This window comes from Rhinichthys klamathensis, unplaced genomic scaffold, assembly GCF_029890125.1.
Source record: "Rhinichthys klamathensis goyatoka isolate OS25496 unplaced genomic scaffold, OSU_Roscu_1.1 h1tg000069l_1, whole genome shotgun sequence".
Lineage (NCBI taxonomy): Eukaryota > Metazoa > Chordata > Actinopteri > Cypriniformes > Leuciscidae > Rhinichthys > Rhinichthys klamathensis.
Genome location: NW_026606612.1, coordinates 2,751 through 291,108, shown reverse-complemented (window position 1 = coordinate 291,108; position 288,358 = coordinate 2,751). Strand labels below are relative to the sequence as shown.

The 288,358-nt window shown below is 37.9% G+C and overlaps 3 protein-coding genes across 10 annotated transcripts; 2 read left to right on the top strand and 1 right to left on the bottom strand.

The window, feature by feature from the left end:
• The first annotated feature begins 84,116 nt into the window (after positions 1-84,116).
• On the top strand, positions 84,117-86,074 carry sox1b (SRY-box transcription factor 1b). The gene has a single exon (XM_056250453.1). The coding sequence runs from the start codon at positions 84,445-84,447 to the stop codon at positions 85,465-85,467; it is 1,023 nt and encodes a 340-aa protein (XP_056106428.1). The 5' UTR covers positions 84,117-84,444; the 3' UTR covers positions 85,468-86,074.
• Positions 86,075-126,077: 40,003 nt separating this feature from the next.
• Positions 126,078-219,985, bottom strand: atp11a (ATPase phospholipid transporting 11A). Of its 8 annotated transcripts, XM_056250448.1 has the most exons (32): positions 219,520-219,985; positions 174,428-174,550; positions 173,191-173,280; positions 173,006-173,086; positions 172,804-172,911; positions 170,640-170,768; positions 170,004-170,107; positions 169,693-169,743; positions 168,911-168,975; positions 168,223-168,304; positions 167,598-167,748; positions 166,569-166,766; positions 166,313-166,486; positions 162,579-162,745; positions 161,341-161,412; positions 159,170-159,243; positions 154,737-154,840; positions 152,873-153,054; positions 147,601-147,852; positions 147,344-147,524; positions 145,154-145,256; positions 144,885-145,030; positions 144,511-144,570; positions 143,357-143,484; positions 139,847-139,982; positions 139,248-139,271; positions 136,391-136,456; positions 136,200-136,303; positions 135,938-136,103; positions 129,617-129,738; positions 128,815-128,894; positions 126,078-126,193 (listed from the first exon to the last, which is right to left on the bottom strand). In XM_056250448.1, the coding sequence occupies exons 1-31, from the start codon at positions 219,556-219,558 to the stop codon at positions 128,843-128,845; spliced, it is 3,534 nt and encodes a 1,177-aa protein (XP_056106423.1). In that variant the 5' UTR covers positions 219,559-219,985; the 3' UTR covers positions 126,078-126,193; positions 128,815-128,842. The 8 variants fall into 8 exon arrangements, with proteins under 8 accessions (XP_056106423.1, XP_056106422.1, XP_056106420.1 ...); XM_056250447.1 differs by lacking the exon at positions 126,078-126,193 and having other exon boundaries at positions 128,147-128,894; XM_056250451.1 differs by lacking the exons at positions 126,078-126,193; positions 128,815-128,894 and adding an exon at positions 131,470-131,584.
• A 1,740-nt stretch (positions 219,986-221,725) lies between these two features.
• On the top strand, positions 221,726-249,716 carry tubgcp3 (tubulin, gamma complex associated protein 3). Its single transcript, XM_056250444.1, has 22 exons — positions 221,726-221,962; positions 222,585-222,692; positions 223,727-223,794; positions 223,916-223,999; positions 224,107-224,318; positions 228,745-228,917; positions 229,306-229,418; positions 233,032-233,157; positions 233,334-233,402; positions 235,438-235,570; positions 235,701-235,867; positions 237,394-237,504; positions 238,113-238,221; positions 241,648-241,837; positions 241,969-242,104; positions 242,207-242,275; positions 245,251-245,386; positions 245,493-245,581; positions 245,659-245,790; positions 245,892-246,032; positions 247,141-247,257; positions 248,453-249,716. Exons 1-22 carry the CDS (start codon positions 221,887-221,889, stop codon positions 248,612-248,614), a joined length of 2,721 nt encoding a protein of 906 aa, XP_056106419.1. The 5' UTR covers positions 221,726-221,886; the 3' UTR covers positions 248,615-249,716.
• Positions 249,717-288,358: the final 38,642 nt, after the last annotated feature.

Here is a 288,358-nt window from a genome sequence, read left to right as displayed (position 1 = left end):
CAATGCAAAGTCACCCTTGTCATCCACAGCTGTTGCCGGGCCAATGAGGCCTCTGTCATGTCAAAAATGGACCGTCTTTGTGAGACAACACGGTTAATTTATTAGAGATTGATTCTCGTTCTCTGGCCCTGTCAAAAACCCTGAGGAGGTAATTGAGGTTGAAAGCCTGCTATATTTTGCAGCTCCAGTGTATGATGCGATTCTTTTGTGTATGTTTACAATGATGAAGGACGGGCCTTGAAGTATGGATTCCATAAGAATCATGTCAAAGGAGGGCTGTACTGCCAGTCTGTCTCTTTGTCTGAGCTGGACAAGGACGCTAGTTACACGTTAGCAAAAGATAACGTACCACGCAGAGCCGACTTTGCTGGATTTGAAGGACAGATTTCGCTAAGGTGACATTGTTCTCGGCGGCGAACACTTTGAATCGTTTTCTCAATGTTTAAATTACAGTTTTCGCTGTACTTGTAATTAAATCAAATCGTAATCCGCGTTGGCTGGACTATCTTGAAACCTCACTTGGTTTACCAAATTTAAGTGACAAGATAATCTCGGTTTGTATATGAATCTTTCACATCAGCATCTCTGAATCGTCTGTTTGAACGAAGCTCAAGGTTCTCCAACTTTACATGGCATAAATGAACAATTAAACCTAATCCTTAATCCAGCCTGCATCACCCAAGCCAAGTTTATTTTTACACGGCACAAGGGCCCTTGCCAACGAATTCTGGAATGCCATTCAGCATTCCAAGCTAAAACCCAGAAAATCCACTGAATGTTCCAGTCAACCCAATTACAAATCCCTACACCACTATGGTCATCCAAACACTGTGGCTCGGGAATTTCAAGTGGGGAATTATTATGCTATATTTTTCCTGATATATGTATTATGCACCTATTTTGATAAAACAAAGAAAATAAATCAATTATTTTGATTGGTCATTTGGTTAGAGTAAGCAAGAAAACTGAAGGACACCTGCTTGCCAAATGGCTGAATATTATAAATGTTTATGATTTATCATTCACTACAGAAATCCATAAGTGCAAGATAAGATTTAGTGTTTTAGAGTTAAACATTTGAAAAGAAAATTGTCCATACACTTTATAAAAAATGATATGATCAGTAAGTTATGACAAGACAACATAATGTTTTTACATTGCTTTAACTCCTCAAAATAGGTTAAGCAATTTCCAACTCATTTTTTTAAGTCAGAGTTTAATGTAATTTAAGTTGAAATTACTTAAATTTGTTTAAGTACAATGTTAATGTTTAAGGCACCTTTTTTGTAATAGAGTACAATAAATCAATGGGGTCCAATGTTGTTTTGTACCTCATTGACTTCCATTATGAACAAAAACAGTTGTTCTGTGGAAAAGAATAAAGCCATAAAGGTTTTAAATGACATGAGAGTGAGTAAGTAATGACAGAATTTTCTTTTTTGAGTGAAGTATCCCCTTGAACTCAGATTTAGACCTACTTAAACTTTATGGAGCTCTTGAGTGAACCTGCAACTTCTTCAGAAAGTGTCACCGTGCAAAATCATTAAATTTTCATCAGGCCCATTAATCAATCAGTTGATATTCTTTCAAGCTGTAAGGAGATATGAAACATTTGCGGCATTGAGTCATTTGACACCCGTTTCCACGTCAACCCCTCTCCATCCTTCTGCATACCGTTCTGGCTGAGTGTCTCGCTAACTGTTTTTTAATCAACTGGTTTGCATATGGAGTCCCCACGGGTCACTTCCCCAGAGAATAAGGGGGCATCGGTTCCTACACAGCTGACTGGGTGGCCAAAATGGGAGGAGGGAACCTAGGGTGGTTTACTTCACCTTCTAGCTTGATTCTACACAAAGGCATTAGCATTTAACGCATTCAGACACTTTACAAGAAGTTGGGAGCGACAATGATTTCCAGAAAACTATTTATGGTGCAGTTAAGCAGTATGGATGGTGGCAAGCGTTTTTGTGTGCAGGTTAATGCCCATAAACACTGGTAAATTATCCATGTGTGGCTGTGGGGACAAAAGGAAAGGGTGATGCGCTGAATGTGGGAACGTGAATGGGGATGAACGATAGGGGCGTATTTGGAAAATTACCCATCATATTCTCTGGGTATCACACACAACACAATCCCACCGGGATGGCTTGCCAGACCTGGTGGATAGACACGCGCATTAACACCCGCGACTTCCTCTTTCCCTGGCTTGGAAAAATGAAGATGTTCATTAACTTGCGGGGATTAGTGAGCCTTTAAATCATTTTTATGATAATATGTGGCTGGGGGTGAGCTGATAAATGAAGACTCACCTTATCTTCACAAACACCTTTAAGTGCAGATCTCTCGCTGGAATTTCCACTTGACATGCTTTTTTTCTTCTCCTATAACTTCTTCCCATCTTAGATTTCCTAAAATTTGTATTGTTAGCACAAGCAGATTTAAGGCTCACATTCCCCTCTTTTTTCTTTTATTCAGCAAGCTTGTTTCAATAACGTTTTTTATTTTAATATATTTTAAAATATCATTTATTCCTGTGATGCAAAGCTGAATTTACTCCAGTCTTCAGTGTCACATGATCCTTCAGAAATCATCCTAATATGATGATTTGATGCTCAAGAAACATTTCTTATTATTATCAATGTTGAAGAGTTTTTCTGCGTAATGTTTTTGTGGAAACCATGATACTTTTTGTTTAGGATTCTTTGATGAATAGAAAGGATTTATTTAAAATAGAAATCTTTTGTAACATTATAATTGTCTTTACTGTCACTTTTGATCGATTTAAGGTTTCATTCATTACTGAATAAGACTATTGATCTCTTTAAAAAAAAAAAAAAATCTTACTGACCCCAAATCTTTGAACGGTAGTGTATATTAGACAGTGTCTATATTAGACACAATATAATATCATAATATAAATGATGTTTCAGTAGTTTAATGATTATTATAATTATTGATTCATTTTAATTGCTTAATGCTTTACGGGATTCATTCAACATTATTTTTGTACCTTTTTGAAAAACTTCTGGCTTTGAATCTAATGTTGTAATGCGGTATATCTTAGAGCTCTTTGGTTTTTTTGAAGGTCTTCATTCAACTCTTTGATTGAAATCTTTTCTAAAACACATTGAACAACTATGACGCCTATCACAAGGCCACCGAAAAAAGTTGCCACTCTTGCAGCTGTAAGTGCTTTAGCTGTGTTAAGAATCTATTTGATAGTGTAATTTTTTATGGAAGGTTAAAATCCATAAGGTTTGTGCCCTTTGCTGAAGCTGCTTCCTATTCATACATTCATAATGTATATTCCAGCCCAAGGATGAGAATGCATTGGTATATTCATACATTCCCCTGGGTGCTCAGCTTGGTACCTATACTACCCAACTCTCTTTCTACGATTTATAACAATAGACGGACACTTTTGCGATTGCACACGCGTGCCACTTCTGCTGGCATGAGAAAAGATAACTTTCCAACTTTGTTTTGACACTTTTGATTAAGGAGCGGTAGAGGAACACCTGTACGTCTGCCTGCACAATACCACCCTCCTCTGAGAGATTGATTTTTTTTTACATTAAACCGCCTGCTTTTGTCTAAAGCAACAAGGCCTATTGTTATGCTAACAACCCTGTGGAAGATTTCCAATTCAATTCCACCTGAGCGCTGGTCAGCTCCACGCTCCTTTTGTGCCGTCCCTAGGGCCCCGTCTTGTCTTCTAAACGACAATTTAGCGATCACAGCGGACAGAGGAAAATTGACAGACGGCGGGCGGGGGGGGGGGGGGGGGGGGGGGGGATGTTCTTCATGATATTAGAGCGATCAAGTCTAATTCCGTTTCCCAGTATTAGGAGCGCTATTAGTTTAGGGCCTTTAACGTATACTCATCAAAGTTATATTATAGAACATGTGATGGGAATTAAAAGGGGGGAAGGAGAGAGGGGAAAACAACACATTTTATGTTAATGCTGAGAGGGGAATATTTCTGGGACGTAGGCGATGGTGCACACAGATAAACATATATGCATTGCATACCATTCAAAAGTTTATGAAAGAAGTTCATTTATTTGATCAGTAAAAAACTGAATATAATGACATATTACTATTTAAAATCAGTCTTCAGTGTCACATGATCCTTCAGAAATCATTCTAATATGCAGATTCTGTGCTCAATAAACATTTCTTATTAATATCAATGTTGAAAACAGTCGTTCTGCTTAATATTCTTGCGATACATTCTTTGGTAAATAGAAAGTTCAGAGGAACAGCATTTATTTTGATTTGTAGTAGAAGTCTTTACATGTTTGATTAGTTTTCAATGTGTCCTCGTTGAATAAAAGTATGAAAAAAAACATACTGAATGCTATATTATTCATGCCCAGATCTAATACATATTGAAGCCCAACAACTGTGTGTTTAATGGCAGTATCTCAAGCAGTATTTGCTCATGCTTCTCTGAACAATGCCAGACGTCTGGAAGCATTAATGAGGTTTGGAGAATGAGGCTTTATATTCCAAATCAAAATATGCTCTTTGTCTTTATTACGGTATACGTCTTTTTCTTACAAGTTTAACTTTGTTGCATGTAAACCAGATTATCAGATGTATTTTGATGGTCTTGACCATGACTTGTTCTCACTAGTTTTGTTGATAAATTATAGATGTTTTTTTACACTTTTGCAATCTTGTGATTCGCTGATTCAACTATGGTTTAAAAAGTCAATTAAAGTGCTGGAGAGCAACACATTTCAGCATTTGTTATGGAAATTGGATTCCGAAATAATGTATTTAATGCGTTAATTATGATTTTAGTGGCAAAGATAGTCTGCAACGGTGTCCTGCCGAATGAATGTGATTATTTCTTGTCTTTTTCTTTAAATAGAATCTGAAGATTTAATTAAAGTAAAGATCAAATTAGTCCTATTGTTTAACCAGTGTATGATTTAAAAATTCATATGGGTTTGAAATGAGAAACTAAATTATTATTCTGCACTGCTCAAAACTGATAAAAGTACTGAACAAATCCTCACTCACATTTAAATTTGGCTCACAGTATCTGAAGGAAATCTATAGCATGAATGTTGTTTTTCATGAATTTAGAGTTTAAGTAAAACGTCTTGTTTAAGTCAGGAAATAAAAGCATTTTAGTTAATTCAGGTCAGAGGTCAGAGGTCAGAATATCGTGCACATTTTGAATGATTGTCTATCCAGAAAGAGTCGTTTAAGCCCTGTTTACACCTGGTATTAAGATGCGGTTTTGTCGATCGGATCACAAGTGGACGACGCTAAATACAGGTGTAAACGGGGTCTTAAACGTCTGGAGCTTGTCCACTTTGACCACTTCCAGAGGTAGTCGAAAATGCATTTGACTGGATTGCTTTTGTAGTGTAAACACTCATGTCTTTAAATGCTTTTGAACAGCCACAAAATACCACCTACTCTCCGCCTACTGACCTAAGGCATAAACACTATGGGAAGCGCGCTAGACAGACGGGATTTAAACTTTGTCGGCTGAATACCCAAGTTTGGTTTGATGACAAAAAGCGCACCAAGCACAATGTTCTCTCACCATTCCTGATTTCTAACACACACTCACAGCGTTCGGCTGGTCTTTCGGCTGTTAGAGCAAAAAACGAAAGCTGATTCCGTATGTTTTTACCGTCGTTTCCTGTCGCGTTCATATGTAAATTGTGTGAGCTTATTTTGTCCATTAGATCGAAAGATCTGAAAAAAAAAAAACCTATTACCCTCCCATAGACTGAAGAAATCAGGACAGAGGTGGTTGAAAGTGGACAAAAGAGACGGATTAAAAAAAACAGCAGGTGTAAACGGGAACGCATCTTAATATGAGGTGTAAACAGGGCCTTTTGGTGCGTTCTATTATTTATCCGTGTCGGAGTTCCGACTAGGAAGACAGACGTTGCCTAGCAACACGCACCAACACGCCCCCTTTCCTCGGATTTTCCCGCTCGGATTTCGGACAACCATGAGGACACCGAGCAAGAATTCTGATACGGAATCCAAGATGGCTGCGCCCTGTGTGACTTTAGTATGAATTGTTTTCATTGTTTTTGGACCGCTTTGGTTGTTTAAATGAAGATTTTAATCACTCGTATTACTGCAATACCTTACTGCGTCCGTATCACTGCCTGTGGGTATGGGAATCGGTCTTGTTGTGAGTGCAATATTGAATGAAGCCTTGTTTTAAAAGGGTGTTACTAACGTGGCTACTGTTGCTAACAGAAGATAAACTAAAACATGAAATAAAGTGAAAATTTTAGAAGTTCAAATGGCTGAGTTTTGATAAGCGCCTGGTACTCGGCCAGTGCTACCATAGCAACAGCTTTCCGGGTGGCGTCCATGTTTTTCTCCGACTCGGACGCGCAAAACATACCAGAACGCTTCAAGTGTGGAAACGGCGTCATATCCGAGGGCCGAGTCGGTTCGTTGACAATAATAGAACGCACCATTAGAACCAGATCTTGTAGTTACAACATCTTCCAGCAGGGGCAAACAAAGCATTATTATACCTTGACCCTGTATAGCAGGGCTTCAAAACTCAGTTACTGGAGGCCCCTGCAGATTTCGGTTCCAACTGTGCTGTAGTCTTCAAATAAGCCTGAAGGAATAAGCCTGCCTTTTATTACGGTTGAAGCTGAACTCCGCAGGGCTTTGGCCCTCCAGGAACTGAGTTTTTACACCTGTTGTTGAACTCAAGATCAAAGTTCTCCAACCTGAAGAGACGGTGAGGTTGAGGTACTGGAGGGATACACAATAAACGTCTTGAAACAATGAGCTGAAACAACAAGATTGGTTAAAACGACAGCTTTCTGGCAATCTGCTTTTTTTTTTTAAATCATTGGAAAACCCCGTTAACGGCATTGGGATGATTCTAGACTTTTTTGGAGCTCTGGGGATTTGTTTCCATCACATTTCTTTCTTGCCCTCTGCTTTCCAGCTACATATGAAGATCATCTTTTACAATCTTCCACACTCCTCTCAAGCACCGTATACTTGCTCCATTTGAGCTGAGTTTCCAGAGCAGCAGGGACAGCGTATACGCTAAGAGATGTGAAATTACATGTGGCGGTGAGAGAGGTGAAGTATTCCACATGAAGAGAATGCACATGAAAGTGTACCACACTCAGATCCGTCGCTGAACTCCCTCTTTAATGTGATACCAGTAATGGAAGCATTTGGAGATGAGCTGCGTCTTCGACATCAAAGCTAATCGAGAAATGGAAGCCAATTGGCGTTCGGCCTTAGTGGTGTGTGCGCGAGCGGGCGGGCTGGCGAGTGAGACGCGCACAAAAGCGGATGAGCTCTCTTTACCTAAGAGGATAGATGCAAGAGATGAGACTTGACAAGATCCAGAGTAAAGAGGCTCCTTCCTTTTAAAAACAGATACATGCTGCAACACTCCGCCAAGACACAACCCGTCTAATGTAATTACGTTTGTCAGCGTCAAAAGCGGCCCAGAATATCCCCGTTCGCTCCTCCCTTCCCCCCCAAACCTACCCCTCTCATTCTTTCACAACATCACAAACTGACATGTAAATGGACTGTCATTAAATCCTATTAGTTTGGCCTGTCATATTGGAGCAAGCCAACTCCTTTATTAAGTACTTTGCATGACTCTTGTTTATATCCAGATTAGGGAAGAGAGCGAGATAAACAGACAGTATCTGAGGTAAACACAGTGTGGATCACTGTCTCTTGGATTCAGGGTTGTTGCGATGTAACGTTGCCTGGGGATCTTTCATTTGCAGATTTCCCGTACAGCAAGACCACTTACTTTCTTGTCGTTTTGTTCTTTACTGTGGTTCTAGATTTAAACATTCAATTAAAAGAAGGTCAGATCATTTAATTAAACGTAGTGCTGTGCGGCTACCTGTTTCTACAGACAATTTTTTAAAGACATGTTAAACAATTGTATTTGTCATTTATTTCGTGCAGTTGCGACTTTTATACTGCGTAATCATGACTAAATCTCACAGTTGCAACTTTGTGTCTCACAATGTGACTTCATATATGACTTGTAATTGCATCTTTATTTCTCAAATTGTGACTTTATTTCTCACTATGCGACTTTAAATCTCACAATGTGACATTATTTCTCATAATTGAGACTAATTGCAACTCACAGATGCAACTTTGTATCTCACAATGTGACATCTCACAATATGACTTTATTACTTGTAATTGCAACTTTATTTCTCACTATGCGACAATCTCAATGTGACATTATTTCTCATAATTGAGACTTGCATATTCCGTAATTGCGACTTACGGTGCAACTTTGTATCTCACAATGTGACATCTCACAATATGACTTTATATCTCACAATTGTGACTTTATCTCACAGTTGCAACTTTGTATCTTACAATGTGACTTCATTGCTTGTAATTGCGACTTTATTTCTTTATTTCTCACAATGTGACTTCATTTTTTGTCTTTATCTCACAGTTGCAACTTTGTATCTTACAATGTGACTGGATTTTATTTAAATTTATAGCGTGTACCTGCAAATTAATTTCTTATAATTTTGACTATCTCACTGTGACTTTATATCTCACAATATGACATTATTTCTCATAACTGCAATTTTTTTTATACCTTATAATTGTGACTTTATATCTCACAGATGCAACTTTATCTCACAATGTGACTTAATATCTCTCACAATGACTTTATTGATTATAATTGCATCTTTATTTCTCATCATTTTGACTTTATACTGTATCTCACTATGCAATTTTGTTTCTCACAATGTGACTAATTCTTGTGTTAAACTATTTCTTCTAATAAAACTAAATATCATTTCTGTGATTTTGTGGCAAGTGGCGACTCGCGTCACTTTTAAGTAAGAAAAATTTCTGAAGAGATAACGTATATCTAAAGAAATTTCTCTGTATAAATGGGTCTCGCTGTGTAAAGCAACAAGCACTGGAATAGTTGACAGACAAAAGACAAGAGAAAAACATCGCAATTCAAACACTCTTGCAGCACACCTCGTCTTCATCTTTCTCATACTCTTTCTTTTTGTCGCCCTTCTTCATCCTCATCTTCATCAAACTGTCAGCTGCAATTCCAGTCACAGTCAGACACATTCTCATTAAATTAATTACGACCACTCAATTGAATAATGATCAAAGACTCTACAGAAACCCAATTAGCATTGTTTTGATCCTCAGCAATCAATTGAGAGATGTCTCTCCTCCCCGCCTCATCAGCACAATTAGGGCCAAATTCACAAAGCTATTGAATAATGCTATTAAATAAGTTTTACACTCAGAAATGTGAGTGATAGAGAAGAAATTGTGATTCTGAGGCACTGGGAACAGTTTTGTCACTCGCTCAACTTTCACAGTTCTCTTCCTCTTATGGGTTTAAGTCTAAATTCTTCCATGATGCACAAAAGAAGAGGTTTAGCAGAATGCCAGAGTTACTCTTTTCCATACAATGAAAATGAATGGGGACAATCATCTGTCAAGCTCCAAAATGAACAACAAAGCACCATAAAATCACCTTAAAGTAGTCTCATACATTACATTCCAAGGTTTCTGAATCCATCAAAAACTGTGTGTGAGGAACAGACTAAAATTTAAGTTATTCAATAGAAATTGCTGTACAATTGTGGCCATCATTTTTATTGTATGGAGAAGAGCAACTCTGATATTCTATACTGTGCTACACAAAAGACAACAAGTCAAATGGGTAAATTAACTTTAAAATGACTGTAAAATAATGTAAATAAATACATCTTCAGTGCATCTCCCTTAAGGAATGTTGCATGCTTGACGAATGGGTTTGTTCAGCATGCATTGCTTAACTGTGTTGTTGTAATCTTGGTGAGATTTCATATTGTGTTTCTGCACATAACCAATAATACAATTTGAATTTGACTATAAGCAAATATGTACCATTTCCAAAGCTGAATCCTCTCCATCAGAACAAGCCAGCTGACCAGTCAATAGACTTTACAACGGTCTTCCAAACGAAGCCATTGTGTGTAATCAAATAAACTAATTGCTTAATTATAGAAAGTTCAGCTTTGTATTCTGCTGTTCGGTATTCATCAGTTGGGAAAGCAGAAAGAAAATCTAGATGCTCCAATGTTGTTAAACTCTTGATGACTTGTATTGCAATATTCAACAGTTTTAGAATGTAATCTCTGGTTTTGTTGGCAACAGTTTTGTCTCCACTGACACGTGATTTAATGCAACCTAGAATCAAACTCAAAAAATGTCTGTAACAAGGATCATCAATGGCCTAGCTCAAGTAAACCCATTACTGTGAAGACAACCTCATTGAAGGGTGTTAAAATCCGGGCCAAATCCAAACTTTTCCAAAGTTTAAACTCGCCATTGCTGCTTGGCAAATTAAACTGATTAACTGATGAGTGAGTTAGAGTAAATTGCTGTTTCTAACAATAATCTTGAGTACTTTACTGAGCGTGAGGTTCATACAAAATTCTCTCTATGGATTTGATTGTGTCTGAATCAAAGGTAATTGTTTGTGATGTGCATGTGTGTATCTGGCAATTTGAGTGTAAATATTTAGCTTGTTGCTGATGCAATGTGTGTGATTGTCTTTTATTTGGTATATGTGTGTGTGTGTGATGAAGTATGGCTCTGATCCTCTGAGGAGTGGAAGGGTTTAATCTTTTGCCCTGAGGAGGGTCTGTGTATTATTCGTGCTGGCACTAATGCAGCCGGCTGAGGGTGGTGAAGAGGGAGGAATCGATGCTTTTGGAGCACCAGTGAATGAAATCCAGAGAGCTAAATTTATTCGCCACACAAAGCCAAGCATGCATCCGTTTAACAGCCAGAGTGCCCAGAGATTATGGACGAAAATCCTTAATCCAGCTGCATCCTGGAGTTAGAATTCAGTGTTTTGAAGTGATGGTGATGATGTTTGTCTTTTGTATTTACACTGTTAAGGAAAAAAGGTGTTTTACATTAACCCAAAATGCAGTTAGTCAGAAGGTTGTTTTCCAAAAGAATATATTTCAGTCATAACTTTTGACTAATCACAGTAAAATATAACCTTACCAGGGCAAATTGAAGCAAAAGTGTTTTGCAATACAACACGAGCGCAATACATTGTACCTAACAATTAATTCTTATGTAAGTACATAGTAGTTTAAGACACCTAGGGCCAGATTGACTAAACAGGGTAAATTAGAGTGCAGGCGCAATTCCAAAACAGTGCCGATGGGAGTAGAAAATTCTGCTCGTGACTGACAACGCGCAGATTAAAGAACACAGACCCAGCCGGATCATTTCCATAATGACCAACACAATCTACCAAGAGCAGCGCAAATTAGCGTCTGGTTTAAGACATGCTTTTTTGGGCGGTAAATAATGGTGCAAAGACCAATAAATTGACCAGTGCAAATCACCTTGCATTATTCATTTAAATACTCTCCTCCCATAAATTTTGCATCCGAAAGGGAAACTCCTACAAATCCTGACAGTAGTTTTTTAACGCTAAAAGAGGATTTGCGCTGGCGCAAGCTGTTACACTGTAAAACTGTAAAAACTGATCAGTTTACTTTACTTCAAAAAGTGAGAACCTGTTGCCTTAAAATTAAGTAAATTTTGCGCGTAATTGAAAAATGTAAGTTATGTGAACTTGACAATTCAACATAACTTAATTTTTTCAATTACGCATGAAGTTTGTTTACTTAATTATTATAGCACCGGGTTTCCTCACTTTTAGTAAATAGTAAATAAGTAAATATAAAGTGTGACCCATAATTTTACTAAGGACCTGTTGTAGTATGACTTCAGTAGTTTACCAGAGGTTTGGTTTGCCAAATTCAACCTTACTGTAGTCATATTGTATATTAGATATCACTTTATTTCGATGGTCCACTGTAGACATTGATTCTATAAGTAACTTTGCAACTACATGCCAACTACCAGTCATTATTAGTAGACCGTCAGCTTAATATCTGCTAATACTTTATTTTGATGCTCCCCAACAGACATTCTACTGACTATAAGCAACTTTGCAACTAACTTATTATACTAGCCTGAACCCTAACACCTAACTCTAACCTTACAGTCTACATTAATACTCTAATGACTGGTAGTTGACATGTAGTTGCAAAGTTACTTATAGTTAGTAGAATGTCTAAAGTGGACCATCAAAATAAATAAATGATTTTATATATTTTGAATTGTGCTTAGAATCATATGGACCTGGAGACGAGCAAAAGAACTGTCCATATTTCCAAAAGGAATTCAAGATACTCAATTTGAACAACTTCTCAAACTATAACGCAAAATATCCTTTGTGAGTGTGCACAACTAACAATTAATCACAACGGTGTTAATGATTAAACCTGATAATAATAATTAAATTAATAACAGAATTTATTTGAGACATTAGCTTTTTGTCACTTTTATATTTTTTCTTGAGAATATTCACTTTGTTTGATGTTGATGTGTTCCATATATTTCCTGTCTGCCCTCCACATGATGTCTGCGGCGTGGAATGATGGAATACCGCTTCTTCAGTGTGATCCTTCAAAGGCGTGTCATTGTTTTTGGCATCTGCTTGATTAGTTTACCACTATGAGGCTGAAAATTAATTAAAGTGATTAAACGGGATACTAATGGTGAGGTGACGGAGTACCAATGTTGGCTCAGCTTTTCACCTTTTTGAGAACACAAAGGGGTGATGGAGCAAAGGAAAAAAAGAGGTATAGAAAGAGAGTGAGAAAAGTGGGTTTGTTTATAGCACACAAAATGACATTATCGGCATCAATCAGTCAAGCCCTGCCTGTATGCTAATAATGAGATTTATATATATTCCTAATAGTGGAGTCTTGACCAATAATTCTAAGGCTTGACACCATTCAACTGAGGTTGACCTGAAACGTTGTTCAGTATTGTGCCTTTTCATTCGTTTATGTGGGACATTTAAGGTCAACGTAAATTTGCTGATCTCAAACCATTTTACTGAGTGAAACTGAAAGTGCATTCAGTTGGAAAAGATGTTGGATGGGGCTTACAGGGATAGTTGTTCACCCCAAAATTTCAATTGTCCTAATTTACTTATCCTCAAGTTGTTCCAAACCTGTACCTGAGTACCTATCTGCTGAACACAAAAGAAGATATTTTGAAGAACATTGGCAATCAAACATTTGACGGAAGCCATTGGCTTCCATAGTAGGAAAAAAATACCATGGAAGTCAATGGGGTCCATCAACTCTGTTTACCAACGTTTTTTTTAAATAACTTATTTTGTGTTCAACAGATAAAAGAAACTCCTACAGGTTTGGGACAACTTGAGGATAAGTAAATTAGGACAATTACAATTTTTGGGTGAACTATCCTTTTAAATTTATCCTGTGAGAAATGATTGAAAGTGGGTGTTACATAACAGCATGGTGACATATTGAATGCGAGTTTGATAAAACAGTGACTAAATAGGCATTTGGCTATTGGTTAACATTAACCAATATGAATCATGGATTAAGACTAGATACAGGCATTAAGAAAGTAAATGGGGCCATTTTTTAAATTCATATTGACTTTTTTCCAAAATCAGGTAACAGTAAATTCTAAAGTTAATGATGTAGTAATTGATTGAAGGTCAGATGTCTTTTCTCACCTTTGACACTTGTAAGATGACCTTAGACCTTGTAAATGTTTCCATGGTTGAGTTTTAATACAAATGCAGCTGACTGAATATATCCTATCTGATATCCCTTATGTTTATGAGCTTGGCAACACTGAGGCTTCTGATTTTACCACTCTACCCTCCTCTTGAATAATTACACAAAGAGTGTATGTGAGATGTGTTTGGGCGGTGTGTGTGTGTGTATGTGTGTGTGTTTGTGAGATAGTGGGGGTGGTTTCCATAGCAATGCGACCCAAAGTGCTCACAGTAACCTAATTGGTATGCTTCTCCTGACCGCCCTTATTGTAGCCACGCTAATCATAGCCCTTTTGTAGTAATAAAGGACGCTACTAAAGAAATCTCCAGCCTTGCTAGGGTTTTCCTCTATGCCCCCCTCCCATTTTTCTTCAAGCCCCTTCAGCAGCCACTGTGCACCCAAAAAAATCTCCTCCCGTGATTGGCAGCTGGGCTTTGAATACAGTGGAAAAGGTTTAAGAGTCTGAGGAATATGAGCGGTAAGTTAGAAACCGTTTGGGATCATGCCACCTGCTTCACATCCTGCTCTGAAAGAAGAAATCTTACCTCATTCAGAGAACAGCTAGAGTGGCCGGGCCAAAAAACATGCAAAACAAAGACCGTGTCTTGTGCTGCTTTCACACTCGAGCTTTTGCTGCCGTCCATTTTTGTTTTGATTCATTGGGTTTGATTGGAAGCGGTTGCCTAAACCTAGGTAAAGTTTGCTGGTGTGCGAGTTCGTTCGTGTAAACTACAGGACAGTAAGCACAAGTTGCGTCTTTGATACACTCATTATAGTATAATGCATTTCTCAAAGCTCCTTGTCTCCAAATAAATTGCCTTTGCAGATCAGCTCATATTCCTCAGATCTCTTTCTATACAGTGGGGAGGTGGTGGAATCAAACTTGGGTTCAGACTAAGTAATTGAACCAAGTGTGAAAAAAGGCTGGAATACACTTCACAAATTTTGCCCAGATTTTTTTCTCTGATTTGATTTGATTCTGGAGGAGGAGAAGGTTGAGAGTCCGTCTTCAGATTTTGGCCTGTCAGAGTGGACAGGTTTCACAGAAAATTGGTTGGTGTATGCTGAGCGCAGACGCAGATTAACTTCAGACTATGAATCCGTTCAGCCAGAGGATACTGTATCAAATACGATATTTTGAGTTGATTTTAGAAGATTTTCATTTGTCATGTTTCTCCGTGAGTTTGTAGTGTTCGGAATGACTTGAAGGTCTAGGGCTGCGTCCGAAATCTCCCCCTATATAGGACACTATTTGAGGGGACAGAAATTTATAGTGGTGTCCGAAACCATAGTGTATGTTATCGAGTGCTCTCTTTCAATCCCATAATGCACCGCAATAACGAGTGTTCAACTGCACTGTACTTTGATTTTCACGGAGCACAGGACGAGGAAGTGTACAGGACAGCGTCATGCAGGGAAGGGCAGGGAATATGGTCACGTTGACTCACGTAAGATGATTGACAGCTGTACGGTGAATGAGAGACCGCTTGGATCATAACTGACGCAAACCAGGAACTGGAGACACAGCTCTTTCAACTCTTCAGATCGCATAATTCAGTGGGAAATGAATAGAAGTGTTATTCTGTTTGACTAAATATTTTGCAAACGTGATAATAAATCTATATTTCTCCAAATACGCACTTTTGAACTAAGAGCCCTAACGGACGCTGTCTAGTGCATGTGTGTGTATCTATGCAAAATAACAAACATTACAGATTGATTATTTTGCACTCCTGAGTCCTGACATAAATTAAGAAATTGATGTCACTGCAACCTATAGTTTTAAACAGTGGTCAAATATTGAAAATAGGAGTCTTTAATCTTTCTAATGATACTCAGTTTGTCCAGATCAAGTAAGAGTGTGATGTTTTAACGGGCAGTGAATGTTGAACAACAATAATCTTGGGTCGTCGGTGATCCTTGCCTTCAAAGGGGTTTAAGAAAGAAATTCATACATGAAAGTAAATGAAAAAAGGTGAGTAAATGAAAACCGAACCTTCATTTTTTTGGTGAACTATCTTTTAACTAGACTTTTCAGTGTGTAGTTCAGCTGAATCTTTTCACTTTGAAGGTTGAAGCCAACCCCCCCAGAACTTTTTAATAATCTAAAGGACCTTTTTCCACTAAAAGAACCTTTTGTGTAATGGAAATGTTCCATTGATGTTGAAGATTCTTCGTGGAACAATCAATGCCAATAAAGAACCATTATTTTTAAGACTGTAGTAACAGTATCTTTACTCACTGTACTGCTTTTGCAAAGACAAAACACTAGTTTTAGTCAAGTTTTAGTTAGTCAAGTTTAACATTAAGTTTAACATTAGTTTTAGTCATTGTCAAGTTGAGGAACTGAAATCGAATCCTATACACAGAAAACCAGTGAGAAATTAAATTAATAAAATGAAAAAATAATTCATTCAGAAAATCTTGAAGCCCTTTTTCTCATAATAGAAATTACTGCACTATGAAAGTTTACTTCTTTAAATGATATGTAACTTGTTCACAAACTTCCAAACCCTCCTCAGGTAGTACTGTATATATTCGTTATAATAACATTTGTCACATTTTTATTACATTTTCTATTTACTCCCAGCAGTGGTTAACCGGTAGCTCTCCTCTTGGGCTCCTGTTTTACGCTAGTCTTTTTAATGAGTTTCTCCTATCCGTCAGAGGTTGTAAGGACTAATTTACAAATGCTTCAAATAATTTCTAATTACCACAAGTGCAATAATAATTGTCTTGCTAATCTGGTGGAATAATTAGTGGTATAGCTTGTAGCGAATCCTCCGTGCTTGAATCTCCGCGGGGCGTCCAATGTTGACTGTCCACTCGAGGGGGTTCATGCCGAGAGGACGGGGCAGACAGAGATGTCTTTGTTAGATGGTGGTTTGTGGGTGGCCCCATCTTTAGCCTGGGAATTTGGTCTAGCGCTAGTAATTGAGCTGCTAACTAGGCAGTGAATGGTGTAGTGTGCAGAGAATTGAAGCTTTGAGCTAGCCAGTGGAAACCTGGAGTTAACGCAGCTGTAGCCAAACGTAAAGTGTAGCTGTGAAATTTTAGGATACTAGCCTGGTTTGATTATAAGGAGTTTGGATTTACTGCATCTTTTGCTCTGAGGAAGTATAGGAACAGTAAGCTGCTGACTGTTGAGTCCACTTTAGTAGGGTCATACCTGCACTGACCCTACTCCATCTCTTGGAGACCTTTGAGTGCTGACCTATTGCTCCCATAACTCAGTACAGAAATTTCCTCCTGATGAGTTAGAACAACTCCAGTGCCCTCTAATTACACTCTAATGTGCTAAATTGGTGGAAAATTAGCTGCTAATAATCCCTTAATTCGTGTCCTACTAATGGCCTGTTATCCTAAATTGTTATGTTAATTGAGGTTCCATCATAGGAACGGATGATCACTCTGTCATGGGTTAATGCAGGTCTCTCTCACTCTTTTTTTTCCCCCTACTGTTAATTCTGTTAATAAAGTATACCATTTCAATTGTCTTCAGCTGCTACACCTACTCTCTCTGATAAAGTACTTACCAGTGTACACTTTTACGTAACCTGTTAATGGTTGGAAATCACATAAAACCTTTTAAAATAAATTTTCAATTGGTTAAACCACTTAAAGTATCAATGCAGATTAATTTGAAATTCATTTTCTGTGTAATGTGTTCTAATTGTTCGGCATTCAATTTGTTCTTCCCTCTTGATCACTGATTTCTGTATGCAAGTGTTATACTGTGCAATAGTGTGGCAGTGGTTGATTGATTGTGACCTAAAAATGGGTTACAGGTCTGCTAATGCAAACGATGCTAAATGCAAATAATAAAAACCCATATAATTGTGCGTTATTAAAAAGACCTATCAAATTTTCGAAGGAAGGAGATATTTTTTGGAGTTGATATCAAATGCCTGGAATCCAATTCAAATCTATGTTATTTTGATGCAAATTCAGCTACTTGTTAGTAGTTAGCTAAAATAGACAGGTGCCAGCATGGACAGGTTTCTTGAAATGTTTTATAATTTAAAGCTGTGAGCAAAACTATGGAGTCAAAACCATGCCACATAGATTTGCAAAAGAATAAGTTTTCGCGATACTATTTTTGAGCGTGCGTTTTCTGTGCGTTTCACTTCATGGCACTGTTTTGACTTTGTCAACGAACTCTCATAAGAGTATCAGTAGACTGTTAGGGTTAGGTGTTGGGTTCAGGTTAGCAGAATAAGTTAACAAAGTTGCAAAATTACTTGTAATCAGAAGAATGATATCACATAAAGAGTTAGCAGATATTAAGCAGACAGTCTACTAATACTCTAATGAGAGTTAGTTGACATGTAGTTGCAAAGTTACTCATAGAGAGTCTAAAGTGGACCATTTGAATAAAGTGTTTCCATTTTTTTTTTTGTTAAGTGAAGTAGCCTAAGTGAAGTAATTATTCTCTGACAATAGCATGAAACCATAAAAATTTCCATTTTCCAGACATTTAAAAACTAAAATGGTAAATTTTCCTTTTCAGCTTGTCATGTTAATAATTGTGCATATTAGCAAAGTCTGATTCATGAACCAATTGTTCTGTTAAACCAGTTCGAATCGGGTCAACACATTTGGTTTTAATAAATACGATTTTATTAAATTAATGTCATTATTGTCCAGTGTAAACACAAGGTATTTTTAGTTGAATTGAATTATAAATGCAATAAACTGAATTGGGACTCAAAAAACGAATATACAATGCGTGTCTGTTCCAGACACTGAACGTTTTTGAACCGGTTATTTGAAATGAATGAATGTTAGAAAGATTTGATTCACTGAAATGAATTGGATTTCCCATCACTAATGCATATTTGTGGGCCTCTGCTGTTCATTGTAATATTAATAATTCTAATGTTTGATTCTAAGTACAGCTTTAATTACTTTTGCATGATAGGTCTGCCACTAAAATCTGAGTTTGAAGTGAAACCAGCTGAGAACCACTGCTGAATGGAGATCCGCATGTCATCCGTGTAGCGGTAGGGCTTCCTGTGAGGTGGCCGTCCTGCCACTGGCCGTCTGTAAAATATGCTAACGTATATAAAGAAGCGATGGGTCCCCTGGCCTTTTGCTGACATTTACAGCTACTGGGCAAGGACATGGCCTTTTCTTTCTCTTCCCCTTTTTCTCAGCTAATCAGGTGTCTTGAATAGGAGCCAGATAAGGCTATTGTTTGCCCTGACAATGTCCTGATGGTTTGGCCCTGTGGAGATCGTAGGCAAGGCTTCTCCTTTTAAAGAAGGTATGCCACCAGAGAGAACTCATTAATGTGGCGCATCTGGGTTAATTAGGTGGCAAAAATGCTTCTTGAGTGCAAAGATGGAAAGAAAATAATGTAAAAGTCCCTAATGGAAATATAGAAAAGAAAGTAATAGGGCAGACCGGGGCTAGTTGTCACACTTTGTATTCTTGTGAATTTATCATGTTATTTAGTCAATGTTTTTATAGAAAAACAGAATTCGTGGTTACAAAAGCTATTGAATATATAGTTTATTGATCACTTGTGTTTTGTGATACCCTGTGTAATTTCTCACATGCAAGAGAACCTGTCATTAAACAGCGTGTTATGACTTTTCAGCTAAATTTAAACAGTAAAACAATTCATGAAAAATAAAACGAGCTACTGAGCCCCTAAAGGGACACGGTGAAGGAAAAAATATGAGATGGGAGGAAAAATTACGTCCTCTCGCAAATGTTTGCGCCCCCCTGAGAAACTTTGCATTCGCTCGCAAAATGTTTCAAGTTCTCCCGAGACATTTTGTATTCGCTCACAAAATGTTTCGCGTTCCCCCGAGAAACTTTGCATTCGATTCAAAATGTTTCGCGTTCCCCCGAGATACTTAGCATTCGATTCAAAATGTTTCGCGTTCCCCCGAGATACTTAGCATTCGATTCAAAATGTTTTGCGTTCCCTGAGATACTTAGCATTCGATTCAAAATGTTTTGTGTTCCTCCGACAAACTTTCTATTCGCTCGCAAAATGTTTCGCATTCCCCAAGAAACTTTGTATTCGCTCACAAAATGTTTCGCGTTCCCCCCAGAAACTTTGTATTCGCTCGCAAAATGTTTTGTGTTCCCCCGACAAACTTTGTATTCGCTCGCAAAATGTTTTGTGTTCCCCCGACAAACTTTGTATTCGCTCGCAAAATGTTTTGTGTTCCCCCGACAAACTTTGTATTCGCTCGCAAAATGTTTTGCGTTCCCCCGAGATACTTAGCATTGGATTCAAAATGTTTCGCGTTCCCCCGAGATACTTAGCATTCGATTCAAAATGTTTTGCGTTCCCTGAGATACTTTGTATTCGCTCGCAAAATGTTTTGCGTTCCCCCGAGATACTTAGCATTGGATTCAAAATGTTTCGCGTTCCCCCGAGATACTTAGCATTGGATTCAAAATGTTTCGCGTTCCCCCGAGATACTTAGCATTCGATTCAAAATGTTTTGCGTTCCCTGAGATACTTTGTATTCGCTCGCAAAATGTTTCGCGTTCCCCCGAGATAGCATTGGATTCAAAATGTTTAGTGTTCCCCCGACAAACTTTGTATTCGCTCTCAAAATGTTTCGCGTTCCCCCGAGATACTTAGCATTCGATTCAAAATGTTTCGCGTTCCCCCGAGATACTTAGCATTCGATTCAAAATGTTTTGCGTTCCCTGAGATACTTTGTATTCGCTCGCAAAATGTTTCGCGTTCCCCCGAGATAGCATTGGATTCAAAATGTTTAGTGTTCCCCCGACAAACTTTGTATTCGCTCTCAAAATGTTTCGCGTTCCCCCGAGATACTTAGCATTCGATTCAAAATGTTTTGTGTTCCCCCGACAAACTTTGCATTCGCTCGCAAAATGTTTCACGCTCTCCTGACAAAATTTGCATTCGCTCGCAAAATGTTTCTCGTTCCCCCAAGATATTTTGTGTTCCCTCGCAAAGAACATGAAACCTTTGTGAAGGAACGCAAAATTTCTCGGGGGAACGTAAAACTTTTGCGAACAAACGCGAAAACATTTAAATATATTTTTCTTCCCATGCGTCTCATATTTTTTCCATCACCATGTACCTTTAGGGACTCCATGAAGAGCAAATTGTTAAGCTATTGTAAAATCGTAAATGATAGATAAAATCAAAGCTTTCCAGAACATGATATTTATGAAAAATATGCTTGTCTGTTAGGTTAAAATCTACCTTTAAAACTCACCGACTCTTGTCTGAATTTTTGCCAGGATGGTTTACTAAATGCTTGAACATAAAACCCACTGTTAGAGAACAAGTAATCTGAGTTTTTAGGCAAAATCATTCAGTGACTGAAATATACTGTAGCACTTTCCCGTGTGACAACTAGCCCCGGTCTCCTCTTTTTTTTGACTCTGAAGAAGACGCATGTGCGTCGAAACGTTGGTCTTTTTGCACTAATAAATTTATTAAAACGTTCTGTGCTCCGGTCCTGCTCCTTGGTCCCATTGACCTTGGGTCCTTTTCTCAATACTGTAGCCCTTGTTGACAACTTTCCCGTGTGACAACTAGCCCCGGTCTCCTCTTTAAAAAGCTAAATTAAAATGAATTTCTGCTTCATATGTACAGTAGCTCAACAGACTAAAAAGTGACCAGTGAATGAAAGTGCTCTGAGACGAGGCAAAATTAAGAAGAGAGGTTTGACCCATAATCTGACAAGTGGATAATTACTTAAATTTCAGCTGTCGTGAAGCTACCCTTTATATTTATTGTGAGATGGGGGCAGGGCTACGTGACAGAAAAAGACTACAAGATAGCAGTGTCGTTATGTGCTCTCGCTTCCTCCGATCAGAATCTCACAGCGTCTGCTTTTCTAAGAAGGGACGTCTTTAAATGTTTCATTTGTCTTGAGACGGAGGAGTGTAAAGGGAAGATTCGCTTAAGCCTTTGAAAACATGAGCAGTGGAATTCAGGTTCCAACATCCCAAATAAAACAGTGCAGTATAACAGCATGTCTATAGCAATTTGGACTGAGATTTGCATTTTTGTCGTTAAAGCAATTAGCTGTGGTTTGTTTTCTATACCTGAAGCATAAAAAACAGTTTATAAATGACAAGAAAATAGTTATGTGATTATCTTACTTGCATATTTCAACACATTTAAGGCTGATCAGAAGACTCTCTACCTTGAAATGAATGTATGAAATGAAGCATCCATAGAACTGATCATCCTCATCAGAAACGCACAATCCTCTCTTTTATGCGTATGAAAAAACACCCAGTGTTTTCAGAAGAGAATCATGTCTTCTGTATTTTTGTTTGTTTCACCCACAGGGACTGAAAAGATTAGTATCACATGTCAAGTGTGGCGTGCTGATGTGTTGTTTAGGGGCTGACAGGTTAATTTGTTTTCTCATGCTCCTCTATTGTCTATGCTTGTCATTTAAAACTTCCCTCCCTCTTGCCGTAGGAGGATGCAAGAGCATATCTGCGGTATAGCCGCAAGCGCTGAACAGAAATCCTCGCGGTTTCAAGCTGTTATTGTTTACACAGCGGTGTTTCCTCAAAAGAAAGCAGGCGTCGCTGCTCTAGGAGATACTCCGTCTCATAAAAGAGCTGTGCTCTTATCTCTGTTGTCTGTTGAGCTTGATTTGTGTGTACGGAGGTAGTTTGCAGGTGTAGGGATTCTGTTCCATATTAAAATGTTCCTAAACCAATGTAATGAAAATGCATTTATGCATGTATTTAGTAAGCGTCTATTACATTTTGGAAAATGGATTTTTTAAAATGATGCCTACAAGGTAATTTAAGGGAGTAAATATATTTCTTATAAGGTCCATTATGGTTAATCAGTGCATTTATACATACCAAATGTATTAGTATCACATGTCTACTACTTTCTGCTTGGTCATGCTTACTTTATTTAAATCATAAACACTCTGAAATTACTTCAATATGGAATGCATGTAAAATTGCTTTAAACCACTTAAAAGCCAGTGACCAGATCTGGATTGAACACCATGTGAGACAATGACAGAGATATGAAATGATGAAATGCAGGGGATAGAAGAGTAATATATTTGTGACATAACTGTAATTATGCATGTAAATGTACCGTAACGAGATTTTGTCAGCTGCCGTCACCTGTTCCATTTTTATTTTTACTTTTTTTTTGTATAATGCTAAATATAGCTTTCTTTTATTAGAATAGAATAGAAATGTACACATCACCATAATTTCTCTGATTTAAAGGAGAAATTAAAGTATAATTTTTTTTAAATAAAATATATATATATTTAAATTAATTTATCTATTTAATCACTTTCTATTTGACATTATTATGACAATTAAGTTTAATTTAAACATATTTTAATTAAGCATACAAGCAAAAATTGTAAATAAAAAAAAGGAAGAAAGAAAAAAAGAGGCTTGTAAATAATAAGGCAAAGGTGCAGTGATCGGTAGTAACTGATTACATGTAATCTGCATTACGTAATCAGATTGAAAAAATGTAGTATTTGCAGTTGGATTGCATGATTTTTACACGTGATTCATAATTTAGTGATTCTCTGTAATACTCCTTTTTTACTCCACCCCCCCCCCCCTTAGCTTTGACTATATTCACAATACAGAATGGCCATGTAAATATCATGTAAATAAATATGAGTTGCTTCTAAATTTGGGGACAAAAGCACCTTTCAATTACAATAATACATAATTATGCAAGTTTCTAAACACTGCTGATGTGAAACACTATGTCTTCATCATACCCAGTGAACTTCACAAATGATTGATCTGGACAACAATATTTCAAATCTGGAAAACTTTAAACGTGTAATGTCACTGCTGTTTTAATTTTTTTAATATATTAATATGGTACACACACTAATCCCGTGCAAATCTAAGTGATAAACAAGTTAGGTCAAAAGTAATCAAAAAGTAGTTAGCCTACCTAAAATGAGTAATGTAGATTACGTTACTAACTACAATTTGTAATCACCGACTACAATTTGCAAGTAATCTGCCCAACACTGCCAAGGTCTAATATAACTTCAAACCCATCTCGACTGACTTCTAATAATATAAATGACTTCTTAATGTCATCATAAATTAGCTGCATCATTTGGCCTCTGTTATTAAGATATGGATGCAGAAGGATGTAAAAGAGAGATGAAAGTGATGGCACCAGCTCAGCACAGAGAGAGTGAGCGAGGAAGGAGAGAGAGAGAGAGAGAGAGAGGGAATATCCAGGGCAGTTGGACGTTTGTGCGGTCAGCGGTGTCAGTAACATCAAAGGATTATGCCACTTCACACTGTTCATGTGCTGGTAATTTGGGTAATTCTATTGCAGGGTTTGTCGATCCTGAAATTATGGGCGCTACTGTCCTCGTGTGCCATATAATTTAGTTGTTTCCTACTTGTGTGACTGAAACGAAAGGGAAGCGGCATCCAGGCTCGATATACTCCGAGGAGAATTGCTGCTATTGTTCCCCTATATTTTGGTCTTATGTAAAAGTGACATAGAGAAGAGCCTTCCCCTTTATTTCAGCTGCAATTTATGCGCTGCTCTTTCCAGAAGCCACGACAAGCCACAACTTTGCTTTTCGTTCATTCTTGCATTTTAATTGATAAATTCCAGCTGTTTTTAAGGAGAGGTTTTTATAAATGCAAAAAAAAAAAAAAAAAAAAACATTTAAGCAGTGAGGCTTTTTAAGTGTTTGGTGTCATTGTTGCTATGGGTCAATAACTGAATAAATGATCCATGATTTCAGAGTGGATTTCACATTTATAAAAACCGCTGAAAACAGAAGCATTTATTGATTTGCTGTAGGGATAATAATAGAACATAAACCTGTTTACTGAAACTGTTAAAGTCTGTAACGGTCTAGCAAATATCTTCCCTATCCGCCATGGTGAATAAAGCTCGTTTTTTTTTTTGGGGGGGGGGGGGGTTTCTCTATAGTAACCAAAACAAGACGTCTTCTATATCGTATAAGCTATTGAGATTCCTTCACTGAAAAAATAATTGTTTAAATCCGTTAATAACATGAATATTTTAAACTTTGCCATATCAAAACAGGCAAAGTTTTAGTTACTCATGAAAATGTCCTCAGTCATTTCCCCCCCCTTTTTAAACAAGCATTTCCATTGGTAGGCTGAACTCCTCAGTTTAGATGTGTCTGTTTGAGCCACTGGGGGGCAGAGCTCTTCCTGGAAGGAGACGGGATTTCACTACACATTTTTAGTCTTATTTAAGATCATTTAATGTATTGACATTTTCAAACAGTCTGCCTGTAACTCATTCACACAGACATAGATCCACGTTCACAGAAACTCTATGACTTAATAATTACACAGGTCATCGTGACATTTTACAGAGATATTTGGACTTTTAGCAAGTGTTTTGGGGTCAAAAGAAATACTGCAGAAAGTAATTCTACAGTTTATTCATTTACATATGGATTATACATTATTACATATATACATATAGGTTAATATAAAACTAGGCCTACTTGTTTTCCCAATGAAAAGTACAATAATTTGAACATGGGATGACAGTATCCGTAATGTTATACCAGAGTACCATGACATTTTGTTGTTAAAATATTATGATTTATTATGACATTTTTAAGTAACCAATGTCACTATAATATCATTTTGACCCTGTGATGCAATGTAAGTATCGTATCATTTACTGTAAATTGCTTCAGATGGAAAAATCTGTACTATTACAAGTTGCTCACTTGCTGATTATAAATTTAACATATTTCTTATAGATAACTGGTGGGAAATACCAATGTAATATATGAAAATGTGAATACTAGGGGTTTTAACTCTTTAAATATGTGAATACAATTAGTTCACATGATCAGAGACGTGCACCTTCATTTAAGTATTTCAGGAATGTCAGATGAAAAGACCATTTCATGTGTGAAAATTATGTATGCATTTTAGGATTTTCATTATGCTGAAATCCTATGGCTTTCAATCATAAAATTGAATGCGATAGAATAAAAATGTCTTCTCACTTTCCAAATGTGTGTTGTGTCATGTGAGAGGTCTCCTTGGACTCGAGACATTGGGTATAAACTCACTTTCATGTTTCCTCCACACACACACACACACACACACACACGGGCAACCACTCTCCTTACCTCTATAAGCACATGTAGATTGTCCCCTCCCATTTAGGTGCATTTACGTCTAGCAAATCAGGGGTTTTTTTCCAGAGCAAATTGAGACACACTGCAACAGCCATTCAAGTGAGTGATGTGGAATAAATGAAAGAAGCAGGACACACACAAACACACATATTTTATAAATCAGCCCTGACAGCAGCAATAGAGCAGAAGTGACAGTGGCCAGTTATCCCAACACCGTTATTGATCCATAATCCGCCTTCACATAAAACACCCAATTTCATATAATGCCTATAATAGCAGTGCATTCAGACTCAAGTAGCCGTCAGAAACGAGGGCCGTTGTGTCTGATGCCGAAGGAGAGAGAAAGAGTACCTCACATCACAGAAAAAGGAAAAATTGCAAATGCATTTATTTTTTAAATTTGTTTTATTTTCTGGAGCACCAGGGAGTTGAGAGGACCATCATAGTTATTTGCTTAAAGGGATATTTCACTTTGAAATTAATTTTTGGTATGTTTTAGCTTACCTCAAGGGCATCCAAGATGTAGGTGTCTTTGTTTCCGCAGTAGTTTCAATTTTGATATTTTTAGGTCAAACCGTTCTTGGGAAACGATATAAATACTGTTCGTTTTCTCACACAAACCGCTCGTTTCGTGTCTTAGGCCATCAATGTGTACTTACATTTACGAGTCATTAAATCATGTTTAATTTGGACTTCTCTGTGCATGCTCTTTGAGGTGGTGACCATAGACCTGCATTATATGACTGACAGACAAGAACGGTTTGACCTAAAAATATCAAAATTGAAAATACTGTGGAAACAAAGACACCTACATCTTGGATGCCCTTGAGGTAAGCTAAAACATACCAAAAATTAATTTCAAAGTGAACTATCCCTTTAAGACGAATGCATATGCTCTCAGTAAATTCCACAATAACCACCTGAACCTGTAGCTTATTATTACCATACAGAAAAATTAAGTTATCAATCATTTTATTATTCATTTATTATTATTCATTATTTATTTATGGTTATATATATTGGTTGACTTTGGTCTGTAATTTTGTTTTGTCTCTTTTGCTCACCTAAAACAACCATCCATCCATCCATAAATTTGAATATTTTGTAACAAAGTATCAACCATTAGCCTACACATCCATAATTAATGAATTAATCATTTTATTTATTTACATGACTCTCTCTATTACATGACTCACACACACACACACACATTCACACCTACGGACAATTTGGTCTCACCAATTCAGCTATACAGTTGAAACTCGAAAAATTAGAATTTTGTGCAAAAGTTAATTTATTTCAGTAATTCAACTTAAAAGGTGAAACTAATATATTAGTATTAGTGCAAAGTGAGATATTTCAAGCCTTTATTTGTTATAATTTTGATGATTATGGCTTACAGCTTATGAAAACCCCATATTCAAAATTAGAATATTATAGGAAATCAATTCAAAAAACGATTTTAAATACAGAAATGTCGGCCCTCTGAAAAGTATAATCATGCATATGTACTCAGTACTTGGTTTGGGCCCCTTTTGCATGAATTACTGCCTCAATGTGGCGTGGCATGGATGCTATCAGCAAAATATTCAATAATTTCGAGTTTCACCTGCAGCTGTACTGCATGTTTTTGGATTGTTGGTGAAACCGGAGGAAAGCCACGCAGACACAGGGAGAACATGCAAACTCCACACAGAAAGATCTCCTGGCTCAGGAACCGAGGACCTTCTTTCTGTGAGGCGACAGTGCTACCCCTAACCTTAACCCACACACACACAAACATACACACATGCACCACTGTTCCCACTAGATCACTGGCTGGCCCTTATCACAGGCAAACAAGCATGCTCATTATAGAGAGTCCTGACTGCTAGCGTCTATAGTACATTGTGTTGGATGGGAGAGAGGCTGATCACTGGAGCACTGTGAAGGACAAAGCAGGATTCAGAGTTACGAGATAACAGATGTTCTTAAATGCTGTTGACAGTTGCCATAACGATGACTCTGCTATAAATCTAGATGAAGATGTATTGTGTGATGGAGAAATCCGTTGGTAAAATGTTTCTTGCACATTGTTTAGGTGCAATCTATATTTACCCAGAACTCCTGAAGACCTGGAATTAGGGTTGTAAAAAAATATCTGGAGTCAGCACTAATTTATTCGCAATTTTTTTTTCACTATTTAAAGTGTCCCTATTATGCTATTTAAAGGTTCCTAATGTTGTTTTGGAGTCTCCTAGAACAGGTTTACATGCATCAAAGGTAAAAAAAAAAACTTTAATTTGATTATAATAGCCTATACATTTGCACATCACCACATTTTTCAATGATTCTCAAACGACTCGTCGGATGAATCAGTCTCTCTAAATTCCTCCTTTCTGCGAGCTACTCTGCTCTGCTTGGTCAGACGGCCCAGTCTCTTGTGGTCTACCACTTACAGCGTGTGTCGGAAGCTAAACGCCCATTACCATAACTGAATTTCAGCTCTGGAGGATTCCTATAGCAATTGTACACGCTGTAAAGACAGTATAACGATGACGTCAATTTACCATATCAATCCGAGCGCGAATCCGATTAAGAAACATTGGAAAAACTAATTTCGGGGGCAGCAGTGGCTCAGTGGTTCATGTAGGTTGTCTACAAACCAGAAGGTTGGTGGTTCAATCCCCGGTTCCACCTGGCCAAGTGTCGAGGTGTCCATGAGCAAGACACCTAACCCCAGCTGCTCCCGATGAGCTGGATGGCGCCTTGTATGGCTGACACTGCCGTCAGTGTATGAATGTGAGGCAAAATGTAAAGCGCTTTGGTGGCCATTGGGTATGTGAAAGCGCTATATAAATGCAGTCCATTTAATTATTCAACCCGAACCTACATTGCAAGGACGACTATGTTTCTCAAAAATACGCTACTTAGTTTGAGGTACATTATGAGATGTTGCAACTGTAATTCCTCACCATCAGCATTAGTGTCCATCAAAAAAAGGTTATATAGGCTAATGCTGTTGAATCGCTGTGGTCATTTTAACCACTGACTCTTCACATCCTCATCCTTTGGAAGAGTTTGCAAAGAGAATTAGCTTTTGTAGAGCAGAAAACAGCATCTTCTTGACATGTACACAACACGAACCAGCAGCTAGCTACAGAGTTTGAGGGCGAGTCAAGTTATTCGCGGGCGGACAATGTAGTAGAACATAGGCGGGCATTAATGTGTTACATAGTGATGTGTAGCCGTAACAAAGTGGGATTCGAATTCCTGACGACTTGTTTAGGCGGCTCAGAGTCCATTCTTTCTTTTGAGAGACAATAACTTAATTTATCGTGCAACTTGGCTTACTATTTATATTCACAGACAGTTATATTACACACTGCATTAAAAGGTAATATTCAAAAAAGCATAATAGGGGCACTTTAAAAGTTTGTGCTTGGTAAGCTTTTTGATTATTATTATTGTTTTTGAAAAAGTCTCTTATGCTCAACAAGGCTGCATTAATATGAGGAAATTTTTTTTTTTTTTTTACTAATTAAAATAACTCTTTTCTATTTTAATACATTTTCAAATGTATTTTTTACATGATGCAAAGCTGAATTTTCAGCATCATTACTCCAGTCTTCAGTGTCATATGATCCTTCAGAAATAAGCTGATTTGCTGCTCAAGAAACATTTATGATTACTATTATATTATTGTTGAAAACAGTTTTGCTGCTTAATATTTTTGAGGGAACCATGATACATTATTTAGGTTTATTTAATGAATAGAAAGTTCAAACGAACAGCATTTATTTGAAATCGGAATCTTTTGTAACATTATAAATGTATTTAATGTCTCTTTTGATCAATTGAATGCATCCTTGCTGAATAAAAGTATCCATTTCTTCTTTTGGTAGTGTAGATAGTAGTACGTGTAACCTGTTGTGAATTTAGAAAAGTTCTTTAAAAAGTGAAATTCTCAAGTCTGAATATTCTTTAGTCAAAAGTTTGGGTAATGTCAGTGACGCTACTGTGCTTCAGCTAAACAATGGCTAGTTTCACAAGAGACGGGCAAAGGAACAGAGAGTTTGTGCGTGTTCTTGGCATTGACGTGTGAGGTGTCAGCGTGTTGTCTCTGCCTCGATCCCTTTTTTAAAAACACTGAATGCCAGAGAGGCTTTCTTCCGCACTGCTGCTTGCTCAGCTAACTCTGCCTGACGCCACCAGCCTCCGGTGTAACACAGCACTGTCAGGCTCTTATTCTTTAAAAGTGGGGATTTCGTGCAAAAAAAGTGTAGAAAGATTTAAACAAGGAATTTGCACTTATGTATTAAATGTTGAATCGTAAAAGGCTGTTTTTAGAGACTAGAAAAACAAATTCCATGTTTATTGCAGTATGTTTTTAGATTAATGGATTCCATACAATATTAAAAGTAAAAGTTTAGTCATCATTTACAAACCAGATTCACATAAAACTACCAAGTCGTTTGAGAAGACTTGGAATATAGTGTACAAATCACATTGATGTTCCTGGTAACACTTTACCATAAGGTTTCATTTGTTAACATTAGTTATTAAAAGGGACCTTTTATGCCGCTTTTTACAAGATGAAATATAAGTCTCAGGTGTCCCCAGAATGTGTCTGTAAAGTTTCAGCTCAAAATACCCCAGAGATAATTTATTATACAATATTGTAAATGCCACATTTTTCAGTGGAAGGAAAAACATGCTGTTTTCTTACATGTATCTTTAAATGCAAATGAGCTGCTGCTCTCCGCCCCGCTTTCCAGAAGAGGGCGCAGTCTTTACAGCTCGTGCCTCCGATACTCTGCCAAAAAATAAGTTTGGTTTTGATTATTTCTACTGCGGCCACCCTCACGTGACATTGCAGTTCTTCATCATCATGAAAGCTTTTATCTGCATGCGTTTTAAAGCCTGATATATGATTTTCTGAGCTCACACATCCGAAGCACACGTAAAAAAAGCTGGATGTTAGACGGCACGTCCAATGAGTATTAAACTAAGTTATTGCACTTAAACTGTCAAATACACACAAGGCTATGTCAAAAACACACAAAGTTCACATAAACACAGTTGGTTATGTCTGTGAATGTAAACAGCAGGGAAAGAAATCACATGTGTATATTAGAACTGTATTAAAGTGAGTGGGTGGATTTTTACCATTATAGGGTGGTTGTGTACACACATTTATGTTTAAACACCATGTAAAAGGGAATTTTGCATATGTCCCCTTTAAGCCCTGTTCACACCAAGAACGATAACTATAGCGATAACTATATTAGTATCCACCCCAGCGTATGATAATGCTCTGCAGTTCTCTTTCATAGGTTCACTCAACGCTGCGTAGCTTTAAGACGCAGTGGGAACGCCCTCTGGGTGTGCCGATTGTCTGAAGCCCTTATAGAATCACGCCAATTCATTGGCTGATGGCGCTCTTACGTCGTAACATTATATACGCGCGTGCGCGCCATCTGCTCCTCAGATTTCTCTGCCTTCACAAAGTGGCCATTTCATGCCCTTCGCTTTCGGTTTTTCTGAGCACGAAAAATTTGTATTACAACTGCTTCATCGTCTTCTGCACTTCAGCGACTGGAATAAGTGGAACAGTGAAGTGTAATGGAATAGCGTCGTTGCTCTCCGCCATGCGGAGCGACGACCCTCACAGTAAGTGCGTTAAGTGTTTGGGTTTTTCGAATGCGCGTGAGGCTGTTTTAGGATCGTTTTAATGTACATTCTGTGACAATCTGCTTCTCAAAACCCTCCGCTCTAGGCTCACGGTTTTTGAGGAGTCATTCGTTCCCCACCGTCGCGCTCCCAAGACCACCGAGGCCTCTCGAGGATCCGCGACCTGGGGTTCGGATGTAGAGCTCGAGGATTTGGAGTATGAGCAGACGGGCCTCGCCCTTTCTCTCCCTCCCTCTCCCAAGATTTATACTGCAGCTTCCGACTCCGAGGATTTCGGGCCTGCTTTAACTTAAACTTATAGACGTGCTTTCGCGCGTTACGGAAAAGCTCGCTATCAACTGGCCTGACGAGCCCCGTGAGTCACAGTCGTCTAAACTCGACGAGAGATTTCTTAGTGGCCCTAATTCTAGGCCAGAGCGAAGAAAGCTGCCCTTTTTCAGTGATCTGCCCATTCAGTTTTTCAGCCATATCACCCTGTAGCCCAAGAATGGTTGCCCACTGAAGCTAAGCAGGGCTGAGCCTTGTTAGTACCTGGATGGGAGACCTTCTAAGAAAACCAGGTTGCTGCTGGAAGAGGTGTTAGTGAGGCCAGCAGGGGGTGCTCACCCTGTGGTCTGTGTGGGTCCTAACGCCCCAGTATGGTAATGGGGACACTATCCTGTAAATTGAGCACCGTCCTTCGGATGAGACATTAAACCGAGGTCCTGACTCTCTGTGGTCACAAAAAATCCCAATTTTTGCCCAGTGGCCTCTGTCCATCATGGCCTCCTAATAATCCCCATATATATATACCAATTGGCTTCATCACTCTGTCTCCTCTCCACCAGTAAGCTGGTGTGTGATGGGTGTTCTGGCGCAATATGGCTGCCGTCGCATCATCCAGGTGGATACTGCACATTGGTGGTGGTTGAGGAGATTCCCCCTTCTATGTGAAGCACTTTGAGTGTCCAGAAAAGCGCTATATAAATGTGATGAATTATTATTATTGTTATTATTATCTGCATCACGAGATTTCCAGATCCTGGAAACAGCCTTTCTCCGCTCGTCTGACTAATGCGGCAGCCACTGACTTCACCAACCTTGTGGGTTTTGTGGAGCAGGGTTATTCCGCCATTCCATCGAGGACACGTTAGCTAATCACCTAGCTCCATCGTCTGCGCCGTCTTGGAAGTCGCCCCTCCTTCCTTCTAAAGCGTGTAGGACTTCTTGCTCTCTTATTGGGAAATCCTACATGGCAGCTGGTCAGGCAGGCATGGCCCTACACACTATGGCCATTCTTCAGGCCTACCAGGCGGACGTCCTGAAGGAAATGGACGAGGGAAATGGAGTGACTCCTGAAGCTGTCAAAGAGCTCCGTAAAGCCACCGATCTGGCCCTAAGAGCCACCAAGCACACCGTACGCGCTGTAGGCCGTTCTATGGCGGGTGCGGTTGCCGCGGAGTGCCATGGCTCAATCTCACGGAGATCCGCAACAAGGAGAACGTTTTTCTCCTAGACGACCCTATTTCACAGTCTGGTCTGTTTGGGGAGGCAGTCAACACGGTGGTTGAGAAATTTCGAGCTGCTAAGTCTCAGTCAGCTGCGTTTAAGCAGTTTGTGCCTAGGAGGGTTAGGGAATCGAGCAGAGTTCCCTACTAGGAGGAGTAACCCGGCTCATCCCCCACCAACCATGGTTTGGGGAGCCCGTGGTCGCCCATTTCCCCGCCAGCGACCTCACAGGCGTCTTCAGTTGAAGCGGTCCAACAAACTGGCAGCTCCAGCTTCTTCGAGCTGTTCCTGACCCTCTGGTCAGAAAAAGGAGAGCTCCACTCCATCTACAAGGTTGGGACAGACCTCGTAAGCGTTTCCTTTTCCTACCCCGTCACCTTCGCCACCCAGCATGTTTCGAAGTGCAGTCCCTATTTCCCCTTTTCACTCAGTCCGGCGCTGGAGGAAGGAGACGCATTCTATACCTGCCGATCGCAGAAGCTTCTGTACTACAGCAGGAGATTTCATCCCTTCTACTCAAAGGGGCGATAAAGGAGGTTCCTTTGGGGGAAATCGAACAGGGCTTCTACAGCCGTTATTTCCTAGTCCCGAAGAAGGGCGACGGCCTGCGACCCATACTAGACCTCCGCCGACTGAATTTCTCCCTTTACAAGGGGAAATTCAAGATGTTGACGCTGAAGACTATCATATCTCAAATTCGGTCGGGAGATTGGTTCGTGACAGTAGACCTCAAGGATGCATATTTTCACATCCAGGTCGTACAACGACAAATGAGGTTCCTCAGGTTCGCCTTTGGAGAAAGAGCGTACCAATACAGGGCACTCCCCTTTGGCCTCGCTCTAGCACCGAGGACGTTCACGAAGTGTATGGATGCTGCTCTGGCCCCGTTGCGGCTCCAGGGCATCCGAAATCTCAATTACCTGGACGATTGGCTCCTTTTAGCCAACTCCAGGGAGTTAGTGACTCGCTACAGGGACATCGTCCTTCGTCATATTCAGTCTCTCGGTTTGAGATTAAATACGGAGAAGAGCGTTCTTACCCCAGCTCAACACACAGTTTTCTTGGGGGTGCACATGGATTTCGTGCTTATGCAGGCCCTCTTGGCTCCTGCGCAGATTTCCAGTTTTGTGACATGTTTGGCCCGCTTCACACTAGGCCATCATGTTTCTGTGGGCACTTGCCGCAGGCTTCTTGGCCTCATGGCCGCAGCCTCCCCTGTGCTGCCCCCAGGTCTGCTCCACATGTGACCTTTTCTGTGGTGGATGAAACGCTCAGGGGCTCGGCCCACGGGTCCAGCCCTTCGCCTATTGAAGGTGTCATGCAGTTGCTTCCACACCCTGTCAATTTGGCGGGACCCCCTCTTCCTTCGGAAAGGGGTGGTCAGCATGGGGGCGGTATTCCGTCACCAGATGATTACGATGGATGCCTCTCTGACCGGCTGGGGAGCGGTTTTTGAAGGCAGACCAGCATGTGGGATCTGGACTGGCGAGACCCTCTCTTGGCACATAAACAGCTTGGAGCTGAGAGCCGTCTTCCTGGCTCTGCATCACTTTCTCCCTTTTCTCAAAGGACACCATGTCATTGTCAGAACAGACAATATCGTGGTAGTGTCCCATGTAAACCGGCAGGGGGGTTCACGGTCGCGCACCCTAGACAGGCATGCGCGTGCGTCACCTCTTCCTGGGAGATCCGGGTCAGGGAGGATCTACTTTCCCAACTTCAGGGCAGGATATGGCATCCTCGCCCCGACATTTGGAAGCTGTACGTTTGGCCCATCAGAGGTCGCTAGCTTTAAGCTTTGGTCTCCCAGCTGATGTTCAGGAAACCATCGCAAGTGCGAGAGCCCCTTCTACGAGGAAGCTGTATTCCTCCAAGTGGAGGGTGTTTGAGTCATGGTGCTCAGCACATGCTAAGAACCCAGTTAGCTGCCCAGTTGGCTCAGTGCTGGAATTTCTGCAAGAGAAGTTTGCTTCTGGAGCGGCCGCTACCACTCTCAGAGTATACGTCGCGGCTATTACCGCTCATAGAGATTCCCCTGGGTAAACTTAGGTTAGTTTCGGCCTTTATGCGTGGGGTGAGGTGCCTAAAACCGGCACGCTCCCCTGGAGTTTCCTCGTGGGACCTGTCAGTCGTCCTGGAGGGCTTGACAGAGGCTCCCTTTGAGCCCTTGGAGTCAGCCCCTGAGCAGATTCTGACTCTTAAGGTTGCTCTTTTGTTAGCTTTAACTTCGTTGAAGCGGATAGGGGATTTGCAGGACTTCGCTCCTGGTCTGGTCAAGGTAACTTTAGGCCGAGACCAGGGTATGTACCCAAGGTTCTGTCCACAATGTTCCGCTCTCAGGTTATTAACCTTTATGCTTTCCATCCTCCTCCTTTTGCCTCTGAGGAGGATAGGAAACTTAACTTGCTCTGCCCGGTTCGAGCTTTGAAGTTCTATGTGGACCGCTCGGGCGGTTGGAGGAAATCAAACCAGCTCTTGGTATGTTTTGGTGCTGGCCGCCGCGGGCTTGCCGCATCGAAGCAGAGAATTTCCCACTGGGTTACGGAAGCTATTTCCCTGGCTTATGAGGTGCGTGGCCTGTCTTCAGCTCTTGGCATCAGAGCACATTCCACTAGAGGTGTGGCTTCCTCTCAAGCTCTTTTTAGAGGGGCCCTCTTGGAAGATATTTGTGTGGCGACAGGCTGGTCCTCTCCGCACACTTTTGTCAGATTTTATAGTTTGGATCTTGACATTACTCCAGGTTCCCAAGTTTTATCTGCTTGAACCGGTCGTGTAAAAATTTCTGGTCTTGTACTAGCTATTTAGCTTGGCAGCGTTTTAGCTTGGCGAGTTGGGTATTTCGTTCCCACTGCGTCTTAAAGCTATGCAGCGTTGAGTGAACCTATGAAAGAGAACGTCTCTGGTTACTCACGTAACCGATGTTCTCTGAATAGGGAACGAGACGCTGCGTTTGCTGCCAAGCTCCTTGCGCTGCCGACAAGTTTTATTTTTCGGCAGAAAAAAATCTGAGGAGCAGATGGCGTGCGCGCGTATATAATGTTACGGCGTAAGAGCATCGGGGCGGCGCCCGCGCCATCAGCCAATGTATTGGCGTGATTCTATAAGGCACACCCAGAGGGCGTTCCCACTGCGTCTTAAAGCTACGCAGCGCCTCGTTCCCTATTCAGAGAACATAGGTTACGTGAGTAACCAGAGACGTTTGTCTCTGCCGCTTTAAATGCTTGAGCTCTTTAAAGCAGGATGGATTCTGATTGGCTGTCAACGTTTTAGTTGTTCATCAGCTAGAAAAAATCGTTCTGATTCCAATGATATCGTTTCTCTCAGTCGTTATCGGCATGGTGTGAATTCTGCTATTCCTTTTATATTTAGAATTTTAGAATTATCATTATAGTCATTGGTGTGAACGGGCCTTAAATCAAAAGCTGTAGAAATATATTGCTCATTGTTAGTTTATGAAAGTTAATGCATTAATAGGCTACCGTTAACTAATAAGACCTTGTTGTACAAGTGGTGTTACAATGATACATTTATGGTAGGTTTGATTCTTCTTTCTTTATAAATGCATGCAAAAGAGTCTTCAAAATGTTTCCTTTTGTCTTCTACAGAAGAAAGAAAGTCATACAGGTTTGATCAACATTGAGGATGAGTAAATAAATGATAATAGAATTTTCATTTATGTGATGTTGGGTTTTAATAGACCTAATTTGTTCATCATCATTTCATCGTTTGCACTTTATTTCACAGTATGTGCACTTTCAATGTACTCACAGTGTATTTGCCAAGAAAGTACTGAATGATATAAGGTAACATGGGTTAAGGTTAGGTATAGGTTCAGGGCTAGTTTTGCAATTAGTATGTACATGTCAAACATGACTGTAAAATAAAGTGCTTCTTTTTTTCTTTTCTTTTTTACTGTAAAATAAAGTGCTACCATATTTACTTTCCTCTATGCTTTTTATTTTTCTTCCCACCATCTTTTCTCCATTTGTGAGTTTTGTGACTCAAGTATGAGCTGGCATAATATAATCATGCCCCCCGCGGATAGTTTTTTCAGAAGAGCCCATAACATGGGACATCCCTTCCTCAGGTAATCACCCTCTCAGAAAGAGAAAAACCAGCACTCAGAAAGAGAAATACACTACTGGCTGCCATACAATTACTGGATTAATCATGTTATTCTATTGCTGAACCCCCTGAGAGAGGAGGAGAGATGAGGGGGGGAGATATTTTGTTAAAGATCTGCTTTTTCAGAGCATTTTCCAAATGGCTTGTTAAAACCGGGAGGTCACGGGGTCAGGACTCTTAATTACACTCCAACAGGGTAGAAATGGCCAGAAGAGAAGCGGTGGAAAAAGACTAGAAAAGAGGACGAATGCGAAATGATATTGCAGGAAATTACAGCTTTGGTAATATTGCAGAATCCCCCCCATTTCTCTATACAATGCAGATGAGCCCCACAATCAGGTCTGGCGAAGGTGTCAGTGCAGGTCCTTATTAATAACAATACAAGAGAAATGGCCTCTCATACAAAATCACAGTGCTTCCAATGTGAGAGTGCAGAAGAGAAAAACAAGGGAAGTGTCTCGTGAATGTATTTTTTTTTTCTAAAAGCACACTTTTTTTTTCCATTTCAGATTTGCACATCAATAGGCTATATGATGATTCATTTGCTATGCTGAATTATTTTCTGGTTTGTTCCTGCTTGTCTTTCCCTGATGGAAACTGTTCACTCATCAAACTCTTCTCATATTGTTTTAATGGCACCTGTAGCTGTGATGCTTGTGTCAAATTTGACCCACATGGAAAACCAAAGAAATTAGGGTACAATTTTCCCTAAAGAACTTTTCTGAGTAGGTTTGTAAATGTTGTATTACAACAGAAGATGATAATATGTTATATTTTCACATTTTATGTTACTTTAATATTACTTAAATTGAATACTGGTGCACAATTTGTGTTGTGTAACAGAAATGTTAACGAAGGTTTGCCGCTTTGTTAATTCCGGTCACTTTTGGCATTTCATAATATCTCACATATTTTACAACAACTTTTGTATTATTCTAATAATGAATGCTGTACATGTAAGAGCTACAGTTTTAGTTAATGTGCATTTCCCCATTGTGGCTGCAGCAGTCAGTATGGACCCACTTTGCACATCACAATAAATCTTTGGGAACACTTTATTTTAAGGTGACGTAGTTACACGTTAGCACATGTACTTACTATAGTAGTAACAGTAAATGATACATAATTACAAGTAACTAACCCTAAGCCAAACTCTAACCCAAACCGTAACATTGTAAGTACATGTTAATTAATATTACTCAGTACTTATTCAAGTAAGTACAATGTAATGACCTAATCACCCTAAAATAAAGTATAACCAAATATTTTCCTCCATACTTATGCAAAACTATTTGTTGTGGCACTAAGTGCTGTTGTGTTTGGGAAAGTGCTTTAACATGCTGACAGGTCAAAGGTGAAAGATAATTACTGGTTCATCAAACATGGGTCAAATTTGAGAACAAAACTGGAACAAAAACTATAACAAACAAATTGGTAACAGTTTACAATGAGGTTCCATTTGTTAACATTACATTAGTTAACATAAACTAACAATGATAAATACTTTTAAAGCATTTATTAATCTTAGTTAATTTTCACATTTACTAATACATTATTAAAGCCATAAGTTGTAGCTATTAATATTATTTAATGCACCGTAGCAAACATGAACTAACAATAAACAGTTGTGTTTTTGGTAACACTTTAGTTTTGGGTCCAATTCTCCCTATTAACTAGTTGCTTATTAGCATGCATTACTAGGATATTGGCTGTTTATTAAAACTTATGAAGCACATATTAATGCCTTATTGTGCATGACGATATTCTACATCCCTTAATCCTACCCAATTCCTAAACTTAACAACTATACTTTACTAACCATCAATAAGCAGTAATTACGAGTTTGAGGCAAAAGTTGTAGTTAATAGTCAGAATTGGACACTAAACTAAAGTGTGACCGTGTTTTAATGTTAATAAAGATTACAAATGTATTTTGCATTGTCAGTTAGTAAATGCATTTACTTACATCAACTAATCTGACCTTATTGTAATGTTACCAACTTTATTGTGTTTGTTTAGATTTTTACAAAGTCACAAAGCCTGGTTCCAAACAGCAAAATAAGTGATATTTAGAGGACAGATCAACTGACCTGAAGACAATAAAAAAATCTCACCATGACCAGAAATACAAGCAAACAAGGCTCTTTTAATCACCCCCCGTGTGCCCGTGTAAGGGGATCTTTTAGCTTCTCCATCCAAATCAGCATGTGAGTGCGGCCACAGTGGTGACATTTTAATGTGGGTGTCGTCGTCTTGCCACGCTCCCCCCCCCCCCCCCCCCAACAACATGAGACATGCTGTCTGATTTCGTATTCATACCACGCATATTAATCAAGTCGCCCTGGCACTGGCCAGTTTCTTCCCTCCATTCTGTCTGCCAATCTGCATATCCGCATATTACAGACGGAGGGCCCCGTATTTAATTTCCTACAGGAGCAGATAATGATCGGCTTGTTCATGCAGAGGGGGGCCTTTGTCAGGAGAGGTCTGATATTTCACATGGAGCAGGAAAGCTCTGATTAATGCCGTGCTGAGCGGATTCCGCCGGCCCGTCGTTTCATTACAGGCGAGGTGATGAAACGACTCTTGGTGTCGGCAGGATCGAGGGTGGCCATTCGGCAGATTTACTGATGCTGTTTTAATATGTCTGAAAACATCTGTGGAGCTGGAGAGTGAGCAACAGGGGGAAAGCGAGCAGAGCCGTATTAGAGGGCCCGCTGACCCTGTCAGACACTAATACGAGTCATTTGTAATTAGGTTTTTACATCAAACATGAGGCGACTGTCTCATTGATTAACCCTCGGTGTGTTAGAGCTGGCAGCAAAAGAGTTGTGACTGCATGGCCTGTGTCTTCTGAAACAAAGAAACGGGCAATAAAGATTTCAGTTTATTTGCATTGGAAGGTTAGCATGACCTACACTCTTAAAAACAAAGATTCTTTATTGACATCTATGATTTCACGAAGAACCTTTAACGTTCATGGAACTTTCCGTTGCTCAAAAGGTTATTGTGGAAGAAGGTTCTTGATTAAAATGAAAAATTTCTTTTTTTATAAACGATTTACTCTTGTTTATAAGTAAATTTCACGTGAATGGAATTAAGTAAAATCTACTTAACTAAATTATGTAAAATTAACAAAGAGAATAAGTCCATTTAACTTGGCCTGCTGTTGAGTAATTTCTACATAGTCATTTGAAGTTTACTTTGCAATACTCTGTTTCAAGTACATTTTACTCATTCTTTGTTTGTAAATTTTACTCAACTGAATTAAGCCAGGCTTTTAAAGTGTATGGTTTACTTAGAAACATTTAAGTAAACAAAACACACTGTCAATTATTTTCATGATTTATCACAACATTTTTATCTTTCGTCAAATCAACTTAAATATTTTATGTAGTTCAGATAACATAATATTTTGAGTTTCTGTTGATTAAACCAATCTCCTTCGTTGTATTAATCAATGAACTTAAAATTTTAAGTAAACAGGTTACTACTTTTTAAGTTAAACCAGAAATAATTTTTTTACAGTGTGTAGATTTCTTGTTAGGCTACACTTTGTATTAATGTAGCAAATGAGGTACTCAGCTGCACTCAGAGACTTGGATATTTTTTGAGAATGGTTCATTTTGAGTAGAAATTGAGTAGAAAACGTCTCAGGTTACGTATGTAACCCTGGTTCCCTGAGAGGGAACGAGACGCTGCGTTTGAGACGCGGTGGGAACGCTCTGCGTGATTGCGTCATGAAGCACGTGTAAAATCAGTCCAATGGAAGCCCGATACGTCATAGGTGACGTCATAGACCAGGAAACTATAAAGCACCCTTGAAAACAGACCGCGACAGCTTCTGAAAAGTCTGAAGTAAGTCGATCAGGGTATGCAGGAAGTATGGCAGGCAAACGCAGCGTCTCGTTCCCTCTCAGGGAACCAGGGTTACATACGTAACCTGAGACGTTCCCTTTCAAGGGAACTTCGAGCTGCGTTTGAGACGCGGTGGGAACCCCATACCCACTACGCCATAGTGACAAATGCCCGTTCTGTGTGAAGTCCTTGGCGCACACTAAGAAGCAAGCAACCTCGCCCCAGGAGTGGAGAGGTCAAGGTCATAAAACCTGACAAATGCATGCGGAGAGGACCATCCTGCCGCATTACAAATGTCAAGAAGGGAAACACCCGAAATTAAGGCCGTAGAGGCCGCCATACTCCTTGTAGAATGGGCCCGTACAGCCATAGGTGAAGACTGACCGGCCGCTTCATAAGCCAATGATATAGCCTCGACTATCCATTTGCTCATACCCTGTTTCGATGCAGGGCACCCTCTTCTGAGTGACCCAAAACATACAAATAATTGCTCTGACTTACGCCACAGGGCAGCTCTGTGAACGTAGGCATCCAATGCCCGAACTGGACATAACAGGTTCAGTTCTTCCTGATCTGGGGTATTAAAAGGTGGAGGATAAAAGGCCTGCAACACTATTGGGCCCCCAACATTAACTGGGACCTTAGGCATATAACCCGGTCTAGGGTATAGAAATGCTTTCACCATACCAGGTGCAAATTCCAGGCATGAAGGAGCAACCGACAGGGCATGCAAATCTCCAATTCTCTTGATAGATGAAATAGCAAGGAGAAACAAAGCTTTCAAAGTGAGGATTTTTTCTGAAACCTCTTCAATAGGCTCGAAGGGAGCCAGAGCCAGACCCTCAAGTACAATGGCTAAATCCCAAGCCGGTGCTCTAGAGTGCAGTGCAGGTCTCAACCTCAATGTACCACGGAGAAAACGAATAATCAGAGGATCTCTCCCAATAGAAGTACCCCCCAGAGGGGTATGATAGGCCGATATAGCCGCCACATAAACTTTTAAGGTGGAAGGAGATAATCCAGCAGAGAAACGGTCTTGCAGAAAATCGAGAACTGAACCAACAGGGCAGTTAACAGGATCTAACTGGCGCTCACCACACCAGGTGGAGAATAATTTCCATTTCAGCGCATACAGTCTTCTCGTGGAACGGGCTCTGGAATGGAGAATGGTCTCAACGACCTCAGTCGAGAGACCGGATTCTATGAGCCTGGCCCCCTCAGAGGCCAGGCCCACAGTTTCCACAACTCCGGCCGAGGGTGAAAAATCGTGCCCTCTACCTGGGACAGCAGGTCCCTCCTGATTGGAATCTCCATGGGAGAGCTGTTCAGAAGAGACACCAAGTCCGAGAACCAAACTCGAGTCGGCCAGTAAGGGGCTATTAGTAGCAGACGGGCCCCTTCCCGGCGAACCCTCTCCAGAACCCCCGGGAGCAATGATATCGGGGGAAATGCATACAGGTGCAGCCTCGGCCACACCTGCACCATCGCATCCAGTCCGAGAGGAGCTGGGTGCGTGAGAGAGAACCACATGAGACAATGGGTTGTATCTGAGGATGCAAAAAGGTCTATCTGAGCACGACCAAATTTCTCCCACAGGAGCTCCACCACCTCGGGGTGAAGTCTCCACTCCCCGGGCCTCAGCCCCTGCCTTGACAGTATATCTGCTCCCACATTCTGACGCCCCGGAATGTAAACTGCTCTGAGAGATAGCAACTTCCCCTGGGCCCATAGGAGGATCTGATGGGCCTGCTTGCAAAGGTGACGTGACCTCAGACCCCCCTGATGGTTGATATATGAAACCACTGATGTGTTGTCCGTACGAACCAACACATGATGGCCTCTCAGGTCTGGCAGGAAATATTTGAGAGCTCGAAATACCGCCATCATCTCCAAACGATTTATGTGCCATGACAGTTGATGGTCCTGCCAAAGACCTTGCGCCGAGCGGCCACTCATGACCGCCCCCCATCCTGTGAGGGAAGCATCCGTCGAAAGCGTGACGCGTCGACAAGAAGCTCCCAGCACTGGGCCCTGGGCGAGGTACCAAGGTTTCTTCCACATGACCAAAGCACGAAGGCATAGCCGCGTGACCTTGATCTTGCGGAACGGATTTCCCCTCGGAGAAAACCCCTTGGTTCTGAGCCACCACTGCAGGGGTCTCATGTACAGCAGGCCAAAAGTAATCACGTTGGACGCTGCTGCCATGAGCCCCAACAGTCTCTGAAACTGTTTCACAGTGAGTGACTGGCCTAGTTTTACAATTTTTACGGCTGTGAGAATCGCAGAGATCCGAGCAGGAGATAGACGTGCCTGCATTGTGGTCGAATCCCAAATTACACCTAAAAAAGTGGTCCTCTGAGTAGGGAGGAGAACACTCTTCTTGGTGTTGAGCCGCAACCCCAACTCCTTTATGTGAGACAGAACGACATCTCGATGCCGAACCGCCAACTGCTCTGACTGAGCTAAAATCAACCAATCGTCGATATAATTTAATACGCGAATGCCCTGGAGTCTCAAGGGAGCCAGAGCTGCATCCACGCATTTTGTAAAGGTGCGGGGTGATAAACCTAGGCCAAACGGCAGAACCCGATACTGGTAAGCTTCGCCCCCGAAAGCGAACCTCAGGAACTTCCTGTGATGAGGATGGATAGATACATGGAAGTAAGCGTCTTTCAGGTCTATTGTGACAAACCAGTCCTCGGACTGAATCTGTGAAACAATTTGCTTGAGTGTGAGCATCCTGAACTTGAGTTTCTGAACTCTGCTGTTTAACTGGCGCAGATCTAGAATAGGACGCAACCCTCCATCCTTTTTCGGAACAATGAAGTAACGGCTGTAAAACCCTGACTCTCTGTTGGGAGGAGGCACCCTCTCTATCGCTCCTTTTTGAAGAAGTGTCAGAACTTCCTGCTCCATAACCAGAGCCTGCTGTGAGTCCACCACTGTGGGAAGGACCCCTTGAAATCTGGGCGGACGAGAACCGAACTGAATTCTGTAACCCTTTTCTATTATGTGCAGGACCCATAAAGAAATATTTGGCAGAAGTTTCCACGCTGCCAGAAATTCTGATAAGGGAACCAGTCTCTCGAGACTGGCCTCTGGATTTGATTGAACAATCATTTCGGCGCCCTGAAGCGGCGAACCGGCAGGGAACAACCGAACTGACCATTCTACAACCCTCCTCAGAGGATTGCACGGGGACGCTGACACCTCGGTGCCCTGAAACGGCGAACCGGCAGGGAACAACCGATGTGGCAACGCTGCGACTCTCCTCGGAGAATCGCCCCCCGGAGGGCACCAAAGAGAAACGGTTCCTCGGAATCGTTCCTCCTTGGAGGGGACCACCCTCAGAAGCCTGGCACACTCGGCGTCAGGACTTCTTCTTAGTCCAGGCTCTCTTGGAGATGACAGTCCTCAGATCCTGTCTACCCCCAACAGGCCTGGACTGCGAACGCCACTCGGGAACCCCGGATTGTGGAGGAGCCCGAGCAGCGACGCTCTGTTTCTGCTGGAATCTGTGTGCGGAGCTCGTAGACGGACGAGGCTGCTCAATCTTTATATTACGTGCAGCCTCGGGGACACTGGACCGGCGAGGAAGAAACCTCTGAAACGCAGCCGCTTGTTTTTTATTTTCTTGAAACCTATCGACAACACAATTTATAGCATCGCCGAACAGACTTGTAGGAGAAAGCGGTGCGTCCAGAAGAACAGATCTATCTTTATCTTTGATTTCAGAAAGATTCAACCATAAATGACGTTTCGTGGCCACCAGGGCTGCCATAGAACGGCCCACAGATTTAGCCGTCTCCTTGGTGGCCCGGAGAGATAGATCTGTTGTGCGACGTAATTCTCGAATAGTATCAGCACTAATTTCCTCACATTCATCCATGTCCCTCAGCAGGTCAGCCTGATAAGCTTGTAATATCGACATTGTATGTAAGCATGCTGCAGCCTGACCTGCTGCCGAATACGCTTTACCCACCAGCACTGATGTATTTTTTAATGGTCTGGTGGGTAACGTCGGGGCTTTCAGTGATGACGCTGACTCGGGGGAGAGATAGCTCGCAAGCGTCTCTTCCGCATGAGGCATCGTCAAATAACCATAATTATCAATACCTCTAACTTTACTGTAATTACTAGTTTGAGGATTATGAACTCTGAAAGACGCCGATTTATTCCACGATCTGGACACCTCAGTGTGAAGATCAGGAAAAAACGGGAGTTCCCGACGAGGAGGTCGTGATCTAGATGGTAAATAACGTTCATCTAGAAGACTCTTTCTTGATTCAACATCAATATCATCAGCTGGCCACTCAATATTTAATTTAGTAACAGCACGAGATAAAACCTCCATAAGCTCCTCATCAGCAGGGGTATGAGCTGGCGAAAACTCAAATTCCCCCATATCAACGACATCCAGTTCCTCAGAACTGGATAGCCGCAACAGTGGTGTCTCAGCCTGGGGAGGAGAAACCGCAGAGCGGGCTCCTTCCTGGGCTGGGACACCGGATCCAGCAGGTAAGGGCTGAGAAAGGGCGGGGCCCGTCTCAAACCCCGCTACTAAATCCATATGTGAACCCCAAGATGAACGCCGCCGCAGTGCCTCGGCAGCCGCGGGACCCGCACCTCGGGGAACACGAACCGAACCATCCTCCTCAAAGAATGCCCGGCGAGAGCGGAGAGTTTTCATGGACAAACTCATGCATTGCTCGCAGTCAGCCCCCTCGAGGACCGACTGGGCATGCTCCACTCCCAAACAAGCAACACACATCTGATGTGTGTCCCCACCCGTAATGAAACGAGGGCAAGGGACAACACAACGTTTGTAATCTTGCTTGCTCGCCATAATGATATATATATATATGTAATGATCGGACAGACAACAATAAATAGACAAGGACAGAGTCACAGAGAGCGCTTACTGAAGACAACAGAAGCTGTCGCGGTCTGTTTTCAAGGGTGCTTTATAGTTTCCTGGTCTATGACGTCACCTATGACGTATCGGGCTTCCATTGGACTGATTTTACACGTGCTTCATGACGCAATCACGCAGAGCGTTCCCACCGCGTCTCAAACGCAGCTCGAAGTTCCCTTGAAAGGGAACTCCAGATGTCACAAAAGCAAGTTACTAAACCTAACAACAAAAGCTATGACAAAACAGTGTAAATACAATTAGAAAACAGTGAAAAATGCAACCTTATTAATTACTCATACCCTAGTGCATGATAGGAACATCGTACCAGAAAGTTGAGTAGGTTTCACTTAATTTTATAACTTTGATACTTACTCAAAGAATCATTGTAAACATTACAAACAATTCCAAGTAAGATATACTTATAAGGTCAATATTATAAAGTTACACTCATATTTAATACACACTGTGAGGAGAGCCATTAATTTTTTCAATTCAAGGTCAGGATTGCATGTGGATTGCATGTGATTGCATTTTTCCCTGGCTGTTTTTTTAATCCTGTACCATGGTAGATCACGCAAGACCTCAGAGGAACGGCTGCTGTGCCACTGTTTGACTAAATTAAATTGATTTAACAGCATTGTAGTCTTATTTGATTTACATAACTTTCTCTTTAAATCCAGAGAGCCCTTGTCTAATTAAAATGTTCTGCAAAATATGAGAGTTGGGGACAGTTGTTTGTCAGCAGATTGCACTATGGGGAGGCAAAGTTGAGATGTTTCTCGGAAAGCCAAAATATTTGTTTCCCTGTGTTTTTTCCCGCCAGCATCGATGTACCTGCATTTTATAAAGGTCACATCAGGGGGGGAGCTTGTCTTTTAGGACTGAGGGTGAAAGTGAGAAACCTTGATTAGGTGCAAACTTATCTACAGCATAAAAGCCCATATCAAATTGGAAAGTTATATGGTCCTACTAGGTAGGTAGCCTATGTTGTAGCTAAAGTTCAAAATTAACAAAATTTAATGAGTAACTAAACCATCAATCCTTCTTCCAAAACGTTTTTTTATATTACCCCGATTCACGATGAATCGTGATTCAGCCTATTATAAGTGTTTATATTTTAGACCTGACAGGGTGGTTTTCACTGGAAATTGCGTACAGTAGGCCTACATACGTCACTCGCCCGTGCGTGTCTTTTTATATCAGTAGGCCTAGCCTATATAGAGCCCTAATTTTTCATTTTTTTAAGGAACTTACAAATACCTGGATACTCTCCTTACTCCAAAGCCCTTAAAACTCTCTCACTGTTTCGTTAGTATATGGTTAACCCCCCCCCCCCCCCCCCAACGCGGCAGAGCTCCTAACAAAACCAGAATCAACATTGCCCTGGATTTTCAGAGATGGCGAGAACTGAGGGATTTTAAAAAGCGACGCGGAGATTCAGTTTTGATTACTCAACGGTTGAGGTATTTATAGATACATTGCCAAATTTAACTCTCTAACAGAGTTCATTGTAAATCATTATATTTGTGAAGGGTCGACTCATAGGCCTACTTTATGGTTGTTGAAGCGCTGTGATGGAATGGAATTTATTTTCAAGGAAGTACCGTGTCTATTCAAGTGTATGGCAACAGTAACGTCTTCAGCTAGTCAGCTTGACATCCTTTCCTTTCCACCTAAACTAAACTGGTTAAATCTCTTGAACCTCGTAGTATTTTTTTATGAGCAATTGGATAAACATATTTATCAGCACAGTCACGCAGAGCCGAAGCACAGACAAAACTTCCGCAAAATGCATGCAGTTTTGTTTTTTATATCATCATTTAATATGATATCATTTTTAAAAGAAAAAAGAAAAGAAGAAGTTTTAGCTGCATAACTACATATGCACAATAGTGGTCAAACATTTAGGTGGTCAAACGATTTTTTAATTATTTTATTTTATGTTTTTGAAAGAAGTCTCATGCTTAACAAGGCTGGATTTATTTGATCAAAAATACAGTAAAACGGTGATATTGTGAAATATTTAAAATAACCGTTTGAATATATTGTAAAATGTAATTTGATTTTTTTAGCATCATTACCCCAGTCGTGTCACATGATTTTTATATTTTTTATATAGCACAAGTCTATTTGATGTTATATTTACATCTGGAAGACGTATTTTTAAGAGTGTTTGCTCATCTGCAAGACGTCTATAGGACGTTTCCTGTCAGATGTCAATTAGACGTTTAGGAGATGTCTTTAAGATGTAATGATTTAGAATGCATGTTAAACTGACATCTTCTAAACGTCTATTTGACATCTGACAGGAAACGTCCTATAGACGTCTTGCAGATGAGCAAACATTCTTAAAAATACGTCTTCCAGATGTAAATATAACATCAAATAGACTTGTGCTACCTGTGTCACATGATTTTTATATTTTTTATATATTTTATATCATATTTATTTTCCAAAACTTGCACCAAGGAACCTATTTCAAAGTTTGCGTTCTCGAGCCACCAAACACTGTTGTCGTGCAAATGAACGACCAGAACACATTAAAAGTTTTCTGTTTTCAGTTAAAACTGTGCCGTGTATGCGGCCCCTAAGTTAATAACTAATGATCTTTGCAACGGAAGGGAATCAATCAAATACTAACTTTAGCTGGACAACTTTATTCTAGAGCTGCTGTAAAGCCAAAACAATCTCTGTTACTTTAATTTCCTATTATCACACTGTAAAGCTGCTTTGAAACAATCTATATTGGTAAAAGCGCTATATAAATGAAGGTGACTTGACTTGACTTTTTCAGGATTCTTTGATAGAACTGAACTAGAATAGAAATAGAATTAGTATGCAAAACATAATAGCATGATTAAAGTAATGTTAAAAGTGAAGTATAATGTATTACAAAAATATTAAAATTAGAATACAAAACAAATGTTAGTTCAGTGTTGCCTCTTGTCTGTCATGACTTGAACATGTCAGTGAACTGAACAATTGTCCAGCTGAGTTTTGAGGAGCAGCTGTTATTGGAGCAGCTCAGTAGAATGTGTGTGAATGTTAATTGGTTTACGTTATTGATCGTGCTGAGAGCTCTTGGTACAAAAAGGCTTTGTTGCCACAGCAGCTGAAGAAAATATTGTTAACAGCCTTCAAAAAAAAAAATCACGATGTTCTGAATTCTGAGAAGAAAAGCATTGCTTGAACCATAACTCTAATGAAGAGCCCTTAAATTCTAATAAATAATAATTTACCATGCAGATGCCCCAAAATAAATCATTTGAAAGTGCCTTAATCCAACCAGACAGTAATAAATTACCACAGATATGAAGCACCCAACTCATTTCATGTCAAGATAAGTGTGATGTATGGGAGAAACACAAGTCTGTTGCCTGATGTGTTGATTTTGTGCTAATGTCCAGCTGACGGAGGGTTAACTGAATCAGTTTCAGACACAGAGGGGCCAAGACATAACTTGGTTTGCCCATCAATCCTCCATCTGTCATAGTTTAGGTCACAACTGTCATCCAGTTTGTAATGCCATTGTCAAAGCCGGTCCCATTTAGGAGTGTGATGCGCCGTGCGGTATCTCTCCTCACAAAAGGAAGTCCAATTTTTCCTTCTGTGTTGCTTATCTGATGGTCCCAGGGATTTCATTTGATTGTAATTTTGATATGTGGAGTGCTTTTTCATGGCTTTTTCAGAATTTGGAGACTGGCTGGTGGGCCTCCAGTAATGGAGGTCTACGCTGGCATACTTGGCAAGCCTGCTTGACCAGGTTATCAAATCCCTTTTACATCCAATCTCACACAAACCAAAGCTTATTAGCTTCAAACGGCTTGAATGGATAATATGGGCTAATACACTGGCTCACAGGCAGTTTGCCGCAAGGCCGCGACTTTATTAAAGGTGAATGACATTCATGCTGCGACTAGCATTAGCGTGCTAATTGTGAAGACTGTAATTAGCCTTTCATAGCAAGGTTAGTGGCCTAGAGAAGCGGCGCTCATTCTCTCACACAATGTCAAACGCACATCGTGGAGAAAAATGCTAATCTGTTGTTTGGCTATTGTGCTTGCAGACCTTGGGAGAGATGAGAGTGAACCGAGGCAGAGGAGCTAAGAGAGAAAGAATAATGGAGAGACAAAGCGTGAACTGAGCAAGACACAGCGGAGGAGAAGGTGAGCGCGGTCGATTAAACGGGGGATGAGAGAAGAGATGCTGAAGTTTAGGATGATAAAAGAATACGGAGAATTAAATGTCGAGGAAATTTTTTCCAGGAAAGCTCGATTGAGCTCACTGGAAGGGAAATTCCAAGGAAAATGAAAATTGTGTCAGTGTTTACTCACCTGCATGCTGCTTTTATTATTATTATGGAATACAAAAAGGATTTTTTTTCTTTCTTTTTTTCTGAAATAATTTTTGTTGTTGACCACACCTGTCAAGCAAAAAAAAGTATCATATAAGAAGAACATACAAATTGTGCTCCATATTTCAAGTCTTCCGAAGCTGTATGATAGCTTTGTTTGTGTTACTGAACAGATTTTTTATTAACTACACATAATCTTACGTGTGGCCTATATTCACATCCAGAATTCAAAAACAGTTACACTGACACAACATTTTTTGAATTTGGATGATTATTATTGAATAATGACTAGGGATGCACGATATATCTATTGTTATCGTTATTATCCCGATAAAAAAAAATTGTCCGATCTATTAAAACCAATAAATAAAGTATTATTTGCTTAAGCTGAGGCACTTCAGTGAGCGCACTGTTCACCATGATGGTTCTGAATTGCTTGAAATATGATTGGAATCACTTCAAAAAGGAAAATACAGTAAACATGTGCAGAGCAAATCTGTAATATAAAATAATGAGAACATCATTATAATTGTGTGCTTGAGACATGGATTTTAATGGTGAGACTTTTGTTTTTGTAATCAAGCTCTAAAAAATTCTATAGAAATTTGGGTTTAGATTTATCGGCCAATGTATCGGTTATTGGCTTTCAAATATAAAAATGTATCGGTTATCGGTATCGGCGCATCCCTAATAATGACTTATATTTTGGTTTGTACTGTTCCATGTAGCTGTTCCAAGAAGATTGTTCGAAACGACCATGTCTTTCAAACTCCAAAATGAACACACACAAAAAATATATATATAAAAATGTAATATAATTAATTTAGCTATTAACACGTTTTTGGTGGTGTTGTTGTTTCCTGCATTTTGAGTTTGCTTGACAGCCCCTGGTCAGTATGAACTTTAAATAAAAAGATAAGAGTTGCATAGCAATTCTTCAAAAAGTTATACTTTTATGTTCCATGGAAAATGTAACAAACTAATATGAAACAAGTGAGTAAATGACAGAATTTTTATTGTTGTGTGAACTATTCCTTTTAGAAAAGAACATTATAAATCAGATTTTTTCTGAATAAAAAAAAACGTAATAAAGCACACAAAATCTGACAGAACGCTCAAAGCCTGTCCTGCCTTTCTTTGTGCAGAACTTCTGAGTTCAGAACAGTGTACGTGATTAAGTGCTGGACAATACAATACATCTCCTTCCAATGTCATGGCCTGTGAAAGAATGCTTTGATTCCAGTGTTCTCTCTTTCCTTCAAAATATGATAACGGAGTTTGTATAATATTATATTGTGAGGGAAACCATGCCTTTTCCTGACAGTACTGTAGATTAAATCAAATCTGAAACTGGACCTAAGTGGTTAAAAGAACAGCATATGATACTATAACAACTAAATGGTTGTGCTATTATAATTAAGGTGAAAAATGTCAATTGCAAGTTAAATACATATGGATTTGCTTACTTACTTAATTTACTTGGTTTGAATTCATGGAACACCTTCAGCAGAGCTCATGCGAACCAGTTATTCATATATTGCACAGAACCGCATCTCCATGAAAGCATGTCTACTCAGTCCAATTCAAACATCATCTGTCGTTCGCCCATCAAACTGCGCTTTCCCTTCAGGTGCGATGAAATCTTCCAGAAATACCAACAGACTGAAGATCGATGCAACCGTCTACTCAAGTCACCGCTGTCAGTGTGTTTTTAGATTGTAACAATAATTCATCTGTTTCTGCTTCATCTGAGGGAATAAAAACCTTAATGTTTATATTCAACATAATTTATATAGTTATGCTTTTATTATGTTCCATGGAAAATGTAACTAACTAATCTGAAACAACACAAAACACAATATATTATTATTATTTATATTTAAATTATAGATCGTTTCCATTCCAATTCCATTCTTTGCCCTATCATTCCCATCACACATCCGCTTGGAGAGGCTGTTTATATATATAAATGAAGAATATACTTGAAAAGTGGAAATAAAGTTCCAGATATTTATTGAAATTGATGATTGAGAGATGTTCAAACAAACATTCCTCAAAAGCCTGATGTGTCATATTTGATACTCACATTTTTATACTAAAAGTTCAGTTTTGGCCATGTTGCTATTTTGGGGGCCTTATAAATTTCCATTTCAAATATGATACAGTAGGTTTTATAGAGTTGGCACTTAGCTGTCAGAGGGATGGTATGATGTGGCAACTCTACTTTTTTTGGTCTTTGGTTCTTATATCAGTTCCCCCATTATCAATTTCTGCAGGTCTTTTTAAGCAAGGCAACCTCTATTTTGCTAAACGTCAGTCTCACAAGATTTGAACTCATGAAACGGGCACATTTTAGTTTAAAATGGTGTGTAAAGAGTGTTTCAGAATGACGACAGACAGAGAGAGAGTGAGTGAGTGACTGTATTAAAGTGAGAGCTGGTCTAGGTGAGAGCGGTTGGTAATTGTAGTGATTATAGCCTTTGGTTCCTCTTCACCCTCTGATGCTGTAACAGCATATCGTTACCTTCAAAGACTGAGAATAGAGACCCCATTACGACCCTATTCTCTCAACATTATCTCTCTGACACACAAACAGTCTCGGTCTCACACATACTCTATAGCCCTGCTCGGCATGTTGTATAAGAACATGCATATCATCTAACAAAACTAGCTGCAATTTATTAGACAGAGAAATGGTGGTTCAAAAAGGTTTGGAGAAGGTTTTCCAATCCAGCTCACTGTCCTGCAGATTTTTGCTTTAACCCCAGGTTAAACACACCTGAACACGCTAACCAAGGATAACTAGACTGCATCCGAAATTGCATACTCTCTTCTCTTAAAGTCCCCCGTGGTCAATAATTGTATCCCTTAAAACCAACGCTATCTCACGACCAATTCGTACGAGTGAGTACGAGGTGGCCAATTCGCACGATTTGTCTAAGTTTAGGGGCGGGGTCAGGGGTAGGTCATTCATACCAATTCATACGGCAACTCGTACGAATTCGTACAAGTGAAGTCGTATGAATTCGTACGAATTAGCCACCTCATAAAATATGTACAAATTGCCGTGAGATCGGGTTACTTAATACTCATGTTTAATCACCAAAATTACATATTTAAACGTTTTTTCCTTGGAAAAAAATTCTCCATGCCTTAAAATAGCTTGTATGTAACTCTACAGCCTTGCCTCATTTAGTATAAGCAATTTAGCCCCGCCTCCAGTCACTCACACCAGCTCAGAGATCCTCTCGTTGACGTGATTGGTTACAAGAGTGTTTGTGACGTCAGAAACACCAGAGATTTTAAACCGTGTTTTTGAGTCTGTCTTTGGTTCACTGCAGTTTTAAGGAGAAAATATTTAGCAATGGTGTTGACTTGTGAATTTGCACATGATTTGTCTTAAAGCAGATTAAAAACACCAAATAGACATATAAACAACATTAAAAGCTGGATTTTCACCACAGGGGGACTTTAAGTAATTTAAGTCTACTTTAAGTAAGTAAATTACTTTATGAATGTGTGTAGTATGAATGTAAACCATACGTACTGCATTTGTCATGCTGTCATTTACAACATCTCTTTCATGGCATTATGGGATATTAAAGTGTCCATCGGATGTGCACTTCAGGACATCCGGGCACTTTTTGCCCACTGTTGAATACTGTGAATTCAGACATGCTTCACATACTGCTTTTTCGTAGGAGAAGTGTGCCTATTCGGATGCAGGCCTAGAGACTTCCAGACCAACATGATCTCATGAGAAAACGTAACTATTTTACGAAGTGGTGATTTCGTGCAATGTGATTCGTATGTAATCGTATGTTTGGTGAAAGCATGAAGGTCCATGTATAATTTTGAGGTCTTAGAAATGTGTGTGTCAAATATGATACAGTAGGCTTTATAGTTATGGGGCATAGCAGGTTCTATTAAAAAGTACAAATGAGAAAATGTACAAGCTCATACGAATTAACCACCAGTTCGGCAAAACATAAAATAGTTAAGAATTGTAATATTGCCACGGGAGTGTGTTGTCTAGACTGGTGTGTAGGGGCAAGTTGGAAACATATGATTTTTAGCATAAAGGTCGATCCCTAAACATAACCGTAAGCAGATTGTATGAAAACAACCTTTGCAGGTTGAATGAGATTGCACAAATTCATACATACACTCTAAAAAATGCTGGGTTGTTTCAACCCAAATTTGGGTCAAATATGGACAAACCCAAATGTTGGGTTAAAAATTTAATTAAAAATTTTAACCCAACTTTCACTTTCAACTGTACATTTTTTAATTACATTTTTAACCCAACATTTGGGTTTGTCCATATTTGACCCAAATTTGGGTTGAAACAACCCAGCATTTTTTAGAGTGTAGTAAAATCTAAATAGAATCTTTACTTTGAAGTAAAATCTAGTTCCTTGAATCGAGAAGCAAAGGTGCAAAATATTAAGTTTCAGGGTGTTTGTTTGTTTTCTTGTGTGTTATGATGATCTTCAAAAGTTGAAACCTAGCCTTATCTATTTTTAGAAAGCAAGCAGTGAACTAAAGGCACACCTTCTGTCTTAGTAATGAACCACAAACACACCCTCTCCATTAAACTGTTAAATCCTGACAGGAACCGGAGCGGTGACAGATGAGAAATAACATCTCACACTAAACCCAGAAAGAGCTGTAGAAACGAACACACAAGCTAAACGCCTTACTGTACGCTAATGGGGTCCAAAATCACCAAAACATTCCTCATGTCCGGAAGGAACACCAAACACAGCCGAAGTCTGGCATCCAATGACTGCATATGATTCATAATGTTTGGATGAATTGAGTGAAACATTAAACAGTTGTGAGGAATCCTTGTAAATATTATAGGGGAAGATCTGATGTGAGCCGCTCGACCGAGAGATAAAAACGCACTTCTGTCGATTATACTGGATATTATATAGAGTTTACAGCTGTTGTTAGAAACACTCCAGTTTACAATGATTTCATGCCAAGTTTATGTTATAAATACAATACATTAATACATTATAGTACATTTAATACAATAAAATATATTTTTAAAACATTTGCTAAATGTACACTTTAAACAATGCTGGGTTGTTTCAACCCAAATTTGGGTCAAATATGGACAAACCCAAATGTTGGGTTAAAAATGTAATTTAAAATTTTAACCCAACTTCAACTTTCACTTTCAACTGTAAATTTTTTTAATTACATTTTTAACCCAACATTTGGGTTTGTCCATATTTGACCCAAATTTGGGTCGAAACAACCCAGCATTTTTTAGAGTGTATAATTTGTCAAAATGTAAAATAGTTATGAATTGCCATGAGTGTGTTGTCCAGACAAGTTGGAGATGAAACTCTGCAGGACATTGACTATGCAACATTATTGTCAGTGAATAGTTGCAAATTTTGTGTTTTTCCTCTATTAGATGGGTGTGATTCTATGGGTCTGTCACATGCGAGACTCTCACGAGGTGTTTAAAGGAGGGACAGCGCGTGAATCACTCAGCGTCTCCAGCTAATTACTCGCGCCTTCAAGTTAATTAACTGCGAGCAAGGAGCAGGGAGGGAGGACTAATTAAGCAGTGCTTAAAAAATCACAGGATGAAACAGCATTATTCTGACCCGACTTAAAAAAAAAAAAAAAAAGCTGAAATTGTTTTGACGTAGACGAGGCGCGAGACATTGGGAATCGTAGAAATTCAATGGCGACTCAGACAATATTTGTGCTAGTCACCAGATATGGGATTCTGTTGGACGAAACAAAACATTTTTGACAGTTTAATGTGTTTTGTGAAAATTTTAATTGAACTTTTCACAGCAGTTTAATAATTTGGCACCACAAAAATAAAAAAGAATTAATAAGACATCCTTGGCAATGTTAGCATAATGCCCATGACATGTTTTGTTGGCTTAGAAGAATCTGTAAAAACCAAACAAAACGTCGTTGGCGTGACAGTTGTCCAGTATAATCCGGTGTGTGTTTGTATGTATGTATGTATGAGAGAGAGAGAGAGAGAGAGAGAGAGAGAGAGAGAGAGCATGTCAGCTTGACACATGGAAAGGTTTTATTATTTGTATTATTTTCGCAGGTAAATACCAGTATCCCACTTTTTTTTTTCCCCGATGCTGACTCTCTACTCTGATGAATGACAAAGAACTTTCTCTCTGTCTCTGTCTGTTTGTCTGCTGTGACAGCACTCTGACACACGCTGTTTTGTTCTCTTTATTGGAGAGCAGGCTCTGGTTCTAATGCCTGCTGGAAACCTGTATAGAACTGCCTGCCTAATCCATTCTGTAGGCGGAAAACATCCTGGCTATTCTCTGGCTCTGTTTAGTCCTTTTTCAGCAGAACGATCAACCTATTGTGTTAAGGCAATGCATAGAAACAAGATATTCATTAACAAGGTCTCTGTTCAAATATGTTCTTATTATTTGGGTGTTTTTTTTAATAAATACATTACATACAATCTTTAAGATTCTGTTTTGGTGATTTGCTGCTCAAGAAACATTTATTATCATTGTCAATGTAGACATCTGGGTTTGCTGCTTAATATTTTTGTGGATATATTTTTTATCAATTGAATGTGTTCTTGCTGATTAAAAGCAAAACAGTTTTAATTGTAATAATATTGGACAATATTACTGTTTTACTGTATTTTTGATCAAATGAACATGGTAGTATATATCAACATAAGATCATTTGATCATTTATAAAAGGCAAGGTTGTAAAATATCACATATAGGGCAAAAATTATACTATAATAATAATTTAATAATGAATTATATTTGGTGGGAAAAAACTTGAAAAATATATTTAGAAACTTTTATGGAAATAATGAGATGTACTGTTTTAAATATAACTTTTTACTTGACGCCAATTTCAAGTACCATAAGAGCTTTTCCAAACCACTGAAAGTAATTTCCCTCCTTTTAAAAGATTTTCATATTTCATATGTCATATTTTATATTTCATTGTGATTCATCACTTCACACACATCTTCCTATATTCTGCCAAAAACTTCATTCTGTCTTTGATGTTTTTCTGAGACACCAATGGCTGTTTAAGTAATGCATTTGCATCAATTTCGTTCATTTCCTCATCAATAATTTGTGGTTAAGACAATTAAAAGCTTATTGTTTATTATTTTTGGGCTTGGCCCTTTTTTCTTTTTTTGCCAAGGAGTGTGTGTGTGTGCCAAGCTCAAAACAGCTAAACACTAAGCTTTTAATTGTCTTATCCACAAATTATTGTTATGTATTAGTATATACTGGTATATATCTCATGTCATTGAGTCTTTGGTCTGGTACTCATAGTTTGATTATGATTACTATTGTCAGAGGTTGTGTCCTGATTTGGTCATTAAGGTTTTTAAATGTTTTTGTAATGTTAGCCTAACAAATTACTTCTAAAAATATAATATGAACAGTTCATACATATAAACATTTCATAGATAAACATAAAAAAAACAGCCCCTGTCTAAATGCCACAGACCAAGATTCACTTGCTTTTGAAATAATTCATGTTTTGCACCCAATGCGGCTAAAATGCATCAGATATCCCTTGTCAGATGTTTATTCCACATAAAATCAACATTTGAATCTTTTTTATTTATTTAATAAAACGATATCCGATCTCTCCATTTTAGCTGAATGCTAAAGAGTGTATGTAAACATTCGGCTCTTGTGTAAGGAGTTTTGATTGACATCCCAGACAGACAGACTTCTGATATTCAAGGCCCGGCTCTATTATGTGGCATAATGATATGTCTGCTTCTCTATGTGCATAGGGGCTGTTTGTTTAGTGCTCGCATTGGCTGCCGTGCGCGTGTGTTTGTATATGTGTTGAGCATGGGGAATATAATCTTGTGTAAACACCGAGCGCGTCTCTCAGGTGGAGTTGTATGAATGAGACACAGTCTCAGTGAGGTCTCAGAGAGCCGTGTGTGTCGGTCCATGTGAATGGGAGAGGAGTCTATCTGTGGAAACAGGCAGCAATCGGAAGCTCCAGCCTTTCAGGCTTCACAAAAAAGCAACAGTCTGACTGTTGCAATTATGTATCTTCCTTTGACTTCCTTTGAACTTTAGTCATTCCTCTGCATTTGATGTAGGTTTTTTGGTAACGCTTTTCAATTAGGCCTTATTAATGGTAATTCATGTGCTAACTTACATTGAAGTTGGCATGAAACTGAAGTTGCGATAGTTTTTGTTCCCTATCCGAGTGAAACGGCTTCTCAAATGAGGGGGAAAAAGTAGGGTGGGACTTAATTTTGTCCATTGTGAATTGATTGGGTTGTTGGATGGTTGGGGTTTGCTATTGCTGTGATGTCATGTGAGTGACAGGTTGTCCCGCCCTCACGCCAGTGAACACATCATCAGAGAAGAGATGTTGTTAACTAATTGATATCACTATATACTATAGTTGATTAGTCACAGTACATTAAGACAACTGTTTTTGTATTAGTTTTCTGAAAACTTGTTATGTTTAAATATGCAATTGAGCTATTATGTATGCACTAATTTGCGTACATTTCCAGCACAAAAGTGTAATAAAATAAATGTGCATTTTGGATGTTTTCATCTGAAAGAAGACGTGTTATGGAAAAATGGAAGCAAAATAGCCAAAATCACAAAATGGTTTTGCCTGTATATTGTAAAAATACAATTCATAGTTCATGTTTACTCAGGTCCATTAGGCTAAACGATAACTTTTGATTTGATGAGTTTCTTCTGCTGAACACAAAAGAAGATATTTTAAAGAATGTCAGTAATCAAACGGTTGACGGTAGCCATTGACTTATACTATGAAAGTCAATGGGGTCCATCAACTGTTTGATTACCAGCATTTGTTCAAAATATCTTATTTTGTGTTCAACAGAAGAAAGAAAATCGTACACAGGTTTGGAACAACTTGAGGGTGAGTAAATGATGACAAATATTTCATTTTTGGGTGAACTATCCCTTTAACTAAGATGAACTAATGGAACCTAACTGCACAGTGTTCCCACACTGTAAAAAAAAAGTATATGATCAATAAGTTATGACAGCAAATGTTTTTACATTGCTTTAACTCATTAAAATAAGCAAAGCAATTTTCAACTTTTTTATACTAACTAGGTAGTAATAGTTTTATACCTTTCATACTATTTATATTGTAAGTTATGGTGCGTTCAAGTCCTCCTGGGAAGTTTGTACGTACGAGGTGGGAAGTCGTGTTTACGACGGCAGGCGCGTTCAAGTCACTTTCGTCGGAGTAAGATGGCGGAGTACTTTCTCTTAATTAATTACACAAAAATACAGTAAGGTTCTTAAACTCTTGTTCTAGAAAATGAAGATCAAAGAAATGTGCATCAGATGTACTTTGTTTTTTAATGTTTTTAATTAATTTATAAAGCCACTGCCAACTTTATCGTTACATGTTGCATTGTTATATTATAATGCCATCATTCTGTGCAAGCAAGTAGCTTAACTGCGCTGTAAATAAAAAACCTTGACAATATCACTGCATAGTATTTAAGTATTGTGGTATTCCGCCACACTCTAAAAAACGATTCGTTGGCTGAACAACCATTACTTATAAAAGTAATTAGATTAAACACAAAAAATTAAGTATTCATAACTTTTCAACCTCTACTTAACATATTTAGTGTGTGTAACACAAAAATATAAGTAACTAAGTGAACTTAAATGTATGCATAAATAAAATGAAAAAACATAAGTCATGTCAACTACTATAATAATTACTTCAAAATTAAGTAAATCGAGCATAACATTTTAAGTAACTATACGAGCCACGTGATATGCAATTTCCCGTGATGCCTTTCCAGCCACAAATTGGAGCCATTTTGTGAAGCACATATGTGAAGACGCTGAAAAGAGGTAAGCTTAACTTTTTTTAACTTAAGGTACACTCAATCGTTTATTGCATTTTTGGTCAAGAAACTAACTTTTAAACTGAATTTCAGAATTGCTACGAATTTTGCATCAACAATTAGAAACGTGTTACGAACACCTATGTAGTCTACAAGTTAATGTATGAAATGAGTGACTTTGCACGAGAGTATATTTGAATTATTAAGCGAGTGTGCTTCCATTGAATAGGCTATCAAGTGCCAACTGTTTATAGTAGTCAGAGTATTTATTGTGTTTTTCGAAATATATGACCATGACGTTGGCACGTATGCATTAATGGTGTGTTCACACCGAACGCTAATTTAATCATTTGCGCGAGTAGATTACAAAGTCAATGCAAAGACACGAATAGACGCATCGGCGCGAATGACGCGAATTGGGTGACGCGTTTGCCGCGAACGTCTTCCACGCAAGTTGAAAAATTTGAACTCAAGCAGATTCAAGCGTCTAACTAACTAGACGCGTATTGACGCTCTATTCGCGTTCGGTTTGAACACACCATAAGAGGACAATTCGGACGGCGCTTTCCCCCACGGATAAATTCGTAGGCCTACTTTATTAAAGACATGTAGTTGTCATTTATTATGCAGGCTATGAGTTTTCGGATTAAAAAAAAAATTACTTTGCATATTTACAAATTCCCATCAAGGCCTATTCTATTCTGTAATATCTATATGGATCGCGGGAAAGGGGGGCGGCCAGGCCTTGGGCGCGGGTTAGCCTACTGGTAACGTTCGTTAACATACAAATATTAAATTCGAAAACACATTGGCTACAGCTCCGTGTGCACGATTTATCATTAAATAATGGCGATCTTGATTCAAACACAATATTATTCCTAAATGACAGCTACAACACTGTCTATTAAACCTTCAAAATTATTATCAAAATAAGTAAATAGCTTTTAAGCAAAAGTTTGGCTTCAAACAAAGATTGTAGATCTTTATTTACTGTTTGGCTATTCCAGTAGTGACTGACTGTTAAAATGTTTTGAAGAGATTTGTTCAAAACCTCTGGACAAAAGTCTTCATTAATTAACTTGTTTTGTTTAAATTAATAGATATTATTCAATAGACTCATTTTTGTATTTATAGGCATTTAATAATGGACTAATTTGTAACATTTAATTATTGTTTTTTTCTTTTTAGATATATTTTTGATAACCAGAAAAAAATGTGTGTGTATATATATATATATATATATATATATATATATATATATATATATATATATATATATATATATATATATATATATACACACACACACAACCAGTAAGATTGTTTAATGTTTTTAAAAGAAGTCTCTTCTGCCCACCAAGCCTTCATTTATTTGATCCAAAATACAGCAAAAACTGTAATATTGTGATTATTATTATTATTATTTTTACAATTTAAAACAACTGTTTTCTATTTGAATATATTTTAAGATGCAATTTAAAAGTTTTGGGTCAATTAGAACTTTTTTTTTTAAAGAAATAAAATAAATTAATACTTTTATCCAGCAAGTATGCATTAAATTGATAAAAACGTGACAGTATAGACATTTATAATGTTGCAAATGTAAGAGGCTGTAAGAGATTCATAAGGTACATTTCTTTCTCATTCTGTGTTTCAATGCAATTGATTTTTTGCAACAGTCTGAACAATAACAAGTGATGTTGCAAGTAAATGCAGATTTCCTGTTTTTTTTTAATGTTTTTTTTATACTCATAGGAACGAAGAGGAACTGGAACATCTCACATTGAGGATCATCACGAAAGGTGGCTCAGCAGATGATCCTTTACAGACTGGGGTAACGCTGGAAGGCATAGAGGTGATGAGTCACGAACGCTGTGCTGAGTGAGCTGGTCGATAGGAATTACGTTTGTGAAACTAATTACATGGAAATGCATGAATTATATCTGTTTATTAAAATAGTTTCTTCCGTAAACAACGGACCATATTATGAGATTCCAAGTCACAGTTCATCTCACTTAGCACAGCGTTCGTGGCTCGACTGGTCGAGACTGTTTTCCAAGATGGCTCCTGCCTGTATAAGTGTAATGTAGTATACTGTCTTTATAAAGTATCTTCTTATTAAACTGTCTGTACACTTACAAAGTTCTCAATGCTTCGGTTTGCATGTAGGGACCCTCATTATGTTACTGTGTTAGTGTGGGGCTATTTTGAGCCTTGTTAGTGGTATTAACTAGCGATTTACTTTTGCTTATTCTATGCCCTATATACTAGCGTTATAAGCTAAACAGTTTTTAGAGATAAAACTCTACGTACATTCGATTATCATGAAAACGCATCCCAGAGAACGATCAACTCGGTAACCATGTGTTAATTACCACTAGGTTCATTTTTCACCGGAATTGTCCTTTAAGAGTTTTTTTGTATGTTCCAAAAGTAAATATTGGAAAAATGTAAATCTTTTGAGAAGTGTTGCAAAGGTGAAAAAGTGACCTGTTAAAAGTGATTTTCCATTTGTCGATTTGCCACATTTTGTTACATTTCATGTGTGGTTTCAGGCTTTCAAGCCTTTGGCAAAAAATAAAAAATAATAAAGTTAAATGCTTTATTGTGTGTGATTTGCATGTTTAATTTATTTTAAGACATTGAATGTACTGGAGCAGTGCAGTTAGCAGACCAATAGCTGAAGATCTAAAATAAGTTAAAATGGTTGGTTTAACTCATTTAATTGTCTTATTTTTATATACAAATGGGCTTAAATGTTAAGTTAACAGAACTAAGATTTGTTTTGATCTCACATGGCCTGCACTGTGTTGGATTTACTTAAAATGTATATGCACCATTTTTGCATCATACTTTTTAAGTAATCCCAACTTGGAATTATTTTACATAAAATAAACAAGAAAACCTTTGTTATATGTACTTAAATATTTGAGTTCACATAACATTCTTTACTTAAAAATATATGTAACGTGATGCATATATTTTTAAGTAAAGAATGTTGCGTGAACTCAAATATTTAAGTACATATAACAACGGTTTTCTTGTTAATTTTAAGTAAAATTATTCCAAGTTGGGATTACTTAAAAAGTATGATGCAAAAATGGTGCATATATATTTTAAGTAAATCCAACACATCGTTTTTTAGAGTGCATGTTTCTTAGTGACACGCCCACAACTCGGAAAGATCGGGGCTTAGAGAAAATCCCGAGCTCCCCACTGGTATTTACGACATTGTGGTGGCGTTCAAGTGCGTTCAACTCGTTCAAGTGCGTTCAACTCGTAAATACGAACTATACGAGATGACTTGAACGCACCATTATTCAACTCGTTTAAAAAAAAAATCAGTTTAATGTAATTTAAGTTAAAATTACTTAAACATCCAAGTTGATTGTACTTAAAAATTTAAGGCAGGAATTTTTTATACAGTCCAGGTTTTTTCCCAGTTTTACTATACAAGTTTTGCATAAACCCACATATCCGTTCACACTTTGCCTTAGAACTGATAGGATGTGGAGTTTGTAGCCCAAACCAACCACAAACCTGAAAGCTGAAAGTTTCCCTTCTGTACCTCGCCTCTGTTTAAATACTCTTGTATGCTACTAAATACTCAGTCTGATGCAGCCGGCGTGACTGCAAGGGGTCGGACCTACACCAGACAAAACCAACACGCTCTAACCCCATAATAATGCCGGACCTCTGGGGAATAAAGCTGCTCTCTTTTTCCCACATCCCACCGTGCTCTGGGGCGCCTTTTTGTTTACACTGCCCTCACAATGAGCGCTATAGTGGCTGCCGAACGAGCTTGTATGGGAGTGTTCTGGGCCTGAATGTACATCCAGCCACCGGCCCTGCTCTGAATAAGCCCCTTTGAATATTGCCAAGACCCCCGCTTGCATTGTTCTGCATTATTCCCCGTACAATAGATATCACACTTTGGAAGTAATTTAAAAAAAAAGGGACGGGTGAATCAAAATAGTGGTAGCTTTTAGCTTTTGTTTTCTCTCTCTCTCTCTCTCTTTTCTTTCACTCCTCTAGCTCTCTTTCTTTCTTTTTTTTCATTTGCTTCGCGCCCGCCCCGCATTCTCTCTTCTTTTTTCCCCAGCGCCTCATTCAGAGTTCTCCATTATAGCGGCAAATTAAATAAACCACTCCATTGCCTAAAGAGGCTGCGGCCCGGACTGAACCAGCCTAGTTTGCGAGGATCAGGGGAGCGGGGCAGGCGAGCACCCTGGGAGAGAGCGCATCTCGCTGGGCTTACTCCACCTCGCTGGTGGTTCTTCAGGCTGAACGAACCAAACGCTTTGAGACGAAGCGGAGGATGAGGAGTGGATGGGGGGGGGGGGGGGGGGGGGGGGGGGGAGTGAAGAGAGGGTCCCCACCCACCCCTCTTTCTCCAGTGGACAAAGGAGCTTTCTCCTTCCTCCAGCCCCCCTCCTCAAAAGGGCAGCAGGTACGGGGCATGGATTTTTTTTTTACCCCGAGGTGGGTCGTGGGATGCTGAGCAGTAAGGGGGGACAAAAGGGGTTTATCTGAAGGAAAAAGAAATGTCAGGAGAAAAGTGCACGGCAGCCATGACAGAGGAAGAGTTACTTAGAGTTAGACTCGGTTTTATGCAAATGCTACAAAATACAGGAAGTGTTTATGCTATGAGGGCGTCTTGGAAATTTCTTTGCTTTTTGTTGAGATCTCAGACTCTAGTGTGTATGTGATCTTGTTTATAGGAACTGTAATCATACAGTCTCTTTTGGAAGTCACTTAATAGGTAACTTGTAGGCTCACGTTTTCAAATTTTCATGTCTAATTCAATGGTTTACTTGCCTTTTCTTTATACTTATTTGTAAAGTCTACTAGCCATTTCTGAGTGAAAATCGTTAAGTAAACCTTACACTATTTTTTTTCAGTGTATGTTAATGTTTTCAGTTTTTTTTAATACAGATGTAGAAGCAACAGGTGTAAAAGTGACCCTTTACACCTGACCTTCATTTTTAGGAATATGAATAATGGTGTCATTGACTGAGGTTTTTATGTGTTTTTAGTTGTGGCTGTATTTAGAAGGTGCAGTGCCCATATTCGCTTTTATACCGATTATTTTATGTGATTAAATTGGATTTTGATTAGCAGTTTAAATAATATATTTTTCTCTTTTTAATGTTTGCATGTCAGTTTTTATAAATACAATCTTAAATGCAAGTGGGCTAGACAGGATCATTTTTTACCTCTGATTTTCTTTATTTCGAGATGCATCGCAGAACCTAGTTGTGGTAGCATAAGAAATCATTTATGAAGAGAGAGAGAGGTAGAGAGATAAAGAGAGAGGGAGATAAAGGGACTAATGGACAACCTCTGAGAGAGACAAAACAAAGGGAAGGAAAGGCCAGGTAGTGAGAGGTTGGCTTTGAGCACCGTTGGGCATCAGCCTGGATGGAGCAGAAGAGATGACCTCATTTACAATGACTAAAAGAGGAAGAGGAAGAGGAGGGGAGTTTGAAGAGGGGCCGTCCCGCTGAGAAGCTCACACTTAGCCCCGCTCGGATCTGATCAGGGCCCAAACTAGCCTCAGATGGGGGTCTGGTCGCATCATCCCTGCCCTTTCTGCCAAAAGAGAAAAGAAAGAGGTCCACTGAAAGTTCCACTCAAATGGTGGGAAAGAAAAGAGAGGGAGGGAGGCCAAATAATGTGGCCCATGGGAGGACTGTGGGTGAAGTGTTGGAGATGGTGGCAGGAAGGGGCGAGATTTCCAGCAAGGGAGACTGTGGCAAATGTACAAAATGCTTGAAAGATTCAGAGAAAGAGCTGGAGGGAAAAGAGTAAGAGTAATAGAGAGAGAGAGAGAGAGAGAGAGAGAGAGAGAGAGAGAGAGAGAGAGAGAGAGAGAGAGAGAGAGAGAGAGAGAGAGAGAGAGAGAGAGAGAGAGAGAGAGAGAGAGAGAGAAAGAGAGACGAGAGGTCAGGGGCTCCTCTGAGGTCTGACATTTGAGGCTAAGGACTGTTTTATGAGTGTTGTTAGCGTGTCAGGTCCAATTTGCAGGGCTTACAAGGCAGGGTTAAAAAAGATTAGCAGCTTTACACACGTTCACCAGATTCCGCTGCCGCCGCCGTTTCCCCATCGTTTAATAGTCAGCTGTTTTTTTCCTTCTCAGCAGGAGGTCTCTTTAAAAAAAAAAAGAGGGTAGCTTTAATTTTCGCTTTGATTGTTTTCTAATGACTTTTATATGTCTTATGTTTATCTTTAAATAGCTTTGAATTTATAAGGCAGTTCTGTTTTATTTGTTTTGGATGATGCAAATCTCACAAAACCTGTCAAGAACATTTCCAGCTCATATTTCAACCCAAAATCGAAATAAATGAGGATATATAAATGTAGAGACGATTTCTTTGCATTTTGATACTTAAGCACATGACAAAAAATCAACCTGCTAAATTTCATAATAATAAATATAGACTATCATTCAAATGTTTGGGGTCAGTAATGTTTTTTGAAGAATCCTCTAATGCTCACCAAGGCTGGATTTATTTTATTTACATATATATATATATATATATATATATATATATATATATATAAATGTAATTTAAAAAATCTTACCTCAAACTTTTGAATAGCATTTTTTTATTAAATTGTAAAGTGACAACATATCATGTAGGGGTGTAACGATACCCTATGTCACGATTCGATACATATCACGATACTGAACTCACGATAAGATATCATTGCGATACTCAGAGACATATGATAAAAGGTTAACAAAAAATGTACTGTTGATTAAAATGCTAACTTTGATATTACATTGTGGGTTTAAATGAATTGGCTTGGACTCTGTGCTTTTAACCCAAGGACAATGGTGACACCAGAATAAAAAATTTCATGATTCTGAAGCTGAAAATACAGAATTATTTTAGACGAATGTTCTTGCACTTTTTCACTGACTAGATATATTTCAAATAATGTTGGACACTTTTTACTGGTCAGGTAACATAAGACATTTGGTATTATCCGGACCCACAAATATTCCCCCATTGCATTATTATACATTATATTCAACATTATATATTGTAGTTTAATGTAGTACTGACACTAAAACTCTGAAAACTTGAATTTTTTTCTCACACAGTAATTTTTTTTGGGGGTATCCACGATACTATCCACGATATTGCATTTTTGTATTGCGATATATTGTGGCACGATATATTGTTACACCCCTAATATGGCAGTATTTGTTAAACTGCCATTAATGTCTGCAGTCATTTGAATATCAATGAGAATCTAAATGAATTACAACTAAACTCACAAGTAAACTGTCTGAGACTTTATCCCTTCTGAGAATATGGTGGTATGATGTGCTTTATTTGTGTAAACACCGACCTATCTATGCTTCAGCACTTAAGTACTGTAAGTATCAGATGTGGAAATCACTGCAAGTGTCCAGTCTTCAGTGCAATATCTCCCTCCTCCCTGCTCGGCTACAGTACTCATTATTGCTCCGGCTCATTTCTCTCTCACTGAGCAGCGCAGTGGCAGGGCAGCATCACATTTAATTTAATTAGTCCAGCTGCACTGGCACTTGCGCCATTGGCTGGTATTGTCAGCACGTTTCGTACCGTGGCACACACAATCACTGATTGCTTTCAGATAGGGAGAAATATAATTAGGGTTTTGGAACGGCAGAGAGAGAAGGAGGGGGTGTGAGGGGTATATTAGAGCCTTATTAGTTTCATTTGAAATCTGTAGATAAATAGGAAAGTTTTATTTGAGGCGTAATGAGATTGTAGCTATTTGGACAAGGATGGGTGACCCTTGTACATGTATTACAGAGGGATTATGGGTAATAACACGCTATGGCTATACGAGAAGTGGGGTATTGATCTGAGGCGTCTTTGATGGTTGCTACTAAAGAAACACTGCTATACTTCTCACCTCCAGATACATTTCAATTCAAATGTGAGTATATTCCATAAGGACTCTCATAAAAATCCGTCGAAAAACGGAAAAGGTACCAGTAATGTTCAGTCAGGTCAGCATTTGTTTATCCTAAAAATCTTCAAAATGCTTGTGAAATATCAATACACTTTTAAAAAAGTGATTTTTACAGCGATGCCATAGAAGAACCCTTTTGGGTTCCTCAAAGAACCTTTTTTTTTCTTAATGTGAAGTACATTTTTAATAATCTGAAGATCCTTTTTCACTATAAAGAACCTTTTGTGCGATGGAAACGTTCCATGGATGTTTTTTTTCCCCCTTCATAATACATTGGGCCCTATTTTTACAGACTTGTCTTAGAGAGTAGCTGTTTTTAATTTCTGGTGACATGCGACCAGCCTTACTCACTTTCAAGTCCTTTTTTCATTTGTAATCCACCTTTGGAGCCCCATCCAGTGGCAAAAACATACAAAAGTACATCAGCTAACAAGGCCCAGCTGCAAAATGGTTAGCCAGAGATACCTTTCTTTCTCTTTACTGGTGCATAGCAACCACTGTGTAGAGCAAAAAAAAAAAAAGCCATTTCCATTCTTTATTTCACTACGTGAGCCAGGAAACTCCTGTATGAAGACACTTGTGCTTTGTCAAACCCCCATCAGAATGACACCACACTGTAAAAATTTTTTCCGTAAAATAACGGTAAAAAGTCTGGCAGCAAAGTTGCCAACCACTTACCGTCAAATTACAGTAAAAAAACGTAAATTATTTTACAGAAAATTTTGGTTTTTTGAAAACGGATATTTACCGTAAATATTTTCTGTATTTTTACAGTCAAACTGCTGTAGAAAAAAAATAAAATCTCATAAAAAAATTGTCTGTTGAATGTTAAACGAATGTATAAATCTGTATAAAAACTTACAAATATTGCAGAAATACCTTAAAATTACATAATTAAAACAAAGACTTCTGTTTTAATACAGAATTATTTGGTATATTTTTAGGATAATCCAATCCATCTACAAGAACTCCTTGTCAAAGTAAAGACTTTTCTATGTAAAACACACAGAAAATGTTGTATAATTACCTTCAGATACCCTAATTTAAAGCCTAATACCAGTATATTGATCGATTTAAACTTTTATTTTATGTCATTATTCAAACTATTTACAGTAAATTCCTGTTAAATATTGGTTTTATCCTGTACAAAAAAACAAGATCTTGTGATATTAAGTTTCAGAAACATATTTTTAACAGTTATTGCTTTATTAAAACATTATTTGACAGTAATTACAGACACATCTCCAATAAATTTACAAGCTTTTACCATTAATGTATGCAGGTTTACTTTATATAAACATTATTTGACAGTAATAACAAGCAACTCTCCAATATTTCTACATATTTACCATTTAAATAAGGGGGTTTACTTTATATAAACATTATTTGACAATAATTACAGGCAACTCTCCAATATTTCTACATATTTGTACCTTTAATGTATGGGGCTTTACCTTCTATATACTTTTAACATCAATATATGAGGTATACTTTATATAAACATTGCTTTATACTAATTAAAATCAACTTTCCAATATATCAACATGACATTTACTCAATGTATGGGTTAACTTTATATACACATTAATAGACAGTAATTACAAGCATTTCTCCAATATATGTAAAAATACACATGTTTATTTTATGTAAACAATAGTTGATAGCAATTACAAGCAACTGTCCAATATATGTACATACTTTTTCCATTACGGCATGGGGTTTACTTTAAAATGCACATAGGCTAAAATGCACATAAAATACGGTCAAGTCCTTCAGTCAAAAAGTTCTTTGTTCTTAGTTCAGAAGCTAAGTTCTTTCCAGTAACAAACAAAGTTAATATATAATCAGCATTAATATACAGATGTGAATGTGCTAAAAAAAGTTCATTTGGCAGATTGATATTCACCCACGTCCTTTAAAAATTCCAACGATGGCTATGATCCTCTGTAGTGGCTCTCACCAGGCATTGTCCTGAAAAATAGATAAGATGTATCATGCTTGTAAAAATCGCCAGAGCAGAGCCATTAGGTTGCCCCTTAAAGGCACACTGTGGAACTTTTCAACCTTTATAATATATTACCAAAACCCATTGAGATGGTACCTCGACTTACAATAGGTTGAATGACACGTCTGCCGAAGCCTGAAGGTGTCTGTATCGCTTTTACTAGCACTATGTAACTTCGGGTTTCGGGTAGGAACCCGAGCACAAAAAGAACTACAAAATTCGACCGCTTTACGGCATACGTCACTTCCCCCACCACCCCAACTTCCTCAAATTCTAACGTGAGAGCTCAACTCGCGTTTGATTGCCGGCGTCTGTATGTTGTCGTCATGGCTGAATCAACAGCTACTCGGAAGAAAGCGAAGAAAGCTAAGATTTTGTCAGAGGAGACCAAAAAAAGAAAAAGGGAGAGTTTAAAATAAACATCGGCATAAAAGTGTATGTAATATTTACTGCGAATTTGTGTAACAAAACTGATATAAGTCACAACATACTGCCGCATACAAAGTAAATGTTTTTTTTTTCCTTTCAGCTCATATATGTTTGTATTTGTGTAAAAGGAAAAACATACTGAAGACTACAAATAACGGAAATATGTAGTGAGTTATATCAGTTTTGTTACACGATTTCCCGACTACTCGATTTCATCTCCAACCCATTGCAAAGAGATCCTGAAGACGTTGATTGTTTGCTTCAGGTGTGTTTGATTAGGGTTGGAGATGAACTGTGCAGGACAGACGATCGGCAGGAGCAGGAGCAGGATTGGGCAACCCTTGTCAATGCGACTTACCTGATCAGACATTGTTTTCTGCGTATGCTACTTTTATTCAATTTGTTTTCTTTATAGGATTTATATTATTAATCCTATATTTATATTATTATTTTGGTCAGTATAGTGAATCGATTAACTTTCTCCAACATACAAATCAAATGCCGTCTGCACACACATGAAGACACGGGAGGTTGACCGGTTGACTGTTGACTTTTGCGACAATGCTGCGGCGCTTGTGGCCACTAGGGGCACTAGACGTGAAAATTACAGGGCGAGCGCACCCTAGTGGCCAAAAATTCCACAGTGTGCCTTTAACAATAATTGCAGTTTGGAGCTTGAATGAAAATTGAACTGTATGCGTTGCGACGTTCGTCTGTTATAGGACAACTTAGTTTGAATAAACGAGCAGACACTGATTAGCTACTTGCTCTACGTTTATTTAAAATTAACAGCAAGACGACTAGAAGCGAATGTGCTTTCCATTAAATGAATCACACACAGTAAACAAATCCTTAAGAAAAAAAAAAACTTTGCAATGAATGCGTTTTGTTTTAAATAAATCACACACAGTAAACAAACCCTTAAAGGAGAACTCCGGCACAAAATGAACCTTTGGTCTAATAACACATTGGTACCTAGTCAACCGTTCTCTGAGATTTGTTTTCATGATAATCGATGTAAAGAGTTTTATCTCTAAAAACTGTTTAGCGTATAACGCTAGTAATGGGGGCATTTAATAAGTAAAAAGAAATTGCCAGTTAATACCACTAACAAGGCTCAAAATAGCCCCACACTAACACAGTAACATAATGAGGGTCCCTACATGCAAAACGAAGCATTGAGAACTTTGTAAGTGTACAGACCGTTTAATAAGAAGATAAAGATAAAGACAGTCCACTTCGTGTATACAGACAGGAGCCATCTTTGGAAAACAGTCTCAACTAGTCAAACCACGAACGCCATTCATACAGTTCAGCTCACTTAGCACGTCGTTCGTGGTTTGACTAGTCGAGACTGTTTTCCAAAGATGGCTCCTGTCTGTATACACGAAGTGGACTGTCTTCATAAAATATCTTCTTATTAAACGGTCTGTACACTTACAAAGTTCTCAATGCTTCGTTTTGCATGTAGGGACCCTCATTATGTTACTGTGTTAGTGTGGGGCTATTTTGAGCCTTGTTAGAGGTATTAACTAGCGATTTCTTTTTACTCATTAAATGCCCCCATTACTAGCGTTATACGCTAAACAGTTTTTAGAGATAAAACTCTTTACATTCGATTACCATGAAAACAAATCTCAGAGAACGGTTGACTAGGTACCAATGTTTTATTAGACCAAAGGTTCATTTTGCGTCAGAGTTCTCCTTTAACAAAAAAAAACTTTGCAATGAAGTCGTTCATCCTCGGATGCGGCGCCGTGCGCACTGTTACAAAAAACCCTGTGCACACAGCCAAGCGAAATGGGGTCTTGCGCACCCAACGCGTCATTTTTGCAAGGTGCGCGCGGACCATAGACAGTAAAAGAAACGGACGCGTTGAGTATAAACTAGGCTTTACTCCGTGTCAGCGCGCGCTCTGATCGGTAAAGGTGCACAGACCTCTCCCGAATCATCTCCAGCACTCAGCCTCCGAAGCACCACTAACTCTACACCTCTGATTCCCTCGTAAGCTGATAATAGTATTTAAACATTCTCTATGATAAAAAATGTTTGTAAAAAATATTTGAATAACGGTTTTGGCGGTTATAGAGTTCTAATGACGGTGTTCAACTATAACCGTCGGTCTCACGGTTATATAATAACCTTCACACCCCTACTGTTACGTGTTTGCAAGAGGCAACAGTAACTTGTAAGATGTAACGTTAAGTTAACAGCTAACGTTATTAAATTAATGTTAGTCAACCAAAGGTATTTAACGTTAATGTTATGATGGCTGATGCATGTTTCACATTCAGGGCTAACGTTAATAACGGTTTAACTTTATTAGGACCAGCATAATGTTACATTTGCTAAAGCTAGACAGACTTTTATAAGGTTAATACATAATGTAACAAACGGCGAGTTTTAACGTTAGCCCTGCTGACTCGACATAATGTTAACTTGCATATTAAAATTGTAAAATGTATAAAAGCTGCCGCACTTAACAAGCACATTTGTGAGGAAACATAAATATATATATATATATTATGTATATGAAATTTATTTCATTTGTAAAAATGTTATCTTTGAGTAATGTCATCTTTGAGACTGTTAGTTGTTACATGATTAAAAATGTAAACATACACATAAAGCATGGCAATCCCGTCAGAAATGTGTATCATAGAAAGGGAAGCACACACACAAAAAATGCCAGTTGGTACACCAAAATCAAATAACCCTAACCCCATCAAATAATTTTACCTGCATCTGAGGGTCTTTCCCTTAATGTTTCCAGTGATTAAAGAAAGGACTGATGAAGGTGACACGAATCTCCCCTTTCAGTGCGCCACTTCAGCAGAAGAAAGACAAAAGGACAGAAAGTTACTCAGACTTTCCATCAGTAACAGTATGAAAATCACACTTAATACTATCCCAGTGTAGGTTTTCGAACAGTACGTGGGTAAAATTGACTTACTGTAACGTTAGTTGGTGAATGGGTCTTTCTGTTGGGTGTTCTCCCCCGATAAACATCTTATTCCAATGCTTGATCTAAAAAATAAAGTAAACAAATATCTTTTCAATATGTTATCAGTGTTTGAAGAGGTTATGTAAACATACTTCTAACGAATAAATGACGGTTTTATCACTTTACTCATTCACACGCTTTTTTACCTCTCATGTTAACTTACCAACAAAACACAGCAATGTTAGATGGTACTAACACATTGAAATACGTGCTAATATCGCTACGTAAATAGTGAAGCAGTACAAAAACACACACAGAGATAACTTATTCATCTTATGAGGTTGCAGTAAGCCTATGACAGTTAAATTACCCGTGTCCCTAAACGTTAGACTGTTAAGGACTGAAAAATGTTTTCTTACCTGATATCGCCAACAGACCACGTAGGCTACGACCCCTTCCTCTGTTCATATTCCAGCTTTTGTTCTTCATTGACATAGCAACAACAGGCAGATATAAAATAATCCAGGTCTGACCGAGTAACCAACAACGCAAACAGCAGCTGCTCACACCAACCGAGAGTAACGGACGTATTTTCAAAATTAAAATAGGCGCGCAGAGCCGCGCACATTCTCATTGGACAGTTTCCTGGAAGACAGACAGATTAACCAATCATGCTCAAAGTAAAACGGAGAAACAACCAAATTAACAATAGAAAGCATTACATTGTTTCAACGTACAGATCTTGTAAAAAATAACGTTGATTTAGAAAGTGTTTTTGTTAACCTTTTTCAACCATTTAGCATTAAACGTTGTTTCAACGACTGGCATTATTTCAATCATATTTCAACGTTGAAGGTCGGTCATGTGCCGGCTGGGTATATTAATCTACCTTTAGTGAAAGCTGAATGCCGATATCGTGGAAATGTTCCATACTTTATCCAGGCTCTCTACTGCTTCGCGCGAAGTTATGACGTCCCCCCCAAAGTCAAACAATATCATTGGTCGAGATTGCCTCTGGCGTATGATTCGTCCAATGATTGTACAACATTCAATTATTTGAATCTGCGCGCACTTTCTTGATATCTAAAGCACAGAGACTAGAAAAACAATTAGGATGTTTGTTTACACGTTGTGTAATGTTTCAACCATTTTAATGTCTTCAATTCCTTCACCCCCAGTTTACCAAAGCTCAAGTTTATGCTACAAGAGCCTTGGTTGAACTCGAGCCCCAGAATAAATTCCTTGTCTTTCACACATTGCTCACCTATTGTAAATTAAAAATATATAGCACCCCATTGTAAAGCTTTATTCATAGTGTGGCGGTTTGTTCCCATCAACCGAGAAAATTGTGGAGTGGCCTAATGATTTCACTGCAGTGAGGGCCTTGAATTTTGTTGAATATAGATTGACTTTGTGTCTTAATGCTTCAACGTTTTTAAAGTGGATTTACAGCCTTTACTTTTAAATTGAATCACATATTTTCTTCTCAAATAAGCATATGAGATACGTGTCAATATAGTATATGGTCAGAAAATCACTGTCAGGGCAGCATTTCAAACAGACAAAAAGGACAATGTCACCCTTAAAAGCCAAGCCAAAAGAGGACATATCAGCACACAAGATTCAAGAGTCCTTTCACACCAACAGGCATTAGGAGGTTAGTGTCCAGCATTTTTGAGCCTGGTTGTCTTGCGGAAAAACTGTCCCAAAGCATGATGATCCGAGACTTGAGGCTGCAGCACCAGACAGCAGCAGCTACAGTGGGTCTGAAAATGTTGCCACTCAATTTTTTCTCTGCCACTTATGAAATTGTTACAGAACACTTCAGAATTGTAAACACTGAGTCAGTGGTACCTGACAGTAGAAACACTGGATATAGGATGCATAAACAATCACTGACTATTCTTGATTTAATTTTATATTAAACTTAAGCTGTGCAATTATTTCATGTACAATAACTGTATATTTAGTTACACTGTGCAACAATATCTCCTACTGTATTCATCCATTTTTCAAGGCAATATTTTTAGATCTGTTTCTGTAGTATAACACACAGTAATTATTATGTTCAATTTTTATTTACAGCATATCTGCATGAAAGGTATAGCCTACATAGCTGTTTTTTTATTTTAATTGTATGTATATATTTTTTATTTATCACTCTTGTATCTGCACTTGTTGAATCTTAAGCTGATGTGGCCAGCAAAGTTTATCTTTGCTTCTGAAAAATATCTGCATTGGTGGCAGGGGACTTGGAAGTTTTACATTTACCCTGTATTTGATAGGTGTGAGGTGCTAACCTAACCCTAACCCTATACATTAATGGTAAAGTAATGTAGATATATCGGATAGTTGCTTTTATTTACTATAAAACAATGTTTATATAAAGTGAACTCCTTGAATTAAAAGTATGTAGATATATTGGATAGTAATTACTATAAAAGTAAGTTTATTCAAAGTAAACCTATACATTAATGTGAAAAGTACGTGTTTTACATCTAAAAATCTGTACTTTGATGGGAGTTCTTGTGGATGTAATTGATAATGTTATGAATTTACCAAAGAATACTGTGTAAAAACAGAAGACTTCTTTAATTGTATAATTGTAAGGTATTCCTGCAATAATTTCCAGTTTATATGCAGATTTATTCATTTGTTTAATGTTCTATAGACATTTTTTTAATGAGATTTTCTTTTCATTCTACAGCAGTGGAACTGTAAAAATACAGAAAATGTTTACAGTAAATATCTGTATTTTAAAAAACAGAATTATTCCGTAGAATAACTTAAGGTTTTTTTACTGTAATTTGACGGTAAGTGTTTGGCAACTTTGCTGCCAGACTTTTTACCGTTTTTTTACGATTGTTTTTTTTACATGTATTTACCTTAAATTTACGGTTTCACAGTAAAAAAACACATAGTTGTCTTAATTTTAAATAAGCGATTTTTTTTGTCTTTTTACATATAATTTAATGTAATTTAACATTCAAGCCAATTAAACAAAAGAATAATCCTGTAAAAAAACTATAATTTCTCCTTATATGAATTTACAGATTATTACTTTTATTTTATGGTTAATGTTTTTAATAAAAGTTTTTTTCTGTTTTTTAATGACATTTACACGTAATGTTAAAAAAACAGAAAATATCTGTAAAATAATACAGTATATTTCTGTGAAAAAACTTTTTTTTTTTACAGTGCATCATAACCCTCTAATGAACCACATGATGCCTGAGCATAATTATGTGCAAGCTGACATTGTTGAATACAGTAAGCACAGACATTAACACAGTAACCTGAGTGAGATCTGCTGACTGCTCATTATGCTTATTGGGTATCTATAGAAGTGGTGAATAAAGAAGAATGGAAATCTGTCCAAATGGATTTAAAGATTTGAAGGGATTTCTTGGTGAATTGTAAATGGCTTGCTGTGCTGGATTATTGTGGATATTTTGTCACAGAATAGTATTTCACTCTTTTTTGGTATTATTTTTTGGATTATCCTAGAGAACCTTAAAGTCAGCATGAAACGGAAGTTGCAATAGTCTTTTCTAATCTATTGTGTCGTATGAAAAACAAGAAAACATGTAGGGCGGGACTTGTGGTTTGCTATTGCTGTGATGTCATGTGAGTGACAGGTAGTCCCGCCCTCACGCCAGTGAACACGTCATCAGAGAAGAGAACATTTTGAATAAAGACTTCCAGGGCACGGATTCATTATTGATAGTAAAAACGGCAATATTCCATAAAAAACAAGAGCTATTAATTTTATGACGTAACAAAATGTAAACCTAAAGCTTTCTATTTCAGACAGTTGATTTAAGAAATATTCCACTTCTTGTGGTACACATTACAAACATAATGTTGAGCAAACACGTTGATTTTTTTTAAGGTTATTGTAAGTTTTGTAGCTAGTAGGAGAAGTTATTTTAAATCGTGCCGATATCTGTGTAGTGTTCTTGTATTAATTTAGCTATAAGCATTTTTTTTTCTTCTTACACATTTTGCATATCTTATATTTGACTGGGTTAAAATTTTGCAGTCAATCACAAATTGTATTACCTTTCACCATCCACACACCAAGTGTGTATTTACAAAGTTGGCTAACTTTATTTCACCCAGAAATAGATCATTTTTTCCCATACTTAAACTGCATGCATATTTAAATTTAATAAATGTTTGATTTAATTAGTTATTCATGCCAGGGTTGGACGCGTCCTTACAATAGGTACAGGCCATTTAGATATTTAGGTATTTGTATGTGGTTTAAATGACATGCTGTGTTGGTTTTATTCTATGATTAGTAGTTTTTCTATTTTTAAGAAAAACCTTTGAGATGCAAATTAGTTTATGCTATACTCTCGATGTGCAATACATATTTTCCAGTTTTCGACTGGAATCATGTTTTTTTTGTGCTGTCCCATATATAAATAAAAACGTATATCTTTCAAACCTATCAAATTCTATCTTTTATAAAGCACAAAATTAGTTATTTAGCAGAAAGTTCAAAGCTGCTCGTTTCCGTACAGTGGAAGTAAATGGTCAACTTGACTGTTAGGCAAGATTTTCAGATTTGTTTTAACATATCTTAACTTATATATAAATGGCTTCAGAAGACTGCAATACAACTTTTTGTCTGATGCTTTTATGGTGTTTTTGGTCTTTTTTGTCAAAAAGTATCCATTTGTCCATCATATGGGTTAGGAATAACATGAGGGTGAGTAAATGATGACAGAATTTAGATTCTCATTATTTGGCCATATTAATACTGTATAATTATACATATCAATATTCCTAATATAATATTAAAGGATAAGTTTGCTGATTTGTATTGTTACGATGTCCGTATGCAAATCAACAGTGTGTGCTCAATCTCCATGTTAGCAAAAAGTCAACAATTTATCATTCAGCAGCAAACTCAATATGAATCCCTGGTCAAACCCTAAAACATTGATTTTACTCAACATATACATCTATATTACAAGGATTTCAGAGACGTGCTGCTACTGAATATTAACTCATTCTTTCCTCACAGAATGCCACTGAACATCATCTTATGTTTTTCCTTTGTGGTTTTCAAAGATCCTTAAAGCCTTCATGCAGATATACCATAGTGTGTATCTATTACTATTACTATTAACTGTAGTTGAAGCATTGGGATTTTTACCTTCCGCCCATACAGTAGCTCTGACAGAAAGTGTGACGGGTAGCTTAAGCAAGCCATCTGCTGTAAAAGGAATGCCTTTGATACCATTAGCCCCCGTGGCGCGCTAACATGTTGTTTCTAGAAGCTTCAGCTGATCCTGTGAAGCCGGCTGTGGTGGGAGACAACTGTGGGCTTAGAGATTCCTGTGGTAACAGCAGGGAGATGTGCGCATACAGGCGGAAAACCATACAGTGATCATAGCCCGTGTGTGTGTGTGTGTGTGTGTGTTCATCTGCTCAACCTTTGATCTTCTGATGAGCTGCTAATTTGGTCTCAAGGCCAGTCAGTTAGCAACACGGTGTGTGAACATGTTTCCATCATTTCCCTTGATTTGTTTATCCTGTTGGACCCCCTCGAGAGTCATGTTCTGAAACACATTTCGCTCATGTGTCGCTTATGGCAACTAATTAATTCAACTCTTAAAGGGACATCATTTACTCACCCTCAAGTCAGTCCAATCATGCATGCATTTCTTTATTCTGCTGAAGACCAAAGAAGATATTTAGAAAAATAGGTTCTCTTTTTTTTTTTTCTCTATACAGTGAAAGTTAATGCATGGGTCCAGTGTTTGGGACCCCACTGATTTTCATTGTACCAACAAAAATGGTTAAAACATTCTTCAAAATGTCATCTTTTTTTCTTTTTCTTTTTCCCCCACAGAATAAAGTAAGTCATAAAGGTCTGAGTCAGAAAGAATTTAGTGAATTAACCCTTTAAAGCCTGAAATATGAATAGTTAGAAAAATCTAAAATGGAACCGTTTATTAAACATTTAGACAAAATCTTTTTAAAATATCAAAGTGTTTTGTTGAGTATCAGTTTTCTTCAGAGGCCCAAAGATCTTTTAGCAGTATAGTATGAAATGCATATAAATATCAGTTGCACTCCCAATAACATGACTTATAAGGTGATATTTAAACGATTAGTTTTATGATTAAAGTCTGTAGTTTGTATTGTGGGGGGCAAAACATAGAATGCAATGCATTACAATGATGATTAAGAGATAAATAATCCTCAAAAGCCATATCATATTTCATACTCACATTCATGATTTTAAAAAATGAAGTATGGATGATCAACCGAACCTAAGTTCTAGCTTGTGCAACCTCCTGACCCTGATCCTTATACCTGGCATTTAAAAACATTTATATAAATGAAAACTGTCACCGTTGTGTTCTTGCTACCCAAAATATATCAGACCAGAGTTTTGTGATCAGGCCAGGCCTTATTTCTATTCTTTCCTACACCTTTCCCTTCTTTTACTTGTATAATTGAAAGCATTCCAGCCTAGAGGAGCATCTGACAGCATATAAAAGTACAAAACTCATCTGTCAAGACATTGATTAGATGCCTCCGAGTTTATGCACTATTGCTGAAAACATGTAATTAGCCCTTATTAGGTGACTTTGTGAAAGAATTTGATAAATATGGTTTAACTCCTTCTTTGAGAGATACAAGAGACTAATATACAATTCCTCTATGCTTTATAATGGACTCGCTTTGTACTAGGATAGAACCCCATGCATTTAGGAGATCCTGGACAACTATAATATAGAGATTATATTGAGATATTGTGTAAAATGGATGTCGCACACTTTGTATGATTGTTGATTCGACGAGGGTCATGGGGGCGCAAACTCCCTTCTTCTCCTGAGCACAACCCTATCATCCCCCATGCCTTTATAGTCCTCTCAGAGTGTCAGTGTCAACGTGTAAATCATACGGAAATAAGTCTGGAAATTGAAAATGAAGCTGAAAATATGTGTGTGAGACAGCCCCTTCTCCCCCCCACGCATGCAGCCCTTGCTCGAGTTTCCCCTCCCTTCCTGTCCAATTATGTTTAAAACACGGTGGAGAGCGAGAACAGGCGCACCTGACAGATGTTGACCGTTTTTAAACCCTGCTCGCTCTCACAAGTTCAAGAGACTCTCTAATTCACTTTGCAGTCGGGACATAACGGAGCGACGCCACTTACTGAGCTTTTGGAACACAGACCAACACACAAGGATTTTAGTGCTGAAGCTCAGATCAGGGTAGAGGCACTTGCAGTTCACCAAGCTTATAGTGTGATTTCCATTTTATTCTTTATTCTTTATTGGGTTTCTGTTTTCTTGCACTTTATTGTGTTCTTCCTATATCAGTGGTTCTCCTTCATGGTCCTATGATGTGCATTATCATTAAATCAAAGTAAAATATTGTAAAATAAATAATATTAATCATATTCTATCGTTACACTTTTCTTTTTCAAATGGTCACATTAGAACATTTATTCTTTTTTATTACAAATATGTAAGCCTACATTTAATAATTCAGCAGACACTCAAATGTATATAGCCCTATTTATTTTTGGTATATAAAATAGCACACACTTCAATACAAATTTATTTATTTATTTTTTATTTTTTATTTTTTTTTTTGGGGGGGGGGGGGGGGTCTTTTCTAAAACTCATTGTATGTATTCATTTTTAGTCATTTTATCTGGACTGGAGATTGATTCGATGGACACTTACAATTGTTTCTTTCATTTATTAATTTCAATATCTGTATCTTGGCACAACTGTTAAACCAGTTGTGTAATCCAACAAATAAGGCATAATTGACTGATGGCAACACCTTTTCCACTTGTTGGAACACTTGTTGTTCCACACTGATGGGTGTGATGATTAACACATTAACCGATGCGATATTTATTTTTCGCATCGGTTCACAATTAATGGAGATATTCTGAGCAAGTCTTGTGTGAAATCTGAGCGACTCCCTCAACGCCTCCCCCTCAATATCATGCACCTCACATTTTCACGTTTAAAAAAGGTAATTTGAGAAACTCAAAACATATTCCAAGGTTTTTTTTCCATTTTTCCATAACTATTTAATAGATTGTGTCGTGAAACTCGGACGTACAAATTTGTGATCAAACAGTGAAAATATATGTGGGGGGAAAGGAACTTGTTGTGGTGGTTCGAGTAATACATGTCGCCTATAAGCAGAGTTTCTTCAGTAGGACAGTGCGCTGCTGGTCCTCGTATGTGCACGTCCAGCAGACGGCGATCACACTCTAAATTAATGTAGAGCACGAGGTGACAAATTTAGCTTTTCATGTGCACATTTTGTGGATCAAAATCATTAGAATTCCGATTAAAAAAGCCAAGGGAACGTGTGAGTAAAATGGGCTTCGTAAATGTGTTTGATCTTGTTTTCCACTGATGACGTCAAAATCGAACCGGGGATAATTTTACGTGTTTTTGAACTGGCGAATTGCGGAGTTATTATTTTTTTATTAATTGGAAAGAATTTATAGCTACTTGTGATATTGTAACCTATTGTTTAAGTCAACATTTCCGATACCAATAAAAAAGTGCTAGGAAATTGAGATAGGCTACTGCAGCGTTGGGGGGAACAAATAACATGGCAGGTTACACCAATTACATTTTTTTTTTTTTTTTTGCACACTAACCATTTTTGAGCTGTTCCCCACTCTGCACTTGATGACAAAAAGCCTCACATGGCACATGCACCGGGCGTGAGTCACCTGTTTCTTAGCAACCGTCACAACATGAAAACACCTGTGGCATCAATTTGTTCAAATAAGGGACTTTTAAGGATTGTGATAAAAACTGTGATAAATAATGGAAAAGATACTGGAAACGTGTGTGAGTGCAAATCTATATATAAACAACTTTAACACAAACGGTCTGTTTGCGGAGAAGTTTATTTCATTCTTATTTGGGACATTTGTATTGTTGTGGTTAAGTAGTTGAAATAGTGTTTCAATATAATTATTGCGGTTCACATAACAGGAATTGTTCTGCTAGAAAACCATATCAGCTACATGAAAATAAAAACCATTGCTCACATGTTTGAAGTTCAGTCTCCGGCGTTTCAAAAAGGTGATGTATTCAGTAAACATTAGAGCCAAAAAATAAATATAAATAAATACTGATTTATTCCAGTGAAAAATTTACCCCAATTAACGTGTCAACAGTGGTTTGTAGCCAAATGTTTACCTTCCGCGTGCCGCAGAAAAACCCTTCAGCTGCGCCTGTGGCGCGCGCGATCTCTCCCTTGCTCGTCACCTGACCGCGAGCTAGTGATGTGTCGTTCATGAACGATTCGTTCATTTTGAACGAATCTTTAATATGACTCGGGACTACCGAGTTGTCTCAGAGAGTGATTCGTTCATTTTGTGTTGATCGCGCATGCGCATTGAGCAACATATGGTTTCTGAATCTGTACTGGAAATGATTAGTTCATCTCTCTCGAGTTCGGGTTCGGGACGGGTCCGAGTCTTTCGTTCTTCCTGTCAGTCCCATAGAGGCTATGCTGTCAGTACCGGAAAGAGTAATGATTAGTTCATCTTTCGAGTCTCGAGTTCGGGTTCGGCCGGGTCCGAGTCTTTCGTTCTTCCTGTCAGTCCCATAGAGGCTATGCTGTCAGTACCGGAAAGAGTAATGATTAGTTCATCTTCTGAGTCTTCGGGTTTGAGTCCTTCGTTCTTTTGTCACGTGACGTGTCACCGTATTGAATAGCCTACTAATTCACAACCTTTTTACAAACAAGCACGTAGTTAATGTATAATATAATAGTAGTTAATTAATGTATAATGCTATAATAAAACACACCACAGATGCACAAGAAACATTTAAAGAAACGGACAGGGACAATAATAAGATGGAACTTTTATTTTTCAGATAATGTTTATTTCACATATTTTGTATTTTAATTCCTAAATATAAAACAATATACATTCAGACGCAGTCAATAATACGAATCTAATATTGTATTTGATGCGAGATACCAGCGGTCACGTGACAAAAGAACGAAGGACTCAAACCCGAAGACTCGAAGAAAATGAACTAATCATTACTCTTTCCGGTACTGACAGCATAGCCTCTATGGGACTGACAGGAAGAACGAAAGACTCGGACCCGGCCGAACCCGAACTCGAGACTCGAAAGATGAACTAATCATTACTCTTTCCGGCCCTGCTGTATCACACACGGCACGGCCCAGCAGACAGATCAGAGTCAGACACTGACGAGTCGACAACTAACGTCTCGAGACACAAGAGGAGGAGAACAAACCTGATAAATATGAAGTTGCAAAGGAAAGAACGTCTCGGATGAGGAGGTGAGGTGAACTAACAGAATCAGACTGCAATAGCCTGAACTTAAAACCCAACAACTAATCAATTCATAAAAATTTCGGTTTCTTATAATTTGGCTTTGGCTGCATTACCCTATAATTTATTTTTATTCTTTTTACAAATGTAATCAACATTTTCGTAAGTTCTAGATGTGTTGGGATATTTAACATGCCATTTTAATTATATTATGCTGAAATGAACGAAATGACTCGAAAAAAGATTCGTTCATTTTGCTGAACGAGACTCAAAGATCCGAGTCAGTAAAATGATCCGAACTTCCCACTACTACCGCGAGCCATATGCAAATCAGCCCCGTCCTCAAACGCCATTGGCTCTCTCTCACTCATTTATTCCCTGTCAAAGCGCATCATATGGCCGCTCTTCCACTAACTTTTCTAGCCTGCCGCTGAAAGTAGCTCAAAGACAATTCTGCAGTGCACTGGATGTGAAAATCACCCCGAGAGGAAGTTAGAATAAAACAAAAGGGAGACGAGCTGCCGCAAAGTTCCCATCCATCATCCTCTGTTTGGATTGCACCCGTCTCCTGTTCGAGTGGCCTCTTTTGTTATTAGGAGGTTCTACGCGTGTGCGCCTGCCAGCGAACGGGGACGTGTGAATGTTTCTGTGTGTGAGCTGAGTAAGTTAAAGCCGGGTGAATGTATAGCATGATGATGGAGACGGACTTGCATTCTCCAGGAGCCCAGACTAACACTAACACGGGCCACACGGGACCCAACAGCAAAGTTAACCAAGACCGCGTCAAGAGACCTATGAACGCGTTCATGGTGTGGTCTCGGGGTCAGCGCAGAAAAATGGCTCAGGAGAATCCAAAGATGCACAACTCGGAGATCAGCAAGCGCCTCGGAGCGGAGTGGAAAGTCATGACTGAGGCGGAAAAGCGACCCTTCATTGACGAGGCGAAAAGACTGCGCGCCATGCACATGAAGGAGCATCCGGATTACAAGTACCGACCCCGGAGGAAGACCAAGACGCTGCTCAAGAAGGACAAGTACTCTTTGGCGGGTGGCCTGCTCGCTGGATCAGGGGGCGGAGGCGGCATGGGGCTGGGGATGGGGATGGGTGCAGCGGGGGTCGGCCAGAGGTTAGACAGTCCGGTGGGTCACGGTGGCAGCACCGCGGCGAGCTACGCGCACATGAACGGCTGGACCAACGGCGCGTACTCAGGCCAGGTGGCGGCTGCCGCGGCTGCTGCCGCAATGATGCAGGAGGCTCAGCTCGCCTACAGTCAGCACCCAGGCAGCGGAGCGCATCACCACCACGGGCACCACCACCATCCCCACAACCCCCAGCCTATGCACCGCTACGAAATGACGGCTCTCCAGTACAGCCCCATCTCAAACTCTCAGAGCTACATGAGCGCCTCGCCGTCAGGCTATGGGGGAATATCCTACGCGCAACATCAAAACTCCAGCGTGGCTTCATCTGGGGCCATCGGCGCGCTGGGCTCGCTGGTCAAATCGGAGCCGAGCGTAAGCCCTCCCGTTACCGCTCACGCTCGAGCCCCTTGTCCCGGAGACTTGCGCGAGATGATAAGCATGTATTTACCGACGCCGGAGGGAGGGGACCCGTCCGTTCAGAGCAGACTTCACGCTGTACCGCAGCACTATCAAAGCTCCACGACGAGCGTAAACGGAACCGTTCCACTGACACACATATGAAACGATTCGCATACGCATTCAGACTCAAATAACCAAATATGTACCTCTTTTAGAGCATAACTACCTTTTTTTTGTACAGAATGTCTGTTCTTGTAAATTTGAAGGTGATTTTATTTAAATATAGGCTAATACTTAAACTGAAGGGTGTCCTCGGGATGTTGTCTGAATAATTTGTCCGGAATGACACCATATGCGTGAGCTTTACACATTTGCGAGGGATTAATTATTCTTTTGTGAGTGAGTGTGTGTGTGTGTGTGTGTGAGAGAGTGAGAGAGAGAGAGAGAGAGAGAGAGAGAGAGAGAGATGGTGGGCTACTATGTTTTTAAAAAAGAGTGGTTGCAACAGTGAATAGTCTAAATACAATGTTTTTAAAGTTTTCTAAGATTTTTCTCTATCACACTTTGATTTGTCAACACGTGAGTTACTGTATTTGCTCTATTCCTTATTTGTTTGTTGTATTTTTTCCCTTGTACATTGTGAATATATTACAGAGAAGATTGATACACATCTGTAAATATGATTCGGATTTGCCAGGAAAAAAAGAGGAAACTTTTTGCGTTGATGTGAGAAGAATAAATTTGCTTTTGCTCTGATTCTGAAAAGTTAGTTTGCTGTGTTGTTTTGCTTTTTATCCCACGAACCTCGCGATTAAGCAGCTGGAAATAGAATATTCTAAATGTGATAACGTTTGTACAAACCACTAAATTTAGTCACTCTCTGCTTGATCTATTCTGAACCTTTTTTTATTTATATATTGGAACAAAACAATGTGTAAGAACGAATTATTCAATTGGAAATTGAAATTGAAAACTGTTCCAACAGCACAGTATTAGGCTATTTTAATTATATATTCAGGCTATCAGATGTAAAATTGAAACATAATTATTTGTATCTTATAAAAAAAAACCGACTGAAAATTGTATGGGACTCTCGCGTAGGACCACGTGCAATTGTGTTTTTTATTATTATTATTATAAATCACGTTTTCATTTCCAAATAATTTTCCATTGCTATTACATTTTCTCGGGTAAGTTATTTTTAAAAAGACATTGGGAAATTTCAGTGTGCGTGATGAAGGGGAAGCTTAAAGCCTAAATAGGCTATATTACTAAATGAATATCACCTTATTGAATGTAAACGTTTTAAACGAGTTTTATACACTTATAAACGCTCCACTTAGATCGTGTTGTGTCTGTCTAATAAATGAAACCTCTTCAGATCGTTGGATAATTACTATTTATATGATGCCACTATTTTTGTTGAGGGTGATCAGCTGCTTTAATTGCGACAAAGCTATTTTACAGTGTTTTGTTTCTTTCAGTAAGCCTTCCGTGGCGTTGTTGCTGTGTCTTGATGCATATGATGGAGGTCAAAGTTCAAGACCTCTCAAAATAAAGAGTGTCCAATGAAAAACGAAGAACAGCAAATAGAGAGCGAACCACATTATTCATTGTTCAAAGGACCAACCCCTGTTTTTTTCCCTGTGAGCCCCGGATTGTGCAGACATATGCTTTAAATCCGCTCCACTTCAATTAAATCCGCCTGGGTTCCCGCGAGCCACTCATGACTATATTTACCGGATATGGAATAATTGCGTTCTAAATCTCCTAATGGAATTAAAAATGTTACTGTTTATTTCCACTTTCGATATGCATTTTAAGAGGAGTTCCATTTTTTTTTTCGCCTTGTGGCTTAATTTCTTTTACTAAAATTGACAACCTAATTTTCTTATAATTGAATCAGTGGTGGGCCGTCAAGCAAATGTTGCTCGTATCCTCCGTGGGGTGTCAGTGGGATTAAGATGAATGCAGAGAGTGTTTTGTGTCAGGGAAAGAGGAGGATTAGACAGCCCTAAAAGCTGAACCCCCGGGTCAGCGACAAGTTACATTCTTATTACAATGACACCCACCGGAAGAGTGACGTGACGCGGGAGCTATCCCGCAACAAGTAGCAGGATTCAGGGAGCTCTTTCAACTTCAGTTCTTTTCTTTTTTTGAACTCCACACAGACGACCGTGAGAATGTTGACGAAGAAGTTTCACTATAATCTTTGTAACAAAAATGGATTGGACTAACGCAAATTAGTTTGGGGAAAAATAACGTAGGCTAACTCTTTTATTTGAAAATTACATGAATTTTTTTTTTTTTGTTTGACGTTTAAGTGGACAGGACACTAAAAATAGGCTACTAATTTAATAGACATTTTCCTTATTTCAAGAAAATATATTTTTAAATAAACTCTGTCCTCACATGCAGAAGGATAGGGCAATACACAACATTGTTGTTCTTGGCAACGCGGATTTGCATCCAGAAACAAAAAGAGTGAGCCCAGCTTGGGCACCAGTCCAGCAGACTGGCAAATCTCACCCTATTCACCCTCACCGTTTCCTGGCAGAAGTAAAGAATACAACCGCAAATACCCCCGATACATCTATAATAGCTAGACAGACCTTTATCAGCTTTACACCGCCATGTTCTAAAGTGAAATGGTCAAAAATGGGCTTGTATATTTTGTCATTTGTAAAACCGGCGATCCTTTGCACTCGCTGTCATAAATGTTCCTAATTAGCATCGGGTTTATCATACCCCTGCATATTTTCTTGCCTCTTCAGAAAAAAAAAGCCGGTTGCCGTTCTGCTACGGAAGATTACGGAGACAGATTGCAGAGGACGAATGTGCGGCGCCAGATTAGCGGGGAATAGAAACAGCAACTGGGCCAGTAAATTCCTTGCGCGGGCCTTATCGTGCAATTACACGTTGACATGTTTAACAATCTCGCAGTCTTTTTTCCTAATCCACAAACCTCCGAGAGGCACGAGAGGCAGTCGCTTTAGACTTGGTTAAATGTTTACCGAATAGGCTAAAACCTAAATGTTCCACAAAATATTAGGGGGCAACTTTCTTTCTCTTTTGTTTAAATTGCCAGAAAAAAAAAATGTAGACTATAGTTTTTCCTCTCACCCTTGTGTTTGTCTACTCTTTATTGAACGTGAATCACGTTAACCTTGCAAATACGGCTTTTTAAGATCATCTTTCCTTACGCCGTACTAAATGTGTCCAAACGTTTGTCTTCCACATGCATTTCAATAATGTTGAAATCATCCGGCTTGAGATCTATAAGCACTGCACTTGTAACTATCCTCAAAAACATAGGTTACTAGACTGACATGGAGCAGGTCTAAACCTGCCATTGGGGAGAAATATGCTGTTAACACACTCATTTGTTATTTATAGGCTTAATTTCATATAGACCCATTATATAATATAAAATCGTTCTACGCAAAGTTATGCCTTCGTTTGTCATAAAAACAGGTGTGCAAATGGGTTTTTTTTTAACCAACACTTAAAATAGCCTGTAAAAAAATATTTTCATGATTTGTTATCACAACTTTTTTTCTTTTGTCAAATCAACTTATAATTAATGTGTTTCAGATAACATCATATTTTGAGTTTATGTTGATTAAACCAGTCTCCTTCATTGTTTTAAGTCAAATTTTTAATTTCAATGAACTCCAAATTTGAAGGCAACCAACTTACTTTTTTATGTTAAACCAACAATATATTTTTTACAGTACTCCTGCACATCAAAACTGCTGGGTTGTTTCAAACCACCTTTGGGTCAAATATGGACAAAACCATCCATTGGTTTAAATTAATCAATTTAAACCTATAGGTTCATTTAAACCAACGTTTGGGTTTGTCCATATTTGACCCAACCCAGCATTTTTAGAGTGTATAGTGTAAATTGGCTTTGTAGTTTGCAATGACATAAAATGTGCATCATTTATTAAGTGTCCCTTTGTTTATGACAAACTGAAGGCAAGGAGAAGGATCCCTTTAAGCATGTAATGGGTTTACAAGTGGTCAGAGGCTCTGGTTAATTTACGAACGTTTTTACGTGCTACTTAGGCAAAGACGCTCGTAGGAAACGTGCCGTAGAGATTACTACATGCGACTAAAGTTCTGCTCAGCGCTTCGGGAAGCACGGCATTGGTAGTTAGCGAGTTATCTCTTTCTCTTAGTCTCTTTTTCCCGCATACACACACACACACACACACACACACACACACACACACACAACTCTTACTCTCCCCTGTTACTGTCCGCCTGTGCGAGGGCCTGCGGCGAAGTGATTGTGAGAGACTCTGTTGGAATTTGGCAGCGCGCGGCTTTGGAACGACGCCCCACGCTGACTGTCATTCACCGGGCCTGCGCGACTCACTGTGCAGTTGGGAAGTGTCGCACATCCGTGCACTCATTGGCCTTACAAAGCTGATTACAAGCATCAGCGAATTCCTGAAGGCAATGAGAGGCGATGCAGGTGCACGAGAGGGTAAGTTCCCGGTTGGAACATGCGCGGATGTAGCTGAAAGTTGTGAATATCCGAACAGCCTCAACCAATCAGAGATATTGCCTGTCTGAAGCGAATCAAGTGCACTAACTTTAAAAAGACTGGGAAATGGAAACCATCTTTGCAAAATATATACCATTATGAAAAATAAATGAAATAAATATACTGGCGAAAGATCATTTAACAGTACTTCGAGGAGCTTTAGGTTAATATTATGTGGATGTTTCATTCATTTAGGAATGTTTTGTTCAACCTCGATTTTGAAATCATTTAAATACACATGCGAATTAAAAAATTTTAAGTTAGTTTTGATTTTCTAGATTTTAAAATATTTGTTTTTATTACCTCAGATATACTACCTCAGAGTCCAAATTGCTTACACTGCAATCCAAGGTCTAAGCAGTCTGTAGTTTTTATAGGCTAATAATTGTTGCATTTAACCCACTTTTCGAAGGGCTGACAGCAGTCGTGTGCTGCTGTCCGAATGCGACTTATGTCCAGAATGATGTGCGTGTGTGGGTTTAAATAACAGATTGATTTCGAAACGTTTTCAGAACAGAATTATATAGCCATTCAAATCAAGAGGAGCGCAAGATTGGAATCTTTCGATGTCTCTTCTCTTCCTCACGTTCCTCGAGGGGAGATCCGTCACCTGAGAGTTGTCACCCCGCTGTCACTTGCTGATTAACGGACAAAAGAGGTCTCTCGGACGGTCTGTGGCAGCCAGTCAACCAGAACGGACTATGCAAATAGCCCGGAGAAGGCGAGAAGATGGCGAACACTGCTCTCAATTGTTCTGTGGATTCCACAGCTTTGCGTGCGCAGCTGCAGTTACCCAGGACACTATTTTGCATTCGCGAGCAGAAACCTAAAATGTCTCGGCTAAACAGACATCTGAAACAGTTGTCCTTAAACAAGTGGAAGGATTTAACATGACTTTTATAGCCTACATAGATTAAATATGAAAATGTGAAGAATGAAACGAGATAAAAGGAAACTTTAGAGTGTCACACGGACCAATCGTCAGTTTAGTGCGCACGGAGCTGTCCAGGTGCTGAAATCCAACATGCTGAAGGTGTGGCTTACAAAGGTGTAAAACATCAGACGAGCAGTTCCTTACACCAGGTATATGTTTTACTTTACAGGTGGTAGCCTATCTACAGCATTGACCTTCTATTAATATGTTTTCAGTAGCAGAATTAAGGGTGATTGGGACAGAATTTCCGCCTTGTGTAAGATTTCTTGCCATAAATGAAAAACATTAGTCCAACACGATACATTTCTGTAATACTGAAAATGTTACCTATCCACTTGAACAGGAAACAAGTTCATATTATAATATAAGGATGCGTGACATACACTTTTATGTAAACTGAGCCAAAACCTATTTTTTTGGTAACGTTTGGGTGATTGGGACACGACCATTGGGTGATTAGGACAGCACATCTTATCATTGATTTAGGCTAGTAGTGAAAGCATATTCATCAGCCTACACAAGTTAGTTCATACTTTAATATAATTTCAGATGCAAGATTTCCCTTTTCTGTTTATCTTTATTAAGAGTCCGTGTTTATTTCTCACTTTTATTTTTCAAAGTTTAGGCTATTAATTCATCCAAAATTCACAGTAGGCTACAACACATGGAATTGAGGTAAAAGAAGGCTTGAACTCCAAAAGTCATTGAAAAGTGCATTTCAGGGTCAACTTCCTGTTTTCATACCTGCCCCGCCCACCTAGCCTACATGATGTCACACCAGTGAAGGCATCCTCTTTTGATTATGTGGTCTCACAGCTATAGGACTGTGGAAAAGTTATCTTATAGGAAAAGTTTTTATTTCACTCATTAGGTGAGAAAATAAACTCTGTATAGTTACTGTCTTATTTGACCTTATGTCCCAGTCACCCTTAAGTCACCCTATTTAAATGTCAGCTTTCTGGATAAGTAGCCCTGGCTTGTCTCAACTCATTTCCACCTATCAGTACAGCAGGGTGCTACAGAAATTACTTATTTTTGTTGGCCCAAACCCAGAAACGTTCTATCGTCCTTAAGTCAATGGGTGTTTTTGGTTGAATGCCTGAAAAAAAGTTCTGTGGTTAACATTAGCTCAACATATTTTCCACATTTTATCCTACATAAAATACATCAGTTGTGTTTTTGTTTGTTTGTACTTGTCTTGAAAAAGGTGTTTTTTAAATATTGGACTATGCAGAGGTTGTCAGGGACATTAAACATCATCAAGCCGAACAAATAAAATCATCTACTCACTAGTCCGCTTTTACAGCCTCGTTGTGTTTATATAACCATGCTTTTGCAAACTATAGTAACTCAAACTGTCAGGAAAAATGCTTTGAAATAATGACTGAAAAAGTTGTTGGAAACGTAATGATGGTGATGTTGAAGTCATGTAACCGTATGTAGTTTGTTTATAGTTTATCTTTTTTATTTCTGGCAATTGTATTTAGGCTTCATCATGATCATGATGAACAAAACATGTAAAAATTATAAACCTCTGTTGAGTCACAGAGGTTATTTTCAATCCAAAAGCAATTGGGAAAAATCGTTTTTTTTTTTGTCGAGTGGACCAGGGTGATGTGAACTTAAATACAAAAATATGTCATCATCACTGCAGCAATCTATAGCTGTGAGCATAGCATTTTTTATGGCTGCAGGAGGATAGTCTAAAAAGGTCTAAATAGTCACAAGATCAAGTGATTATGTTCTACCTTACATTATATGCAGTTATATTTTTAATTGTATGCAGTTATATTTCTAGATTTGCCGTTAACCGATGACGTTTTTTGTGAAGTGCTCTCTCTCTCTCTCTCTCTCTCTCTCTCTCTCTCTCTCTCTCTCTCTCTCTCTCTCTCTCTCTCTCTCTCTCTCTCTCTCTCTCTCTCTCTCTCTCTCTCTCTCTCTCTCTCTCTCTCTCTCTCTCTCTCTCTCACCCTTACACCACTTGCAATTGACTGCAATTTGCAGCTGGCTGGTGGGTAAAACCTCACCTCTCCTCTGGCTTTTGGCTTTGGTTGGTCAGAGCTGCCAAAAAATAAAAGGCTGTAAATTAGCCCAATTTATGATGCCTACTGTGCAATTCACTGATGCTTCCCATGAAGTGCCAGTGGGTGAGGGTACAAAAAAACAGACTGAACATTTTGTTGCCCCGTGGGGCAGTTCATTAGCACATAATAACCACTTAATCATGAGATGAAGTCAAAGTCTTCCTCTCGTGTAGCGCCATTTGGTGCTTTCTTGGTTGGGATGGAGTTTGGGGTGGCACATACCCAACTGTGGCCAACGGGCATGATGCCCGTGTATATTTGTGTAGGTGTAGTTGTGTGCATGTTTCTTGAATCTCTCATGGGGTTCTGCCGTATGTAAATCCTCAGCTTGGATTTACTTAACCACATGTTATTGAGATTCTCCCTAACGAGATACACAACGTACATCAGTGAAATGAATCTAAACTGGCATGATGTGGCCTAATGGTTAAAGTTCTGAGCTGCCAACTAAATAGGACTTTTACCATTGGGCAGTAATTAAAGCCCCCATGAAATAAAAATGGACAGGTCTTGTTTTTAATGGAAAAATGCAGTATTTATTAAAAAATGATTTATCCATGCAATTTTTTTAAAATTCATATGGCCTCGTAATCTTTAATCACAATAACTTCCGCTCCCTCTTGCAGTGACATCTCTTCTCTGATGACGTGTTTACTGGCGCGAGGGGCGGGGCAACCTGGCTGTCACTCACATGACATCACAGCAATATCAAACCAATCAACTCCCGATGGACAAAATCAAGTCCCGCCCTACTTTTTTTCTTATTCGAGAAGCCGTTACACTTAGATACAGTATATGTCACAATAGGGAAAAAATCGATCACAACTTTTCTTTCATGCTGACTGTAAGTGTTCTCTTAAATAAAAAAAATAGCTGTGTGTCAAATTAGCAATATTTAGTGAATTAGTTAACTGGTTCAATCTACAAATTCATGGTCTTATAAGGATAATTTAAGGGGAAAATTTTACTTAAAATCAGGACATGTGCTTACAGTAGATCTAGATCTAGTAAAATAAAACAACATTATCACTTCAAAACATTCTAAAATACTTTTAAACAAATGTAATGATTAGGGTTTAAAAGCATTTCTTCCTTTAATGGGTGAAGTATGTTGTTGTTTGTGCATGAGTGCAATTTTGTGAGCATTGATAAAATGGTTTGTGAGGGGATTAAGCAGAACTGGAGCAGAAGAGGGAAGCTTGACGATTTTCATACGAGTTAAAAACGAGGGGAAAAGCAGACGGCAAAGGCAAAGGGAGAAACTAAAATGGAAGAGTGTTAGAGGAGTGTGCATGACCTAGGTAGATAGCAGTTGTCCCTGAGGTCCATCTTTGACAAGTCCAAACGTTAAAGAGGCATCTACTCTTTTGTTTTCATGATGATAACAGTGTGAATGTGAAATATGTATACATGGTTGGCAGTACTGTATATCCTTTCATTTATGCTCTTTTTAAAATAAGTTTGATGAATTACAAACTGAAACAATCGATTGTCATAAAAAAATAATGCCAATGTCAACAATACTACAGACCTTATGTAGCCCCGCCCCTTTTCAGCACTGCTCTCGTTGTCTTTTGACTTCCGGTCTGTGTTTTCACAGCGATCTTGCATAGGTATGATGAATGAACTGTTTGTAAAAAAAATCTGCTTTACAATGCTTATGATAAACATTACAATGCTCATGATAACTTTTGTTAACTCTACAATAAGTAAATCCACTTCACCAGCTAATTACTCCTGGACAGCGATGCCATAGAAATATACGAGCGACCGCAAAAACGGAAGTTCAAAGACAATATTCTAAAGATGACGGCGCCCGCGTTTCTCTGGTGCATAAGGTCTATATATCAAAATAAATATCATATGCACAAAATACATTTACAATGTGAATTATGTAGGCTACTGACTGTCTGACCCTCGTACTCAAACACAGGGATTTGCAATCATGACGCTTTAAAATGATGTTCAGGTCACACAGACACACACAGTTTATCCCTGATCATGGGGTCAAGTCTCAATCTGGAAGCTCTTTGATTCTTTAAACCCCAAACCCAGGGTCTTGTTTCAGAGTAGTGGAACCATATCTGAGCTGCTTGACACAATGAACTTGACAGACAACCAGATTTTCCTGCTGAGAGTCTGGTTTGGGTTACTCTGCTCTTATTATGCGGTCTGAAAGAGAACAGGTAATGGAGTCTGAGGCGAGGTGGAGGAACGCAGACTGCGCCCTTTATTCAGCTCTACCTTGATTACCTGAAACTCAGGTAATTGCCGCGGCTCTATTTCAGACACTGTTTACCCCTTCAGAAATAATCATCTGATCAGTCTGCCCTCACCTGGGGCAAAAAAGAAAAAAAAAGCACTGAGCTGGCACAACCTAACTCCCTTATCATTGTCACCACTTCACTGACTTACTGTTTTCTCAAAACAAAAGTTGCCACACCAAAAACTACTGCAATACTAACATACTTCAGTATCAACAGTAGGTTAATCGTGTCTGTCTTGTTGCTAGAACGATTGTTTTGAATACTAATGGATTAGATTAGAAGATGATAAATAGATAATATTTGGTTTAATTGTGAATTGTGAAAGAAAATGGCTTAAATTGTTCATTGTTATCATATGCTCTGACCTCAGATAAGCAGTAGGCTTTTATAGAAAGAAAAAATGGAAATATAACAAAGTAGAATCAATGATTTATGAATATTTTCCTGCCATTTTGAGAATAACATGCACTCTCAGGAAAAAAAGGTACAAAAGCTGTCACTGGGATGGTCCCCTTTAAAAAGGTACTAATGTGTAGGTACTAATATGTACTTTGGTACCTTTGAGGGACTAATATGGACTCTTTAGGTACAAAGGTGTACCTTTTGAAAGAGTACCATCCCAGTGACAGCTTTTGTACCCTTTTTTCTCTCTGAGAGAGTAGGAACTGTTTTTCTCAACAGAATCTTTGTGTTTAATGAGCTAATAAAATAATTCAACTCAATATTTTGTCTATTTATGTGACAAGTAATCATCATCATGATCATCTGTTTTGCCATGGGGGGCTGATCAGCCTTTTTGGGGTTTATTTCGCGAGAACAACCGGCTGGATGTACATTATCCCTTACCCAGCCTCGATACGATGACCGACGTCTCTTAAAATTTGTGACAATCGTCAATTTGCCCAACACTAAGTGCTGTTACAGTATGTTTTATCTGATCAGGGGGCCAGGAGCGAGAGGGAGGGATGGGGAAAGCAAAAGAAAACCATCTTCTAGCCCATGTGGATAGCAGACCTCTTGTGTTCTTGATCAGTATATGCCTCTATTTGACTGTAACTATTTCCAGACCTCCTGCCTGCTTGGTTTGCCTATAGTTCAGGCCAAGGCACAATAGTGTCCCGCCGTGCTGCTCTGGCTGCCGAGCCTCGCTGCCGTGGTGATTCATTATTTCGTTGCCCCCGGTGACCGGGACCAGGCCAAGCCCCCTCCTGTCAAACAGACCACTAAGTGGTGAGAGACGAAATGAGTGACATTTCCTAAAAGTTCTGACCTTTGTTTTCCCATTGAGTCGGCTGCCATGTTGGTGGAAAAGTAGTGCACATGGAAAGTGTGCGTAAACACGTTTTAAATGCATTTCGGTAGTATTTGTCAGCGTTTATAATGAAGGGGTGGATCTCACAAAACCTGTAAATATATATAATCTAGGGCTGTCAAATGATTAATCACGATTAATCACATCCAAAATAAAAGTTTTTTTTACATAATATATGTGGGTGCACTGTGTATAATTATTTTGTATATATATATAAATACAAACACATGCATGCATATTTAAGAAAAAAATATTATTTGTATATAAAATATTTATATTTATATATAATATAAATTATATATAAATCTATATACAGTATATGCATGAAAATATTTCCTAAATATATACAAGCATGTGTGTGTATTTATATATATAAAATAATTATACACAGTGCACCCACATATATTATGTAAAAAAAACTTTTATTTTGGATGTGATTAATCACGATTAATCATTTGACAGCCCTAATATAATCACAAAAGAAAAAATAGAAAAAAGAAATTAACAGAGTTTTTTTTTTTTTTTTTTTTTTTTGCTGTAGCCATAGTGTGACTGAGAAGTACTGTCATGAAAATAACGTCACAATCTTAATAGCACAAATAGTTTATTTGTTTTCAGTATTTACTATTGAATATTTATTATACACTTAAAAATAAAGGTTATTTATTGGCATTTGTGGTTCCGTGAAGAACCTTTAGCATCCAGGGAATTTAAATTCCATTACACAAAAGGTTCTTTACAGCTCAGATTATTCAAATGTTCTTCACACTAGAAAAAATGGTTCTTTTCAGAGCTAATCACTTACACGTTCACTGAAAAAACCCACTTTTGGAAACTTTATTTTTAAGAGTCTTCATTTGAGTTACTGTACTTAAGTACACTTTTTGAGTATCAGAACTTTACTTGAGTATTATTCTTTCTGGAAACGTTTTACTTTAATTTCACTACATAAAAGACAAATATCATACGTTTTACTTTCAAACCAACCAGACTGTTGGTTTCTGGCGTCAACACGATTTCCAGTTTCAACCACAATATAACGCCTGTCCAACGTTGGAGATTAATGTCATGGCGTTGGATTCTGACATCAACCTGATTTTAATTTTCAACGTTGGGTTTGGTCTTCTAAATGTGAATTTTGTCATTGTTTTGGAGCACACTAGCTTATAGATAACAGTAAGGCTAACATATGTACTAAAAGCCAAAAAACTTTAAATAGGGCACAGCCATTTCCGAAACCATTGTGGATGTTATTGAGTGCACTTATTCAATCTCACATTCAACCTCACTACTGGAACTGTGTTCTAAAAAAAAAATTGATATTGATATGAGGGTAGGTAGGCAGGCATAGATTCAGAGGCATAAGGTACTGTAAGTATTACATACAACAATGCAACAATAATAAAACAATGCACTGACATTTACTTTTTACTTTTGATACTTAAGTACTTTTAAAAACGAGTACTTCTGTACTTTTACTTAAGTAAAAATAGGCACTTTTACTTGTAACGGAGTAATATTTGACCAGTAGTATCTGTCCTTTCACTCAAGTAAGGAAGTTGTGTACTTTGTCCACCTCTGGTGAAATGTGACCTGTTTCTGTAATGTCCACCCTAGAGATTTTATTCGTATACAGAAATAACATAACTCGATGAATTTATAAGAGATCACGGTTAATCCTCTTTAATAGGGTTTGGACGATGTCAATCGATTTTAAATGCACCCTTTGATGCGTGTTGTAACATGCAACAGTATGAAAAAGGACAGTATGAATGTAGCCTACTGCGCATTTGTAGTCTATTCTCCCGATTTAATTTACGATATATCCCATTAACCCTAAAACGCATAGCTCGGGTCTTTAGTGACCCGGGACGTCATTCACTACCCTCCTCCTTATTCATTTTTTAAAGTTAACCATCAACTTTATAGTTAAACAATATAACAGACAATTTTTTTTTTTATAAAAGAATGCCTCCCAGACAGCAACATACCCAGACAGCAACATAGTGTCGGCCCAGATCCGGCCCACATCTGGTAGGCATGGAATCCATATTTACCAGATGTGGCCCAGATCTGGGCCGACATGTTGCTGTCTGGGCTATTTTCCTATTATTTTTTTGTAAAAATTGTATAGGGTCACAAACAGCCGAGGTGTTTAACAGTGTAAGTATATTTTTTCTGCACAACAATAATTTAATCATTGATGACTGAATAAGTGCAATTCACCTTTATTCCAAAAGATGGCAATGCAAAGCATATAATTTTTTTATGTTAATGAGGTTAGGTGCTCACGGAAGAGTGACGTTTCACTCATAGCTACTGCAGGCAGAAAACAAAAGAATAGGAAGTATCATCAGCAAAACTTGAAATGGGCTCAGCGATTTACTGCCGAGCAAGTACTGAATGCAATCAAATATCACTGTCACTTGATGGTGGATCTGGTGAAGAAGCTGTCAGCGAGCAGCGGAATCATTTTGAATTGTATCACTCAATGTCAGTTAATTTTTAAATAAGGGAAGGTGTTATTTTAGCAGGTTAGGTCCTTGGTAGTAATTTAGCCTATTAAAGTTTACACTTTTAAATGTCCTTTTAATGTTCTATGGTTGAAGGTGAGTAGAATAATAATGTAATCTCATTGTACCCAGGTTTTGAAAATGCTTTTTGCTAACTTTTCGCTGATTGTTTGCGGTTTAACGGTCGCAAAGCGTCATGGGGTGTAGGAAAAAGGTGATAAATGGCGTTGAACTCGCGCGCACCGCTGCACCGCGTGCGTCTCCAATCTAAACCATGGCCGCCACTTTAAGCCGCTGACTCCAGACCTCGATAATAACATCTGACTGCCCACCGAAGCCCCAGAAATCAAGCTGGCTAAGGACGCTATAGGGCTGTAATGGTGAGACCTGTCGGTCACACAGAGGCGCGCACCCACCGCGCTCGGACCAGCGCTAATTGATTGACTAATTGAACTCTGCGTGCGGCCGTCCTCCGTTCTCAGTAATCAACATGTGTTTCAGCCGGTGGAAGATTTCTGAAACATTTGCTATTATTTTTATATGGCTGTTTCATATTCTACACCTTCCTCTTCATGTTTAATGTTCAGACTCTAATAAGCTAGGCTATAACTGGCGCGCTATAAAAATGTCAATAACATGGAAAGACTTTGACAGCTTGTTGTGTGTTCTTCCCTTGCTTAGTTATTTACTGGTCAGCTCTAATAGCAGCCTACATCAAAACAAACTTACGTCTCAACGTAACAACATATCAACTGCAAATCTATTACCATCAGTTTTTAACCTGCATGTATGGCCCCTGCAGGACCCCCCAGTCTCTCCGCTAACACAGGTATAAAAAAAAGATTTATAGCAACTTTCATTATAAAGAAAGTGTTACAAGAGTTGATTGTTTTAAGAAAATTCAGCATGTTTTATTGATAATCTTCTTCACAGACCCCCTGGAGATAAGGGAGCATACAAAAACATTATGATTTTCTTTGAAAGCGCTGATATGTCTGTTCTTTTATTGTCAGTTTCTCTCTCTCTCTCTCTCTCTCTCTCTCTCTCTCTCTCTCTCTCTCTCTCTCTCTCTCTCTCTCTCTCTCTCTCTCTCTCTCTCTCTCTCTCTCTCTCTCTCTCTCTCTCTCTCTCTCACACACACACACACACACACACACACACACACACACACACACACACACACACACACACACACACACATGCAGGTTCTGTTTTGATACAGTTGATACATTTCCCCTATACAGCAATTAGCCCTATAAATATGTATCATATTGATTTCTAAGGCCACTGGTCTAGTCTAAATCATCAACATGATCAAAACTTTTTTGAAAAACCTGTTGTACACAAACTACTATTGATGCCTAATTGATAGCTTTGATCATAAAACTAATCATTTAAAAAATGTGATGATGACTGATATTTACATGAGTTTTATGCAAGTAGTCTGTTATACCAAAGTCCCAGTTTAAGGCAAGTCATTTAACTCGGCGGCCATCTTTGAAATGCCAATCGTGCAGCTATTTCAGTCATGCAAACACAGCTCCTATCTCTTTGAATGGGGAAACATCACATTCTCCAAAGCTGTTCACCAAGCATTACATTTCATCTTAGAAATCATCAATGAAATGGACTGATAACTGATCAATTTTGTTTCTAAATACTCAAATCATGACAAAAAAAACTGCATTTTTCGATCTGGACCCGCCAATGCACATGTGCACAATGGCTGCGTCCAAAAACTCAGGCTTGTAGCCTCAGCGTTTGCCTTTGAAAGTATCTTACGAAACTGATTTCAGTTCTACAACTACAATAGTAATTTCTCGCTAGGAATGGCGTTGGTCAAAAATGTACATTTACACACAAACTGGCCACCAACCGCAACTTTCAGACGCCATATTTTTTTTCTAGCTCAACTGTCACCGAATGTAACACATTGATATTGTGGGATATCAATGGCAGCGAAGGATACATCAGATGAAGGTATCTCTAGAGACACGAAGTGAAGCTTACGTTGGATTCGGACGTGCCTTGATGCCTTCCTACCTTGGACTGCATCCTCCGATTTTGGATTCAGCCTAGCCAAACTATATGAGCCATAAAAGCCTGATTTGAACACATATGCAAACTTAAAAAAAGTACAAATGTTCAAAAAACTGTTCAAAAAACTGCATTTAAAAGAACAGAATTTTCTGATTTATAAGTCAGGCTTTACAGGGTTAGATTATACAGAGCCAATGGAGACTGACACCATCTGTCTTTCAGCAATCCCACTCGTCTCGTCTAAATTTTCAGAAGAGCTCTCAAACATTTTTAAAATTTAGACAAAATTAATATCTAAAAAGGGTAACTGAGAACTCCATTATGCTTCTTGAGCTTTGAAAGTGAATACTACAGTAATACAATTTAGAGACCACACACACACACACACACACACACGCACACACACACACACACACACACACACACACACACACACACACACACACACACACACACACACACACACACACACACACACACACACACACACACACACACACACACACACACACACACACACACACACTCTCTCTTCACTCCTCACCTGTCTCTATCTCTCTCTTTCAGCTCTCTCTGTCTCTCTCTTCTTCTTGGCTTGCCTTATTTCTCTCTTCTGTGGTTTGGCGTCTCTCCACAGAAGAGGATTCAGGGAGTTTGGCTGGCTGTGAAACCATTTCACATGGCTGTTTTACAGGGAAAGCAGTAGTTGTCTTTGTGTGAGATCCACCACACACATTCCTCTATCTCCATCCGCCCCTGACCTCTCCATCACCCGTGTGATCCACCGGGTGCTGTACTGCATGAGCTGGAGGAATCGAATGTTGTAGTTAGGCTATCATCAACACTTCTATTGCTCAGCTATGTTTAGAAAGTTCAACAACTTCACAATGTAACTCGTCCTGTACCGACGGTGGTGTGAAAATGAATGACATCTCACATTGTGTGGCTTGCTGAGGAGAGGTGTGCTATTACTGTTCTAAGTGAAGAGAAAAACAGTCTGTAGATTTGCTATGAAGGAAGGATCCATGCCATTTCTATAGGGACCAGAGAATCAAAGAGGGCTCCACTCTCAAACAGCCAGACACCATAGCAACTCCTTAGAAACAGGACCACTTTCTTCACAGTTCATGCAGCTCGAATAGTACATCATTAGCAATGGCAAGGCATGCACCAACTGATTAAATGTATACGCAATGCAAGTCACTTGGGTTTAAAGTGTGTACAAAATTGCATAGATGTAAAAACCTACAATCTTCTCCAATAAAGATGGAAACAAAAAAATAAGGCTCTAATCTGTGTTTCAGTGATGATTGCCATTATAACCAAATGTTTACAAACTTGAGTTCAATTTTACTTTTAAAATCATGCTTGACATAGGCCTACCAATCAAAAGTTTAAGGTCATTTAAAAAAAAGAAATTAATACTCTTATTAAGCAAGGAAAAATTCAGTGGATCAAAAGTAAAGATATTTATAATGATACAAAAGATTTCAATTTTGAATATATGCAGTTCTTTTGAAAATGTCATCAAAAAATCCAGAAAAATAGTTTCTAACATTGATGATAATAATAAATGTTTCTTGAGCAATAAATCTACAATAAATCAGCATATTAGAATGATTTCTGAAGGATCATGTGACACTGAAGACTGGAGTAATGATGCTGAAAATTCAGATTTAATCACAGGAATAAATGACAATGATGTCGTGTTTTGCCTACAAACGACAACGTCGTCAAAGCGATCCTCGTTCACATGGATCCATGGAAACTTAGTAGTTTGCATGGAGACGATAACAGTATTGTTTTAAAAAAAACTTGCACTTTTGTTTTCAAAAGTTTGCATTTTCAGGCCCTCAAAACGCTGTTGTCGTGTCATTTTTTTTTTTTTTTTTTTTACGAACAGCCAAAATTGTTTTCAATTTTTAGTTTTCCGAGTCATGTAAATGCCATTTGCCTTGAAGAATATATGCTCACCTAAAAACATTTTTGGTCTTAGGTGTGAATGTCCATTAGTCTAATAAAGAAAGCAGGACCTAACATTTCCCTACATTTCTTTCTTTCTTTCTCTCTCTCTCTCTCTCTCTCTCTCTCTCTCTCTCTCTCTCTCTCTCTCTCTCTCTCTCTCTCTCTCTCTCTCTCTCTCTCTCTCTCTCTCTCTCTCTCTCTCTCTCTCTCTTACACACACACACACACACACACACACACACACACACACACACACACACACACACACACACACACACACATACACCAGGGTTTTCATGTTTTATGGGGACTTTCCAAAAATGTTATATGGTACAAACTGTATATTCTATTCCCTAACCCTACCCATCATGGGGACCAAAAACCTTCCCTACAAGGATTTTGGATATTGCCTTCTTAGTGGGGACATTTTGTCCCCATAGCGTAGGGTATACCTGAACCACACACACAAACCCAGGTTTTAGACATTGATGGGCTTCTTTTTCCCCCTTTCCTTGTAAGCAGTCAGGTACACTGTAGGACGTAATTACCTCCATAACAATAGGAAAGATCTAAATGGACTCATAATGACTTAAATTCAAAGTAAAGACAATGACCTGAACCTCATCATCCAGTCCAACCATATACTGTACAGTGAGATGAGAGATACCTCAATTCAAGCACCCGCCCAATCAGATCAGAGCAATCAGCTTCCTAAATCACCTGCTCTTTTCGGCTGAGGCTCATTTCGTACCTTTTAACCTCTTCTTGCTCCCCAGGCTTGGCTTTTAGTATGACAGACAAAGTGTGTAGGGAGTATCTAATGGAGTGAACCCAGCAGGGTGCAGGCAGCTTTTGGGACTGAGCCGGGGCCTAATGTCAGGTGAACAGGAATATGCAGGAGAGCGCTGATATGCAGGGTGCAGCGACCCAGGATACACTGCAAGAAACATCAGGAGGAGACAAACAATTGTGCAATAAAGCTGGTTTCTTGGCAGCTTTTTTCTCTTTCTTACCCCTTTCTTTCCTGTTTTTATACATCTTTGTCTTCTGTTCTCTCTCTCTCTCTCTCTCTCTCTCTCTCTCTCTCTCTCTCTCTCTCTCGCTAGCTATTCTTATATATTTGGGGTCTGTAAGATTTTTTCGTGTTTTTGAAAGAAATCTATAATGCTCACAGAGGCTGCATTTACTTGATTAAACATACTGTAAAAACAGTAATATTGTGAAATACACAATAACTTACAATTACTGTGTCCTATTGTAATATATTTTATTTTAGATTACTCCAGTCTTCACTGTCACATGATCCTTCAGAAATCATTCTAATATGATGATTTGCAATTTTTTCAATGTTGAAAACATTTGTGCTGCTTAATATTTTTGTTTTGACTGGTTAATGAATAGAAAGTTACCAAAACAGAAGTTTTACTGTCACTTTCTGTCAATTCAATTGAATATAAGCAATCATTTATTTCCAAATAATGCCTATTATGCTACAGGAATTAAAAATTGTTTAATAAATCAAAACTATCTGGTCCAACTTACCAATTAAAAGAAAAAGAAAATACCAGTTCTGCTAAGGAAAACATGTGATTTTAAAGATTTTCAATATATAAGCAGCACTATATATTTTAAGGCCAACTTTCATTATGTACTTTTCATTTGTTTTCAGGACTCTGAAAATGGAGCTGATCATTTACAGTAGTCACTTTTTTTTGTTACACTATCATAGTGTACAGCCTTTACCTGAGAAGTGCTAAATGAAATATTACTCTCTTCACTTTGTACTTTTCGGCATGGCTAAAATAATAACAGTCTAAAACTAGGAGGATGGGACGAGTAGTCCTAATGGCTATACCGTGGAATCATATTTCAATGGCTAGAGTGATTGGCCTGGTATTAAAAAACATTTGTATTACATGAAAGTGTATAGTAGTGCTGTTCATTTGTGATCTGTAATGCAGTAACAGTGCCCCCTTTTGAGTGGAGAGGCCCTTGATCTGGAACCTAAAAATACACCATGAGTCCGTTTGTGCTCCTATATTTTCTAGAAGGCTTTTTAATATCAACCAGCTCAGAAATACTTATTTTCTTGTTTATTTCTAGTAACATAATTCGTTTTTTATACACTACCAGTCAAAAGTTTTGGACCGGTAAGATTATTTGTTTTTTAAGAGAAAGGCTTCATTTATTTGTTTAAAAAACCCATATTATGAAATATTATGACAATTTAAAACAGCTGTTTTCTATGTGAATATATAGTCAAGTGTAATTTATTCCTGTGATCAAAGCTGAATTTTCAGCATCATTACTCCAGTTCTCAGTGTCACATGATCTTTCAGAAATCATTCTGATATGCTGATTTGGCGCTCAAGAAACATTGTTGAAACATGTTGAAAACAGTTGTTTACATTTTTATTCCAGGATTCGTTGATGAATAGAAAGTTTAAAAGAACAGCATTTATCTTAAATAGAAAGCTTTTGTAACATTAAACACTAAATAAATACAATATATCAATACTTTTATTCATCAAGGATTGATTAAATTGATCAAAAGTTACAGTAAAGACATTTATAATGTTACAAAAGATTCTATTTCAAATAAATTCTGTTCTTTTGAACTTTCTATTTATCAAAGAATCCGAAAAAAAAAATTGTGCACAACTGTTTTCAACATTAATAATAATAATGAATGTTTTTTGAGCATCAAATCCACATACCAGAATGCTTTCTGAAGGATCATGTGACACTGAAGACTGGAGTAATGATGCTGAAAATTCAGCTTTGATCACAGGAATTAAATTATTAAACTATTTTAAATTGTCATAATATTTAACAACATTACTGTTTTTTGTCGTTGGTATTTTAAATCAAATAAATGCAGCCTTGGTGAGCAGAAGACACTTCTTTTAAAAACATTAAAAATCTTACCGATCCAAAACTTTTGACTGATATATGTAAGTTAATTGCAATTAAAAGTCTTGATCTACAGATTCAAATCCTACAACGCATCTGTACTGTAGTACAAGCGCACATTAAAAGCAAAACCTGCCAGTCAACTTCCTCGTAATCTATTGTGTTCAGCGAAGCAGCTGAGCGGACAGCAGCTCCATGGTGACAGGTGATACTAACTGTTGGTACAAACAAATACAAACATCACATATACCTGGGATGTGCGACAAGTCCCTAGCCAAAGCATCCCAGAATCTTGGGAGCCTGCCAAAAGATGTCAATCATCTGTAAACCAATCCAACATGAGAACAGGAGGGTTCCAGGGATCATGTTCTGGTTGGTTTGGGATCTATGGATCTGCACGGCACCAAGCGTCCCTCAGCATTTACTGAAGTCAAACATCAACCGTCTCACGTTAACCTGCCTTCTGATGAAACCGATAAAACCAATAATGAGAAAATGCAACCAAGAGAGCCACTGTTTTACAATTCTACTGTGTTGACGGGTTGACAATAATTTCAAATGCTGGATGATTCTCTAAATGTGTATTTCTTTGTATAAATCCTCAAAATCATAAAAAATGGAATGATTTCAAACATGTCTTACAATGTCACCGACATCCTGTAATACTCCATAAATCACAATCGCCAGTTTCAATTACGACAGCAATGGGAATGTTCTGTCTGCGGGTCACCTGATTGAAGTCTCTTGAGTCGATGTGTATCTGAAGCGATATGATGTACCTCAGGGAGGGTACTTGACGAGAGAGAGTGTCTCACAGATCAGAGATATCACTGATCCCATAATAATCCCATGATAATCCTACTGTGAGACAGCACTTAATCATCCTGTTTGTAATGTGATATGGATTAGACCATTAACAATCAGCATGGGCCCTGGTCATAGGCACTGACACAACCCAAACAGCCATTTAGACACAGTCAAACCATCTTAGGCCACTGTTAACATGTCTCTCTAAAAAACAATTCTCCAAATGTTGAAGTAAACAAAACTACTTCAACTAGTGATCAACATCAGAGGAGGCTGATGGCCAATATACTGCTGATCACTGTACCGTACACTATTCAAAAGTTTGGTCGTCTGTTATTGCCACCAAAGTTGCATTTATTTGATCACAAATATAGTAAAATAGTAATATTGTGAAATATTTGTACTACTGTAACTGTTTTCTATTTTATTATATTTTACTAAATGATTCCTGTGATGGCAAAGATGAATTTTCAGCATCATCGCTCCAGTCTTCAGTGTCACGTGATCCTTCAGAAATCAATCTAATATGTTGATTTGCTGCTCAAGACACATTTCGGTAATGCTTTAGTTTGGGGACCAATTCTCACTATTAACTAGTTGCTTATTATTAGCATATTGGCTGTTTATTAGTACGTATAAAGCACATATTAATGCCTTATACTGTATGACCATATTCCACATCCCTAAATCTTAACCAATACCTAAACTTAACAACTACCTTATTTACTATTAATAGTTAGTAAATGATGAGTTAGTTGAGGCAAGACTCATAGTTAATAGTGAATATGTGTTCCCCAAACTAAAGTGTGAGCAATATTTCTTATCACACTGTAAAAAATATTTTAGCAATTTAGTTTTCAACTAATTTTTTTTTTGTGTAGAGATAACTAGATTGTCCAGACAACAAGACATTTTAAGTTTTCTTGTCCTCAACTTATCGAAATAAGTTAGTTAAACTAAAAAAAACCCATGCAAAAAGATAACACAAAATAATGAGTTTTTTTTTTTACAGTATCAATGCTGAAAATTTTACACAGAAACTGATTTCTGCTAAAGTATTAAGATTTCTGTAATTTTTCAAGGATTCTCTGATGAATAGAATGTTCAAACACACACAGTTGAAATAGAAACCTTTTGTAACATTATAAATGTCTTTAAAGTAATTTCGGATATATTTAATGCATTCTTGCTGAGTAAATGTATTATATTCTTTTAAAAAAATATTACTGAAGATTTAAAAAAAACGTACTTAAAAAAAAAACCTTTTATATGGTAGTGTACATAATGCAATTTAATCCCAGCAAATGGGTCTCAAAAAATCTTTTTCAATTTAAATTACTCCTTATTTTAAACAATATCAACTCAAAATTCCCTACAAAAGGCAATTATGCATTCACAAGACTGTCAATAAATTACAATACTTTAAATTTAATTGAATGATTTCAACCAAATCTGTTAATCAAGTGGATGATAATCTCAAAAAATAATGTTTTATTAATCGGTCTTTCCAATATATCAGTCCATCATTAGTACTCTACTGTAAATGCTGTAGACGGAATGCATGAATGCTTTCCCTGTATGTGAACTGATGCAGGTTTGTGTTTGTGTGTATCAGTGACTCCGTGCACTAAAAGCCTTTAATTTGACCTGTATTGTTCAGTTAATTCACTATACCATTAGACTAGCGTGAGTGTCCCTTTCTTCTTGTCTGTCACACAGCCAAAGGGCAACTTTCATCCCGGATCAGGTGACTGAGTAAAGCTTCATCACGTATGATCGCTGCAGCAGAGGGACTCACAAGAGGATCCTGCACACACAAACACACAGTTATACTCAATAACAAATGAGCTTTTTTTTCCCCCTATAGAGAAAAACACTATTTAAGAAAAAAACACATACAACAATCACAATATAATGCAAGGACACTTGACAATCCTCCAATGTCCCTCTTACATTCTTCTCTTCATCTTTAAACACCTGTATTCACTGGACTGCGATACAAAAGACTCTCGGGTCCTTCAGAACAGTTGTCATTTTGTGAAAAGAACATATACAAAGAACAACTGTCACCCATTTTCTCTATTAGAAACTTGCTATGAAAACAAGTCTTTTACTGAGAAGAACTTGGTTTCCAGGTTAACAGACCTGGAAAGGAATAGAGCCGCTTTAAAGCGAAATCCCAATTTCCTTGGATTGCTTTCAATCTTGCTTTCAGTGCAATGACACTAACAATATGCTCTAGGACGGTAAACAAAAATGAAATGAACCAAAGGGGTCACGGCCTGAAATGTAACTTTACAGTCCCTATAAATGGGAATTTGTCTCAAGTCAACACACACACACACACACGCACACACACAGAGCAATGGACGACCGTCATGTGGGATGTTCAAGGAGCTGTGAGTGCTATCCTGTTTACACTCTCTCAGACGGGACCCCGAGCACCTGGTAATTAAAATTGCTAATCATGCACAATTACCCATCCAAGCTCCCCACTCTGAAAGTGGCCTCTCACACTCTCTGGAAGTGTGGGGTAAAGGGGGAAGAATGTTAGTCATCTTTTGATTAGCGTTCTGTGGCAGGAGCACCTCTCACCGCAGTTTTGTCTTGTGGAGCAGCCACCGCGAAGTCAGCGACAAAAGAGAGACGAACATCTGCTAGAGGTTGACCGATGTTGCCAAGACCACCAGGCCAGGTGCGGATTTTACCGAGAGGGCTGGTTCCAGGGAAAAGCAGCACGCGGCGGCACCCTCGCAGGGCAAACATCTCTACCCCGTCACCTGTTTCTTTGTGCAGCACCAGCTGAGCGTGCAGGATCCACAGCTGCCTCCAGCACAAATCCCCCTCTTGTGTTTGTTTTCCTCGCAAAAAACGAGTCACCTGTTTTAAGTTGGTCACCTCAGGGCCTGTTTGTAATGGAAACCTTTATTTGATCAGAAAACATAAGTAAACATCGCTTCTGCTCATCATATTTTAGTTGATCAAATCAGTCAATACATTTTAATTGAGGAAAAACAGCTAATAAAATGAACTAATCATTTAATAAGAGACATATAATGACAGTGCTTGTGTTTTATCATTGTACATCCCAGCATCCATTTCACAGATCTGAAATTTATGGTTATGTTTTTGCGAATTTACAGATGTGAAATAAAGACACATTGAAAAATAAAGAAAAATACACGCACACTTTATTTTTTACACAGTTTTTATAAATTAGTACATCCCCAAAAGGAGGATTTGAGAGATTCTGTCAGGTTTAGCTCACTTCTGGGAACAAATTTGTCCACAAAATATGGTGGTACACACACACACACACACACACACTTGGGTTTCCATGTTTTATTTGGGACTTTCCATAGACATGATGATTTTTATACTATACAAACTGTATATACTCCCCTCACTAACCCTACTCCTAACCCTACCCATCACACAAAACTTTCTACATTTTTACATTTTCAATAAAAAACTATTTGTCTAAAATAGTAAAAAACTACAAAGTCTATTTGATTTATAAGCTGTTTTTCCTCATGATATAATATACACAAAACACCCACAAGGTCAAAAATTATTGGTATCACTACTATTTGTGGGGACATTTGGTCCCCATAATGTAGGGTTTACTAGGACCACACACACACACACAGACAAAAGATAGCTTATGTATAGGCCTAACTGTAATGTAAAAACAATATAGTTTTAAGACCCCACCAACCTTTCGTTTGAACTTCTTTTAGAGAGGTTCAGGTTATAATTAGGTGGTCAGACCCCTCCTGTGTCCTGGTTAGGTGCAGTCCAGGAGTAATTAGCCAGGCTAGCTGGGGAGGGCTGCGGAAAACAATCGCCCCTGCTGTTTGCTCAAGTTCGAGCCCGTTGAACTGGCTTAATTGGCCGTGTAATAATGTCGACCTGAGGAGGGCTTGCGTGAAAGGGCTGTCCCGGTTCCCACAAACCCCGGGGCCAGCGCCAATCTAGCCCCTCGCTGAAAGACTGACGGGAAGAAAAGCGACACCGTACAATGCCTCGCTCGGGCGGGTGAAGGATTTCTCCGTGTAATTAGGCTCGCCCTGTTTCCACAGACACACACGGCCCAGCAGGCCTGCTGCGCGCGGACCATGCGGAGCACCGTGGGTAGTCACATTCAGACCGGTCGCTGATTAGGGTATTGTTCCCGTGTTTATCATCGGGGATGTTAATTACTTCGACGAATAATCGTTATTAATGAATTTCAATTGGACGTTGTTTCACTCATATTAGGCGTAAATGCTAAAATCGAAGGTGCAACATTTCGGAAGCCCTTTCTATCAGTAATTAGAGGACTGGTTTATGCTCACAACAAACTGTTAATTTTGATTAACCGAACTGACTCGCTATGACAATTTTTTGCATTCAATTATTGGTAACACTTTACAAGGTTCATTAACATTAGTTAATCTAGCCTATTTACTAACATGAGCTAACAATGAGCAATACAAAGATTACTATATGCCTATACTGTAACAAATTTGTTACAGTAGGCCTATAGTAATCTTTGTTAATGTTTGTTAATAAAATACAGCTGTTAATTGTTTGTTCATGTTAGTTCACAGTGCATTAACTAATGTTAACAAATACAACCTTTGATTTTAATAACGTATTAGGAAATGTTGAAATTAATATTAACTAAGATTAATAAATGCTGAAGAAGTAGGCTATAGGCTGTTCATTTTTAGGTAGTTAACTAATGTTAACTAACAAACCTTATTGTAAAGTGTTACCCAATTATTTTATTACTTGTATATATCCTCTATGCAAGAGAAATGTGTCCATCATCTTCTGGATAGATCGTCAATTCAAAAACACACTCACTATATTCAGACGTGATGACAGTTAGATAAAAGATTAAAGAGAAAAAAACTATAGGCCTAATATTAGTTTCAACAACAGCCTGTCCCTGTGTGCTTGCATTATAAAAGTGGCAAGCAATACTATGAACAATCAGCATTTATCTTCATTGCAAAACAATCATTTTAGAATCACAACAAACAAAGGTCTCTAATTTTTTGGTTCATATCTAACACATTACATGTCTTACTCTGGTTGTCAGTAGAAGAGCGTCCTCCACTGGCAATGCTTGAAAACAAATGTTTTGACTGAAAGAGAAACCGCCTGTTAGTTCAATCATTTGTAAGATCAATAACAGGTAATTATGTGTTATAATGCACACTGTAGCTCATATGTCTCTCACAGTCGCATATTTAGAGACTGTCAACACAGATTGTTATTGATAAAACCAACTGCTTTAAATAATGCATCTGTCAAAAATAAATCAATTTTATTAGGACTTAGAAAGAATAAAAATTCAATCATATAGTTTGAAAATGTCATACAGCGTCTGTGCCAATTAAAAGAGCCAGAACCTCCTGTTTGAGCACAGAGACTTGTTCTTTTCCTCCGCTGGATGGATTTCATTTTCTATATTGGTCTTTAAAAACACTTACATGTTTTGGCCATTTAATATGATCAATATAATAAAGCATATTCTTCTTTTGATATTCAATCTTCTAAAGTCTGCTTAGGCAAATAGTGGCTTTCAAATCAAGATGGCTTTCAACTCGATCCATCCTTGCTTTTGAAAGTGATGTCTGTAATACTCTGATATAATTTAGTGCAAAACCTGCATGTCTCTCTTCATCAGAGGAGAACCTCTGGTCTCTTTAGACCCGGGCTCTATAGAGGCCAAGACGCACCAAATGATGCTGTATTTAACATAAATAAATATTGCATGTGATTTTTCCCCCCATGTCTTTAGATGACCGAGGTGCAGTTCTAACTGCTGTATTTGATTGCCTTTAGAATGACATAGGCTGGATTTAATCATGAATGATCAACATTAAAGATATACTGGAAAAATATCACAATTTTTTATTTATTAGATCTATAAATCACAATGTTTGTACACTCAAAAATTTAGGGAACAAACAATGGCCATTTTATTAAGCACTAATCCATCACCTCATACATTTGTTTAAAACTAGTGAGCATCAATATTTACATGTATATGAAATTTAGATGTAGGTCAGAGAGCAGGGTTGGGGAAAGTTACTTTTAAAAGTAATGTGTTACGAGATTGCATTATACACCCTTAAAAGCAACTAATTGCGTTACTTAGTTACTTTTTATGGAAAGTATTATTGTGATACATTACTTTTTCTTACCTGGGCTGTTTGCTTAAAGGGATAGTTCACTTTGAAATTAATTTTTGATATGTTTAAGCTTACCTCAAGGGCATCCAAGATGTAGGTGTCTTTGTTTCCACAGTATTTTCAATTTCAAAGAAAACGAACAGTATTTATATAGTTTTTACCTCTTGTAGCGCACAGACCGAAGCGCCCGCGCCCTCAGATCACTTGGACGTGGCTGTGGTTACAAGAGGTAAAAACGATATAAATACTGTTCGTTTTCTCACACAAACCGCTCGTTTCGTGTCTTAGGCCATCAATGTGTACTTACATTTACGAGTCATTAAATCATGTTTAATTTGGACTTCTCTGTGCATGCTCTTTGAGGAAGTGACCATAGACCTGCATTATATGACTGACAGACAAGAACGGTTTGACCTAAAAATATCAAAATTGAAACTACTGCGGAAACAAAGACGCCTACATCTTGGATGCCCTTGAGGTAAGCTAAAACATACCAAAAATTAATTTCAAAGTGAACTATCCCTTTAATTGTTTTTTCATAACAAAAAAGTTCTATTTTAAGCAAATGTAAAGGCCCTTTCACACCAAAAGTGAAAAGAATAGGCCTCAAATTCATGCCTGTACAGTATATTTGTGTTATTTAACATGGATTTCACTGTTTAATGAGTAAATGCCTGCTCGCATTTAGTCTAGAACTACAATAAGCATCATGTAACTTTTCAAAGCACTCACAACGCTTCCGCACTTACTCCCGATTTCTCTCAACATGAGGATAGGAGAGGTTTCAGTCAATAAATGGGAAAACAAAGCAACTTGCGTCAGATATTTTATTGTAAAGGTAAAAGTAAAGCATTACTTTATTAGTTACTTGAAAAAAGTAATCTGTTTACGTAACACGTTATTGTCGTTATCCGTTACTTGTCTCGCATTGACATCAAATAACCGCAAGCATGCAAAATGATAGATATGCAAGTGATACTTTTGATTGGCTAGATTTTGTTTTGGGCTAAAAAAAATTTTTTTCGTGCAATAAAAAAAGTCACCTACTGCACCTTCAACGTTATCAGCCGTTTCTGTAGATTGCAGAGTTGTGGTTCATGCCGTGATTTGTCTCGTCTGCTTTAAGAGTATATCTCAGTGAGCTTGTTCAGCATCTCCATCGGCACACTTCAGAGCGAAGTCTAGGTACACTATCAAATGAAATTCCAGTGCAATTTGTTCTTTTATAATAAGAGGTTAAGAGGGGACAGTTTGACGGCTCACTCGCCCTTTCTCTTATTTTTTTCTCGCTTTCGCTTTGCTCTCTGCCGCATTCATTGCTCAAGGTCAGTGCTGGAGGCAGGCGTGAGGTCCCGGCGGTGACGGCAAGGTCAGAATCTCCACTGTCGTTTGACACGCGTTCTGCCATGGAGATGAAGAGGTGAAGATGGGGTGAGAGGAATGTGCCTGTTGCATGTAACCTGACGTTTTTAATGGGTATGAAGAATACACAGTTCTTGGCTTCCTTTGCATTTAAAGCATTCTTAGTGTGTAAATTTGAATGGCCTTATTCCGTTCCACATATGCTACATATTTGGCATATACACAGTATATATATGAGGGTGATTTTGTCCACAGAATGGGGATTGTAAATCAGCTGAGAAAGAGCTTTGTTTATAATCCATTCACCATAAAATAGATTAAAAAAAGTATGTAAACATACCATCATTCCCTTCCAGGAGCCACAGTGATCCCCACACAAATCAAACAGAAGTGTCTGTCATCACATCTTAGACATCCAACTCAAATCAACTAAGAGGTCTTCAGCAGCACCTCACTGTGTTCTGGACCATTGAAAGACATTTTAAATCAATAATGAACCAAACCACTGCCAGAGAGAGCGCGAAACGTTAAATGACTCATAAATAATATTAGCAAATAACAGCAATTTCACATCTAATAGAGCGATTTCACAAGTCAGTGAGCATGGCCACACACACACACACACACATTTACACATATCTAAGAACACATAAACGTACACTCCATTAAACATTTTAAATGAAGACTTAGTCAGAGGATTACAACTTCAAGACACCTCCAGCAGTGCATGTGGACCACAGTCCTTATTTAGCCTGATTCATTTTAATTGAATGAAATGGTCAATTATAATATTTTAACACTGACCTGTTGAGTGTTGACTGGAAACATCAGCATAATATACAACATTTAAAGGGTTAGTTCACCCAAAAATGATTCATTCATTAGTCATTACTCACCCTCATGTCTTTCCAAACCCATAAGACTTTTGTTCATCTTCGGAACACAACTGAAGAGATTTTAATGAAATCTGGGAGATTTCTGTCCCTCCATTGACAGCTACGCAACTACCACTTTGACGCTTCAAAAAAATTCATAAAGAGATCGTAAAACTAATCCATATGAATCGAGCGGTTTAGTCCAACATTTTCTGAAGAGACACGATCGCTCTATATGATGAACAGATTGAATTAAGTCTATTATTTACATTTAGACATTGATCAGTGAACATACACACAAGCTTAGCCAAATGAACAAACGTGACTCGTGAGAACAAACCTCTTGCTGAAGCTCAAACGTGCTGCGTAACTCGAGAATGAATCTCATTGGTTCTTGCAGAAGCTCAAACGTGCTGCGTAACATGAGAATGAATCTCATTGGTTCTTGCTGAAGCTCAAACGTGCTGCGTAACATGAGAATGAACCTCATTGGTTCTTGCTGAAGCTCAAACGTGCTGCGTAACTCGAGAATGAATCTCATTGGTTCTTGCAGAAGCTCAAACGTGCTGCGTAACATGAGAATGAATCTCATTGGTTCTTGCTGAAGCTCAAACGTGCTGCGTAACATGAGAATGAATCTCATTGGTTCTTGCAGAAGCTCAAACGTGCTGCGTAACATGAGAATGAATCTCATTGGTTCTTGCAGAAGCTCAAACGTGCTGCGTAACATGAGAATGAACCTCATTGGTTCTTGCTGAAGCTCAAACGTGCTGCGTAACTCGAGAATGAATCTCATTGGTTCTTGCAGAAGCTCAAACGTGCTGCGTAACATGAGAATGAATCTCATTGGTTCTTGCTGAAGCTCAAACGTGCTGCGTAACACGAGAATGAATCTCATTGGTTCTTGCTGAAGCTCAAGCGTGCTGCGTAACTCGAGAATGAATCTCATTGGTTCTTGCTGAAGCTCAAACGTGCTGCGTAACATGAGAATGAATCTCATTGGTTCTTGCTGAAGTTTAAACGTGCTGCGTAACTCGAGAATGAATCTCATTGGTTCTTGCTGAAGCTCAAACGTGCTGCGTAACACGAGAATGAATCTCATTGGTTCTTGCAGAAGCTCAAACTGCTGCGTAACTCGAGAATGAATCTCATTGGTTCTTGCAGAAGCTCAAACGTGCTGCGTAACACGAGAATGAACCTCATTGGTTCTTGCTGAAGCTGTGCTGCGTAACACGAGAGTGAACCTCATTGGTTCTTGCTGAATGTACGAAAGCCTGTCCTAGGAATCAAAGTTGTTTGCCACACGGACCGATTATAGAGGAACACACAGGAAGACTGTCTTGGGGAATGTTCACCTCTTCACGCTTATTTATGTTTGTTTAACGCGTTTATGCCTTGATGTAAGTACATCTGCATATGTATGTTTATTGAATGTATGTGTTTGATGTCCCGCGATCGTTCTACGGTTGTTATCGGCGCGTTTGGAGCGCCGTAGCGGCCGTAATTTGCCGCGAGATAAATCCGCTAATCAGTATTAGCATTGGAAGTATTCTCAACTGTGTAACCAATGTGTTTTATATTAGTAACATACCATGGTACAGTGTATTATGTTTATCGTATTTGTTTTATTACCATGCCAGTGTGTAAATTATTTTCAGAATACAATCTTAATTATATTTCTTTATTGTTCCTTTAGACCATTAATACAGACATCATTGCCAATGAATAACTAATCCAGATAACCACCCAAAGACTGTACAATAAACCATATCTGTGAAGAATCTTCTCTCCACTCCCTGATTCTCTGACCGGAATCCAGTCCATATTTGGCCGCCTCAATCAGCTTATTATTATAGTAGTAGCACGCCTCAGCTACACTGAAGCTCAAACGTGCTGCGTAACTTTAGAATGAATCTCATTGGTTCTTGCTGAAGCTCAAACGTGCTGCGTAACTCGAGAATGAATCTCATTGGTTCTCACACATCAAGCGAACATCAATGAGCTTCTGTTTACTACAACTGATGTTTATATGTGAAAAAAAGCCTAAATTCAATCTGTTCATCATTTAAAGTGATTGAGTCTCTTAAATTTTTTTGGACTAAACCCCTCGATTCATATGGATTAGTTTTACAATCTCTTTATGAACTTTTTAAAGCGTCAAAGTGGTAGTTGTGTAGCTGTCAATGGAGGGACAGAAATCTCTCAGATTTCATCAAAAATATCTTCATGTGTGTTCTGAAGATGAACAAAAGTCTTACGGGTTTGGAAAGACACAAGGGTGAGTAATTAATGACAGAATTTTAATTTTTGAGTGAACTCTCCCTTTAACATCAATCGTATTATCATAACCTGGTCTTCAACAAAGCTTTCAAAAATATTTATTTTCTTATGTGGGTCTATATTTAAGCAACATCACATGACTCTTTGGTCGTAGGCACAAGGCGCAGGAGGTAACCTACACTGTAGCATGATTGCAAGTGTACGATTACTTTTACACAAGAGTAAATGCTATTATAACTTCCATAAAAGTAATTAATATAAAGTGATTTATGTTTATGACAAACACTGGCCAGTTCATATAGAATTGTGTTCCAAATTCAACATCATTATAAATTCAAGGAGGTATACAGTCTGTAAGGACTATACATTTAATATCACCATATACATTAACACATTATCGTTATGGCCTCATTTAGACTTTACACTTCAATATCATTATGAATTATGACACGACAGATTTATATCCAAAGATCAAAGTCAATATGATCCTACAAAGCTCATAATAAAATGGTCTTAATGCAAATTGTCTAATGTCTATAGCTATCTTCACAGGATTTGTTAGAGTATTACTGTTGGCAAGGTAACATTCTAACAAATCTAACAAAAAAGATAGACCAATTTATTTATATATATTGGTCTATCTTCAGAGGATTTGTTAGAATGTTACCTTGCCAACTGTCATTGTTTAAAATGCCTGTATAAAAGTTTGTAGCGATTCCTCACTTAATGTGAGGTCATAATTTTGGAATATAGGCTCTTTATGTCAAAGTTATGTCAAATGATGAATGAAGGGTCTCTCTATAATTTTATAGACCTTATAGATTTATAAGACCTTATAGAATTCTCTTGGATTTAATAATTAAATGATCAATTTTTTATGTAAACGATGAAATGTTTGGAGGTGGACGCATTAATCACCGAAATAAATTTGCCATGTAAAATTGGATTATTATAGTTTTCTCTGTTATTTTTATGTCTTATACTTGACAGTAATGATCAGTAGGTCCTGTTGTATTTAGAGTAGCAGAGGTGAATTGTTGAAGCAGCCTCAATATGTTACAATTTGCTGCCACCTTGAGGTCGAAATATAGAACTACACCTGTTGTATCAGAAGAAACTAGTTGCGGTGATATTTTATTAGCCAACAATCTCTTCTGTCTTAAGGAAAGATAAAAGGCACAAGGCTTTCAAACATTTAAATCTCTTTCTTTATTACAAGCAAATGTACATGTTCTTGCTGTTAATAGCTAAAACTGGCAAAAATCCACATATCTACAGATATCAATCTTTTAAAAACTTTATACAAAATGAGCCCAAACTGTACATGAATATTACTATATACTGTATATGCTGTAAAGTGTACAGTAGTATACATATATATATATATATATATATATATATATATAAAATAAATTTATGAGCAACATCACGCTTTGTGCAGATAAAACAAAAAGCAATAGATATTTCGTTAATCTGAACAGGCTGGCACAGATGAAGCCCCACTACAGTTATAGCAGTAGACATCTAATCAAATATTTGGTCACACCTGCTTTAAAAACAGTGAGTGTATTTCATCTTCCTATAGTCAGAGTGAGCAATGACCATGCACATAATCTTAAAAACTACCTCAAACATATTTAAAATCATCTATAAAAAACAAAACAAAAAAACAACAACGACAAACTGTTAAAGCTATTTTTTTTTCAAACTTTCATCTTTACTGAAGTTGATTTCTCCCATGACCTTACATTTGGTGTTTTTTTTAAAACGGAACAGTAACATTCTAACTCTTAGAACATTCCAAGTTCTCTTCCTCCTCTAGATACAAAAGTAGCAAAAGACTTTTTTTTTCTCTCTCCACAATATACAAAATACCTATTTCATATAGCCTTTTTAGACAGACAGAATACAGTGTTCGCCAGTGCCTGAACGCACCCCTGAGGCAGACAGCGTTCAGTGATCAAATTATTCTTATATTACAAGAAATCGTTCTGATTCAAAACAACAGTATGTCAGAAACAAGAAGAAAACACATTTGTGAAGGGACATTTGTTCTGGTAGTTTGTAGTCGTCATTCGCAGCTCTCCAATTAACGCTGTGCGATTTTTCTTTAGTGCACAATAGTGGCTTTTTTCTTTTTTGTTACATTCAGGAAGCCAGAGATAGTGTAATAGTGAACAAAATACGAAATACAGTTAAATGCAAAATAAAAATATAGTTAAAAAACAAACATGAAATGCATTAATTTACCCCTATTATATTAGTCTTGGCTACTTCAAATCATAGCACATTCTTGTTTTGTTTCAGATTCGCCAGCATTGATGATTAGCACATGGTCACATAGATGTGCATCACTTGGACTGGACTGGAAGTTTGAATAGAAGTTATAAAAGTGGTTTATATAAATAAGAATAGAACTCATAAATGCTTGATAAAGCTCAGTGGTTGGTCCATCACTTCGGCATGCAAAGTTCAGACTTCGATAATCAATAAAATAGACAGTGTTTGACTTCAGACAGATTATACATTAATACAAATGAAATAACATACTTTTGGAGCAGAAACAAAGTTAATCAGTTGACATATTAGATCATTTTGTTACGCACTCATTCATCCACTCAGCCTTTGTAAACCTCGACATCAATATACTGTATATAGTCTATATTTATAGATATAATGTGTGCATGGAAAAGGACATTCTATTACTATTCTGTGACTTTTCATCAACATTAACCCAAAGATTTTGTTCAAAAATATTCCTTTCACCCTTTAACACACTAGCTATACCCATAATGCAATTCTTTAATCTGACATTCTCTGTTGCAGGCCAACTGACGGGCAGTTAAAACACACACGTGTGTGCAACGCATGAACATACTGTACATTGAGGTTAAAAAGCACCAGAAGGCACCTATACTCACAAGAAGCTTGGAGTAACCATCAAAACAGTGACCTTGATGGTCTTTGACATCACCTACGTTTTTTCTCTCTTTAATGGATGATGGTTAAAATGGTTAAAATGGTGAAACGGGCAACTGGCCTCATCATGAGAACAGAACGACAAGGTGAGAGAAGGAAACTCGTGCCAGGAAAGAAGTCGAGATGAGGAGATGATGCTCCAGGAAAGCAAAACTACATTCAAGAATCAACGTCAGCAAAAACAAAACAAGAAAAACAAGCATGGAATGTGAAGGACAGCAGGGAAAGAGGCTTGTGGTTCTGATGACCAAATACGCAGATTTTGTTTTTAGTTCGGTTCAGTTCCATATCCTTCTCATTCGTGTTACAATGTAACTGGAATTTAATCCGAATTACATTCAAACTAAATTCAAATTCAACTCAAATCAATGTGAATCTGAATTCCGCGACTCGACGGAGATGGAACTGAACGCACTTCACAAGACTTTTATGAGAATGTCAGGTGTGAGGCACATTTCCTGGGATTCAGTTTAAACGGCTCATTTTCGGTGTCCTGTACACTGGAAAGGAGCCATTTCTCTGAATACCGTAAAACTTCAAATAATAGCCCGGGCTTTTAATTTCCCAAATCGTCGAACTGCACCGGCTTGTAGGCTATTTGAGACGGGCGTCTATATGAGACCGGCCTTTATAATTTAGTGTTGAGATGTTGTTCATTGAGTGTAAGCCTAGAGTCTTTAATCTCTAAAAAATCTCCAAATGCTCCACGTGAAACTGCTGTCTTTCCGACCTTTTACTATCGTGTCAATTGACTTTGATTAATATGCGCGAGGGAGAGAGAGCAAGACAGCGCTCGTTTTGTTTGAAGACGTGAGAGAGTGCGCGCGCGCGGCCGGGGCGCGCTCTCTGCTCGTTAAGCCTTGTTTATACTCGACGCGTCCGCACGAGCGCGAGTCTCCGCTGACTGCGCGCGGACCTCTCCATATGGACGAGGCGTTTATACTTGACGCGCTCGCCGTTGTGCTATTCTGTGAAACGACAGGGGGCGACTCGGAGTAATTCTCCTCTAAACCACCAGGAATCAGCAGTGAAGAAGTAGTTTGCCATTTATTAGTAGTTTATTAATTTCTGATTCATATAAAAAGAGTAATAAATGCAGTAGGTTTATTGTACTTTCACTGCATGTAAACAACTGAAGCCTTATTGAAGAGTGTTTAAACCTTAATTTCATCAGCAGGGCTTACTTCTGCTATTGTAGGCTTATTTTGTAAATATAAGCAGTTACTTTAGAGTGCAAACTGGGTGCTTAATGTAAATGTGTTCCTATTCAAAAAATGAGAGGCTTTTATGGTCGCCCATCAATGCAAATGTCTCTGTGTATAGAAGGATCATAAACATGCTGATACAGACGCACCAGTTCGGCCAGATTCGGCTCGAAGTCGTTCATCTTCGGATGCGGCGCCGCGCGCGATGTTACAAAAAGTGCCGTGCACACCGCCAGGCGAAATGGGGTCTTGCGCACCCAACGCGCACGACCGCCCACACCGCAATGACGTCATTTTTGCCGCGCGCACTTCGCGCTCTTGCGGACGCGTCGAGTATAAACAAGGCTTTATGCGCCCTGTCAAGCGCTACATCACTCACCGATCAAAAAAGGCTTTGGCTTGGCGGGACACAAATTTGCTTTTTCGGCCGCCAAAAAGCGGACGATCTGACGGGTTTTAGAAGGTTAAATACAACCCGAAACTAAAAAAAAACAGACCCGGCCTCTATTTGAGACTGGCCTTTATTTACCCAAACCTGCATCCACACCAGGCGTGTAAAAGAGACAGGCGTCTATTTGGGACTTGGCTATTATTTGAAGTTTTAGGGTATTTAGTGCCCAAGATAGGGCATCTGTCATGCTGACCTTGATTGGGCTGTTAGTTTAATGAGTTGTTTGTGAACAGTAGCACATGCTAATTACATCTGACTTATTTATATCAGAGAATCATAAATCAGTAATGTGCAACAAAGAAAATGATAGCAACCCAGCACAGGGCTCCAACAGTTCCATTAATACAGACAAAAAGGCTTAGGGAACAGTCAAAATGGATGTTACAATCATAAAAATACAGACAAACAAGGTCTTTTGTACTTTTTGCGAACGCACAAAGACGTCTGCGCCAACAGAAATGTTACATTTTATTGTTTTGTTTTTTTCCCTCAGGAGCCCTGGGCTGTGTGTTGGTGGCACTGGAAGATGTCGAATACTACATTTATCGCTCTCCATCCTCAGCTGGTGCAATGTCAACTTAAGGCAGTGTGGTGGGATTCTTGGGAATGCCATCAAACACCTTCCCTCCTTTTCTCTTTAAGCATAAGGCAACTAACACACATTTATACACTCCGTATTTCACTTGGTTTACAACCTTTGGTTCCAAACTGTGGTGTAAAAGATGGGAAACATTAACATTAAGGCAGAACAGTTAAGCTAAGATGGCTAGCGTAGCCTTTAGAGTTGTATATCTGGTTCTACTCTAAAAAAAAAAAAAACTAAAGGACTGATTATAGGGAACTAGAGAATTTTAAAGCAAATGGTCAAGCAGCTAGGACAGAGTAACTGGTTGTCATGATGACACAACGTCAATGGTTTTAGAAACTTTGGAAGAGTAGAATGCGAGTGGATTTCCACCTTTTTGAAAGGTAAAGGGTGAAACATAATGACAGTCCAGTTACAATTTGTCTTTTCATAGTTGTTCTAACAAAGGCCTACACACACACACACACACACACACACACACACACACACACACACACACACACACACACCTAGTTCACTCTAGTACAGTGCAGCAGCAGAAATGGCCAAATTCAGCCACTTACAATGCAATCGGACAAAGACAATCGCAGCCTATGGAGTGTTCCTCGATAACAGGTTTGCACAAAAGCAACACCAGTTTGTTCTATAAAAAAGTAGGACAAGAAAAGAGAAGGATCACGGGATAAAAAAGGGAAGGGGAGACGACAGAGAACAAAGAAAAGAAGAAAAAAAAACAGGACAGTCAGTTTTAAGAGCATCCGAGGCCATTTTAACTGTCATCCACAATCATATTCAGTGGTAGAGGTTGCGTTTGAGATGGAAAGATTTGTGCTACTACTGCCCAGTGTTGTTTTCAAGTAATTTTTCACATGAAGGATTACAAGGGTAGGTGAGCGAACACGTAAACCAAAGTCAATATGATCCTACAAAGCTCATAATAAAATGGTCTTAATGCAAATTGTCTAATGTCTATAGCTATCTTCACAGGATTTGTTAGAGTATTACTGTTGGCAAGGTAACATTCTAACAAATCTAACAAAAAAGATAGACCAATTTATTTATATATATTGGTCTATCTTCAGAGGATTTGTTAGAATGTTACCTTGCCAACTGTCATTGTTTAAAATGCCTGTATAAAAGTTTGTAGCGATTCCTCACTTAATGTGAGGTCATAATTTTGGAATATAGGCTCTTTATGTCAAAGTTATGTCAAATGATGAATGAAGGGTCTCTCTATAATTTTATAGACCTTATAGATTTATAAGACCTTATAGAATTCTCTTGGATTTAATAATTAAATGATCAATTTTTTATGTAAACGATGAAATGTTTGGAGGTGGACGCATTAATCACCGAAATAAATTTGCCATGTAAAATTGGATTATTATAGTTTTCTCTGTTATTTTTATGTCTTATACTTGACAGTAATGATCAGTAGGTCCTGTTGTATTTAGAGTAGCAGAGGTGAATTGTTGAAGCAGCCTCAATATGTTACAATTTGCTGCCACCTTGAGGTCGAAATATAGAACTACACCTGTTGTATCAGAAGAAACTAGTTGCGGTGATATTTTATTAGCCAACAATCTCTTCTGTCTTAAGGAAAGATAAAAGGCACAAGGCTTTCAAACATTTAAATCTCTTTCTTTATTACAAGCAAATGTACATGTTCTTGCTGTTAATAGCTAAAACTGGCAAAAATCCACATATCTACAGATATCAATCTTTTAAAAACTTTATACAAAATGAGCCCAAACTGTACATGAATATTACTACATACTGTATATGCTGTAAAGTGTACAGTAGTATACATATATATATATATATATATATATATATATATATATATAATAAATTTATGAGCAACATCACGCTTTGTGCAGATAAAACAAAAAGCAATAGATATTTCGTTAATCTGAACAGGCTGGCACAGATGAAGCCCCACTACAGTTATAGCAGTAGACATCTAATCAAATATTTGGTCACACCTGCTTTAAAAACAGTGAGTGTATTTCATCTTCCTATAGTCAGAGTGAGCAATGACCATGCACATAATCTTAAAAACTACCTCAAACATATTTAAAATCATCTATAAAAAACAAAACAAAAAAACAACAACGACAAACTGTTAAAGCTATTTTTTTTTCAAACTTTCATCTTTACTGAAGTTGATTTCTCCCATGACCTTACATTTGGTGTTTTTTTTAAAACGGAACAGTAACATTCTAACTCTTAGAACATTCCAAGTTCTCTTCCTCCTCTAGATACAAAAGTAGCAAAAGACTTTTTTTTTTCTCTCTCCACAATATACAAAATACCTATTTCATATAGCCTTTTTAGACAGACAGAATACAGTGTTCGCCAGTGCCTGAACGCACCCCTGAGGCAGACAGCGTTCAGTGATCAAATTATTCTTATATTACAAGAAATCGTTCTGATTCAAAACAACAGTATGTCAGAAACAAGAAGAAAACACATTTGTGAAGGGACATTTGTTCTGGTAGTTTGTAGTCGTCATTCGCAGCTCTCCAATTAACGCTGTGCGATTTTTCTTTAGTGCACAATAGTGGCTTTTTTCTTTTTTGTTACATTCAGGAAGCCAGAGATAGTGTAATAGTGAACAAAATACGAAATACAGTGAAATGCAAAATAAAAATACAGTTAAAAAACAAACATGAAATGCATTAATTTACCCCTATTATATTAGTCTTGGCTACTTCAAATCATAGCACATTCTTGTTTTGTTTCAGATTCGCCAGCATTGATGATTAGCACATGGTCACATAGATGTGCATCACTTGGACTGGACTGGAAGTTTGAACAGAAGTTATAAAAGTGGTTTATATAAATAAGAATAGAACTCATAAATGCTTGATAAAGCTCAGTGGTTGGTCCATCACTTCGGCATGCAAAGTTCAGACTTCGATAATCAATAAAATAGACAGTGTTTGACTTCAGACAGATTATACATTAATACAAATGAAATAACATACTTTTGGAGCAGAAACAAAGTTAATCAGTTGACATATTAGATCATTTTGTTACGCACTCATTCATCCACTCAGCCTTTGTAAACCTTGACATCAATATACTGTATATAGTCTATATTTATAGATATAATGTGTGCATGGAAAAGGACATTCTATTACTATTCTGTGACTTTTCATCAACATTAACCCAAAGATTTTGTTCAAAAATATTCCTTTCACCCTTTAACACACTAGCTATACCCATAATGCAATTCTTTAATCTGACATTCTCTGTTGCAGGCCAACTGATGGGCAGTTAAAACACACACGTGTGTGCAACGCATGAACATACTGTACATTGAGGTTAAAAAGCACCAGAAGGCACCTATACTCACAAGAAGCTTGGAGTAACCATCAAAACAGTGACCTTGATGGTCTTTGACATCACCTACGTTTTTTCTCTCTTTAATGGATGATGGTTAAAATGGTTAAAATGGTGAAACGGGCAACTGGCCTCATCATGAGAACAGAACGACAGGGTGAGAGAAGGAAACTCGTGCCAGGAAAGAAGTCGAGATGAGGAGATGATGCTCCAGGAAAGCAAAACTACATTCAAGAATCAACGTCAGCAAAAACAAAACAAGAAAAACAAGCATGGAATGTGAAGGACAGCAGGGAAAGAGGCTTGTGGTTCTGATGACCAAATACGCAGATTTTGTTTTTAGTTCGGTTCAGTTCCATATCCTTCTCATTCGTGTTACAATGTAACTGGAATTTAATCCGAATTACATTCAAACTAAATTCAAATTCAACTCAAATCAATGTGAATCTGAATTCCGCGACTCGACGGAGATGGAACTGAACGCACTTCACAAGACTTTTATGAGAATGTCAGGTGTGAGGCACATTTCCTGGGATTCAGTTTAAACGGCTCATTTTCGGTGTCCTGTACACTGGAAAGGAGCCATTTCTCTGAATACCGTAAAACTTCAAATAATAGCCCGGGCTTTTAATTTCCCAAATCGTCGAACTGCACCGGCTTGTATTTGAGACGGGCGTCTATATGAGACCGGCCTTTATAATTTAGTGTTGAGATGTTGTTCATTGAGTGTAAGCCTAGAGTCTTTAATCTCTAAAAAATCTCCAAATGCTCCACGTGAAACTGCTGTCTTTCCGACCTTTTACTATCGTGTCAATTGACTTTGATTAATATGCGCGAGGGAGAGAGAGCAAGACAGCGCTCGTTTTGTTTGAAGACGTGAGAGAGTGCGCGCGCGCGGCCGGGGCGCGCTCTCTGCTCGTTAAGCCTTGTTTATACTCGACGCGTCCGCACGAGCGCGAGTCTCCGCTGACTGCGCGCGGACCTCTCCATATGGACGAGGCGTTTATACTTGACGCGCTCGCCGTTGTGCTATTCTGTGAAACGACAGGGGGCGACTCGGAGTAATTCTCCTCTAAACCACCAGGAATCAGCAGTGAAGAAGTAGTTTGCCATTTATTAGTAGTTTATTAATTTCTGATTCATATAAAAAGAGTAATAAATGCAGTAGGTTTATTGTACTTTCACTGCATGTAAACTAGTAAACAACTGAAGCCTTATTGAAGAGTGTTTAAACCTTAATTTCATCAGCAGGGCTTACTTCTGCTATTGTAGGCTTATTTTGTAAATATAAGCAGTTACTTTAGAGTGCAAACTGGGTGCTTAATGTAAATGTGTTCCTATTCAAAAAATGAGAGGCTTTTATGGTCGCCCATCAATGCAAATGTCTCTGTGTATAGAAGGATCATAAACATGCTGATACAGACGCACCAGTTCGGCCAGATTCGGCTCGAAGTCGTTCATCTTCGGATGCGGCGCCGCGCGCGATGTTACAAAAAGTGCCGTGCACACCGCCAGGCGAAATGGGGTCTTGCGCACCCAACGCGCACGACCGCCCACACCGCAATGACGTCATTTTTGCCGCGCGCACTTCGCGCTCTTGCGGACGCGTCGAGTATAAACAAGGCTTTATGCGCCCTGTCAAGCGCTACATCACTCACCGATCAAAAAAGGCTTTGGCTTGGCGGGACACAAATTTGCTTTTTCGGCCGCCAAAAAGCGGACGATCTGACGGGTTTTAGAAGGTTAAATACAACCCGAAACTAAAAAAAAACAGACCCGGCCTCTATTTGAGACTGGCCTTTATTTACCCAAACCTGCATCCACACCAGGCGTGTAAAAGAGACAGGCGTCTATTTGGGACTTGGCTATTATTTGAAGTTTTAGGGTATTTAGTGCCCAAGATAGGGCATCTGTCATGCTGACCTTGATTGGGCTGTTAGTTTAATGAGTTGTTTGTGAACAGTAGCACATGCTAATTACATCTGACTTATTTATATCAGAGAATCATAAATCAGTAATGTGCAACAAAGAAAATGATAGCAACCCAGCACAGGGCTCCAACAGTTCCATTAATACAGACAAAAAGGCTTAGGGAACAGTCAAAATGGATGTTACAATCATAAAAATACAGACAAACAAGGTCTTTTGTACTTTTTGCGAACGCACAAAGACGTCTGCGCCAACAGAAATGTTACATTTTATTGTTTTGTTTTTTTCCCTCAGGAGCCCTGGGCTGTGTGTTGGTGGCACTGGAAGATGTCGAATACTACATTTATCGCTCTCCATCCTCAGCTGGTGCAATGTCAACTTAAGGCAGTGTGGTGGGATTCTTGGGAATGCCATCAAACACCTTCCCTCCTTTTCTCTTTAAGCATAAGGCAACTAACACACATTTATACACTCCGTATTTCACTTGGTTTACAACCTTTGGTTCCAAACTGTGGTGTAAAAGATGGGAAACATTAACATTAAGGCAGAACAGTTAAGCTAAGATGGCTAGCGTAGCCTTTAGAGTTGTATATCTGGTTCTACTCTAAAAAAAACAAAAACTAAAGGACTGATTATAGGGAACTAGAGAATTTTAAAGCAAATGGTCAAGCAGCTAGGACAGAGTAACTGGTTGTCATGATGACACAACGTCAATGGTTTTAGAAACTTTGGAAGAGTAGAATGCGAGTGGATTTCCACCTTTTTGAAAGGTAAAGGGTGAAACATAATGACAGTCCAGTTACAATTTGTCTTTTCATAGTTGTTCTAACAAAGGCCTACACACACACACACACACACACACCTAGTTCACTCTAGTACAGTGCAGCAGCAGAAATGGCCAAATTCAGCCACTTACAATGCAATCGGACAAAGACAATCGCAGCCTATGGAGTGTTCCTCGATAACAGGTTTGCACAAAAGCAACACCAGTTTGTTCTATAAAAAAGTAGGACAAGAAAAGAGAAGGATCACGGGATAAAAAAAGGGAAGGGGAGACGACAGAGAACAAAGAAAAGAAGAAAAAAAAAACAGGACAGTCAGTTTTAAGAGCATCCGAGGCCATTTTAACTGTCATCCACAATCATATTCAGTGGTAGAGGTTGCGTTTGAGATGGAAAGATTTGTGCTACTACTGCCCATTGTTGTTTTCAAGTAATTTTTCACATGAAGGATTACAAGGGTAGGTGAGCGAACACGTAAACCCACAGTGTAAAGGAAACACGCTCTCACGAACACACACACACAAAAATCAAGGTAAATAGGTCCCAAGGCCACTTGGCGCAGTACGCAACACTTGCAGATGGTGCGGCCAATTCCTCCAGCTCCAAAACTAACACACAGCATCACTACCGCCCATTAGCGTTCACCAATTTCAGTGCTTTTGCTTCAGATAAAGGGTGACAAGTCAAGATTGGTCTCCCAATAGCGTCCCGATCTTGACCCTGGGATAAGCGAGGCCGAATTGGATCAGATAACCAGACTATTTCTTTTAGAGAGACTATCATACGGACGTCTCTGGACCCGGTGTGCTGTAGGCGTAAGCTGCCCCAGAGAATCGTGGGTTCTCTCCTATTCGGAGGAAGGAGCTGAAGGTGCAGTAGTCAGGCCTGCCGCCCCAGTAGGTACACATGAGTTTTTTGGGACGGGAGGAGTCAGACCTGCGGTGGGTGTGGTTCTGGCTTTGGTTGCCCCGTCTGTCATGTTTTCGCGCAGGTGGAGCATGGAGGGAGGACAGGGGAGTGAACTCGGACAGGTGCCCCTTATACAACTTATCAGCATCCTGGAGAAAAGGAGGAGGGAACAGACAGAAAGAGAGTGAATTAGCAGATTGCATGTAAATGCAGGCATTGGTCACATCACAAGCTGAAACAACACAAATCCAAAGCCCCAGCAAGAAGCGGTGCAAAAAAAACAACAAAATATTATACTTCACAAGATCACATATCGGATGTTTACCACATGCACAAGCCCAGTCCTAGAAGATGCAAAACTGATCGATTGAGTGGATGTTGTGAGATAAACTGCTGGGGGAAAAAGCTAAGGCCAGTGAAAAATATGTGGGTTTTTTCTTAAAAGGAGGGTGAAATGTTACAATTCACCCCAAAATCAAAAGATAAAATAAGTTTTGTTTTAAAATGAAATATATTTACAGTAACGTTCAAAAGTTTGGGGTCGGCATATTGTTTTCGAAAGAAGTCTCTTTTGCTCACCAAGGCAGTTATTTGATCAAAAATACTGTAAAAACAGTAACAATATTACGTATTATAAAAATCTATAATAATTGTTTCTATTTTATTACATTTTAACATGCAATTAATTCCTGTGCTGGTACATGTTTTTTGAAGAACTGTAATTATTCATTATCGTAATGCATCATTACTGTAAGTATTAATTATCATAACAGTTCACTTTTGACACAATTTTTTTTTACCACGGTCATTCAGTACAATTCTCATTACTGTAATACTGTGAAAAAATTACTGTAATAGTTTTTATTTATTTATTTTTGATCATTACAGATATTTTTTGGATTTTTTTTTGTAAATTCACAGAATGCAAAAAAACTCAACGATCCCAAAACAGGCTTTATGTTCTTTAAGCAAAATATAATTTCTTGTTTCTTTGTTTTGAGTTTGTGGTTCTACAAAGAAAAAAAAAGTGAGATTCGCTCAGTAACAGAGATGATCATAAGCATGTTCTAGGAATGGACATTTAGAAATATATGCAAATAATATTTTCAATAGACAAGTAAAAACACACATGCAAGCCAGAGTGTTAGATGTTAAACTGTATGTCAAGTCTGCTGTGTGCATTTGTGTACGTGTCAGAGCCATACAGTACCGCACACCCCAAACCACAACCCAATACCTTCAATCTGAAGCTTTAAAACCAAACCAAACCAAACCAAACCAGTCCGTAGGTTTCACACCAAACAACAGACCTACACAGGTGCAGCAAAGGCTTTTTAATCCCGAGTGCTTTCACTGGAGGATTCTAGAATTCTCAGATTGATTCTAGAACCGCACACTTCATCTGAGAACTCTAGAGTCGAGTGTGGATTAGTTCTTTCTGGCTTTAGTCTTCAACTTCACATTCTCTTTACCATAGAGTTGCTAGGCCTCAGTGGTGTTCTGAACCCCATCTAGCAGTGAATCATGAATGTTTGTCTCAACCCTTTCAAAGATCCTGTCAGCCCTCATTCTCTGTGAAACATCACACACACACACAAACAGACTCAAATGTGGCATAACAGACCCATTGTTTTGACACTGAAGTATCTTGCTGGAACTGAAAGTACAGCAGCAAAAAATGCATTTCCATTAAACAACTCCAGATCTGCAACGTAAAATGCACATACGCAAACATAAACATGCACGTTTCATGCATGCAAACATGTAGAGTGACGGAATATAAGGCTCGGAGACACCACAGGGTACTGTAACGGATGCTATTGGCATGTTGGGTGGCAGTAATGTTCAGGAGGTCTTCACTCACTGATACACACACGCACATGCAGAGACGGTGTGTAGGTTCACCTCCGCCTCAGTTCAGAAACTGACACTGCTGGAGGTCTGGGAGAGCATAAAGATGGTGGACTGCTCAGCAGTGAGACACTGACGCTTTGTCTGCCGTTACCACGGGTCACAGGCCAAGGGTTAAACACACAGGGGAGGGGGAAGGTCAAGCATCAGAGAGAAAAAGAGAGATGGAAGAGGAATAAAAACAGAAAGGGTTTAGAGAGGTTAACAACCGAAACGATCCTCAGAGATTAATAAAGGAACTTCGGCAACAAGTGTTAGTGCATATTCAACTTTTTTTTTCTTGCAGAATTATTAGTAAAACTTTACAATAAGGTTCAACTTATTAATCAGTTTTGATATTGTTAACTAAAACTATTAAAAATGTATTTTATTTTATTTGAAATGAAGAAATATTAGATGAAAAACTTTGAAAAATTGCCTTGGAAACTAACTGAAATCAAATAAATTTAAGTTTAAGTACTGAAATTACTAAAACTGAAATTCAAAAAAAATATAAAGACTAATAAAAAAATTGGCAAACTTAAACTACTAAACAAAACATTCAAAATATGAATAAATATTCTTATAATATCTAAATAATACTAAAATAACACTGGTCAATTACATTGATTCATTAAGCATCATGAAATAACTATTTTTACAGCTTTTATTCAAGCATTTATCTATCTAAAATGTATTATTTATTCATGTTCCTTCATAATACATTGATATGATATGTGATTGATAAATGTGTTTATTGTTGGTCCATGACACCTAAGGCATTAAACGAGATCATTTACTCACGCTCTAGTTGTTCCAAACCTTTATGAGTCTTTCTCAGAAAGAAACTCATACAGGTTTAGAACAATTTGAGGATGAGTACATTTTTGGGTGAACTTTACCTTTAACTAATGTAAACCATTTGAACCTTATGTAAAGTGTTCCTGAAGTATCATATTCTACAGTTAGATCCTAAAGTCAACATGAAATCAGAACGGACCCTATTTACTTTCTTAATACACATTCTTATCAATGCTTGTTTTCGGCCGATGTCACCAACTCCTGTGGTTTGGTTTGTAGCACCTACCTCCCCTGATCATTTCCCGAAGGATTAAATCTTGTTTATATATCATATTACGTGTTATTTTATTGTTGATTATCCTGTTGACCTTAGTGTCAGAATTATGGACGTTTCATGTTGACGTTAATGTGGCAGTAACATTAGCACACTGGGAAATTCTAGAGTTTCATAGGGAAGGTGAGCGAGAGGAAAAACATCACATGGGTTAAACCAGTGGTAAGTGGTAAGATCATACACACACATTAAATTTCCTTCTGAAATTTCTTAACATAGTATGCTGACATACTATGTGTGCCAACACAGTAAAATACAAAGATAGACCCAATAACAGACCCAATAACACCATTGAATGGCTTAAAGAGTCATCCAACGTAAAGAAGAGAATCGTGAACTGCATCCAGAATTCACTTACATCAAGCACACTGGGAAGCAGTCCGACGCAAGTGTAAATCTGAAGACTAGGGATGTAACGATTCACTCGCAACCGGTTGAAAATCGATAAAAATGTGTGACGATTCAAGTCGGTTGAAATGTTAAACGAATCGCGATACACGTTTTAAACAGCAGGGCGCGTTTACTATAGCCTACTGTGAAGTTGTGAACCTCGCTTTACAATAGCACAATAGCAGCGAGCACACACTGGCGTGAAGCTAGCGAGTGTTTTCACTTCATTCATGGAACTTGATCTTGTGTGAGCCAAGCTCAACTTCCATAGGAATGAACTGAAAACGCTCGGTTTGCTCCGCTCGCGCCGCACCAGTGTGTGCCATAGACTGCTGTGCACGTGCCGTCAAACAGTAGACATGGCTTTGGCGACGGCAAGCGTAGATGTTGACGTTGACTCATTCAAATCGGAGGTGTGGCGGCATTTTGACTTTCCGTAGACTAATAATAATCACCACCGTGAGTAACACCAGTCACCTCCGTTTTCATGTAAAAGTCATTAATACTACAATTGCGAGAGCCACGGAGATCACAAGGTGCATCAGTGTTTCCGTGGCAACCAGGTGTTGTATTTATTTTACTATCTCTTTCTCTAAATGTGTTTTTTTTTTACTCTTACTAGTGTAATGATACAAATTATAACAAAATTAGAATCTTGCCTTTATTACAATGTAAAACCCCTGTCAATCTGGTACTACTAATTTTACACAGTCTTTTACATAGTGTGCGAAGGTACCAGTGTCCAGCCTCTTGACCAAACAGACAGAAAGACTGAGTTGAAACAACCTTGAAGGGAATTTTTTTAATGTAGTTTTATTATTTGAGAAATATATTTTAAATTAAAAAGAAATGTGCAGCATTTTGTCTGAGAAATAATAAAAGGGACACTTTTGTCTTAAATCGCATTTGTTAAAAAAATCGTGAGAAAATCGTATCGTGAAACCAGTATCGTGAATCGTATCGCATCGTGAGATGAGTGAATCGTTACATCCCTACTGAAGACCAGTTAGTAGCCATTATCACAAAGTATAGCACTATTGAGCTGGTTCAGATCAACAATCATTTGGTTGAAAATAACAAATATTTTTCTTAAATAGCTGTATTTTTGCAGAAGAAATGGCTCTAAGTTGGGATAGACACTGTTTTTGGTAGAAAACAAACAAAACAAAGCTGTTATGGATAGTGCAATCAGTTCAATACACTCATTTTCGCAAAAAATTCATGGCCCCTGGAATATTTTGTTGTATGATTATCTGAACATGCAATATAGCAAAAAAAAAAAAAAATATATTATTCTATCTTCATGCATTCTTTTTTTATTAACACTTGTATGTGAGTAAGTTCCATAAAAAGGCAACATTTTGAGCTAAACACTGAGAACATCGTGTTTTTGTCAAAGACTAGATCTTGATCAGATTCAGAACGATGATCAAAACATAGATGGAGTAAATCGAGTCCATCAACACCGCTAATGCTTGCACAGTTCTACAGCTCTTCCTGGGTCGACATTTCATTCTGTAACATTAGGCAGTTTTGATTTTTTTTATGCTGTTTAATGATCGCGTTATTTTACATATGAATATGATTACATATGATATTGCCATAGACAGTATAAGAAGTGTACAGAGCCATCTCATTGGAACTCAGTTGAGACAGTTGAAGCCCATTTTTAGCGATTTTTGAGCACTTCCGTTCCTGACGCGCAGACTCAAACCGACTCAAACTAAGCTTGATGACGTGAGCAACCTGTCTGACAGACGTTAATCTTCTAGTAGCTGTGCGTGAAAATTGCCAACGTTAATCTTGCGGAGACGGGGAACTTGAGCAAAGAGTTCTTTGGCGTGAGTGACCAGGAGTAAGTATTCCGTTGCTTTTATGGACTCATTATCTATGGGCTTCTCCCTTGACGGGACGTCCCCCCGATTGCCTGCGAGCTTCTCCTCCTGTCTGTACGGTAATTTCTGTACAGCGCGACAGAGAGTCGAGTGGTTATGACGCAATCGTTAGCCTATTTTTTCAAAAACTGTTTCTACGGGGCCATAATGTAACATAGAAGGTAATAGAGCACTTTATACATTGTCGTGTTTCTTTAGAAATAAATAATGGACAAATGGAGTCTTTAAACGCCTCAGATGTAAAGTTATTCGCTGTCAAAGTGACGCCAAAATCAATGGGAGTCAATGGAAATGCTAACGCAAGTGAAGTTCTGCTACAAGATGGCGGCACCCAGGCCGGCTTCAACTTCCGGTCGATGGATTACCCCCTTGGATATTGCTCGTTTTGCGTCTTCTTCACCTGTGTTTTGATCCGGAGATTCAGTACACTTTCAGAAGACGCCTAATAGCACCCCCTACCGTATAACAGTAAAAACACGGAAAGGCCGAAAATTTCGTCAATGGTGGGGAAGCATCGTCTCACAAATAAGGGAAATTTCCATCAATGGCAGGGAAAGAGTTAAAAAAATAAATTCAGCTACAAACTACAAAATTGATTAACTGATGATATCTTTACAATGGAACTGAATCAACACTGAACTGACTTCAGCTGAACAATGACACTATTTTCGTTTAGAGCTGCTGTGAACTCTGTTTGCATCATTTTCTTGTTATCACTGTAAAGCTGCTTTGAAAGCGCTATATAAATAAAGATGACTTGACAGACTATCCAGAAAACATAGGTTGTGGAAATTACAGGACTTGGGGCTTTAAACAATAATAATACAAAAAAAATGTATTTCCATCCCAACTTTGTTTTCATTTGCATTCAATTAAACATGGCATCTACCCAAACTAATAATCATGGTATATAATATATATATATTTTTAAACAGCTATCTATTACTGCAATGAAACATAAACAAATTCATTTACGTTTGACATGCAAACTAGCAGTATCCTTGCATCTCTACGCACATGTAGATACTGGTGTCGTACCTGTATTCTCTCTGTGGTGGTGGGCCATAGAGCTCTACACAGCACTTTCTTCACCACATCAGGCAGCAAACTGACTATAATCAGCAGAATTATACTGAGCCACGCAGGACCGCTGGACAACATCTGCATGAACACATAGTACATCCTCTGATAGTTCAGGAAAGGCCTATAAAGAACAGAAAGACAGCAGATGAACCACGTTAGATTCAAACATGTTTGATTTTGTGATAGTAAGTGTACAGTATATTTAGGCAGGACGTACCAAATGATGCCTCCCCACAGGAGGGAGAAGATGACATAGAAAAGCAGTGACCCCCATATGACAAAGTGGTTGATCCACGTCCAGTAATGTGTGTCCAGGGCAAGCTAAAGCATGAAGACACAGTGAGAAATAGGAAGATAGACGCCGATCGGCAACAGCTAAGATCATAACACATGCGTAAGATGTATCACCTTTAGCGTGACCGTGAACACGAGAATAGTGAACACAAGTGTTCCAAAGGTCCAGTTTCCAAACATCTAGAACAGAGAAATATTGAAAAAGGCAAAAAGAGATTGACACTGATGTAGAAACAGCCACTTGAATGGGTGTAAATACAGCTCACCCTCTCATCGACATACAAACAAACACGCCATACACTGCAGTCACGCATGTTAAAAGCTTCTGTGCCTTTATTTGAGCAATTTAGCACTCGGTAGAAAAATACTTGTTTGAATTATCCAGTAGAAATATATTAATAATAAAAAAAACGTTTCTTCAGTTTCTTCAGTTTCTTCATAAGGACATTTTGGGACAATACCGAGTTTACCAAAAGAGTATGCAAGAAATATTAAATAAGAAATATTTTATATAGGAATAGCTGAATAAGGAATATTAGATTTTAATTAGGTTACTTTTAAAATACTTAAAAAAAAAAAGAAGAAAGATGCAACATAACAGGAAGAGGCGTTTACCTGAATCATATATACAAAGATGTACGATGTACAAAAATAAATACAAATTTTTTATGTACATTCTTTTATGTAGGAATTTATATTATTATTTGTATATATACCATATATTAGAAGTAGAAAATATTAGTAGTATAAATACATATTTATAAATAGTACATATATATATATAATTATTATTATATATACAATATATTAGAAGTAGAAAATCTGTAAACCCTATAGAAAGTAATAAATGTACCTAATAAATATATTTATAAATATAATTTTTAGTATCTGCCTTTAGTCCATTTTAATTTGATGAATAATACGATACCTATCTTTGCATCTCTTAAGTTCACAGTTGCACTCAACTAAACTTCTGCATCAATACAGCGCTCTCAGAAGCATAACATATACAGTATACACAAAACACTCATCAAATGTTTCTTTTAAAAAATCTCTTGTGAATGATTTGCATGAAATAGTATTATTATATCATTATATTTTAACGGTGCTGCAAATTGAAAGCATTTCGGTGTCATCCTATATAGTTTTACAGAGATTATTAATGATGTCTGGAACTCGCTGAACTCAAATGAGTTTTATATTTTATCTATAAAAGCTTCATAAATAAATAGTGAGCTTAGATAGTCCCTTAAAATGTTATAATGGATTCAGCATTGGCACTTAGGCTCAATAAACATCTGCTCGGGTGCGGATTTCTGTGTGATTGTTTTTTCTCTTTTTGGGAGGATTTGTTCCCTCATTGTTTACAGTCTTGGCAAATGGTTGAATTTAGACACAATGGATATCTCTTCTAGAACCTTCCCCTGTCTGCGGACCGGCCACGCTGTTGATGACACTATGCAAAACATCGACACTATAATGAAAGCGCTTTATAATGTTAACCTTTAAAAAGAAAAACTAATCACAATCAAAATCAACCAGCCATAGCAAAACACGAGCAGGTCAAAGACTGTACGGCACCAAATGGTTTTAGTGAACAATACAATGTTGATGAGTAACCAGTTAAAACAAAAAACAAGTACAAGGACACACAATAGATGTCAACAAGTTTGAAGAAAATGTATTAACTTACCTTGATGAGCAATCAAAATTAAAAGTAGTGTTAAAAAACACTTGTCAAGGGCAAATGATATTTAAGGATCTTGTGAGGTTTTTCAGAAGGTTAAATTTGTTATTTTGCACAGTTTTCTTTTTTAATCTGTTAATAATTCAATTTAATCATGTTAGAGTATCTGCCACTCTCCACGAATAGGGTAAAAAATAGGGCTTTTATTTCTTATTCAACAATTGGTCAGTGAAACGAGGTCGAACATCAACATCAGGAGGTTGAACTCATTTGTGTCTGAGCTATTTTATTTTCTGTTCATTTTATACAAGGTTTGCAATTTTTACAACCCCGTAACCAAAATTTGGGACAGATTGTAATTACCGGTAAGTGACGTTTGAAACCATGATTGGTGCAATTTTGCACATTTTCTATCAAAAATAGATATTTAACTAGTATTAACTAACAATGAGCAATACACATCACAATATGTATTAATTTCTGTAAACTTCAGTGTTAGTTAAGTTAGCTCAGGTCAATTAAATAACATTAACAGATACAACTTTTAATTTAAAAAAATGAACAGACTAAGATTAACAAATGCTTTAGAAGTATTTTTAATCATTACTTTGTTCATTAATTTAGTTATCTAATGTTGGAACCTTGCAAAGTATTACCATTTTTTCTTACAATAAAGACATTATGAAATGTCAAATGCTTTAAAGCGAATAAAAAAACATCTTAAAAAGAGATTTGAACCTTCGATGGATTTAAAAAAGCTAACGAGACACCAAAGTGTACCCTATTTGTGGAAAAACCTTCTAATTTAAAGTGTCTTCTTTTCCATTCAACATGTGCCAAATGAAGCGAAATGCTTAATCCACATTTCCTCTTGTTCATTCATTTGCCCTTGCAGTGAGGCATGAGAGGATGGACATGTATCCTACGGGCCGATGAGGATGAGTATGACAACACCCCTCCGACCCGGGTGTTTGCCAAAAAAACACAGTCGCAACGTGACACACGGGGCGGACACAAACTCCTACTCCATCACAAGATGATAGACAGAGGAAGATGGAAAGGAGGGGGGGGCTCGCTACTCTATACGTACGGTGGCTGGTCCTCGGTTCAGGGGACGCTGGGATGTCGTACGGTACTGTTTGAAAGCTACGATGGCAGTGAACGGTTGGTGTTAGTAGACACTATGTGAGTGGGGGTGGCTTTAGGATGAGGGGAGGGGCTGAGGAGGGAAACAGTAAAACTAAAACTAAAAATAGGATGAGAAACAGATAGGGACAGGCTTACCATCTGTGTGTTGGTGGCCATTAGCTGAGGAAAGGAAGAGAAGCAGAAAAGAAAAGAAAGGCAAAAAGGGGGTAGGTAAAAGGAGGAAAGAGAGAGGGGAGAGATATAGAAAGAGAGATAAAGAAGAAAACGAAAGAAAAGAAGGAGAGGGAGGGGACAGGGAGCAAGAAAGTAAAGAAAAAATTAGGATGTTATAACTTAAAGTAAATCAAACAGGTAAAAAAAAGCAATCCAAAAAGGTTACTATGATTTAACTTAATGGCACAGAGAAAGATGTCTGATCTGACTGATTAACCAGCATGCTTTGTGTCGCATAAATGAATGGAGAAGCACCATAATGACTTCAAACATACGCAGAGGAGGACAGACAAAAGTCTGCGAGCTGGATCAAGACATCAGTTAAACCACAAATGTGTACTTTACAAGCACTGAGTCCACTTTCGACAAGCATCGGCCACCCATTCAATCTGTGTGCGACTTTTATTTGACTGAGAAAAAAAAACAACTAAAGGAAAAAAACAGCTGGTTAAGTCGATTAAACAAAACACACACAGAAAAACGTAGGAACAAAATCCTGGTTTAGACGGTGACTGTGTTACCTGTCCGTTGCTGGTGAAGGTTGTGTTGTCGAAAAGGAAGAAAGCACCAAAGAAGAAGACCATGGCATCAAAAACCCCCAGAAATGTCCAGTAGATGAAGGTGGACCATCTCAGGAGGGAGTTCTTGGCAATATCTCTGTAAAAAGAAATATATAAAAAAATATATATTCAAAGACTATATATATATATATTAATCGTTAAAAGATCGATGAATCATTAAAAGATCTCGATTCATAAACCCGAGTGATCTCATTCCTGGATGACACCTGTGTCTATTAAACCTACACTCACCTAAAGGATTATTAGGAACACCATACTAATACTGTGTTTGACCCCCTTTCGCCTTCAGAACTGCCTTAATTCTACGTGGCATTGATTCATAAGGTGCTGAAAGCATTCTTTAGAAATGTTGGCCCATATTGATAGGATAGCATCTTGCAGTTGATGGAGATTTGTGGGATGCACATCCAGGGCACGAAGCTCCCGTTCCACCACATCCCAAAGATGCTCTATTGGGTTGAGATCTGGTGACTGTGGGGGCCATTTTAGTACAGTGAACTCATTGTCATGTTCAAGAAACCAATTTGAAATGATTCGAGCTTTGTGACATGGTGCATTATCCTGCTGGAAGTAGCCATCAGAGGATGGGTACATGGTGGCCATAAAGGGATGGACATGGTCAGAAACAATGCTCAGGTAGGCCGTGGCATTTAAACAATGCCCAATTGGCACTAAGGGGCCTAAAGTGTGCCAAGAAAACATCCCCCACACTATTACACCACCACCACCAGCCTGCACAGTGGTAACAAGGCATGATGGATCCATGTTCTCATTCTGTTTACGCCAAATTCTGACTCTACCATCTGAATGTCTCAACAGAAATCGAGACTCATCAGACCAGGCAACATTTTTCCAGTCTTCAACTGTCCAATTTTGGTGAGCTCTTGCAAATTGTAGCCTCTTTTTCCTATTTGTAGTGGAGATGAGTGGTACCCGGTGGGGTCTTCTGCTGTTGTAGCCCATCCGCCTCAAGGTTGTGCGTGTTGTGGCTTCACAAATGCTTTGCTGTATACCTCGGTTGTAACGAGTGGTTATTTCAGTCAAAGTTGCTCTTCTATCAGCTTGAATCAGTCGGCCCATTCTCCTCTGACCTCTAGCATCAACAAGGCATTTTCGCCCACAGGACTGCCGCATACTGGATGTTTTCTCTTTTCACACCATTCTTTGTAAACCATAGAAATGGTTGTGCGTGAAAATCCCAGTAAATGAGCAGATTGTGAAATACTCAGTCTGGCACCAACAACCATGCCACGCTCAAAATTGCTTAAATCACCTTTCTTTCCCATTCTGACATTCAGTTTGGAGTTCAGGAGATTGTCTTGACCAGGACCACACCCCTAAATGCATTGAAGCAACTGCCATGTGATTGGTTGATTAGATAACTGCATTAATGAGAAATTGAACAGGTGTTCCTAATAATCCTTTAGGTGAGTATAGTATTGTTCTTTCTGTTACAAACATTCATATTATCACAGACACACTGGGATAAAAGTTTATAGTTTGAATATAAACACGGATGTCGATGGAAGCGCAAATCACCTTTTGAAAGTAACTTGCGCTTTCAATGCGTTTCCATTGTAGTTTATGCGCATGTCTTCTTATCGGATAAAAAAGTAGTTTTATGTGCATTTTTAGAATTTATGTGCATCTTTGCATTTCAATGCAGCGTTTTTATGCGATATCCCAAAATCCACATAAAAATGAGTGGATGGAAACATAGCTAATGTCTCAAACTATGCTCAGATTTTCCAAGATACTAAAGTCAAATATCTGAACTCCAAATCCAAGATCAAATGATCTGCGCTATGCTATCTGTTCATTTTATACTGTATGTCTACAATAGTCTCATTTGTATAAATAAGACATTTATACTAAATGAAGAGACATTGATACCAACATGAAGAGCAATTGAGCAATCTAACCTTTCATTGCAAGATCATATGGTTATTTGTAAGCACTCAATGAAATATCAGTTTAATCTCCAACCATACTTGAGATTGGATAGAACATTTCAAATGAAAGTGAAATATTGGTAAGAAAAAACGAACATGACCTCTGCTGCTTGTGCCCATTCTTTTTATATATATATATATACATACAGAAAAATGACTATTAGATCAGCTTTTTCCATTGAAAATGTCCTTGATGTCGACAAGTGCTGCACTGTGTGTCAGTAGCAAACACTGTGTATAATGTACTGTATATACTGAATAAGCAATGCAGAGAAATAAGAGGAAAAAAATGGCAGTGTCAGGACATTTGTTGATAAAACGTAAAGTGGTTCTTACAGTATTTCTGCCCAGTGCTGTGTGTAAATTGAGTTTAGTGCAAGCGTCCAGGCAAATATGTTTTCCAAAAGCTGATTGAACTGTCCAATTATTGCAGACATGTATTTGGTGGCAGTGTGTTCATGTGATTAAGTGAGAATACCTGGAGGCTCACAATCAGGAAAAACATTTTATTAAAGAGGAAAATATAGAGAGCGAGATTGGGCTTCATCAGGCGGTTTATTAGATCCAAAAATGATGCAAGGAAAGTAAAAGTTTTCAAAAACATATTTAATAGTAAAACCATCCGAATGGACCAGTGCTGTGCCGTCACTATGACTTTTTATTTTATCATGTGTGTTTATGCTTTTTAAGATTAAATATCTTACCACGGCAACATAACAAAACTACTACAAAACTTTTTGATAATATATATACATGTATATATAAATAATATTTCTATAATAAAATAATATGAAATAAGAAATAATATTAAATAAAATTAATAATTTTGGACTACTGGTCCAACTGGGTCAGCCAGAAAAGCATAATAATACTAAAATAATAATACATATAAATAATAATAAAAAAAGTCCCATGCCTTCATCATTTGCTTTTTTGCCATTTCAAATGTATTTACTATGAATATGTTTAATTTTATGATTTTATTTTTTTACTCTTGTCCTAGACCCAGACTTTCAAATAACTGAAAAGCATATAACAATAATAATAATCATATAATTAATAATAAAATAATAAAACTAAAATAAAAGACTGTAATAAAAAATAGTGCAAGTTTGTCTCTGGGAAAAAGGTGACAACAAATGTCAGGATATGAAACAATGTGTGTTATGAGCCAACAGTCGTGCAAAAAGGAGGCCAAGGTTGATATAAATAGCCTGTATGTAGACAGGGATTTATCAGTAGGTCTCAGAGAGGGAACCAGAAATAGAAGATAGTGAACGTGCTGCTCCAAAATACCTCCCCGTACACGTGATGAGATGCATCACGTTACGTATCATATATCAGACTAAAAAAAAACTCAAAATTAACCACATACTTCTTGTTTTTGGGTGAACTATTATTTTATGATTCTTCTTATTGTTAGAGTTAAATTATAATTATTGCCTGACATTCTGACCACAGGAGTGGGTAATAATGGTGCAACCAGAATATTCCTCACCTGTATAGAGAGGGGTCCCTTTTGAGGATGTCCATGTTGATGTGCTGCTCCATCAGACTGTAGAGGAGGATGGGTAACGAGGTGAAGCTGATATTGTACAGGGTCAGATATGCCGTGTCGTACAGTGGCTGCAGAGGGAAAAATTGTTGTTACTGTAAATGTACAGTGTAAGTGCAAAAGAGAAATTAACTATATTAGCACTTTCATGTTGCAGGTGTTGATTTACAATCAGGTTAATACTTTTCTCTTTTTGTTATATCAAGGTCATTACATTTTTTTCCCAATGCTTCCATAATTTATTTTTGCTTTTTTAAATGCTTTTTACTATGCATGTATTTTTATTTTATGATTCTATTTTTACTCTTGTCCCAGACCCAGGATTTTAATTTTAAAATCTTAGAAGTTTAATTTTAAAAATATTATGATGCTTTTGTTCAAAAGTTTGGGGCCAGTAAGATTTTGTAATGTTTTTAAAAGTCTTTTATGTTTATGTTTACCAAGGCTGCATGTATTTAACCAAAAATACAAAAAAAACAGTAATATTTGTATTACTAGTGATATTTCTATGAAATATATCTTAAAATGTAATTTATTCCTGTGATCAAAGCTGAATTTTCAGCATCATTACTCCAGTCTTCAGTGTCACAATCCTTCAGAAATCATTCTGATATGATGATTTGATGCTCAAGAAACATATCTGATTATTATCAATGTTAAAAATCATAATATTTTGTGGAAAATGTTGTACATTTTAGAAAGTTATTTGAAATCGATATCTTTTTATAACGACATAAAAGTCTTTACTGTAACTTTTGATCAAATGATTGTATCCTTGCTGAATAAAAGTACTAATTAATACAATAAATAATAAAAAAATAGCAGTAAATATAAGTTGTAATCGTCAAATTATAAAAAAAAGTGTGAAAATATTATTTAATTTTAAGAATTGCTACTACCTATGAAATAACTCTAAGCTAAACAAAAGATTCTGAAATTTTATTTCCATAAATGTTTCAAATATCATTCCCACCACCAACATTTCCACCACAGAACGAGAAGTTTATTTTCTAAAGGCGCATAACTGAAGAAAATATAAAGACAGAATGTTCTTTTTCAAAAGTAGTATAATAGTGACCTTTGAGATATGCGTTTACCTGCTGAGAGAAGCCACAGAAGAACTGATAGAGAAACTGAGGGAAGATGAAGCACACATTCTGTGGAGAGAAACAACAGACCCTCAGTACCTGATGATCTAAACCCTTTAGGGGGTTTGTGTGCGTGTGTGAAATCAGTTTGCTATAAATAGTGCTGCATTGAGTTGCATTTTCAACAAGATTGTTTAGTGGGTTATTCAGAACTCCTGGGAAAAAAGCATCATCCACACACATTAAGCAACTTTTTTCTGTGTTTACAACCGCAGGCAATGTGGTTTGTGTTTGTGTTGTGTCAGCTAGTGATCATCAGCTATTTTGCTTGTGATCTTATTCTTTATTTTGTGTGTCTACACATTTTGTTAGTTTGGGTTCACCTTGTAGAAGAAGTACTGGACCAGCTCAGCGATTCTGATGTAGTAGTAGTGGCCGTGAACCAGGAGCATCTTCTTCAGGTGTTTGAACTTGGTAATTGCATAGTCGCTGTTACGGGCCGCCTGACGCCCCTCTTTACCCATGATCCCTAGAGGCAGAATAACCAGTCAATGGGCATGTAACATACTGTTGAACACAAGTCTATCAGAGAGGACTGGAGAAGTATTAATATCTAAAAACGACTTGATTTTGTGTGCAAGCGTGAAATCACCTATGCCCACGTGAGCTTCCAGAATCATGCTGACATCATTGGCTCCGTCCCCGATGGCCAGCGTAATGGGGTGTTCTTTTGATGCTTTAATCATTTTAACAATCTGAAAGAACAGATTTATTTCCACAGGTTAAATCAGAACAACTGAGAGATTCGATTATTAATCAGAGTTTTTGGCTGAGGAGACGGGATAATATTACACTCATCATCAGCTATCTACCCTTTCTCATATGAAACGACTAAAATATCAGATTGGCTTTTAGTACACATTGATTACACAGGATTTTATTGTGTGCTTGAGGTCAGTAATGGTCTTGTAATACTGTGAGTTCTCTCACTTCTTGGCTTTACAGTCTCTGGTTTCCCCAGCAGCAGCAGAGAGTGACTGACAGGTTTAGCGTGCAGTAAATTAGAAAGAGAAATAGACCAGAGTCTCTTTTGATTGCATCGTCTAACTCACAGGCTGAGAGATTACAATAAGGGAACAAGGACAACCTTTCTCTGGCAGGTGGCTGTGTATGTGTGTGTGTGTGTGTGTGTGTGTGTGTGTGTGTGTGTGGGTCAGGTTTTATCCTCATTGTGGAGACCAAATGTTCCCAAATTGATACCAAAGCCTAAAATCACCCATAGTCACTGGAACCCATTGGCTTAATAAACAAACTAAATAACGTTTTAATGAAACTGTCTTTATGAGGGAGTCATTGAGTTATTCACTGAATCGATTTGTTCAAAACAGTGATTCATTCAGGATTTAATAAGTCAGGGGTTCTCAACTCTGGCCCTCGAGGTGCACTTTCCAGCAGAGTTAAGCTCAAACACACCGGAACAAGCTAATCAAGTTCTTCAGGATTACTAGAAAGTTGCAGGTGGGTGAGTTTAATCAGGGTTGGAGATAAACTCAGCAAGAAAGTAGATCTCAAGGGCCAGAGTTGAGAACCCCTGAAATAGTCACTAGCTATGTTTCCATCAGCCTGTTTTTATGCGCATTCTGAAGTATCGCATCAGAAACGAGTGATGGAAACGGCAAATTTATTAAAAAAGTTTTTACACTGGCTTGTGGTTTTTGACTTTTGCGAAAAAGAGTTAATGCGAATAATGGGAGATGGAAACGTATTTGCCGAATAAATTCTGATGTAGCGAACATTAAACCCACGTGACTAATCGGCTGTTTCCGCAGATGGTGTTTTATTTACTGTTGGTTACAAGGTTACCAATACCACCGTCATCTCCTCGAACAACTTGATGGAAACGTACCTAATTTGCATTTGTTTTGTTTTTTTGTTCGTTTTGTTTTTGCGAACTTTCGAAGATTCGCTTTACGTTTGGATGGAAACCCAGCTACTGAATCATTTGCTAAACCGATTTATTCAAAAACACGGATTCATTAAGGAACGGCACTACTGTTTGTTGCTTGGAAACGTTAATTCTTTGCATGGACCCGCTTTCATCAGTGAAGCAAAAGTAAATAAATAAAGTAACTGCCAATATGTATTGTGAACTGTTGTTCATGAATATATTCTTCCAATAGAAAGACACATAAAAACATTTATTACAACGATTACAGTAATATTAGTAATTTTTGAAACTACAAAATGGAGACATATATGACAAAGAGTTTCCTGTGATTCTTTACCTAAATTATACTGTGACAGGAAATTATGTTATAAAATGATCTGATACACTACCTACACTACCATTTAAACATGTAGGGTCAGCAAGATTTTGTTTTCTTTTAAATAAATGAATACTTTTTTTCAGCAAGCATGCATTAAATTGATCAAAAGTGACAATGAAGACATTTATAATGTTACAAAAGTTTTCCATTTCAAATACATGCTGAACTTTCTTTTGAACTTTCAATTCATCAAAGAATCCCATATCCCAGTTTCCACAAAAATATCAAGCAGCACAACTGTTTTCAACATTGATAATAATAAGAAATGTTTCTTGAGCAGCAAATCGGCATATTAGAATGACTTCTGAAGGATCATGTGACACTGAATGATGCTGAGAATTCAGCTTTGCATCACAGGAATAAATGACATTTTAAAATATATTAAGAGTTATTTTAAATTGTAATAATATTTAGTGTTTTTACTGTATGTTTGATCAAATAAATGCAGCCTTGGTGAGACTTGGCGAACTTTTGAACAGTAGTGTATACTCTTAGTGACTGAAGTGCTGCATTACCTGTGCTTTCTGTAAGGGTGCCATGCGGCAGCAGAGAACAGCACTGCAGTTCCTGCAGATTTCCAGGAATATTTCCTTGTAGTTCCCTCCGCTGCTGTTTCCTTCCTGTGTTGGCTTCAGTACAGCTGACAGTGTTGCCCCATCGATTATGAGACCATAGTCTTGGCAATCACCCGAGAGCCTGTGTGGACGAAACATATGTGTGAAGGTGCCTGTGTGTAAACATGAGGGCATGTACACATTTCCACTGTACCCACCCTGAGAAAGTGTCCCTGGTCATGCCGCCATGCTGTCTCAGGACAGTCCTGCTCAGGTCGAACAGGACGTCATGGAGACTCTGCTCTTCGGTCCGCTTGGTTGTCAGTTCCAGGATCTGTGTATTGCGATGGAACAACTTGCTAGCATAGCATGTGGCTGCTGCCGTCTCCATTTTGTCCCCTGTGAGAACCCAAACCTTCATACCAGCCTTGTGCAGGGACTCGATGGTATCGGCCGCTTTATCCTGCAGCCTGAAACATAAAATAATAACTTTTTTTTAAGCATTTCATGTACATGATTAGCACAAACCTTCGCTAGCCTTAAACGTGCTAATGACCCTCGCAACTGTTGACATCCACCATGTTTCCTTTCTTATGTACGTCTATTTTACAGTCCTAAGGAATTCGACAGTTTTTAATCAGGTTCCTGTGTAATTTAATGATTTAAACTACCATTCAAATGTTTGGGGGCATTAAGATTTTAGTTTTTTAAAAAGAAATTAATACTTTAATTTAGCAAGGATGTATTAAATTGATAAAAACAAAACGGTACAGACTTTTAAACGGTTACAAAAGTATTTCAAATGAATGCTGTTCATTTGTTCTTTCTATTCTTCAAAGAATCCTAGAAAGAATCCATCACTATTTCCACAAAAATATTAACCATCACAACCATTTCCAACATTGATAATAGTAATAAATGTGTCTTGAGCAGCAAATCATCATATTATAATGATTTCTGAAGGATCATGTGACACTGAAGACTGGAGTAATGATGCTGAAAATTAAGCCTTGCCATCACAGGAATTTTTAACATTTTAAAATACAAAACAGTTATTTTAACAATATTACTTCACAATATTTACAGTTTTTACTGTATTTCAGGTCAAGTAAATGCAGCCTTGGTGAGCATAAGAAACTTCTTTCAAAAACATTACAAAAATCGTATTGATCCTAAACGTTTGAACTGTAACGTAAAAACAACCAGCAGATAAAATTCTTTCCAATGTCACCATTACGACAAGCTCACATAAGAATGATATTCATAAAAAAATCTCCACTTTAGTTAAATCCGACATATTCTGTAAAGCTTGGGAGGGGAGCTTACTAAAGGGTCAATGTCAAATAAGTTCACTCTTTAAAAACAAATCTAGTGAACCTGTCACACATTGACGTAAATAGTATCCAAAGTACTGCATAAAACATCCGAAGTGACAGTTATGCAATTGTTGCTTTGACAGCCCAATTGTTTTAACTGTATAGTAGCAGCAGCAGCTACATTTTGGCACAGTATGTACCGTAGCAATCCTGTGTGCTTTATTCTTTGCGCAGTGCTGGAGTGGAAGTTAATGGACAGTGCTCTGCATGGCTCGGTGGCTCGGAGGTCTCATACGGCAGTGTGATGTCTCAGCCCACTTCACTCAGTAATTAAGCAGCCCAGCAGTCAGGATTCACAGTGCCACACTCCTGCCAGATCATTAAGACTGCACCTCACTCACAGCCCAGCCATGTGGGGACTAGTGACATTCTCACAGAGACTCCCGGGAATACATTCTATTACACTCCTTATTAAACATTCTAATAACGTGAATTGCATTTCACTCAGCAGCATTCTATTGAAGAAGTTAAACAAATTCCAACATTCTAAATAAGTCATAACATTCCTTATTACTTCCCCAACATTCTATTTGGCTCCATAACATTCTAAGATTCTAAAACCTTGGCTTAAAGTCTACATGGAAATCAAATGTTTTCGCAAACTAACCGAACCCAAAAAAAAAAAAATGGACTGCAAACTTTTACACTTTTTCTTAAACACATTCATGGCCTTAAAGGGATACTCCACTTTTTTGGGAAATAGGCTCATTTTACAACTCCCCCAGAGTTAAACTGTTGACTTTTACCGTTTTTGAATCCATTCAGCCGATCTCTGGTTCTGGCGGTACCACTTTTAGCATAGCTTAGCATACATCATTGAAGTGGACAAGACCATTAGCATTTCTAAAAAAAAAAAATGACCAAAGAGTTTCGATATTTTTCTTATTTAAAACTTGACTCTTCTGTAGTTACATCGTGCACTAAGACCGACGGAAAATGTAAAGTTGCGTACCATGAGAGCAGCAGGCGTAATGATATGACGCAGCGCCTGAAAATAGTTCCGTTGTGTTGACTGAAGGACGCCTATTTTCAGGCGCTGCGTCATATCATTACGCCTGCTGCTCTCATGGTACGGCAGTGACGTTTCTTGATTATTACGCAGGAATGAGAGTATAGTTCCAAGCCATATCAGCCTAGAAAATCACAACTTAGGCTACCTTCCGTCAACACAACGGAACTATTTTCAGGCGCTGCGTCATATCATTACGCCTGCTGCTCTCATGGTACGCAACTTTACATTTTCCGTCGGTCTTAGTGCACGATGTAAATACAGAAGAGGCAAGTTTTAAATAGGAAAAATATCGAAACTCTTTGGTCATTTTTTTTTTTAGAAATGCTAATGGTCTTGTCCACTTCAATGATGTATGCTAAGCTATGCTAAAAGTGGTACCGCCAGAACCAGAGATCGGCTGAATGGATTCAAAAACGGTAAAACTCAACAGTTTAACTCTGGGGGAGTTGTAAAATGAGCCTATTTCCAAAAAAGTGGAGTATCCCTTTAAGCTGCGTTCACACTACCAGCGACACGCAGTGACATGATCCCATTCATTTCAGTGGAGAGCTGGGCGACACAAGCAACAGTGACCATTGGCGACAGGATCTAGGCGTGTCCAGTGACGCGACAAAGTTGAGATATGTTTAACTTTATGCAAATGAAGAGCAACTTTTGGGAGCGACACCAATATGAGTAATGGGGGAAGAGTTATTTACTTTCCTATAATTCATGAATCTGATATGCCTCTGTGTATATATTTTGGTACTCGCTTTGCTGACTCCGAGCCTGAATGGTTTTGTGAACGTATAGATAGACCAGCGGTTGTGCTTTCGCTGCAGATTAAAAGCCACGATGGCTAAGAGCACTCGCTGTTTCTCGTTCATCTTTAATATTAGTATTCTGTGTACCAATAGTAGTATTTTCCCTCCAAAATCATTGTTTTTCAGCAGCAAGAAAACTGATTTGGTGGAATAACATCGGTGAATGTCACAGTGATGGAAAACGCTCACTATCGAACTCACCACCAGCCATTGGCAACATACAGCGCCAAAGTCACTGACAGTGTGAAAGCAAAATTATTGAGCATGATTCATGCACTTCATTGTGAAAAAACAAACAATTTGTCTTCATAATAACATGCTCCACCTTTGAAATGACTTTCCTTTTCAAATTATGTCACCTATAGGCCAAGTGGGCGGGGAAATAATATAGCCATTTTAGACATTGTTTTAGGCAACTGTTAGCTAATGCAGCCTTTCTAAAATCTTGGCAATAGTTAGCAGTAATTTAATGCAGGTTAAAACTTATGTAACATTAATTATATCCCCTCTACAATCCACTGCAGTCTTACATTCAAGTCAGGCTCTATTCTCGTACTGAACATCCACTTTTCTCTATGAATTCTCAACAGATAAAAAGTCCTTCTAATTTTTTTCTTGTTGAATGTCTATATCTATATCATATATATATATATATATATATATATGTTTCAATCTTAAATACATGAATCCGTTGCATTGAACAACAGAAAGCGGCTTTCAGTTCGAAAGTGACTTCTGTGTCAGTTGTGCTTCATATATCGCTAAACAATGGGAATTTGGAAAAGGAAAAGGCGTGGTCACTAATGTTTGCATTTGCCTTTTCATGTTGAGTAAGAATGTTTCTTGCATATTGTTTTCAATCCTGTTACAAACAGTCAGCGATGACTTATCAAATTAGCTTCGTGAATTTTTGACTGCAACACATCATCTTGAGTGACCTCTTGGAGACACAAACAGGCTGGTGCCTACGGGGCAGTGATTGCATCTAATTAACACGGCCTGACAAAATAAGTTCCCGTCCAGTAATCACTATTTGTTTGCTCTGTCATATTCATTAAGGCGGTCGACATGGATTGATGTGTTTATTTATAACGTTGGGTTGGATGGCCTCCATAAGTGCATAAGCCAAAACAGTGGTTCATCAGATCCGCGTCTGCCGGCCCCCGATTGATTCAAGAGGGGGTCTAATTACGTTAGCTGCTCATTATCAGGACACTGGAGCCTAATGGATGGACTCTATTGATTGCCTGTGCAATTAACGTTAACTCACACTGGTTCTGCCAGGACCGCGGGTGCTCACGTGCGCTTCAACTGGACGCCGGACCTGTAACTCTCCCACCCAGTTATTGGGCCAATCGGAACCTTGGCATTCAGCCAGTTAAAAATCTAATACTGCTAATGCACATTTATGATCAATTTCATTTCGGGAAAATGTACAACGATTCTTGTTTACTTAGCGAAATGCATGATGCACTTTTTTGAAAACACAAGGTTATTATTAACATGCTGATGTTTTTACTTGGCAACATAAACACTGGAAAGCCATATCGGACTTGCTCAGAAATGCTTCAGACGTCATGGTTCCATATATCCCGACACTATGGATTTTTTGACGGTGCAGCGGGTTGGAGCATGAGGGAATGGGAGAGTAATCTGCATATTTAGAGCACATAGATGAAGGACTTAAAGCCTGATAAAATGAACCGTTCCCTGATTCTCTATAGCGACTCCAGTGTAGTTACAAAGTGTTGTCAATTTCTGGGAATGTACACTAGGGTTTAAAATAAACAGAAAATATTTGATTCTGGGCTATTTTTAGGCTACTATTTAAGAAGTCACATGTTCTTGCTTCCACTGAAACACAAGATTCTCTTTGGATCATTCTCAAATCATGCTGGAGAGCAATACTGAGTTGTTGTTTATTGCCTCAAACTATAATGCACACTTGATAATTTGTTAATAAAAGCACGTTTTCAAATGATGCTGGATAACAATACTTGGTATTATTTCAAATAAACATTTCACTCAAATTGTTATGCAAATACCATCAACAAACAATCTATTTAACTACAAAATGCAAAATAAAACCTGGGTTGACATTTGGATCCCACTGTATCTTAGTGGCAGAGTTATTAGTATTTGCATTCTGGATTTGACAAGGGAATACTGAACAATGAAATGGTTTGGATTCCAGTCAGTCAGCTTCTGTTAATTTGTGAACTTTGAAATGGAAAGTTTGATTCACTTCAGTACAAGAATTTTTAAACAAGTCAATCAAACTTAGGAGGCAGCGATTCACCTATCTTCCACAGCCGTGGCTCCCAGCAGGATGAAATCCTTTTCGATGACATCATAAGCTTCAGCCAGTTTCTTGTCACGCTCCTGCAGAGCTAGTTTAGCGCTGTTGAGGAGATGGCACGTTTTCTCATACTCCTCATGAGTCAGCTTCTTATAAGCCACACAGAGAGTCCGTAAACCCTCCTACAAGGGAAAGATTTGAAACAAGTTGTCAGCTTAGCCTTCCAGGATTTGAAAACAAGTTGTCAGCTTAGCCTACCAGGTCCATTCGTTTGCAAAAAGAGACCAAATTCAACTCCAGATTTCATTCTTTGTCCCAAAACAGCATTAATCTTAGATATAACTAAATATAGGTTTACACAACATAAAAGGAAAGAACAATACCAATGCAAAGAGAAATTAAATGTTGACATTATTTATTCACACTTGTATTGTTCCAATTTTGTGACTTTCTTTCTTCTGTGGTAAAACAATAATATTTTGCAGAGTGCTCACGCTGCTCTTTTCCATAGAATCAATCATGTGTTGACCACAAGCTGTCAAGCTCCAAAAAAAGCAGTTTTTTTGGTTGTCTTTTTTGAAACTTGACTTGCTTTAGTTGTATGCAAAATAGCAGCATGAACATTCTGAAAAACATTTAATTTTCCATGTAAGAAAGAAAGTCATAAGGGCTTTTCACACTGGACTTAACGCCGGCTTACCGTCCTTCTAAACCCCAGGTTTTCACATTTCACGCTTGTAATTTAGAAGCGGGGTTAGCACTGATTTTTACCCGGGGTACTTGATAGTACAGTCGGCAATGTATAATATGAGGACGAGCTTTTATATAAACAGGTCACTGCGTTCTTCCAATCAATGGCAATGACAATGCAAATATGCAAATAGGACGGGTTTAGGAATGTAGGGTGTGAAACAGTATCTTATGAATACCCAGGATTAATTGTTAACCCCTGGTAAAGTATGAGCAGTGTGAAACATGAAGATAACTCAGGATAACCCAGGATTCTGTTTCCCTACAGTTTAGAATAACCCAGGATTGACTATTTCAAGTGTGAAAAGCCCTATACAGGTTTAAAACTACATGATGGTGAGTAAATGACACAATTTTCAGTTGTTGAACAAACCCTTTGAAATGTAGATTATTGAATGGAAAAATGCTCTAGTTGAAAAGTTCCCATTATGACTGTTAATAAAACACAACTGATAGAACTGTCATTTTGAGCTCCTTCATTCTGTCTTTAGAACAAAGATTCGCCTCTAGAGAAACATTTTCACTACTGCTACCAAAGTCATGAATCAGCACGAATGCCAGTACAACCAAACCCTTTCTAAAGTGATGTAATTCCTGACACAGGTCTGTGAGTAACATAATGAAGTAACATAGAGCTGTGTCAGTCTATAACATTAGATCCATTCCTTATGCCTGGGACCATAGTTATATAATTTTTCTTTAAACAGTTTCATATATTTGACATGTTTAAGATAATTATATTCATTAGATTATAAACAGCAAAAAGTACAAATGACTTCTGGTGCTATAAAGTTACATAGAGATATTAAACTAATAACAGTTGTAATAGGAAAGCTAATGAGAACAGAGTTGGGCTGCAGTTTGCAAATGCATACATAGAAAGGCAATAAAGACTTTCTGGTTTCTTTCTCATTTTCTGTGATGCTTGTACTGTAGGTACTTTTCTCTTTCAGCCTTTATTTTGAAGATGATGCTCATGCTGAACAAGTTGCACAAGCAAACACATCTGAGAGGAGCTTTTTTACACCAAGATCTAAAAAAGGTGCTTTTGTGGCCTATTAATAGCTCTGCTAAAATAAGAAAGAAGATGAAGATGTTTCCGATTTCTGCTCACCACAGCGTTGTGCTCTACTCGCGCTCTGACCTGCTCCACCTTCCCAGAAACCACCCGTGGGAAAATAGAGGAATCTGCACCTTTACAGAACAAGTAGTACTCTCCTAGAACAAACAAACAATTATGAACACATACAACTAGAAGAAGAAACTGTACAACACCAGGTATTGCATGCTTTCAATAATTTCATAATAGGTATTAAATGGATAGTTCTGAAAATTCTCTCATCATTTCCCAGATAGCACAAGTCTATTTGATGTGATGTTTACATCTGGAAGACGTATTTTTAAGAGTGTTTGCTCATCTGCAATACGTCTATAGGACGTTTTCTGTCAGATGTCAAATAGATGTTTAGAAGATGTCTTTAAGATGTAATGATTTAGAATGCATGTTAAACGTCTATTTGATATCTGACAGGAAACGTTCCTATAGACGTATTGCAGATGAACAAACGCTCTTAAAAATACGTCTTCCAGATGTAAACATCACATCAAATAGACTTGTGCTATCTGGGTTACTCACCCTCATGCCATCCCTTATGTATATGACTTTCCTTCAGATAAACACAAACAAAGATTTTTAAGAAAATAATCCATCTCTTTGAGTTCATATGATGCCATCGAATAGGTGCCGCTCGATTGACACTTCAAAAACCACACAAAACGCTTGTGATGGTAATCCATACGACCCCAGTGGATGGACCAATGTCTTCTGAAGCGAAACGATAGGTGTGTGAGGAAAAAAACTTGAACTTGTGAATGCACCTGGGACAGTTGGCTGGAAGCGATAGTTTATAGTTAAAAGAGTGCAATATTTTAGCATTTTTCTTACACCTATCGTTTTGCTTGAGAAGACATTAGCTACGTTTATATGGACACCTTTTATTTCAATCTGAATTAATTAATTCCGATTGATTAAACCAAACAAAGTGTTTACATGAACGTTAAATACAGTGATCAGGTTGACGTGCGTGTGAATTGTTCTGCTTATATTTATCAAGCAGTAAAAACTAAGCCAAACAAGTGCCCAAAACAAGGTGTCTGTAGCCTGGATGCCAGCCCGAACCCCGCCCACAACATTTTTTGGTCTGGAAGTTCGGTCTGGACTCGCTCCATTGAGGAGTAATTATGATCAGTCAAAAAATGTTCGGGCCAATCAAATTGCCAGGGCGGGCTTTATACGATGATGGACAGATGATCTGCAGGGACGTAATCATCACGTTATCAAAGAGCGCTTAACTGGTTCCCCTCACAGATGACTGCCGCTGGAGAACTGAGATGTAGAGATTCCGCTATCGCGTCTGTTGTAAAAGAAATCGACAGCGCATTCATTTTAATAGACGAACAGAGAACTGCAATCAAGGCATTTGTCGATCGGAAAGATGTGTTTGCCGTCCTTCCTACGGGATTCGGCAAAAGTTTAATTTATCAGCTGGCTCCGATGGTCACTAAGAAGATGGGACGCAATGAAAACCCTGTGGTCGTTGTGGTTTCTCCTTTGGTCGCACTCATTGAGGACCAAGTAAAAGAAGCAACACTCGTTTGACAGAACACGCATTTGAGTTCTGTAGTTGACAACTGTGCTATGCAAAGTAGTTAACTTACTGCGTTGCTCTCATTGGTTGTAGGTCTATCCAATTGAGTGCAGAGTTTTTTTTTCCTGGTTCGGTTAAGACACACCTCATAATCAAAGCCCTATAGAGCAGTATCAGACTCACATTCTGACTAGAATATGAGTATGACGAAGTCAGGCTAATGTAGCTGGATGAGAGTCCGAAACAAGGGCTCAAGGTATGCACTTCACAAACGATGAGTGAAGGAACATTTTAGAATGACACGATAGTCATTTGTGATACTTCAACAACAACAGCTCTTTTCACTCTTTTCATACATCATTACACCATTTCTACGTCATTGCACATGCGCAACTCGCGTTTCATTTTTCAATCCCATCAAGTGTAAACATGTCCTCTCGATCAGATTAGAAAAGGTGTAAACCACGTCTTTTTAATTGACATGGTTGCATGTGACTTTTTGATTCCGAATGTGCTAGTAGTCCGATTACAATCGGATTATTAGGGTCCATGTAAACGCAGCTATTGATTCATCCACTGACTGGGGTTGTACAGATTACCATCATGAACGCTTTGTGTGGTTTTCCAAGGGTCAAATGAACGCCACCCATTCAATGGCATTATATGGACTCGCAGAGATGGATTATTTTCAGGAAAATCTTTGTTAGTGTTTATCTGAAGAAAGAAAGTCATTTACATTGGGGATTGCATGAAGGAAAGTAAATAAGAGAATTACAATTTTTTTGGGTGAACTATCCCTTTAATTCATAATTGTAGCAAAAATGCTTAAAGTCAACATGAAATAAAAATGTACCCTATTTTATATCCTGTTTCTCTCTGAAAAACTATCATACATCACAATATGGAAGTAAAATTGGTCACGAGCATCATTTCATTGTTTTAAATTAGCATATTAGTTATGCTGTCAGGTTCTCAGTGTATTCAAGATTATCTTAATTTTTTTAATTAAAAGAGTAGTTATCAGGTCAATTGTATGTGACTGAATGTATTCAGGAGTCATACAGATGTTAAATCTAACTCTCGTTTGTATGCTAGTAGCACACTGACCCACTTGCATTAACTGGCTCCTCAATTTGGGCACACATGGTGACTCAGACACTTTCACTGGAATGTTCAACAGTCACTTGCTGTTCCAGAATGAGTGTGTTTGTGCGTGCGCGCGCGCGCGCGTGTGTGTGTGTGTGTGTGTGCGTGAGTGTTTACTCAGCAATGATTTGAGTACAAAATTATCCCCAGACGTTAGCTAAATCCCTTTGGGTATGTTCTCAGATGGGAAAATCCTTCATAAATTAAGTGAATAATTAGGGCTGCCAATCTCTAAAAATCTCTAAAAATTCAAATAAAATTAATTACATTATTTGCAGAACAATTTATCAAATGAATCTAATATAAACCAATATATCAATATTTGTAGAGATAATTCAAAGACTACATTATTGTGGCAGAATAAAACAAAAAATAGACTAAGCCCCTTTATAAGTTAATATATTGTTTGTTTTATTTGTATTTCATTAAACATAACTGTATAAAAGTATGGGATTAGATTACTGATCAGGAGGCATGATTAACTTTTCAATTTTGATCACTTTTTAAAGTCCCTGTAAAGGCAATGCTAAAAAAAAAAATCTAAACCCATTATAAATGTTAGAAATGTATTGCTAAAACATATTACAAAGACTGTGAACTGTGAATTACTGAATTGTGGAGTTAGACCGTTAAACAGTTTTTCACCATTGCTATTTTCCGGATTTTTTGGGCGGGGCTAAAACGGGGCTCGATGACGCACTGGAGCCCCTGAGCTCTTGGACACGCCCCTACTTGATGACGCACTGAGGCTGGCCCCTCCCCTAACAATAGAGCACATTCGCATCAGTTCGCCGCTCAATCGTGAGTTACTGTCAGTACTATTAGTTACTACAGCCTAGAGTTTGCTAGCTAGCTATGCCTTCGACACGGAAATGCGTAGGCTACTACCTGGATGCGATCATGTACAAAACAGATCGGTGTCTTTATTTAAATTTCCTGAAAACGATCACATCAAGAAGAGGTGGATTAATTTTGTGAAGAGCCAACCTTGATGGAGAGCTGAGGACCACCACCAACACCCGCCTCTGTAGCGATCATTTTACACAGGATAGTTTTATAAACTTTCGTCGGAGACAACTGGGATTCACTGATAATCCGCTGTTACAGGGGAATGGGGCCGAACCGACTATCTCCCGCCTCGGCCTTCATCTCCCCGTCCCGAAAGCAGTATCACAAATATCACCGTCGGCTGCTTTCCCGCGAGTGGGCGTGGTTTCAGCGCAGCCAGCGGACACGCCCCCAGCGTTTGAGAGCAGAGAATACTGCTCATTTTTTCAAGATTTTGATAGCTTATTTTATGTACTTGCCAGCTTTTTTTTATCATTCAAATTTGTCTGGGTGGCTAATAACACATTTTTCTGTGGTGTGACAAACTCAGAACACATACTTAATTTTTACTTTACAGGGACTTTAAATAATAAATCACACTAACATTAACATGTTAAACTGACATTATATTTTTATATATTAGAAAAAGGCATCAAGGTTTCCTATAGTTTATAACAATATATAATAATTATATTTAGCTTTATATAAAAACAACTCAAGTGTACGACACGTCCTCATTTAGATTTGTAAATTTGTGTGTGTATCTGTGTGTACCTACTTAATTTTGGGGAAATATTTGTACCCAGATGCGAGCTACATCTTCATGTGTAAAAAGTGGTTTAAAAACAGTAATAGTATATAAAGTACATTTATGTAATGTGATCGTGCGTGTGTGTGTGTGTGTGTGTGTGTGTTTTCATCATACCTGAGCTTGATCTTACGATTACACTCATTCTCCTCCTCACTGAATCAAAGTTCAATACTTCCAACAGCTCAAATCTGTGAATGCATAAACACAACCAGATAACGTAGGAAGTATTTCGATTTAAAAGGATACCTATGTACAGATAAATCAGAGGCGCTGACTGGATCCTTTGGGATGCATCTTTATCACAGACAGATAGAGTTTTTATGTGACTGTGCTGACCCTCATGTTCTCAGCAGTAGGACAGTGTGTAGCTGCACTAATTATGGCTGATCCTTGTCCTTCAAGGGCATACACACACACACACACACTGAACAGGAAAACTTCACTGCTTCCCAAAACATACTGTATAACAGTGTTATTTTAATAAACACACAACTATATTAATATGACAACCTGCTGAGTAAATACACAGATGATTACAGATCAAACTGTTCCTCTGCTGAGGTTTCTTTCTCACACCACATGTGGGAAAATTACATAGCATGACAAGAAAATTAAAGCTGCAGTCACCACAGGGGGTGTTAGCAGCACTGCTAGTGCTAGTGGTATGAAGTTAAATGTTTTTTTTTTTAATTATATGCAAAAATAATTTAAAATCCACAAGTGTGTGTGTGTGTGTGTGTGTGTGTGTCTATATATATATATATATATATATACACTCACCTAAAGGATTATTAGGAACACCATACTAATACTGTGTTTGACCCCCTTTCGCCTTCAGAACTGCCTTAATTCTATGTGGCATTGATTCAACAAGGTGCTGAAAGGATTCTTTAGAAATGTTGGCCCATATTGATAGGATAGCATCTTGCAGTTGATGGAGATTTGTGGGATGCACATCCAGGGCACGAAGCTCCCGTTCCACCACATCCCAAAGATGCTCTATTGGGTTGAGATCTGGTGACTGTGGGGGCCATTTTAGTACAGTGAACTCATTGTCATGTTCAAGAAACCAATTTGAAATGATTCGAGCTTTGTGACATGGTGCATTATCCTGCTGGAAGTAGCCATCGAGGATGGGTACATGGTGGCCATAAAGGGATGGACATGGTCAGAAACAATGCTCAGGTAGGCCGTGACATTTAAACGATGCCCAATTGGCACTAAGGGGCCTAAAGTGTGCCAAGAAAACATCCCCCACACCATTACACCACCACCACCAGCCTGCACAGTGGTAACAAGGCATGATGGATCCATGTTCTCATTCTGTTTACGCCAAATTCTGACTATACCATCTGAATGTCTCAACAGAAATCGAGACTCATCAGACCTGGCAACATTTTTCCAGTCTTCAACTGTCCAATTTTGGTGAGCTCTTGCAAATTGTAGCCTCTTTTTCCTATTTGTAGTGGAGATGAGTGGTACCCGGTGGGGTCTTCTGCTGTTGTAGCCCATCCGCCTCAAGGTTGTGTGTGTTGTGGCTTCACAAATGCTTTGCTGCATACCTCGGTTGTAACGAGTGGTTATTTCAGTCAAAGTTGCTCTTCTATCAGCTTGAATCAGTCAGCCCATTCTCCTCTGACCTCTAGCATCAACAAGGCATTTTCGCCCACAGGACTGCCGCATACTGGATGTTTTTCCCTTTTCACACCATTCTTTGTAAACCCTAGAAATGGTTGTGCGTGAAAATCCCAGTAACTGAGCAGATTGTGAAATACTCAGACCGGCCGGTCTGGCACCAACAACCATGCCACGCTCAAAATTGCTTAAATCACCTTTCTTTCCCATTCTGACATTCAGTTTGGAGTTCAGGAGATTGTCTTGACCAGGACCACACCCCTAAATGCATTGAAGCAACTGCCATGTGATTGGTTGATTAGATAATTGCATTAATGAGGAATTGAACAGGTGTTCCTAATAATCCTTTAGGTGAGTGTATATATATATATATATATGTCTGCATACTTATTATTATATTTATAAGTAATTATAAGTATTATATAATATAAGTATTAATATAACATGTTAATTATCATATGCAAATCTATATTTAAACATATTCTTCTATTAATATTTTACTTTTATAGTATTGTATTCATTTTACTATTATTTTAATAACACTATTACAAACTATTTAAAAAACCCTTCCTCAGACTGTCTAAAAGACATCAGAATGCTGCTAGTTTCCTGTTGGTCATTGCGCTCATGCTGTTGTCCAGATGGCTCACCTTTCCATTTCATCATCTCTGTTAAGGATCTCCATGTGACTGTCCTTCAGACGGAGATAGGTGAAGCCCAACCTGAGCAGGTGAGAGAAAGAGAAAGTCAGCTCTGTTTCTTATTTGTTTCTTATTGGGCTCATGTCATAATGAATCAACTTTTCTTTGAAAATCTAATGAAGACATTTACAAATATAACAAACGCACAACAACTTTGACAGCATTTATTAATCTTAGTTAATGTTAATCTCAAAATTTACTAACATATGTTTTAAGACCAAAAGTTATGTCAGTTAACATTAGTTAATGCACTTTTGAACTAACCTAAAATTTTTTATTAACATTAACAAAGGTTAAAAGTAGGGTAGGCAATTTTTTTATAAACACTTTTTGTTATACTGGTTGAAACTCTCTTCACATCATGATAGCAATCAATAATAGAAGTGGTCTAAATATTAAAACATGTACATATATCTTTGTGGATGTCTCAGGACCAAAAAAATGTCAGTCCGATCAATGCATTTGGTCCGAATGCAATGATAGGATGTCTCATCTGCCTGTCAACATATGTATTTCCATACCTCCGCAACACCCTGCCCACACAGACATCACACATCATCAGCGCGTTCAGTAAGGATATGCAGTGGTAGACAGTCACCGAGCTCCATGAACAAACAGCAGCCGCATTTTACAGTTCCTCCTGAACCAAAACAACGAGCTTATGCTGGGTTCACACCATGTCGTAACCGTAATTATGAGATGTTAACCCGTGACGTTCTACCCGGAGCGGTTCACGTCCTCAGACTCGGATTTATGCGTTTCTGTGTCAACACTATCAACGCCAAAATGAATCTGCAGCAGTCAGTTGGTCCAAGTAAGAGCTCTGTAATTATTGTAATGTTACATGGTTTGAGACATGAGGTAATTTAACGCTGTTTCTCGTCTTGTGATGCTTTGCAGACTCTGCTGTACACATTCATGTGTTTTGAAGGAGGTGTGGCTTCGTCGAGCGCTCTAAAGGAGGGGGTGGGATCTCAAACTTTCAATGCTAGCTTGCTATCGCTAGCCTTTCCGAAATTGCCTACCCTACCTTTAATAAATGCTGTAAGAATATATTGCTCATTGTTAGGTTGTGTTAACTAATGAAGTTAACAAATGAGATCTTATTGTAAAGTGTTACCATATAGTTTTATAAAGTGTGTAGGTGTGAGTGCATGTTTATGAGTTTATGCATGCATGTGTCTTGCCTTTTCATTCCCTCCACCAGCGCAACCTCGTCTGGAGAGGAGGATATGTAGAAGGAGGTGGATTTGCCCTGATGGATTCCTCTCTTAATGCCATCCACCGTCTCCTCTTCCTTCACCTGGACTGTGTGACACAGGCACAATGCACGGAAAAACAGCTCCTCTCGCTCCTGATGAGACACACACACACCAAGAGTCAGAAATGACACCACCCTACGAGAGATTAACAAGACAATTGGTTCTAAATCCCTGATAATTTCAAGAAGACCTAAATGTTTCCCCTGAAATACGGTGTACAAAACTTTTGCTACAAAGAGTTCCCAATTCCTAAAGCAAAAACAGTAATATACTGTATTAAATGTAATACTAGAAAAATAAATCTCTTCTGCTCACCAAGGCTACATTTATTTGATAAAAAATACAGTAAAAACTGTGAAATATTGTTTCAATTTAAAATAACTTTTTTTATTTCAATATATTTTAGAAAGTAATTTATTCCTGTGATGTAAAGCTGGATTTTCAGCATCATTACTCCAGTCTTCAGTGTCACATGATCCTTCAGAAATCATTCTGATATGATGATTTGGTCAAAACAGTTCTTTTAAACTTAAATTGTAATAATATTTCACATTACTGTTGTGCTTTTGATAAAATAAATGCAGCCTTGGTGAGCATAATAGACGTCTTTCAAAAACATTAAACAGTCTTTAAATATTACAAACTTTTGACCAGTAGTGTACAGTACACACACGGGTTATGTGACACTACATTTACTTAAAAGTCAGCTCAGAAGAACAGAATCATTAATCTGTTTTCTCACACACCAGAAGAAAGGAAAACAGAGAGAGAGAGAGAGAGAGAGAGAGAGAGAGTGTCTGTGTCTAACTCCGAACAAAATGCAGTCAATATACCCATGTATCCAGTAAATATTTGGATACATTTGATACAAGCAGACATTAAAGATCTCAACAACACTGAACTCTGATATTTCACTTCATGCACGTGCACACAATATTATCCTAACAGAATCTTATTTGAATGAGCAAACTGAGTTTATCCATTATTCACAAATCACAGTCAAAAATACAACTGACAAGAGATGTGAGGTGAAATTCGAGTTAACAAATTCTTTAATAAATGTTTTAGTTAATCTTCAGCATTAATGTGTCACATCACTCAAAGATAAAATTAGAATACATCCATCACTCCACCCATCCACAGCTAAAATATTCATGCAAAAACTTGCCTTGGTGATAACATGATTTATCTGTGCAATGACACATAACTAGCTATTGATAATAACATTCTCTCATCTTGTCCAAAAGTTTTTATAGCTTCTTTAGCTTCTTTCATTAAATGTATACAAATCACATTAACCCTCTGGGGTCCAAGGTGTTTTTGGGGTCCTTGAGATGTTTTGACATACTCTGACATTTGTGCTTTTTTCAGTTGCTTATAAACATATTACTGGCAAAGGTGTAATTACACTCTATTTAGCACAAACAGGGCTACCATAATGTGTTATCAACATGTATGTACATTTTTGTATTTTTGAGAGAATATTGTTTATGCGTGGTTATTGAAAAAACTAAAACTTAAAGTTTCTGAAATAAGGCCACAAAACACATACTAAATATGTGTCCACAAGACTTTTGACTAATGGATGTTGTCGCCTAGAGTTTTTTCTTCAAAATGATCTGAAAATCATCCTGCCTTATCATTCACATAAAACAATAGATTGGTTTAAATTTAAAAATGTGTGACCTGCTGTGATTCACACCTGAGAAGACAATGGCCCCGCATAATGAGCTGCATACTAATGACCCTTTCATTCAGGTGTGTCACTGAGCCACAAGAATGCAATGACAATACATATATATATATATATATATGCCTATATAATACAAAATTGGTTCACAGTTCCAATTATTTATTTATTTTTCAAATTGTGCTTGCAAATTGTATAATATCAAATGTAAAAATTTCTAGTAATTGTGCAGTTAATTATCATACTGTTTTTACAGAAAGTTTGGGAATGTATCCCAAATGTGTCACTAATAAAACACAATACAAATAATTTAAAGAGGAGGCTTATATTGGGCTTTTAAGATTTACCTAAGATTTATTTATATGTAGCCTACATATATTTTTGCTATTTTAATAAAAAGGTTACAATTACAACAACAATTAAAATTTTAACTATATTTCAAATGTAATCTTTCTTTGTATTATATACTAAAGTATACATTTTATCACATATTTCACAGTTGCGGATTAATTAGTTTGAATATAGCCTACAATCGAACAAACACTATAATAACATCTTAGCAAACAAGCTTATTTGATGTGGCAGTATTTTACAGTAAAAACGGCATCTTGTCTTTCATATGTAACATATCGTTTTTATGATTAGGACATATAAATGTTAATTTGCAGTTTAATACGTTGCTTATACAAAAATATTTTATTTCAACATATTTCAGTCGATTTTTACTCATCTCAGTATTGGAATATAGTTAGGTAAAAGCTGTTCATTCATTCACACACAAAAACGCGATTCAAACAGTCTTTTGGTTTACAGACACTATTCCATATCGCGATTAGCACAAAGCACTTGAAAATAAAGAATGTACCTATTTCCTCGGCTGGATCCGTTGCTCCTCCAAATGAAACTACCTGTAGCCTACTTCTGAGGTAATTTTTTCCAGGATTATTATTAAGATAGTACTATTATTCCTCACAGCGTCGTAAATCTGAGTCTCTTTCGGTGGGTTATCCAGCTGATGTGGGCGTGGATCGCCTCAGAGCATTTGTGTTTGAATAGAGCGCGCGCTCCGTGGGCGTGGTCAAATTAACTTTAATGAGCTGAGACGAGAACGACTATCATCTCTCTCTTTTCGTACAGATTACATAAAATGAGAAAATTTGTTTTTTATATAAATTACTTCATTTAAAAGAAGATAATTCAGGCTTCATGCCTGTGTGCCTGTATACTTGTTTGACTGAGTATTTGCAGAGTTACAGTTGATTTTTCGGACGCGTTTCAGAATGGACTTCACTGACAGAGAGAACGCAGAACGCGCATCATGTTTATTTTTCTTTATTAGGCGAAAAGCACAACACTTTGTTTTTATTATGAGGTTCCACAAAAAAAAATACAAACTTAACAGGATCGAATGATGTACAACACTTATATGTAAGATCAAAATCAACAGAGTAATTTGAGTCTCTTTTGCACTGATAAGGAAAAAAGTGAGCTGGTATCGCCGGCGAGACCGCCGACCCCAGAGGGTTAAAACCAGATGGCTAAAATGTTAGCAAATATAGACAAATCTGTTTGTTTTAAATGATATTTGGTTTAATATTTTAATGATTTTCCTTTCTTTCTTTTTTTAGTTTGTACAAATACTTTTTTTTTTGGACTACTGTAAGACAGTTACTTTGGTTCAAGTTACTTTGGTTTTTTTTTTTTTTTTTGAAAGATGTTTTTATGCTCAGCAAGGCTGCATTTATTCAATCAAACATATACAGTACAAACAGTTAAATTGGGAAATATTATTACAATTTTAAATGACTGTTTTCTATTTGAATCTATTTTAAAATCTATTCTGTGATGCTAAGCTGCATTTTCATCGTCATTACTCCAGTCTTCAGTGTCACATGATCCTTCAGAAATCATTGTCCACATGTCCAAATCCCTGCTAAACAGCAGTTATGGAAACAAACAACAAGCTCACCTTTCCATCTATGCCCGGAGAGGAGTCGATCATGTCCATTCCTGCAGCTCCAGGTAAGATCTGCCCGTTACAGATGGCATGCGGCACATACACATGCCCGTCCACACAGCATTCCCTCAACTCCATGTTATTTTCTGTCAAAGTGCCAGTCTTGTCTGTGAAGACATATTCCACCTGTAATGGAGAAGGCAATAAAAGAGAGAGTGAACAAATATTGACCCGGACAGGTTTGAAATGTACTGAAATGGTTTCGCACCTGTCCAAGTTCCTCATTAAGATCTGAGGTATTGACGAGCGGTCGCTCTCCGAGCTCCTCATCAAACATGTCATCGTCCCACAGGATGAAGTACGAGCCCAAGAACTTCTGCATCTCCACGGTAACGTACATGGACACGGGAATGATGTAGTTGAACAGAACCATGTAGGCCAGGAAATCTGTGAATGCCCGGATTAACTGAGGAGACAAATGATGGGAATTAAATAGTTCGAGTTTCATTTTGAAAATTTGTTTTGCTTTGTGTTAATAATATGAAAGTATAAAATATAGTTAGTAATATATATATATATATATATATATTAGGGCTGTCAAATGATTAATCGTGATTAATCACATCCAAAATAAAAGTTTTTTTTTACATAATATATGTGGGTGCACTGTGTATAATTATTTTATATATATAAATACACACACATGCTTGTATATATTTAAGAAATATTTTCATGTATATACTGTATATAGATTTATATATAATTTATATTATATATAAATATTTTATATATAAATAATATTTTTTTCTTAAATATACATGCATGTGTGTGTATTTATATATATACAAAATAATTATACACAGTGCACCCACATATATTATGTAAAAAAAACTTTTATTTTGGATGTGATTAATCGTGATTAATCATTTGACAGCCCTAATATATATATATATGTATATACAGAATATATATATACAGTATATATATATACATATACAGTATATATATATATACATACAATATATACATACAGTGTATATATATACTATATATATATATAGTGTGTGTGTGTGTGTGTGTGTGTGTGTGTGTGTGTATGTGTGTGTATTGTATATATATATATAAACATAGTAGTACACAATATTTTATATTTAGAAATTTCTATATTAAATTATTAAATATTATAACTATCTCCATTTTAATTTGTAAACAATAAACATATAATAAATTATAATAAAATAAACTATAATAAATTATAACTAAAAATAAAATACATTTTTATAATAATAGCACGTACTACATGCCGTTGCCTCTCGGTCTCAGTTTTCTGGTTGTACCAGGGCTCATCTCGGTTTGGGTCGGCCTGCCAGACGTACTTGAGGAGCGTATTGATCAGAGCTTTGCTGATCAGAATGCAGAGGTACACAATCAGGTAGGCATTCATTGACCTGCAGGACAAACAGCGATGAGATGATCTCAGACCCATATAGTATATGCATAATCATTTATGGAGCTAATTATACAGACACGTATCATACTACATCAGGGTGACGAAATCCATCCGCAATAACTTTCCCTGAGAGTCTCGTATCCTGTCCGAATGACATCTATAATATTAAATTAAGGTCTAAAAAAAAAAAATCAGCATAGATTTGATCGAAAAAGTCAATGTTATCCAAACTTTTGAAAGAAGATCTCTGAAAGTACACCTGCTTATTCAATATAAACAGATTTTATGTATTTTCTTAATGGCTGCATTTATCTATCTGACAGAATTGTCAGCGAGACACATATGAGCACAACTTGATACGATTCGTGACAACAAATACAGACGCTTGCAATTTGCTTTACAAAACGGACACTAAACGCATTACACTGTACATGCAAGATAAACCGATCAAAAGACTATCATCGTGTCTTACTTTTCAACAGCGGAGCGTTTCTGAGACTTGGACTGGTAGTTGAGGGCCATCTTGGTTTCCATGCCTGTGTAGATGGCCACAGCTAGAGAAACAAGAGAAGACGAAGAGCATTTTGAGAACATAATTCTCTTATGAACATCTCTATACAGCCTCTTTGATATTATGACAATGTGAAACCCGTTGTTACATAACTGAGCTCTTTTGTCTTACCGTACGGTAAGGCATAATGGCTCCGCTGGAACAAAGTTAAACATTTTTAGAGCTTGCCCTGCACTTAGAATCCTCACGTGTATAATGTGACATTCATCTCCCTCTCTCGCCCCTTTCTCTCACTCTCTCTCTCTAGCAATTAAGAACTTCTCTCTGATCTCACAAGCTTCAGTGACTCATTTAATTACAGTGGGAACAGAGTGACAAAATGACTCAACCAGCAACTCTTCTCTCATTCTCCTGCCCTGCCTTTTGCCTAAAAAACTGATCACATATGCATTGTACCGGGTTATAGTGATAGATCTTGGCATCATTGACATCAGTAGGTTTAGACTAAATGCAAACAGCGCTCCGAAGGAACACAACATATACCTTGAATGCGCCGCATGATGTTCAGGATAAAGTGTCTGCCAAATGCATAAATATAAATGAGCATGCGCTTAAATGATATGTAAATATATAGTGTGGTTTTTATTACCATGTATGTATTCAGTGTTTTTCAGTGTGGCTCCACGCAGCAGCAGGTTCTCAGAACCCAGGGGTCTAAAATAATCAAACAAGATCAAATTGAGCATTACAAAGATGAACAAATTATGCTCACATCTTTTGACAGTGAACACACTGTAGTGCAAAGTCACACTGCAGGGCCCTTTTAAATAAAAATTAAGGTAAAAAAAGGTGATTGAATGGTAATTGGAAATGGAAAATTAAAAGAAATGGTGACCAGTAAAAGCAATGAAATATACACTTTACCTTATACAGTGTATGCATATATACATGTAACCTAAAACATTCATGTTATGTGTCAACTAACTTTATATTCATGAATTAAATATGAAAATAAATATGTGTGAAGCTGCCTAAATATATTATATTATAATGCAGTCGTTGCAGTATTTAAAATGCAATATACAATCATAAATATTATTTATTTTTTATTTTATTTTAAATACTATATTTATGAACATATTTGCATATTTGAAGTGCACCAAGATACCAATATTTGCATTATTATCTATTATATAACATGAAATATATAATATTTCATTACATTTACTTACATATTTGTACCAAAATACAAAATTGTTTATTAAAAGTTAGAGTGGACTGCAAGGAAATCTGAATGGGAACATTTCTTTCGTAAGAATCAGAATTGGAAGAGAGAGCTGTTCTATGAAAATGATAAATTGTCCCTCCTGAATTCAATCTTTCACACACTGGCCCTTTAATTAAGAGTCAATTTCCTGAGTATAGATTTACCTCGCGATAGGTTCGTCACGATCCAAATAAATATTGATGCGTCCCACAAATCTACAGCGGGAGAGGAAGAAAAGACAGAAATTAATGACTAGTCTGGGCTTTGTGTGTGTGTGTGTGTGTGTGTGTGTGTGTGTGTGTGTGTGTGTGTAGTTAAGACACCATGTGAGAATATTTGTGTGGGGTATCTGGAGTGTGTGGTATGCTTGTGTCATGCAGCAACAGTAGTCCTATGCATAGTGTGTGTTTGTAAGAGAAAGCAAGGGTTTGTTTATGCGTTTACTGCTGATACTGTATATGTGTGTATTACTCACTTGTAAAGGTCCGGCTGGGGTTGTTCGCATTCTATCGTGGCATGCAGTGTGTCCACCTCCTCTGCTGTGTTGAATGCCTTTGTGTCCTGAACTGCATAATAGGTCTTTGTGTAGAGAGGAGAGCACGAGAGAAACCAGTCGACATTCCAAGGTCAAAAACTCTCACACGTATTTCTACAATCTCCTATCTAATGAGAGTAACTGGCAGTGCGCTGTATAGTGCGACCAACACATTTCAGTCACAGTGTAACATTTCAGTCACAATGTATGAGAACAAAACTGGAAGATGACACTACTGTTTTCTGCAGAGCTGCTTTATAGCTGATGCGACTTTGTTTCATAATTGATGAATTTTGCAACATCAACAATCAATACCGAACTAACTTGTGCTGAATTAATGACACTATTGTCTTTTTTAGAGCTTCTTTACAGCAGAACTTGAATTCGCCTCATAATTGATGAAGTTTGCATCACTGATTCTGATATTTTCCAGTTTATTACTGAGAAGCTGCTTTGAAACTATATGAATAAATGTGACAGTATGTAAATGTAAATGCGACTTGTAAGTTTACAATAAACTCCTAAATTTAGGAATAATAACAGTGATGTTTGCCTTTCTATAAAATGACCAATCACCTTATGGCTGGACTCTCCATCTAAGCTGGCTGTTGTGACGAAACATGTCCCGTCTTCTCTACTGGTGGAGAGCAGTATGAGGTCACACGGAAACGTCTCATCCTCCTTCACCTGGACAATATCACCCACCTGAAAGGTCAAAGAGCAGGAAAGGGTTCAATTCAACATTTATAATGTGGGACAGATAATGTCTTCATACCCATACGTATGTAAAGGTATAAAGTAAGTACGTAATAAAGTAAGATATACTGTCACACCAATATCAACAAATCAACTATAGACAGTGAGTTGCCTATAGTAATGACTTGATGATGAGTTATAGATAATGGGTTATAGATAAAAATATATACAGTCAAACCAAAAATTATTCAGATACCAGATATCATTTTTTTTTTTTTTACTAGTGGGTACAGGACACTATAGTTTATTTATGTAAGTGAGGATAGCTAAATTATATTATGTGACATATTATACCTAATTAATTAATTATTCATACAGTGGACTACCAGTCAAATTTATAAAAAATTTGGGACCAAAAATGATTCAGACACTTTGACCTGACCATGTTTTGCTTAAGTGTTTTTTTCTTTAATTGCTGATGCGACCTTTTAACACCACAGACTGAACAAAATTAAGCATTGCTTGGTAATTGGTTGACCTAAATTGGTATTATTTAATTGTGTACTTCAATTTAACAGCTGACACCTATTTAACCTAATTCATTTGTGAGACAGTCTAACAGAAGGATGGCCAAAACCAGTTGTCATATTTTATTACCATTTTCTAAACTATAGCGAATAAACTGTGATAATGTAAGAAATGTTGAAGGTGTCTGAATACATTTAGGTTTGACTGTGTATTCATGAATCTACATAAATGAAAATCCTGATCCTGGTAATTGTTCCCGCTGGCCTGTCTGCATGTGTTGCATAACGGATTACAGATGCTGGCCGGATTATCAGTAGGAAAAGCTGTAATGGTTAGTATTCAAGCACATTTTTTCTTTATCGTCACAGTGTTTTTCAATGTTTTTTTTTTTTTACTCACTTTATTGCATGAAATCATGCAGAATGAATTCTGGATAGCAAAAAATACCATGAAAAACAATGGGATGATCAGAGTAAAAAAATATATATATATTTTAGGGGGGGGGGGGGGGGGGGGGGGATTCTAAACTAATAAAGACATTTTAAGAAAAAAAATGTTTCTAACATTAAAATACTGATTATTTCATATTGAAAGAGAGTGAGAGAGAAATAGTTCCACAATTAAATAACAAAAGATTCCCAGTGCATTGTGGGTAACGCGGGCACACTGTCATTCTGCTTGTTGACATGCCAACATTCTGTTTCCAAACAGCAAGCTGGCTGTGTAAGCAGAATGCTGGTTAGCAGAGCGAAACTTTGTTGATTTATTTCTCTGAGAATAAAACGAAAACTCATTTTCACACTTGAGGTGTGTCATTTTTTCAGCATTCAAATATTTTCTCTTATGCTATATTAATATGCATAGATAGTAAGCCATTTATAGGTTAATTTTCCTGAAAAATGGAAACATTGTGGGACTTTCAAAACTGCTGTTTATTTAAAGTGCCCCTGTAGTCAATAATTGTATCCCTTAAAACTCATGTTTGATCACCAAAATGACATATTTAAAAAAAAAAACCCTCATGCCTTAAAGTAGCTTGGATGTAACTCTACACTCTTTCCTCATTTAGTATACGCGGTTCTATGAATATGCAAATTAGCCCCGCCTCCACTCACTCACACCAGCTCAGAGATCCACTCGTTGACGATCACACGTTGACGTGATTGGTTACAAGCTAGTTTGTGACGCCAGAAACTCCAGCGATTTTAAACCGTGTTTTTGAGACTGTCTTTGGTTCACTGCAGTTTTAAGGAGAAAATACTCAGCAATGGTGTTGACTTGTGAATTTGCACATGGTTTGTCTTAAAGCAGATTAAAAACACCACATAGACATATAAACAACATTAAAAGCTGGATTTTCACCACAGGGGGACTTTAAGTGTCTCAACCAGCCCAACACTGGCTCAACAAATGAGATGAGTTTGGGGCATCTGTTGTCTTCACCAATGGAAAAACAAAGAGGACTGTTTGGGAAACCTTTTAACAGACAGATTTTATATGTGCTTAGCTTACGCACCCGTAGCTTTTGACTCTGTTTGCGTACGACTTTGCCATGCTGGATGACGTGGACTGGACATTGGTTTATAGCGTTGTCCGCTTTGTGCCTTATCCAGTCTTCATAGCCCTGCAGAGAAGAAGTGTGGCGAGAGAGACGAGTGAAGGAGTGACGTCACAATTATAACATCAATTAGATAGGAAAGTCAGGGGTCTTTTCTCACCTGTTTAATGGCTGTAACAGTGATGACAAAGAAAAGAGGCAGACCGCTGGTCATAGGACTGGTGGGTGTGTCAATGATCAGCTACAGAGAGAGATGGTGAGAAGGGAAATATCACACATCACGCTGTCACAGAAAGGTCAACTCATGCTAATGGGACAATTTCCATAAGCGACACCATCACACACCTGCACTAGAAAGATGATCAGAAAATAGAAATTGGCGATTCTTCTGAACTGCTCAAAGAGATTCTTCGGTATAAAATTCCAGAAAGTATACTGTGGAAAGAAAGAGAGATGTTTGAAAGCAAAACAGACAGAATTTGAAGAAAAAAAAAGCCAAGAATTCACCGCGCCTTGTCCAAATGAGGTGCGTAGACCAAAAGCACCTATTAAAGAAACACCTTAATGAAAAGTGGCAAACGTTTCAGTTACATGTGACCTTTATCAATGCCTACTGTAGTGAAAAATAAATATACCAAAATATATTTGATTTATTTTATGCTAAGTAACCTACAAATACATTTACATATTTGTCTACTTAATATAAATAGCCTGCGATTGTACTTTTGGCATACTAAATTCATACACTTAAAAGTCTGCTGTAAATTCATTCACTTTAAAACTAATTTTGTACTTTAGTTATCCAGAAATAGTGCTGAGGTGCAACTAAAGATATACTTAAGTATGGTTGATTGTGCTTAAGTGGAACTATTGCAAGTATACTTTAGGTACTACACTTTAAATATCTTGCATTTAAAGACTGATATTATTCAGTGTTATCCTTCCTAATAGTGATATGTGATTATTTTAGGCTTAATATCAAGAAATGTGCATTGTGCAAAAAAGAAGTACTCCAAATAAAGTTTAATTATATTTATATCAGTAAGTCTCAAGCGATATGTCAGTAAATATGCTAATAGATTTGTACTATACTTAGTATGAAACAAAACTAAAAAAACTAAACAAAACAGAACAAAACCAGCATTCCAAGTGAAAAGGTCCTGACCTATAATTCAGCACTCAAGAATTTTTATACAATGACCACTAAAACGTATTAACTGCAAATTTTGTTTAAATCAGTATAAAAACAACATATGATATCTTTATTTTTATGTAATTTTTTTGTTTATGCTTAAAACAAGCAAAAAACGAGCCAATGTAAGAAAAATAAACTTAATTGAATATATATACTTTCAAATGAAATTATTATCTTTTATTTAATAGCAAATATTCAGATTTTATTTCATACTTTTTTATATATATCTTGGAAGATAAAACTAAAATAACGATTAAGAAAATGTGTTTTTCTTTCGCCATACAAGACCACCTGATCATCCTTTCATTGTTTATTTTGCAAGAATGACTGTCTGACTGTACAGTACATCCTCCCTAACGTATTGTTTGGCCGTGGAGCACATCTGACCTTTGAGGAGACGATTCTGTTGTCAGGAAATCTCTGCGGAATGTACGCTTCTGTTCCTGGCGGAGGCTCTTTTTGTCCAATATAAACCGTCCTGCTGTCCACCCAGTTCTCCTCTCCTGTACACTGAAACAAAGAGACAGAAAGAGTGGACTATTCATTTAGTCATTCATAGATATTCCTGCATCATCCATCCATGTGACTACTTCCTGTTGAAGAGCACACTCTTTAATCAGTGTTGACACATTCGGCCGGCCTGACTCGAGTTCACAGGTCAGACTCAACCATTGGAGAAAACAGATGCACGAAATGAGGAACCAGCTTTCAGCTACAACTATAGAGTTTGCTCTGATGAGAAAGAGAACAGATACAGAACTTATGGTTCCCGTCATGCTTGATTCGACTCTCAAAGGCAGAGCGAACATAGTTTCATAACAAAGAGCGAGAGAGAGAGAGAGAGAGAGAGAGAGAGGAGGGTGGGGGGTAACAGAGAGGAGAAAGAACATTATTATACTAGATTTTTACATTTCACCCTGAAGATGCTTTACGGTGGTTGCCAGTCCATTGCTTTGTGGTTGCTAAGGTGTTCTGGTGGTTGCTAGGTGGTATTCTGTATGATATTCTGGCTCGAGTCTCTACTTCAGTGTTTTTTTTCCCACCCGTTTTATAACCCATTAGGAAAAATGGCAAGTCTGATTGCGAACTGCATGATTATGGTTAAGTAAAACTATTACAGTTTTTCTTGATTGCTTAAACACTATAACCAGGCTTTTGAACTAAAATTTCAAAACCATAATGCCATTTATCAAAAAGCACACCCATTTCACTGAACTATGAACACTATTCCCCTGTTTTGACACATTAGTCAGATTTGTTGAACTGTCACAGCAAAACTCTACACACAAATCCCTTCATTTCTCATTGCCTACACCACGTGGTTATTTAGAAAGCACTAGCATTCAAAATTGTTCACTCAAGTCAGCACAGCTTCAGCTCAGTTAGCACACAATTACCCAGGTGAAAACACTAAGAGTCAAAATTGAACACACATCAGTCAAATCCTTCAATAGATAGATAAAAGGTTATACAATCTTTTATAAAAGATAAAAATCAGTTTACTGAGTTTTGGAACAATGGATCCACAGAGAAATTAAGCAATATGTCGAGGAGGGAGAGGAAGAGGAGGAGGAGGAGGAGGAAAAGGAGGAGGAAGAGGAGGAGGAGGAGGAACAGGAGGAGGAAGAGGAATAGGAGGAGGAAGAGGAGGAGGAGGAGAAGAAGGAGGAGGAGGAGGAAGGGCAAGAAGACAAGCAGTCTCGGATGAAATTCAAGCCACTTTAGTTGGCCATGTCCTTGTCCATGGTATGACTATGAGGGAGGCTGGACAAAGAGTACAGCCAAATTTGAGTCGCTTCACCGTCGCCTCCATCATCAGAACCATCAGGGAGGTGTGGTGGCAAACAAATTTCTATCACTGAATAAGAGACAAACATTTCTAATTGTCTTTGATGAGGTTTATGTTCTTGCAAGAAAAGGCCAGCATTCGTACAGTCACAGAGTGGCTGCAGAGTGTGACAGTGAAGGGAGGGCATCCTTTCTCCTTTATAGTCTTGACTCCCAGAATGTTATCTTTCTAGGCCAATGATGGTATTTCAACCATACGTGGAACATTCTTAGACTTGTTCGTCATATTGTATCCTTGAGTGGAGGCATGTACCCACACTCTTTACCATTCCAATACAATTCCATTTTTGAATAAGGTTTGTGTGTGCTCTTTTACCGTCATATGATGCTCACACACATCTTACGTTTGAGTAGGAGAGAGGAAAAAAAAGATGGGGGGGGGGAGGGAGGGTGGGGGACCACAAGCAACATTAATTACCAGTTTTGGAAATGTTGTTTTGAATTTATAGCACCAGTGTGTAAGACTATGTTGTAGTGTGTGTATTTTTGAGGGCTTGTGTGTCCTGTCTGAGGGCAAAGTTTGGTTTTTCAGCAAGAGTGAATGGTTTTGAGTGTAGAGCTTCATTTTGACCTGAAAATAGGATGTTTGGGGAATTGGGTGAGACGTTATGGATTTGTGTTTACTGTTTTGAGAATACGAGGCATAGTTTCAAGAAATGTGTTTAAGCAATCGAGAAAAACTGTAAAACATTTTGGCTTATTGACATAAATAAAATAAAATACAATCTTAAACTAAAAAAAAATGAGAAATGTTGCCTTGCCTTGAAATAAGTCTAAGTTGAAGCATGTTGTTAATAATCAAATAAATGAACTAAAACAACAAACTGAAATAAAAATAAATAAAAATATCAAAAGCAAATATCAAAATTACAAAAAAATAAACAAAAATTAAAATGAAACATGAAAAGACCATTCTAATAATAATATGATTACTATAAATAAATGAATAATACTAAAATAACACTGTTAGAAATATATATATCACAGAAGTGTTTCACAGAAGAAGGAAAGTGAACATGAGGCTGAGTAAATAATAAGATAATGTTCATTTTTCCGTCGATTATATAGGGGTGAATTTGATAAACAGTAAGAAAAGATGCCCACTGCTATATCTTTTACATTTGTTTCTTGTAGTACATTAACTTAAAGCAAAAAGCAGAAAACTATGTGGTAATAAAACCAACAGCGTGTAATATTCATCCTAGCAGGTTTGCACATATCATCATTTCGCTCTTTTCCTCTTTCATTACTCATACTTCACTCAACATGTGCTATTCTGAAGCATCTGCTCTTACTACTGCTGCTGACTTCAGATAGCTTTAATAGCAGGTTTGGATTATGCAAGGAAATCTGATCTCGGATCAGGGTGAAGGGAGTCACCTAACACCGTGTGTCTTTACATTCCAGCACCATACAACCTGTCTGCAACCGCAGCGAGTGTCAATGGCCGTGAGGGGATTGGCTGGCGTGTGGCTCCACCTTTCCCGTCCGTCAGGGCGGGATTAAATCCAGTCGAGCCTCTTAAGCTCTTACGTAAGATGAGAAATACGAGCCATTAGCACTTCAGACACTGCCTGTATCCAGCACTGCATGCAACAGCACATGCATGCAGATATCCGTCATATTACCATTGAGAACATGTCAGATGTTCTTGTGTTTGGCTTTGAGTGTTTAGGTTTTGGCAGGGATTTAAACACATCTGAGGTCAGCTGTTGACAACATCAATTATACAAATTAAATCCTAAACCACTCAGACTGACGTCATGGACCACAGCAATGTCAAATTCCTCACATCACCTTGATCCTCGTGGAAAATCCTAAGAGACCCACAGGAAGTCAGTCTGAAGTTTCTCTTTGTGACTCATGCATCTCTATGCCTCTGTGTATTTGTGTGTGTGTGTGTGTGTGTCTGGGTGATTTTGACCTTGCAGAGTGAGCTCAGAGAGCATCCACACTAACACAAATTACTCAAAATGTCTATCAGCTCCCCTAAAATGACAACGCACATTCAAAGAAAACCAATTCAAGGATACATCTCATAAAACACGTTCACAATACAAAATCAGAAGAAAATATAGTATGCTTATTTTACCACAATTATTATTTTTATTCATTTAATTGAGACAATTTTTATAAATTAATAAATAAGATAATTTTTCCAATTCTTATCATAATAATGCAAAAAACAAATTCTTTCTCATTACTGTATTGTGAAATAAATATTATTATTCATTTATTATTGATATACACTCACCGAAAGGATTATTAGGAACACCATACTAATACTGTGTTTGACCCCCTTTCGCCTTCAGAACTGCCTTAATTCTACGTGGCATTGATTCAACAAGGTGCTGAAAGCATTCTTTAGAAATGTTGGCCCATATTGATAGGATAGCATCTTGCAGTTGATGGAGATTTGTGGGATGCACATCCAGGGCACGAAGCTCCCGTTCCACCACATCCCAAAAATGCTCTATTGGGTTGAGATCTGGTGACTGTGGGGGCCATTTTAGTACAGTGAACTCATTGTCATGTTCAAGAAACCAATTTGAAATGATTCGAGCTTTGTGACATGGTGCATTATCCTGCTGGAAGTAGCCATCAGAGGATGGGTACATGGTGGCCATAAAGGGATGGACATGGTCAGAAACAATGCTCAGGTAGGCCGTGGCATTTAAGCGATGCCCAATTGGCACTAAGGGGCCTAAAGTGTGCCAAGAAAACATCCCCCACACCATTACACCACCACCACCAGCCTGCACAGTGGTAACAAGGCATGATGGATCCATGTTCTCATTCTGTTTACGCCAAATTCTGACTCTACCATCTGAATGTCTCAACAGAAATCGAGACTCATCAGACCAGGCAACATTTTTCCAGTCTTCAACTGTCCAATTTTGGTGAGCTCTTGCAAATTGTAGCCTCTTTTTCCTATTTGTAGTGGAGATGAGTGGTACCCGGTGGGGTCTTCTGCGGTTGTAGCCCATCCGCCTCAAGGTTGTGCGTGTTGTGGCTTCACAAATGCTTTGCTGCATACCTCGGTTGTAACGAGTGGTTATTTCAGTCAAAGTTGCTCTTCTATCAGCTTGAATCAGTCGGCCCATTCTCCTCTGACCTCTAGCGTCAACAAGGCATTTTCGCCCACAGGACTGCTGCATACTGGATGTTTTCTCTTTTCACACCATTCTTTGTAAACCCTAGAAATGGTTGTGCGTGAAAATCCCAGTAACTGAGCAGATTGTGAAATACTCAGACCGGCCCGTCTGGCACCAACAACCATGCCACGCTCAAAATTGCTTAAATCACCTTTCTTTCCCATTCTGACATTCAGTTTGGAGTTCAGGAGATTGTCTTGACCAGGACCACACCCCTAAATGCATTGAAGCAACTGCCATGTGATTGGTTGATTAGATAATTGCATTAATGAGAAATTGAACAGGTGTTCCTAATAATCCTTTAGGTGAGTGTATAATTAGTATGTTCTAACACCATATATATAATGAACTAGATTTTCACTATATATGCTATTAGAACATTTATATAATTAAATTCTAATTTGGATTTTTATGCTTAATTGTTACATTATATATATATATATATATATATATATATATATATATATATATATAATATCTCCCCCAGCTCCACCTGCCTAGGTCTGATGTGGGATTTATGTATGTCTATTTGTCACAGCAGCATGTCTGTGTATTAGCAGGTGCAAGTACATACTAGCTCTGCAGCAGCAGCAGCAACAGATCTAGTCCGCCAAGACCAAATACATCAGATCTAGGCAGGTGGAGCTGGGGGAGGTGGAGGCTTTTATAGGAGTCCGGATTCTGCAGGATCAGCAGAAGCCAATCAGCTTGTGCCAGGCGGTAATGATGTGATTGCTTGCAGATTGCATGTAAAGCATCGGTTCCCAAAAGGGGGGTCGCGGCCCACAAGGGGGCCTCGGCGAGCTCTGTGGGGGGTCGCGTCATATTTTGAAAAGTTTTGAGCAATGAGCATTAAATAAAAGTCCTTAACTTTTTTTCTGTTCAAAATTTACTAAATGTATATAATGAGCGAGTTCATCATGAATCCATTTTCCAATCCATGTTTTTGTCTTTTCCTGAACCACTATGGTACACCTATAATAAGTGTTTACATTGGGACTATTTTACACTGGTTCGGAGTAGCCCAGTACCTGTCCTGCGTGACTCGTCATAGACGTACACAGAGAGAAGTAGTTCCGGCTACAATGCTCTTCCGAAAGACGCATTATTCTGTAAATAAATGCAAGTTTATTATCGCTCGCTATAGCGCCAAAAGTGTAAAAAATAAAGCCTCAACATTGATAAAGCCTCACAAATAACATGCAAGTATTGAAGCCCCAGACAACAGTCATTTAGTAATAGCCTATATTCTTTCTTTTCTTTACCTACACACCAGTGTGAATATTTTTTTGTTTTTTTGCATTTCAAATAGGGCCAATTTATAGGCTTCTCCTAGGCTTACGTTTTTAAATTACAAAGGGCCTACTGATGTTTTTGTTATCATTTTCAATATTATAGGCTATTATTTGTGCATAAACATATCTGGTTATAGGTAACATACCGTTTGTTTGAAAACAACATATTTTGTCGTCCTTACTGCAAGCTTACAAGAGCGATAATATCATTAAATGTGAAGGGGGCCCTAAAATATTTTCTTGGGAAAAAGGGCGTCTTAGACAAAAAAAGGTTGGGAACCACTGATGTAAAGGACCAATCAGCCTGCGCTCCCTCTCACAGAAATTTTCCAAATTAGTTACAGTAATGTGAAAAAGAGCTGAAACGACATTAAAATAGCGTCACTACTGCAAAATAAACTCAATACAACAGCTATATTTTCTTTTAATGGATTTAAAAAAAAATCTAATAATGTATTCGCATTTTAATTGTGCTGTTTTTCATGAGATTCACCCTCAAATATAAGGCTGCTTCACAGAATGTGCTAGAAAATGATTAAAATGAGTCATAATTCCATTAATGTGACTCATTTAATGCGGCAAGAGATCAAATTCAAATACAGTATAAACAGACTGAAATCACACAAAGAAGTCTTCTGATTTCCTCTTACTCTCTCCGTCTTTGTGATGGAGAGGTGGCTTTAAGCTGAAAACACTGAGCAGCTGGTCAAAGCTTCAGTGAACCCTGATCCCCCATAATCACACCTAATCCACTGCCCTAAAACACACTCACACCCACAACAGCCAGACCAACACTCACACAACAAAGCAGTCTGTTCTGTGTTCTTCAAGTCACCTGATGGATCTGGGATGACCCATATAAACCCGACATCCTCAGCAGTTTAAAAATGGATGGATCATGGTATATTATCTGTTAACTTTAATAATAAAAGAAATCAGACCAAAATCATTGCATAAGCTCCCATGAAAACTAAGTACACAACCTCATGAAAAGCAAAGCATCACACAGGAATGAGAGGTGGCAGGAGTCTGGTCACTAGTCGAAGGGATTATCCCACGGCCGACTCGTGCCTGAGCTCCCGAGGAATAGCTCAAGTTACCCTACCACACACACACGCGCACACAAACACACCATAGCCAACTCTCTGAGTAAACAACGGGTGAAAATTCCTCCAGCCGCCGCTGATCCAGGAACAGCTATCCCTGCTAAAATATTTTGATGACATACTCCAGGATATGAGTGGCAAAAACTGATCATAGATCAGCAATTTCCGTGTCACCACAGGTCACACAGACTGAAACATAATGCTCTCCATGACGACATTTTCCAGTCATGACTTTACAAGCTAACGACATTTTGATATTTTGCTATCAAACCAAAAACAGCAGGCAGTATGAGAATATGAGAGGAAAATAGATGCAAGTCCTGTATATGCGGTTCAGCGTTTGGTGTTGGAACTGGAAGTCAATTATATTGTAAATGTGCATTTATATATTTTTTTTTATTTCTTACACAGATAAATCACTTATTAAATATTTGCTTCGCTTTCATAAAAACATTCTAGATCTGATGTTATGGTACATGGGGAGTCCAACATTGTACTTGGGAGATAACTTTTAAAAAAACACCAGTTAATTAGTGCAAAAAAGAAACAATAATTATTATTATTTCTTATATAGTTACTAAATGAAAAAATACATGATATTTAATTTTAAAAAATATATATTATTAATATATACTGTCATTTATGTTGATTTAAAAAAAACGATATTTTATTATTTTTGTACTATTTATATTACTTGGCATATATTAACAAAGGAATGTCAGAGTGAGTTAATTAGTACAAACAAATTCAGGTTAAAAACAATGTGTCAACTGGGCACATTTCCCCCAATTCTCGTTATCATGTGAGAAAATCTCAATCTCATTACTATAATGCATAATAAATAAAGATTATTTTATAATGATATACATCATGTTATACTGGCTTTAATTTATATATAAAAAAAAAAAAAATATATATATATATATATATACATATATATATATATATATACATATATATATATATATATATATATATATATATTATTAATAATAATATTATTTTGCATATATAAACACAAATATGCCAGAGGCAACTCATTACAAGCTGATCCAGGTAAGAGTGTTTCTGGGAGTATAAATGTGTGAGGAAAAGGGCAGGAGAATAGGGTTTTCCGGAAATCTGAACAATGATTACAACTACTATATACACACACACTCTTAAAGGGCATCGTTGAAGTTGCATGGGGTAAAAATAGCTCTGCTGCATGATTCCTGTAACTTAATGCAGTCAGGCCTGAGTCTAACAGACTGTCGCATGTGAAACATGATGCAAACAATTCAATACACGACAGGAACTCTTAAAACACTGATGGTTCTCACAAAGTGGCTTAGGAAATGATTATATTGGCAAAATGCATCTGTAAACAACTTGAGTGGTCATAATTGAATCGAGTCATATACAGTAATAACTCAAGCTGTCGTCAGCTTACATGAACTGTAAGCCAGCATCTAATGACTCTCGTTTAAGCGTGGGACAGTTGGGTCACATTCCTGAGAGGAGGGAGATGTGGAGATAAGATGGAAATGCAGAAATACAGAACAAGAGCATGTGTGTACTTGTTTGCTATACGTACAAGGGCAAACTTCAAATTTGTCATCACAATATATTGAAACCTCTAAAAAGTCAATGTCAAACTGTACACTGTAAGAGTGTTCATGATAAAGAAAGGTTGTAAAAATTCAGTTTAAAAAACATGTGCCAGGTTCTTATTAATGTACTATTTGTATCCATGTTGGTATTATATGGTTTTTTGAAAAACCTTTAAGAACAAATTAAATATGACTTGAAAAAAGTTTTTTTTTTCTCTTGATATATAATGAATATATATTTATCATTATTTCCAAAGAAGTTTTTAAATGTATATTCTCCAAGGTAAAAAGTGTTTTATAAATATGCATTATTAATTTGTTTTAAAAAAAGGAGTTTAGATTCAAATTCAATCAAATTTTGAGGAATCTCAACATTTTACACCCAACCTGAACTAAATGTCAAATAAAGGTCAACTTATATTTAACATTGCAAGTGATTTATTGACCTTTACATAGTAACAAAGGTCAGTGGGCTCTATGATATATTTCCTGTTATATGTAGTTTACTTTCTGCATGAAAAAAAAATCACAATGAATTTAAATTCAATTTATTTCAATATTAATGTAATTAATTTAATTTAATAGATTATTTGATGTTTGAACAAGTGATGAACAAGTTTCTACCCGTCTCACGGTGGCTGAAAAGTAAAGTGGAGCTGAATCTGGATCAGTCAGTTGTCTGTTCACACCTCTCTGAACTGAATCTAGATTGTGTGCTAGAGTGTGAACTGGAACTGGAACTAGATTGTCCTTCTCTCGACCTCTCTCTGACCCCTGCTCAACCTGGCCTCCTGTCCAAGTATCTCTCTCTGTGCTATTGTTTGGTCACATGGGTGTCGGTTTCCCATCCAAATGTCCTGTTGCTTCAGTACAACTCACGAAGAAAAAAAACAAACAGAAGAGACAAAAGGAGAACAGAGAAGGGGGACTTCCTCCCCTGAGCCAAAATAAACTTGAAAATAAACAATTGCTGTTTACAAGAAGGAGATGTACGGAGAAACAGAGAAAAAGATATGTTTTTTAAGGACGTTTTCTCTTTTTTCAGAGATAATTGGAGCCTCGAGGGTTTAAAAGGACAAACATCCACTGACTTTCTCCTCTAAACAAAGTGGGAGAACATTTGTTTGCATTTCAAATATTCTGTGGGAGGACTCAAATTTCGTATCCCTCTCTCTCCCCTGCTTCCTTTCTTACTCATTCTACACTAAGGTAACCTGTTGTCTTAAGCGAATGCCAGCCCAGAAATAACCCCCCCCCCCCACACACACACACACACACACATTGTGCCTGGTCGGCTGTTCACTCTACACTACACACATACACACTCAGCAACTTTTATCACACAAACAATCTCACACATCCGCTCCGTGGGGAAAAACATGCCCTTTCAAGAAAATAACAGCATAAAGACCTTTCCATGGATGTAACTGGCCATTGAGAAGAGGTTTAACTTTGAGCGGTAAATGACTATAATTTCATGTTTAATGCTGCGCTGACTTTGAACTCCAAACCGTTTTAATCTCAACCTGGCAAGAACACCAAGAACAACTAATCTCAAACATTATGCAAAATACTACTGGGTTAGACTTGAAATTCTGCTTCATTTTGCATCGTTTTAGATCACAAACTGACAGGAAGGGGACGTTTAAATGGCCAAAAAAGCGACTAACCACAGTTTGTTCAGCTTAGGTGAAGTTTAGGGGCGTGTAAATCTGAAATCGATGCCTACTATAAGAGGCTTGTGCACCATAAAGTGCTAGCTCGTCCTTTTCAGACTGAAGGAAACACAATTTTTGCACAGTATACAATATGTATTGGTATGTGAATGAATGATTTGTGGGTGGTCCATCTAGAGCCAAGAGCATTACTGCCTTGATCAATAAAGAAAGAGCCTGTAGTACACGTCAAAAGTGTAAAGAACATACTGTGGTAGACATCTCTTCTTAAAGTGAATGTATGAAAATTCATATTCAGGATGCTTCGAGGCCTCGAGAGCATGTGGTTCAGATGTTGTTCAGTCTTAAGAGTAGCAGACAGCTGGTGAATCATCTTATCTATAACGGATTAACTGTAAAGCTAAGACACATGGCGATGCTAAGCGAGAGCCAATTATAGTAGTACAACGACAAAGCCAAGCAGGCAGGAAGGGTGAGACTGGGAAAATGCTTTCTCGGTGGGAAAGTGAAAGAATGAAAGTACTGCAAAAACAACAAGGCTGAAATAGCAGCATGATTGAATGGTTCTGTTTTCAAGAGAAATCGCTCTGAGAATCAGAAATAGGGAAAATAAATCAGTGAAAGAGAAAGATCTGCCCATTACCAGAAAACTCTGAACAGTTCGGTTATAATCCAAAGGCCAAGTCATTCAAGTTGTGTATTTTAACGATGATGCAACCTGTCCTTAACATCAGCTATATTAAAACTAGAGACATAACAAAATTTCTCCCGGTAAAATGTTACAAGTAAATGTTGTGATCTGGGTCAATAGGTCTGTGCAGAATCTCAAAAGCTGCATTTGTCATCAAACATCTCAAAAACCTTTGAAAGAAAATCGCTTTTGTTCACCAAGGCTGCATGTATTTGATTCAGCATCATTACATCATCACTTCAGTGTCACATGATCCTTCAGAACTTCTAATATGCTGATTCGATGGTCAAGAAACATTTCTTATTAATATGCAAATATTTCATTGTATGGACATTAGCAACACATCTTTTCTTTGTGCTCCACAGAAGAACACAAGAACATTTGGGTGAACTGTCACTTTAAGTGGGAAAAGAATATTATTTGTCTATTCAGGCTATGAAAAAAAAAAGAAAGAAAAAGAAAATCATAATACATAAATGCAATGTAAACGCAATCCCGCTGAGCTGTTGCAGTGCAGTAATGGTTAAAAGTTAACTGCTTAAAAGAGAGCAGTTACTGTCATTTTATTTTATGTGGTTTGGCAACAATATTTTACGACTGGAATAAAAGCAGACCGCAGGTATCCACGGTGCAGCGTGAGTGTGTGGATTTTTTAATAACATGATTGAACATCCCATTATATGCTACACTGACCAATGGAGCGCATGCACGGCAAGTTATATAACCTAGAAAATCTGTTAGATTACATTTCTACCAACTTTTCAATTCATCTGAAAGCCACTACTCTGATACAGTGTGTTTTATCAATGCTTAAAACACTAACAAAATACCAGGAAAAATATGATTGCCTTCTATGTCTGATGAATGTGCATTCATGGATCTTTATTCAAGTTGTAACACAGGTTAAATAAAGTTAATTTAATTTAAACACAATTTAGTGATCTGTTCCCTTAATAAAAGTTGATAAGAGATGAAAAAAGTGAATAATATAAAAATGAATAAATATTCAAATTCATTCTAGATAAAAGCTCAGTGATCAACCAATGAGAGCTCTTTGTCATTTGAGTCATGGGTGTCGACGAGCATGCGCAATGACAGAAGAGACGAGCTTGATTGAGAAGAGCAGACGCAATCTGATCGTCGTGATCCGTTTCTATAAATCTTAGATTGAGAATCTGTGGAAAGAGTATGAGAAAGTCGAGATTTTATTAATTTGATGCATTCTGAATAAGAAGTCGATTGAATAGAGGAATACATTCTACCTGGTGAGTCAGTATCATATAATTAATGATAAAAAGACTGTATTACTTCATAATAAGATAGAATTACTGCTACTAAACCGTAAATTAGTTGCTGTGGACTGGTTATTTTCTCTTTAAATTGTATTTTGATCCGAGTAGTCATAAATGTCTGAAGTAAACCGCGTGGTCATTGTACATTGCAGTTCACCGACGCCATTTTATGATCACGCACGCCTGTAGTTGCGCCTGTGTGAGAGCAAAAGAAAAATCGATCACAAAGGTAAATAATTAGTTAATCAATTCTGTGAAAAAAATATATTTGTACTTTATGTTACTGGTTATCTGATTACTTCAGTTGAGCGGTTATAGTGAACCGCATGGTTATTATTTGTTCATTTCAGAGTTCACCGTCGCCATTGTTGGCCACGTGTCTGTATTAGAAAGAGAGCTATTGATTCAGAGGTAAATTAATGTGATTATATTATTTCATGAAGAAATGGTAATTGTAAATGTGTATTAGATGTTATTCTGTATCTTTGATGTGGAACTTATTTTGAAATGTACTAAATGAATGTACTGGTCTGTGATCAGGCCAGGTTTTTTTTTTCTCTCTCTCCTTTCGTTTTTCCGTTTTCTTTTCTTTTCTTTCTTCTTGATATCGTGGAGATGTGATGACTGCACGACCTTCTGTGACGTCTTGTAGATTCCGTGTTTGATGGCGAGCCAACCCAGTCTTTAGAAAGGGAGAAGACATCACGTTGTGGAGAGGAGGCCGATATCCTTTCCTTGAGTTTCCAGTGCTACTCGTACTCGATCACAAATTTGATTTTAAGAACTATTTTTCTTCTTTTTTTTTGAGGGTCAACCACAATCCAGATTTGAGAGACATTGGAACTTTTACGTGAGACACTTAAGGGTCTCAAGAGAGAGAGATTATACTCTTTTCTGTTGCATCTTGTTTGTTATTTTCTATTTTCTTTCTGAGTGTTAAACTGACTATGTGAGTATATATATGAAAACACCGACAAGAGTGCACTCGAGGTGGGAATTTTCATAGTCAATCGTTTTGACTATTGTTTATGTGATTTTGTGATTTTACTTTCTTTAACTTGACAAATTTTCTATTTTTTATTTAAAGTGAACCCAATTATACTTCTAATCTTGTGTCTGTCTGTTACTTTTCATGACAACCCGCTGTCTCCTTAGCGATACCTAATCCTTCTGACGAAATTCAAATCTTATCTTTATTATAAAACTAAAGTAAAAAGAATATCTACTAAATTACTGCTAATAATTCAGACAAGTGCTACATAAACTTTGGCGAGCCAGCCAGGAGACAGCGCTGTTGTTGAGAACTAACAGCTACACATTTTATATCCCTTTTGCTTTCAAGCAAGCGACGATAATGGAGATTATTGAAGCTGAAGGGATTATTATCCCAAACTCCGTAATAGTTAGTGGTTTAACCGACGTTGCGAGTGATGATGAATTGTTTGATGCTCTGAAACGACACGGGTCGTTTGTCAAAACCGTGCGCATTGACGACAAAGAATCCGAGTTCTACCAAAACGTGATCGTTGAGTACAACAGTAATAAAGCGATGCAATCACTTGGACCAACATTGCCGTATACTCACCAGCTGTCAAGCGAACCCGGTGCTAAGTGCCATGTGAGAGCGTTAGCCAGTGTGTTTACACAGCAACTGGGTAGTAGCATAACAAAGTCCTACCTGGACAGATTAAAAGAAATAGCGGAACTGAGCGGAAACAACTTTGAGTCTATACTGAGTGAAATGCTGTCGCAAATGAGTGCTGACCTCCCACCAGAGCCCGCTGTTTCTGGTAGTACTGGTGAAAACACCTGTGAGAAACCATATTGGGCATCTCCTGATGGGAACTTCAACCCAATTCGTAATCCACCGAGTCAGATAGATGACGTAGCGTCACAACCTACTCCTATCGATTTGATTGAGCCGACCCTTCGCACGTCGTCCAAATTTCTCAACCCGCCCGAGGTCCAAAAACTAGTAGTTGAGCATGTTGTGCGGAGCAGTGAAATGGTTGCTCAAGGGCATGTACAGCCCAGGCTCAGAGTATTTTCAGGAAAATGCCCCAGGCCTGGCAACGAGGTAGATTATGACATTTGGCGTTCTAGTGTCGAATTCATTTTGAAAGATCCCTCTTTGTCTGATTTGCATGCGTCTAGGCGAATACTAGACAGTCTTTTGCCACCTGCGGCAGATGTTATAAAGCATCTGAATCCTGAATCTCCTCCTTCCGCTTACCTCCAGCTGTTAGACTCCGCTTTCGGGGCTGTGGAGGATGGGGATGAATTATTAGCCAAATTCATGAACACGTTGCAGGATGCGGGTGAAAGGCCGTCCACTTATCTGTACAGGCTACAGTCAGCTTTAAATGCAACTGTCAAAAGAGATGGTATCATCCCAGGAGAGGCAGATAGGCACCTTCTGAAGCAGTTTTGCAGGGGCTGCTGGGATAATGATTTAATCACCGAACTACGACTAGAGCAAAAGCGAAACAATCCTCCTTCCTTTGCACAGCTTCTGCTTATGCTTCGTACAGAGGAGGATAAACATACTGCGAAAGCAACTCGAATGAAGCAACACCTTGGGTCCTCTAAACAGAGAGCGTTTATGCACTCTCAGAAAGCGTGGGTTTCTGCTGAATTAGAACAAGACGAAGGTCCTAGAGTGAGTTCTCTTGAAACCGAAACGCGCGAGTTAAAGAAGCAGATTGTCAAGCTTCAGAGTCAGTTAGCTAATCTTGCAGTCCGATCAAAACATCCAAAGAAAGCTCCGTCGCGAGAGGTTGTCAACAAGCCTGCACCACCTGACCAAAGAAAGTCAGGGGCTGCCGCGAGTGTAGTTCCGGTCAACAAGAAATCAACTGATAGACCTAGGCCGTGGTACTGTTTCACGTGTGGTGAGGATGGCCACATCGCATCGTCTTGTAGTTCTGAGCCAAATCCCGAGCTTGTCGCCGCTAAACGTAGGCTGTTAAGAGAGAAACAGTTACAGTGGGAGTCACAGAATCTCCCTACTAGCTCTGATTTAAACTAGAGTCAGTTCCTGTCGTGGGCCATACAGGAACTGAGTTAAAGTCAAATGGTCCCATTGTAAATCGTGTCTTCAAGAAATGCCAAACTTCTAGGAAGCAGAATGCAAACCTACCTAAGGGATTAGTTGGTGCTAGGTGTGTTGCCGAAGTCAGCATAGCTGGTAAGAAATGTCATTGTCTACTAGACACTGGATCCCAGGTCACGACTGTGCCTAAGTCTTTTTATGAACAACACCTCTCAGAGCAGCCGATTAACCCTCTTGACGATATATTAGAGGTAGAAGACGCAAATGGGTTGTCCGTTCCGTACGAGGGTTACGTAAAGGTAGACATCACGTTCCCTGAAGAGTTTTTGGGTGTGACTATTGAAGTGGCCACGGTAGCTTTAGTTGTTCCAGATGTGAAGTCTCACGCTCAGCCGTTAATCTTAATAGGTACCAACGCTCTTGACATCCTTTATGAGCAGCAGTTACAAGCAGAATCCCAGAAGCACCAGCCATCTCTATTTGGGTATAGAGTGGTTTTGAAAACCCTTGAAACGAGGCGAAAGCAGAACACGAGTGGTGTTCTGGGTCATGTGAGATTAAGAGGCAACGTACCGGAGGTCATGTCCGCTGGTCAAACTGTCGTAGTGAAGGGTTCTGTTGCAGTACCAGGTGGGATAGATAAGCGTGTAGTGGTAGAACACCCGTCTGAATCCTCCTTGCCTGGTGGTGTGTTTGTGAAGCGCTGCTTACTTACCCCTTCTAGTAGTCAGTCTGTCTGGTTGCCTGTGGTACTAAAAAACGAAACAGAGCATGATATAACCATTCCCCCACGATGCATAATAGCAGAGCTGCATGCAGTTGAGTCCGTGCTTCCTCAGTCGAGTGTTTCCCCGGCTAGTGAGCACTTACCTACTCAGGAATCCAATTTCGCCTTGAATTTCGGTGAGTCCCCCGTGCCACAAGAATGGCGGGACCGCATCTCAGAAAAACTCAGAGAAATGTCTGATGTTTTCAGTCAGCACGATCTAGATTTTGGGCATACACAAAAAGTGAAACATCGTATACAACTTAATGATGAAACTCCCTTTAAACATAGGGCGCGACCGATCCATCCGCAAGATCTGGAAGCCGTCCGCAAACATCTGCGCGATCTTCTTGCGAGTAACATTATCCGAGAGTCTGAGTCGTCCTTTTCTTCACCTATCGTAGTAGTGCGGAAGAAAAACGGAGATGTACGGTTGTGCATAGACTATAGAAAGTTAAACCTACAAACCGTTAAAGACGCATATGCATTACCCAATCTCGAGGAGACGTTTTCCGCCTTAACCGGATCAAAATGGTTCTCGGTACTCGACTTGAAATCTGGGTATTACCAGATAGAGGTGGAAGAAGCAGACAAACCTAAAACCGCCTTTGTCTGTCCCCTGGGGTTTTGGGAGTTTAATCGCATGCCTCAGGGGGTCACTAATGCCCCAAGTACTTTTCAGAGATTGATGGAGAAGTGTATGGAGGATATCAATCTCAGGGAAGTACTTGTATTCCTTGACGATCTAATCATATTTTCTGAAACTTTGGAAGAGCATGAAAGACGGCTGTTAAAAGTTCTTTCTCGGCTCAGAGAGTATGGGCTAAAACTCGCCCCTGAGAAATGTAAGTTCTTTCAGACGTCCGTTCGTTATTTAGGGCACATTGTGTCTGAGCACGGCGTTGAGACTGATCCGGAGAAAATACAAGCCTTAAAAACCTGGCCGAGTCCCAAAAACCTTAAGGAGTTAAGGTCGTTTTTGGGCTTTTCGGGGTATTATCGCCGTTTTATTAAGGATTACTCTAGGGTTGTGAAACCACTCACCGATCTGACCGTAGGGTATCCGCCGACTAGGAAAAGTGTTAAACGGAGTGAGAGTAAGGGTTCATACCATAACCCTAAAGATTCGTTCGGAGACCGTTGGACCCCACTTTGTGAGGAAGCGTTTCGGTCTGTTATCGACAACCTGACTACTGCGCCTGTGTTGGGTTTTGCTAACCCTAAACTTACCTACTTCCTGCATACAGATGCCAGCACCAAGGGTTTAGGAGCAGCCCTGTATCAGGAACAGGAAGGGAGGATGCGAGTCATTGCATATGCAAGTAGAGGGTTATCCCGCAGTGAGTCCAATTACCCGGCGCATAAGCTTGAGTTTCTTGCCCTTAAATGGGCAGTAACTGAAAAGTTTAGGGATTATTTGTATGGTAGCCAATTCACCGTCGTTACAGACAGTAACCCTTTAACGTATGTTCTAACCACGGCGAGACTAGATGCGACTAGCTACAGGTGGCTTGCTGCCCTTTCCACTTTTTCATTTAAGTTACAGTACAGAGCAGGCAAGTTAAATGCTGATGCTGATGGTCTGTCAAGGCGACCGCAGGAACAATTGCCTGAAAATCCTCAATCGCAAAAAGAGTACGAACGAATTCAACAGTTTATGCAGAATCATCTCGCGGAAGCTGCAGATTCGTGTGACACCGCAAGTGACGTAGTTCAGGCGATATGTGAGAAGCATCTGGTCAGACCGCCAACGGACGTTGGGTCTGGTGCTGCTTTTGTTGAGTCTCTTGCACTTCACCCTGATGCAGTACCTGATAGTTACTCACAAGAAGGTGATTTAGAGGGGTTACCTGTTGTATCTTACCTGTCAGGGAACCTCTGTGACGAGCAAAGGGCAGATCCAGTCATTCGAGAAGTAGTGTCTTTCTTAGAGTCGGGAGAAAAGCCTCCGCCAACAGTCAGGAGGGAACTCCCAGATCTTCCTTTCTTTCTAAGAGAGTGGAACCGTCTTGAGTTAAAAGATGGGGTGCTTTATCGGAAGCGGCAAGTAGAGGAATTAGTTACTTACCAACTCGTGCTACCTGAGAAACTGAGGCCCTCTGTATTGAGCAGTTTGCATGACAGTATGGGTCATATGGGGGTAGAGAGAACTCTAGATTTAGTAAGGTCTCGTTTCTATTGGCCGAAGATGGCTGCGGAAGTAGAACAAAAGATCCGAACATGCGGTTGTTGTGTGAGGAGGAAATCATTGCCTCAAAAAGCTGCACCGCTGGTTAATATCCAAGCCACAAGACCTTTAGAGTTGGTCTGTATGGATTTTCTCTCATTAGAGCCGGACAAGAGTAACACGAGAGACATCTTGGTAATCACTGACTTCTTTACCAAATATGCTGTGGCAGTCCCCACACCCAACCAAAAGGCAAGGACGGTAGCAAAATGTCTTTGGGAAAATTTTGTTGTGCATTATGGGTTCCCCGAGCGTCTTCATAGCGACCAGGGCCGAGATTTTGAATCACGTACCATTAAAGAGCTCTGTGAAATGGCAGGTGTTAAAAAATCCCGAACCAGCCCTTATCATCCCAGGGGAAATCCGGTCGAACGCTTCAATAGGACCTTGCTCAGTATGATGGGTACCTTAGAAGAAAAGGACAAGGTTCGTTGGAGAGATTTTGTAAAACCTTTAGCTCATGCGTACAATTGCACGAAACATGAGGTCACTGGGTTCACTCCCTACGAATTGATGTTTGGACGTCAACCCAGGTTACCCGTCGACCTTGCTTTTGGGTTGCCGTATCAGGATGGTCTGCGACAGTCTCATTCCGAGTATGTCAAGCATCTAAAAACCAATCTGAAAGAGAGTTATTCGCTTGCGTCACGTGGTATGTCAAAAAGTGCAGAAAGAAACAAAGCTAGGTTTGACAAATCCGTAACTCATTGTTCTTTGGAGATTGGTGATCGAGTGTTAGTGAGGAACGTTAGGATACGCGGGAAGCACAAGTTAGCAGACAAGTGGGAGTCTGAGGTGTATGTTGTGGTGAGTCAGGCAGCTGAATTGCCAGTTTATACTGTTCGTCCAGAGAGAAAGGACGGTCCTCTGCGTACTCTTCACAGAGATCTGTTGCTCCCGTGTGGGTTTTTACCGTCTCCCGAAGTTGAACCACCCACTCTAAACAAATCCATCTCAAGACCTCGAACACGACAGAATCCTAAGGTTCCGTTAATTGATGACACTTCTCTCTCTGATCCTGAAGAAGGAAATTCGTATTGTGAGTACAGTCATACTCCAAATATAGAGACAGTACGGTTCTCTACAGTTCATGATATCTGTGCGGAAAAAGAGACCGTGAGCGCTGATTCTGCTGATACCTCAGCCGAACAAACTTTCTCAACCGGCGAAACTTTGCAGGGCGACCAGAGTAATAATTTACTTATTGAAGCCTTACCAGTCGGTAATCCTGATGAATACTTACCTTTCGATACACCTGGTGAACACTTACCTCTTAATGTTCCCGGTGTCCTTGAACAAAGTAACTTACCTGATAAGGGCCAAGTCGATGCTGTAATGGGTAGTTCTGTTGATGAAGTTGAAGTAACCAGTGTTGTTGAAAGTTCAGATGTTCCTGTAAAAGCAGAACAACAATCAGAAGATGAGATAGACACCTTACCGAGGCGTTCTGTTAGACAGAGAGGAGAACCAGAGCGACTTACTTATTTTCAGCCAGGAAACCCATTAATATATGTGGTCCAATCTTTGTTCCAAGGTCTGAATTCGGCTTTTGTTAAATCTCTTGGTGGAGATGAAAATCTGAATGTCCTTCCCTTGCTGCCTAATGGTTTACACAGTGTGGTCACCAGTCAGCCAAGCAGAACATGCAAAGGGACTTGCATGAATTTAGGAGGGGAGAATGTAACACAGGTTAAATAAAGTTAATTTAATTTAAACACAATTTAGTGATCTGTTCCCTTAATAAAAGTTGATAAGAGATGAAAAAAGTGAATAATATAAAAATGAATAAATATTCAAATTCATTCTAGATAAAAGCTCAGTGATCAACCAATGAGAGCTCTTTGTCATTTGAGTCATGGGTGTCGACGAGCATGCGCAATGACAGAAGAGACGAGCTTGATTGAGAAGAGCAGACGCAATCTGATCGTCGTGATCCGTTTCTATAAATCTTAGATTGAGAATCTGTGGAAAGAGTATGAGAAAGTCGAGATTTTATTAATTTGATGCATTCTGAATAAGAAGTCGATTGAATAGAGGAATACATTCTACCTGGTGAGTCAGTATCATATAATTAATGATAAAAAGACTGTATTACTTCATAATAAGATAGAATTACTGCTACTAAACCGTAAATTAGTTGCTGTGGACTGGTTATTTTCTCTTTAAATTGTATTTTGATCCGAGTAGTCATAAATGTCTGAAGTAAACCGCGTGGTCATTGTACATTGCAGTTCACCGACGCCATTTTATGATCACGCACGCCTGTAGTTGCGCCTGTGTGAGAGCAAAAGAAAAATCGATCACAAAGGTAAATAATTAGTTAATCAATTCTGTGAAAAAAATATATTTGTACTTTATGTTACTGGTTATCTGATTACTTCAGTTGAGCGGTTATAGTGAACCGCATGGTTATTATTTGTTCATTTCAGAGTTCACCGTCGCCATTGTTGGCCACGTGTCTGTATTAGAAAGAGAGCTATTGATTCAGAGGTAAATTAATGTGATTATATTATTTCATGAAGAAATGGTAATTGTAAATGTGTATTAGATGTTATTCTGTATCTTTGATGTGGAACTTATTTTGAAATGTACTAAATGAATGTACTGGTCTGTGATCAGGCCAGGTTTTTTTTTTCTCTCTCTCCTTTCGTTTTTCCGTTTTCTTTTCTTTTCTTTCTTCTTGATATCGTGGAGATGTGATGACTGCACGACCTTCTGTGACGTCTTGTAGATTCCGTGTTTGATGGCGAGCCAACCCAGTCTTTAGAAAGGGAGAAGACATCACGTTGTGGAGAGGAGGCCGATATCCTTTCCTTGAGTTTCCAGTGCTACTCGTACTCGATCACAAATTTGATTTTAAGAACTATTTTTCTTCTTTTTTTTTGAGGGTCAACCACAATCCAGATTTGAGAGACATTGGAACTTTTACGTGAGACACTTAAGGGTCTCAAGAGAGAGAGATTATACTCTTTTCTGTTGCATCTTGTTTGTTATTTTCTATTTTCTTTCTGAGTGTTAAACTGACTATGTGAGTATATATATGAAAACACCGACAAGAGTGCACTCGAGGTGGGAATTTTCATAGTCAATCGTTTTGACTATTGTTTATGTGATTTTGTGATTTTACTTTCTTTAACTTGACAAATTTTCTATTTTTTATTTAAAGTGAACCCAATTATACTTCTAATCTTGTGTCTGTCTGTTACTTTTCATGACAACCCGCTGTCTCCTTAGCGATACCTAATCCTTCTGACGAAATTCAAATCTTATCTTTATTATAAAACTAAAGTAAAAAGAATATCTACTAAATTACTGCTAATAATTCAGACAAGTGCTACATAAACTAAATGCATGTGTATTAAAGATATTCTGCTATACAGAAAGCAAGTGTGTTTCCATAAGCAACATGCTGCAAACTATCCATATAAAATTAGCAAGGCAAGCCTTAAGTGAGACAATATTCCTCATGCGTTTAAGGACAATAAAAGCACAGTAGTTCATTTCATAGCTGCTAATACTGCTAAAGTGGAGATCACTGAATGTGGTTCTGCTATTGATCTGGTTTTAGATGGATTGAAGAGTGCATTACAGAGATGTCTGTCACATTAAACCTGTTTCTAATTCTGATCTGTTTGATAAAAACAATCTGCTATTGGGTTACACAACAAGGATGTGGGATAGTGGTAAAAGCTCAGGGTTAGCATCCAGGGGGAGTTTGGATCGAATCCCGTAAGGATTGAACACTTAACCCCATGTTGTAGTGGGACTGTCACTTAATACTGCTGTAAATTGCTTTGGATAAAAGTGTGTCTTCTAAATTAATACTCACTGGAAAGTAGTTCTAGATGTAAAGAAAAGCACAGAAAAGAAGAATCAATGGTGTGTTTTTTATTTCTGTCCACTGGGATCATTATTAGTACGGTCTGATAAAATATAAGCTTCATTTATGCTTACTCTATCATTGGAAATTATTATATTACTGTATATGTGGGAAAATCACACATCCATTGTAATAATTGCGTCCATACGAATATTGTGTCCGTACAAATATCTGTCCAATACATTGCATTTAATTTAGCTATTAATAAGACTTGTGTGACTACTGCCTATGTGAGTGGGGGAAGAAGTCAATATATCCTCTTTTCTATCTTGTACAATCATTGTGTTTGTCACCTGAGAGAACGGAATATAGTGTGTTTGCATCCATCTGTCTATTTGTGTATATTTCTCTGCATGTAAGTGTGCACATGGGGACTCAGATAGCTTTGGCAATTATATAATAAAGAGTAAGAAATGCTTTTAGCCTCTCTAAAGTAAAGTAATAAAGATAGAAGGAGGATAGATGACATAATACATTATTTAATAATTTATATGAGAGTCATTGGAAACATTGAATTTCATTATGGCAGACATTCTCCATCTCTGTCACACTCAGAGACACAGAAGATTTCTATGAATTGTATCTACGGCATTTGTTTTAATTAGTGACACATTCTGGCTAATATTGATAATTATTTTCATATTATGACTGATAACTGATTAATGGCTGATATTTACATTCTGTTCTATTTTGTCTTAATGAAACACTAAAAAATTAAATCCATAATTTGAAATGCTATCATTACAATATTATATGCATTATATGTTTGATAGAGATTACATTGAATTAACTTATTAAATAATTATTAGTGTTTTAATTTACCATTAACTTCAAGTGAGCTAAAATGTAAAAAAGGATACATATTTAATAAAACAAATAATAATAAAGTAAACAATAAGTAATAAGAAAAATGTAAGAAAACAGCAAAATATTAAATAAATAAAATGAAAATAAATTCCTAATTTTAAACATTACATCACAACATTATATGCTCTATATGTTTGAAAAAGATTACAGTTAATTAACTGATTAATTATTAGTGATTTAAACCATTAACCTCAAGTGAGCTGAAATGTAAAAACATAAAAACCATGTGAATAAAAAAAAAAATAACAGCATAAACAAATACATATCCAATTTCATCTGACAATTATATTGTGCATTCCTAAACCAAACAGTAAAATATACAAGAAATCAACAACAGTCAAATGAAAGTCTTTCATTACATTCAGAGATTCACAAAGTCCATCAAATTAGTGAATTTCAACATGAATGAATATAGTAGCTTAATATTTAGACATAAAATGAAATTGAAATGCTTTTGTTGTGGCTCTGTTGACGTCATATGTAGAACTCAGGCTGTTCTTGAGTCAGCTGAGCTCTTGTCCAAAACACAAAAAAACAGACCTTTATGTCTTTTATCTCACCCACTGATAACCACAGCGTGGACGACAGAAATATAGCCGTTCTCACACAACCCACACACATCCTGGCCATTGATTCAGTGGTAGCTCTGGTAACGTTTGCTAAACACTTGTGTGTAATTCATGGATTGTCCACAAAAGTAGCTAGCGATAAGAGCTATCATGCTTGTCCAGTCAGCTCATCTTTAACAACATTTTACATCACAAAAGGCATTTTAAATATTGTTTGTTGGGGGGAGGCAGACAGGCCCGTACAGGACTGAGATTAATAAGGTTGTCAACAGGCCAAACAATCAGTCTTCAGCCAAAAACAGGCCAACAGAGAGCGAGAGCGAGAGAGAATGTGTGAGGTAAACAACTGCAGGACGCTAGTAAGATGCTAGCGAGAAATGCTAACCAAAGTGTTACACCGTCTGTTGCTGATGTATAAAGTACTATTACTTATAATATTTTTTTGAATCATTTTTTACATCAAAATCCACTGATTATATTAGTCAATGTTTCAGTCACCTAAAACATTAATTTAGTTTTATATGACCATTTTCTCTGACCCTTCAAATTAAACAGTTTAATACTGTAATATAATTTTAGCTGATTCATTAAAGAAAAGCTGACTAAAAAAATAATAATAATCCACTCACAAATCAAACATCACTAACACGTCTTCTATAACTAGAAAAAAAAAACGCATAAAAAAAGGATACATAAAAGAACAGGGTATCTGCACATTTTTTAACAGCAAATTTAATGACTTTTAAGACCTTTTTAAGTCCTCTAAAAGGCTAATTTAAGACTTTACCACGACAAAAAAAAACAGGAAAATGTTCAGCACGACACGACAGTGTTAATTTTGGCAGCCGTTTTTGTTTTAGTCTTAAGATGAAAATGCTTATTGGTCTTAGTCACATTTTTGTAATTTGTCATTGCATTTTTTTGTCAACTTTTAGTCAAACTTCAGTTACCGACATTAATTTTGGCAGCTATTTTATATGTCGTCTTTAGACAAAAAATGACATTATAATTTTTTGCTTTAGGCCAATTTAGTTAAGCTTATGAGACATTTGAATCAAGGTAACAGGCTGTATTGACAATTAACTCTTTAGCAGTAGCACTTGTGCAATTCTACATATCCCTGTTCCTTAGTTCAGTGGTACTCCAATTTTTTAGAGTGCCGTAACCCCTCTTGCACTTAGACTGCAGTCACACCTTTTCCATTAAGGGACAATATCTGCCCCTTTTAATCGATTTTTTTCCAGTTAATTTTGTACCTTTATAAATACTTTTATAAAAGAAATAATGCTTTAAATAAAACAATGTTCAATAAATATGCAATGATGGTAAAAACGAGGTGATACTTTTTAGCATTAAATTAAAATCGCCAGTAGGTGGCGGTAAGTCACTGTCTTTATGAGTGAGTCATCCGTCATCGAGTCATTCATTCATTCAGTATCAAACACAACAGTCTATGGTAACAAAGCAAGTGGCTGTATTTATGAACGGGTCATTGAATCTCACGATTCGTTCAAAGCCACAGATTCGTTCTCGAATCACCACTGTCTGCTGCCGTGGCTTTTGTTGCAAAATAGCAATAATATGATCAACATTAAAAACACTGCTGGATATCAGCCTGTATTGATCGCAGATTTAGTCACACAAACAGCGCAAGCGGCTCGTGACAGAATAAAGACCAACTGAATGACACTTTAATTAATGTAAGTAGAAAATCTCAAATGAAGATCACTGAACTCCAGCTTACTTGTCAGTGTTTTCAGATCATCCGCGCTTCTTCAGCAGTGTAGAGAGCGCGCGCGAGCATGGTTGCCAGATACTATTGACAAGACCGGGTAGAAAGCGTGTTATTTTAACAGAAAAGCTCTGACTGTGGATTTAATCATTTAAATCTGGCAACCCGACCGTAAGCATGAACGGTCGTAAACACCGTCTGTAATGTGTTGTTGTCTCCTACAAGAAATTTAAGGTCCGTACGTGAAATTTAAGACCTCCTTATTGGAAATTTCAGATTTTAAGACATTTTCAGACCTTAAAAAGCGAAAATTTTATTTAAGACCTTTTAAGACTTTTTAAGGACCCGCGGGGACCCTGAAGAAATAACAAAATTTCTTGCTGGGATCCATTGCTGGCAAGCAAATGTATAAAACTCTGCAAAACCAACAATACTGTCCATCTGTGGAGATCATGCGATGTTCGCACGCTGACCGAGGTTCATGCTGTTGCTGGTGGAGGTGTATCTATGGTAAACGCTACACTTGCTCTCAAATGCGCTCCATCTGTTACTGTAGCTACTTCCACCCCCGGAAGAGAGCAGAGAGGTCTGGAAGCTTCTAGATGTTCTTCTCTCACCAAGCTTAATCTCAACGGTCTCTACAGAACCCCATTGCCATTTACACGGTGAGACTCATGGGGAACGCCGAGCCAATGTGCTACATGTGCACATTAAATATTTAGGGGCCTGGAGTTAGTATCCATTAGCGTAAAGTGTACCTGTCCTTGTGTGTCACCATATTAAGCAGTTAATGGAAAGGACAAAAAGACATGAAAGGATAAATGAGGTTTGCAAGTTCAAGGTATAGGCTATTATTATTTAAGCTAGAACATAAAGACACATCATACATGTAATGTAATAATATACCATACATAATAAATCGCACCATCATAATAATTTTAGGAGGAAACTTTTGGCGGCTGTAGTAATTCTGAACACTGTATTGTTCAGATACAAAAAGGAAGGTAGGTAAATGAATAAATAAATATATTATTTTTTTATTAATAATAAAATTAATTATTATCGATTTTCCATCATTAAACATCCTTTCATCAACTATGCCTTACATATTAACAAGCTGTTGTACTCCTAAAGGTACAATTTTAGCACATTATTTCTGAGAGTGTGTGTACGGATCGAACAGATGCTTAGAGGCCCTCACAGCGACCAGACCAGATGTGCAACACTCACGAGGAGTCAGCGATATAAGGATCTGTGAAAGAATAAATGGCTAGTGCCTTCCAGAATGATCACTCTCCCCACACAATAATCAATCTGTGCCAGCATGTGACCAGCCACAGTACTTGAGCCAATCAGACTCAAACTCACTCCAATCTGTTATGTTTGGACATTGTGACCACAAGAGGTGTGGCTAAAACACACACCCACATGTATATGCTCACATGATGGTTGTTGGTACTCAATAGCAGGACTGATGTAATAGTATAGTACCTTACAAAATAGTCCAAAATAAATCAATAAATTTCAACATATTGTCTTTCTGATCATTAAATTACAAAATTCTATGAAGCACAGAGCCATATCCTTGAAATCTCTAACTGAAAACAGACAAGCATATATATATATTTCTATTTTCCACTTCTTAACTTTTTGTTGAACCATTCAAATAGATATCGTACAGTATATTCACCAATATACTGTAAGCCTATATATTTTACAGTTTTGATGACCAGAAATGATTTTACCTGTCATATTCAACGGTGTATGATTTTTCAGACAGGAGGGATCCTTTCTTGATCTGACTTGACATTTAATGTAAAGGATACAGTCTCTCAGAGTATTCACCAGCTCTCAGTGGCCCTGACCTGCAGTAAGCACTTTTATCATTAACCTCACATTAAAACACATGTTTGCTCCTCTTTAGTGGGTCACTCTAATTAACCCACTTACCAAATGAGTCATATAGAAGCTCTGCTAGGCTTCACTTCTCTGTAGTGAAACGTTTTGACATAAACAAATTCAAACTAGTTGTGTGTAATAATGACAAAAAAAATTATATCTTGATATTTTGGGCCATTTTTTCGATAACGATAATTAGACAATGCTGAGTTTGTTTTTGTGCTGGTAACTTGGCTGGTCTAGGCCTGTCATGGATAAATACATGAAACTAAGGGTTTATATATATGACGACACCATTTTCAACTATAAACAGAAAACATTTGATGCATTTTGGCCATTCATTTGTACAACAATGGCATATTGAGGGACTGAAAAAACAAGCTGGTTTCAAAGTGCACGTTTTCACCTCGCATATCGTTAAAAAGACAATTACGATATTATCGTAGATGATAAATACCACACATACATAAATGTGTGCAAGTTCTACAGACAGACCCTTAAGAAGGGCAATCACAGTGTGTATTATGTATACTGTATATCAGGACTCTAATGGACTCTGTTGGAAGAGTGAAGACGGGAAATGAACAGAATATTACTATTCATTTTATAAGTTAGCTTTATGAAGGACAGTCACTCACCTGTCATTTCAAGTTTCTCAAGCATTTACAGTGTTTAAAAGCAACACACAACTGTCCTTGTTCTAGCCTCTTCACATTATAACATGAACCTAACAACACACAGCTGTAGGAAGAACTTCTCGAAAATGTCTAAATTCCCAACTAACGAACTAAAATAGAGATATATGGAGTGGTGCTGGCATGACGTCAGAACCCGGAAGACTAATTCGCCACTGGTTCCTTCGAGATTCTCCTATGGGGTTTTATAATAAAAATTTCACTTTATTTATAAAATTAAGCCTGTGAGAAACATAAGTTGACTATACACTTTGATGTTTTGTTCTACAGCGCAAAATATATTACCCATAACGAAAAACTAAATTTAGAAAATGTACGTTTTTCATAACTAACTAGGTAAGAGAGTTTGGGGTGTGAGTGCGTGTAGTGTATGTTGTAGAACAAAATGTCAATGTTATGTTATGTTATGTTATGTTATGTTATGTTATGTTATGTTATGTTATGTTATGTTATGTTATGTTATGTTATGTTATGGATGGATGGATGGATGGATGGATGGATGGATGGATGGATGGATGGATGGATGGATGGATGGATGGATGGATGGATGGATGGATGGATGGATGGATGGATGGATGGATGGATGGATGGATGGATGGATGGATGGATGGATGGATGGATGGATGGATGGATGGATGGATGGATGGATGGATGGATGGATGGATGGATGGATGGATGGATGGATGGATGGATTTAGACAAGGATCAAATGTTCAGCTCATCTCAGCCAGAGATCCTGCCTTCCAGCTAATTGAGAAATGGAGCCATAGGTTAGTAATTGACAGCACACTGCAGTGGAATAATTCACTCTTGCCCCCGCTGCGAACCCAGAGGAAGAATAGATAAAAGTAAACATGAGAAAGTAAACCTGATTTGTCGATTCACTGGTGGAGAAATCTCTCAATGGACAGCATACAGCAATGGATACCGAAAACATTCTACATTTAAATCTATCTATCTATCTATCTATCTATCTATCTATCTATCTATCTATCTATCTATCTATCTATCTATCTATCTATCTATCTATCTATCTATCTATCTATAATATATAATAGTTGAGACAATGTATTAAAATGACTTAAAGTTGTGTAACAAGGTTGTGTACCTTTTTTTGTTTGTTTTAAAAAAAAAACTCATAATGACATCATCATCATTCTTTTAAGAACTGAAGTTTTAAAAGATAAATCAAATCTTTATTTTTTATTACGTTATCGTACATGTTGTTACAAATAATAATTGAAAGGTGCATAGTTGTATATATCAGCATTAAATCCTCATTCTAAGAAGCACATTTTCATGACCTTGAGGCCAAGGCTTGTAATATTATAACAGTAAAATAGTCAAACCTGTCACTTCATTCAAGGCATATTTATATTCCATCCAACATGTACTAAAATGTATTAGCTAACTTAGATTGAAATCGGAAAAAAATCAGTTTCTTAACACAGCATAAACAAATTATTTTAAAAGATTTTAAAATCTTACAAATAGTTTACTTTAAAAATCCCCTTATCAAACTGGAAAAGACACAATAATGACCCTTACATTATTCAGAACAGAACAGTATAAGATCTATCCATCAAGTTGGCTACGACCTCAACACAAATCTGGTTGTCCTTTCTTCGTGTTTATTCACACTTTCTGCACTTTAAGAGCGGTTCAAAAACGTGTGATAAAGATGCTCCCAAATGCCTCACAAACTGTATAAATATGAAATTGAGCGGTGGCATGAAGTTTCATCTTCACATCACTGGCTGTAAATTCTAAAACTCAGGCAACATCAAAAAATGGTGATGAACCTTAGAAGCTTAACTGAATTGATTCGAGCTTGCTCAGCCCCCATTCAATTCCCATGCAATCAGTGATATAGCTTCAGTTTTTTATCTTTCAGCAAAAAATGGGTGTTGCATAATCTGTCTGCTTCTTCCACAAGCCAGTGACTTTCAGTAAGCCCAGGGTATGGCAGAAATCTACTACCATTAGCAATGTTTAACATGTTCTCATGTGTCCATCCATACACTGAAATAACAGACATCTGACTTACAGAATGTGAGAATGCATCTGACTCTTGAATAAAACATAAGATGTCCAATTTAAGACTCTGGAGAAATAAAACATTTCTGAAAGTCATAGGCAAACATTACATAAGCAGAACATGCACCTTCAAGAGAAGCAAGAAAAGGAAAACTGAGAGGACTTTCAGTTATCGGTTATACAGCCTCAAGCCATCTGACTCCAAGTCAAAGCTCCATTAGAATCCCACTTTGAGTTCCAAATGTCTCCACACGTGCAAGAACATTTCAAAAAGAGAGTATTGCTATGGGTGGTATGGCCAAAGCAAAGTCTTATATCGATAATAGTCATTTTAAGTGGAAGATGAATTAATTAGTTAGGCTAAATATTGTGTTGAAATTATAGTAAAATATGGTAAATTAAAAACTTAATCTCACGACTTGATCATTAATATCACTGAATCATTCACTCAACCAAATCAATTCAATCAAAACACTGATTCATTCAGGAACTAAATCTCACTGCTTCGTCATTTCCGCTAACAGAGGAAAAATGCACAAATAAACTGGTAATTGTGTATAAAATGTACATTTAATCAATATTTAGCCTACTTATAGTTTTTATATTACAGTTCCATAAACAAGATCACGCTAGCAATCGTGCTGATGATCAGCAGTCTTGCTCATGAGATATTGCTTAATTATATGGTTTTCATTGTGGATAAGTGTTCCAATGGTTATTAATGAATATAAATATGTTATTGTGGCAAGTTATAATGTTGGAACTGTAATGAAGGAACACGCCCTGTTTTCTATTTTCTGATCTTTTTCGCATCACTTAATGCTTCTTTGTCGCTCACATATGAATTATGTAAAGCAGTTCTTCTCAATGACAGCTGCTCAAATACAGTAGGGGTATCGCAGAATCTTAACCACTATTATGTGGACTTTATACTGTTATATTATCATCCCATTAATGTCATTATACTATTGAGTCCTCTACAGAATACACCCTCTTACAGTGTAACACAAGGAAGGGCAATTTCTACTCCCAGACTAACATTACTAAAGTGGCTTAATCCTCCACTTCACAATGAAACCACTATGAACTCTTTCAACCTGTTCCTCGGTTCAAAGAAACGTCTTCATTCACACGCTTTATCATCCAGAGACTCAAAGGATTGTGTGGTTTTATGAGGTCCCTGGCTCTATGTTGTGCCCATTAACGGCTTTTCCCTGTGTGATTTTAATGTTCCACAACGCTTGATCCGACTGTCGCTTGAACCAACCTCTTTGCTTGTCTTCAGCTCGCACGGTAAAGTAAGTTCAGCTGAGATACAGAGTGAAAGTGGAGACATTCCTGTGCGAGACATCAGAATGCTTGATTATCCGCAAGAAGATACGCAAGCAAATATCCAACAGTGTTAACCACTCTATCTATCTCTGGGCCCTCATATTCCCCCAGAGAAGATAAAATAGGTCAATAGAACAAGATTCTGCAGAGACTTAAATGTACAGGATACCCGTTCAAACGAATATTTTCAAAATAAAGGTCCAAAAAAGGGTTTTTAGAAGCACTAATATGGATCTGGATCCAGAATCTTTATTCAAACAAGCTAAAAATTAACAAAATGAGAGTGTCTAAAATCAGAAAACTAGGTTTGGTCCGGACCAAATAATTTTTTTTTTTTTTTTTTGTACGGTTCGCTTTCACACTGCTCTTTTTGCAAGTGAACCAAACTTTGTAAACAAAACCACACGTGTGCTAAGGTCGTCCATTCATTGGACAAGGATTCTCAAGTAATGTTGCCGAAGTTTTTATACTATAACGCGGCACTGTGCGGGAGACCTCTCATATCCCCTCTCCTTCATCCGTTCAGTAAACATGTTGAACACATCAGTATTTGTCCTCTCCAGCAGGTGTGCTACATGGGCATCTGCCCAAATGTTAATAAGGCAGCTCGTCTCTTCGAAGCTCCAGGTCAAACCACGACTCATTTTATCAAATGTAGTAGGCTACAACAGATCACTTTCCCATAATGCAACTCCGACTACGGAAGCCTGTTAACTCAAAGGCGCAGTGCTTTCTTCCAATTGGGTCGGTTCATGTTCACACCGTAAACGAACCGTACCAGAGTTCGTTTGGAACCGTACCGAGACCACCTTTTCAGCTGGGTCTCGGTTCGGTTGTTTGGTCCACACCCGAGTTCGATTGCTGTATTCACACCTGCCCAAAAGGTCCGCACCAAGGGGGGAAACGAACTAGAGTTCGATTCAATCGAACCAAACAAGGCAGGTGTGAATACACCCTTAAGTTTATCAAGCGACGAGAATACTTTTTGTGCGCAAAAAACAAACAAAAATAACGACTTTATTCAACTATTAATTTCCTTCTCTGTGGGCCTTTGAGTGAGTTCACATAGTGTAACTGCGCAGCGCTTCTGTGTTGTACGTCACACGCATCGCACACATGACCAGCGCCGGCCAATAGTGAGCCTACGTGTGACGTACAACACAGAAGCGCTGCGCAGTTACACTACGTGAAATCTCGAGGCCCACAGAGAAGGAAATTGGTGGGAAGCCTAAAGAGTGATCCAGCTCTCAGATTTAATCAAAAATATCTTAATTTGTGTTCCGAAGATGAACGAATGTCTTACGGGGTTGGAACAACATGAGGGTGAGTAATTACAGACAGAATTTTCATTTTGGGGTGAACTATCCCTTTAAAGTAACTACTGTAAAAACCCTAAGGCTAACCCTAGGCTTTTAGTGTCTTCCAAGTCTTAAAGTGGGTCAGACGGGTCTAGGATATTAAATGTGATGATCTTGACCCAGTACACATGTCCGCCTACCTACATTAGTAATCAGCAACAGAAGAAGGCAGCTTCCTATTTAAACTGACTACAGGCAATTTCTGGTAATAATATTCTCATCCATTACAACTTATCATTGTCAAAACAAGAAATGGCCACTCAAAAGAATGGATTGTGTTCTTAAAGAAGTGCATCATGGGGAAAAAAGTTGATTTTCAAATATCCCATGGAGGAAGATGACAAATGCCATCATCCCACGCAATACCACTAGTTAATTATGAGTAATTCCAGAGTCTAAAAGAACACATTCTCTTGGGGACAAATAGAGTCACAGACGGCGGCGGCGACTATTATCCCTCTATTCATTAATGTGCCATGCTGGCAAATGGAGCTGCCGAAAAAGCCAGGTGCTCTCGTGAGGTTTGGTTTAATTTGCCAACTCTTAATAAATCAATCCTTCTGCTTCCTGTGCTCCTGTGAGCTCCTGGGCAGAAATGGACCATGGTCACAGCATGTACTCAAATGAGAAGAGTTCAAAGTAAATGTTTGAAAAAGATGTGAGCTTTTTCTTTCTTCACACTTTCTTATCCAGCCAGCTTTATAATTTCCATCCGAGTAGTGCTCCTACAAGTGTAATGACGGCGAAGTGTTGTATTGGCCATATGCCTTTACAAGACATAAAATAAGGGAAGATCTGGCAACAGTGGATGCCACCAATAGTAAATTATTCTTCTCCCTAAGCTTGGGTAAAACTGACCAAAAAAGTAAATTTCTTCTTTTATATTTTTATATTATCAGGTCACCTTTCTTATTCTGTAAACTTTATATGTCCATAATCAGATGCACTATGCAAATTGCAACAAGTCAGGCTCTGCGATCACTAAATCAACTTTTCTTGGCAGTAGAGATCTCTAATAGGCAGTGTGCCGCCTGGCTAATTAGCCTGTGCTCATTAAGTAGCCTCCTCACAGGGAGCACTAATCTTGTAATCATCACGAGTCCTGGGCATGTTAATAACATGACTTCATCCGTGACTTTGATCTCATACATAATTAAGCAAACCAGCAGGAAGGCAGACAAACATGTTAGTCTTCATAATCCACCCTGATGGGCACAGAAATTTGGAATCAGGCAGGAATTGCCATGTTTCTATTTAACGGTGCTTCTAAAACAACACATTCAGTGGGATGTGCAAACCCATGACCTTGCTCTTCCGTTTGAGCAACAAGAAGGCTATTTACAAAATGGATGGATGGATGGATGGATGGATGGATGGATGGATGGATGGATGGATGGATGGATGGATGGATGGATGGATGGATGGATGGATGGATGGATGGATGGATGGATGGATGGATGGATGGATGGATGGATGGATGGATGGATGGATGGATGGATGGATGGATGGATGGATGGATGGATGGATGGATGGATGGATGGATGGATGGATGGATGGATGGATGGATGGATGGATGGATGGATGGATGGATGGATGGATGGATGGATGGATGGATGGATGGATGGATGGATGGATGGATGGATGGATGGATGGATGGGTGGGTGGATGGATGGGTGGATGGGTGGGTGGGTGGATGGGTGGATGGGTGGGTGGATGGGTGGATGACACAGCATTTTATTATAGCTTTATACAAATCCAGTGTGTGTGTGTGTGTGTGTGTGTGTGTGTGTGTGTGTGTGTGTGTGTGTGTGTGTGTTGATATGTGATAGTGCTGTCTGTGGCTAGAATGGATGGATGGATGGATGGATGGATGGATGGATGGATGGATGGATGGATGACAGCATTTTATTATAGCTTTATACAAATCCAGTGTGTGTGTGTGTGTGTGTGTGTGTGTTGATCTGTGATAGTGCTGTGGCTATATCTGCATGAATAAGCACAGTCTAACATTGGCAGTGGTGTTACTGTTATCTACAATAGTACTTTCCTATTTTTCTTGCACCTGCACAAAGCAGTTCATCATCAGAACGTGTGGAGAGTCTCTTAGGAATATTGTGTTACAAAGTTTGACGTTTTGTTTCCTTTCTCTCATTATAAGAAGATATAGCACAGGTCTATGGGGAACTGAAAGTCACTGGGTCACACTGTTAATGGCCGTCCATTTTGTGCTGTCAGTTTCCATTCCTTGTTTAGTTGTGTAAATCCCCAACACAGTACGTCACATGCTCCGTTTGTGAATCGCTCAGACAAGGACTGCTTGTGTCGGACACACATACACACACAATGCCTGAAGGCCAGTGAGATGATAGCAGCTTTCTTGATTGGCAGTCTTAGAAGTCTTTTGACCCCTATTCTATTCAAATAGCTTCACTGTTGGACAGACAAAAATATATTCTTATATGCTGATTTGCTGTTCAAATAACATTTCTTATTATTATCAATGTTGAAAACAGTTGCTGCTTAATATTTTTGTGAAAACGGTGATAAAAAAATGTTTCAGGCTTCTTTGATGAATAGAAAGAACAGCATTTATTTAAAATAAAAATCGTGTAACTTTATAAAATGTATTTACTCTCATTTTTGATCAATTTAATGCATCCTTGCTGAATAAAAGCATTAATTTCTTAAAAAAATTGTTCTGACTCCAAACATTTGAATGGTAGAGTATTTTTTTTTTTTTTGAGTATTGATCACAATATTAATTTAACCATTTGGTCTAGAAAAAGTGTCTTATTGTCACTTCGACAGATGCAAAAAATTCTGATATTTGATATAAATATATCAAAACATATTTTCCAATAAATCTCTCTTTGCCTTCCTAGCCGGGTTCCACTTGTCCTGGGGCCTTATGGGATCAGACAGGGGTTAGGTCACATGACCAGAACTTTTGGCAGCTTGATCTGCTGAACTCTCCTGTCAGGTTAATCTCCTTTAATACATTCAGTGTTTCTAGTGATGGTGGAATGGGATGAAAAGAAAAAGCGAATGAGGACAAGTGAAGGTTAGATTATGGTGTTTGATAAATTAAAGGCTATATTAAAACACTCTTATGTTTCACATTTATGAAACTTCCATCTGGACACCTGCGAAAAGCCAAATGACCATTACAGTATGCTAAATATAGCTCTTTCAATCTAACTACTCATTTCAGCAAAAGAAAATGTTTTAATTAATTCCAGGCTATTTATTTAAAAATGGGACTTTCAAGATTGCAAGAAATGCAAAGTCAGTTCTAAAAATAAATAATTATGTCAAAAAAAGTGCCCAAGAAATGCTGTAATCAGGTCTATATGTACAATAACCGAAAACCTCACTAAATGCAAACGAGCGGTTTGTGTGAGAAAACGAACAGTATTTATATCGATTTTACCTCTTGTAACCACAGCCACGTCCAGTGATCTGAGGGCGCGGGCGCTTCGGTCTGTGTTTACAAGAGGTAAAAACAATATAAATACTGTTCGTTTTCTCACACAAACCGCTCGTTTCGTGTCTTAGGCCATCAATGTGTACTTACATTTACGAGTCATTAAATCATGTTTAATTTGGACTTCTCTGTGCATGCTCTTTGAAGTGGTGACCATAGACCTGCATTATATGACTGACAGACAAGAACAGTTTGACCTAAAAATATAACAATTGAAACTTCTGCGGAAACAAAGACACCTACATCTTGGATGCCCTTGAGGTAAGCTAAAACATATAAAAAAATTATTTCAAAGTGAACTATCCCTTTAAGATGCTTTTGGTCGATCGGATCACAAGTGGACGACGACACCAATATAACGGTATCTAAAATGTTTTGAGCTTGTCCGCTTTCGACCACTTCCAGAGATAGTCGAAAACGCATTTGACTGGATTTTCTTTCGTAGTGTAGACTCTCATTTGGTCAAATGCATTTGAATGGCCACAAAATACCACCTACTCTCCATCTACTGACCTAGTAATGAGTAAACAGTATGGGAAGTGCACTAGCCAGGTGGGATTTAAACTTTGTTGGCTGAAGACCCAACTTTGGGTTGAAGAAGTATCACGCACACAGCGTTCGCTGAGCTTATAGACCTTGTCCTTTAAGAAATCAGGACAGAAATGATTGTGCAGGTGTTAGCAATTTCTCCTTTCTCACTAGCTGTTGCCTATCTATCAGAAAACTGGTGATACACTGACAGAGAGCTGAGTTAACTTAGTCTGGAGGAGTAGGCCGAGCGGAAGTCCACAAACAGGATCCTCCCATAAGTCCCTGTTTTGTTGCAGGATCTAATGGAGTCCAATGTTAACTTCATCATCCACTGACCTGTTTGCTAGATCAGATACTTGTGATCCGATCGACCAAAACGCATCTTAATACCAGGTGTAAACAGGGGCTACAATGTTCATCAGACAGAGTATTCAACTGATCTCAGGTCAGCAAAGAAACAAATGCAGCGTGAATTTCCATTCCCAGCAGGCAGGGACACCTGGATCTAAGCAGCTGAGCCCTTGTAAATGCTTCGATCGATCTGTGGGTACACTGCATAAACTCAACAACACTTTCATATAAAGACAGTCTGACTCAGCAAAGAATGTCTGTTGAATTACTCAAAACAAAAATCATTTTATTACTGCAGGGATCTCTTGAGAAGGGCAGGCAGTTCTTTTATGTCATGATGACAGATTCATTTTTCATTTACATTTTAATGTAGTATACAGGATTATCCCAAAGATTAAGATCATTTTTTTTAGTTCCACTGAAGGTCATGTTCCGTTTCAAATGAATCTCTCCACATCTTAAAGCTAAATGTAGTGCCCAAAATCCTTTTTCAAATAAATACCTGCCCATTCAATGGCATTCAGACTTCTCTATTGCTATCGAGTGGAGGGTCATGTGTTCTTTTAACAAGCACAATTCAATTTCACAGCCATCAATAGGCCATTATTCCAGTGGCTTTTTCCTCTGACTGTTGCATTAAGAGTGCAGTAAGCCCTCAAGAGCTACAGTGCTTTATATGGGAGCAGAAGGTCTACAACAACTGAGTTATCATCAGGGCATTTGCAGAGGCTTTGAGCAGTCTGAAGTATGATTTAGCCCTTCCTTATCCTGATTAAGTGGTAGGCTAACACACATCGTTGATTTATGAATCTGAGTGAACATTAAGGCAAAGTTTTTACTAGTACGTTTTCGTCTTAAAACGCATAACTTGCTACGGTTACGCCTGTTGTCCACGCTACTTCTGAGTTTTCGATCCTCGAAAACTGAGACTTTTGGAAACACTGCAGACCCAGTTTTAGTTTGAATACTCCAGGGTTGCGTTTCAGTGTAAATGGACCAAAACGGAGACTTTTGAAAACTAAGGCATGGCTTCCCACATTCACTCCCTGATTGGGTCTGTTCTGGATCATTGAGTATCCTTCTCTGATTTGTCACACCCCTATCATATGACCATCACACTACCGGAACACGACAATAACAGACCAGCCTTGACGACCGTATAATCTATATCATGGAGATGGAACTGCAAGATTTGCTGACTTTGTTGTCCTTTTTAGCAGCCATTGTGCAGTTAAACTGCATTTTAGACTCTACCTACATGTGCAAGAGGGCAAGCTATTAGCAATCGGCAACAGTTAACACTTGTATGCGCATGCCCACTGTGCATCAATGGTCATGTGACGTGTTTTCAGACTGAGATATTTTCTGAAACGCAGTAAAAACGCCAGTATGGACGAGAAACGATGTGTTAAAATGAAAACACACTAGTGTGGACACAAAATCATTTTAAACCCCCTGGAAAAAATAAGAAAAATCGAAATGAATGAACAACACTCTGCTTGTTGCAGCATGTTGGTTTTTTCTTAGGACAGTTGAAGTGAGTCTATACAGGGTTACACCCAAGAACTCCAAACTCAAGGTCTTTTGCTGGTTTCTATCTTAAGCCTCCCTTTCAAATGTAATTGTCTCTACACTCTTGTCTTCAGCTGTAAAGTTTAAGACTAAAGGGTTTGGTGTTTCTATAGACCATTAACCTACAACTTAGTTCCAAGTCTTCAGATTTACTGGCTTTCTGAAAGTACAGAAAACCCAATATAAATACCACAGACTCTCAGAGTCACAGTCATATGATTGTCAAATGACTATTTAATATTTTCTAGAGGGAGAGAGAGAGAGAGAGTGTGTGTGTGTGTGTGAGAGAGAGAGAGAGAGAGAGAGAGAGAGAGAGAGAGAGAGAGAGAGAGAGAGAGAGAGAGAGAGAGAGACTGTTATGTTGTGCTAAATGCATCAATTTTGTTGGATCACACTATTTTCCGCTTGAGAGAAGAGATGAGAGTCTGATACTTTTATATTTTTATGGAAGGTGACAATTCTGTCAAAACATAAGCATGTCTTTCTGACCTTTATTAAGCTTTCTCCAAGCATTTTTCTCTGTCACTCTCACACACAGCCATGTTTCCACCCTAAAGCTACATCAAACGATTACCCCCCCCCCCCCCCCCCCCATCCAGTTTTTGAATGCGCTTTTCTCTACTGAACTCAAATCCAGCGACACGTACACAGGGGAACAAACCTCAGCATTATTACATCATGTTTGACCACAGCAACAGTCATTAGATCATTTTACTTAGCAAAGAATCACATGGTGCTGCTGTTTGACAGACCCTGAGGGACCAGGGTTCGGCTGACAGTTTGCTGTCACTTATCAGTTGCTCAGAGTGGAATGCAGCTGTCCGCTCAAATGGGAAGAGTCTAAATAAGAGTTTGAGAGAACACATTTAGCCATTTTATCGCAAAAATCCTACAGTGGTTTTCTCACAGAGCACCCATCTCTGTAAATAAGGGCGCAGACCGTGAACTTCAGTTGAACTATGACGGGCACGTCAAGCGTGAAGATAATGATTATCATTTCATCACCCATATTGATTACCAACAATTCATTTATCATTCCAGGATACGGTTCACGGGTCAGCATCCGTTGTCAGCGGGATGAATGGCGAACAACCGCGTGTGCCTGCATGTGTATGTGTACGTGTGTCAGCAGTCTAAACCAGCAGTGCCAAAAATGTCAATTCAGTATGATATGAGAGGGAAGTAAATGATGACAGAATTTCATTTGTGTAAACTTTGACAACAGCATCACTCAGATCCACTGCTGTTAGCTTTATTAAACCAACCTGATCCATCATAAGAAACTCACACACAGTAAATACCCACATGTTGGAAAGTTTTTGCCAAGGACATCAGCCAAGCGACGGCTGCATATTTGAAATGTATTCCAAATAATACTTCATGCAAGTTCTACTCTCATACTAAATGGATTTGATGAAATACAAAATTCAAAGTTGAAACATTGAAGTAGGAACTTGCTTGTGATGACTTTGCATGTTCCTTCACTGTCTGACCAGCAGAAACATATTCCTGCTCATGTAAGATGATTTCCAATAAGTCTTTCCTGCTGGCCCGCAGACGATGAGATTACCTCTGTACAAAGAGCTCAAATTACCTCGAAGCCTCCTGAGACAGGATATGGGCAGTCATGCTACTTCCTGTCTAAGGATGGAAATAATTAAGAAGCCGGTGATGGCTCGAAGTTGCCTTTTTGTGCAGTAATAACGTGCTGGAAACCAGTTCTGTCATGTAAATAATTGTGCGTATTAAGTCAATTATTCTGTATTATTAAATCAAAGAGATTGTTAAAAAAACCCAGCTAAGAAACAGTTAATTCGCTACGTTCGGAATGGGACAGTATGCAATATTGCAGCAATAGGGTGATTTTTTTTCGTACTACATCTATGTAGAATACTATTTGTCAAAAATAGCAGTATACAAGAGAACCACGAATTTTTTACATTTCTTTCTTAATAACTACCAAAAGTTAAGGCATTTTTACACAAAATGCATTGGTAACGAAGCAAATCTTAGATTTGAAATGTCTATCGTGGAATAATGAGTACCATTTCACTTGCATACAGCATAATATTCAGTAAAGACATTACGCAATTCAATAAATTGAATTTAAAACGGTTTTCAAAAAACTATCTCCATCTGCCATTGGTCGATCTAAAAGATGTCCCCCATCCCAACTTACACCATTGGTTGAAAATGTTGCCATGTTAGGATGTTTTGAAAGCACCAGAGTTTTACTTTGTGCTAGGGAGAATCAATCTACAACTGACTACTTTTATTTGAATACTGAAAACTATTAGAAATATGTGAATGCTGAAAAAAATACACACTACACACATTCTAATCTAATCCGGAAACATTCCAGTGGACTTTAAAGAAGAAAACAATTACCATTTATCTAACCTACTATTCTAGCTGAACGAAAAATGATGAGCTTTACATATTAAAACAGGTTTCACATTTCCATTTCATATTTATCTTCCTACATTGAAAATGCCCATTCAGCAGACAGACTCTGAAGTGAGCGCTACTACAGGTGAAAGCAAATCATCCCACTGTCACTTCCTTTGTCGTCTGAGCCAGTCAAATCCACACAGGGACTTATTTCTCATCTTCTCTGACCCATCTCATTCTCCATCATCCTTTTCTCGCTCCATCTCTCTTCTGCCCGGTACTCTCATTTGCCTTTCTTCTCTCACTCTGCCAACCTGCATTACCATGCATTAGATCAAGGAGCAGTGGGGTGGACTGCGCTTCTCCCAGGAAAACTCATGTGACTAACACACTCCGTCCGATCTCATGACACAGCTCTATCTAAATGATTGGTTAGGCTGGGATAAATGAACTGCTTGTTTTCTAGCAAAATTGACTTGTATTTACTAGGGGTGGGAATCTCTAGGCACCTCACGATTCGATTCGATTACGATTCAGAGGGCTGCGATTCGATGCTAAATCGATTATCAGAATCTTTTTTTTGTGTGTGTGTGACTATAAATACTTTGCTTTAAAAGTACAAAGTAATGACCCATAAAGAATTAACGTACAATATATTTTATTAACATTGCAAAGAACCAACAGGAAAATACATGTGTGTCTGAACTAGCAGCAGCATATTTGTAGTAAATTAATAATATAACAACGACCGGTAACGTTACAGCCGAGTGTTTTTCCTCCTCTGGCTGGAAACGTGTCATTTGGCTTCATGTGTCTTGTTTCCGAAATATTTTAGTTTTACTCTACAAAGCTTACAACTAGTGTGGCTCTTGTCCAGCTCCTTTCCCCCTTCAACTTCAGAAGCCAAAATATTTCCACACGTCAGCTTTTAACGAGGAGGGTGTTTGGATTTGGCGCTCAGCCATCGCGTCCGCGTCTGTTATGTGCACGCCACAGACGGTCCGGCCACTGCACTTCCGCGCTTCAGAGTTCCGTCTTTCGCGTTCCGTCAATATTACGTTATTATAAATATATATCTAAAAAAATTTTTTTTTTTTTGAAAATCGATTTTTGACAATTGTGAATCGATTCAGAATCGTCCACGTCCGCATCGCGATGCATCTAAGAATCGATTTTTTCCCCCACCCCTAGTATTTACCTTTCATAAATATTGAAACTTTTCAGGATAAGTTTAGAAAGAAAGACTTTGCATTTCAAACAAAGCATTTTTCTCAAACCTCACTGATGCAAATATAATTTTGTATGTTTGACATAACCTCGCCATACTGTGTGCAGAACTCAACAATACAAAAATTTGAATGACCATGTCAACATTTTTTTTAACTGGTCAAATGATCTTTTCCAGGCATAAAAACCCAATAACAAATCTAATATTTAATGACACAAGCAGCAGCGCAGGGCACTTATAGAAAACTAAAACTGAAATCAAATAAAATAGACAAGAAATTAAACTTCTTTTAGTTTAGTTGGCAAGGCAACATTTCTCAATTTCATTTAGTTTAACTGTCTAAACTGAAATAGAAATTAATAACAATCTATAATGATGAGAATATAGATATTTATGGGGTGAATTCAAGTTGATTGGGACACTTATTGCCATTGAGATGACTGAGGACACATAATAACAATTAAAATGAAAACAAAAAATATACAAATAAAAAGTAATTTAAAATATAAAAACTAATGATACTAAAATAACACTGAAGAAATCATTCCGTCCCAAAACTCTCTCACTCTGGCCTTGTTGTTGAGCCCTGTGTGTTATATGGTTTACCGTAAAAACCTGAGCAAACAAAACACAAACATAAACAGACAGGTGAGAGGTGTCTGTGACATGAACATTATTTCTCACGTCATGTTTATCGCACACTCTTCATCTTTTCATCAGGTTTTTTTTTACAGACTGTCTAGACAGCGCAAGAGATTTTGCTCATCTGTTCGCATGTCAGCTTGATTACAGTGACAGAGTACAGAATAACAGATTCATATGGCCTTCAGTGATGGGGGAACTAAATACTCATGCAATTTTTACAGGCTTTTTCACCATTTCAGCCACCAACCAATATTCTTAAAGCCCGTTCACACCAAGAACGATAACTATAAATATAACTATAACTATATTAGCATCCACACCAGCGGACGATATCGTTCTGTTATTTCTAAGCTCGTGCTTAAAGTCAGTTTAAATGCTCGAGCTCGTTACAGCAGGATGGATTCTGATTGGCTGTCAATTTTTTTTATCATATATGATACATTAGCTGGATAAAATCGTTCTGAAGGTGATTCCAATGATATCGTTTCTCTGTGCCGTTTTGGTTATAGCTGTGTGGTGTGAATTCTGCTATTCTTTAACATTGAGAACGATTTTTAGAACTATATTTATCGTTATCTTTATAGTTATCGTCCTTGATATGAACGGGCCTTTAGTCAGAATATAAACTTAAGTGTTGTTCCATTGCATCTAACGTAATTAATAGCCTACAACATTCAAGATCAGAAACTGTCCTAACATTAAGCTCTCAGCAGTACATAGATTTTACATAATATCCTCAAGTTATTGTATATATATATAGTACAATAGATTTTAACCCACAAAATCTGGCTTATACATCCACTACTAAATTGAAAATAGTATCTTGTCTAAGGGTCTTTAAATTAGGAAACTAACAAGTTGCCACTCTACTCAAAGTGAATGTTGTCTATAGTAAAATGTCTTTAACCTTACATGCTGACACACATAACCTGCACATATTTGATTCAGGTACTGAGTAAATCTCTTTCTCTAACCCCCACCAGCTTGGACAGTTGGTTTAGCGTGTACTCTTGCCTATACCGAGTGCTAAGTGGCTTAAAAGCAGGTCTAATCTGTGTAGGAATGGCATGCAGTAAACTATCGATTGAACCCGTGACCCGTCTATGAAAACGATTTGATTATATAATAAAACAATGTAGAGCAACAATGTTACTTTTTTTCTCATTTTTTTTACTGATGCACAAAATAACATGAAATTCATCCTTTATAGCACTTCCTATTAACAGGGTACAAAATAAGGTTTTATATATTTTTAACGATTTTTCACTTTATAAACAAATCATAAAAGAGATCAAACTAAATGCTATATTTATCAAAAATTAAATAAACCAGAATTAAACAAACAAAATTAGCAAATTCAGTCCAAATGAAGCGGTATCTATGTAATTTGGAGCAAAAGTTGGTTTGGTAATTGATAAACTTTTATTTCCATTAAATTAAAGAAAAATGGGTATTTGATTACTGTTCGTACGGTAACTAGCAAGGATGTATGGTTCAGCTAGACTAAAACACTATAGTTTGGCCAAAATGACCATTTTAATTGAGGAAATTTAGACATTTGACGTGTTCAAACTAGATTTTTTTTCTTTCTTTTTTAGATTGTCTGTTAGATTTTAGTTTAATCAAACATGTTTTTACAACCAAATCATAAGATTTGGGATTTCATAGGGTGCTTCCTACGTTAATGATTAAAAAGAATTACTCATGTTACACTAACGTCTTATATTGATAAATACACTAAACGACTCGCATTCTTTTTCAATGACCAATTCCGTCCGCGCCTGTTTTCATTCATTGAGGCCAATTTCCATTTTTGATATTTCATAACACAAGCTGTGATTTCTCAGTCATGAGCTCAGCGGGTGTCTTCACGAGGCATTAAAATATAACATTTAGTGACTTCGCTTGGGAATTCAGTTCACAGTCAATCGGGATCGGAATTGAACCGCAGTGAAAACATCATTACAAACGCCTGAGATTAGTAACTGTAAATAAATACCGGTTGCGTCCATTGCTAGCTTTATACATATTAATTCACAGACACAGACAGGCTCAAAAGTGATGCACACACGGACAAATAAAGATACAACGTCTCATTTGCGGATTTAAAGTAGCCTAGAAAAAAAATGTGTATCACAAGCACTGCAGCCCTTCGAAATGGAGCAAACCAAACCAACAAGTTGTCGAGAGTGATCGCGTGTCTACTCACGTATCTAGTGATGAGGTTCCGGATGGTGCTGAAATCCATTCTGCTCGAGCCGCTCCAGGTGTGCTGCTGTCTTCGGTTTCTCCTCTAATCTTGTGGATTGGGTACATAAGACGCTAGCTGATCATTGTACCAAGTCTCTGTTCCATGTCTTCCTCGATCTTCTTCTAGGATTGACAATTGACAGTCCTTAACGACTCGTGCGATTATTAAGTTATCTATTGAGCGCCTACTGAGATGATGAAGGCTACTATGTAAAGTCCGAACGTTGTCATAGTGACATGCTCCGGTGTCACCTGTAAATGCACTAACTGAGGGAAAACCAACAAGCTCTCGTTTTCCAACGTTTTGTCTTGATATTTTAAGGGACTGGCCACTTCTTCCTTCTCGAGCGTCCCTTCGGGCTGTTCTCTGATGTACTGACGTACTCACTCAATCTCCTTCTCGGTGTAGTAGAGCCCTCCCGATCGACCAATCTGGCGCGTCATAAGCGCATGCGCACTCCGCAGCTACACCCTCCCGCCCACAGGCTTGCACAGCCCCCCATCCCCGCTACTCCCCCATCCAGTTACTGACAATCAGCTTTAAAGGGATAGTTCACCCAAAACAAATGTACTCTCACCCTGTTCCAAACCTGTATGAGTTTCTTTCTTCCGTTGACCACAAGAGAAGATATTTTGAAGAATGTTGGTAATCAAACAGTTGACGGCACCTATTGACTTCCATAGAAGGGACTAAAAAATAAAAAAATATACATATATATATATATATATATATATATATATATATATATATATATATATATATATATATATATATATATATATATTATGAAAGTCAATGGGTGCCGTCAACTGTCTGGTCACCAACATTCTTCAAAATATCTTCTCTTGTGTTCAGCAGAAGAAAGAAAGTCATACAGGTTTGGAACAACATTAGGGGGAGTACATGATTTTTGGGTGAATTATCCCTTTAACAAAGAAACTCAAGCATTTTAAATGTATCTAGGCTACATTATGTGTTATGAATTGATTTTTTTTACAGGCTATGGTGCTGACTTTATGACTGACCTCAAATGTTATAGGGGGAGGGGAGGAATAGGAATTTTTTTGGAAAGTATAAAGATAAATAATTCACTAACAATAATAAAAGCAACAACAATAATTAATAAGTAGTAATTTTGTTAATAATTTGCAATCATTTGCAGATGCTTTTATCCAAAGCGACTTTCAAATGAGGAGAGCAATAGAAGCTATCAAACCAAAAATTATCATACTAAATACAAATTTACAAATTATAAGATCATTATAATTCAATTATTAAAATGAAATCAACCTAACAATTATTAATAAATATGTGTGTTGTTTTAATACAATAGCCATCATTTTATAATATTTTTTTATAAATAATAAAACAAGAACAAGGAACAATTATTTATAATATTATATCATAATTATTAACCTACATTTTTGTTATTATGAATCAATACAAATATGTATTTATTTATTTAAATAAATTACATGAGTATACATTTATAAAGAGTATAAAGAGTTACTTATTAGATTTTTTTTATTTGTGGACCTGTTTTTAGACCTTATACCTTATACCTACCATTTATTACATCAATTCAGCTAAACTATTTCTACTTTTCTTTTTACTCTATAGGCCTACATTTTTTCATTATGTTATTTTTCTTCTTCATTAAATGTAATAAGGATGATAATAAGAAATAATATTACATCATTCATAATTATTAGTGCTGTCAAATCGATTAATTGTGATTAATCAAATCTAACATAAACATTTGTGTGTGTGTGTGTGTGTGTGTGTGTGTGTGCGTGCGTGCGCACGTGTGTGTGTGCGCGCGTGCGTGTGTATATTAATCGAATCGATATATATATATATACAAACTTTTATGTTAGATACGATTAATCACGATACGATTAATTAATCATATAATTTATGTGTGAGTGCAGAGTTTTGTATTCAGAGTTACTATATTTAAAGTTTATAGTCCTGCGCACCATTCATACACTTATCAAAAATAGTCATTTACCCCATTTCAGCGTTTAGTAAAAGACAACATAATAATAATTTACAAATTACTTAATTAAATTTTGCGTTTAGGGAACGTTTGTAGAGAGGAAAGCTTTCCGGAGTCTCACTTTACAGCCGGATGTTTTTCCGCTGCGCACCGTTGCCGTGTTTTCCGTTTAGTGTCCGATGCCGATGTGGGCGCTTTTCGGCGGGTTCCGTTAAAATGGCGCTGTTGTTGCTCCCAGCTGAAACCCACCGTATTAAAAGCGACAGCGGTTAAAAGCACGCCGCGGACCGCTTCTGCTCGTACGGGAGGGGATATATAAGTGCACAATGGCGACTCTTGATCAGAAATCACCCAACGTGCTTCTGCAGAGTCTGTGCTGTAAGATCACGGGCAAGAGTGAAGGTAAAGAAACAGATCTCAACCGTTTGCATCACTGTCACACAGCTGCTTAGTAACATGATCAGTATGTGTAGCGATGAGTATATGGGGTGTTTCGTTGAAAACAGATTATTTGATGGAGGGTCTCCTCCACCGATGAGATGCTGTAAGCGAACAGGTTGGCAAAACATCAGGGAGATGCTGGTTATACAGGGCCCCTGTTTCAAATGGCCCTTTAGATCAATAAAGACCCTGATGATTCAAACCTGTTCACAACCAACGCCATTATTTATTTAACATGTTATCAGCTCACTGATGCTGTCATATTTCAGTAGTATGTGTGAATCAAACCCTGATCTGCAAGAACACATCAGAAACAGGACATGAGCAGCTCATGAGTGGATCTAGTAGAAGTAGAGACAGCAGACCTACAGGAATATGATCCCTGCTATCAGCTAATGACTTTCTGTAGAACCAGACACCCATTTCATGCTTGATATACGGTAGATTTGGACATAGATCCTCATTTAGATCCTGTTATCAAACTGAAATGTGTCTTGTGAATATGAATGAAAATGCTTTTGTATGTTAAATTTTTTTTAAGTCTTAAGTTATGAATGCACCTGTTGTTTGTGTATCTTCTCAGCTGACGTAGCTCATCAGTTCCAGTATGCAGTGCGGGTCATCGGAAGTAATTATGCACCCACAATTGAACGGGATGAGTTTCTGGTGTCTGAGAAAATTAAAAAAGAACGTGAGTAATCTAAAACCCTGTTCTTACCTTATTTAAGAGTAATTATCATTTCAGGTGGCGTTCATAGATCATTCTGTGCAGGGCTTAACAATAAAGTTAAAAAAAATATATATATCTGGGTAGTAGGACCAATATATAGCCTGCTACTTGCCCTCACAATACAAATATTTTCGACAACACAAATATTTTCTACAACATATGTCAGCAAGAAATATGTTTATCATTAAACATTGTTTCTGTACAAAAATGAACAGCTATACATTCATAAGCACTTTTTGACAGGAAAATGATGGTATATGGTGATTTGTTTATAATTTTCAACCCATTCTAATTGGTGTTTCCAAAACAATCAATTCTTAAAATTTATAAATAAATAAATTCTGCAGAATACATAATTTTCAGAACATTATAGAAAGCAAGAAGTTTGCATGGCATAAAATGATGCATGTACTCATCATTAAGCAATAAACATGTTTAAAAATGTGTTTGTTGACAATGAGAGCGTTGATGAGATGAGCATGTCATTTGTTGCCATATTGACTGCAGATGCGCTACTCACGGTAAAACCCTAAAAATAGTGCTGTCAGCAGTTATTTCATAATCTAGACTGATAAAAACATGAATAATTCTGATAACTAACATACCATTTAAAATGGACTCTAATGTAATTACAGTTTTAAGTCTGTTACTTTCCTAACACTGTAAAATAATCCTAGTGAACTAGTTGTCTTTACTCCTTAGCCATTAATTTTAAGCTGTAGTTTAAACCAATGATTATATTTATGCAAAGATGATACACTCCTTTGTCATTAATTTATGTTCCCTATTTGAAAACATTAGACTTTGTCATTTAATTTATTATGGTATTTGATATTGTGCTGCTGATGTTTTTGTTGTTGTTATATGAAGATGAAATAATCTGTATCGGATCTTTCAACAGGTCTTAAACTCAACAGGCAATTCTTTAAAATTTCAGGCTCGTGTGATTCAAATGCAAAATAACTTTCTTTCTTTTTTTTGCTTATTTATTGTAGTGTTGAAACAAAGACGGGAAGCAGATGCTGCCCTGTTCTCTGAGTTGCACAGAAAGCTTCAGACCCAGGTCAGTATCTACAATGTATTGAGTTCTTAATATTTCCATTATACATGATGCATAGATTCATCATGCATCATGGACTGCATATTGTTTTGTGCACATGTTGATTTTGTTGTCTGGTGAACAGGGCATATTGAAACATAGATGGTCCATCTTATACCTCCTGCTCAGCCTCTGTGAAGACCCAAGGAAGCCGTCCAACCGGGTTCCTGTATGAAATATTTCTCCAGTCATTCTGCAGATACTGCACAATAACATAATGAAAGTCATTTTACATTTATGTATAAGGGCAGAGGTCATGTATTTTCCTGTCCACAGGTGTGTAGTTATGGAGCTCTGCTTGCCCAGGCTTTGCCCCGTGACGTCCACTCCACCCCGTTCTACTACGCCCGTCCCCAGAGCCTCCCGCTCAGCTACCCAGAGCGCTCTGCCACCGCCCATAACTCCAGCATGGCCACCAGTGGCATCAGCAGTATGGGTGTGTTCTCCATCAACGGGCCTGGACCGACCCCCCCGTCTCTGCTTACTGGGTGAGTGGCAGTGATGGACTTGCAATTTAAGAGTTAAATGCAGAAATACAGTGACCATGAGCTGTCAAGCTCCAAAAATGACTAAAATCAGCATATCATTTGCTTATGCCACATGTTGCATCTGCTTTGAAGCCAGTAATTCCAAATGGGAAATGACTAAATGTATGCAGAATGGCTGCAACACCCATTGTGAATTAAATACACCAATGCACACACTACCGTTTCACCTCAGCAGAATCGACAAGTATGTGACGATACATCGATGTATCGAACACAGCCCTATAAAGTATTATTACAATTTAAAACTTTCAATTTGAATATATTTTAAAGGCCGTTCTATTATGCTTTTTTAAAACTTATTTTCAACTTTCTTTGGTGTGTAATGTTGCAGTTTGAGCATGAAAAAGCTCTGCAAAGTTACAAAGTCATATTTCAAATGGAGTTATTCTCTATATAAGTAAACGCTGTTTCTGAATCCCTCAAACTCCTCGATTTGTGGTCGTCTTGATTTCCCTTTCTGCAACATACACATAATCCCTCATTTAAATAATTCCAATCCAAGACATATGGGAAAAAAGGTAGTGTGTTGTTGCCAAGAGGCTGTTTTTTTCACTCCTACACAAGTCGTGCTTGTGAAGGTGGTTTGGGTTGATCAGCTTGTTTTTCTTGACTGTCATTATTGAACTCTGGCTTGAACTGATACGGCAAAACGTACGCCATATTGTGTTTACAGTGCCTCATGAAGCCTCCGGAGCTGATACTCACAGGTTATGGTTATAGGGCTGTAACATTTCCAACACGCGTGCTAAGCACAAAGACTGGGGCCGACTGACCAATCAGAGCAGATTGTGCTTTTCTTAAGGCGGGTTTTAAAGTTGGCATGAAACAGAAGTTGCGATAGTCCTTTCTTCCCTATTGTGATGTATATCCGAGTGAAACGGCTTCTGGAATGAGGAAAAAAATGTAGGGCGGGATTTATTTCGTCCTGATTAATTGAGTGAATGGTTAAGGAAGTTGGACATTGCTAATTAAACTGAGGCAGATCTGAATGTCATTTTGGAGGATATATAGCCCCATCCTCCACGAGACACACGTCATAAAGAGAACAGAGGTTGTTTGGAGGGGGAGGGGAGGTTAACATTTTTGATTAATTATTACGAGTGCTCATGAATTTGAAAGAAATAATTGTGTGTACGGATAAATCCTATAATAAATTTAAAAAATGGTTGCGAGCAGCAATTATCTGGGTTCAAGTGCTTTAAAGCCTTAAAGCCAATGCTTAAAAAGGTATTACGTTTTATTTAGCGATCATGTAACCACTTATATTATAGATTTATATATTATCGTGATTGAACCCCTAATAAACGTTGCAACATTCTGTATAAAAAATAAATAAAAGGAATTGTCCATTTTTTTATTTCATGGTAACTTTAAAGAAACCGAAAGTAAAACAGAGTATTCAGGCAGAGGATGAAAACAGGTGCTGCAACAATGTAAATTTAGGGGTGTCCCCGACTAAGGATTTTCATAGTCGAATCAGATTCGTCAAGTCCTGCCTATAGTCGACTAATAGTCGAATCATGTGTGTGGTGTTGGGGAGGGGGCGGGGCTTTAACATTTTAAAGCCACGATGTACAGAACATCACACAAAGATATAGAAGAAAATGTATAAAAACATTTTGGATCAATAAAACTAAGAAATAACATAAATAACTGCAGAAAGGCCACACTGCAGATAGGATTTGCACTTCACATGCAAATTAAATCGGCTGAATTGCCTGTACGAGCATGCTCTAAGTAGGCCTACAGCGCAACATCGATGCACTGAAAAATAATCAACAATTAAGAACACAATATACATTTATAATAAATAAAAATACAAAACGAAATAAGTCAGAATCAAGTCACAAGAAGCAGAACAAATGTGTGCAAAATGCCTAAAGTGCAGGGGAACAAATATTCAAAACACAAGTCACAAATAGTTAAATTAGATCACCCTGAGTGATCAATTAATAAAATAAAAATAAAGAAATTATTAAAATAACGAAAGTATGGCCAGGATTGTCAACTTTGTCTTTTTAACTGCAGAAACAACAATAAACGCTAAACTGGAGCGGCAGTCTCTTTAGCTAAACGTGTTCACAGTATCCAAAAATCAAAATTAGAACCGGCTGAAATGTTTTGAAATCACTTGTACCCATACCTGATCGAAAAAACTAAATCCAGTCTTTCACTCGACCTGTGTCCGTTTGAGTCTTTTCAAATTGTGTGCGCGGATAAAAATACATTCTAAAACGCTTAACGTGAAAAACGCTTAACGGCTTTGTCCTAAAACTGTTACTGTTATATTAAAAGATCAAATTCTGCACACACCTTAATAATAAAGCATACTATATAGCCTACAGAAAAGTAGATGAGCCCAGAATATGAACGCAACGTGTTTTATTATAGGCTACGTTAAGCATTTCCTCCCATAGAAAACCGTTAAAGAAAAAGCTTTACGTGACTTTCTATAGGAGAAACGCGTGCGTTCATATTCTGGGTTCATCTGCTTATCTGCACATGGAATGGTTAAGGTGTGTAGCCTACTGTGTACATACATTAAGCACGTAAAAGTGCCATTTAAGCGTTTTAAAAGCTTTTTTCACGTTAAGCGTTTTAGAACGTCCCGAGGAAAACCAACCTGTTAACGTTGGCCGGCAGAAGTGCGATCATGGTTTTCCTGATGCTAAATCCAGCCTTGGAGAATATCCTTTCTGATGGTGTGCATCTTTAGATTTTCTTATCCCAGACATTTTTAAAGATTTAAATCCCTGCCGACAAGACGCTCCTCTGTCGCTCACGGATCGAAAGTGAAACTTAAATCTGTCACGGGGTGTTTGGAGTTATTCACGCTGCACGCAGTTAAAAAATATTTATCAAAAGCTTCTTTCTTTGCACATTTTTATTGACAGCATTATCATAATAGGCTGTATATTAACATATTGACAGAAAACCAGTAGTTCTATGTGAAATCAGACATTTCGCACACTCATATGGCCAAAATGACATAATCCTCGTTTAATAACACATCTGCGAAGATTCGACCGTGAGATTGGTAGTCGAATCAGGCTCCTCCTATCGAAGCATCGAATCTTCGACTATTCGGGGTCACCCCTATGTAAATTATAAGAAAAATGTTTTAACATTCAATTATGTAAATGTATTCTAGTAGACCCCATAAAAAATGCTGACCTGTAAATGAGCTTAATAGGACCCATTTAGTTTATTTCTGTGATGTAAAGCTGAATTTTCTACATTATTACTCCAGTCCTCAGTGTCCCATGATCCTTCAGTAATCATTCTAATATGCTGAATTGCTGCTCAAGAAATATTTATTTTTATTATCGATGATGAAAACACTTGTGGAAACCCTGATACTTTTTTCAGGGCTTATATGATGTGACGTTTCAAGTCAGATATCTTTTGCAAATGTAGCATTTAGAGATCATTGTGTGTTTATGGGTAGAATTTTATCACAATCCATTAAGAAATGTTCCATTTTTTTTGTTTCTGGTTTGTTTCAACACCAATATTTATTCTTTTTTTCATTAATTGTCTTTGTCTACAGGGGAAATAAACGTGCTCATGTAAAGTTTTCGCTTCATACTACACTATACATTTGCAAAAAGGTCTTTAAAAAGTGAAGCTATTTCTAAAAAAAGATCTAGCAAAATTTGTTTGCAGGGCCTACTTGGTTTGATATTTTGTTTAAGCTCGGTGTCTGTCTACACACTAACCATGAGCATTATATTCACTGAAACTATTTATTTACATTAAGTGGCTGTTGTGTCACGTAGCAATGAACCTTCGGTTGATGCATGCGGTTTCATAAAATTGAATTTGAAGTGCTTTATTTTGCTTCATGTTGTCCTTTACCCAGTGACAGTCAAATGGGTTTTTTCTCTCTCTCGTTTTAATAGTAATTTTTTTTCTTCAATAATACAGCTATTGTATTTGTAGCATGTTTAATTGAATTCAATTGCCACAAGCTCATCTATTATTAACACAGCTGTCTAGCGCCTGCAGCACTTAAGATATTTTAAATATGACCATGTACTCCAAGCCCTGAATTAATTGATTGCTGGATCCATTTGACAGTAAATCTGTCGAACCCATAGCATCATTAAAGTGTCTGTACTTCAGTGTCATTATTTGTTAAAGCTCACCATTACGAGGTAATTAGTGAATTCCCACAGATATTGCTAATGGGCTGCAAGGATGCGTCTCAAGACAAAAGGCACAAAAAAAATACTGACCACTTTCCTAGAGTTTGACCTTCTGTAGAGTTTAGCTGTAAAATGAAGTGCAGAGGTTTTCAGATAAACATGAGTGTATTTATATAGGAAACTTTTGTCACTCATGTCATTTTCTGCTTGTTTTTCAGACCTGGACCCCAGCCTGTCGGTGAGTCTATGAGAGGGTCTCGTCTAGCCTGGACTCTCCCAGTGTCCAGTTCACCCTCTGGGGCAGGTGCTGCCCCTCGTCCCACCAGCGGACCCTCTTCCAGTCCGGCACCCAGACCCCTGCAAAGACAGAGACGGGATGGAGATGGCAGTGGTGAGTGTCTGCAGCAACAATCACTGTTTTGTTAAAGGAAATGAACAGTTCTGGAAACAATTGGGTGACTAATACTCTATACTAAAATTAATAAGGTATTTATTAATAATGAATAATTAATAATAGTATTTTAAAGTCAAGATGAAACCGATTTTCTAGTAGTTTTAGAATACTTAAGACTAGTTAGAATGGATAATTGCCTTTTGTATTAGATTTTTCTCCGTTCTTGTAGAGAGAAAATCTCTCCTATTTCAGAGGTGTTTAAGATGCAGTCGGCCACATAGCACCTTTTTCTGTGACAGATTTATGAGCATGGCCTTTACAGCTCTTTAATTGAAATTCTCTTTTTTTCCCCCTACAATTCTTTCTATCTCTTCTTCTGGCCCAGCTGAGATCGGGGAGGCTGCTCTCGTCCGAGACATTCTTTATGTTTTCCAGGGAATAGACGGAAAGTTCATCAAGATGTGCAGCCCAGAAAACTGCTACAAAATCGATTCAAAGGTGATGCTTTATTAGCTGTGTCTTTCTTTTATTATGGTTCTGTCTTTATTTTTCTTTCTCTCTATGATTTTTGTTGCTCTTTCGCCCACATGCAAGACAGTTGCGTTGCATAGCAACCTTAAACAATCAAAGGAAAATTTGTGAACGGTACTTGGCACATTGAGATCCACTGGCAAGTTTACAGCTTCAAGTCGTGTTGCATACAGTTTAAAAAAATGAATACTTTAATGTCATAAAATATTTCTATTACAAATGAATTTTGTTCTTGTGAACTTTCTCTTCATCAAAGAATCCTGAAAAATAATGTATAATTGGTTTTCACAAAAAATATTTGAGCAGCAAATCAGCATATTAGAATGATTTCTGAAGGATCATGTGACACTGAAGACTGGAGTAATAATGTAGAAAAAATTCAGCTTTACATCACAGGAATAAATTACAGTTTAAAATATATTCAATAGAAAACAGTTATTATAAACTGCAATAATACAAATATTACTGTTTTTATGGTATTTTTTGTCATATAAATGCAGCCTTGGTGAAAAATCTTACCGATCCCGAAATGTGGAATGGTAGCATATATTAGCATAAAATGATAAATGAAGAAATACTGTAGCAAGATCATTGTCATTGTAAAATTGTTATAAATGGAGTATGTGCCATTTTATGAGAACATTTTCATAATGTTTGCTTGCTGTGTTCTTATAAAGCAATTGTTTTAATTACCACACATTTAAATGCCACCACAAATAAAAAGCTTATTAAGTTTTATTTAATCATAATAAACAGCTAATCAAATCACTCAGTCATTCATAATGACTGTGTATTTTTAACAAAGCAAGTGTAAGTTTCAGATTCGATTGGCTTTTTAAGTTCTTCATTTCTTTACTTCCACACTTCGGCAACAGTACAAACACTTTACGTGTCAGACTGAGATGCTGGAAGTAATTATGAGCAGAATGTTCAAGCATAGCGCTGCTTATAAAAGTACTGGTAATGTGAGTTCTTTAAGAACTTTTAATTTAAGTGAGTTCTTATTAAACAAACTTAAGTAGGTCACCTGTTATCACTTTTGTAAGTGCATAATGGGAAATGTAGAAGCATTGATCTCATCGTCTGTCTGGCTATAACTAACGTGGCCCATCCATTTGAGCCAAGAGGCTCCCCAGGCTTTTTTTTTATTTTTTATTTTATTCCTGGCAGACGTTGACCAGGAATCATCGATCAGGTGTCCTTTTTAAGTGACACTTTTAAAATGGAGCATCCATTTGTTTGAAAAAGAACAATGTGCTTTTTATGTCCTGTGAGGTATGACGGATAAATAAGCACTCTGATGGGCCAGACCTGTTTGTTTTTGTTTTGGACGTGACATGTCCTTATAACCTCAGATGGAGATAAATGCCTTTATTTCATAACCTTAAAATCAAACTCCATATCAATGTAAATTTGTATGTATTACATGATTAAATGAGGACATTTGTTGACATTTACCCAGATAGCATGAGTTTAACTAATCTTTGGATTAGGGCTGCACCATATTAAAATAAACTGATATTGCAACATTTTGTTTTTTCTGCGATCTATATTGCGATATAAAAAACAGTTTCACCAGATGACTTTAATAGCTCTATTTGGAAAGAATTAATCATTCTAGAATGATTGAGGTGGTTTTGTAGGGGAATGAATCTGCATAGATAATAATATACAAATTACAAGAATTAGATAAATACAATATAGAACAAAGATACAAATGAAATGAACAGTGGTTTATATTTTTAAGGTAAAGGCTCGTACACACCGGGACGAATATCGGTGCGCGTTTTTCAACGCGTTTTTTGTGTTCACACCCAAGCGATTTTCGCTGACGATGAGCCGAGTGAACATGCAAATTCATTCCCTGACATTAGATGGCGCCCATTTGCTCTGCAATACCACTCCATAACAGTTCTCTTTTATCAAGATTTTTGTAGTCGCTCGTTTGTCATATAGTTCTTTATGTTCCGACACCAACGAGACCAGCAGCTCTACATTCATCTTGCCTTGCATCTTCCTCGTCTTATTTCTTCCCGGCAGTGTAGACGCTACTTGGCGTATATCTTCTTCGCCGTTACGTATGTGTGCTCGGCAAGACCGTTTTGTATTTGAGCGCCCCCAAGTTGTGTTTTACTGTAACTTCAGAAGCTCCAGACACGTGAGCAAAAGTGCCAATCTCATTGGTCGGATAGTTTTTGACGCGGCGCGTCAAACTAAAAAAACAAACCCGAGGCGTTTTTTAAAAAATGACGCTTTTACGCGTGGCGTTTTTCGTGTCGGTGTGCACACTCACATTGGCGCCCTTTGTTTAGTCACGAGGCGTTACACGTCGGCGAATATCGCGTGAAATTCGTCCCGGTGTGAACAGGCCTTAAGGCTAACAGTAATATAAACACTTGTAAATAACACTGCTTAGTCTACACTGTATAAATTAAATATAATTAATCTTTGTTGAAACTACAAAAGTGATTCTCTTTGTATTTTGTTGTTTGATTAACATTAATGACTGACAGCAGCAAGTATATTAGGCTGCTGTCACTTTAAGAACTAATGCACTGATCCAATATAATGAGACGCATCCGTTTTCTTTCGTTCACTTAAGCCATATGGGACAGTGTTTACGAGGATACTCGCAGAGACGGGTATTTTACAATTATTTTGCATATATGTGTCCGTTCAGGCACAAATAAAGGCGGAAGAGAATGGATATTGGAGGTCTGCGCAGCTCTTTGTGCCCACAGAAAACAGAGCGCAAGTTCCGTAATGAGTTCTCTTTCGTGTTTTCTTGCGCTCGAATGGCACGAAATAGCTTGAATGTTTAAACTGACAGGACCTTAAACGCGTGGAATTGATAACTTTTACTCTATGATGGTTAAACTTTGCAATTGATCTGATAATCACGTACATTTCAAACCGTGGTGCCTGGTCCGCACGAATCACAAATCAACTATGAGTACGATCACTATACTTGACGTCGCACATTCTGCGGTGTGACTGCGAAATCTATGCTAAAACAATTTATCTTGCAGCCTGACTATGGACCATTGTTTGTGGGACTCATATTTTGCCTTTCCCTTGGAGTATAGAATTAAAGGAATCAATTCTTCATAATTGTATTCAGTCTGAGGTTTGTCAAAGCTTCTTTGTCTTCATCTGTCTTTGAGGAAGAAATGTAAGAAAAATGGTTGTCTGTTTAGTAATCGTTTGTTTTGAAGTCTCGGTGACCTTTCCAATTGAACATTTGATCAAAGGCTTAAATGGGCCTTTTATTAAACACTATTAAAGAGTTTTTTGTGTTGAATGGAACAGATGTATCCCACAAAGCACCAAAATAAGTAACAGTTGAGATTAGCTAAAGCCATTTCTTCAAACTGATAGAAATGTCTTTGCCACAGTGTCACATGGGCAGATTACATACTGGCCGGTTCACAGGCAGAATACATTAAAACAGACTTTGATTTCACACACATTCCTACAGCAGATATTGCATATACAATCAGTTGGTTTTCTTGTAGTCCATTATTATGTGATCATAAACTGTTCTACATGTTGACTGTATTTATATATATTTGCTTTGTAGGTGCCGCTGTGTAAGTCTCTGAGAGACACTAGCAGCAGGCTGGCAGAGCTCGGCTGGCTCCACAATAAAATTAGAAAATACACAGATTCCCACAGCTTGGATCGAGCCTTTGGCCTAGTCGGACAGGTAGGACATGTGACATGACTGACAGTGAACACATCATATACAACCTTAACTGCTACACAGATCTTATGATGCTGGATTATATTCTTTATTTGAAAGACGTTAATACTTTTGTTTAGCAAGCATGCATTAAAATCATAAAAAGTAAAGACTATTACATTTATCACCCTTGTTCTCAGAGTTTTTGTGCTGCGTTGCATCAAGAGCTGAAGGAGTACTACAGATTGCTGTCTGTACTTCATGCACAGGTGAGTCCGGGACAAATGCGCAGAGGAGAATGTGTGTGTTTGACCATGAAACATTTATTTGATTAAGCCCCTTTTCTGCTGCTGCTTCTTTGCTGGAGGAATCTGCAGGATAACATAGTCAGCATTAAATGGAAGTTGTGATTGTATTTTCTCTAGGGCTGCAACAACTAATCGATAAAATCGATAATAATCGATTATGAAAATCGTTGTCAACGAATGTCATTATCGATTAGTTGGTCTGCCTACGTCACGGGGAGCGTTTACTGGTGATTGGTTGAAACAGGCCAATCAGGATGCTCTCTGTCTTACACGCGCTTCATAAGGCACACACGCAAGGTCTCTCTCCCTCCGTTGCTCTGCCGCGCGCTCGCGCTACACGGTTTGGAGCACAGTCTCTTCTGTCTCGCATGCGCGCTCAAATCCCGGGAGTTTGAACTAATTTGCGAGCCGCTATTAATATGCGGGTGACTTCCAGAACTTCCGGGAGACTTGGGATGTCTGTATTTTGCGTCTCGAGCATCAGGTTGCGCAATCAGTTCGCTCGCAACATAAGTGATGGATTAAAATAGTGCTACCGCAGAAATATTAAATTAAAACGGTCTTTACAAAGCGAAGCACTAAATATAAAGGCAGTTAATAACAGCAGCAGTAAATTATTGTTTTTTAGTCACTGTACTCAGTGGTTTTCAGCGAATGTTTGTGCACTAATGCATCATTTTTCCTGTCTTTTTAATCAAGCCTGTTAGCTTGCTGCGTAACTTACCTCCACTCCGCTCTCTTCATATAGCATTTGTCTACTATTAAGTTTTAATTGTTTTTCAAACGCGATCTACTGCGGCTCTATGTTCACACGCTTGTTTTCAGTCTTTCTATATTTATTTTTACAAATTATCCTTATAATTCAATTAATTTTAAATAAAAATTAAATGAATTATATATTTGAGATGTTTTTAGTTTATATCTTCACATCTGACCAACATGTCTGTAAATTTGTTTTAACAAAAATTGTGTTAAAACAATATGTTGGATATAAATGTTTTTTTTTTTTACATTAATCATGGTTGTCAACTTGCCATCAGCAATTATCATTAAAAACAATGCAAATATTGATATTTGTAAAACTCAATGTGTGGCTTTTGCACTTTTTAAAGTACACTTTTACACATAAATATCCTAATTTAGGGTTTTAGGTAACACTTTATTTTACGGTGTCCTTGTTACATATGTTACATGTACTTACTGTAGTAATAACAGTAAATTATGCATAATTACATGCAACTAACCCTCAACCTAATCCTACCCTATTCCTATAGTAAGTACATGTAGTTACTTAATATTACTCTGTACTTAAATATATAATTACACTGTAACAAGGACACCTTAAAATAAAGTGTAACAGGGTTTTATTTAGTCATAATAAACAAAAAATCTAATTGAATTTTTTATCCGATTAATCGATTAATCGAAAAAATAATCGTCCGATTAATCGATTATCAAAATAATCGTTAGTTGCAGCCCTAATTTTCTCCCCTATTGTGACGTATATCCGAGTGAAACTGCAAGAAAAATGTAGGGCGGGACTTGATTTTGTCCATCGTGAATTGATTGGATGGTTGTGGTTTGCCATTGCTGTGATGTCATGTGACTGTGAGTGACGGGTTGTCCCGCCCTCATGCCTTTTTAATGTCATCAGAGAAGAGATGAGTTGTCACAGCAAGAGGCAGGGGAAGTTATTTTGATGAAAGGGCACGTGAATAAAATTAAAAAAAAAAAGATTTGCACAGAGGATAAATCGTTTACAATAAATACTGCAATATTCCATTAAAAAAACAGTATTGTCAGTTTTGATTCATGGTGAGCTCCAGCCAATTTATACATACCCAATCTGAAATAAAAATGTATTGCACTTAATACGCTTTCTGACTTGCATTAAAAGCAACTTAATAGATATGACAGTAATAAGTATGAGAACCAGCACCATTTCTGTGAAAAAGAGGTAACGGTAGTGTGTGTGTGTGTGTGTGTGTGTGTTTAGCTCCAGGTGGAAGATGATCAGGGTGTAAACGTGAGCGTGGACAGCAGCCTGACTTTGAGGAGACTGCTGGTGTGGACCTACGACCCCAAGGTTCGGCTGAAAACACTGGCCGCCCTGGTGGATTACTGCCAAGGTTAGTGATGATACAGCTCATTTAAAGGTTACAAAATACACTTCAAATATATTCAGCATTAACATCATATTTCATTGTAAAAGGTGCATTTAGCACAAAGATATCAGCCTCAGTCTGGTTTCTCTCACAGGGCGTAAAGGAGGAGAGCTGGCCTCAGCTGTACATGCGTATGGAAAGACAGGTGACCCCCACATGAGAGCGTTGATCCAGCACATCCTTGGTCTGGTGTCCCACCCTATTCTCAACTTCCTGTATCGCTGGATCTATGACGGGGAGCTGGAGGATACGTACCATGAGGTCAGGACATGAACACACACACACACACACTGCTTTTCTTTGCAGAGTCACCCTTGCTAGAACTTTCTGTATGTGCTCAGACTGCAATTAAATACTTGTAGTTACTTCAACACTGCAAACCTATGTACTCTAGTCTTTACTCTGTGCCTTTTATGCAGGCCTGGACTAAATATTCACAATATATTCGCTATTATTTTGCTGCCAGAATAGAATTAAATGACGCAACAATTTTAATTCACTTTTAATTTAGTCATTGAGTGTCCTGAAGTGTGTATCATTAGCTTATCATCATTAGCCTCGTGTCTCAAGTAGGGAGAGTGTTAAAACAGATTTTAAATAACGTCATTAGCAATGTACAGTAAGAGTTTAACTCTTTTTCAGCTTTATACTCAATTACTGATACAGACGGTCCGATTTAACGAGTTGATTAAAACTGGTTGAACGCTTCGTTACTGTAAAATGTCTGTTTATGGCATATAGTATCTAGGCAAATTGCATTTTTTATATGCATAAATATATTGTTCTTTGAGTTCATTTAGTGAAGAACATTGTAGAAAACATGCCTTAATTATTTTCAACTAGATAGTTTTTGATCTTACTTTAGGGACTTTGTGTCTGCTTGGTGGGGGTGTGAGAAATACCACTTAATTGATACAAAGTTAATAATTAAACACAATTTTCCACCACATAATGGAAGCTAAATATCAGGCCAGTGTCCTCAAATTGACTCGTGCACTGTATGTCTGAGAAAACCGCTGCACTTCAGTGTGATTTAAGTTTTGCAGACACAGTGAACCACAGTCTCCTACACCCAGACACCCAGATGAGGACAGATGGGGCTGCGCTAATGGGCCCTTCTCCTTCCACTTCCTCTGTGGCCTTCTGTCTCTCTCTTTCTCCCACTATCACTCTCACATCTACTTCGCCTTGTCCTCTGTCATTACCAAATAGTGTCAATTAATCTTTCTTTACTTAGCCTATGCCCACTTGACTAAGTCTGAAGTCGCCGGGCGTAAAAGAGTTATCGCCCAATCAACTCCCAGCTTCCCCTCCGCATGGGCACCAATCAGACGCTCTTGCCTGTAATCACAGGATTTAATCTCGCCCTCGCTGAAGTGTAACAGGCTTTTTCACAGTGTAAGCAGTGTTGAGGGTGGAGGTGACAGAGAGGGTTATATCACTAATGTACCCATCGAAAACACTCTCTTCCTGGTCCAAGGGTTTACGAGCTCCTCGTTTCGCTCGGCATCGTTATTCTCGGCAATAGTCGTTTTAATAGTTGCCGTGTTGAAAGCACTGATGTACTCTTCTATTTTCATTCCCTCCGTCTGTGTAATTACCACAGAAAGGTCATTGCATTACAGCGACCAGTCGATGGAGGTAATTTATTTGTCTTAGAGCTGATGTTTCATCAGTGTAAACATTATGAGACTGTATGCGTGGTACAGGCCGTAGCAAAATAACTTTCATAAATCAAACAATATAAAAGTTAAGAAATCCTTCTGACAATCAAAATGTGTGTTCAGTTCTTTGTAGCCTCCGACCCAACAGTCAAGACGGACAGACTGTGGCATGACAAGTACTCTCTGAGGAAGAGTATGATCCCGTCCTTCATCACAATGGACCAGGCCAGGAAGGTACAGCACTTATATCATGGTAGTACATCATGTACTTTACATTGTACTTTACATGATGGCATAAAATCAGTGTTATTGATCGAGGAATGAGACATGCACGAACAAGGTTTTTGTTTTCTAAAGAAAATGTGAGTGGTGTTTGCCCGTGCAGACCTGTTTGTTTTTTTAGATATTACAAATAATTTTACATTTGTGAAAAATATATGCAATATTTTGGGTACTCAAAAATATTTATATTATAAAAATTACAAATTGAAAATATTACTAATAATAATACACTTGACTTGTGTATGATGTACAATATTTTGTATTTTATTTATATAAAATATACTATATATGTTATCGCTCACCAGGTGAAGTTTGTATATTTGATTGCTTAAAGTATATTATAACACACCTTTCCTCATGTTTCACCTAACCTATATCAACCACACAGTACACACTGTGAAGGAAGTGGCCAAGCAGCACTCACATTTTCTTCATTAATAGCAAAAACCCAGTTTGATTGTTTAATGCAAGACATTACCTAACAGTGATTCATCTTTAGATTGAAATGAGCATATAATGATGCCATCTGATGTGTTTTCTTCCTTTCTGCCCTTCTCCAGGTGCTACTCATTGGCAAATCCATCAACTTCCTGCATCAGGTTTGCCACGACAGGACGCCGCCGGGAAAGATCATGCCCGCCTCCAAATCCACCGACTCTCCCAAAGATGGTGAGCTAGCGCTAATGTAGTTGCTTAAAATAGCTGCATTTATGCTTGCTAATGCGATTATTTGTGGCCATAATGGCAGCTAATAGTTAAATAACCTGCTGAAAGTGAGGGATGGAGAAAGAGGAGAGAGAAGGATTGATTTGTTGTGGAGGAAAGTGCAGTTTTTGACCGCCTGTCTGTGGTGTATTTGTCCATATCGACGCTGGCTGTATTTAACGTCTTTGCTAGCATGGCTAAATAATCAATGCTCTTAGCCTCCAACGTACATCTCTGTCCTCCAGTGTGATTCTGGAAGGTTCTTTGTTTTCTGGTGTTCTGTCCTTCTCTTTCTTACTCCGCATTGACTTTGTCTGGGTTATTTTTTCTTTCATCTCTTTACATGTATACCTTGCAAAGGTTATTTTTTCAATTATTTATTGGCACAAATCTGGCAAACAATGCAGTCACGTTCACCATAATTTTGTGAACCTTTTATAAACAGTTAGTCACAACCAAGGTTATTATCGTTTCTATTTTCCAGGTATAAAAAAAGTTATTTTAATACCATTATGAAATTTACTTTTAATCTAAGCTTTGTTTTAGTTAGTTCAATTAGGGCATTTAAGCAGCTTTTATAAACGTGCCTCAGAAAGAAACATTAATGGTGTGCATCTTGAGACAAAACAATGGCACTGACATATCTGTCAGTGCAAGTTGCTTTCAGTTAAAACAGCTCAAAACTTGCATTTTAGTCTGGGACTACACTTAAGCCTTGTCTGTGAAACCAGGGGATAAAATTATGTCAAAATGTCCGTTATGTCTTAAGTGAATGTTGAGAAATAAAACGTACCGTACCGTTCTCCACCCACGGTTAGGCACGCACTTGCACCGCGGTTGATCTCAAATCTGACGACGTATCTATAATATGGTTTGTGTGTGTGTGTGTGTGTTCTCATCCGAAGCGCGCACACTCTCAGACAGCGCACAGAAATTCAGTTCTCTTTCAAGTCTTGCGCTTGAATGGACAAATTTACACAAAAATTGTCAACATGCCCGTCTTGCGTATCCTAGCTGACATGGTCTGTTATGCCTAAGGTGAACTTATACTGTTGAGAAAGACAACGCAAGTGTGACAGACAATATCAGTATTTTGGATCCGGGCATTGTCTTAAAGCGACAGCAGCCTAATATTCCTCATGTCTGTGTTTTTAATGTTAATCAAACAACAAAAGACAAGGAAAACACTCACTGCTCTAGATTTGAATTTAAGCAGTCAAATATGCAATGTTATTTTACATTTGATTACATTATTCAAATTACTGTACCTGAAAACTAATGTTAGACCTACCTGAAAATCTTTGCTCTTGGTTTTATTTGTGCTGTTGCTTGTAGTTAGATTTGCTGCTTGTATTTGTTCTTATTTTCTTTATTTTTATTAAAAGTTAAAGTGACTGCAGCCTAATAAACCTGCTGTTGTCTGTCAATAATGTTCATCAGAGAACAAAAGATGTTCTGGACTGAATAACTTTAACTTTAATTGTATGGATGAATCTGTATTTAATTTTAATTTTTTTGCTATTTAATGATAACAGTGCTATCATTTGCAATTTGTTTATTTGTTATTTTATGACTGACCGTTTACTTTTTTTGTAAATTCAATTCCAAGTTTGGAATCAAGCTTCCTTGTGTGTAATACTATTGCAACAAAATTACCCTATTGTAAAAACACTAATACATAGAGTGAGCAAACATTTAGGGCTAAGATAATTTTAATGCTAATTGATCAATGTTTATATGTGAATAAAAGCCTAAATTAAAATCTGTTCATCGTATAAAGCGATCATGTCTATTAAGACATGGATTAAACCGCTTGAATCATTTGGATTACTGTTACGATTTGCCATGTACTTTTTGAAGCTTGAAAATATTGATTACTTTGAAAAATATTGAAAAAAATGTATAATATTAAACTTGTACATGTTTTTCCCTGTGGTTTTGAATTAGGGGTGGAACGGTACATGTATTCGTATTGAACCGAAACGGTACGGGCGTCACGGTTCGGTGCGTGAATTTACACACGATATAAAAATAAATAAAACTCACGTGCAAATTAATTAATGTAATGGGGAACTACTGTTAGATACGGGGTTCTTTAGGGACACATAATCTGTACCATCGGCTTAGCTCTGAACGCGCGTTCACTTCAAACGTTGGCTTTATATGCGCGTCCTATTCGCTTTGGACTAGCGTCGAACTAGACGCGAATTTGACGCTCTATTCGTGTTTGTTGTGACCGCATAATTTATTTAATGATTTTTATTTAAATATTTTATTTATTTTATTTAATGGGCTGCGATGTCAAGATTGCAATGCTGGAGTGTGTGTGTGTGCGCGAAAGAGAGAGGCGCGGGCGTGATCGAACAGTGGAAACATAAAAAACATACTCCGTCATTTTGTTCATACAGATCATTAAACCTGCCAAGTGTTTACTTATATTTGTGTACACTCGCAATAAAACACAACATTGTGCTTTTGTCACACTGTAAACTCTTGTCAAACTGTAACCTACAACTGTCACCCAACCAAAATCTCACACACACACACTGTTTTAAAAGCAAAACATATTATCCAACTCCATTTCAAAACAGTCTGTGGGTCCCATCTTTTGGACATTCATCATATTGCATTGGTTTTCATTTCTCGTCCTCTGGGCACTTATCTCACACTCTACATTGATTAAAAAAGAAAATCGAATGTGTTTTTAATGGTAGTATTATTTTATACAGAAATCAATTATTTATAATTCAGATGAGAATAATGTTACATTGTCAATTAATAATGTTAATTAAAATTAAGGAAAACAAATATATTGATCTGAAATATAGCAAATTAATTTTAAATTAATTCAGGTACAATTACCAAACATATTGCAAGGTCTTTTTGTCTTTTTATTAATAAACTAATTATATAAAACTATTGTCAGTGCACTACAAATAAACTAGTTCTATGCCTTTATTAATAAAACTTATTTAAAAAATACAATGCCTTCGGCATTTTTGTTTTGCTTTTCCCTCCATTGTACTGAAATCGTACCGAACCGTGATGTCTGAACCGAACCGTGACTTCTGTGTACCGTTCCACACCTATTTCGAATATCGATATTTTTCAAGGTATCGTATCGAAATTCCAGTATCGTGACAACACTATTTATTACCATCTAAAATGAGTTTTGTCTACATTTTAAAATATCATAACACTGCTCATTTGTATGGGAAATATAAGCTTGTAATAAATATCTGGCAATGTTTGCCGCAAGGATTTGCCAGAATACTATAAGGGTCTTTCTTTCTTGCTCTGCCTCATTTTTCCTCTTGACTTTTTCTTCATCCCTCTTCTTTTTTCTCTCAAGCTCTTGCTTTCATTTAACACCCTGTATATCTTTCTCAGCGACAGAATTGTTCACTGATCTGGAAGGGGCCTTTCAGAGTAAGATTGATGCTGCATATTTTGAGACCAGTAAGTATCTGTTGGATGTGTTGAATAAGAACTACCAACTGCTGGAACATCTTCAGGCCATGAGGAGATATCTTCTGCTGGGCCAGGGAGACTTCATCCGACACCTCATGGACCTTCTCAAGTAAGTTTGTTTGTGTAGCTTGACATGAATGTGCTTGATTTCATCGTTGATTTATAACCGATCTTTCTCCTCTAGTAAGGACATTTATTCTTGGAGTCATCCATCTCTCTTTATCTCTCGCTTTCTCTCAGGCCAGAGTTGGTGAGAGCTGCCACCACTCTTTACCAACACAATCTAACCGGTATCCTGGAGACTGCTGTCAGGGCAACCAATGCCCAGTTTGACAGTCCTGAGATACTAAAGAGGCTTGATGTCCGGCTACTGGAGGTACTGGGAAGAAACTGAGCCAATTATTCAAATATCTGATGGCAAATATCACTACATAATTGTGTATCACTGAATGCGGGTCTGGTGTCCTGTTTTGTCTAGGTTTCTCCTGGGGACACTGGTTGGGACGTCTTCAGTTTGGATTATCATGTAGAGGGGCCCATTGCCACGGTAAATGTGTGGCTTAATTTTCATCATCAACACTGGCAGCTCCGCACACACCGTATGCACCCAGCAAGATTGTTTTAGCCCATTTAGATGCATTTTGTCATAATCTACTGCTCACATAATATAACACTAATATTTTAATTACTGTTAACCTATAACTAATTCGGGTCATTTTTGGTCTGGAAGAGATATTGCATAGTTTTTAGCAGAGGTGTAGTCATGACTCATGACCCTGACCAAGGCCCATTCAAGAATCGGGCAATACATTTCAGTGAACCAAGACGATAAATTTATTGCAGCATTGATTTATAAGATTCAGCATCCATTAAGTAAGGGAAAATCCACCGCTAGCTGTGCATTAAACTATTTTAATTTACGGTGTGGAGGCAAAGAACCGCTGGTGCATTAAAATAGTTTAATTATTAATCGCTTAATAATTTCAGCTAGCTGTGGATTATCCTGCTTATACCATGGTAATTTGCCAAATGGATTAAATTGACGATTATTTTCTTCAGAGACAGAGATAAAGTAGTACGGTAAGATTATGAATGAATGATTTATAGCATTTATTTGAATTAATTATCGAGAGATGCTTACTTGCTTCTGTTCAGCGTCTCTCTCTCTCTCTCCATTAACAATAAAGCTGAGAGTTTAATTACTTCAAAGTAGCGATGTAACCCCCTTGTTGCTGAGAAATTTAATACAGCGATTCAGTAGCGAAGCTATTTTATTACTAAAAGTCACGGGGCAGCGTTGATAAGTTTCTGTGCTCCTGAGTATATGTGTGTGTGCAGCGTGATTTACTTGTGTACGAGTGATGTGTTTGTGTGTGTGTGCTTCAATGAAAACAGCGCATTAATATAGAATGGTGATTAAACTGACTTGGAACTACTTGTGCATTAAACGGTTGTATTGCACACCTTCCAGCCAATCAGAATCAAGTATTTAGACAGACCATGGCATAATGAGAAGCTATTCATCAGATACAATATGGTTTTTGTTTGAAAAATATTTGGTTATGACTATTTTATAACCTTACGTTCCACCCGGAATGGGGAAATAGTTTGCACGTTTGGGGTTGTGTGTTAAAGGGATAGTTCACCCAAAAAGGAAAATTCTGTCATCATTTACTCACCCTCATGTGTTTCCAAACCCATAAGATTTTCGTTCATCTTCGGAACACAAATGAATATTTTTTTCAGTGAAATCTGAGAGATTTCTGTGTCCATTGAAAGTCTATTCACCTAAAATGCTTCAAAGCTTTCATAAAGAGATCGTAAAATAAATCCATAGTGGTTTGAGTGGTTTAATCAAAGTCTTCTGAAGAGACACAATCCACTTTATATGATGAACAGATTTAATATAGGCTTTTATTCAAATATAAACATTGATCAGCAAACATCCATAGAGCACTCAAATATGGTAAACGGAAGCTTGACCGTTCATACTTGACGCGTGAGAACAAACCTCATTGGTTCTTGCAGAAGCTCAAACGCGCGGGTGTGACACAAGAATGAATTTCAATGGTTCTTGCGGGTCAAGCAATTGTGCTCGAGCTTCTGATTACCATATTTGAGTGCTCCATGTATGTGTGCTGATCAATATTTATATGTGAATAAAAGCCTAAATTAAAATCTGTTCTATTAAGTGATCATGTCTCTTCACAAGTGTGGATTTAATCGCTCTATTTATATGGATTTATTTTGCGATGTCTTTATGAACATTTTGAAGCTTCATAATTTTGGGTGAGACTTTCAATGGAGGAACAGAAATCTGATGTTTCATTAAAAATATCTTCATTTGTGTTCCAAATATGAACAAAAGTCTTATGAGTTTGGAATGACATGAGGGCTATGTTCATTTTTGGGTGAACTAACCCTTTAAATGTAAACTATACATTTCTCATACTGTCCATTATGTTTTGATGCCTAAATTCACTTGTAGCATTTAAAATGATTGATTTTAAAGCTGCAGTCCGTAACTTTTTTGGGTTAAAATTATCCAAAATGAAATTGAGCTGGTACATAACCAGCCAGTGTTCAAAACTCTCTGCTTGCCGTAGCTCTATTCAAAGCGGTAAGCTTGTAATAATGTTTTTAACTCCAGTGGTACTGGTGGATTTCCACAGGAAATTCGAGCATGTCTTTGCGTCATTACATCACATCTATACACATAAAGGAGTCTCGGCTAGTAGGCTGTTGCGTGTGAGAATGTCAGAGGTGGAAATTTATAGCCTTTTCTCACAGCACTTGATATAATTAAACGTATCAATTTGATGGCGGATCCAGAAAGGTTCAAATGACAATCACAGTGACAACTGGAGATTCGACCGTTGTAAAGCGCAAAAGACTTCGGAGTGGCTACAGAAAAAGAGAGACTGCAACCGGGCCCATGCGAAAACAAGGATACTTATCGGAAGGTTATTAAATGTAGTCACGCAATGCTAATGTTGAACACTAACAATTTGAGAACAAAGTATAATTTGCACGGTTTGATGTGATATAAGCGACCGTTAGATTTAATCAGCGCAATTTACTGCAATGCTGTTTTCCCCTTATTTGGTCAGAACAAAAGTGGATGTTACTTACTTGTTCAGATTACATTTTCCGGTGAAAATTCTTATGTTGGTCATATTTCCAAAAAGTAAAATCTGTGATTCTGAATGCCAGTATCCACCCCGGCGCGGTGACTGACAGCCACACATTCTCCTCAAAACATTGGATTCATCCGCGCCGTGCCGAGGCACAACCCGCGTAAAGTTGATAATTCCGCGAATAACTGCAATTGCAGATTTCTAACAGAGATGGCGACAAAGAGGAAAAACTACGGACTGCAGCTTTAATTTTAGTTTAAATTTATTTAGACAAAATAGTACAGAATTTTAATATCAGACCTAGTTTAATTGGTTATATTGTTATGGGCAAGATTTGTTTATAACAGTGCATCCCTAACCACAATGCGTGTCATACCTGGATCAGGTATTCACCCGTGAGTGTATGAGCCACTACCTGCGTGTGTTCAACTTCCTGTGGAGGGCTAAAAGAATGGAGTACATCCTCACCGACATCTGGAAGGGTCAAATGTGTAACGCCAAACTGCTGAAGAGCATGCCAGGTGAGTGCAGTTTTCATTCTGTTAGATGTTTTTGAACCAACCTACATTTTTGTGAGATCCACCTTTCTCAGCAGACAGTTGAGATGTCTGTTGTGTATTTGCACAGAGCTCTCTGGCGTACTGCACCAATGTCATGTTCTGGCTTCCGAGATGGTTCACTTCATCCACCAGATGCAGTATTATATCACATTTGAGGTACGTCCCTCTGTATGGTTGTCTTTTTCAAACAGTTGAGCTGTATATTTAATTGTATTGTGCATGGGTCACTATAGGTTTTGGAATGCTCTTGGGATGAGTTGTGGAATAAGGTCCAGCAGGCTCAGGATCTGGATCACATTATAGCAGCTCATGATGTTTTTCTGGACACCATCATTTCTCGCTGCCTGCTGGATGTGAACAACAGGGTACGATGCACTTACACAGGGTGATTGTGTACCAATGATGATCCCTCGTACTTGTCCTCATTTCCGTAACTCTGTTGTCCTTTGTGTGTGTGTGTGCGCAGTCTCTGTTGAATCAGTTGCGCGCAGTGTTTGATCAGATCATTGAGTTCCAGAACGCTCAGGACACACTGTACCGCTCCGCTCTAGAAGAGCTGCAGCTACGCGTCCAATTCGAGGACAAGAAGAGACAGAGAGTAGAGATGGTATGTACAGAGAGAAACGCATTAAATGCAAGTTAAAAAGATGATGATATTGCTATCATTGCTTTTCGATGTATGCAGAATTCAAAATTCATTTTGACACTTTCTGTCAGGTGAAATGAGTACATTATCAGCCATAAATATTTCTTACTAGCCATGAAACTGGCCTTACATCTCAAATAATGCTGTGCATTATTTGTCTATGATCTATTATCATTATCTATGAAAGAACTAAAGTACTTTAACAAAAATATGAATTTCACATGACTATTTTACTCCTTTAGAAGGGCTTGCACCAAAGATTTCTATTGTAAGTGCAATACTGTAAACAAATATACACTGTATAGAGAATTATACAAAAAAAGAAAAGAAATTGCAGACAATTTTTTAAAATTTGTGCTTTTAAGAAACTAATACTTTTTTCCCAGCAAGGACACATTAAATTGATCAAAGGTGCCTAATTTCAAATAAATAATTTTCTTTTGAACTTTCTATTCATCAAAGAATCTGGAATCAATGTATCAGTTTCCACAAAAAAATATAGTTTTCAACATTTATAATAATAAGAAATGTTTCTTGAGCAGCAAATCATCATATTAGAATGATTTCTGTAGGATCATGTGACACTGACGACTGGAGTAATGATGCTGAAATTGACATTTTACAATACATTATTTACAATAGAAAACGGTTATTTTTAGTTCTAATAAAATTGTATTGTATTTTATTTTTGGTCAAATAAATTGTTAAACATTTTACAGATCCCAAATGCTCAAAAACAAAGGTGACCATTGCTATAACTATATGTTCTAAAAAAGCAAGGCTTCTTATAGGCCAGAGCATTCCTAATGGTCACATGTTCAGAGTCTCCAGCACTGAAAATAAGAATTATAATCCACTCTTTTCATTGACTCTGGAAAGTGGCCATTAGCAAATGTGTAGGTCAAAAGCAGAGTGGATGCTCGTTTTACAGGGACGGTGTTTATTTTCTATTCCCATTGATTATTTTTTTTCCTTTCTCTTCTGGTGTCAGATAAATTACCATGAAAGTAAACAAAGGCGAAAAGAGTGCCAGAGTGTTTGTTTCTAGCTCTGTTTCTGTGTATTTCAGGGCGAGTGGGGTGTAACAGCAGAGCAGGAGGCAGAGGAGAACAGACGTGTGCAGGAGTTTAAAGACACCATACCAAAAATGTGCTCTCAGCTCAGATTACTCACACACTTCTATCAGGTACTCCGCACAGCCTTTCATACACTTTAATGTGCTCGCCCAATAAACCCATATCATTTCATGCATGCGTGAAAAAAGTGCTGAACCAGCAGGTGTGAGCAAGAGAGAACATGCTTAATGGTGTTTAGTAGAGCATTTTATGCTGATCCACACTACATATGCAATGCTCAAACACTAAATGGTCGGTACTCGCCGCGTTTTATGCTAGATAATAATGTAATGTGGACATTTATCATTTTAATATGAACATGATTTTCTGATTGAAGCCCATATTCTGGTTGACTCTTTATTCTCGAAAATACATTTGCTTTAGAGCTATTGGAATATTTTTGTAATATAAATGTTATCAGAATACAAAAAAAAAATGTTCTCACTGTAATCTTGTGGAAATACTAGACATATGAAACGGACATCGTTGGAATATGCCCAGATTTCATTATTAAAGGCCAACTAAGTAACTTTTTTACCTTAACCGAACAGCTTTGGAGTCATTGTAATGTTTATATTACTGATTTCGTGTTGAATGGTGGTTGTCTCGCACCCCCCTGGGGCCTGTGAGCCACAAAACCACCCTTGCAACTTTGGGCCGGCGAGCCGCCGGCCTCAGTGTTAGGAAGTATCGTGTGATATCAGGTCTCGCGAGGTAACGAATTGCTTTACGGCAAAAAACAGATCTGATAAAATGAGCATCAAACAGAAATAACCCGGCGCCGTATACATCTTGTGTTGGGCGCGCGCAGCTCTTAAAGGGGCCATACCTTATTTCCACTCGTTACAGCGTCCATCCTACTGACCAGGTACCGGTGTACAGGGGGAGGGGATCCGGCCGTGAGTGCGCGCCATCTCTGCGCGAGTGCTATTCACGACAGTACAAGTACTCCACAGCGACTCTAGGGGTCGCTGTTTGACCAAAACGGAATTCCTACTTAGTGCTGCTTTAATCGGAGTTTTCATGTAACATACACCACTGAATTAATTTAAATTATTTATTCGTTCAGGGACAATTCACAATATATATTCTGTAACATTATTAGCTTACAGTTAAATTTCATTCGTTGTCCTTGGGTGGCTGGTAAGATACCAAGAGGTAGAAATGATCACTTTATCACGTCACATGACATTTGATTTTATACAAACAAGTGCCTGAAGCTCCAGCCCTGGATATAACGCATTCTTTCTTTCTGTTGTCCTTCAGGGCATCGTGCAGGAGTTTCTGCGGCTGCTAATGACGTGCTCTGATGAGAGTCTTCAGTTCCTCAGTTTCCGTCTGGACTTCAACGAGCATTATAAGGCCCGTGACCCACGCCTGAGGCCTTCGCTTGGGGCCACAAGAGGGAGACGGAGCTCCAACATCTGACCTTGCGGACTTTGGGAAACGTTCATGTTATTTGGTTGCTGTCTCAAGAGACAGTTTATTAATAGGGCTACTCAGAACTCTTCTGGCGCTCTGTAAGAAACTCATTTAACAGGGAAATTGTTTATAGAATAACCTATTTCAGTGTCATGGCCAAATGATTTCAGTCACACAAAATCGACTGTCTAGTGGTTTTACAGTGTAACTGTCAGTAGCACAGGGTCGCAGGTCTGTTGTGCTTCTTTTTCAGTTTAGTTAATGTGTGAATACTAGTTTGTTTGTTTTGTTTTTGTAAAGATTTGTTTGTGTTTACGTTTTTGCTAATATTTAAGTCCATTGAGATTTGCTTTTCTTCTAGTGCCCTTTCTTTTTCACTTCAAAGTCTCCATAAGTCAAGAAAATAGACACATCTCGTCCATTTTCATTATTATATATATTTTTGTTGTTAAGTTTGTAATTATACAGGCTGTGACCTTTGTACTGGGTGTTAAAAAAAAGAGGAACCTTAAATGTCAACCAGTTCTTTAATTTATGAATGGACCTGTTAAATTACATGCACTTAAATTAACTACATGACCTCTGTAAGATCCTGTAAACTCGCCTCATTTCGTACATGTAAAATCAATTACCCACAATGCTGTGTGATCTTAAGCCTCAGGTTGATACTGTGAGGACAAAGTTACTATTCTGAAGTTTCGGATCATTATGGGCAAGAGTATAGATTACTGTTGTAGTGTTTTTCCTTGTCTCTCCCATGTTCATGAAATGTATTGATGGAAGTGGCTTGGTAACGCTGGGGAAAATCGCTCTCGCCCTCCTCCCCCGTAGTGCGCTCTTACACGGTGAAGATGAAAATGGACTGTCGAATTCATTTTGTCTGTGGATTCAGTGGAAAAGATGCTGAGGTGTCACTGGAACTGTTTTTATCTGTATTTTAATGCGTCACTGGGAATCGAGGGTGAAGGTGTGAGTCAAATGATTGTCCATAAAGGGTTTCAAACTCTTTCTGCACTGTATAGCACATGTGTACTAAGCAGAACTCAAAATGAACAAACATCCTGTCATTCTTTTCTTGAACTAATAAACCTTTTTTATAGTAAAAAAAAAAAAAATCATGTTGATTTCCATTTCCTGTCCAATTTAAAGTGCCGAAAGAGTTAGTTCATTATGAAACCATGTAAGCAAGATATTTTATGACTTTAATCATTTTTAAGACTTAAATGTAATCTTGAAGATATTTAACTATATCCTAGTATCAACAAAACCACTTTTTATGTCTTTGTGACAACATCTACAAAGTTACAATGCTCAAAGTTCAAAGCAAAGGGAGATATTTTCTTTTACAGAAATAGCTTTTTAAGGACTACAACAAATGGCTGGTAGGGACTACAATAAGCTTCACTGGTTAGTGACATCACTAACCCTAAAATTTACATTAACCCCGCCCCCTGAATGCGACGACGAGTAATTAATGACTAGAACAGCTACATAAAATCTTCAACTAACCATTATGAAATTTCCTGTTACATTCTACATGTTGTCACTTCTTCTTGAGTCTCTCCATCTTTGTCCGTATCTGGTTTTAACATAAAAGGGTAAAAGTTTTTTTACATTTTCAGTTTGTCTTGAAGATGCTAACACAGGAGCTCTTGAAGCTCTGCCCTCTGTGCAGGGAGCAGCAGCTAATTTGCATTTAAATAGGCACACACAAAACGCGGCATGTTTTTGCTCACCCTCAAAAAGTGACAATTTTAACATGCTATAAGAAAATACCTGTGGGGTATTTTAAGCTAAAACTTCACGTACACTCTGGGGACATCAGAGACGTATTTTCCATCTTGTGAAAGGGGCATTATAGGACCCCTTTAAGACAAACCATGTTCAAATTCATCAACACCATTGCTGAGTATTTTCTCCTTAAAGGAGTCATCGGATGCCCATTTTCCACAAGTTGGTATGATTATTTAGGGTGTTCATGTAAAGTTTGTAATGTACTTTGGTTAAAATTCCTCAATGGTTGTGTAAAACAACACCGTTTTTACTTGCTCAAAACAGCTTTGTACACAGTGACCAATTTTGGTGCATGTCTCTTTAAATGATAATGAGCAACTGCTCACCCCACCCCTCTCTTCCATGGGGGGTGTCGAATGGCTGAGGGCCGAAATATGCTAATACGGGACAGTCCGTCAGTGGTCGTAGGCGAGCATGAGCTATATGACATCAGAGTGCTCAGAAAATCCAAACAGCCTGATTATTGAGAGTGTTTAGACTTTTTAAGGATTAAAAAAAAGGAGTGAATGGATTTTTTTCATTGTATGGCGGCTGTGTCCACACACTGTAAAGACACATTTATATGCAAACACCATATAAAAGTGAATTTTGCATCAGATGACCCCTTTAAAACTGCAGTGAAAAAAAGATTGCAGTTTAAAATCACCCTAATTCTCTATGGCATAAACATGTTGTAACCACTGATCTATATAATGGCATATAGATCAGTGGTTGTAACCAATCAAGTCAACGGGCGGGAAGCAGGGGAGTCTCAAGAGAAGCAGGTATCCCACTTTATTTTTCTTTTGATATGAAAAATCGGGTACATTTAGCAATATAGCGGTGAATTATGTATGTGATGTATATTACGATGTTATAAGGAATGCCTTTCTCCACTGACGTTCTGAGTAACGTTAGTTCAATGCGTTTCTAAAACAGTGCTAATTTGCATATGTCTACAGGGGACTTTTAAAATCCTAAATTGCGCCATTTTGTGAGTGCATTAGACACATTAGCTAAATATACTAAATAGTTAATATATAAACTAACTTGGATTGCAGATTAATAATAGTATTAATGTTGCAGTGTTCATCTTTTGCTAGGCCGATTGGAAGCTGTAACTGTACAGGCCTATTTTTCTTAATTTAGCGTAAGGCTAATCTACAAGTAAGATTAAACAATTTCAAAACAAGTTAATATTTTATATGCATGTATTTATTTGGTAAGTGGTCGCATCATAAGCGGCGATTCTATCGTAGTTTATTTTGCAATAATGACCCTCTCCACAGAAACGCCAACGTCATGCAACTTGTAATTCTGCTTCTCGAGCACAAGATGTCGATGTCGCCATGTTCCAAAACTACAGATACTCCTCTCGAAGTATACCTTACTATGATGTGATACAGGTAATGCAGCACTAAACTCATCCATGGCTCTTTGTGCTACATTTGTGCAGTTATTTGCTTCAACAGTAGGAAAGAATGTGAGCCATTTAATATTCATGAAAATATGCTCACAACACACCAGAATCAAAAATAACTGAATTAACCCAGAATAAACCCAAATGTCCTTTCATGACCTTAATGATGATTTATAAAGCACTGCCCTCAGGTGTCTGCAGTCCTATCAGAAGTGATTTGTTATTATCTCAGACTCTGTTCTAGCTGTTAGAGAGGATACAAAATGAATATGACATATCACACATACACACACAGTAATGCATAACTGCTTATGAGCACATGCATGTTCACAGTCTAAGCATGGATTGCTGCCATAGAATCATTTAGTGACCTTAAAATCACCCATATATTCGCTTACCTGTGTGTGTGTGTGTGTGTGTGTGTGTGTGTGTGTGTGTGTGTGTGTGTGTGTGTGTTGACTGCATAGCTGATGCAGAGCGTGAGTGTGTGTATGTGTATCAGTGTGTTGCTGTCTCATCCTTGCCGCTTTGCTGAGGCACCTCTCTCTCTCTCTCTCTCTCTCTCTCTCTCTCTCTCTCTCTCTCTCTCTCTCTCTCTCTCTCTCTCTCTCTCTCTCTCTCTCTCTCTCTCCAGCATCTCTTGCAGCAGGGCTGGTTTAAGCAGCGAGACGGCTTCCTCTCTCCCCTCTTCAGAATCCTTCTTCCTGAGCAGCAGTGCTGCGTGCCTCCGCTGCTCCTGGTTCTCTGTATCCTGCTCATCATGATCCTATGGGTGAATATGGGAAAGGACTCTCTGGAGGAGCTCATCAGACGACTCACTGTTATCGTACAGAAAATCGGTAGGAGGAGCTCTGTGTGTGTGTGTGTGTGTGTGTGTGTCTGTGTGAATCAGTGGTATTGGGAGAAAGATGGGAACTGTAGCTCAAGGTTGTTTGCAGCTTCTGTTTGTCTTTGCTTTAGTAAATATTTGCTGAGAACGAGTTTTATTGATTTTACCTCTGAATAAATGAATCCTTCCAACCTGTGAAACCACAACAGCTGTAATGTTTAGACCTTTATTATGTTTCGGTGCTCAAAATTGTTGCTGTTGATTGGCATCACATTCGTTTTGAAGTCTGAATTAACTTTTCAACATTTCTAATTAGATTTTTTGAAATTTGAACCTCAATTAGAATATGAAATTGGTATTTGGAATTGTTTTAAAATTAGAATTAAATTCTGAATGAGATTTTTTTTGACATTTGAACTAGACATTGTGTATGTCGCATTCATTTGTTTTTTTAATATACATATTAAAGACAATACATGAAGAGAATGAGAAAATGGTGCCTTTTTGTTTTTTCAAAAAAGCATGAATTCAGCTTGTTTTTTATTTTTATTTGTTCAGGGAAAGTGGATAAACAGCTTGAATATTCTATTTCCACATGTAGGACAGGCATGAAATACCCCTTTCCACTGATTGGTCGACCAATGATCAAACCGTGCCTTCATCAGTTCTTCCTCAGTTCCATGTAAAATAATTATAGTCAACCGCTGCTATTGTTGCACGGATATTTAGCATAGAAGCATAAAAAAAATTAAGCATAAAAACAAAACATTCTTGTTTTTGAAAAAGGCATGGTATTCTCATGATATTTCTGCTTTCAGTATTAAATAAAAAACCGATGAATGCAACATACACGGACTGACCCGGAGTGATGCGCAAATTTTAAATTTGAATTAAATTTGAAAAATTAAATTTGAAAACTGAATTAGAATTATGCAGTTGTTTTTTGAATTACACATTGGAATTGTAGATTCTCTCTTGCTCTTTCTCATTCATGTCTGTGATGAGTAACCCTATCAGTGTTTTTATGATGTCTTCTTCCTCTCATTCTCTGAGGAATTCAGTTTGTCCTATTTCCCTACATCTGAGTCTGCCACTTAGAGCTGAAAACACACAATGCGTAGTAACACCCTTTCTCACATTAATGGTCTTTGAAAAATATTAAATGTCTATAAATGGGTCATCCTTTAGTCAAGAGGTTTTGGCCTTTAGTGTTCTGGTGTATAAAGATACATGTTACTGTTTACACTGTGGTGAACTCACACTCACACTCAACCTGTGCATGTTCCCACACTCACTTATTTGCTGAAGCTCTACAAAAAGAGTTACCATTAGTTAAGTTTCTTCCCAGTTATAATATAACCAGCAGAGGTAGTATTAATTTATTAGACTTTTATTTTGTTTTAAATGAATTGGAGTGAGTATATACAATTCCAACTATTGTGCGGACCAAACAGCTGTAAACATTTGTGTACAAAAATGTTGTGTCTTAATGGAAACCTAAAAATACAGAAAGATTATTGTAAAGTTATAGGTTTAGCACTAAGGGATAGAAAATATCATTAGTTCAGTATAAAAACAGTAGAAGTAAATGGAAAGCCCCCACCAACCACCATTGATTCAATTTGCAAAACCGAGTTGATTCACCCATGAACAAATGTTGAAATGCCGACTTGGAATATGCTTGTGTTTGTGTGTGACCACGCTGGCAGTTTTGTCCACTATGTTGACCTATGTTTCTCGGCTGCGCCATTTTGTGCCTTAAAAAACTTCAAGAGGAACTGGCTAGTGTTTATGAGGTGTTTAAAACTTGCCCTAGCCAAAGAGCTAATGCTGACCCACAGCTGTCTGCTCATATTCACAATTTCTCTGTCACACACTCACACACGACATAACGTCTGCACTCTAAATGTCACCCATTGTGCAAATCTAGCTTATCACATCTCCCCGCATGGTGCATGACAGTTAGATTAGGAGGTGATCACAGATCTGAATTGTAATTACTGTCTAAATGTATTTTCATTTTTGAGTGAATGCTACACACAGCTATACACAGTTCAGTGACACAACTGAAGCAAATGCATCTTTCTTTATTGAAAGCAACATATATATTGCGAATAAATAATTATGTTGGCTTGACGAAGCTTATCTATTCAGCCGTATTAAATTTCATACAGTAATTCATCCTAGAGCTCATCCAAACTCGGCACAGACCTTCAGGATGATCTGACTCGGTATGCTATACACATGCAAAAATATGTTCGAAACATGCTAGCAACGTCCAAGCAATGTGCTAAATTATGCTAGCAAGACATTAGAACATACTAGCAATATGCTAGCAATAGCTGGGTCTGATTTTGAAAGCTGCATCCTTCTAAGGTTGCATTTGTCGGCGACATACGTCATCGAGGATGTCTCATTTCAGAAAAGTAACCAATATAAATTCACTGTTATTTTCTGAGGTATAAAATACTGTAATTTATTTCCTACTGTGGATTATAATGGTTCTGAAATGAGGCAGCCTCGATGTGGCCTCTGGAGGGCGCAGCCTTTGAAATGAGAAATAGCTAATGTGTTAAAACATGCTAGCAACATGCTAAAACATGCTAGCATTGTACTAGAGATGGAATAAAGCATGCTAGCATCGTACTAAGAAAATGCTAAAGAATGCTAGAAACAGGTTAGCAACAATAAAACATGTTAGCTACATCTGGAAATGCCTAGAAACATGTAATCTAACCATGGCTTTACTACAAATAAAAAAAAACATGGTTAATATAGTTAAACCATGGTAACCACAAATTAACCATGGTATTTGTAGTAAAACTGTGGTTATACAAATGATATTCAATCCGCCAAAAAACATGGTTACTTCACTTTTACCATAATAAAACCATGGTTAATTTTCATAATGGGTGGTCTGATGTGGTTTCTTAGTGATCTTATGAGGTCTAATTGGGTCTCAAAAGGATTTTAGGGACAGACAGAACTGGTTTTTATATAGTTTCTTGGAAGTCTAATGGTCCGTTTGAGATTTTATTTTGTTTTCCTTAATTCATCTGACTTGTTACTTTCTGTCTATCTGACAGTACAACCTTCACATCTCAAGCTTTTAAAACTATTCTTTCAGACCATGCTTTGTCAAGCCGACATCAAATCATCTATCTAGTATTTGTTTAACAGTACGGTAGATGTTTTACCAGTGACATTATTTTTGATTGGCTCTAAAAAGCGTTGATGTTCCAGCTCAGGTTAGCCACAAGTGGAAGCGTAACATACAAAACTAACAGCCTTTAATCTCTGTAATGTGTTTATGATATTACATCATCATTTATACACTTTTACCTCTTTTATCTCTGTATTTATTGGCTCTAAATACTGTAGTGTGTCTGTGGGTTGCTGTGGTAACGGGTTCTGTTGTCTTCCAAGAGGAGGCTGTTTTCTTCTGTAGGGTTACTTCCACCGTGGTAATAGGATGAAAACCAGAGGCCTAAATTACATGCTGTGGAGCCCTTTGCCCAAACCTTGGCAGGCGGGCTCTCCCTCTCTCCTCTTTTCTCTGTGTTCTCTGAAGACAGTGACAAGGGTGAAAGAGGGAGAGAATCAGAGCAAAGAGAGAAACAGAGAGAGAGAGAGAGATCTATCTATCTATCTATCTATCTATTATCTATCTATCTGTCTTTTGTCAGGTTTAGCTTACTTCTGGTCAGATTTGTTCCCAGAAGTAAGCACACACTCACCTATACATCTTACTATATCGAAAGCTGATAAGTCAACTACTCTCTCATTCCTAGTACCACAATTAACTCTCAGATTTGTTATTTAAGAATGATTTGTTTGTTTGTAGAGCATATGTTTTGAAAAGGTTCAAATTCATTTAGAGGTTTTGTTTCTGTTTAGAAAAAGTTAGTCAGTTTGTCCCCTAAGTGGCGCACAAGAATGCTGGAGATTAGAGTCTACATATGATTGTGTGTGTGTGTGTGTGTGTGTGTGTGGTGTGTGTGTCCCTGTGTAATTAGCAGAGCAGAAGGGGATTTGTGCTAAAACTCTCCCTCCCCTCTCTTGCACTCTTCTTCTCTCCTCTGCAAGAATACGTGTGTTTATTGCGACAGCCTGCATGAATGCCGGGGTTGTTTCCTTACAAACAGGAGGTCCGAAATGCGGGTCCCATCTGACAGGGGAAGCCCTCTGAGACCAGGACTGCTGTAGTCTTCCCGGCATTCTCTTGGATCAGATCGTCCTGGCTTGGGATTTTATTGGTCTTGCTTAGTTCAGATTGCAGGACTGTTTTACCATTGGACCGAATGTGGATCAATCTGAATTGGTTTTGGGCTGGTTCAGGCCGAGCCGAGACCTGTTGAGACTGGTTTAGGGACCAGTTTAAATGTCTCTGCACGAGTTTCTTCAGGAGGGCCAGGACGCCCCACAGCGGATCCTGTCCCGACTGACCCAGCTCCTCTACAACCTATCGGCTACAGTCTTACAGGGAGTCCCTTTCTCTCCTTTCACAACCTTCAGCCGCAAGAGCTCCTGGAGGGACTGGAACGGTGAGAGAACTGAATATCAGTGTGTGCATATGTGGTGTAGCTGCTTTCAGATGGTTTTGCTGAGGAAACAGGATGGAAATTGCTGACTGAGTCTGTTAGTTTGAGTCATTCAGTTTTAGGACACTTCTTTGTTACAGTTATAGGAGTAGTTCATATTTCTGCCATCATTTACTCACCCTCATATCATTCCCAACTCATATGACTTTCTTCTGCGCAACAGCAGAATTTTTGAAGAATATACCAGTTGAACTTTTTCATGCAGTTTCAATGAATGAGAACGGAAGCTTTCAGACTTCAAAAATGAAGCATTGAGGTTTTAAATTTAAGGCATTGAAGCCTGAAAGCTCCAGTTTTTATTGATTACAATTGCATGGAAATGATCGACATGCACATTCTTTAAAATATCTCCTTTTAAAAAGAAAGCCACACAGGTATGGAAGGGCATGAGGATGAGTAAAGGATGAACAGAATGGATTAAAGGCAGGGTAGGCAGTTTGTTTCTAAAACACTTTTCCCCAAATTTGTTTAAACTGTCTTTATATACCAATACATATCTAAAATGTAAGTACTCTGAAAAGGAGAGTATACAAATCGAGTGTCTGTAGTCCTCTCAGGGCTGCAATAAACACAGCTACTCTTTCCATTCGGAACGAATGCAAGGATTGGCTGGGCGACTGTCACTCTCCCTCGCTACCATGGCTACCGCCCCTGCTGTTACAGGAGCTGCCCACATGCGCGCACCCGGTTGACTCGCTCATTTCGAAAGAGGAGCGGCACGTACCGGCCGGAAGCTAGGAAGTCCAAATTCCCAGTACCACCTGTACCTGCATATACAGTCAGCGCAGGCAAACAAGGCAAAAAAAGGTGATGTCACTCCATGCACTGCGCTCCTCTCTACGGCGCTGGTAAACGCGTCCTCCAGCTGAGCGGTCGGCATCACGGTTTCATGTGTTTTGGGGGCGTGGCTTTGGAAGGAGCCCAGAAGAGAGGGTTGGGAGTTTCTCTGTTGAATAGTTTCAAAATCCAGCAGTTTTCTGCTAGTTTCTCAAACTTACCTACCCTGCCTTTAACTATTTCTTGAACATACCGTGACCCCCAAAAAGTCTGATGAAAGGAAATGTATACATTTTGAATTGTCATATTATTTTTAGGGCCAATTTAAGTGAATATTTGTCCATTTATTTGTGTCTGTGTGTGTGTGAAGTTGAAAGGTGGTTTCCTTGTGGGATTTCTCTCTCATCATTGAGATGCATGTGGATGGCCCATTGCCCAGATCACATTGACACACATCCTCTCTCTCTCTCTCTCTCTCTCTCTCTCTCTCTCTCTCTCTCTCTCGCTCAGACACTTTGTGCTAAAAGTTTTGTTTTCACAGTAAACCAATGCGTCTCAGCGCAGAGCTGAACTGGCATATTTAGGGAACACGCATGGCACAAGAGACGTATAAATATTTTCAAATAGCATCATCTCAACTTCTCAAAAAAATTATCACACACATACCAACTCGTAACAAACTGAAGAAGTGCATTGCTTTGCATACAGAATACAGTGGACAGACTAGGGAATACACACTCAAAAACAAGGCATTGACAAGGACAGTTTATCTGTACTGGGGAACAGATGTCTGACATCCTGAAATGTGAGTAAATCTGATCTTAAGCTTCTCTGTCTGTTTCTTGCTCTTAATAGGATGCCGCTTAAGTCTCCGAGTGTCTGTGTGTGTATTTGCTCTTTGATGTTTGACTTTCTGTGTGTTTAATATGAAACGACTCCTAGCATCCTTGTGATGTTGTCACACTCTTATGTTCCGTATCAGCGCTATGCAGATGAGTTTATTGGGAACTTCATTATTTGTCATATTCAGATCTCAGACCAGCTTTAGCATTTAGTCTTCAAAGTCTTTTATTATTAGAATATGAAGTTTATACACCCCATCTAGCACCAGTTGTCCAATTTTTCAGTGATTGCCTGTGTGTATTGTTCCTTTAAGGCAAGCGTCACTATAACAATTGCTTGTCCGTGTTATTTTAGTACCATTTTTGAGACACTGTTAACATTTTTATTAATAATTTGAATTTGAATTATTCGTTTTTATATTTATTATGTTTCCCATTTTAATTTGAGCAATTTTGTTGATTTTTAATAGTTACTGTCTATATTGTTTCTATATAGTTTAATTTTTATTTCAGTTTAAGTTAAACTAAATGAAATGAGAAATGCTGCCCTGGCAACTAGCTAAAATAAAATAATCCTACGAATTTTATCTTTTATTTTATTTCAGTTAACATTTATTTTCTATTTCAAGTAATTAAAATGTTTTTTTTTTTTTTATGGTTTTGGTTTCTGTTAACTATATAACCCTGTTGCTCATACTTAGAGCTTGAGATATATTTGATGATCTGACATATTTTGCTCTACTTTTCTTTGTATAAATCATAGCCACGTGGAGTTCTGCAACCTGCTGTATGTTGTATGGTGTCTGCTAATGGTTAACTTCAGCTGCAGGTTTGAGCGGTTTGCGTGAGGTCAAAGTATAATGGACAGCGGTTAAAGTCGTGAAGTGGTGCTGGGTCCATTCACGCGTGTGTTTGTGTTCGCTGTGAGAAGTAAATCCTGATAGTCAGAAATGGAAACGGTGTGCTGTTTCCTTCACAGACCTGGGAGGACACAAACCAGGTACACGCAGAGCCCACGATCAGGTAAATGTGTTTGGTTCACCTCTGAGACCTTGAAATGACTTCTGAGGCTATGAGAAGTATTCATTGTTGTGTAAAGGAATGGAAGTTTTTAGTTAAAAACAGTGCAGTTTTATTGAAAGTCTGATGATAATGCAAATGGATATGACATTGCCTCTCAAATCACAGATAAGAGACAGATGTGTAAGTGTGTTTGTGATCAAGTGAGTAACTGTATGCGTGTGTGGAATGGCTTTGTTGTGGGGCGTTAACTGTGTTTTACATGGGCGTGATAATAAAACAGTGTCACGTTCCTGACTGCAGCACTCACACCTGAGAGAGAAAGACAGCGTCTCAGAGAGGGAGAGACAGATCGAGATATTTCAGGGAGGGAATATTTGCGTGTGAGGACAGACAGGATGTGACAGTAAAAGAGAGAATGACTGAGGAAGGCAGGGCAGACTGAGACTAAGTGAAGCAGGTGAAATGATACTGATGGAGGAGACTGGGACGCAGCTCCGGCCCCCGGAGAACTGCAGGAGCTTGGTGAAGATCCCTTTAGAGGAAATGGAAAGTTTCTACAGGTTCATTGTTTCCTGCGATGAGCTGATCTGTAAGTTCCTCTTATGTCATGTGCTGAGAATATGAGAAGTGTTTGTGTGGCACTTTGTTGTTTTTCCCAGCACTTGTATTATGATGCATGATGTTGTTGGGAGTGATGTATCATGGGATGTTTTTAGTGTGATAATGCATCTGTCATATTATGAATATGTGCTAGTATCCGCATGGTTGTGTGATGATATGCGGTCAGGTTTAACAAGCTGAATGTATTTCACCTACAGGAATAGTTACCTAAAAATTAAATGTATTTATTTACTAATCCTCATGTTGTTCCAATCCAGTATGCTGCTATAATATGCTACAGATGTTTGAATCATTATTGTATAGCTTTTACCACAATGCTCCATAAGTAACAGTGTTATTTTAGTAATAATGATATACTGTTACAGTATTTTTTTTACTATTTTGAATTAGCTTTTATTTTTATATTTTACTTTTATTTTAGTTTTAAGTTTTTTTATAAACATTTTGAATGTACTTTTGTCCTTTTTTATATTTAAATGTATTTTATTTTAGTAATTTGAGTACTTCAACTTTTAAAAAAAAAACGTTTTTAACTAAGTTTTTCCATCTAATATTTATATTTGATTTTATTGCAGCTTTATTTCGATTAGCAAGAAATGAATATTTTTAGATTTAGTGTTAGTAAACAATAACATGGTAACCTTGGTCTGTCAAGCTCCAAAAAAGGACAAAAAACCCTCAAAATTGCATCACTTATTCCAAGTCCTCTGATAGTCACTGCCCCCATTTGACCCTCCCCTAAAGCTCTCATTTGTTTCCAGAATTTTAAAATGAAACGTCACATGGTTACCACACATGTGACAACCAATGTCTTTTTGATGGCAATAATGTTAACGCCCCATTTTAAGTTTTTGATAGTTGATTTATGACCTTCTTTGGAGCTTGACAGCCCCTGGTGACTCTGTTGAAAGGTGTCCAAAATGTTTTCAGCGTTCCAACAGCATATGGAATTGGAATGACATGTAGCCTAAATGACACAAATTTTGGGTCAACTGTTCCTTTAAAACTTACTAGGTCAACCAGAATTTATAAGAAAAGCTAGCTAAGTAGTCTTTATCCATTGAAACATCTGACATTCCACTTGTCATCCGATTCCAAACATTTGTAGACAGGATATTGTAATTAGATGCACCTGCTGGCATGTTCCTCTGTGGGTGTGGTTCTTCCAGCATGGGCTTCTCTCTCACTGTCTGTCTCTTTGCATAACCTTTTCTTTGGGATAACACCACGACCACGAACGTCAAACAAGGAAAGACTGAGCTCTCCTCTAACACACATGATCCACTGAAGCGGTAAGAGGATACAAGTCAAGAGCATGTCTTTATTTGCCTATGGGGTTGGTGAGGTTTGCTTATAGTGTTATGAGGACACAGTTCAGAAGGGAGGGTTGATCTTAAACTACTCTAGGTTTGGTCTACACTGTTTATTTTGGATCAGCTCACCTGGTTTATGAAGCCTCTGATAATCAACCTAGGTGAAACAGAGGCGGCCATTTTGGCTCTGAGCATCCAGCATGTGGCTGAAGGTTTCTGCTGTTTAAGCCATTCAGGCTTGGGTGAGCCGTGTGCAAGTGCATTCATTTGTACTGCTGATCACCAGAGACTGAAGCTATGGAGTCATCTCTCATGGGAGCACAGGCAGTGCAGTAACAAACTGCCAATAAACACACTTTGTAGAGCGCTGCAGCTATGCTTATACAAGATCCCTGAGTGAATTGTGTTCGAGTTGTTTTCGTACCACTTTTAGACATGGATCTGTGATACAGATCAGGACTAATCCACTATAAATTATAGTAAATTATATAATCTATGCATTGTAGCCTTGTGACCTTCTCTCTTTGATTTAGCTGTCAGTGTTTGAGCCATCAGCCTTTTTCTCATATGTGTGTGCTCTGAGTAAACGTCTGCCCTCGCCAAGTTCATATATACTCAGCAATACTTGTTTTATCGAAACAGCCAATGTTGTAGTGTATGTACTCAAGTAAATCTCTTATTGCGTGGGATTTACTGTTTTCAGACACCAGCACTGACAGATCAAAAGCTTACTCAAATATGAGCATTAAAGCAATGAACTATTTAGAGCATTAATAGATTGAATGATATTTAAATAATATCCGGCCCTCCGTCCGTAGATTTGTGTGGGCATATCACTCATCATTATAATTTTTATATATATATATATACACACACACGCACACGTTTGTGTGTGTGTTTATCTATATAATTAGTTCTATCATTCAGTCTATACATGGCTATAGCTGAAAGCATTATTAAATTGGCAAAAGTATTTTTTTTAAAACAAACATTGAATTGCATATTTTTAAATTCTGCAGAAATCTACCGACCACTGCCCCCATTATCTCCTCTCGTCATAATTTTTCATTGACTTTATGGTCATCTCCCCCTTTGGCTTTACTGTCAGTATGTATTAGAGCCACTGGCCTCCATTTCCTCCGTATGGTTGCTACTCTTGCAGAATTCATACTTGTGTGTGTGCTTAGGCTTTTATGATTTTCAGAGACAGACATTCACTGTTTGCATGAATGTGTTTAGAGGCATGAAAGTCATTTCAGAGGAAATCATTAAAAGATTTTTCCTCTCGTTATTGTTGTGTTGCATGATGTTTGTCACGCAGAGTTGCATGTGGTTGATGAACCAACATTTTGCTACGATCAGCTGCTAATTATTTCTGCATTTGCTCTGGGGTTTTCCTCAAAAGTGTGAAGTGTTGAATATTATCCTCTTATTTGTATACCTATTATCAGTTTGATTTGGTTTGGAACAAGAAGTTGGTCTTAAATTATAACTATTAGAGTTGAATGGTATTAAGTTTACAAAATAAATAAATAACTTGGTTTTATTGTAATGCTGATCAATATATATCTGTATTTCTTTTCATTTTTCTGTTTAACAACCCAGTCTTTTAACATACCTAAACACCCTATAAATATTATTAATTGTAGGGAAATTTTTATGTGGAGATCTCTATGTGTGGACTTCTGTATTGTTATTCTTAAATTAATTTAATTATGCACATTGTTACATGTGAATTAAGACATGTATTTATTATTAAAAGGGATTGTTCATCCAAACAAATTGTCTTCATTTACTGACTTTATTCTGCGAACACAAAAGAAGATATTTTGGACCCCATTGACTTTGATTAGAGACTAAAACACTGAGATTCTCTTCATAATATCTTCTTTTCTGTTCCGCAGAAGAAAGCAAGTCAAAGAGGTTTAGAATGACATGAGAGTAAGTAAATGATGACAATTAAAATTTGTCATGGATTCCTAAAGTTTTCCAGGTTTAGAAAAATCAGACATATAAACACACGCAGTGTTTACTTAAGTCTTCCTGTTTGGTAAAACTGTAAATTTAAACAGCCAACAGTAAGCATGGATAATTCAGACAGGGAATGGAGTATGAAGCAGAGGCCTAAACAGACTGTGATTCGGTTACAGTGTCTGTGCTGATTAAATCTGGACGGTAAGGGGGTGTGGTGACATGAATGTCCCCCGAGCATAGCTAACCGCTACTGCTAACGGTCGTCCAGACGTCCACAGGCCAGAGAACGTGACGACTGTCGACACTGATGCGGGTTAATGATGGGAGACCGTCCCACTGGCATGACAGTATGTCCGGAGATAGAAAGGATCATGGAAAACAAGTGAAAATTTTTGACGAAATAAGAGAAAGCATAATCTCTTTGGTAAACTACTTAGTATGTTATTTAAAGGAAATGCCTGATCTTATGACAGAGCATTTCATTGCTTTTCTCTTCATCTTTGGGGTTTTACTTTAATTATAAAAAGGAAATTCCAGTCTCTCCTTGTAGCTTCAGAGCCTGCAGAGGAAGTTCTCTTGCATCCTTGTTGTTGTTGTTTGTTGTTTTGTAATAAACCAGACATGTTGTCATAGTAATATCCTGTGGAGCCGTGGACGGTATTCATGTCTCTGTGTGTTCCTGGGACTTACAACATGGTTGTTTTCTTTGCAGGTGCTTGACAGAAAACTACCTTTTGTCTTTTGGGCTTATTTAAACTTGTTTCCTGTTTCAGTATAGGATTGGTGATCAAAAGAGCAAGCACAAAATAAAACTGGTTTATCAGGGTTCTTCGGACAATTTTGGCAATAAAAAGTATGGTAACACTTTACAATAAGGCACTTGTTAATGGGGACCTATTATGCCCCTTTTCAAAGTCTTGATTTTGTTTTTGGGGTTTACTAGAATAGTCTGAAGCGGCAGTGGTTTCCATTATGGAGTCTTTCATGCTTATTTTTCATGTATTTGCAGCTGTTGCAGCACCTCTCTTCCCAGTCTGTCAGTAACGCTCTGTGTTTTGTTCCTGTCTGAAGTCGCATCTTCTGAAAAGCTCAATGTGCTCTGATTGGTCGGCTGGACCAGTGTGTTCTGATTGGATGATTGCTTCGAGCGTGTTTCGGAAATGTCACACCTCTTAAAGGGATAGTTCACTTTGAAATTAATTTTTGGTATGTTTTAGCTTACCTCAAGGGCATCCAAGATGTAGGCGTCTTTGTTTCCGCAGTAGTTTCAATTTTGATATTTTTAGGTCAAACTGTTCTTGTCTGTCAGTCATATAATGCAGGTCTATGGTCACCACCTCAAAGAGCATGCACAGAGAAGTTCAAATTAAACATGATTTAATGACTCGTAAATTTAAGTATGCATTGATGGCCTAAGACACGAAACGAGTGGTTTGTGTGCGAAAATGAACAGTATTTAGATCGTTTTTACCTCTTGTAAACACAGCCGCGTCCAAGTGATCTGAGGGCGCGGGCGCTTCGGTCTGCGCAAGCGCCGGAAGTGTTCTCTCGCGCGTGTACGTCACTCATTGTTTACACAGAGATTTCAGAAGTGTTACCTTTCACTGTGAAGATCTAAACATATTAAGATATACAGGAAATCGCAATGGAAGACGATTTTTTCGATATATCAACAGACAACGTTGAATGTTTTTCGCAACCGTGCGAGAGATCGCTTTCCGAAGCGCCCGCGCCCTCAGATCACTTGGACGTGGCTGTGTTTACAAGAGGTAAAAACGATATAAATACTGTTCGTTTTCTCACACAAACCGCTCGTTTCGTGTCTTAGGCCATCAATGTGTACTTACATTTACAAGTCATTAAATCATGTTTTATTTGGACTTCTCTGTGCATGCTCTTTGAGGAAGTTACCATAGACCTGCATTATATGACTGACAGACAAGAACGGTTTGACCTAAAAATATCAAAATTGAAACTACTGCGGAAACAAAGACACCTACATGTTGGATGCCCTTGAGGTAAGCTAAAACATATCAAAAATTAATTTCAAAGTGAACTATCCCTTTAATGCGCTGTTAACTAACATGAACATTTTTATTAACTAATATTAACAATGGTTAATAAATGCTTTCAAAATAAATTGCTCATTGTTGTTTATATTTAAGGTTAAGTTTTTGCATTAAAGGCACAATATGTAAGATTTTTTCACCACAAGAGGGCGCAGTTTCCAACAATAACAAAGGCGTAGGTTGATGACGCAGTGATGAGCTAAATGATGGGACTTGCTGTCAAGCTGATGGATCTAATAATGTTTATGGATGAGTGCAAACATTCATGTTTTTTAACATTACAGTGGTATGAAGCAGGTCGCGATTGCTAAAGAGACAGATATCACACACGAGTCCCGCGGATATAAAGGAATAAGGACATTTAATTCTACTGAACTACCGCAAGTGCTGGATTACTCACACAGGTCAGTTTATTAGACGAATTAAACTTGTGAGGTAACGTAGCGCTGCTTCACTTGGTCTACACTATCACACAAAACGGCCTTTAAATGTGTGTTGAAAGTTATAATGTTATTCTACGTGTTAGTTCGTTTGCTATACGAAACTAGCAGTAATCTAGATCAACATTAGAATAACATACTGACCATATTCCAACATTTCATCATGTTGAGCTAACGTTATATAACATTGATTTGTTTTATGTACATTTGCTCACCTGTCTAAAAAGGTGTCACGTCGTGACTCGTGAAGCTCTGTCAAGTCCAAGTTAGTCGCAGACGTGGAGCTCTCGGCATCTCAAAAACGCCACGCTGATACTGATCCTCATTTTAGTTCTCCTTGTTTGTCCCAAAGTCTGCTTGCCATGGTCTATGTTTGAAAGAAACAAGAACTGCGTGCCGCTAAACGTTACGCACTACGCAGTTGTCCACGTCTGTCGCCATGGTTACGTCGTCATGGCTATGGCACTTATTTAAAATTGGTGTGTAATTTTTTTAAATAAAAAATCTTTGGAGACTTTTGGGATATTGTAAGTTCACAACTGGAAATATATCACACTGTGCAAGTGATTTTTGGATATTTTATTACAAAATTCTTACATATTGTACCTTTAACTAATGTAAACAAATGGGAGCTTATTGTAAAGTGTTACCCACAGTATCTATAGTTTGTTGTAATGAAAGATGTGTAAGAGTGTGCAATTCTTTTTCAGTTGCTCTGCACATTTTATTTACTTACTATCCACAAACTAACATCTACTGTATGTGTGTCAACAGGCACGTGGTTCCAGGAGTTGTTTGGGATTTGAAACTTGTTTATCTCATGAATCTGATCTTTGTTGTATTCTCAGTGAACTGAGGATTTGATTGGTTGCCGTTTGATCTTTAGATACTGCTGTGACCAAACCCATGCAAATAGCCACCACAGACTGCATGAGACTGATCACATGACCAGCCGTGTGTGTGTATATGACATTTGCCAGCGACATCATCTGATAGGAAGTTTTGATGTACCGGATGATCATTGTGTTGAGCTGACATGCACTCTCATTCTCGAGTGATTTGAAAATTCCCGCTTTCTGGTAAATTTGCAGTCATATGCTCACAGCAGCATTTGGTTTCCTCAAGTCTGCTGATTGACTGTATCAAGGATTGTTCCCTAAAGCCGCTAATGAAATTGTTTTTTTTTTTTTTTAAAGCCTTCTGCCTTGAACTGCTTTAGATTCAGGTCGAGTTGAGAAATTTGGCCGTGGATCAGTAGGGAGGGGGGGGGGGGTATATATTTCTACAGCAATACAAGAATTACAGGAAAACATCTATTATGAAAGACGATTTCCTCCTAAGATACGAAGAATCATGTGCTTTCCTAAAAGTGGCTCTCAGTAAAAAATGCATCCCTGCCTTGTGACTCAAATGAACACAAGAGTTTGTTTAAAAGAAGTTCTTAAACATGCACCTGAAATGCCACAATAAAGACTAATAAACTACGAGTCAGGAATCAGGTTACATGTAGAAAATGTAATAATAATATATTAATTATTAACGACAATACCAATAGTAATAATATAACAAAAATGATAATAAATAGTAAGGTTAAAACTATTGTAATCAAATGCGTTTAAAAGCCTAACCAAAAATGTTATGGAGGATATTATTATTGTTTTCATTGACTGATTTAATGTTTGTCAGTCAGTTTGAATTATTTACAGCCAATTTAATGTTTTTCACTGAATGTCATGAATGATGGAATATAGTATTTTATTTTGATATAGATACTATAATTTAGATGTTTCTTCTTTTTTACAGTTTTACTGTAAAATAAAATCACTGTATTGTGTGTTTAAGGATAGGTTTAGTGTTCGACCGGTATAATTTTTTTGATTGCCGATATCTTAGAGAGCAGGGTGGCCGATATATATATACTTTATATTTATTTTAATCACTATTTAATAAATTATAAATAAATTAAACAAATCCTTAAAATAAACATGCTAATACTTTAGATGGCAACTTCTTGAATCTGCAATCCTATTACAGTATTTTTCACAAATAAAGTAGCCTAATTGTTTAAAAATATATGAATATGTGAATAAAAAGGAAGTAAACACTGTAACAGGGCACTCAGTAGCCTAATCTGGTAATTTCGTGCGCACTGGTAATCATATTTTTTCAAATAAAGACATGGTAATGCTAATTTTACCTACAGCACACAGTGAAAAAACGATATGAAAATGATACAGTGGGCAACTGGATATAGCACAGCATATTTAAAAATGAAGGATTTAAAGTTTTTCGATCGCATCTCCTGTGAAGCTGATCTTCTGTTCGCATTCGCTCACTTCGCACGGACCGACCGTCACTCGCAGGAACATGTTTAATGCCGGCTGTAAATGCACACTTCACAAGATATCACAGCTGGATTCGATTAAATCTACAAGGTTTGTGAAATTAAATGTTTATTAGATATTCAGAGATTTGTTTAAATTATGTAGATGTGCATTTGCTGAATGTTGACGGTAGGCTACATGATAGTATTTTAGCATGATTGTTTGCCTTTTCTGTTACAAATAATATAAAAGCAACGGTTTGCTTTTTCGCATACCATTTACTTTCTTTGTTTACCAGTTCTGTCTAACAAAGTATTAGATATGACTGACAGAGATCGTAAACTAATGAAGACGGAGAATGTGAGTGAGCGATGTGTGATTAGCCGCTGGTGTTCTCATCGCTGTCCGTCAAAATAAAAGTCCCACTTCCAACAATTCGGCCAATCAGAATTTCAAATATCGGCCGATATGTCGGCCTTGGCGATATATCGGTTGACCACTATTAAGGTTAAAGGTTGAGCTTGTAGTAGTTTTTTATTTAACATGCTGTATTAATTTAAAATGCCTTTTCAAGTGAATTTGGCTCTTGACAATCCCTTTCACGTTCTTCATGATTGCTATATAGAGCAGGGGTCTCCAACACGTCGCTCGCGAGCTACCAGTACCTCGTGGCCTGATTGGAGGTAGCTCGCCAAGGTTGCCGTTCACATATCGCGTCTTTTGCGCGCTCAAGTTCGTTATTTCAAATGTTGGCACTTGGGCAAGCGCGCTCATAATTGAAGCGACGTGCTCATTTTTTCCAGGCGCAGCGAGATGAAAACACCTCAACTTTTCAAAATGCCGCGAGCGCACCGCAGCTCATGTGACCAGATCCAACCAATCAGCTTCACCCTTTCCGTAACAACATTGAAAGCTCAGTCAACATGAAGGAAACACTACGGGTGTTTTTCTCTTCTCCGTAAATAAATCTTGTAGCAGAGCTACAGCAAGCGTTTTTCGGTAGTGGAAATCCATTACTAAAACTTCTTTGTCGTTGTGGAGAGCATATGGTTGCATAGCAATAACAGACGCCACGGGAAAACCGGACCGAATTTTACTATTAATAATAAAAGATAAGCTAATGTGCATTGTAAATGTCCGTAATTTATCTTTTTTTGACTCATTCTTTTTATAAAAATGATTTAAAGGCTGAAATATGTGAGGTTTATCTTTTTATAAAACCTTTTTTGTCAAAACTTTATTTGAACTTGTACATGTTAGTAGATAACAACATGTTGCAAGACACTCCTTTAAAATCTGGCCATCATTTTTAATGTTATTATTTTAATGTTTATTTAAACAAAAAGTGCATATTGATGCTATTTTTTTGTTATTTGCTGATTTTCGACATATAACTTGGTGAATTGATTTTATTTAGTAGTATTTTTTTAACAGGATTCTGTGATAACCGTGATCATTTTGGTCACTAAAATCATGAAAGGAAATTTTCATGCCATTTCATCTAATCTTTCGTATAATATGCAAAGTACAATTTTCTATAAAAAAAATTAATCTCTGATTCTGTTCTTTTCTCTGACATTTAAGGGTGACATATATTGGCCTACAAAAACTCTTTTAGGTCTAAAACAGTTTGGATAGCTGTTAATATGAGTTATGAGACATTATTTAGGAGATTTAAGTATTGTATTACATGAGTATTCTAATTGTTTTCCTGTAATGTAATATAGGATTAATGTTTATTAAAGAGGATGGGCAAATATAATGTCAGTAAATCCATCATGCAGATGTTCTGATCAGTGATCACATGATTTGTTGGATACAGTGTTACATAATTTACACACAATCTGTCTAATCTTAGCAGTAGCATATATGAAGTATCGGTTTAATTTTCTGCTGAATGGCTCAGGGAGACCAGTCTGCCAGAAACAGGATGTTTGACCAAAGTTGCAGAAACAGACTTCTGTTTTTCTAATTATAACCGCTGCAATACTGTAGAATTATGAAGGACGGCCATATCCTGTCCTGCTAGACTATACATTTATCTGAATCAATAGCCTTTGAGTCTATTTTTACTGGCATCCCACTGTATGTTCAGCAGACTGTTACTGTAAATATGAGATCAGACTCTTCAGGTCGATTTCAACTGGTTGCAGATTATTCCTCGCTAAGAATAAGTGCTGCCACTAATGAGGCAAGCATAGAGTTTGACTTTAGAAATTGCAGTTATTGCAAATATAACTGCTTATAATGCAGTTTGGTAAGCTGGTATCGTGTGATGTCATCTTGGTTGTGTGACTCTGATTGGCTTTTAATTTTGATGTAGTAATATCCAACCACAATAGAAAAAGGCTTTGTAGAAACACTGATCATAAGGATAGTTCATTATCTGTTTCTAAACAATGTGTTTAGGCACTTATTTGTATCGCTCTCACATTCAATCGATTCATTAAATTGTTTTGAATAATTTAAGGTGCAGAATTTTAGTGAGTCATGAACAATTCAATTATGAATTAGTGGGACACATGATCAAACAGATCCAAACTCGTGCCATTTACTCTTTTAATAATGTTTTCTGTACTACGGCGGAAAAGAAAAAGTGATGGGTGTGTGAAGGGCAGTAAAAAAGATTCCTATCAGAGAACAAACATTGAGGGCTCATTTCTCTTTTGTGTTATTTATACCCTCACTTCCACATAAAACATGGAAATCCCTGTGCTTATCAACTAAATGTCTACTACACTGAAGTGTGCGCGTTTGTATTTTTTTAATTAGCTTCTGTTTTTGAATTAGCTTATATTTTTATATGATCCGTTTTCTTTTAAATTTGTTTAATTTAAAAAAAAAATTGTAATGCGCTTGTCTTTTTTTTATATATATTTTTTTATATATATATATATATATATATTCAGGTTTAATTGATTGTTTTAGTGTATTTACCAGTTAGATATTGAGTTAGATATTTGTTTCTTTAAGTTTTGTTTATATCAGCCTAATTTCAATGAACGAAAAAGTTTTTAAAAGTATGTTATAGTTAATTACTGCTACATAATTTTCAGAAAAAATGCAGTCTTTAGTTTAGTTTTTGCAAGTTTAGAGTTAATTGAAGAACTATTTATTTATTTGGAAATATATAAAATTAATGTTATAATATATAATTTATTATTAACTAATAATAATAATTAATAAGACGTTTTTTTATTTATTATTCTACAGTAGATTATAAAATATAGACTAAATTGGGCTACATGATGAAGCCACTTGAGCAACAAAACAATGTCCTTTTTCACTTCCAGTTCACTCTACAATTATTTTCTACTCGGTTATTTAACATGGCTGTTTATATAAAGTAGATGTACTGTTATTTACACTGAGGATCTAGCTCACTGGCATAGTGTGACTGATAAGGCACAGAAAGGGACATTGTGTTTGTCTTTCTAAAAGTAAAAACCAGCCTCTCTTAAATAATCTGTAGAGTGTGAGTGTCTCAAACGAGCATGGAGTGTGTATATATAGACGGACACAAGATCTAAGAGGAGAGAGCCAGGGGATTTCCAGCGAGAGTGCCTGAACTTGACCTGCAATTTGAAGGTCCTCCTGTTGTGTGTGGCCTATGACCTTCAGGCAATGAGAGAGCCTTGAGGTGAAGATTGCATATCACAAAAGTTACAGTGAAAGTATACCCTCCCAGACGGCACTGGCCCCGATACACCTTTCTGTAAACTTATCTGTGATATTGTCTGAAAATAGCATGTAGCGCATTAAAATGCATGACATGGTGTCGTTGTTTAAGTAACCACAATGCTCTAAGAATAGAGTACTCACCAAAAACTCACACTGGAGAATATATTTAGTGAAGCATTACTTTTCTAACATTGGCAGTCTTTGCTATTGTTCTGCTAATTTATAAGCATAAAAAGCTTGTTTTGATGTGTCTAAATCTCTCTCTCTCTCTCTCTCTCTCTCTCTCTCTCTCTCTCTCTCTCTCTCTCTCTCTCTCTCTCTCTCTCTCTCTCTCTCTCTCTCTCTCTCTCTCTCTCTCTCTCTCTCTCTCTCTCTCTCTCTCTCTCTCTCTGTCTGAAGGGTTTTGAGTTCTATCAAAGGCTTTGCAGAACTATAGAGCTGTTTAATTCACAGCAGCAGACTCTCTCTGCACAGACTCTAGCCACAAACGTGTGTGTGTGTGTGTGTCTCTTTCCCAGGCTATTTGTGAATACAGAGTTACAGGGCCATTCACTGTGCTCTTATGGATTGCTTGCCGATCTCCCTGACACTACACTATAAAGGTTTCTCATATAAAAGATGTTGAACTGTGTGTGTGGCACTCCTGCAGCTCCATATGTGAGACCACAGTGCAGAGTAAAAAAAAAAAAAAAAACCATAAAAATGCAAATGTATCAAAAATATTGGTGGTTATTATATTGATTTGTTATAACATTAACTAATAAATGATTAAAATCAGTTATATCTGTTAATATTATTTAATGGACCTGAGCTAACATGAACTAAGTTGTATTTGTATTAACTAATGTTAACAAATATTAATAAATACTATATCAAATGCATTGCTCATTTATAGTTAATGTTAGTTAATACATTAACATTAGGACCATACTGTAACATGTTACCAATATATTATGGTTTACCAATATATTATGGATTGACTACTTCAATCATTCTATCAATTACCTTTCATGTAGTAATTTTCTATTTCAATTTTATTATTATAATAATTTCCTTCTTTCTTTGTGGATGGCAAAAACAGTATTTAAAACGGAGTAAAATAACAATAGTGAAAATTAAGTAAACAAACAAAATACAACAAATAAAATAATTATATTACATAAAACCAATAAAAAAATAAGAATACAAGATTAAAAGGGATAGAGTAAAGCTGACTGAATATGCCAATTACTGTAATGCAATATGAACATATTCTAATAGTAACGTTCTCTCTCATTCACTTTAATAGAGTATCATCATAGATGATGAAGAAATGTAGACAGCTGTGATTTGTGTGCTCCGCCCCTCCGTCCAGCCCCAGTATTTTGATTGGCTGTCTATTATTAATCCACAGGTCCCTGGCAGCGTAACAAACAGAGAAAACTGCTCTCCCCATCGCTCTCTCTCCCTCTCTCCCTCAAACCTGTTAGCGGCAGGACGATTAGAGAGTGTGTGTGTGTATGTAAGAGCTTATCCCCCCCCCCCCCCCCCCCCCCAACCAACCAAACACACACACACACACACACACACACACAGGTCGCTACAGAATTGCGTTCTGGTTTAAGCGGTTGCCCTCGGGCTTTTTCTCCCTTTAACTCCACCGTCTGTTGCTTCCACCTGCACATTGTGTGTGTGTCTGTGAGAGAGGGGTGTAACCTGATGCCGGTGGAGTTCGTGTGTCTGCCTGTCCGTGTCTGTTGGGAGATGAGGATATGTGAAGTGCGTTGACGGACAGTTTAGCCTGGGTAATGCGCGGCTGCTTGCGTGAGGATGAAGCCCCAGAGATAGAGGCACCTGAGGCAGGAGGGTGACCGGGAAAGGTGCACTCTGAGCGGGATGGAACTCAACCGAGTGTCCCTGCTCTGTCAGGACATTACCAGGCTATGGCTGCAACTGAAAGTAATGACAGGTAGGGGACTGAACTGGTCTTTTTATCTGTATAAATGGGGTAAATCTGTTGAAGCTGGTCAGACGTGTCCTGTGTTAAGTGTTCTTTTGTTTTAGGGTTTGTCTGGTGTTTTTATGTTTGTGTTGAATTAATTCAGCTATATAGACTTCAGTATGGTCGAGAAATTCACTTTAAGAGGGAGTTAGGAACCTTTTGGGTTAAAACATCCCTGTAATGTTTATGTTTGCATATTTCACTTATACACTAAAAAAATAAGTCGCTGCCTTAAATTAAGTACTTCAACTTTTAAGGATGTTTAAATCATTTCAACCTTAAATTACATTAAAACTGACTTTAAAAAATGAGTTGAATCTTGTAACTTCTAAAAAAAAAGTTGAAAATTGCTTAACTTATTTTGATGAGTTAAAGCAATGTAAAAACGTTTGTCATCTTGTTGATCATATAATATTTACAGTATATCAGAGTTTTTGAAAGTCTTTTATTATGCTCACCAAGGCTGCTTTTATTTGTGAACCATTCAAATTTTTACAATTCAAAATAACAGTTTTCTATTGAGTAGATTTATATTTATCACACTGTTCTTGTTCCCTTTGTATACAGTGCCTTGATCTGAAGGTTATTTGTTAAACTTTCCCACAATTCATTGACTGGCAAGTTAAATTGCGACCCTGAATTTGAACGTAAACTCCCCCCTCCCTCCTTTTTTTTGCTCTCAGATCGTGAGAAGAATATTGTTTGTTGGTCAACGGTTTGTAACAGTTTCACCCGTGTTCATTGGCTCTGGACATATGGGTAACTTTTGGCATTGGTCTGGGTTTGTGCCAACTTTCAGAACCCACTTGGACTGGCACCAGAAGTTGTTTTACATTCAAAGCTTTGCTTCAAGCCTGTCAATATGCACAGTGGTGATAATGGTTTTGTCTTAGCTGTGAATGCTCATCATGGACAAAATTTCACTGTGTATGAGAAGTAATGGAAAATATTTGCTATTGAATCTAGACTGGCATGCTTTCAACGTAACTATGACCTCAGGCTATATAAGACATGTAAGTTGCTGAAGAAAATGAGAGCAGCTTTAATAAGGGAAATGTCAAACCAGAACACAGATACCTGAGTGGTGCAGGGTGTATTTTTTACCATTTATAGGGTGGCGTCCAAGAACACACTGTGTTTGCCAATGCCATTAAGAGTATGTGGGGTGTGACTGTCTCTATTATATTTGAGTCGTTTTTGTTCTTTCTAGAGAGTGTGTATTTGATCCAGTATATGATAATATGTGCTCTTTCATGATTTTAACTAGAGTTTTACATTTTCTGGATGAAATTTGAATTGTGTTTGCCTACGCAAAAGTCATCGTCACGATGCTAGGGTGTTGTGGATAAATGCCAGGGCATTCCTGAGCAGTTGCTAAGGTGAAAGGTTTTCAGTATGTTGCTGTGCAGTTGCTCCTTCAATGTGTATATGTATATCTTATAATCCACCAGACGAAAAGTCACTTTCTAAGTAATAGCGCCTGTCTTTTCAACAATCCAACAATTTGAGTAATCCATAACTCGAATGGATGGGATGGGTTGCACACCAAAAGTTTAATGCGCTACCATTCAAAAATATTTTTAATATGAAGTCTCTTTTTTCACCAAGACTGCATAAAATGCAATGAAACGGTAATATTGTGAAATATTGTTACAGAGTAAAATAAATGTTTTCTATTTTAATATATTTTCAAGTGTAATTAATTCCTGTGATGGCAAAGCTGGATTTTCAGCATCATTACTCCAGTCTTCAGTGTCACATGATCCTTCAGAAATAATTCTAATATGCTGATTTATTGCTCAAGAAATGTTTCTTATTATAATAATTAATGTTGAAACAGTTGTGCTGCTTCATATTCTTAGGGAAACTGTCTGTGATACATTTTTTTGTTTTTTTCAAGATTCTTTACAAAGTTGAAAAGTCTTTACTGTCACTTTTGATCAATATTAATTAAACAACTTTTAAATTGTGTCTTACAGTAGACTTAATAGTACGAGCAACCATAATAGTGATGCTTGCAAACATGTCTGAATTCTCATTTTTACATGTTTACAGACGGTTAATCGGTTCACTGTTCTGGTTGACTGCACAGGGTTTGTCATGACAATTTTTCTCACTATTACTTAGTAACTATCTCTCTATATACGTCCAGAATGGTTGTTATATGTGTGGCCAACTACAGTGGTTTTGCTGGGTCCAAGTCCAGAAACTTTTAACTCTCCAATATCATCACTGAGAGAGAAAATAGAAGATTGTAATATCATACCCCGTAATCAGTAACATTCTGCATTTATTTACTGCTCAGAGTTTTCAAAGACTCTTTTACAGACAGATTCTGAACTTTTGTGACCGTATTTTATTTTTGTTCAGTTTGGACCACAATGATCTGATATACATTCAATTACATTGTTAAAGGGATGGGCATTGGAATGTAGAAAATTTGACCCATTTGTTATTGGTGTAGGGGGCTGTGTGTGTGTGTGTGTGTGTGTTTTCTGATTCTTATCCTTCCAGCCTGGCAGATGGAGACTCTGTATAGTGCAGCAATATGCCAAATGTTAGTGCATGAATTCTTCTGTCTGCTGTCTTGAACACATACATATCTGACAGCACAGACACAGCTGCCCTTTTTGTTAGCAGTTGGTGTGATTGTATAATTGATACGGCATTGTTCACATTTGTCCATGCAGCTGGAGTCAGACCTCATGTCTGCACACTGTACATCATTACAAACACACACACATGGTTTCAGCGCCCTAATGACACTCAACCATGTGCAATGTTAATGGCTTATGTGGGGCATCATTCGCTAAGTTGTTTGTGTATGTTGTGAAATAAGTAATGAGCAGGTTTGTAGTTTTGCGTGGTGAAGATCAGAGATGCAATCCGTGTATGTGCATAATGATACATGTTGTCCTCTGTAGAGCTGCTTTATAGCTGAATTGTAAATTGAATTTGTTTCATAATTGAAGAACTGTAACATTGTAACACTGTTATTGAACTAATTAAATCAACATTGAACTGAATTGAGCTGAATAACGACAATTGTCTTCTGTAGAGCAGCTGAAATTGAAGTAATTTCATAGTGTAATTGATAAATTTGGCAACAAAATGATTTAGCTGCTTTGAAACAATTTGTATTGTATAAAGCACTATATATGTGGTTAAGGATCTGAACTGTGCAAATACAAATTGATGTTTGATCCCAGAATCTGAATGAATTATATCAAAGCGATAGTTCACCCAAAAATAAAAAAATCACTGTCATGTCATTCTAAACCTGTATGACTGACTTTATTCTGTGGGGCTCAACAGAAGATAGAAGTGTTTCAACAATTTTTGTCCACATAATGAAAGTTAATGCATGAGGTTGAAAACAACATTGGACCACATTAGTGCTTTTCACACTGTGCTTAACCCCGGGTTATCATCGTTCTAAACACCGCTTTTAACCCCGGGTAAAGGAACGTTTCACACTTGTAATTTAGAAGCAGGATTAGCACCGCCTTTTACCCGGGGTTATGAAACCCTGCCAAACTTGTGCGGTGTGAAACGGTACGGTGTTAGAATGTTAAAGCTAGACGCTTAGCAACAGTCAACCAATTGCAGACATATTTGCGTGCTTTGTACAGTCACGGAAACACTGCACATTGTATATAAAAAGTAAATTCAGCGTTTGAAAGGAAAAAATGTCAAATGCTGACCGAAAATGCGACAATTTTAGTTTACTCAATGTCCATTCAGTAAACTCGATAGTCGGCAATACGAGGATTCGCAATGCGAAACGTCAGTTTATGAATACCCAGGGTTAATTGTTAACCCTGGGTAAATTCTGACTTTGTCGTATGGCTTACGAGAAGACTTACCCAAAGATGAAATAGACCATTGATGAACTACTCCTTTAAGTGATATCATATAATATGATTCAGTATGTTAACTGTTGTATTAGCCACTGTGATGTTCAATGAGCTTTGCTTTGTTTAGAGCACATAAAACATATAGTTATTGTGGATATCACAATGAGATGTGGGTGTGACTCTCATGTGAAAGACTGTGTGTGTGTCTTTGCTGTATTACCTGGCCTTCACTGTCTAGTGTAGCAGCAGTAATGGTTTCTGTATTGCACTCCCGTGTGTTTTACCCTGGCCTGGTTTCTTTATAGTTCAGACAGGCTCGGACAAGACACCGTCAAAGAGGTCTTTAACAAAAACTGCAATATGTGTTTAACCTGGGCTGCTTGCACAGACATGAAGAACAAAGAGGATGTTTGCCTTGCATGTTAACATTAAGTGTGTGTTTGTCAGTATGTGTCTTGTTTTTCCATCTGAGCTCTTAGTGTAATACTTAGGTTTTTAAGCCACTGTACCCAACACTCGCCTGTAAATAATGCAGAGAGTGAACACAACCTCAGAGACACGGAAAACATGCTGTCCTTGCTCTCCTGCACCAGGAAACCGAGTTCCAAGAGAGGTGAGATCTTGAGGCTCACGACTGCACATTTATAGCTGAATTTTACGCAATAGTGAATAATTTGGAGGACTTAATAATAATAATAATTAGGAGGAGAGCTTCAGGATGTTTGACAGATAATAAGACCAGTGTCGTGTGTGACATTACATTTTTTTTAATAATCAAATCAAGGCTCCATATCACCATCATATCAAATTATTAAATTGTATTATTAATTTTTATTTTATTATTAAATCTAACATTCCTTTTTAAATTTATTTACTGAAAAATACAATAGTTACAATCAATGTGAGTCTTGTTTTTTTTGTTGTTGTTTTTTGGTTGTGCACAAAATGCAACACTTGGTTTCATGAATCGTTCCTTCAATTGTGATGCCTGTATAAATACACTTTTTACCCATAAAAGTCATAGAATAGCTTGTATGTCATTACATGCACACTATGACGGAAGATAAAGACTTAAAAATAAAGAGTTACATTCAAGCTATTTTAAGGCATGAATAGATAAAAAATTCACAGGAAAACATGTTAAATATGTCATTTTGGTGATCAAAGATGAGTTTGTGAGGGATACAATTTACAACAGTAGCGCAGTATTTTAAATGTAATGGATAACATTGAACAATGCTTTCTGTGGTTCTACTTTTGTGAGCTAACACAATCATTTAACAAAAGACATCTATCAGTTTCCTGAGATGAATATGGGTCTTTCATAACTGGGATCTTTTAGTTTACAATCCAAACCCAGATCTTCAATCACATTGAGGTAGCGGTCACGGCTCAACCCATCCGAGTGGCATTAAATATGTAAGGCCTTGTAAAGAATACTCGTCTATCCGTTGAATGGCATTAAAATGAGTGTCTGCCCTTCCCCCGGTTCTTGTGAATCCCAGCACCCTGTGCTCCGGCGTTGAATCGCTTTGTCAATGTGCGGTTGGCGTTCTTGGCGACCGCGCAGGGCCCTGGGCCGTTTCTATAGCCTGTTATTGCTGCTTTGGTTTTTCGCGGATATGTGAGAGGATGTTTTGTATTGAGCGGAGGCTCTGTGCCGTATCTTTGTTGATTAAACACCAAGAGATGAGATGGTGAATGAAACATTGGACTTTGCTCAAGCTTCTTTCTCATGAGCCCATCAGAGGCGACAGCAAGACTGAACGTGCCCCCCTCTATCTCAACGGCTATTGTTTAACAGGAGCAATGGGATAAATGTAAATGAAAGACCACATCCGGTTATTGGATTGAGGATAAAATCACAAACTGGAAGTTCTTTTTGTCATATAGACTGTCTTGATGAGATCGTTTAGAATTTGGCCCAAATATTTACAAATTTCTTTCAAATCTGTCATTTTATTTTGATGAATTCCAACAATGCAATGTTGTGAGAACATGAATAAGACAGTCGACGGGCCAAGGCTGCATCGTCACGAAAGTTTAAGCCTCAACTCAATTCATTACTTGCGCGCCGTGTGGGAAGTTGTGTACGCAAAGATCCGAAGCGCGCGCCCAGAAAGAGGCTTCACAGACAGCGAGCAAATACTGAATTTAGCTCTTTCACACCTCCTTGAGCTTGAATGGACAAATTCACGCAAAAATACGTTGAAAAAAAAAAAAGCCTGTCGACAAGTATCCTCGAAAACAGTAGAGAAGAACAACGCATGTGTATCAGTATATTGGATCCGTGAATTCGCTCTCAAAGTGACAGCATCCTAATAATCCTGCTGCTGTCTGCGTTTTTAATATTAATCAGACAAAGAAAAGATCACCCACTGCTCTTGATTGAATAACTTTTGTAACTTTAATAAGGATTATTCTGTTTAAATTACAGTGAACTTTCCATTGAAGACTTTCCAGTGTTATTTTACACTTGATTACTTTATTCAGTGTCTCTACTTTAAAAAAACTACTGTTACTTGTCTTTAAAAATGTTTTACATTTTATATTAGTTAGGCTAGTAGTTTTAGCTGTGGTATCAAAATTGGAATAGAGAATTGTGAATTTTGACTGACATCTAAAATTTTGGTGTCATAACTGCCTGTTTAAAAAAAAAAAAAAAAAAAAAAGGTTTCATGCCCAGTAAAAAATAGGTAGCAGTCTTTGCTGCCACTTTAGATCAATTTAATGCATCCTTGCTGAATTATTAAAGTGTGAATTTCTTCAAAATCTTACCGACCCAAATTGTGTGCATATAAAATATATATTATATATGATTTATATTATTCTAAATGAATATTAATATATTCTGTGCTGTTTAAAAAAAAAGGCATGTGAGTTTGTGCTTTAATGTGAATATTTTCGCAGATGAAGGAGTTGCTGGCATTCCTCGGTGTCTGTGTCATGTGCCCCGTAGCCGTGACTACATTCACAATGTAACAGCCTCTTATACCTAATTGCTTAAATGCATAATAGTGTTTGGAATACAATCCAATTTGCAACACAGAGGAACTTGTCATGGAGTACTTGGCCATAAAATCCTTTGACCTGTTATTTTTAAGCAGGTCTATTTTTATATGTTCTCTCCCATCAGATTTTGTCTTTGTGATGTTGCACAACCTGTAGAATGAACCCTTATAGCCTGAAGCTACAAGTGATGAATCCATGAGATGAACTTTGAGTATGGATGTACTGTCGCAAAGGCTTGCACTGAATTACGACCAGGTCAAAGAAAAGCAAAGCATTAGGGGCTTTTGCAATTGTTTTTCATATTGCTCTAACTAATGGATGTACCCGCTTTTTGCTGTTCGCACCGCGGGAACTGGAAACGATTTTGGTTATAGTAACACCTTTTGGGAGAGGGCCTAAATAAGCTCCTCCTTCAGAGTAGGATGTAACTCAGCACAATAGGAACTACCAGTGACACAAGTGTACTGTATGATGATTGGCCGAACGTATGCCATATGAAACACTGACACCCACCATTTTTAAAAAGCCTTGGAAACACAGTTTACATACATACTCCATGAACTAACTCCACGAACATGGATGGACTGACGCCAAAGTCCAGGCACTTCAGTTGTTGACATTGTTGAATGCCACGCTTAAATTCCCCTTATTCTATTTTAAAGTATTTTCTCCTTAAAACTGCGGTGAACCAGACGGTCTCAAAAACCCGGTTTGAAATCGCTGGTGTTTCTGACCTCACAAACTACCTTGTAACCAATCACGTCAACGTGTGATCGTCAACGAGTGGATCTCTGAGCTGGTGTGAGTGAGTGGAGGCGGGGCTAATTTGCATATTCATAGAACTGCGTATACTAAATGAGGCAAGGGTGTAGAGTTACATACAAGCTATTTTAAGGCATGAGGAATTTTTTTTAAAGGAAAAAAATTTAAATATGTAATTTTGGTGATCAAATATGAGTTTTAAAGGAAATAATTATTGACTACAGGGGGACTTTAAATGACAAAAAGCCCCTATTGTTATCTTTGTTGGTCTTGACTTCTCTTCTGCTCAACTGTGCCAATCTTTCAGTGCCAGAATCTTCCCGTAACCTCTCTAGCTCAGTTTGAACCTGGGCTGTGGCAGCTGTCTCTAAAGTCACGCGTCAGCGGCTGATCTGAGACCAGCAATCCCTGTAACATCTTAATCTGAATGTGGTCTGCAATCTGTGCAACAAGCCAGACTTTCGCCATCTACAGTTACTATTCTTAGGCGCGAGCCCCGTCTGTGTTACCAGGGTTGATCCCATTAAGGATTGACAGCTCTCTCTTTATCCTCAAGCATCTTTCCATTGCTGATCATGGCTGTAGTGAGTGGAGCGGTGGGAAAGGAAAGAGGAGATAGTTCAGGTTGAGCATGTTGTTATTGACACTGAGGGGGCTGAACTTTGAAGTTCAAGGGACTGTGCTTATATGGTGCAACAAATGACGACTTTGAGGAATGCTGAACCTTCATTTAAAGAACTGGCACAATGTCATTGAACTTTACAGAATCTTAATAAAAGGCTGAGTAGCTAGAGTGTTTGTCTATAATGTTGTAATGTGCCTGACATCACCGTCCTTCAGGCTTCTTTATCTTCTCCTGACGGCTTCTAATGTTCTCCACAGCTTCCAAACTAGGGCATTTCCTGTGTTAGGAGATTATATTAACAAGCCACTTTATCAGATGATGTGAAGGTTGTGCTTCACAAGGGTTTTTTTTTTTGCTGCAGACAATATATTATATTAGACAATATTTAAATATTATATCTCACAGAATAATCAAAAGTAACGTAGTATAAATCACGGTAAAGATCATGAGTGGTTGTAAACTTGTTTGTTGAGCGCATCACAGTCAGGGTCAATTTGAGTAAAAATGGGATTGAGGAAGTAAATAAAACTCTGGCTGTTGTTTAGTGTAATTGAATATAGCCTGAAAAAGTGAATAATTTTAATGTCATGGCAATTTAAAAAATATATATATTTTAATGATATTATGATTAAAAATAATTAAACATCTTTTAGAAATGTATTTAAATCTGTTTTATTGTTTGTCTTGCGTACCCCGTAAATGTTAAATGTTTTGTTCCTCAAAATCTGTAATTCTCAAAAGAATATTATAAAATGTATAATTCTGATTGGTCAATACCAATCTTAGGTTTATTATTTATTTACCAAATGTTTGGGGTCAGTAAGATTTTTTTTTTCTCTCTCTCTCTTCTGCTCACCAAGGATGAATTTATTTGATCACAATTACAGTAAAATTTGTGAAATTTTTATAGAATTTAATGAATTTGTTTCCCCTATATTACATTTTAATTCATTTCTGTAATGGCTGTCATTGTCTTTACTCCAGTCCCCACATCAGTTGTCCTACTTAATAATTTTTGGTAAGGGACTCTTTTATCAAAGTTATTCTATTTTATTTTATTTTTTAATTTTAATTTTATTTTAGATATTTTATTTTTATTATATTTTATTTTATCTTTTTTATTTTACTTTATCTTTTATTCACTTTACAGTTTCTTGGTCAGTAAGAAATTTTTATTGCATGTAAATTGTATGAGAATGGCAGGCATGGCAAAAAGTTAATTCTGGACTCTGATCAACTGCACAGTATACAACTATTAATAATTTACTTGTTGCTAATTTAATCCAGCCAAAGCCATCCTATCTGTTTCTTACAACCTCTGTGTTGTCGACCCAGGTGGTCTGTTGCACAGATGGATGTTGTCTGCTGGACACAGGGATGGTGTGTGTGTGTGTGTGGGTGTGTGCGTGCGCGTCTTTATCCGTGCTGATAGGCACTGTGCCAGTGGTTAGTCAGGATGAATCGTTTTGTTTCAGATTCATCTGTTCACACTGGCCTAAATTCACCTTTATTCATATTGATGTGTGTTCAGATTGTAACCCATGAGGACATATCTGATCTAAACTCTTAAAGTCATAGAGTCTGATCCTGAGAGATGCGGTGCACCACAGCACTGACTCTCGCTCACACACACACACACCGCAGCGGCTCAAGACTCTCAAAAGCTGCTTACAATAATCCATCATCTCCCGATGCCCATGAAAATGCGCTTGTTTTTCTCTGTTTTCACCTTCTCATCTCCATCAATCCGTTCATTCAACTGCTCTTCCATCTTTCCATTCATACAACTGCTCTTCCATCCGAACTCGCCTCCATCCATTCATATGCTCTTCTCAAACTCTGACCAAGAGCATGCCATCTTCACTATAACCCACATCTGGATTAAGAATGTGAAGTCAGATTTCTGTCTATGATATTGTGTGATGGTTTTTGGATAAATTAGAGTTTAATTCAAAAACGAATTCATCCAAGTCAAAAACAGTTTAATTTGATCATAATATACATTGCAGCATCACTTCTTTTCTCACAGTATCTAAACGGTTTGATCAAGGATTCAGAATCGGTTCTTTCTTTGTGGAGACAATAACTCAATTTATCGTGCACTTTAATCTATAAAAGTTTGCAGACCAAACAACACTATTACACACTGCATGAAAGGTAATATCTGAAAAAGCATAATAGGGCACTTTAAAGGAGTAGTAACAACTTTTTTATCTCTTTTTTTTGTCATTCAGATGAGATTATGCAGCAGGAGAGCAGTCCTCTGTGTGCCGCAGACATCAGCCCAGACCTCAGGAAACAGTTTGCCTTCCTGTCAGGTGAGTCTCCTACACAATCAGTCCCAGAATGCATTGCCAATAAAGACCATTGTGTGCCGACTGTCAGAGATCCTGAAAGCTTCATCAAAATGATCAACATTAAATGAGTTTACATGTACAACAAAACACTGACAACGTTAAAAAGAAATAACTGATTTTAAAAGAACCTTTCAAAACAAGAAACTCCTGGTTTTAACATCAAGTAGGTTTTGGTCCAGTTTTGGTTTGCGATTCTCTAACCCAGAATAAAACCTGTTCCGGAGCAAGTTAGTCATGTGGCGCAAGTTACTGAAACTGACTTCGTGCAGCAGACCCCATGTAATAGGCACAAATCTGTGTGCGGAGTGGGTTTTGCTTTAAATGTGGACCTTAACCAGCAGAAAGAACACAATTTAAGGTGTTTTAGATCAGGGGTTCCCAAACTTTTCAGCCCACGACCCCCAAAATAAAGGTGCGAGTAACTCGCGACCCCTACTATCCTCGGAGGTGGTTAAAGTATACAAACATTGCGTGAAACTGTGCACACGCACTAATAGGCATACTTACAACACAAAAGAACACCAGTCAAAACAACCATTATATTATTTTATATTTATACTACAGGGCTGTTACATGCTTGATTCTGATTGGTTGAGAACGTTATAAGGTGTGCAATTATTTTCAGGGAAACGCACGGCTAAAGTAGTTTTGACCACATTAGTTCCACATCACTGCGCGTAGTAATAACTGTAATAACGGAAAATAGGATACAATTCATAACAAGAAAAAACATGCAGCCCCATGCGCTTGATCTGCAATTTTTAATGTCTAACTTCACAATAAATGGACACATGCAGTTTAATTTTAATAAAAATTAAACTGCACGGGTTTTCGTTATTATTCTATAACAAATAAATAATTATTGATAGGCCTACTTGTTAAAAGGGCTTTGTGTTTCATTTAGCCTATTAGCTCGAGTGTGCACTATTTTTCTAATAATTCAACGGCCTGTCGTCAATTATTCCTTACTTAAACATTAACATCTCCTAATGAGATGGATGGGCACAATATCGTTGCGCACAACGGCGCACACGCACAAATAGGCCTATCTAAACACAAGCATGTTTACAACAAAAAAATGAACACAACAATCAAACAACTCTAATATTGTTTTATAGTAATTTACTCATTACTTTCATTTAAATATTAGCCTAACATCTCCTAATGAGATGGATGGGCACATGCCGTTGCGCACAAAGGCGCACACGCACAAATAGGCCTATCTAAACACGAGCATGTTTACAACAAAAAAGAACACAACAATCAAACTATAAAACTGTTTTATAGTAATTTACTCATTACTTTCATTTAAATATTAGCCTACCATCTCCTAATGAGATGGATGGGCACAATGCTTGGAGCACAGCAAGTCCATTCTTGGTTTAATTTTGGAGACCGCCTACTAAGGCTGTAACGATAGACCAAACCTACAACTCGGTTCGTATCATGATTTTTTATTTTAGATTTAAAAAAAAAGAAAAATCTTGTTTTCGGTGCTGATGCAGGTGACGCGTTCATGTAACAAGGGTGGCGCTCCCAATAAAGTATCTAAAAGCTGCCACAAAGAACCGGCAAATGTAATGATTATGAATATGTCAAATAGTATAGCAAGGAGAGATAATTGTTTATTAATAAACAAGGTTTTTCTGTGTCAGTGTGTCGGCTTCAAGATGAAGTTGACGATGCTGACTCGCCATCTTCACAGTAACGCGCCAGAGAGAAATGCAGATTTCATACGGATTACATAAGCAGAGAGCAGTCTGTTTTTCGTTTTTAAATGTTCTGTTTAAAAGTTGACATCAAGCTTTCTATATATTTCTCAATTCTGTGAGGCAAGTAGCTACATTATACGCTGAGTTTCGGTTCATGAGAAAGAGTCCAGTTCACGCGCCGGCGACTCCGTGTCATGATGATCTATTTTCTACTATATTTACTTCTTATTCATTAATCCAGGTAATTGGTTGATGAAACATTAATTAAAATTAAGATACAATTAATAAAAAACTAAATTTACTTTAAAGAAAGGCTTTGTGCTTTCTGAAGTCTCTGTGGAAGTTTTAAAGTCGCTTTCAGAGCGGTCATGTCCAAAACGGAGAACTGTCACGTCCGTATTGTTTTTTTCCTCATAAATGCGAACACGAAAAATAAAATAAAGAATATTTTATGTTCTGTGGAGGCCGACCCTTCTTCATCCGGTTATTAGCGTACTTTTGTTTTGTGTAATTCAGTGTAATTCGTAGAATTATTAAAAAATATTTTGCCACATAAAAGTTAAAGATTTTTTGTGTCACGTCACATGTGTATTTCGCTCATATTAAATTTAAAACGCATGTGTAGACTGATATTTTTCTAATGTCTTGACTCCTTTATTAAGGGGGTATGGATAGCCTATATAAACAGACTTTTCAGTATTAAATACATTTTCTGATCATTTATATTTCAAGTTTTGACTGCAAATGTCACGTCCTGGAAAAAATAGCTGGAATTGCCCAATTTTAAATAATTTATCCTCAAATAGTTTTTTGGTGTAGGTCTGCGTATTTCCGATTATTTTAACTTCAAATAATACTAATAGTAATTTAAAAATGTGATAGCCCTACGTCACATCACACTCCACTGTTATGGTGGCAATTTCAGTATTTACTCACTAACATTGTTGTGGAAACACAATAAGAATGGAAACTAAAATATGGAAGTATCGTGCTACAGCGCACATTATTTTATATTATTGGACCTTTCCATAAATACCGAACGGTCCCTTGGAAATCATCTCGCGACCCCCCCTCGCTGTCTCACGCCCCCCCCCCCGGGGGGTCGCGACCCCTACTTTGGGAACCACTGTTTTAGATCACCTTATATTACCATTCAGAAGGGGGGGTTTATGTTTCTTATGCACACAAGGCTGCATTTATTTTATTTTATTTTTATTTTTTTTTGTTAAAATGTAATTTATTCCTGTGATCAAAGCTGAATTTTCAGCATCATTACTCCAGTCTTCAGTGTCACATGATCCTTCAGAAATCAATGCTGACTTTCTCGTTGTTTCTGCAGTGTCTGCTGCATGAAGTAAATAACTCACTTAAAGGGTTAGTTCAACCAAAAAATTAAAATCCTGTCATTATTTACTCACACTCATGTCGTTCCAACCCCGTAAGACTTTTGTTCATCTTCAGAAAACAAATGAAGATCTTTTTAATGGAATCTGAGAGATTTCTGTCCCTCCATTGACAGCTACACAACTACCACTTTGACGCTTCAAAAAGTTCATAAAGAGATCGTAAAACTAATCCATATTAATCGAGGGGTTTAGTCCAAAATTTTCAAGAGACTCGATCACTTTATATGATGAACGGATTGATTTCCGGCTTTTATTCACATATAAAAATTCATCAACTCACACATCAGTTGTAGTAAACAGAAGATCATAGATGTTTGCTTGATGTCCGAGAACCAATGAGGTTCATTCTCG

Excerpts from the sequence above, each read along its gene's own strand:
- sox1b (XM_056250453.1), top strand. The coding sequence starts at position 84,445 with ATGTATAGCATGATGATGGAGACGGACTTGCATTCTCCAGGAGCCCAG.
- atp11a (XM_056250445.1), bottom strand. The coding sequence starts at position 219,558 with ATGGATTTCAGCACCATCCGGAACCTCATCACTAGATAC. Across the intron at positions 136,457-139,247 it reads TGGCCACCAACACACAGATG|ATGTTTGGAAACTGGACCTT; the intron begins GTAAGCCTGTCC and ends TCTCTGTTCTAG. Across the intron at positions 129,739-135,937 it reads CCACCACAGAGAGAATACAG|GATGCTGATAAGTTGTATAA; the intron begins GTACGACACCAG and ends CCTTTTCTCCAG.
- tubgcp3 (XM_056250444.1), top strand. The coding sequence starts at position 221,887 with ATGGCGACTCTTGATCAGAAATCACCCAACGTGCTTCTGCAGAGTCTG. Across the intron at positions 242,276-245,250 it reads TAGAGGGGCCCATTGCCACG|GTATTCACCCGTGAGTGTAT; the intron begins GTAAATGTGTGG and ends TACCTGGATCAG. Across the intron at positions 245,582-245,658 it reads AGTATTATATCACATTTGAG|GTTTTGGAATGCTCTTGGGA; the intron begins GTACGTCCCTCT and ends GGGTCACTATAG.